The following is a 252,693-nucleotide window of genomic DNA, read 5'->3' as shown; positions in this document are numbered from 1 at the left end:
CGGATGGCAAATTGGCCATCTTATGTGCCAGCTGAGATTGATTAGAGGGCTGCTTGGAGAATGTGCTGAGAAGGATTCTGAGGCCACCTCTGGGCTCCGCAGGAAAGAGCAGCTGATGGATTAGTGACATCTGCCACATGTGATGGAGGAATGTGAGGCAACTTTGCTGTTCTTGAGGGCCGTCTTCACTCTACAACCCCTATTGCCCCCAAACAGACTCCTCAAATCCTGCCAAACCCACCACCAACTCCCTGACTACAACGAATGCTTATAATGACAGCTTACGTGTATTTATTGAGCCGATAATTACCAAGTGCAAGACTGTGCTAAGCACAGCACATAGATTCTCTTTCAACCTGCCCCATAATCCTATTATTACCACCATATGACAGGTGGGGAACTGAGGTGGTGGTACTTGGCCCCGGGTACTCCTGAGTAGTGGGGTGCACACACAGCCAGACTCCCCAGAGCCACATCCTTGGACCTCGAGGTTTCACCTCTGTGTCCTTTGCTTTTCTTCACCTTCTCCAGTGCTCCAACTTCTACCTGCCCTTCAAAGCCACCTCAAGTGCCACCTCCTTCCCTCATCTCCATTCTGCAAATTGTCCCCTCCCTCCTGCACCTCCCACGGGTCCTTGGCTCAGGCTGCCTCATCCTGAACTTGTTGTGGCTGTACTTGTTGGACCATGAACTTCACACCTGGAACACATCCTTTCCTCCTTGGAGCCTCCTGGGGCCTGAGACCTGGCTGGGCAGGCAAAGGCCCCCTGAAAAGATGTGTTGAGTGAATAAATGCCCCCTGCCTCAGAGCGAAGCCTGTCAGCCCTCACCAAGGCAAAATGCACGGTCCACCCATCCTCCAGTGTGTGCTGAGCACCTGTGGATGGAGGCAGGCACCATGAAGAGACAGCAGTGAGCAAAACCAGTCCCTGCCCCTGGGACGTATGGTCCCAACAGTGCCCTGTGACAGCTGCTTAATGAAAACGGAGCATGAGGGAGGGCCTCCTGGAGAAGGGGGAGGAGGCACTTGAACCGTACTGACAGACATGCTCTACATCCACTGCTCTGCCTCTGTGTTCGACTCACCGCTTGCATGTTGTCTTTCCACTCCTGGAGAGGCTTGGAATGGTTCTGCACCAGAGAGGGAGGGGCTCAGCAGAACCCTGTCCCACTCATTTCTCAACCACCTCTGCAAAGAATTGCACAGGGGTTTCACTTACATCATATGTCACTGCCTGCAAAACAAAACAGCAATGTTTCTAAGATGCTTTTACTCACACTTCAGAACAGGTGCTGGACACCTCCCCTTTTCCGTGCCCCAGCTGTCCTGACTTGTGACCTGAGGCTGACCTGTGGGCACAGTGTTAACAGCAATTCAGCCAGAAAGGAGCCTGCAGATGAGAGGAGCAGGCAGGAGGAAAGTGAGGTCAGTATATATATCGCCACGCTCCTCCCGGACAGGTCACTGTGTCCCTCCCTCCAAGGTCGGAACTCATGCTGGATAGGCCTCTACTATGACTACAGCTGCCCTTCAGGTCAAAGTGGTAACAGCTCCCCTTTGTTGCTGGCCCTGGGCTGCACCATCTCTTTGTTCATTCATTCATTTTCCATTTATTCACCTCTCTTCAAATATCCTGTCTGAGGGCTCCATAAAAATGTAAGACCACGTCAATTGCCCATAAAGAACATTCTTGTATGTTCCAGTTGGAGTAGCCTGGAAGGGACACTAACGGAAACTAGGGGGAGGCTAGCCTGCAAGCCTCCCCTGGGGCCACCGCTGTTTGTCTCCCCCGAACAGTAGTAGGAGGTGTCAATAACTGACTCAATCAATTAATGAATTGATCCTCCCTGGCCCCTCCACCACCCAGCAGCAAACTGCCTCTTCCTTCCTTCCACCGGACCCGCTTCAACCTCCCAGGCCAAGCCCAGATGGCACGCTCCTTCCTTCCTCATCCCCTGAGGGCGGGGGGTACAGCAGTGGGTGAGTGGAGAAGTCCTGTGCCCAAGCCCTGAGGGAAAGCGAGGGCCCCAGGCCGAGCAGTGGAATCAGGAAAGAGGGTCTCCAGGGGCCTCTATCCTAAGTGGCTGGGTGGCTTTGAGGCTGTCATTTCACTCCACGTGTGCAACGGGAGCACCCACGACCCCGGCCGCATACAGCAGATGACCCAGAAGACGGCATAGCGCTTTGCGCGCAAAGGGCACTTGGGGACCCTCGGGGACGGTTGGGGGTCCTCGAGGCAGGGGTCCCCGGGGCAGCGCGAAGGGCGCGGGTCGCTGTCCTGTTTCCCCGGCCCACGGAGGTGTACGCTCCCCGCCCGTCGCGACCAGAGAACCTCCAGGCGCACCGCCCCACGTGGGGCCGCACGGGCTCGCAGCCCCGGCGTCCGATTGGCCGTCGCTCAACCAATCACAGGGCGTCGTCGACTGCGGCCTCGCCAACTGGCTGCGGGGAGCGGGCCAGGGAGGGGCGGGGCCGCCTTTTGTTCTTTCCTCCGCGGCACCGCAGGTCCCGCCTCCGCCGCCCAGCCTCCGGGTCCGCTGCCGCCAGAGCTGCACCGCCCCGGGTGCCCCTACCCTAGAACCAGGGTCGGGGCCGCCGGGAGCCGTTGAGGGGCTGCAGGCTGTGGCCGACGCCCCTCCTAGCCGGCCGCTCCGGGGACAGATTCCCTTTCAGCCCCCTCTCCACCCACCCCCCAACTTGCTCACACACTAGAGAAAGAACCAGGCGTCTGAAACACGGCCTGCGCAAGGGCTGACCTTGGACAAGCCCTTTCAGTTCTGTCCCTAGGTTCCCTTACCCTTGCTTTCTCCCTGTCTCCTAGGACTTGTGGACAAGAAAAACCCATAAAAAATGAGCTCATGCTCTTTCTAAAATGTACCCAGGGACTTCCCTGCGTGGCTCAGTGGTTAAGAATCCGCCCACCAATGCAGGGGACACCGGTTTGAGCCCTGGTTGGGGAAGATCCCACGTGCAGGGGAGCAACTAAGCCCGTGGGCCGCAACTACTGAACCTGCGCTCTAGAGCCCCCAAGCCACAGCTACTGAGCCGACGCACTGCAACTACTGAAGCCTGTGTGCCTAGAGCCTGTGCTCGGCAACAAGAGAAGCCACCACAGTGAGAAGCCAGCGCACACGGAGTAGCAGCAACAGAGACCCAATGCAGCAAATAAATAAATAAATAAATAAATAAATAAATAAAGACTTGCTTTCTTAAAAAAAGAAAAAGAAAAAATGTACCCAGTGAGTGATAGAAAGTCTCTGATTTTTCCTGAGGGGAAGATTGCCAGGGAGAGGAAACTAAGTGTCCGGATGTTGCTAACTTAAGACCCTATTCAGACTGACAGTCCTCTCCTAATTAGAGGGGCTGGGTGGGGGATGGGGCAGAAGCCCCTGCCTCAGCCTGGCCAGCTGTGCAAACTCTCCCTAAATCATCCTCCCTCTTCCATCACTTCACAGTGGCCTCCCAGTGGAGTGGAAAGTGGTGGCCCCAGGAGCCAGGGGCCCTTGCAGGGAGAGAGGACTCTGGGCTGGGCTAGGGGGTCAGGGGTTCAGGTCTGGTCCTTTTTCCTCCCAAACCCACCACCTTCCCCCAGAAACTGCCTAGAGGCATTTCCAAGTGCTATGATGACTGCATACAAATCTCTGGAGGCAGCCAGACTACAATGCTGCCCAGGCTGTAGACACAGGGCTCCCAATCTCTAGACTGGGGCCTGAGGTCCTCTCCAGCTTGGTGTCCCCATCCAGCCCCGAACCCTAGAGCCTCAGCTCCTTTCCTTCCGTGAGGTGGCAACCAAAGAGACCCCAAGACGACAGGAGGTACAGAGCCCCTGCAAGGGAGAAGGTCAGGTCCCAGGGATTCCTCAGCACCCTTCCCCAACCTCCATTGACCTGGAAAAGCCCCCAAACAAGTGTTGATGGAGAAGATGAAGCCCTGATGGTGGCTCAGGGACAGCAGCTTGACCAAAATGGGAATCACCTCCAAGATCACCTGCCTGGACCTAGGAGTCTATAAAAAATGCAATTCCCTGAGAAAGATTCGAATCTGATCAGTGTTCAGAATGCCTCTTCATGTCATCAATGGAGCAGTCCCTCAGCCATTGTGACTCCTCAGCTCCGGTGTGCTAGGCCACTCACTCCAGCTCCTAGCAAGCAGCATGGGGGTCAGAGGCCTCCCCCCCAGGAAGGGCTGTAGCGTCCCCTGGAAGGAATCCCAGCCTCAGGGCCTTGGCAGGTGTCTGCTGGCTCCCTGGGGGTGGGGTGCTGGGAGCCTGACATCTGCGGAGTGTTTTTACTGCTGGACAAATTGAATCAATTAAACAGGCCCCATCGGGGTGGCCAGGAGCCCAGTGAATGGGAAGGAGGGAGGAGCAGAGCCAAGGGGGCAACATGGCCTGTCTCTGGGGGCACCTTGCCAGCGAGGGTTCAGGATGAAGAGGCGAGTGGAACATACCCCCTTCCTGGCTGTTTGGGGAACCCTCTATGCAGACCACAGGGAGGGAGGGTCATGGGGCAAAAGTAAAATCACCCAAGGGTGCTGGGGCAAGTTACTGGGGATGACAGGGAGGAAACTCAGCAGGGACTGGCCCATCTCTCCATTCAGAATGCAAGCCCTCTGGGCTTCTCAACCATCTGCCCTACAGATCTTTGGGGCACTAGAGCTCCCACGCCGCAGTCTCCTTTCAATGGCATTTTGCTGCTCTCACATGGAGGCCTCCGGAAGCTGGAGGCTCCACCGGAGAGAGAAGAGGCTGCCCAGGGAGGTTGGAGGAGCCAGCAGAGGGAAGAGGAAACAGACTTTGGAGGTGATAGCGAGGGCAGCCGGTCACCCACCTGGAGCGGAAGCCTCCCCTTGGGCAGGCCTAGAGTGATTTAGGGGCCGGCTGCTCTGTGACCCAGCTGACCCAGGGCTGGCCACTGCTTGGGAGGCCAAGCAGCTGCTGGAGGGTCCCCCTGCCAGTGATGCACCTAGTTCCCTGACTCTAGCAAGGGCAGCAGGGCCACCTCCTCAAATGCCCTTCCCCAGAGTCCTGGGGCAGGTGGTGTCCCCTCCGGCTGCTGCTGCAGGGGCAGGGTTTCTGTGAGTTGGGCCAGCTCCCTCCACCCCCCCACCCCACTGGCAGCCCCCCCACCCCCCGCCGCAGCTGCCACCCTGGCACAGGCACTCTATAAAGTACCTTTTCTCTGCTTTTCAGATGCCACAGTGGTGATGATCTCACTGTCATCCTGGACAGCCAGACCACGTCTGTCCCTTGATGTCAAATGACCGTTATTGGCTACCTGAGGCAGACGGCGTCTCATCAGCAAACTTCCACGGAGGACAGCGTGGTCAGCGGGAGACCTTCATGGGGCAGGGGCTGAGAATGGGCACTGACCAATGTCTGGGCTGGGGACTGGCTGAGGGTCTCCCACTTCCAAAAATTAGCCTGGGGCCAGGGTTAATTCACTGGGAGGTGAAGAGGAGATCCTTGCAGCTGCCACAGCCCCTGGCCAGTGCTGTCTGTGTGAATCCTGCCCTTTTTTTTTCTGGCAAGGCCACAGGGACACAGCCTGAATCCCAGGGTTCAGCTGCTATAGCCAGCAGTCCTGCCAGTGGAGGAGAGGTGGGGGAGGGGGGGAGAGGGTGGCAGTCGATTTCTTGGTCTTTACTTGCATGTCACCTGCTGAGGACCCCTAAAACTCAGACACACACCCCCATCTCCCCCACGGGTAGTTTTGAGGCATGGAGGTATTGAGGATGGGCCACAGGGACCTGAGAGGGATGCCAGATCTTGGCCATTTAGTGCCTTGTCTTAAGGGAAGTGTGTTCAGGCCTCCTGGCTGGCACCCCCTCAGGAGGGTGGGGTTAGTGCAGGTTTGCTTGCAGAGGACCAGTTAACAGGGAGGCACGGGGCCTTAGAAGGAAGGAACTGCGGTTGCTTCCTCCACGAAGCCTTTGCTGCATTTTCGCCCCCAACCTCGTCAGCTGCGGTGCAGCCTTAGGGCGGGAGGTCGCCGCCCGCCCTCTCCCGCCCTTGGTCTACCATTCTGGTGTGAACCAGGAGATCAACCTCCGGCGCCGCCAAGGGCTCTCCCCAGGGGAGCCGGCGGCCGGCAGGAGCGGTGCAGGGGCGCCCTCCAGCGGCTGCGGCCGGGACGGCGGCCGACCTGAGGACCCATAGAGCGGGCGGAGCAGGGAGCGCACTGGTTGCGGGGGGAAGCTGGCGGCCCTCCCGGATACAGCCTGGGGACCCCTCCGCACCCCAGCGCCCCCGCACCTCTCGGCGCCCTGTATTCTTGATTGGATCGCAGGTAACTTGGGAACCAAAAAGGGAGATGCCCCGTGAGTCACTCTGCCTCTCGCAGCTCACCAGGTGGGGTGGAGAAGAGTAGCACACACACCTGGTAAAGCAGCGGGTTCTAGCCCACCTGGGAGTAATCAATACCTCCGAACTCAAGTCCTGCCACACCCAGGCCCAGAGCACTTTCGGAGCAAAGAGACAGTGAACAGTTTCCAATATAACTCACATACCCCATACAATTCGCCCGTTTAAAGTGTACAATTCCATGGTTTTGCTATATTACATCATTAATTTTTTAAGTTGTGGTAAATATATATAACAAAATCTGTCATTTTAAAACCATTATCAAGTGTACAGGTCAGTGGCATTAAGTATATTCAGTGTTCAAGCAACTACCACCACTATCCATTTCCGGAGCTTTCTCATCATCCCGAAAAGAAAGCGGTACCAATTAAGTAGTAACTCCCCATTCCTCCCTCTCCCCCACCACCTCATAACCTCTAATCTGTCTCTATGAATATGCCTATTTTAGATGTTTCATATAAGTGAAATCATACAATATTTGTGCTTTTATGTCTGGTTTATGTCACTCCACATAATGTCTTCAAGGTCCATCCAATGTTGCAGCCATGTCAGAACTTCATTCCTTCTCGTGGCTGAACAGTATTCCTTTGTATGGATAAGCCACATTTTGTTTATCCATTCATCTGTTGATGGACCTTTTCCCTGTTGTGAATAATGTTACAAGGAACACTGGTTTAAAGTATCTATTGGAGCCCATGCTCAGGAGGAGTACGTACCTAGGAGTGAAATGAAATCTATCTTTAGTGCTTTGAGGGTGAGCAAATTGTTTTCGATAAGCTGCATCAGCATTGTACGAGGGTTCGAATCTCTCTACAATCTCACCAACAGTTCTTACTTTCATCATCATTAAACAAATGAACTTTTAAAGTAATATTTTCATTACAAAATATATATTTGTTGAAAATACCTTATAAGCTACAGAGAAGAAAAACACTTTGTATTCATCTCCAACCCCACAGCCTACAGAAGACCACGGCTAATTTTTGGTGATAGTGTCGGTTTTTACAAGCGCAGACTCGTTTGCTAATTTTCTAAGGCCCAGGGCAACCCCCGGCCAGCGTGGGATGGGGCGGGGGCTTCACTTCCGGCAGACTGCGGTTCTGTGCACAGGCCCATTACTTGGGCGGGGGGCGGCCAAGATCGCGGGTTCGCTCGCAGCCGCCTGGCCCGGCCGGGCCCGGCCTGGCCCCGCCGCCATCGCCCCAGCGGCCGGGCTCTCCGGGAGCCGGGCGCCCATTGGCCAAGAGCCCGGCCTCCCGAGCCAATCACTGGGGCGGCGGCCGGGAGCCCAATGGCGGCGCGGCCCGCGGGCGGCAGCGGGCGCGTGCGCACTGGGTCCTGAGCGCGGCCCCGCCCCCGCCCCTCGGGGGGGGTTGCCCCAGTGCGCCCCCGGGTGCTCTTGGGGTCTTTGCGGCGCGCGTGAACCAGTTCTTCCTCCCGGCTTTAGTCCTGGGGGCCCCGGGCAGGGAGTCTTGCAGATGCGTCGCCCCTCCCCGGCCGTACAGAGGTCCCCGTCCTGACCGAGGGTCGGTGCTCGCCCGCCCCCTGCGGGGCCCCGCATCCCACGCCTCCCCCGGTTGCTCTAACCGGGACCGGGAGGTGGAAGCCTCTTGCCGCAAACTGTCATTATTGTAAGAGAATAAGCGCTTCAGTACAAAAGGGAGACGCAGAATTTATGTGGCCCCCTCAGAGCCCGTGGGCGACATCTGGCTGCGAGAGGGGTCCCTTTATTCAGAGACAAAGGAGCCCCCGGGCCCGCGAAGCCGCAGCAGCGGGGGGTCCCTGTCAGCCCTGCGGGCGGGCTTGGGGAGGCGGCACCTGGGGGCGGCGGGGGCTCTCGGTGGCGTATCGCGTCCCACCTCCCCCACCCCCACCCGGCCGACTCCTGGGCGGGCTTTCCCCCTCCTCCCCTCCCCCGCCTCCCCCCTCCTCCCCCTCCTCCTCCCCTCCCCCTCCTCCCCCTCCTCCTCCCCTCCCCCTCCTCCTTCCAGGTCCTTTCCGCCTCTCCCTCCACTTCCCCCCTTCTCCCCCTCCCTCCTTTCCTCCCCTCCCTCCGCTCTCCTCCCTCCTCTCCCCCAGCCCCGCAGCAGAGCGGCAAGCTTAAGAGAAAAGGCTCCAGGAGAATTTTCATTAAGTCAGCTCCGCTTCGGAGGGACACTAATAGAATCAAGGGCGGCCGCGACCCCCGCCCCTTCTGCGAAGATAACTTATCACGGGTTCTGAAGGGCCCTCGGGGACCAGGGCCCTTCCTGGACAGGATCGTGTCCCTTCCCTTGGGAGCCTGGCCCCTCGCGGGCCCCCGCCCCCTCCCCACCCGTCCGGCTGGCTCGCTCAGGGAGCGGAGGGCGCCACTGCTTCCGCCTCAGGCCAGCCCAGGTGGCCGGGGCGGGGCTCTGCACAAAGGCCGCTGGGACCGGGGCCTCAGTCCCTCGCGTGTGACCTGGTCCCAGATGATCCAGCGTGAGGCCCCAGGGCAGCTCACAGGGGGCCCTCCAGGCCAGTGGCGCCTCCAGAAAGGAGAATGGGCTGAGTGAGAGGGCTGGCGAGCAGGTGCCCTCCCCACTCCCTCCTCTTGGAGAGCCCAGCTTGGTCGGGGAGCCCTGGGGAGAAGGACAGCGAGGCAAGGCGGGTAGCACCTCGCCCCTGTGCACAATCCCCGCTGCGCCCCCCCCCCCCACCCCCCGGCTGCGGGGACGTGACTGGGGAAACCCACTACCCTTCCTGTCACCAGGCCTGGCCCATTGCTCCCGGAGAGCTGCCTGGGTATGGATCAGAAACCCCAACTCCCAGAGGGCAGAGCAGACCAGGAGGTCCTCAGAGGGGCCTGTGGACCCAGGGCTGGATGGGGATTTGCCTCTGTCTCTGTAAACATCTGTAAGTCACTCTGCTCCCAGCCTCAGTGGCCTCACCCAAACTGGGAATCCTGTTTTGCTGCCTGTGCTGCCCTGCTAGAGGACTGACAGCCTGCCCACCCAGCCCTGAGAGAACCCACAGGCCCTGCCTAATCTGAACTCCTCCCTCTGTCCACCAGCATCTCATGACCCCAGACGTTCAGGCCTCCAGACTGCACTGACCTCCCTGTAGTTCCTGAAATACACCCAGGACCCACTCACCCTGGGGTCTTTGCACTGTCCATCTCTCTGGGGACTGCTCTTTTGCCCCCCCCCCTTCAAATCTTTGTTCATATGTTGTCTTCTCAGAAGGGCTTCCTCTAAGCCCCTGTTTAAACTTTTCACTCCCTCCCCAGTCCCTGTGCCTTGCCGTCCCAGTCCCAGCTTTGCTTCTCCGCAGCTAGCATCCCCCTCCAACGCACCGCAGTTTCCTTGTTTTAAGAGTCTGTTTCCCCAACTAGGATGTGAGTTCTTTCTGCCCGTTGTGTTTCTGGCTGTATCCTCCCTGGCTCCCAGGAGACCCTCTCTAAGTATTTGTTGACAATAGAGTAGTGAATATGAATCCAAAAAATCTGCAGACCACCTTTCTGATCAAGGTCGACCCTCCTCCCAGCTACACACCAGAGCCAGTGCTGTGGCAATAGGCCAGGCCGCTGTGTATAACATACATGGAGTAACATTAACATTAACATTCTCGACACAGCAGAGGGTCTTTATTAACCACCGAGGAAAAACAGCAGTACTTTGAAAGAAAATAGGCAACACTTGCAATAAGACATTCCACGATGGCCCCAAACAAATGAAAAGATGCTCCAGCCCTCCAAAAACCAGACATGCACATTCAGACAACCAGGAGGTGTCATTTTTCACTTACCAGATTGGCAGACATTTTCAGGGTGGTCATAGCTGGTGTTGGTGGGATGCAGGGAAAAGGTGCCCACGGTGAAAGGGAGGAGGAGAGAGGGCAGAAGCTCCTGAAGGGCCCTGGCAGGTTCAGACTGAGGACCCCAGAGAGCACAGCCAGCGGGGGGCCCTCTCCACTGCAGCTCTGACAGGAGCTTGGCTGTGCTTGGGCCCTGGAAGTGTAACCACACAGGAGAGCCTGGCCTAGCCCCAAGGTAGCTGGTGAGCCCTTCCAGGGCCACGATGGCCCCCTCCTGCCCGCCCCTTGCTCCTTCTCATCTCTTCCCCAATGCAGTTTGTATTTGATGTTCCCAGACACCAGCTGGGAGAACACATGCCTCGCCGGCCTGGCCAGTGGGTGCCAAGACCAGTGGTTGGCTCTGCTCACAACCTCAGTGAAGGGGCCCCCGGGCACTGTGTGGTTGGCAGGAGGCTGCCAGAGCAGCCCCAGAAATGCTTATTAAACAGCCGACAAATCACACAACTCCATCCACCTCCCCACCCTCTCCCTTCCATGTTGCTGCCTGACGTTTTTTATATTGATGCATTTAATTTATCTTAAAAAATGGGCAAGGCTGCTTGTTTGATTTCCACAGGGGCCATGTGGGGCAGAGAGCTGACAAATTATCTCCTGACCCTGGGTGGCTGATGTAATGGGTCCTCATGAAAGCCCCATCCCCTTCTCCCTGACACTCCTCGTTTGGCTCTGGGCCACTCCCCATGCAGTGACATCAGAGCTGGTGCTGTCCTTGGCAGCTGCCTCATTTCCCCATAGCTGTGGACACCCAAAAGTCCAGGAGACCCCTGTCAGGTGACAGTCCTGGCCTGGCCTCTTTCATCCATGCCTTCCAGGGAGATAGCCAGTCAGGGCTGGGGTAGGGGTTGGGGGTGGTGACCCCTTCTTGGGCCTGACAAGACTGCAGGGACAGTTTGGATTATTTCTTTGCCTCAATCATCAAGACAGGCAGGATCCGTGAGTGTCACAAAAAGGGATTTATTTGCAGCAAATGAGTATTTTCAGCAAAAAGAAATCTGGAGAAGGAATCCAAGGGAATTCTTTGTCTATGCTGGATAGGCTGAGGCCATCTGAGCCCATAGGATCACCCAAGAAAGGATTCCGGAAGAATGTCAGCAGGAGAGGCTCAACCTGCTTCAGGTGGACTTGAGGCATCTTAAGAATAAAACTGGCTAATTAGCTTTCTAAACAAACACATAGGGAATTTCCTGTGGTCCAGTGGTTAGGACTCCATACTTCCACTGGGGAAATAAGATCCCACAAGCTGCACGGTGCGGCCAAAAAAAAACCCCATACATGAGGAGACATGTAACAGCAGGCAACTGTAGTGACTGCCTCCAAGGTGGCTCCATGGCCCCACCTCCTAGTCCTCAAGCCCCCAGTCCCCTCCCACACTGGACCAGGGCAGGTCTGGTGGCCAGCAGAGGAGAATGGAGCAACGGCACGTCAGAGAGCAGGTTGTGAGACCTCGGCTCTCTCCATCATCTCCTTCTCCGGGCACAGAACGCAAACCTCCTGCCAACAGCCACGTGAGCCTGTCCCCGTTGAGTCTTCGGAGACCATGGGCCCAGCCCACAGCTTGACCACAACCTTGTGGGAGACTTTGAGGCCAGGACCACCCAGGGAGGCTGCTTCCTGACCCTCAGATACAGTTGTCTTAAGATGCTGAGTTTTGGGGTAGTGGGTTATACAGAGAGAGGACCCACCTGCCACCGAAAGCAGCAGACCGCATAGACAGAGCCCGGCATCCTCGATAAGCTGGTTATGAAAATGAAAGAGGAGGGAAAGGAAGGGACCCCATGGCTACAGGGTTTTCCTTTCCTGACAAGGGGCAGCAGGCGGAGCCTGGATTTGGGGTCAGAGTCCTGGGGTGGAGCTTTGGCCCAGGCCCTGCAGGTTCCCACTCCCTGAGGGCTGCTGGCCAGCTCTGTGGTCAGCTATCTGTCCTGGCATTCTTTTTTTTTTTTTTTTTTTTTTTAGTTCCCCAACCAGGGATCAAACCCGTGCTCCTTGCAGTGGAAGCGTGGAGCCCTAACCACTGGACCACCAGGGAATTCCCCATCCTGGCATTCTTTCCTATGGAGTTCCTTCCACCCAGAAAGTTCTTGGCCCTCCTTTGCACTGGAAGGCCCTGCTCCTGCCCACCTTCCAGGGAGGTTCTTCCTGCACAGGCATTCCCTCCGCCATGGAGTCAGGGCCCCCCTGCAGCAGGCACTACCGGAGTTCAAGGGATCTGCTTGAACCACACCTGGCATACAGTGGGTGCTTAATAAACACTGGTGACTCGGGGCAGGCAGTGTCAGCTTTCAGTCTATTTTTCATCAGAAAGCAGAGGTGGCGAGGAGGATAATAGCACTTACTCATGTGTTCATGCAAGAGTCCCCACAACCCCCACAAGGCAGGCGCTGCAATGTTACTACTGAGACTGAGGCTCAGAGAGACCATGGAACTCAACTAAGGTCACACAGCTGTGGGGTGGCAGAGCCGGGATTCAGGCCCTCAGGCTGGTTCTGAAAGCCACGCTCCTAACCCCTGCCTTCGCTGCTTCCTGCCTGTTGGGGTGGCCTCCCATCATCTGTGGCCCCCACATTAGCCACCACGCATTGGGGGTAGGTTTAAGCCCAGTGACTTCACGTTATGTAATCTCTCTCCAGGATGGTGGTGGATTACAACCACAACCTGTGGCAGCAGCCGCCTCTTCCAACAAGGAGAGTAAGTGAATCCTGGCCCAGCCATCCCTACAAAGAATATTTAATAATCTGGGGAGATTCTTGAGTTAAAATGGCAAATGAAAAGAGCAGGATGGGCCTGTGGTTGTTTTGGCAAAGTCTGATGAAGTATTATTTACTGAAAGCAAGAAACCAGTTGCACGGGCCTGCCTGATTTGAACTTAGTTGGCAGAAAGGTTTGGAAGAGTCTCCACATCTAAACAGAAATTTCCCCACGAACATTAGGAAAAGTCTTAAAATGCAAATGGTCTTGAAGAAAGCTGAGAGGCCTTGGTTGGCTGAGAGGTTTGCAGAAGTGAGCCTTTCCAGACAAGTTCACAAAGATGCATAAATAAGAACACCTGTCACTGTGTTATGTGGATTAGTAAGAAACTTCAAGCCGCTTCAGTAGCCATCAGTAGAGAAGTAGTTAACTGATGGTAAATTTCCACTGCAGAATACTATGTAGCTGTGAAGGTGGTACCTTTAAATGTATTGACATGGAAAGATGTCACTAACATGTCACTAAAAAAAAATCAGGGAATTCCCTGGTGGTCCAGTGGTTAAGACTCCACTTTTCCACTGCAAGGGGCATGTGTTTGATCCTTGGTTGGGGAACTGACATCCTACATGCCTCACAGTGCAGCCAAAAAAAAAAAAAAAGGAGGTCTCAGCTTCCCCTTCACCCCCCGCCCTCCCAAACCTCAATAAATCCACTTCTTACCTATCAAAAAAAAAAAAGGATAGAAAAGAAAAAAAAATCAGATCATGGAAGAATATAACCTTTATGCATAAAAATATGTTAATATATACATTACAAAGTATAGGAGGGACTTCTGCTTCTGGCCATTGTGGGATAACTGCTATGGAATTAGCCCTCCTACATAAACAACTAGAAAACTGGAAAGAAAAAACATGAGGCAACTGTGTTTAGACCTTGGACAATAGGCAGTCTAGGACTGTGATTCTTAAGGGAAGGGAAACATCAGATGTGATCCCTACAATTATTTTGACTTTCTGTCTGGAGGTACTTTCTGGGCTGACACACAGAACACAGAGGTCTTGTGAACTGAGACACAGAGACTGGAGTTTTGGAGCTGCTGAAACAGTTGGGATTTGCAACACAGTGCCTAAGGAGGTATCTGTGCAGAGAATGGGCTCTGGAAATCTACATAGAGGTTCTCTTAATTATGAATTGTTTAAAATAAATTTATTTATTGGCTGCATTGGGTCTTTGTTGCTGCACATGGACTTTCTCTAGTTGCTGCAAGTAGGGGCCACTCTTCATTGTGGTGCATGGGCTCCTCATTGTAGTGGCTTCTCTTGTTGTGGAGCATAGGCTCTAGGCACGTGGGCTTCAATAGTTGTGGCACATGGGCTCAATAGTTGTGGCTCATGGGCTCTAGAGCACAGGCTCAATAGTTGTGGCGCACGGGCTTAGTTGCTCTGTGGCATGTGGAATCTTCCCAGAGCAGGGCCCTAACCTGTGTCCCCTGCATTGGCAGGCAGATCCTTAACTGCTGCACCACCTAGGAAGTCCAATTATGAATTTTAAACTGTGCACATGTACAGGAAACCCCATGAGACTCAGCAAAGGACAACTCCTGGAGAGCTGTGAAGATGAACAATTCCCAGAGCTCAGGACCGAGAGACATGTGAGTTCCCGACAGACCTCATTAAGCACCCAGGGCATTTCATGGAGATTCCGTAAGTCACACTAGTAGCGGTGCTAAACCAGAATCAAAGGCTAATGTAGACTCAGTCTAACAAAGCTTTAAAATTGCCTCAAAAAGATCAAACTTCTCTGCAAGTAAGCTGACTTCCTGTAAGAACAAACTTCAACACTAAAAAAACAATAAAATTCAGAGATTCAACAATATAACAGTTACAATGTCCAACATTTGATGAAAAACTACTAGATGTGTAGAAGCAGGCAAATGTGACATGTACCAGAGAAAAATCAGTCCATGGAAACAGGCCCAGATATGAGAGAGATGGTAGAATTAGCAGCCAAGGATTTTAAAAGAGATCTTACATATTTGTTCACAAATGTAAAACAAAACACAAACATAATGAAGAGAAAGACGTGATTTAAAAGAAGCCAAATGGAACTTCTAAAGCTCAAAAATACAATACCTGAAATTAAGAATGAACCACATGGACTTAACAGCAGATAGACAAGCAAAATAAAATACCAAAGAGCTGGAGGACACAACTATAGAAACTATCCAAATGAAATCACAGAGAAGAAAAAACACAATATATCAACATTTGGGGGATGCAGCTAAAACTGTGATTAGAGGGCATATATCGTTTTAAATGCTTATAGTGAAAAAAAGAAGGCCCCAGGCCTTTCTCACCTTCTGAGATGGCCCACACTCTGTCTGTGGGGTGTGTTTCTAAATAAATCTACTTCTTACCTATCACTTTTTCTCTCACTGAATCCTTTCTGCGATGAGACATCAAGAACCTGAGCTTCGTCAAGTCCTGAAACTAAATGTTGAAACCCCCTCCAGGTGCGAGAAGTTAATGATGGTATACTGCCCACAAGCTTGTAGACCCCAGACCAGTTGGACCTGAAGGTTGATGATGCTAACTCCTATTTAGCTCACCACCAACCCATCAGAAGAATGCACGACTGTCACTGCCTTGGTCCTTATTGTCTGCGAGCCCCAACTATAAGACCTCTCCTTATTCCCCAGGGAGGGGGGCACAGTTCTTGAGGCACTAGCCTACTGTGTTCCCCCTTTGCCTGGGAAAGTAATAAAACTATTCCTTTCTACTCCTCCAAAAAAAAAAGAAAGAAAAAAAAGGCCCCAACTCAATGATCTATGCTTCTGTCATAAGACCTAGAAAAGAGATTAAAGCTAAAATAGAAGGGACAGGCGCTTCCTTGGTGGCACAGTGGTTAAAAATCCGCCTGCCAATGCAGGGGACACGGGTTTGATCCCTGGTCCGGGAAGATCCCACGTGCCATGGAGCAACTAAGCCAGTGGGCCATAACTACTGAGCCTGCGCTCTAGAGCCTGCGAGCCAAAACTGTTGAGCCCATATGCCACAACTACTGAAGCCCGTGCGCCTAGAGCCCATGCTCTGCAACAATAGAAGCCACCTCAATAAGAAGTCCGCACATCACAACAAAGAGTAGCCCCCACTCTCAGCAACTAGAGAAAGCCCGTGCGCAGCAACGAAGACCCAAAACAGCCAATAAATAAATTAATTAATTAATTTATTTATTTAAAAAAAAGAAAAAGGGACAAAGACAATAGGAAAAATCAATGAAAGTGATACAGAAAATGAATATGCAGGCGAGAAAAATCAATGAAAGCAAAAGCTAGTTCTTTGAGAACTTCAATAACTTTGATAAAACTTTAGCTACACTGGGTGTTGCAGGCTGAATTGTGTCCCCCACAAAATCTGTGTGTTGAAGTCCTAACCTCCAGAACCTCAGAATGTGATTGTATGTGGAAATGGGGGCCTTTATTTAAAGAGGTAATTAAGTTAAAATGAGGTCATGTGAATGGGCCCTAATCTCACATGACTGGTGTCCTTATGAGAAGAGATGAAGACACAGACACACCCACAAAGGACAACCATGTGAAGACACAGGGAGGAAACGGCCATCTACACACCCAGGAGAGAGGCCTCAGGAGAAAGAACCCTTCTGGCTCTTTGATCTCAGGCTATTAGCCTCCAGAATTGTGAGAAAATAAATGTTTATTGGTTAAGCCCCCTGGTCTGTGGTAATGTTATGGCAACTCTAGCCAACTAATAAAACTGGTCAAGGAAGAAAAAAAGAAAAATCACAAACCCTGCACCAAAAGTTGGCAAAGATACAAGAAAAGAATACTGTATACAAACGAATATTACTCAAAAACACAGATTCAGAAACACTTAACATACTAGCAGATCAAATCAGCAATATATAAAAGAATCATGACAAAGTGGGGTTTATCCCAGGAATACAAGTTTCATTTAACACTCAACAATCCATCGCTGTAATTGAACACAATAGAATAAAGGGGGAAAACACAAGATCTTCTCAATGAGGCAGAAAAATCATTTGATGAAATTCAACACCCATTTATGATTTAAAAAAAGAACTCATATCAAAATAAAAATAGAAGGGAAATCCCTGAACCTGATAAAAAGTATCTGTGAAAAACCCACAGCTGACCACAATGAATGATGAAAGACTGAGAGCTTTCACCCTAAGAAAATGAACTGTTCTCATCACCCCTGTTCAGTCTGTTGAATTATCACACTGGAGATGCTAGCCAGTACAATAAGACAAAAATAATAATTAAATTAAAGGCAAATATATCTGAAAGAAAAGAAGTAAAACATTCCTTATTCATAGGCTCTGGTCATGTATGTAGAGCACCTGCTTCTGGAATTAACAAGTGAATTAGCAGGATCACAGGATGCTAGGCCAGATGCAAAAATCTGTTACTATTTCTCTAACTAGGAATGAGCGACTAGAAAGTGAAAAGAACAAGACCAGGGACTTCCCTGGTGGTGCAGTGGTTAAGAATCTGCCTGCCAATGCAAGAGACATGGGTTCGAGCCCTGGTCCAGGAAGATCCCACATGCCACGGAGCAACTAAGCCCATGTGCCACAACTAATGAAACCCGCGAGCACAGAGTCTGTGCTTCACAACAAGAGAAGCCATCTCGGGCTTCCTAGGTGGCGCAGTGGTTAAGAATCCGCCTGCCAATGCAGAGGTCACGGGTTCGATCCCAGCTCCAGGAAGATCCCACATTCCACGGAGCAACTAAGCCCGTGTGCCAAAAAAAAAAAAGAGAAGCCATCTCAATGAGAAGCCTGAGCAACACAAGAGTAGTCTCTACTCGCTGCAACTAGAGAAAGCTCGCGAACAGCAACGAAGACCCAATGCAGCCAAAATGATAGTAATAAAATAAAATTTTAAAATATTAAATAAATAAGAAAAGAACAAGACCACTTACAAGTATAGCCCAAAGCATCAAATACCTAAGAATAAAGTGAATAAAAGCTATGTACCACCCTTCAACTGAAAACTAGAAAATCTTACTGAGAGAAGAGAAAGAAGACCTAAATAGATGGATAGAAAAGTTTCATAATTTGGAAGACAGTATTGTTAAGATGTCAGTTCTTCTCAAATTGAACCATAGATGTAATGCAGTCCTAATCAAAATCATAGGATGGTTTTGTTTGTAGAAAATGACAACCTGATTCAAAAATAGCTATGGAATTAAAAGGACTTAGAATAGCCAAAGCAATTTTAAGAAAAAAGAACAAGGTTGGAGGATGTACACCACTTGATTTTAAGACAATATAAAGCTGAAGTAATCAAGAGAGTATGTTATGAGCAGGAGGCTGTATGTATAGGTCGGTGGGACAGCATAAAGAGTTCAGAAATAGACCCACACATAGAGTCAGTTAATTTCTGACACGTGTCAAGACAATTCAATAAGGAAAGAAAAGCCTTTTCAACAAATGGTGCTGAAACAACTGGATATCTTTGAGGGAAAAAAATGAACTGTTACCTCACATCATTCACAAAAATCAGCTTTAAGTGAATCATAGATCTAAATGTAAAAATTAGAACCATAGAACTTCTGGGAAAAAACATAGAAGAAAATCTTGATGGCCTTACAGTAGAATGCAAAAAACACTAATGATAGAAGGAAACATGGGGGAATTCGCTAGTGGTCCAGTGGTTAAGACTAGGCCTTCCACTGCAGCGGGCGCAGGTTCAATCCCTGGTTGGGAAATCAAGATGCTGCATGCCATGCAGCACAGCCCCAAAAAAAAGAAAAGAAAAGAAAAAGAAAAGGCAGGTTATAGAGTGAAAGTATTTGCAATATACGCATCTGATAAATTATTAGTATCCAGAGTATATAAAGAACTCTTACCACTCAATAATAATAAAAAGACCAACTCAATAAAAATGCACAAATGATTAGAATATATGCTTCACAAAAGAAGATATAAAATAGGCCGATAAACACACAAAGAGATGCTCAACATCATTATTCATCAGGAAAATGCAAATTAAGACCACATTGAGAGACTGCTAACATCTAACAAAAGACCAAAATTTTTTTTTAATTAATTAATTTATTGGCTGTGTTGGGTCTGTTGCTGCACATGGGCTTTCTCTAGTTGTGGTGAGTGGGGGCTACTTTTCCTTGCAGGCTTCTCATTGTGGTGGTCTCTCTTATTGTAGAGCACGGGCTCTAGGCACGTGGGCTTCAGTAGTTGCGGCACATGGACTCAATAGTTGTGGCTCACGGACTTAGTTGGTTCGCGGCATGTGGTATCTTCCTGGGATAGGGATCGAACCCATGTCCCCTACATTGGAAGGCGGATTCTTACCCACTGTGCCACCTAGGAAGTCCAACTACAATTTTAAAACACTGACAACACCAAATGCTGGCGAGGATGTGGAGCAACAGGAATTCTCTTTCATCGCTGGCAGGAATGCAGAATGGTACAGCCACTTTGGAAAACAATTTGGCCATTTCTTACAAAGATAAACACAATCTTACCATACAATCCAGCAGTTATGCTCCTAGGGATTTTGCCCAACGGGTCTGAAACCTTATGTCCACACAAAAATCTCCGCAAAAATGTTTACAGCAGCTTTATTCATAACTACCAAAACCTAGAAACGACCAAGATGCCCTTCAATAGGGGAACGGATAAACAACCTGTGGAATATCCACACTACTCTATTCAGTGATAAAAAGGCGGGACAAAACCATGAGAGAATCTTAGTGCGTGTTACCAACTGAAAGAAGCAGTGTGGAAAGGCTTCATACATTTATATGACATTTTGGGAAAGGCAAAACTTTGGAGACAGTAAAAAGATCAATGGTTGCCGGGTTTGGGGTGGAGAAGAGGATGTAACAGATGAGGCACAGGGCATTTTTGGGGTGGGGAGGCTATTCGTGATGGTAGATACCTGTGATAGTAGATACCCGACACTATGTAATGTCAAAACCCATAGAACTTTACAGCAGAAAAAATGAGCGACAACGTATGCAAGCTTTAAAAAAAAATTTAGGAAAAAACCCAAAACAAACAACCCCCCCCCCCACCATTTAGAAGATCAGGGGAATCCAGGAAGGAATGCTGATTGTGGCAAAAGAAGGTAACAATTACAAATGGATGAAACCGCATCACTAAAGGGGTGGGGGGGTAAGGTGCTGACGTAAGTAATTTCTCGGGAATGAGTGGAGCCCTAAGACTAAAGGCAAAAGACCAGTACACAGACCCGTGCTATAGTTGGTAATGTTGTTTCCCTCTGAAACCGCTGCACAGGCAGACCTCATTTTATCGAGCTTCACTTTATTTCCATTTTTACAAATCAAAGTTTTGTGGCAATTCTGCATCGAGCAAGTCTGTCGACCCCGCTTTCCAACAGCATTTGCTCACTTTGTGTCTCTGTGTCACATTTTGGTAATTCTCACAATATTTCAAACTTTTTAATTATTCTTATATGTGTTATGGTGACCTGTGATCTCTAATGTTACTACTATGACTCACTAAAAGCTCAGATGATAGCATTTTTTAGCATTAAAGTTGTTCGGTGTTTTTTGTTGTTTTTCTTTTGGCTGCCTTGGGTCTTCATTGCTGCACACAGGCTTTCTCTAGTTTTGGCGAGCGGGGGCTACTCTTTGTTGCAGTGTGTGGACTTATTGCAGTGGCTTCTTGTTGCAGAGCATGGGCTCCAGGTGCGTGGGCTCAGTACTTGTGGTACGTGGGCTTAGTTGCTCCATGGCATGTGGGATATTCCGGGACCAGGGATTGAAGTGTCCCCTGCATTGGCAGGTGGATTCTTAACAACTGCGCCACCAGGGAAGTCCCTAAAGTATTTTTTTGGTTAAGGTACCTGCAATTTTTTTTTTTTAGACAATGCTATTGTACACTTAATAGACTACAGTATAGTGTAAACATCACTTTTATATGCACCGGGAAACCAAAAAATTCATGTGACTCGCTTTATTGCAATATTTGCTTTATGATGGTGGTCTGGGCCCAAACCTGCAATATCTCAGTTCTGCCTGTACATATACACTGGGATTGAACAATTAAGTGACTACATGGTGGATGTTGGAAGCTAGGTTTCTCAGTGTCAGAGTGAGAGTGTACAAATGAACAAAGGGGAAAGTGCAGACTGATCCAATGGTGATGATTAGAGTTGGAGACATCAGTAGGAATTCATGTTCAGCTTAATACAGCTACAGATGGTTGTATATAGAAATATACATGTATGTGTGCACAGCAAATCCAATATCATGAAACTTTTGTCCTGTTTTCTTCTAAGAGTTTTACAGTTTTAGGTTTTACATTTAGGTCCTTAATTCATTTTCAATTTTTGAATTAATTTTTGTATATGATATTAAGTAAGGGTCCAACTTCATTCTTCTGCATTTGTAGATCCAGTTTTCCCAGCACCATTTGTTGGAAGAACTATCCTTTTTCCATTGAAAGGTCTTAGTTGGAATTCCCTGGCAGTCCAGTGGTTTAGGACTCTGTGCTCTCATTGCCGAGGGCCTGGGTTCAATCCCTAGTTGCAGAACTAAGATGTCAAAGTCATGTGGTGCCACCAAAAAGAAAAAAAAAAGTTAAAAAAAAAGATCTTAGCAACCTTGTTGAAAATCATTTGACCATATATGGGTGTATTTCTGGGCTCTCTCTTCTATTCCATTTGTTTATGTCTGTCTTTATGCTAGGACCCACTGTTTTGATTACTTGTGCTTTGTAGTAAGTTATGAAATCAGGAATTGTTTATCCTCCAGCTTTGTGCTTTTTTAGGAATGTTTTGGCTGTGTGGGGTGCTTGAGATTCTATATGAAATTTAGGATAGATTTTTCTATTTCTGCAAAAAAAAAAAAATCATTGGGATTTTGATAGGAATTGCACTGCATCTGTAGATTGCTTTGGTTAATATTGACATTTTAACAATATTGTCTTCCAATCCATGAACATGGGATGTATTTGTGCTTCTTTAATTTCTTTTAGCAATATTTTGTAGTTTTCACTGTACAAGTCTTTCATCTCCTTGGTGAAATTGATTTGTTTTATTCTTTGTGATGCTGTTGTAAAAAGGATAAATTTTATATTATGTATATATTTATCACAATAAAAAGCAAAAACAAAAACACATTACAGACCAGGGAAGGAGACAGATAACACAGGCACTGAAGTGGTGGGATAGGTGCACCAGGGGGCAGGGCTGGGCTGTGCAGAGATACCATGGACAACTTCACAGGTGGTGCACTGCACAACTCTAGGGGTTGCCACTCGTATATATATTGAGGCTGTATCAGACAGGTGAGGCTCAGTTATGCTGCATAACAAGTGACTCTACAAGCTCATCAACTTACATCAGTAAGGATTTCTTTCTTGCTCAGGCTGTGTGTCTGACCAGTGTTGGCTCTGATGGCATCTCTCAGGCCTCCAGGCTGATGGAGAAGCTCTTCTCTGGAACACTGTGTTCCCAGCGCAGAGGAAAAAGAGAGCAGGTCCATCCTACACTGGCTCCTACAGCCAGTTCACTCCTATTTCATTGTCTAAAATGTGTCCAGTGTCAAACTGGCCATCAATGTGGCAGGAAGTGGAACTGCCACCAGAGAGAGGCGGCTTTTGCAAGTGTTAGAGGACTCCTGAGAACCATGCACTGAGGCAGGCTCCCCCTGGAGAGCACCACCATGGCCCCAGCAGGGAGCTGAAAGGGAAGGGGAAGCTTCCTGCAGCAAAGAACATCTGGAAGGACACTGGTTGGTGGGGGTCGAGGCTGCAGGCCGGCACAGCTGTGGGGGACCATACGAGGTTCTGTGTGCAGCAGGCAGCCCCAGCAGTGACAGCTCATGTGCTTCTCAGGGGGGACACCCCATGGGAGCGCTCCAGGTCTGATGTTTGGGGCCTCTAAACAGGAAAGGGTCCTGGGAAACCACAATCTCTCGGTCACCAGAGACCAGCCTTTCTAATGTGAATCCTTGAACTCCCTCCTTGAAATGGTTTCTTTCCTTTACGCAAACACTGACCATTTGGGATGAAAGAGCCTTGAACTTGAAATTGCATCCAATAAACACAACGGCCACCTCTTGCCGGGGGATGGTAACTTTGAGTTGCAGTGGTCACTGACCGTCCACTGGGCGTGTGGACAGGCGCCTCGCACTGAGAGAAGGCCAGGCACCCACGAGCCTCCTGCTCCACTCAGAGGGCATCTTCCACCTGTCTCAGCATCAGGACACTTGGGGGCCCTGGGGAAGGGGAGCCTCTCAAGGGTTCACTTCATGGAGTCCCCCTGGGATATGAGACATTTCTCTGAGGAAGCAGCCCTTCCAGAAGCTTCCATTCACTAAGTTGATTAGCATTAAGACATCAGCCTTTGAGGTTTCATCTTCCCTAAGTGGCCCATTTGAATGCTTTTCTCTCTCTTGCTTACATGTTCTCCCAACTTTTCCTTGATCTGCAGTCCTTCCATGGTCTAGAGATTAATCTCATTTTCCACTTTGAAGTTGTTAGATCCCAAATGCCTGTTGACGTTCTCCCTTGAAGAGCTCCTTTTTCTTTCTGTATAAGTGGGCAGAGCTGTCCAGGTCTTGTTTTGGTTTGAGCAGATTCAGTGTGGAAAGTCATGGTGGCTACAGTCAATCTTTTCCTCAAGCTCCCTCTCCTTTGCAAAGCCTAGCATTTTGGTGCACTCAGTACACAGAGCTACCCAGAGAAATGATGCTGACAAAGGTGAGATTTTCTACAAGGGCCGGAGGAGGGCCCCGAGGGGAGAGGTCACTGTGAGGGCCTCCCTTTGGCAGTGAAGCCTCTTTTGACGGATGGCAGCATGCCGAGCTCTCCAACAGGCTCCGCCAGGCAACGGCGCCAAAGGCCAAACTTCCCAGCCATGCTCCTTCATCCAGTGGGTACAGTGATTGGGTTTGACGACTGGTTACTGTCCCCAGAGCGCCACAAAGAATGGCCAGTGTCTTCCATGCTGCAGAAATCCTGCTATACCCCCTAGGAGCAGGAGGGTGGGCTGACATGTGCCCCTTCCACACACAGAGGGTGTCCTGGCCTCCATGTGGAGCAGACACCGCTCTCCAGTTTGCAGAGGAGACAGAGGCTGGGGGTAGAGGGCCTTGCCCACCAGGCACAATGCAAGGAATAGTGGATGGAACGGGGATCGTGGCCACCCAGGCAGCCACCTTTCTCCTCCTGGTTCCTAAAGGTGTTCTGTCCTTCCCTATTTTCCTGAGTCTGGTCTATCCAGTTCCCTGAATCCACTCACGCTTCAAATCAGATTTTCTACACCTGACTGAAAGCAGCATGCTGCCCAGGGCAAAAAAGTAATTTCTGACCTGTCACTGTGTGTTCCACAGGTGGTCACAGGGTAGCTGTGAGCAATGGGACAGGAGCAAAGCAGATGGAAGTGAGCTTGGCAGGGTCCACGTTCTGCCCTCAAAGGAGAGACTCCACATCTCCATCAGTCGGATGTTCTTGGGGCCCTTTACTCCCAACCCAGCCTAACAGGGCAGGGCCCCCCTCCCCAACCATCTGGATGTTAAACTAGAAAGCATCACCAGCCCCTACTGGTGAAACTTGCTTCCCAAAAGCAAAGGCATGAAATCTACAGATTTCAAAAATGTTCCTCCAAGCCCTTAAGCTTTTTCCATCTAGTGAATGCTTACCTCTCTGACCCAACCTGCAATGAATTGTTGGAAAATTTGAAATAGCTGCGACTCTGCCTGCCATTAGGAAAAGTTTTAAGAGCCTAAGTCATCAGGGAGTTCAGAGCCTGTGAATCACATTCACGCCACCAGGTGACACTTCTATTATCAGATCACAGGTTCCACAGCTCAGCAACCAGGCTCTATTTAATTAACCCTACAGTTGCTCCACAGAGCAAGTCCCACCCCACAACTACAAACCACGCCCTCCTTAGCCTCAAGTGCTTCTACAGCAGCACAGCCTTATGCCAAGTTGAAAACACCAAGTATAAAAAGACCCCTCTTCCAGCCAGCTGGGGGCCAGTCCCTTTCCCTAGAAGCCCACAAGCCCACAGTAGGGGGCAGATTCCAGCTGTAAAGAGACACTCATTAGGACGCATTGTTCACCTCTGGTTTGGGAGAAACCAAACTGTTGCCTAATTTGAGCTGAGGCTGTTTGACCCTCATCCAAACCACCATTCCCCAAAACAGGAGGCACTGATCAGTTTACTGCAGCACTTTTATTTCCTCACAATGACGCGTTGCTGGGGCCTAATGTTCTCACATGACAGTAGAAAACCAAAATCTGTTGTCATCTCTTAAAGAATTGAGAATTGCGTACAAAAACCTTACATAAATTAAAAGAATGAATAAATTTACAGGTGTGAATGCAAACTGTTTTCCAACTCAAGGAAAGTAACAACCCATGGTGTTCTGGCGGGAAAACTTCGGTAAGAAAGGAAAGCAGGTCCTAAAGCTTGGACCTTCCCAACCCCGTAAGACCGGCAAGACAGAAATGACAACTGGTTCTGGGCTCTTGCCAGCCTCTAGAGAAATCCTGGAATAGGCAGCTCTGACACATTAATACCCTGCACAGATCGAGAGACTCATGGTCTCCCGGATTCTCATCAAACCATTGGATTTCTCTTCCGTGAACATGTTCTCACCTCAGCCACAAAGTGACGGAGCCGCATGTAACTAGGGGTTTAAATCAAAGATATGCACAGGGTATTAAACATATACCAAGGGAAGAGTTAACTTGAATACAAGGTCAAAATCAGCAACAAGTTCTACAATCCAGTGCTGATTATCAGATACAAGCTTCAAGGACAAATTTCTTTTCAAAGGCTTATTCCAGTTTCATGAGGCTAGCATGAGGTGTATACATTTGCCAGGGCAAATTTATACTTCTGAATTAACTCATGCAGCAAATGCTACGCATCTGCTCGCAGTCCGTTTAGAAGCATTTGCGGTGGACAATGGAGGGGCCCGACTCGTCATACTCCTGCTTGCTGATCCACATCTGCTGGAAGGTGGACAGCGAGGCCAGGATGGAGCCCCCGATCCACACCGAGTACTTGCGCTCGGGAGGAGCGATGATCTGGAAAGACAAGAACGTGGCTTTAGTTGGTGGCACTATCTTCCCAGAAAAGCCTCCGGGCCCGAGCCCACAACCATCTCTGACTCACCTTGATCTTCATTGTGCTGGGGGCCAGAGCTGTGATCTCCTTCTGCATCCTGTCGGCGATACCAGGATACATGGTGGTTCCACCAGACAGCACCGTGTTGGCATACAGGTCCTTCCTGATGTCGACATCACACTTCATGATGGAGTTGAAAGTGGTCTCATGGATGCCACAGGACTCCATACCTAAGAAACAAAACTCACCCTCAGCAATCACACATTCAAGGTGAAAGGCACCTTGGCGCTCAACAGCCTCAAATGGAGGTCATGCCACCTGTGTGACACCTACCCAGGAAGGAGGGCTGGAAGAGCGCCTCTGGACACCGGAACCGCTCGTTGCCGATGGTGATCACCTGACCGTCGGGCAGCTCATAGCTCTTCTCCAAAGAGGAGGACGACGCAGCGGTGGCCATCTCCTGCTCGAAGTCCAGGGCGACATAGCAGAGCTTCTCCTTGATGTCACGCACGATTTCCCGCTCGGCTGTGGTGGTGAAGCTGTAGCCACGCTCCGTGAGGATCTTCATGAGGTAGTCTGTCAGGTCCCGGCCAGCCAGGTCCAGACGCAGGATGGCATGGGGGAGGGCGTACCCCTCGTAGATGGGCACCGTGTGGGTGACCCCATCCCCAGAGTCCATGACAATACCAGTGGTGCGGCCAGAGGCATACAAGGACAGCACGGCCTGGATGGCCACGTACATGGCCGGAGTGTTGAAAGTCTCGAACATGATCTGCAGGAAGCAACAACTCCCTTAGTCAAAGAAAGGGACCCAGGGCCACCCCATGCTCACACACCATGCCAGCATGCCACAAATGTGATGTGTGGAGAAAAGAAAAAGGAAGCAAGCAGAAACACAAATAAGAAACCTTGAGACTTCAGGAAGGAAATGCCAGGAGAAGAACAGAACCCTGGAAATATCGAAAGAAATACTTGAATTTCAGAAAACAAAACAGCATGAAATGACTTGTGAAACAGATGAAATTGCCCAATCAACCCTGCCACGCTTACCTGGGTCATCTTCTCACGGTTGGCCTTGGGGTTCAGGGGGGCCTCCGTCAGCAGCACGGGGTGCTCCTCGGGGGCCACACGCAGCTCATTGTAGAAGGTGTGGTGCCAGATCTTCTCCATGTCGTCCCAGTTGGTGACGATGCCGTGCTCAATGGGGTACTTGAGGGTCAGGATACCACGCTTGCTCTGGGCCTCGTCACCCACGTAGCTGTCCTTCTGCCCCATGCCCACCATGACGCCCTGGTGTCGGGGACGCCCAACGATGGACGGGAACACGGCCCGGGGGGCGTCATCCCCAGCAAAGCCAGCTTTGCACATGCCAGAGCCATTGTCGATGACGAGCGCAGCGATTTCTTCTTCCATTGCGATCTGTTCAAAGGTGCGACCGACTCAGGAGCGCCCTGGCGCCCAGGAACGGCCCCTACACAAAGGCCCTCCCCGCGAGACGTTTCCGCCTCCCCCTGACCTGCCGCCCGACAGCAGAGTAACCGCCTAGAACCGGGGCCTGCTTTTATGTAACGCCCCTTCCCTCCGTCGTTCCGCTGAGGCGCGGCCCGGGCCCGGCCCCGCCCTGCCCCCCTCCCCCGGCAGCATCCCCACGGAGCCCTCCGAGGACCCGCCGGCTTGCGTCCCAGCTCACCCACCCCGCCCCGCCCCGCCCGGCCACCCTTTGTTCCCAGCGGCAGCGCGGCCGCGCCTCTGGGAACTGGAGCAGAAAGAGGACCTGCGGAGGGGCGCGGGGGCCCGGACCCCGGATCGGGCCGCGCAGGCCTGGGTCACTTACCGGCGGAGGAGGCGGCCACTGGACGCGGACAACCGAGCAGAAGAGCACCGAGAGGACACGGAGCGCGGGCCGGCTGCAGCGAGTGAGACCGACTGCGGCCTCCCCCGCCCGTATTTAAGTGGAGCGGGGCGCGCGCGCGGGCCGGAGGCGCGCGCGGCCCCAGAACATGTCCATATATGGCGATCTTTCCGAACGCCGGGCGCCCATTGGCCCGCCCGGCCGGGGCACGTGGGGCCCCGCGCCCGGTCCCGCCCCCCGCCCGCACCGCCCCCAACCGCCCCGCCCGCGCCGCCCCCGCGCGCCCGAGACCCCAGCAAGCGAGACCCCTTGCGGGCTGGCGCGCGGGCGGGATGGGTGGGCGTCTCAGGGAGTCTCGGGCGTGGGGGCAGGGGGCGCAGAGGAGGCCGCGGAGCTGAGCCGCCGGCCCCGCCCCGGGACTGCCGCGCGCCGTGGGGGAGGGCCCGGCTGCACCCCGAAACTGCCTGGCCTGGGGCTGGGCGGCACCCGGAGCCGGGGGTGTGCCCACGGCCGGCCCCGCAGGGGGGCTTTGCTCCCCAGCCGCCTCCTTTGACCTTTCTCTCAGAGGCTTCGCAGGCCGCGAAGGCGGGTTCCCGGCGCCGGGCTGGGGGAGGGGAGGGTGGTGGTCCCCGCCGACGGCCCATGCGGCACGGTGGGCCCCGTGGTCCGGGGGAGTTCCGGGGAGCCGTGACCTCGCCCCTGGTCACGGTGGAAAGGAGCCGCCCGTTCCCCAGCGCAGCCATGACCGCGTAGGCCCCACTACCGAGAGTTGGGGCGCCCGGGGTCCCTGACGATGCAGAGATTGGTCCCGTTCAATCACACTCAATGCATCCTGCCTCTCAAACCGCAGGCCCGATTGTCCCCAGGCGGGGGCTCCACTGCGGGTTTGGGGCCACCCCCTCCCCGTCCGCCGGGGAGAGGGTGGAGCTTTGTTTCATTTTAATCACCTTTGGGCATCGTAGGGAAACTGAGGCAGGGAAGAATAGTCTTGACTGCCAGAACGTCAACTCCCCCCTAAACTTGAGAGAGGCACCCTCCCTTCTGTTTATGATACTAGGAGTGAGTAAACCCACTGGACCCCAGCTGCCCTGGGCTGTGGTTTTCCTGGGTCCAGGGCGCGCCCTTTTCCCCAAGAGCCTGCCCTGGAAGTCCTGTCATCTCTGGCAGGGTCCTGGTCACACCTGCTGGTGCCAGTTATGCCCGGAGGAAACCCAGTACTACGGTTTCCTTGGACTTGTTTGTAAGCTTTCGGGATTGCTCAGTACAGAATTAAACATCAGAGGAGGCATGGGTAAGAGCACTGACTAAGAGGGGTGGCAGTGGTGCCGGGCAGAGTGACTCTGGGGACTTGTCCAAGGTCCGGGTGCGCTGGGCTGGACTCCGGCTGGTGTCTGATGGGGGGGCGGGGCTGAGCGCCCCAAGAGCCCTGCAAGGTCAGCTAGTGTCCACATCTACCTTGGGCTAGGCAGGTAAAGCAGCTGCCCAGCTCACCTACAGACTGCAGTCACCCCGATGCCAAGGCCATGCCTATGGCCACCCATGCCACAAGGCTTAGCTGGGTCCCGGACTGCCCAGACTTTCCAAGGGTGCAGGGCAAGGCTGCTGCCCATCAGGTGTGTGCTCTACCCAAGGGAAAACCTGAGGCTGGGCCTCCAGAAAACCCACCCTTACTGGCGCCCCTGGGCACAACCATGGGCCTTCAACCCCCAGGTGGGGGCGTCAGTGTGTGAAGACGACCGCAACACTTGGGGGTCCCAAGATGTCACATACTGGAAGTGGGAAGTATCCCGTATCCAAGGCGCCGCATCCTATGTCTGCCCACCCCGCATTCCACTCAGGCTCTCTCGATTGCGGGGGCCTCCCCTCCTCCGACTCCAGTTCCCCTCTGGCCCTCCTTTGTCTGGTATGCCCGGGCTGCTTTGTGGGACAGATGGGGAGGGGGCAGAGGCCGCTGGGCCTCTGTCCCCGTCCCGTCCCCCCTTCCTTCTTCCCCACCTTGCAGCCCGCAGGGCGCTGGATGCAAGGCCGAAGGGTCGTGGGGAGAAGTGGGGCGGGCCCTGGAAGCCCCGAGATTCCCGGGGCTCCCCCTCGGTAGGCCGCCAGCCCAACGCCCGCAGGGCGGGCTGCGGGGGAGGGGAGGGGGAGGGGCGCTCAGCCAGCCAGGTGCGGGGTGGGGTGGGGGAGCAGCTTCCAGTTCCGTGGCTGTGTCACCGGAGCGGCGGGGGGTGGGGGGGGTGGGATGGGTCAAGGTGCGGCCGCAGGTGTGCGGGTGGGGGGCGGTGGCGCGCGGCGCGGCCATATTTGGCCATTTCGGCGCCGACGGAGCCCCGCCCGCCGCCCGGGAAGCCTCAGTCTGGGGAGCCCCGTCCCCGCCCGCCGCCGGCCCTGAGTCACCGGCCGCGCGGGGGGCGGAAGTAACGGACTGGGGGCGCCCGGCGCGCTCCTCGCCTTATTTAGTCAAGGAGGCCGCGGATTGGCCAGCGGAACAAAGGGGCGGCGGCGGGCGGCCGAGGCCGGGGCGGGGCGGCCCCGGCGCCTTCGAGGGGGTGGGGCGGGGAGGGGACCGGCAGCTGCTCCCACCCTCAGCGCGGACCTCCGCGGGTCCAGGAGACCCCGCTGCACCGCGTCATGCCGGGCCGTGGGAGTGCTGGGTGGGGGGTGAGCGTGGCTCCAGAGGTCAAGTGGCGCGGGGAAGCGGAGATGGAGGCTTGACTGGGGGTGGGGGGGTAGGCGGGGGCCGACCACCCGCCTGGGAAGCACCACGCGGAACCAGGAGTGAGTGGACGCCGCAGATCCAGGAACCGGGCTCCAGATAGAGCAAGACCTCCAAGCCCTGCGCAGGGGGTTGGGAAACGCCGCATATTCTGTGCTGTGATTTTTCTGTTTTGTAAACGGACAGTGTGAGGCCTCGCCCAAGGTCACCTCAGGGCTGTGCTCTTGGCAGCGCACGGCCGCCCCCACCCCTCCTGAAGCTGGAGAGGCCCAGGAGTCCCTTGGGAGGGGACCGCACAGATGTGGCAGCCTCTGGCGCCTGTAAGCAGGGAGGCCCTGGAAATAGGGAGGGAGTCAGCAGCTGCACTTCTGCCCAGAAGCGGGTGTGTCCTTCCCATCTTGAGGATGGAGACTTGGGGCTCAGAAAAAGGATGTGATTTATTTTAGCTCAGTGCCAGTTTGGTGGATTTATTGTGCCCTTTCTGCATCTCATTTCATCTTCCATCCATTTAACGCTGAGAAGACAGTAGTGCAGGGAGGTAGTGTAGCTGAGACAGCCCCAGGCCTCCTCAGCCCTGGGCACTGCCAAGGCAACCCCAGCTCAGGGTCCTTCCCTCGTCCCTCCCTCTGACACCCACACCAGCCTGTCATCTCCTTGCTCCAGCTTCCAGGGAGGTTTCCCAGGATCCGGGTCACCTCTGCCCCTAGTAGCCTGACCCCCAGCCCATCACCCAACCCCTGCCTCCTGCCTCTCCCCACCTCCCAACCAGCCAGTTACTTGCCAGGCAGACTGGGTATAGAACTTGGTAATCAGTCCCCCTTAGGGCCTTTGCCTCTGCCATTCCACCTGCCAGGAATGCCTTTCCTTCCCCTCCCTGCAATGTAACATGGGGTTCTGGGTTGGATCCTGGAGCAGAAGACAGTAGTGGTAGAACTGGTGAAATCAGAATAAAATCTGGAGTTTAATTAATTATGTACCAAAGTAAGTCTCTCGGTACAACAATTGTACCATGACTGTGTAAGACATTAACAATTGGGGGGAAGCTGAGATGAAGTGAGAGAGTAGCATAGACATATATATACTACCAACTGTAAAACAAATAGCCAGTAGGAAGCTGCTGTATAACAAAGGGAGTTCAACTCAATGATGGATGATGCCTTAGAGGACTGGGATGGGGAGGGAAGGGGGGAGTCGAGGGAGGGAGGGAATACGGGGATATGTGTATAAATACAGATGAGTGACCTTGGTGTACCTCAAAAACTGGTACAAGAGTGTAAAGCAATTATATTCCAATAAAATAAATAAATAAAAAATAAAAATTGTGAATCACTGTAAAAAAAACATTGGGGAAACCAGGTGGAGAGTATTCAGGAACGCTAATACTGTCTTTGCAACAGTATTTTGTGTAAATCTAAATTTATCCATAATAAAAACTTCATTTTTAAAATGCCAAGGAGATACACTTTTAAAGGTTTTTAAATTGTTTCATATTTGGTCAAGTTGAGATTTTTAAGAACCTCATTTTTAATTTGTAATAAAAGTTTACAGCTTGATTTTTTCAAGTCAACAAACTGCAAGCACCTGTTAATTAAGGTCTTAAATAATTAAAAAAATAAAATGCCAAGGAGGACTTCCCTGGTGGTCCAGTGGTTAAGACTCCACGCTTCTGCTGCAGGGTACGCGGATTCAATCCCTGCTCAAGGAAGTTCTGCATGGCAAGTGGTGTGGCGCCCCCCCCCCCCGCCCCCGCACCCCAAGGAAAACCAAAGTTTCCCTACCTTCAGCTCACTGTCCTGTTCTCTCAGGCTTGTGGATCAAAAGCAAGATGAACGTTCTGTCACTTAAAGCCTCCTCCAGTGTGCTGGCTGGCTCCCTCGGGGGCAGGGGCAGCACCTGGAGTAGCTATGTTTGTTTGGAACAAGGGTCCCCAGGCTCCCCTGGTAGGCAAGATCAGGTTCCTGCTGGCTTGGCTGGCCTACCTCTTAGTTTCTGGTCAATGAACAGAGTCAGGGCCACACACTTTTGTCTCTGGTTTAAGTGCCCAGTGGGGCTTGTTCTCCTGCTGGCACTTCACAGACAGGCATGGAAGGTCCAGCTGTCCCAAGGCACCCCTGGAGGCTGGGGCTGCAGCCCCAAGCCCTGCAGAGCCTCCATGGCAGTTGGCTGCTGGGGCACTTGGGCACTGGTGAGTTATCAGGTGCTATGTGCTCAACCATGCCATTTGTCCTGTGCCAGGATGCACTGGGCCAGACCTCTTCCTGTGTTATCCAGTCCTCACTACATGAGGCAGGGAAACGGAGGCTCACAGTGTGTGCCCCCCTCATGAAACTGGGGGGTCAGCTACACAGAGACACCCAGGCCAAGGCTTCACTGCTCTGGCAGTGGAGGGCTCCAGGCACTTAGAAGATGGGCCCCACTGGAGTTTATTGGAGGTTCCTATCTCCCCACTGTGGTGCAGCAGGAACCAAGGAGGCCCTTGGAAGAGCACTGGACTGGGTGTCAGGACCTGAGTTCTGGGCCTCAATTTCTGTAAAGAAGATGGGCCAATGCTGTGTGGCCCACCAGAGGCTCTGAGGCTGGTGGCCCTCCTGTGCTAGACGATCGGTCTGGAGACAGGAGGCCACTCGGTATCCCAGTGAACTTTCCCCAAGCCTCACCACTGAGGTTTTCCCAGACCTCCAGCCTTGATGTCCCCAGGCATTCAGTTTTCAATGATGATTAAGAAGTACTCACTTAGGGCCTCTGTGTGTCAGACCTGAAATTCCCAGGAGCAGCAGCCTCCTTACTCTGCTTCCAAGGGCGCATCCCCAGGCCTTGCTCCCCTGGGCCTCGGGTGACAGTGACAGTGCTCCCTACACCGCTGAGCAGGCTGCTGGACCTGGCATGGTGGTCTAGAAATGGTCAGTCTGCTCTTCACCTTTGCTGCACACACGGCCAAGAGCACACACTGCCCACCGGTGTGGGCCCTGCCCCCAGAAGTCACCACTTTTCACCTCTGCATAGTTCTCAGTGAGCTGTGTCCACAGTTTGCAAAGGGGAACCAAGGATTAAACCCAGGAATCCAGGCCTCCAGCTGCCTCATGACAGTCCTACCTCAGTATGTGGCTAAAGCCAGAAAACAGGGACTTCCCTGGTGGTCCAGTGGTTAAGGCTCTGTGCTCCCAATTCAGGGGGCATGGGTTTGATCCCTGGTCGGGGAACTAAGATCCTGCAAGCCGCACTGCATGGCCGAAAAAAAAAAAAAAAAAGAAAAAGCCAGAAACCAGGGTGTCCAGCAGACTGTGGAACACTCTGCACATCCCTGACCTGTATCTGTCTGCTCCAGCTGCCAGCCTCCTGCTTCCCCCCAATTAATGTTACAAATCACATCACCCTGCTCCCCATGCCACCCATTGCCTCAAGATGGAACCTGAGCTTCTTACCCTGTTGCTGGAGGCTTTCATGGCAAACTCTGCCTGACCCTACACCCCTTCCCCTACTATACCTCTCACTCACTGCCCTCCAGCCCAGGACCAGCACCTGCCCAGAAAGTGTTTCCGGTTGGCTGCCTCCTCCCTGCAGGCCTCCAGGGGCAAGTCCCCACCTCCCACCTGAACGTTGGTTATTCAGTTTTCCCCCCACCCTCTGCCCCAGAGTGTAGGTTCTCCCAACACAAGGTGAAGCTGGGAAGGAAGGAAGGAATGTAGGCAGAAGGAATGGAGAGGGTAGGGCTCCAGCCATGAAAGAGGGAAGGGCCTTCCCTTAGATACAGAAGGGGGACAGGGGAGGGGCTGCCAAGCTGTTCCCCCAAACCCTGACTCCAATATGCAAAGAGAGGATATGGCTCTAGAGCTGAGAGGGAAGGGAGCCGAGGCCTGACTGCCCCCAGGGACCCTCTCCCAGCCCCCAAGCTGGTAGGCTCACGGGGGGCGGGGGGGCAACTGGAGGGGACAAGGGCGGTGGGCACCCCTCCTGCACTTCCCGCTCTGGCCCTGAGCTGCGGGAGGCTCTCCAGGCCAGCCAAACTCTCTTGAGCTGGACTAGGTCAGGGCTGCCGCGACAGGTGTCCCCACCCCTGGGACACCTGGCGCCACAAAGAAGACTTGGAGGCAGATCAGGGTAAGACGCGGACAGGAGGTCGCTGCTCTGGGTGCTCTGTCCCCCCTGCCACTGCTCTAAAGGCTGCACCTGGGGTAGGCAGAGTGGAGGGAGGCGCGAGGTCAGGGCTGTGGTCGAGCCCCAGCTCCGGACCGGTCACCTGGGCCTTTCCTGCGCGCTCCTTCCTGGGCCCGGACTTCCCAGGGAAGCGGCGCTCTGGGGGGCGGGCCCTGCTGCGCTCAGCCCCACCCACTCCAGCAGGTTTGGGGCGCACCGCCCTGCGGGGCTGCGGGCGGGGCCCAGCGCAGTGTGTCCTAATTTGGTCCTGGGGCGGTTCCCGGTCCACGAGTTCTAGGGTGCCCCCCCCCCCCCCGGCTCGCCTCCACCTCCGGGAGCCTGACCCCTGCACCAGCTCTCTCTGAGCCCTTTGGGGTCAGCGCCGTAGTCCCGGGAGAGACTAGGTCCAGCGGGCGTCCGAGGGAGTGCGGGAGAGGCTGCCACAGAAGCAATGCCAACTGGGGCCGGAGGCCTAGGACGCCCTGCCACCCGCGGTCATTCTGCGTCCCCTCTGTTAGCTGGTTTCAGACCTGGGGCCAGAGCCCCCTCGCCTCCACCGCACTGCCCGCATCTCCTCTCCCCAGCGGGTTGCGGGCAGAGTACAGCACCCGGGGCCCTGTGGACGCGGAAGGTGGGCGCAGTGCCAACACTCAGGACGCACCTCTCGCGGTCAGGCACGGACGGGGGTGCGGGGTCATCCTCCAGGAGGCGCGAGCTTGGCGGCCTGGGCCAGGAGGTGGCGCTCCGGCCGGCCGCGGCGGCCCCGAGCGCCCGGCTCTGACGCGGGCCACTGTCATTCCCAGGTGGGCCGCCAGGTGGGTCCCGCTCTCGCGGCTAAGCGCCGGGGGCCGGGCGAGGAGTCGCGGAGTCGGGCCGCACCTGCCAGCCCCACCCCAACTACCCCACCGAGCTGGCCCGACCCTCCCCAGCGTCGGGACGACCCCCGCAGTCATTGACCCGGGCTGGGGAGGGTGCTGCCGGTGGCCGCTGAGTCACCGCCGCCCGAGGGCTACAGGGAGCGGCTTGGGAGTGGCCAGTGACCTCAGCCGGTGCTGACGCAGGGAGACAAGGTGGGATTGGGGTCAGCCTGCACCCAGGGCAACGGAAGAGGGGAGGGCCAGGGCCTCCGCTCAGCCAGGCAGGGCCAGCCTACCCCTACGTCCCTGTACCTTCTGTTCAGGGAGCAGACAGCACCCACAGAGGGACCCCAAAGCTAGGGCAGACCCTCGACCTGAGCGTGCCTGTTGAATACACAGCTGGTTCCCTGGAAGATTTAGAAGCCAGCTGCCGTGCTGGACAGCATGCTCACTGGACACATTGGGTTATTTCAGCAGCTAGGCCGCCTGGGCAGATGGCCATAGATAACCAATTCAAGAGAGGCTGAAGTTGGTTCCAGGTCACACAGGATTGGAGGGGTGGGACTCTGAGCCCCCTCCCCCAACTCTACACACTCTGCTAGCTGTGGGGAGGCTGGGTTTGGGGGACAAAGGGGTGTGAGTTCATTCCACTTTTCCAGGGGCCACCCAAGGGCTGTGGGCTGTGGGGTTAGGTCATTTGGGGCTGGGCTAGCCCCAGGAAGGTGGGAGGGGCAACTGGCAGGGGTGCAGCCTCCAGGGGACCTGGAGTGCCACACCAGAGCAGCAGAGAGACACAGAACGCCCTGAAGGTGGATGGGTGGGGGGCAGAGAGAGCCAGGTTGGGATCAGCTCATTTCTGGGGAAGGACAGACAGCACCCATGGGCAGGTGGCCAGAGCTGCACCTCTACCTCCCTGGGTGACAGGTGGATCGGCCCTACTAGTGTGTCCACCAGGGCCCGTGTGAGTGAATTGTCTCAGGGAGCCAGCCCCCAGGAGCAGCCCCCACCCACAGGAGCCAGCCAAGGTTAGCAGTGCTGAGCAGGCTCACAGACCCACTCCTGCTCACATCCTTCTCCTCCTCACTCCCCACCCCGCCCAACCCCCCACCCCCAGGCCCAGAGTGAGCCCTCAGAGTGTGCGGGGGCGGGGGGGGGGGGGGGCTGCCGCCCAGCTGGGAAGGGACAGGCCTGGGGCCCGTAAGTAGGAGTTGAGTTTGCGTATCTGCAGGTGGCTGTGTTTTGTTTTACCTACCTGGGAACCAGGGAGTGAGTTTCAAGATGATCATGTTCCCTCAGAATTTTTTTTTTTTTGGTCGCACTGTGCAGCCTGCAGGATCTTAGTTCCCTGACCAGGGATTGAACCTGTGCCCCCTGCAGTGGAAGCAATGAGTCTTAACCATTGGACCACCAGGGAAGTCTCATGTTTCCTCAGATTTTGAAGGCTCGACTCCCTTGCTCTTCCCGCGGTTGCTCTTGGGAAATGGTTGTCATTTGAGTTCCAATCCAGCGTCCATGATTTTTTGTATTTCTCCACAAGCGTTTCGGCTTTTCCCTTCTCCAGCCAACCTGCGATTTCGGGGGTACCTGCTGAAGACTTCTCATTCTCGTCTCGGCCACTTCTAGCCCCAGGCTCTCAATGTCCTTCAGTTCTTGGGAATCTTCTTGTGTTATTTCTTTCATAATTTCCCTCTTTCCTGTTTAATTTTTTTCTGTTCTTTTGTTTGGGGAGTTCTGTTACGTGGCTGGTCATATCTCCTAGTTGAATCCTTCAAGTGCCGTATTTTTTCTTCTATTGCTTTATCTTTTTTAACTTCCTGGAATATTTATTTGACTTTTTCTAACCCTGCAGTGGGATTTTAAATTCTAGTTATTATGGGTTTTTAATTTTTTGAGATGATTTCAAACTTACTAAATTTTTACCATTTGTCACACTTTTCTTTTTATCTTTCCCTTTTCATTTCCAAACCATCTGGGAGTCAGTCTCAGACATCCTGCCCTTTACTCTTTAATATTTCAGTGTCTTTTTCTGACGAACAGGGACATTGTCTTATATAACCACAGTACAGCAACCAAAATCAGACAATTTCTCATCAATATGACACAGTTCATCTAATCTGCAATCTAAATTTCAGTGAAGACAGTTGTCCCAGTAATGTCCTACATAGCATTTTCCCTGGACCTAATCCAGGATCTGTATTGCATGTAGCTGTCCTAACCTATGGCATATTTAATCCCCAGGGCCTCTGTCCTGTTCTCTGCACCTTTTATAGCATCACCTATAGGTAGGAAGATTTTTATTAGAAGCAGATCAGCACTAATGCCTCGAGCTACATGGGGTGGCACTGTCCCCATGGGAGCCATTTGACAAAGGAAGGTGACCATGTGCAGAGCCTATTTGACAGTGGAAGGCAATGGTCTATTTCTGTTTTGGCCCAGAAGTCAGAGATGCAGTTTATTCCTTTTTGGATCCCCAGTAAGGTTTCTGGCACACAGTAGGTACTTAATAAGTGCCTGTGATTGTTTGACAAGAGGGGTCTGGTTCTTTCACGATGGACTGAGCCTCTGCAGATAGACTTGGCATTGTGCACGCATGACTGTGTATGTACGTGTGTGTGTCTATGTGCATACATCTGGGCATGTGTGTATGTGTTTTTGTGTGAAGGTGCACACAGACAGGGGCTGGGCAGACGCTGCCATGGTCACCTGCAGAGTTGTGAGCTCCTGACTGTCCACGCCATGTGTTGACCACCTTGGGCACATGTGTCTGGAAGCCTAGGTGGGCAGTAAATAGCCATATTTTGATGATGCTGACCGGGTCCTCACTCAGCCCCATGCAGCCAGGGCTCACTCTCAGATGTTGTGAGTGCTCCTCTCTTGTCCCAGGATTGTGCAAAGGTCCTGAGGTTTGGGTGCTAGAAATTGCCTGGTGGTCATGGGGCATCTGGGCTTGCTGAGAGGCCCTCAACCCTGTCCTTGTGGTCCCTTCAGGAACTTTCAGCCTTGCTGGGCCCCAGAGGCCTCTGGTCTCTCCCTCCCCTCTCCTTCTAGATATAACCCTTGTCTTCCCCTCTCCTTGCCCCCCAACTTTATGCTTTTACAAGGCACAACAGCCAGGAGACTACACCAGCTTTGTGCCCTGACAGCCCTAAGTGAGGGGCTCCCCAGCCCAGCCAGCAGCTCTGTGCTTGAAGTGGGAGGGGGACCAGACAGGAGAGGAGTTCAAGGAGCTGCTCTGCCAAGACTGTGTGTGTGCGTGCGTGCACGCACGTGTGTGCATGTATGTAGATGAGGGTCCTGGAGGGGGTAGGGGTGGGGGGGTTCAGGGTGGGGGAAGGGAATGGTCCTGAGAGATGGTGGTGGCTGTGGATTTTCACATGGAGCAGGCGGGAGGCACAGGCGGGCACCCCCAGTGTGGCACACACCGCGCAGCCTGAGTGTGGGAGCCCCCTCCCTTCTGCCCAGCCGAGGGGAGCTGTCACCCTAAACCGCCTGCGGGCCTCCAGTAAACCAACCTAGATCCCCGCCCGCCCATGTAAGTGGAACTGCAGGGCAGCGGAGAGCTCCACCATGAAAAAATCATGAGGACAGCAAGCTGTGGGCCTGTTTCAGGGACAATGCAGGAGGCTGGGCCCTGAGTGCCTGCCAAGCTGGGCCCCAGGAGCAGCTGATGGGCCCGGGAGTGAGGAAATCAGGGCCTCGGGCTGTGCACAGCAGGACCGGGACCAGCAGGGTGGCCCTCACCTTGTGGGCCATGGAGTTCGGGGGAAGAGGGTCAAAGGGGGATGGCAGAGGCCTGGCCGCCGAGTACGCCGAGTGGGGTGGGACAGGAATGCCAAGCAGAGCAGCAGCTGGTCGGGGCCTGCGGCTGAGGCACAGGCTCTGGAAAGCAGGGTGGGGCACTGGGGATTTCCTCTGTGAGGATTAATTCTCAGAGACTCGCTGCCCTGCGGGAAGAGTCCGTCTGGTATTGCTCCGTGCAGGGGGCCAAGACTTGAGTCTGGGAAAGGTATGGCTGTGGAGGTCTCTCAGCCGGTGCGGCTGCCCCGGCCTCCATCCTGGGCCATTTCCGAGCTTCCAGGGCTCCAGCCCAGCTGAGGCAGGGAGGGCCCCCTCTCCAAGCCTGCACACACACAGCACCTGTGCCAACTCACACCACCAGCATCAGCGTTGCCCAGGCACCAAGCCTGGTGCACGTGCTGGTCACCATGGCAGCAGGCAGTGTGCTGGCAGGAGCCCAGGCTGGGCTTTAGCATCTAGGGCTGCCTGTCTAGACATGTGGAGGTGGGGGTGCTTTCCCTGGTAGCCCCAGAGGGGCCTGGCTGGGTGGAGTGGGAGGGGGACTCTCCAAATGGCCAGGCCTGCCCATCCCCCAGCATCCCAGGAAAGGAACATTTCCTGAGAGCTCCAGGATGGATACCGGGGACCTGGGGGGCTTTAAGGCCCTCTCTGCTCTTGGCCCCAGCTGGACACCAGCCTTATCTGCTGGAGGCTTCTGACACCTGAGGCCACCCTGCCTTCTGGGCCCAGCTGTGACCATAAGGGTCCATCTGGCTGTGTCCATCTGTAGGTGGCCACTCCCTGAAGCAGGGGGCCAGAGGCACTGCTTGCCTTCGGAAAAGGCACTCTCCTCAATCAAACATATTAAAGTTGGTGTGTCGGATGGCCTGACGTCTGTGCCCAGGCCTGGTACAGGTTGCAGATGGTGGGTTCGTGCCCCATCCCTAGGAAGGGACTGTGTCAAGTTCAGAAGTGAGTCGGGGACAGGTGAATGGGGCTCCTGGAGTAGCAGAAATTTTGGCTGCCCGAGTGTAGGCTGGACAGGGCAGTGGTAGGCACATTTGTGCGCCCCAAGTGGGTGGCTGCGTGGACAAGTTCTGGCAGGGGCACGGGGTTCTGTAAGAGGGGTGCTCCCTGTTGTCGGAGGATGCTGCCGCGGGGCTGCAGCGCCCAGCCCACCCCAGGCTCTCATAAGGAGTATACATCTGGGGTGTGAGAAGCACCCCTGAAACAGATTCCCTTATGCCGTGCACAGCCTGGTCACCCTGCTGGACAATCATGAGTGTGCTCTGAGGCTGGGACCCAGAGCAGCCTCTCCAAGCTGGGGCTGGCCCAGCAGGTGGCTGTGGCTCACTCTGCCCAGTTCCTGTCTGTGTGCACTTACACACGCACACATGGGAGCCCAGACTGGCATGCACACTGCCTCATCTATCAGCCGAGGCTCAGCCCATCACACAAGAACCCCCACATCAAACATTCATGGGGGACTTCCTAGGTGGCGCAGTGGTGGAGAGTCTGCCTGCCAATGCAGGGGACACGGGTTCGAGCCCTGCCCTAGGAAGATTCCACATGCCACAGAGCAACTAAGCCCATGCACCACAACTAAGAGAAAAAAAAAAAAAAAATCATGGGCACTTATTAAGTACCTACGGTGTGCCAGAACCTTTGAGGGGGACCCAAAAAGGGACCGTGACCCTAGCAGGCAGCTGGGTGGGGGCCTGAGATCCCGGGGTGGGGGGTAGGTAGGGGGGACCATCTGTGCACACTACTTCCCTCCAAGGAAGCCTGGGCTGGAGGGCTCACCTCTCAGAGTCCCCCTGGGGCCTGCAAGGCCACCCCATGGCTCACACCCCTGGGTTAGTGCCAGGGAGCCCCACTCCACCCCCGCCTGGGGCTGTGAGGCCCTAGAATTGAGAGGCCACAGGCACTTCTGGCTCTGCTGCTGAGAGGCTGCCTGGAGCCAGGCCCGCTTAGCGCCTGGTGGCTGGGCTTCCTCCTACAGGGCACGTGACGCCCATGCGCACGCTGCCAGCACTAGTCAGCGCTAATGAGGCCGTCACGCTAATCGGGACGGGCCAGCTCCTTCGCCGCCTGGCTGGGAGTTGGGGATGCAGAGGCGAGACCAGTGCCCATGCCTGGGGGTGCCATGGGCACAGCTGCCCCTCAGGTCCCCCCCATACACAAGTGACCTGAAGTGTGGACAGCATCATGGCTCACGCCCCCAAACCAGGACACTTCCCTGGCATCAAGGCCTGGGCAACCCAGTCCTGCAGGAACTTGGGGGGATTTTGTGTGGACATCATCTCTGGGGCGTGGGATGCAACCCCAGACTGCATTTCCCTCTCATGGGGTGCTTGGCACGCAGCCTAGGCAGGCACACAGCGGATGCCCCATAAACGTGTGTGGGCCACAGAGGTGGATGACACGAGCGCCAGGGAGAGCCGAGAGCAGCCCCTCGCTCAGCTGACCCGTGGCGTGCACTATGCCCTCATGGGGATTTGTGTGCAGGCCTATCTCCCTGAACCCCAATCTGAACCCCCCAAGCAACGGGTCGGGTCTCCTAGTCTCCTCAGTGTCTGCACGTGCCTGGGGACATCACTGCCCAGGACTGGGAAAGTGGAGGAACAACTCCCGACGCATGTGCCTGTCTGCCCCACCCCACCTCCTGGGGCCTATGCGTGCCCAGCCCAAGGCCCCTTCGTTCTGTTGGACCCCCACATGGCCTCGAAAGGGATGGAGGGGTGACACCTGGAGCATCAAGGTCAAGACTCTGGGGACTGGGTCTGGAAGTGCCCTGTGGCTCCCAGTCCTGGTCCCCAGAGAGGCCTGAGGGTCACACACTGTAATGAGGAAGAGGACACCAAGGCTGGCCCGGGCCCAGGACAGGCAGCTCTGGTTTCACTACTTGGCTCCTGGCCCCTGAGGCAGGTGCAAGAGACAGACAGGCAGGGTGAAGCTGAGCAGGCCCACTGTAGCCCCCAAAGACAGCCCCCTCAGGCTCTGGGTTGGGGATGTGCAATGGGGCAGCCCCAGAGGCTGGGCTGGGCGGTGTCGGGGTCTGAGGCAGCCAGTTCTGGCCTCTCCTCGCCTGCTGACCTCATCCCTCTGCTGGGAAGACTTCGCCCTATGTGATCTCGGGACCCCGCCCAAAAAGACCCCACAGTCAGGTCAGTTACTCTGGCAACGTGAATGGCATGTTCAGGGGTCCCCAAGGCCACCCCACAAAGGCTGCGTTCACCAGAGCTCGCCCATAGAAGACAGAGCAACGTTATGGGCGCTGAGCGTTGCTCAGGGTACAGGGGTCAGGTCAGAGCTGGGCCCTATGACCTCAAGTCCGACGGCCTGCCAACCTCCTCGTGCTGCCTGGGATGACTTCTGCTCCACGCTCAAGCTCCCATGTCACCCTCCTGCTGTGCAACTTGCAAGGCGGGCGAAACTGTCTCCATCATACAGCTGCCACCTCAGCTCAAACCAAGGGCCCTTTCCCCGGGACCCAACACTGGCAGGCTGTCTGGCCGGTGTGAATTCGGCAGAGCAGCTGCCTCGCCACACCCGGCTTGGATCTGGGTGCCATGGGTGCCAGGATGGGGAGGGTGCCTGGCCCGCTCACTGGCACCGACAGCCCTGCCTGCCACTTTCCCAGCCACAGGCCACCCTTGGGAAGTACCAGACTCAGGGCTGCAGGCTGTGACCCAGGGGCCCCTGAGGGGGACGGCACAAGACTTGGCTGCAGCCACCCAGGTGGGGGGCCTTGCCGTGCTCCTGGCAGCAGGAATCAGAGAAGCAGTAACTGGATCTGGTGGCCGAGGGTGGAGGGCTGCGATCGGGTTGCGGCCACATGCAAGTTTTCCACCAGGCGGCTTCCTCTACTTCAGGAAAGAACTGGGCTGGACTGGGAGTCTGTGCAGTGGGTCTGGGGGCCTGGAGGTGGGGGGCAAGAAGGAGAGAGGCCAAGAAGTTCGGGGGCCAGAGGGCGGGGCACAGTGCCTGAGCCGGGGCTCGGGCAGCCGCCAGCGAGGACAAGGAGGTGGTCAGCTCTGCGGCGGGTGGCACTCTCCAGCCCTGCCGGCCCCGGGCTCTGGCCCCTGGGCAGTCCGGGAGTGGCTGAAATCCAAGCTGGGGTAACGAAAGGCTGCCGCTGTTCCTAAGCCGGCACAGCTCTGATCCGCCCTCCCACCCGCCCTCTGCTGCCCGCTGGCCACGTAAGAGCTGCCCGGGCCCACGACCGCTGGTCAGAGGCAGCATCTGAGCAGGCAGCGGGTCCATGACGCCGGCCGGGCCTGGGGGCTGCGGGCCAACCCAGCCGAGTCGGGCCTCTGGGGGACCTCCAGGGCCGTAAGCACACAGAGAGAGCTTCCCGGGCCCCTCTTGGGGACCTCCGAAAATGCCCACCAACGGCCTGCACCAGGTGCTGAAGATCCAGTTTGGACTTGTCAATGACACTGACCGCTACCTGACGGCTGAGAGCTTTGGCTTCAAGGTCAATGCCTCAGCACCCAGCCTCAAGAGGAAGCAAATGTGGGTGCTGGAGCCGGACCCGGGCCAGGGCATGGCCGTCCTGTTCCGCAGCAGCCACCTGGGCCGTTACCTGTCAGCCGAGGAGGATGGGCGAGTGGCCTGCGAGGCAGAGCGGCCGGGCCGCGACTGCTGCTTCCTGGTCCTGCCGCAGCCTGACGGGCGCTGGGTGCTGCAGTCGGAGCCACATGGCCGCTTCTTCGGCGGCACCGAGGACCAGCTGTCCTGCTTCGCCACCGCCATCACCCCAGCCGAGCTATGGACCGTGCACCTGGCCATCCACCCACAGGCCCACCTGCTGAGTGTGAGCCGGCGGCGCTACGCGCACCTGTGCCCACAGGAGGACGAGATCACAGTGGACAGCAACACGCCGTGGGGCGTGGACGCGCTCATCACGCTCATCTTCCAGAACCGGCAGTACTGCCTCAAGTCCTGTGACAGCCGCTACCTGCGCAGCGACGGCCGCCTCGTCTGGGAGCCCGAGGCTCTCGCTCGCTACACGCTCGAGTTCAAGGCCGGCAAGCTGGCCTTCAAGGACTGCGATGGCCGCTACCTAGCACCCGTGGGACCCGCGGGCGCGCTCAGGGCTGGCCGCAACACACGGCCCGGCAAGGATGAGCTCTTCGACCTGGAGGAGAGTCACCCTCAGGTGGTGCTGGTGGCCGCCAACCACCGCTATGTGTCGGTGCGGCAAGGTAACGAGGGCACGGGGCCGGCCATGCTCTCCGTGCGGGGGTCCTGCAGCGAGTGGCGCTGCAGCTAATGGGTGGGGGCATGTGTGGCAGCACACAGTTTAGGTGGGTGGGCTGTGGGCCATGTATGGGGTCCCTGCTGAGCCTTGGGACCGCTGGACAGCTGCTGAATGCAGGATGGACATTGCCCAGCTGGAGGTGGTTGAGACCCAGGCCTATGGCTATGAGAGGCAGGAGGACAGGCTCTGCCCACAATGGGCTGCACCCCTGCCTGCCCCTCCCCTTCCCTTCCATCACCCCATTTCTGAACTTTAAAGGAAATTGGGGAGGTGACCAAGGGAAAGGCAAGGAGCCAGCAGGAGTGGAGTGGGGAGGGGTCTTGGGGGTCCCTCCAGTCCCAGGAGATGCAAAGTGGCCCCTCCAGGGCCTGGAGTCCTTGGTGGGGAGACACTGTCTCTGCCCAGCAGGTGTGGCATGGCTCCCCCCCAAGTCCTGGATCATTGGTCACCTGCTTCATGTGACTGGCGGGCCCTTCCACATGTGATCACATGCCTGTGGGGTGAACATGGGCAGTTCCTACTTACCCTCCAGGAAGGTGAGGTTCCGGAGTGGCTCCAAGCTGCTTGGGCTCCTGGCTCTGCACACCCAGGAGTGGCTGGGCACACCCTGACCCAGCTCACTGCCACCACCTGGTCTGGATGGCAGAGACCCAGCCCTGAGCACCTGGAGGGGTGACCCAGCTGTGGCTCTAGGGACCCTGCCTGTAGTCTGGGTCTTCAAGGCCAGTGCAGAGCAGGGATTGGCATCCAGCAAACACCCCCGAGCACTGGTGGCACATTGTCCGGTCCTGGGGTATGAGGGAGGACAGATAGCCCTGGTCCTTCCCATCGCAGGTCCTACTATCTGGCCACACCGCTTCCTGGCCTGGGCCAAGGCCCATATGCTTGGTTTGTCAATAAAAGGCAGGCAGCAGTGTGAAAAAGCTTTCTTTGTGAGTCAAAGGAGATGCTGAACACAAAGTATTTGTCCCTGTTCAGCTTGTGAGTAGACTTGTGGTGATAGTAGTGGGGATAGTGGTGAAGCTGGTGGAGACGGTGGTGGTAAAGGTGGTGGTGGTGATGGTAAGGGTGGCTGTAGTGACACCCTTAAGCGGTGCTAATGGTTCTGCTAGTGATGGTGGTGGTGATGGAGATGATGATGGTGGAGATGGTGATGATGGTGGTGTCGAGGGATGGTAGCTGTATAAACCATTTTTTATTCTCTGGACTGCCCTGCATCTGACTCCCTCCCTTTGATGGGGGAAGTCCCCCACAAAGGACCAGATTTGCCTCCCACTGCAGAGGCCAGGGGTACCCCACATGCACCTCCCTGCTTTCCTTGTAATAAACCTGAGGGCATAGGACTTTGCCTCCAGATGTTCAGATGTTGACTTGGCTACCAGTGATTCGAGGAAGTGGAGTGTGGCACCTCAGTGCTGGGGGAGGAAGGGGGCGGTGCCACTAGATTCTGAGGCAGCTGGAGTGACGGCTTCTGTGGCATGGAATGGTGGTACCTCTGTCCCTGTCATTTTGCTGGACAGGCAGCCCCCAAGCCTGTCTCCTTCCCCCTGGGGTGTTTGTGAGCACCCTGGCTTCTCCTGCCGATAATTTTCTTTTGTAGCCTCCATCAGCCAGGGTCTGCTTGTTTCTGCTGTGCCCGCTGCTGGCCCTCACCGGTGTGGCATTGCTGCTGGGCTGCCCAGCAGACAGTGTTCATTGTTGCAAGTAACAATGGCCGCATATTGGTTTAAGCCACAAGGACACTGATTATCTCATATAAATGGAAGTCTGCAGGCTCAGGGGTGGTGGGACCCAGGCCCTCACCATTGCCAGCTCAGTGGCATCACCAAAGTCCTCCACTCGTTCCTCTTAGAGGAACTGCTCTCCCAGGACAGCTCTGACCTCAGCCTCGTGTCCTTGTGGCCACAAGATGGCTGCTGCTGTTCCAGGCATCACATCCAGACAGGACAAAGTCCAATGGAAAGAGGGGCACTGGCTCTTCTGTGTTTTCGTAGGAGTAAGAAAAGTTCTGTAAATGCTCTCAGATCCCCCCCTCTTGCTCACACACCCACCACTTGACCAATCCCTCGTGGGACAGTAGGGTCTGCACTCTTTGCCGGCACCAACCAGGACTCTGCGAGCCTCTCCTGCCTCAAGGTCAGGGAGCAGCCGGCTGTGAGACGCAGCCCCTGGGCTGCATCCTGTCTGGAGGGGGTGTGTGAGGGGTGATGCAGGGGACCAAAACAGACTTGGCCTTGGAGATGGAGGTGGAGGTGCAGCCACAGCTTCGGGCCCCTGGCCCCGCTCCCCACTTAGTACCTACAAGGATTGCTCCCTTACCTCCTCAGGTTTGCTTCAGTGAGGCTGTCCCTGGCCAAAGCCCACAGCATTCATGGGCACTGGACACCCTGTTTTTGCTGCCCGTTGCTCCCCGTGGACCAGCGCCAGGAGGGCAAAGGCCACTGTTTTGTTACTGCTGATTGTGGGCCTGGGGGCAGCCAGCGCTCACTTTGTTCAGTATTGCAGATGGAACGGTGGGGTTGGCGGTGAGAATGCTGGACCACCTTCTTTGGCTCTGAGCAGTGATCTGAGTAAGAGGGGAGACAGAACCCCGCCTGGGGGACTTTGGAGGGCACAGTCGTGAAGGGTGACAGGTCCTGATCTCTCCAGTCTGGGCCCTACCTGCCAGGGGCAGGGCAGGACAGAATGTAGCTCTGACCCTCAGGCCCTGATGGGGGTCTGCCCCACTCCCTCCTGCTCCCCCAGCTGGAGCCGCTGGAGCCCAGCCTCAGGGGAGCTCTGCGATCTGCCATACCTCTTGGAGTGGCCAGTTGCGATGAAACAGGGACATGGTTTATGGGAAGATACTGGGACAGCTCCACCCCCTGCCTGCTGCCCCCAACCCTGGTCATGGATGCCCCCTTCATCTCCCTCCCAGGAACTCCAGGCAGAGCCTCAAGTAGCCTTGCCCTCCCTCAAGGCTCCTGGGAGACCATGCACATGTGAGTGAGGGGCTGGGGAAGTGACAGGGGGCCAGTCCCTGCTCAGCGCCCAGAAGCAGACTCCAGCTGTGTCCTAAGCCATGACTGGGCAAGGACAGGGACCCCACTGTGTCCATCCAGTGGCTTAGGGGAGAGTTATATATAGAGGCTGGTGTAAGTCCTGGATGGAGAGAGCAGGACCAAGCAGATTACCTGACGATTAGCAGAGGCAGGGGATTTGTCTGCACGGAAGGGCCTGGCTCCCGGGGCTGTGGTGGGAGCCGGGCAGGCGCCTTTAAGGAGCTGCATGCATGGCTCCATGACGTGCTCACACGGCCCCGTGGCAGAGCTCCAAATCTTCTCAAGTCCAGAGCGTCCTAGATGAGACCCCCTCAGGGTTGCCTCCCCATCCCTCTGCTCCCCACCCCACCCAGGGTGAGGCGTGAGGGGCTTCCCATCTCCTCCCTCCAGGGGTCAATGTGTCAGCCAACCAAGACGAAGAACTGGATCATGAGACCTTCCTGATGCAAATTGACCGGGAGACAAAGAAGTGCACCTTCTATTCCAGCACTGGGGGCTACTGGACCCTGGTCACCCACGGGGGCATCCAGGCCACAGCCACACAAGTGTGAGTGCACCGCCCCTCCCCCATCACCATCTTCACCTCCACCAACACCAACACCTCCAAAACCACCACCATCACCACCACCTCCTCTACCAGCACCAGCACCATCACCACCACCACCATCATCTCCATAACCACTACCACCTGCATCCCCACCTCCACCTCCACCCCAGAGACCATGTAGCAGCCCAGCCATGGAATAATGCCTACTGGGGTGAGGGGCAGCTCTTAATGATGGTGGGTGCATCAGTGGAAGGCAAGTGCCTGTCCTTCCCCCTGAGGGGGTGGTATTCGACTTGAGGGGACCTTGACCTGCCCCTTCCAGTTCTGCGAACACCATGTTTGAGATGGAGTGGCGGGGCCGGCGGGTGGCCCTCAAGGCCAGCAATGGGCGCTACGTGTGCATGAAGAAGAATGGGCAGCTGGCGGCCATCAGCGATTTTGTGGGTGAGCATGACCCTCATTCCCTGGGGAGACTGGGGCTGGGTCCCCTCCCTCCCTGTGGAGCTGCTGTCCATGACAACAGTCACACTCACTGGTCCACATCGCTGTTCTTGATGTGGGGGAGCAGACCCACAGCACCCCGATCACTGCTGCACATTTGGGGAAGCGGGGGCTCAGTGGCTGCAGACCCCTGGCCAAAGCCACATAAGGCAATGGCAGTGGCAGATCCAAGCACACAAGCTGGGCAGGGAGCCCCGACCCTGGAGCTCTTCCCGGGGGAGCCCCGTTAAGGCCCCTCAGCCCCTGTCTCTCCACCAGGTGAGGACGAGGAGTTCATCCTTAAGCTCATCAACCGGCCCATCCTCGTGCTGCGCGGCCTGGACGGCTTCGTCTGCCACCGCCGAGGCTCCAACCAGCTGGACACCAACCGCTCGGTCTACGACGTGTTCCACCTGAGCTTCAGCGACGGCGCCTACCAGATCCGAGGTGCGGGCGCGCGGTATGGGGGGGGAAAGGGCGCGCGAAGGGCTGCGGCCGGGAGAGAGCGCGGGGCCCTGAGAGAGCAGCCCGCCGACCCCCGCTGCCCTGCACCCCCAGGCCGCGGCGGCGGGTTCTGGCACACCGGCAGCCACGGCAGCGTGTGCAGCGACGGCGAGCGCGCCGAGGACTTCCTGTTTGAGTTCCGCGAGCGCGGGCGCCTGGCCATCCGCGCCCGGAGCGGCAAGTACCTGCGCGGCGGCGCCTCGGGGCTGCTGCGCGCGGACGCGGACGCGCCGGCCGGGGTCGCGCTCTGGGAGTACTGAGCGCCGCCCGCCTGTCCCCCATTAAACCGTGTCTGTGACCAGCGGCTCGCGGGTCGGTGGCGCCGCGCGGGGTGGGGAGGGGTGTGCGCGGAGGGTCTGCACTCGAGCGGTCCCTGGCCCCTCCGCCCTGGGGCCCCGCCCCCGCCATCCCGTATGCCCAGAAAAATCCAAGGTTGGGGCTTGTCCGGGAGGAAGGTCCAGTTGACTGAACGTCTCACAAGCCCATGCTGGACAGCCAGTCCAGGGCCTCCTCTTGTTTCCCCTGCCACCCCCGCATTTCCCTCCTTGGCACACACCTTCTCCGCAAGCCCGGGAGAGAGGAACCCCCACTCTACTCAGCAGGATCGGGGTGGGGGTGCGGCAGCTGGGAGAAGCCTGGTCCCAGGCCTCAGGTAGGTTAGAGGGTCTTTGGGGTCTCCATAGAGCACATCACTGCTCCCTTCCCCAAAGGCAGACTCTTAGGGAATTCTGGAAGCACCTGATGGAGAAGTGAGCCCCACCCCTCCCAAACGGGGCTGTGTATGGCCAGCCATGGGGGAGAGGGCCCTTCTCAGCCTCTGCACCAGCCTGCTGCCACCCAGCCTCATCCAGCCTAGGAAGGGTGGATGACCAGGACCAGGCCATAGTTCACCCATGTGTCTCCCCAAACCAGCTGGCACCCAAAACCCCGCCGGTCCCCAAAGACCCCCGCCTAGGCAGTGCCTCTTGGATGGGCTGGGTAAGCTGGACCACTGGAGGTGGGAGTGGGTGGGAGGCATGCCCCTTGGGATTGGCCTGGGCCTTGAGGACTGGGGTGATGGAGGGCTGGGGGGACAGCCTGAGCGTAAGTCTAGAGCCTGGAGTAGGCGGAGACCACAAATATAGATGACCTCACCGACCCTTCCCCTGGGCCCACACCCCTCTCCCCACCCTGGGCAGTCCCTGCCCTTGCCTGGGGCCTGAAGCCCCCCCTCCAGTGAGTGTGGCCAGTGTGAGGTGCTCTGGGAAAGAAGGGAAGCAAGGAAGTGTGCAGAGCAAGTTCCAGAGGAGCGTAGACACACGTGGCCAGGGAGGACAGGAAGGGGAGAGGCATCCTGGGGGTGGGGAAGACCAGCTAGGACCCCTCCCCAGTCTCTCCCCAGAGCCCCTCTTGGCTGACTCCCCACTTCGCCGGCCTCCCCTCACCTTAGGGACTAAGAAGGGCTTGGACCCAAATGGGCCAACACAGTTCAAGGTGGGCTCCAACTGACTCTGCAAGTACCAGATGCGGGAGTTGCACCTGGAGGGGACGAGTGAGTGTCCTGAGCTGCAGTCTGCACTGCCCCCTGGTGGCATATGGGATAGGCAGGTTGGGGGCCCATCTGTTGGGCACTCTTGGCCTGAAAGAAGCCAGCACCAGCGTTCAGGTGTACCACAGGGCGCCAAGGAAGGGTCTCCTGTTTGCTGACCTTGGCCAGACAGTGTACTTGGCCTCAGACAATCGCTGAGTGGAGCCTGCACAGCCCAGGGCAGCGGCTGGAGAGGGGAGGCAGGGAAGAGTGCTTGGGGTTCCCTGTGGGCTGGCCTGGCCACTCCATCTTCCCCCATGGCACTCCAGGAGGTGAAAGGAAGAAGACCCTCAGAAACAGCCGGGGACAGGACTAAGGGGGTGCAGCCCTCTCCCTTCCAGGTTGCGTAAGGACCACCCAAGCCTGCAGAAACTGGAGGTGGACTACCTGCTCATCCTTAGAGAAGGCAGCTGTCACGCTGCTCCTAGCAAACTTGGGGACAGGAGGAATAGGGCAGTACTGGGTGGGCTGGCCCCCCTCTCTGTCCTCCTTCCCATCCTGAAGAACCCTCCAGTGCTGGGTCCATGTGGCAACCACCCACTCTCCTAGACCCCAGCTTGGAGCACCCCACCAGCCCCTCTCCCTCCATGCAGGGTGATGAGGAGGGGACCTCTGTCCTCCTGGGGAGGGACCCTCATGACCTGAATAGCCCTGCAGGGACCATTTCACCCCAGTGTTGAGGCTTCCTGCTGGCCTCAGGGCCCACTAGAGGCCAGTTCAAGGCTCATCTGGACAGTGCAGTCAGGGTCCCGGACTTGGGGGCCCAGAGCTGAGGGCATGTCCAAGAAGCCAGGTCAAAGCTGCCATGAGACCAAAGGAGGAGGGGTAAAAATCAGCCAAGGCCAAGGCAGAGCAACAGAAAGGGTCACTTTTTGAGGCGGGGTGCCTCACAGGCCCTGCACGCATAGCAGGAAAGCACCGTGTGAAGTCCAGGGGGAGAGCCACCCTCCCCAAAAGCACCGGAGCCACGCTGGGGCTGCTGTCTGCCCCAAGGGACCCTTGGAAACAATGCACAGTGCTGGGCACTGGGTGTGGCCCTGGCCAGAGGCACCTAGTTTTTGTTTTGGCCACAGGGCACCTGTAGGAACCCCCCCCAGTCTTTGTGCTTTGGTCACAGGGAGCACCTTCGCAGCTGGTGACCCCAGCAGCTGCAGAGAAGCAGGGCCGAGGCGCCCCAAGGCTGGACAGGTGTGGACAGTGCTGGATGAAAGGTCTGTGGGTGGGCCAGTGGTGCTGCCAACAGGGGCAGCCCCGGCCTCTGGGCACCATGGTGGGAATGTGACAACCACTGAAACACACCCTCCCGAGTCTCAAGCCAAAAGCCCTGTCTCTGCGGCCTCCGCAGGCTGCTAGGGCAACGACACACCTGCGCTAGAGTCTGGGCGCCACGGCCTGGGCCTGCCTTCTGAGTGGAGGGATGCTGATGATCCAGCCCCGACGTTCTGGGTGGGAGGCGGCCCAACGGCGTCGAGGTTGAGTGCGGAGGCTGTGGCCGCTGCCGGAGGAAAGGACATGGTGATGCGGGAGGACGCAGAGGCCCCTTCCCGGTGGGGTCGTGGACCGCCTCACTACCTGGACACAACTGCTACACGACCTGACTCCTCTGAGCACACCCAGCGGCAGGGCACCAGGTGGCCATCTGGGGGGCCGGCTGCATTCGCCCCACACCTTCCCCAGCTGTAACCAGGCCCATGGTGCCTCCTGGGTCAGGAGCCAGGTTTTGTCCATAAAACCGTGACGGTTCTGTGAGTTGTCAGAGGGGCTGGAAGCAGGGACAGACCCGGAGTGGGAGAGGTGCCTACCTGGCATCACAGCAGGAGGAGGGTGGGGCTGCGGAGCTGCCTGTACACCTGCAGGAGCCTCTGGGCGGTGGCACAGGAGCTGGCTTCGTCCTCCGTGCACAGCCGGTCCCGCAGGGTCTGTACCTCCTGCAGCAGCGTCTACAGGAAGGAAGGGTGGCAGCAGCTAGGGCCCCACCTTCCCAGTGGGCACGTCAGCGGCTCCCTCTGGGGGACACCCGCCACGTGCAGATCCTACTCAGGCTGTGGTAGGTGGCCCAGGAAAAACACTCATGGGAGGCCTTAATGCGATGACCCCTTGGGACAGGAGGCGTGGCTGGGTGAGAGAAGACCGTCCCGAGGGGACAGGTGTGCCCTAGCCAAGGTGGAGGAGTGACCGTGCCCACTCCGTCCCCACCTCGCCCCTGCAACAGAGGCCCAGACCTGACTCGGCTGTGAGGACTGGGAGACCCCGCCAAGCTGGGCAATACCCAAGTGCCTGTGTGTCCCCAGAGGAGCCCAGGCTGGTGGAAGGTTCAGGGCATGGGACCCCCGCAGGGCCTCACCTCATGGTTGGCCTGGATCTGGTGGAGATACTGCAAGCGGAGGTCAGGCGGGCTGGAGCCCCGGGCGGCCTGCTCCACGACCAGCCTCTGAGGGGACACAAGGGACAAGTGGCTGGAGAGGGCTCTTCTCCTGTGTGTCTCACGGCAGCGCCCAGGGCTCCTGGCACCTGTCCTCCAGCCCTCAGAGCCTGGTGGCCTTCCCCCACCCCCACCCCCCGAGCCATCCATCCGGCCTCCCTGCCATGCCCCCTGTTAACCTCCAACTCGGGCAGCAGGGCACACTAGCCCCAGCCTGATGGTGGTTTACTTGCAAGTGACTTTCTTCTCGGCCCTTTCCCCTCACTACCCACCTCCCTTTGCCCATCCTTGGCCTCAGGCCTTGGTACCGCTGTTCCTATCTTGGCCCATGACAGGGCCGCTTCACGTCCTGCTTTCTGGAAGCGGCCTGGCCGGCTCCCAGGGCTGGACCTGAGGTCCCAGACTGACCCAGGAAACAAGGTCCCCCAACCTCCCAACGCTGGCCTCTGGGGCAGAGCACTGAGATCCCGATACCCTGAGGGGCAGCAGGAGGTGCCGCCAGTGGCAGAAGCTGTGTATCTGATGAGGTCCCCCAAACTCCAAGCAGCCAGGTGGATGAACACCGGCTGTCATGAGAACACTCCCGTTACATGAGCAGTGTCAGCAGGTGGAAGACGGACGTCTGCAGCCCACGAGAAAATTCCCATCGAGGGAGCGTCCACAGCATCCCAGCAGCGGCTGAATCATGCCTCCCAAGTTCACACTTGAAGTCCCAGCCCCCAGCACGTTAGGTGACTGCGTGTGGAGAGAGGGTCTTCACAGACAGTCAAGTTAAAACGAGGTCACGTGGGTTGGCTTTAATCCCACAGGACTGGTGTCCTTCTAAGAAGAGGTCAGGACACAGACACGCAGAGGGACAACCATGTGAGGACACGGGGAGGAGCTGGCCATTCACACACCCAGGAGAGAGGCCTCAGAAGGAACCACCCCGGGGACACCCGGATCCCTGCCTCCAGACTGAGCACACTGTGTCCCGTCTGCAGCACTTTGTTCTGGCAGCCCCGGGACACTAACTCCCCTTCTTGCTGGGAGACTGGTCAGCACGCTCCTCCCCTGGCTTCTCACTAACTGTCCGGCTCTCAGCTGCCACGCTCGGCGGCTCAGCTGGAGACGGCCCGGCATGTTTCAGGCCCGGCAAGAGCAAGGACGGGGTACCCAGCCCTGCTCTGGGGACGGGGGATTCCTGAGCCTGGGCACTGAAGCCACAGATGTGCCATGGGGCCATCACAGCAGTGCCTGAGGGGGACCTCTGGTCATGGTTTGGCCCTCAGGCTCGCCTGGGTGCACTGGTGGGTCTAGAACAGCAGCCTCGGATCCCTTCAGAGCTCAGACTGCAGGTTCTCCAACTCTCGGGGTCTTGGGTGGGGCCGAGCGACGCGCACTAAGTTCCCAGGTGAGGCTGACGCAGAGTCCATGTTTAAGGAAAAGTGCGGGAATCGGTTGATAGCTGCGCTTCAGACCCCTCTGCACGGCCGAGGCCACACACACTCAGAACAGGCAGGAGACAGGCTCCCGACCCTGGACCTAGCCTGCCAAGGGCCCCAGCTGATAGACGTCCCTGCAGAACACAAAGACCTCCCCTCAGATGCTGACGTCACAGCCCCAGTATCCCCGCACAGCACTGAAGCAGCAGTGAAGGGCCGCTGGGGCTGTGTATGTGTGAGGGGCTGGCTGCCAACTCCCACTTTCTTGGCAAAGATGTGGAGGCCCAGAGGAGCAGGCGTCTTGTCCCGGGACCTGAGCCCAGCCTCTCCCCCCAAGTGTAGAAGAAGTCTCACACTGGCTGGTCACGAGTGGATCATCTCTCTTTAACCACGTGTGCTTGTAGGCCACTGGGAGCTACTGCCTGGAAGGTGAGTGGCAAGTCCCCCACCCACCTCCCAACTGCCCACCGCTTACCTGCAACCCCAGGCTCCTGTGTCCCCACCACCCTACAGAGATGTCCCAAGCAAGCCCATGATGGCCGACCTACCTGAAAGCGCCCGATGATGGCGTGGTGTGCCCTGCACATGTTGGCCAGAGAGGAGCTCTCCACCTGGATCTCCAAGGCCTGGATGGGCCCTGCCGGGCACAGGTCGGTCACGGCCACCTGCAACACACAAGGAGCCTCAAGCGCTGTCCACAGCCCCGCTCGCCCGAGGGCAGCTTGGCCTGTGGGAGGGTCCAAGCTGGCAGGGGCGTGTGAAGCCTGGGCTGCCTCTCTACATCCCATCGTGGACAAAGCTCGGGGGGCTCCTGGGCCTGGATCTCCACCCTCAACATGAGTTTCCACCTAAAGAACCAGCTAGCCAAGCAACAGCAAAGCTGCTCATTTGGAAATATCTGTCCAGGAGGAACCCTGTTCCCTCAGCATCCAGAGGAAGTGACTGCTGCGGCCACACCACAAGGACAGCCCACGCCCGAACCTGGCCACAGTCCACACTGCACATCGCGAGTCACCTGACAACAGGGTCAGGGCTGCAGGTGTGAAAACAGGGAGGGGGCTGGGCAAGTGAGGTCAGCCCAGTGCCCTCCAGCCAAAGAGGAAAGCTGGCAGAGTACACAAGGCAAGACCCCAGGGGCCTAGGGACCTTAGGAAGGATGCTGTCCTTGGCTGCTCTTCCTTCTGGAATCATGGGATGCGCCAGGGCACCCCCTCCCTCCACCACCCGGAGAGCCACCACTAGGCCCCAGGGACGCCCAACCTTGACGCTGCCTCGTCCTCAATCGACCTTAAAGGGCCATCCAGTGAGCAGCCTCCCCGCCCCACCCTCAGTGAGGTGTGCCCGGCCACATGGGATGACCCGCCAGAGCCTGCAACGCTCTAGCATGAGGGTCTGCTGGATGTGACCCCGAGGCCGCCAGGAGGGTCTCAGGAAGAAAGGTGTGTGTGAGGAGTGGGGCTAGAGGACAGAGCCCCACCTCAGTATCTCAGCGGCCCCCACACATGGGGTGTCTGTGATGGGGCCTGGCACCCTGGTGGTCTAGGGGTTCAGTGGCTTGGGGGCTGGAGTCCCTCGTGCTGCTCCTGGGAGTACAAGTGAGCGAGCCGCTCGGGCCAGCTGTGAATCCAGCAGCACGCAGAGCAGGGGCCATGTGTGGAGGGCACTGGACAGGGTGGTTCTCAGGGAGACCTGGCTGGGAGGCCGACACTGCCTCTGGCCCCACAAAGGCTGCCCCATCACAGCCTGCCTCTTGGACTTGGGCGCGTCGGAATCCTCTGGAGGGTGGGCCCCAGAATCTGATTCCTCTCGAGCGACCTAGGGACCCCACTCCGAACTGCTGCTGTCGAGGCCAATTTCCCCACAGCCAGGAGAGCTGACCCCTGCTTGCCTCGCGGATGATGAGGTGGACATCAGTGCCATCTGGGGCCACTCCCTGGACAGAGGACAGGGCTTGGGCCCTCACAATGTCCACGGCGGCATTCTCGGCGAGGAGCCACTGCAGGGTGGCACAGCACAGGGACACGCCTGGAGGAGAGAGGTGCGGCTGTGAGGCTGGGCAGACCCCAGGAGAGGGAGGAAGGGCCCCAGGCCACAGCGAAGCCAGTCAGTGCTACCAACCTGCGTGACTGTCCCCTAAGGCAGCCCTAAGCAGCTCTGCTGACACCTTGATGGTGGCCACTGACGGGGGCAGGTACTTGGCCCTCAGGGACGCGGATCCTGCCGGCTGACTGCCCGGCCCACAGCACGTTCCCAGGAAGGTGTGGATGGGGTCCCTGGCAGGGCTGAGCGAGCCCGGGGCCTGGGTGTGAGGTGCAGCCAGTCCGGGGAACCGCAGGCCCTGCAGCATGTCCACCGTGTGCTCGCTCAGGGGCAGGCACACGCCCTCCTGCGCAGGGAGAACGTCAGGGGTGCATTCATCCAAAGAGGGGTCCTTGAACGGGTCTGTGGGGGCGAGGGCCCCACCCACGACCTCCCTTAGACTGTAGAAGAGTGCGCAGGACACGGTCACGGGCAGGTCAAGCACACCGTCCTCGCTGGGGCCCAGAGGCAGCGTCACCTCGCGCCGACCACCAGGGCCGAGCTGGTCCACGGGGATGGTGTAGGTGACGGCCGAGATGGCCGAGTCCAGTTCTAAGGCCCGGGAGCTGCGGAGCACCTGGATGCACAGGGCCCAGCCCCGGTCCAGGCTGAAGCCGCTGCTATTCTCCAGCAGGCAGGTGGCTGTCAGCACGTCCTGCAGCTGCAGGCGGCTCCAGGCAGTGCTGATGGTGCAAGAGATGGGCCGAGGCCCCTCCCGGCTCGACAGCAGGGCGCAGCTCACGTTCATGGCTTCGTTGAGGCAGGTCAGGGCCTTGTCCCGCTGGTCAACCGCCTTCTTCAGAGAAGACACTCTGGAAACAGACATGGCTGCTAAGGGACGGCTTCGTTCTTCCTTGAGCACTAGGTGAAGAGCCCCCACCTCTGGGGCTCCCGTCCTGCCACAGCTGCCCTTTAGTACTGCCTTTGGCCAAACAACGTGACATCTGGGGCTATTGCGGGGGCCAGAGGCAAAGTAATAGGTCTGGCCCGAACCAGCGCCACCAGCCAGGACACCGCCTCCCGAGCTGCAGCCCACAGCTTACCTCTCAGAGACGGTGCCAATTCCAGACAGCAACTCCTTAATTTTTTGGCCAGCATTTGCCGAGGTCACTCTGGTGGGGTGAGACGTCTCAGAGCGCAGGTCCAGGCTGCAGATCATCAGCCGGCCTTTGGCAGACAGGGCCAGGAGCTCAGCACCGCCTGCAGGTGGACACACGTGGGGCCTGGTCAACAGGCAGGGAAGGGCATGCTGCTGGGAACATCCAGCAGCCCCCGGGGCTCAGAAAAGTGCTGGCAGAACACCAGTGCCCGAAGAGCCTGGGGTATGTCCTGGGCTGGGCACACGCTGTGAAGGGCCTTCCCTGGGATGGGGTATCAGCACAGCAGAGGCGTCATCTCGTACATGGACAGGACTAAAAGGGACCAGACAAGGGCCATCGAATCAGCTGAGTGCGTCCCCCCTTGAACAACCCCCCTGCCCCCCAAGAAAAGCTGCTCTGAGATTACCTAAGAGAAGCAAGTGCTACGCAGGCCCCAGGCCTCCTCCACTGGCCAGTCGGCTCTCACTGGGCCCTTCCTGGAAACCTGCTGCCTCTCCATGGCATCTGTCCCTTTTCCTGCTCCTGGACTACCAGGGAGCTCCCTGGGAAACAGGCTGCATCTCCTGTGACCTGCTGGTTCTCTAAGTGCAGTACCACCAAGACCCTGAGCCCAACCCAGAGGTGAGGCTCCCTTCTTCCCAGCCACACATGTCCCTCTTTCCCTGTGGGAAAGACAGTAGTCTTTTCCCCTCGAAAGCATTTCTTTCATGTTGAGTGTGGTCCATGGCAGGCCTTACGACGCATTCATGGGCCATCATAAGAGGAATGTGAACTAGGGAGAGTGGGGCTCTTATCCCTCCTCCCAACATTGGGCAAACACGGCTGAAACCCTCTCCGGCTCTGTCTGGGGAGAACATGCACATCAGAGCTCGGAGATGCCCCCTGCCTTGGTGCAGGGTAGGCTTACTGGAGGCCACACGGTAAGTGGAACAAATGTTTCCCAGCCTTCAAAAGAAACAAAGGCTTGATCTGAACCGATTTCAATTTTCCTTGCACTACAGGCCACATGAGACCTGTCACGGGAAGATGCTCTTGCCCAGGGTCACCCAAGTGCAGACTCTATAGGTAGAGTGGCACAGCCCCCACCCCTAAACCCACACTGGACCCTAAGACAAGAAGCATCAACCACACGGCCAGTTCACAGGGAGGAGATGCTAGAACTGAGGCTCCACCCACCCTGTGGCTTTGGTTTTTAGCTTTCAGCTGTGGCTCGTACCTTCAAGCACCCTGGGTGACACAGAGAGGGTGGTGACGCTGCAGATGCTCAAGCTGGCTGGACACAGCAAAGAGGGCAGGCCTCCTGGGAATCCGTCACACTGTGTGGGGTCCCACGGGGAGCCCTCCTGAGCCAGGTCCACTACACGGAGGTCCGAGGGGGTGCTGTGGTACACATGGCTGCCCCTGTCACAAGCTGCACAGAGCACAGGCCCTGGGAGGCTGTACTCCCGCAGCTCTGGCACCAGATGCCCCGCCTCGTCCCAGCTGGCCTTTATGGCCAGTGTCCGGCCATGGTGACCAAGCGCCACCACGCAGTCGCAGTAGGCGTCTCCCACATCTTCGGACAGCGGCTCTGTCCTCAAGGCCCCAATGAAGATGACAGGCTCCTCTAGGTGATGGAGGATCTTGACGAGGGCCTTCGGATCACCAGGGGCTAACCTGGAGGTAACCAGAGTCTTGAGGACCACAGAGCAGAGCTGGCCATCAGGGAGACCACAGAGGATCACGGGCGACTCCAGGAGGGAGGCGTCGGGTCCAAAGAGTAGCCCAAAGAGGGCCCCCTCTAGCGTGATGCCCCCAGAGCCCCACGGGTGGCTATGTGGGGCCCTGGAGCCTGGTGGTGACGCACAGCACAGCACTGGGAGGAATCTAGGGGCTGCAGGCTCCCCCAGGCTCCCAGCTGGAGGGGTGCAGGTGGACAACTCCACCTCGCCAATCTGGCCTCCAGGCCTGCAGTCCTCCCCTGGACAGGGACGCTCAAACAGCTGCACCTTCCACTGGGTGGGGCCCTGCGCCAGGGTGACGAGCATGTCATCGAGCACGGTGAAGGCATGCAGCGTGGCATCTGGGAGCACACAGGTGTCTGGGTGCACTGGGATCACAGGGTCAGGGGGCTCACTGTCCTGGTCGTCCCCGTCATCCTTGTCATCCCGGCTCACAGACCTTCAAGAACACAGGGAACTGTGAGTCACAGTGCTCACAAGCTCCCTTCATGACAGCCTGCACCAACATGACGGGTCTGGGGTCTGTACAGGGAGGGATCTCAGTGACTGTTATAGCCACCAGGGAGCAGGTGGCATGCCACAGTGCCTCCTACCTGCTCCATGGACTGCTCTGCTCCCCACCAGTCGCTCAGGGACACATGTATAATGGGATGTACCAAGGCTTCCAGAAATGGGGTTTGGACAGAAAATTCTCATCAGTGCGGAACTGTCAGACCCCCTCAAGGCCTCAGCTGTGAATCACACCTGCTACCTTTTTATCTTCTAAACCAGTAGTGAATAGGTGCCCGTGTCTAAGCTCTAGGCTCTGCACTGGTGGGGGCGGGGCGGGGGGGAGCTCCTCCAACCACTGGCTCAGGGTTCGCAGAGACCCACCTCAAAGGTGTGTCATGCCAGACCCACCAAGGCCCAGCAGAACCAAAGGGGCACCATTCTGCTCCAGGCTGCAGACAGCTGCCTGAATCCTGTTTGCTAAGAATTCTCTGCGAGCAGAAGCCTGTTAGAGAAGGCAGGTGCTGAGGGCAGGGGCCCCCAAGATTTCAGAGCTGGCCCTGAGCCCAGCCCTTTCCGGGCTGGTGAGCGTTCATTCTGAACCCAGTCCAGGGGTAAGCAGACTGTATAGGTCACAGGTGCAGTGTTTGAGAGGGGCGGGGAAGTACCAGTCAGAGTGAGAAGCCTACCTGAGGCCAGGTCCTCCTCAACCCCGGAGAAGCCAGGGTGGACCCGTCCAAAGCTGCACCTTCCAGGGACCATGCCTCACCTGTTATCCTGGTCCAAAGACAAGCAATAGATGCCGCTCCGGGCGCACAGAACGTAAAGCGCCCTGCGAAGGGCCAGGAGCTCCAGGTCCCACACCTGACCGGGAAACTTGTACACGGCCTGCACATCCGGGGAGAAGCAGCGTCAGGCCGGGGGCGTGGGGCCCAGGAGAGACTGAGGACAAACTCCTTAAATGCGCCGGTCCCTCTGTGGATCCCCGCCCGGCCCCGCCCCCTCCAGGGCCCGGGATCCCCCGACCCCCCCCCCCCCCCAAGTCCCTGGCCACTCTCCGGCCTGCCCGGTACTCACGATCAGCAGCCGCTCCTCCCGGTCGTAGACATAGACCAACTCGCTCCCGGTGGACAGGAAGATCTCTGCCCCGTGGCAGAGCACGCGAGGCTTGCCCGCCGCCAGGCCCCCGAGCGGGCAGCTGAAGCCCGCCAGGTATTCGACCCGCGGCGCGAGTCCGGCCATCGTGGGGTCGCCAGGGAGCCCGGCCACTGGAGGGGTCTGGGCCTCGCAGCGCCGGTGCCGGGGGCGGGGCGCGGCGCTTTACGGCAGCCCGGGTCGCAGACCGGCCTCCGCCGTACAGCGGCGCGGCGGGGGCGGGGCTGGAGCCGGCGGGGCGCGGCAGCGCGTCCGGTTTGAGGGACTCCGCGCGAGCCCGGGGCCCTGAGCCGAGGGCCACGCCGCTGCGGTGAAGCTAGTGGACACAGATTGGTCTGGCAGAAGGCCAGCGTATTTAAAGCCAAACACGGGAAGCCCAAGGGCCTGGCCTCTCCACTCGTCCTTCCTCCCCCGGGGCTCCATTGGACCCGCCCGAGGTCGCGCTCCGGAGGGCCGGTCCGGCTCCGGGACCCGGGACAGTACACGGGCTCCCCGAGGGCGGCGGCCCGACACAGCGCGTCTCCCCCGAGCGGACCGCACCGTCCGCTCCTGAGGCGACTGTCTAGCGTTTTGGGAGCAGCTGGATTTGCGAAGTCCAGGAGGGGGCAGGCAGGGTCGGGTCTTGCCACTTCCACAGCCGGGGCAGGAGCTTTCAGTCTAGAGATGCGTCTCCTCCCTCTGAGCCGCTGAGCCGCACCCACGCCTACCCTGTCCCCAGGACACTGCCGCGTCTGAGCTTAACATACAAGTTATGCTCCCTTTATGCCTGAACAAACTGTCTGTGGATGTGTCGGTTTGACTAGACAGTGAGCAAAAAGGGTAAGCCCGAGGAATTCCGGGTTGAGGGCAGAAGACCGTAAAGAAAATGACAGGCTGGGCCTTGGTAAGGGAGGTAGTTCACCAGCAATCCACCCTGGGGTGGGCTCAGGGTGAAGACAGGGCAAGACACCTCTTCTCCCCAACCCTGTCCTCCAAGGCTTTGGGGAGAGGCACTGATCAGAGGGGCCAAGAGTTCTCCGAATGAGACTGAGTCCCAGAGCGACCCTGAAAGGTGCCTGCAGACAGGTCAGTTACACCCCTCTCCTTTAAGAAGCCAAAGGGAAAGTCACCAAGGCCAAACACTCATGAATGAAAGAGGCATCTGGTTTGGGTCGGGGGATGGCCAGAATAAGAAAGTTGAAAGGGCCCAGCTGCCAAGTGTTTTCTGGGCCTGAGTTAAGCCGGCCTCACCAAGGCTGGAGTACCTACCAAAACAAAAAACCAGTAGCAAAAGTTCTAATCCCCCTTGTTGAGGTTGGTGCTCAACCCCCAGGGCAGTGGACAGCTACTGTCCCAGTGTTTCTGGGTTGGACCCAGCATGAGTGTGGCATTTGCGGTCTGTCCTTTGCTCTGAGACCAGCTCCCACTTGGCCTTTCGAATTAGGACATGCTCCTTTCAAGAGACACACCACTCTGAATCCCACCACCAGCAACCCCACCCCCACCCCGCGAGTGCACAGTGTTTTTGGCTGGTCTTCTGACCACCAATCCTTGTTGGTCACATGCTCACATCAATTCCCATCCTGGTTCTCCCAGACTATTTTCTAACATTAAGGGAACTACACCAGGATTGTCCTAGAGAAAATGACCACATGGGGAAATGGATCTGGGAGGAGGTGGGCTAAGCTGGCCAGGCCTCACCTCCCAGGTTCAGCCCTGACTGGCCCCACACTACTAAGCTGGTCACTCCTCTGTCCCACTTCCTTCTACTCGGTGGGCTAGCAGGCTCCTGGCCCCAAGCCCAGGCAAGACCCACACTGTGATACAAGGATTTATGACCATCGTCTATCTAAACAGTGAGGGGACCCTGAACGCTGATTCCCCCCCAGAGGTTACAGACTTGAGCAAAGGGCTTAGCCGGCTCAGGGGTGATGTGGAATGAGGGGCCCTTCATGTGGGTGTGCACAGAAGGCCTGTGGCAGGCCTGAGACAGCAGAGCATGCTGTGGACAGACGGTCTCTGCCACATGTGGAGGCTGTGTCATCTTCCCAAGGACAAACTACCACCAGACAGTATTAGGGGTGGGGAGGCACAGGACACAGCATGTGCAGGGAGGCTGCAGGCTGTGCCAGGCACTTCTCTTAGGCAGCACAGCCTGCCAACATGTTGAACATGCCAGGAAAGGGGGTGGCAGGACCTGGAGTTCTATTTCCAAGCAGTACACTCCATTTACTTGATTTTAGGGGGAGGGGGATGTTCCAGAACCTCATCACTTCACAGAACCAACAAGGTCAGCAGCCTGAGCCGCACAGAGGGCAGGACACTGCTGGTTAAAGTAGGCAAGCTCAGGAACAGGACTGGAGCCAGATGCTGGGGGCCCACCCACCCCAGCCCAGAAGCTAAGCTGGGCCTGCCTCACTCCAGGGCCTCTTGGACATCAGTGGGCGGTGTTTCTTACATACTTGTTCAGGGAGCAGTGAGCCAGGGGCCAAAGGACAGGGTGGGCTGTAAGGTGCATGTGAAGGCTTGCACTGAACATCAGGGGAAGTGCTTCCTAGCTGTCACCTGACAAGTACTTAAGGCCAGGCAGCACGTCCCCTCCAGGCCTCGCGCCTCTTGCACCTGTGCAAGTCTGGGGGATTCTGGGCATTGTCCTTCACCTGCTGCCTGGTTGCGTGCACCTTACCCACCATGCAGAGGCCAGGAGCAGTCACATGGCTGACAGGCGGAAAAGGCACAGGAAAGGCATGGAGGGAGGCCGGGCTCTTCTCTTCCAGTGGATGTTACACTGGGAGCACAGGGCTGAGGAGCCTGGGCAGGAGGAGTGTCTCTACCCTTCAACACATCAGCAGAGAACATTGATGTGTGGAGGGGAGAGTCATCAAGTCACCTGACAAGATAGGCATGTCAAGGCTCAGGACAGGGAGAGGCCTCAGGGCCCAGGAAGGACAAACGGGGCGCTGGCAGTCGCTTCAGGTGCTTTTATTGGTTCAACTGCAGGGCTGGAGTCCGGGCAATGCTACTGCAAGACCAACCGACACACATCTGCAAGCCCCAAGTGAGAGCACCAGGAGCAGACTGGTTGGCAGAGGCCAGGCACCTAGTCCCCCCCCTCGCTGAGTTACAGTGCCTGGTGGCATGAGAAGGTGTGTCCACATGAGGGCAGGTAGGATGTAGGTGGGGCTGGGGGCCCCTCCCCTATGCAAGAGGAGGTGGCTAAGCTGCTGGGGTCCAAGCCTGCTGGCAGGGTGCCCCCACTCATGTTGACCCCTGACTCCCTTTGGACAATAAAATAAAGTGCATTACCGAACAAAGAGTGACTCAAAACCAGAAGCAGAGAAATCACAACACTTTTTCTTTAGCTAAAAGACAAAAGGAAATGAACTATGCAGATGCCAGAACTTCAGGGTGAATAGGATACTGGTCAAAGAGAAAAGGAAATTAGCTCAGTAGATAAAGACCAGAGCAAGTAGAGGAGGAATGGCGGGGGCTGCGAGGTCTGAGGTCAGTGCCCTCCTGCTCCCCCTGCAGACTCACATCTGATCAAAGGAGCAGATGACTTGGGCCAGATGGTCCTCCCAGCTTGCCAGCAGGTGGCCACAGATGAACGGGGGAAACAGGGGGCTCTGCACCCCCTGCCCCACCTAGAACAGACAGCTCCGCTGTAGCCAGACCCAACCTCACCAGCCACTTGGTGTCCCATGCCAGGTGGACCTGGAGATGCCAGGCACAGCCGTTGCCACAGGTGAACAGAATACCCAAGTGCTCTCTGTTCACAGGCCAAGGGTGAGGGAGGTTCACACAGGCTTGCCTCCAGCCCTAGGACAGAGACATGAAGTCCCCAAGCAGCCTGCGTCTGGGTCAGCCTCTCCCATGGGTGGGTGCAGTGCAGCTCAGAGACACGGCTCTTGTTAAGGCAAAGAGGCATCAGGATGTCCACAGCTCCCGGAGGAGGGCCAGACTGGAGCCCGACCACAGAGGAAATGTGGGGATCCCAGAGCACGTGCAAAGTCTGACCACAGCCTTTGTCCTGGGATGGCCTGGACCCACACCTCAGCACAGTATCCACTTTCCGAGGTCCCACAGCAGCCCCACAGCCCTCACGACAACCAGGCTCCTACTCCCTCACCTGGCCTGTATTGTGGCCATATCACCATGCCAGAGGCCAGGGCCCGGGTTAGGCAACAGGAAGGAATGGTGTATGGCCGAAGGGGACCAGAGCTTCCAGCCCTGCCTGGGCCACCCAGCTCACCCCATGCAGGCCTGGTCAGCAGCGTTGGCCCCCCGGAGGGGCTGCCTGCTCAACGGGAGCCACCACTAGGTTTCTCCTTGGACCACCTGGGTCTAAAGCTGTCCCAGCCATGCGGCTTGGCAGGAAAGTCTCAGGCACTGAGGTTCATTTGTGAGAAGACCTGACTGTGGGTCCCTCGCCCACTCACCCAACCTGCACACACCTCCAGGGACTCACTAAAGGAGGGACGAAGGTGGAAACTAGTCTCTCTCACTCCCCTTTTATCTTAAAAAAAAATAAATAAAAGTCTTCTGGGCAGGAATTACTGGTAACTGTTATTACAACCAAAGCAGACTTTAAAATCCCCTCTAGACGCCGGGTGAGAGCAGGGAACGGCGCGCAGCAGATTCACCTGCAGACCAAGTGGACGGGAGGCCAGCGAGCCCGTGGCCACGCATTTCCACTGCATGATGGCTACTGGAAGGGGAAGAGGTGGCCCTCACCGGCAGGGTCTGCCCCAGAGCAATGGGGTACAGAGGTCACCAAGAGCTCCCAACCAAAAACATGGGACGGGCAGGAACAAAAAGCATCCAAAAGGAAGGAAAAAAGAAAGCTGGATGGCGGCAGCGAGCCCTCCCACCCCCTCAATTCTAGGTGATGATTTAGAGGCACCTAGTCCTTCTACCACAATGGGGGCTGCTGCAGGGCGTCCGGATGGGGCCATACCGTGCCTCCACCAAGAGACTGGTTTCAGCCCGCAGAGCACCAGCCTGGCTCCCTCCCTCCAAGGAAGCCTGGTGCTGAGAAGCTTTGTGGGTCAGAGACCCCAGGGCAGCCGCCCCCGCCACGCCTTCAGGGCTGCCCACAGTGGGGCACGGTTACAACAATCCTGGCTTCAAAGAGAGCTGGGGTGGGCCCAGTCCCGCCAGCAGGGCCTGGGAGCCCTAGGTCCTGGGGAGGCTGCACATCTCGCAGTGGCCAGTGCCTGGCTGGTTCATGAAGGTGCAGTGCTGACAGGCCCACATGGCGGCCGAGGCGGCGTGTGAGGAGCCCCCGACAGCTCCGTACTCGTGGAGGCCTGGAAGCTGCACACCAACTGTGCCTGCGGGGCAGGAAGAGAAACGGTGCTCATCATTTGTGCACAGGGAAGCTGTCTCAGCCCATCTCTACATGGCTGCTTATCAGGGTAGGAGTGGACTCTAAAAGCAAATGCTGCGGGCGTGGCCAGATGCAGCTTGAGAGCCTGCACCATGGGTCCCCTGCTCAAACATGGAACCCAGGTAAGTAAAGCTGCCGTCTGGGGAGCGGAAAGCTGTCAGCTGTGGGCACTCATGCACCTGCCTGCGCTCCCTGCTTGCTGTGTCAGTGGTTCTTTCCTTCTCACTGCTGAGCATCCCTGCCGTTCACACTGAGCACCAACCCCATCCTGATGGACCCTGGGTCGTTGCCAGCTTTGAGATATTGTGAACAAAGCTGCTGTGAATATTCTTGCACAAATCTTGGTGTGGATCAGTGTTTGCATGTCTCCTGGGTAGCAGTGGGCTTGCTGGGTCATCCTCACCGGGACGCGTGAGAGCTCCAGCTGCTCTGGGAGCTCAGGAGCACGCGATGCGGCCAGTGTTTGCATCTCAGCCACCCTCACGATGTGCAATGGTACCTCATTTAATTTTCATTTTTCTGATGACTGATGATGACCATTACTGTAACTCTTTTTGTGGAACATTTTCTGTGGAATATCTGCTCCCAGTCTGTGCCTTGCCTTTTCAATTTTTGACAGTGTCTCTGGATGAGCCCAAGTGTTTCACTCTGATAAAGTCCACCTGACCAATCATTTATGGTCAGTGTTTTTCTCTGTCCTACCCCAAGGTCCTGAATATATTAAACTTGGTTTGTTTTTTTTACGTTGATCTTACTTTATAGTTGTAGCTCTTACCATTAGAGTCTATGACCCAGCCTGCATTGATTTTTATATGTGGGGTGTAATGTAGAAATCAATACAGTGACTACCCACACAGCTATCCAATTGCTTTGTCACATTTTCCTAAAAAGGGCATCTCCTCATTTAATTGCACAGGTGCCCCTGTTATCACCCAATTCTCAACTCTGGCCCATCAGTCTATTTATTCTCAGGCCAACAGCATCCAGTCTTAACCACAGCAGCTTCACTACTGAAAGCAGGCAGTGCATGTCCTCCAGCTTCATTCTTCTTTTTCCACAGTTGTCTTCTAGGCCATCTGCATCCTCAGATAAACTTTTAAAACTCCCCTCCCGACCCCGCAACATAAATAAATAAGTCTATAGGGATTTTGATTGAGATTGTACTGATCAATTTGGGGAAAACTGACAGCTTAAAAATATCTTGTCTTCCAGTCCAAACAGTGGGATTTCTTTTTCCACTTGCTTAGCTCTTTTTCTGGCAAAGTGTTAGCTTTCAGCAAAAGCTCTTACATGGCTTCCACTGACTGTATACCAAGATCTCTCATGTAACTCTGCATCTGTAAAGGATGCTCTATGGCTAATTTGTGTTACGAACTCTATGCAGTGACTAGAGTTCCATGAGTAGTATATCTGTTGATAGCATTTGACAATCACGTAGCACTTTTTTAGCAAACTGAGTGTTGGTGAACACCAGGTGCTCTCCCAACAGAGGCTGCAGGCAGTGGGTCCAGGCCGTGTCACCCTGCTGCCATGGGACTGGTGCCTGACACAGGCTTGGGTTTCTTCCCACCCTAAGTATGAGGTGTGGAGCCAATGGGACCCAGCTCCTATAGGATCACTAGTTTTTCATTAATGCCATATGCTCAGACTGAAACATTTTCTAATCTAGTTTTTCTCTCCCCCAGCTGGGCCAATGCTTGTCCAGGATAACCTCTTGGCCAACCCACCCCCTGTCCCAGCTTCCCGGTGTGCACTCCTTCTGGGCTGAGAGAGAGGGCTCCAAACTACTAAAGCTGCTGCAGTCAATGTTTCTATGTGAAGCATCTGAAAAATAACTCCAGGGGCTTGGAGACCCCAGTACATGGGAGAGCTGGACCAGGTGCTGAGACCCTGGCTGGCACCTCACCACTGTCCACCCAAGGACACGAGGCCATGGACTTCACTATAGGGAATCTGGTGGGAACAATGGGTCCTCTGTCTGTTTCAGAACCTGAGGACAAGAAGAGTACATGGCACGTCTAGCCCTTTTACTGTTTGGTTGTCAGAATTGTATAAAAAGAAAACTTAAGAAGAGCGACACAATGAATACCCAGGCTCCTCAACCCCTGAGCTTCTCGGTACTTAGTGTCGAGAGAGAATAAGAACCCCACTGGGCTCCCTGTGGCCTGGGTTCCACTGATGGTTTCCTGGCTAATTTTGGCTCAAGTAACTGCCCACTAGATTTAGAAAATGTTGAAACACTTTTTAAAATGTGCTTTCAGGGGCTTCCTGGGTGGCGCAGTGGTTGGGGGTCCGCCTGACAATGCAGAGGTCACAGGTTCGATCCCAGCTCCAGGAAGATCCCACATGCCACGGAGCAACTAAGCCCGTGTGCCAAAAAAAAAAAAAAAAAAAAAAAAAAAAAAAAAAAGTGCTTTCAGGGTTGTCTTCAGTGGGCGCTGCAGTACTTCTCAAAGCCACAGCAAAAAGGGCCGCCATGGTTGCCGCCCTCTGGAGCTCTCCGCTGTAGGGCTTGGCGGCCACGGCACTGGCAGCGTTGGGGCAGCTCCCAAGGCTGACACAGGCGCTCACTTTGAGACACAAGATCTCCGAACTCTATTCTCTCTTTTCCTCCTTATCCACCAAGAATGCTCTGAGAACTGATGGGAAAAGAGGAAAAGAAAAGACTGAGGAGCCCAAAAGGTCTCTGCACTCAGCACTTAGGGGAGTGTGAAGTTTCTGTTCATCTAAAACAATGACTTTAAAAAATAATAATAATAATAATAAAATAAATAAAAACAATGACTTTCAAACTGTTCCTAAGATGCTTGAAGAATAGCATATCTGGTATGTACGTGTACAAAAATCCACAGAACTGTATACTCAAGATCTTTGAGTGGCCTTTATGCACATGTTACAGCGATGAAAACATGTGCGTCCCAGCAGAGGTCTGTCTATGCTTGTTCCATTGGCCACAACGCCATCAGAACGCATCTGGGGTTAGGCTTCCAGGGCCGGGGAAAAGGTACGGGAGCCCTGAAGGGCAGGAGTCCAGGCCCTGGCAATGGGGAGCATGGGAGGGGAGGACACTTACTGCAGAGCTGCTCGATGGTGGCCCACTGCTCAGATTTCTTCCACGTCTGGGCGAGCTCCTCGTTTCTGGTCCTCACAGCCTCCAGCAGCAAGCTGATGCTGTCCTGCAAGAAGCAAAAAAAGAAGGTTCCAACTTGCTTTACCAATGGTGGACAGACTTGTTCACAAGTTTCTTCTTCCCCAACATCAAGACATACTTCAGAGGGAATTTCAAAAATCTCACAGGCTGTCACTACAAAAACTCAAAACAGCACATATTTAGGTCTACAAATACAAGTGTTAAATTGAGCTAAAATTTGAATCCTTCCCAGAGAGCCCCAAGTTGGCCACTGTGCTGCTCTCTGTCCCAGCTGGCTGTGCTCCTCCCCCTAGATAATCACAGCTCACAGCTCTGCTCCTGAGGGCCTGGGTGGATGCGTAGGAGCCCCATGGCCATGAGGCCCACCCTATCCCTCACACCCCACTCAGCCCTGTCTTCTCCATCACATCTGTATCTCAATGAACTTTGCATCCTAGGCCTCCAGGGTCAAAATGCAGAGAACTGAATGGTTTTTATAATGAGAGACTTAGAAAGCCTTCCAGGGGCTCTCAGGCAGTACCCACAGAAAAGGCTTCCTAACAGGTAACTGCAAAACAGCACACGTTTTCCAGTGAGAAGGCCCTAAGCTCACATCACCTCCGCAACCGGAGGGGCAGCAGCTGAGCCTGGGGCTGGAGGTGCAACTCTCTGGGCTTAACAGGGAAGGCAAAGCCAGTGAGAAGTCTCAGGGTGCCTGGTGTCAAGCATCACAAGTGGGTAGTTTGGACAAAACACAGACTCAAGACAAATCTAGCAGGATATAAGAACAGCTATAGGCCACCTGACATAGAAAAGCAGTGGGAGCAAGGGGCCTCTCCTTTCTACTCTGTTACCTTGCAGAAATGGGTTTCCTTGGGTCTCAGGAAGAAAAAGGGCCAAAGTAAAATGACAGCCACGACACAACCCATGCAAGGGGCTTCCTGGCTGGACCCGCTCGCTGCCCCTGTGCTGCTCAGATAGCAGCTGCCATCTGTAACACTCGCCCTCATCTCCCCCCCACAGCATGTCTTAAAAATGCCAACTGTGCAGCTGTGCGCCCGGGGCCTGGACGCTGGCCAACCTTCTGGGCCAAGGTGATAAACTGGAGTTGATTCGGGGGGAGGGGAGAGATCAGGAAGTAACAGAGGCTGGGATTCTCAAACTGTTCCAACAGGAACTTTTAAATTGTTGGATCTCTAAAGTTCCCACTAGAAGGACACAGAGCTAAGCGGCCTCTGTGTCCCACATGATTCTAACAAAAGGAGGAACTGTCCTCCAACGTGGAGGGCAGACACTTTTTTTTTTTAATTAATTAATTTATTTTATTTACTGGCTGCGCTGAGTCTTCATTGCTGCACGTGGGCTTTCTCTAGTTGCTGTGAGCAGGGGCTACTCTTCATTGTGGCATGCAGGCTCCTCATTGTAGTGGCTTCTCTTGTGGAGCATGGGCCCTAGGTGTGTGGGCTTCAATAGTTGCAGCACATGGGCTCAACAGCTGTGGCTCATGGGCTCTAGAGCACAGGCTCAATAGTTGTGGCGCACAGGCTTAGTTGCTCCGTGGCATGTGGACTCTTCCCAGGGCAGGGCTCGAACCCGTGTCCCCTGCACTGGCAGGCGGATTCTTTACCACTGCACCACCTAGGAAGTCCCAGACACTTTCGAATAAGCTGTTCCAGTGCAAACGCTAAAAGTGAAACATTCAGCTTTCTATCGAGGCCCTTGTGTGAAGCTGCTGCCCACAGGACAGGTTAAGGGGGACTCAGCTGCACTGGTGTTGCCCAGCGTGCTTTGGTCTGAGGAGAGGAAGTCTACCTGGTGCGTACCTGCAGAGGCATGACGTCATTGGTGACCAGGAACAGCAGGAGGTGGAAATCCGAGATTGTGTCCAGGAACACAGATGAGGTGTTCTGGGACAGGTAGGTGGCCAGGCTGTGGAAGTCCTGGAGCGCCGGGTATGGGGGGGAGACAGACAGGAGCACCCGTTAGTCCCAAGCCAGATTCAGAGGAGAGCCACTCTCCTACAAAGATGGAACTGAATGCATTCGGCGCTGACGGATGGGCCTCCCCTCTCCTTCCAGAACCACTTCCTGGGAGCCAAGGATAGAGGAACGCACAGCTGTAGAACAAGCTGTGTCCTCATCACCCAGGAAAGTACTCTCAGTCCATGTGACTTATGGAAGAGTGTAAGCAACATGTCTATGAAGCTGACCCAGCTGTGAGACATGTTCAAACTCACCTTGGAGTGGGAGTGGGAAGGGCCACCGTGGGGGTGGGAGAAGCCCCATCTGTCTAGGTGCGTTATTGATCCAGAGCAGCACGGTAGTGAGGAGCGAGAGTGGGGGTGGGGGGTGGGGTGGGGATTATGTGACACTAACACTTTCAACAGGTCTGAAAGCAGGACATTCAAGAGTGCCACCCCAGTCAGTGGCTCTGCACCTCCACAAGCACCTGGGCAGATGGGCAGTGGGGAAACCAAAGCATCAGAGAGGACTTCTACACTAATCACTGCTTCAGAAGACAATCTTACTGCAGACATTCTTTAACCAGGCCCCTTTCTGTAGTTCCTGTCATCAACTTGGGATGTGTGTTCACAGATCATTGATGTGGCAGGACAAGGCAGTCACAGCAGTTCTGGTCGGGCCTGATGTACACGTGAGAGCCAAGGTGGCCAGGCCACATGAGGCCCCATGGGCTCGGGTGGTGCCTGAGAAATGAGGCAAGATGACAAGGTAGGGGGCAGAGTACCCAAGCAAAGCGAGACACCGCCACAAAAGACAGTGCTTACCAACAATCAATAAAATTGTTGGAAGAGGACACAAAGTGACCAATAAAACAGGCCCCCTGAGAATGGTCCTTCCGGCAAATCCACAGGCCTAAGGACTTGCGGGGATTTGCCTCTCCGCTCATCCACTGCCCGTGCCCTGGAGGGGGCTCATGTGATCAGCAGTGTCTTAGAAAAAGGCCCAGCCAGGTTTTGTCACAAGAACAAATCAGGAGAGTCAGAAAGCTTGGTACTTTCTGGAAAAACAGTAGTGACACTAGATAAACAAGCAGTAGTGACTTTAAATTATGTTTCTAAAGACAAAGAGCTTACCTGTGTCTCACCCAATACATCCCGGTTTTCAATAGGAAATGGATTTTGTGAAATAGAAAAAGTATAAACTGGATCCTTGGGGAAAGTTGTTGTGATCTAATGAACGAAAACACAAACCCATGATAAATTAATGGTGCTGTAAACAGAGGTGTGGGCCCTGAGCACACTCGTCCCTGGAGCCCCGAGCTGCTCAAAGCAGCAAGTTCTAACTGTTCTATACTGAAGGGAATGCTTAACTATTAGAACAGCTGCTAAATGAAAATTCTGAAACTGACTCTGGGAGGCACACTAAAAAATCATTTTTCATAACTGCTAAGACTGTGGTACCTGTGGGCAGTTTCCTAACTCCCGCCCCACTGGGACGGCCTCTAACACAGCTGCTCTACTGCTGCCGAGGGTGAACTAGAGAGTGGGCCACGGGAAAGAGCTGAGGCGTGAGTGCCATCTCAGGAGCCGACTCTGTTTCCGTCACCAGGTCTGGAGGGCATGTGCAAAACCAGCCCCTGGTGGTTTTGAGAGCCACAGTGCCCTCCAGTGAGCTGGCTGAGATTTTCTGAATTCCCAGGCACCACCCCATGCAGCTGGGGCATGTCCAGGCAGAAAGAGAAGCAAGGCTGCTGAGATGCAAGGCATGGCTCTCGCCTGAAGATGGCTGGAGTCAGGAGCTTGCGTCCAAAGGGGAGCCTAAGCCCTTCATTTGGCTCAGACATGCTTTAGAAACGACAGGGCATTTTAAATTCAACAATCAATAGAAGCTACAGGGACAGTGGCAAATGTGCAAGAATCAATACAAATACAATTTCTCATTCCTCCTGGCAGATGCCCCTCCCCACAAACGCACCCAAGTGTGAGCCACCATCAGCCATCTTTTGGTTGACGCAGCTCTTCCTCTGCAACATGACACTAGCAGCAGCAGATCACACCTCATCCAGATTTAGTGTAGCTATTCTGTTTCCTTCGGGACTATTTCTAAAGAATGAAAATGTTGCTCTGGCCTGTTATCTGCATCAGTGGAGGCAGTGAGCTGTTCCAAGGCCTGCTGGCCCAGGACCAGCTGTGACTGTGCCAGCACTGGGAATGGCGAGCTGAGCCCTCAGCAGCTCCCTAAATCCAGCCCCGCTGGAGACCATGTGGCCTGGGGCACAGGGTGTGGCCTCAAGCACAGGGCCAGTTCCTACTGCGAGGCCTCGCTTTATCCGAGACACAGACGACAACCACCGGAGAGCCCATGCCTCCTAAGGCCGCTGCGGGGATCAAACGCACCCAGACACATGGAGCCCACAGAACGGGAGGCACATGTGGGGCTCAGGCGCAGCTGCTGTCATGATTCTAGACATGGCAGAGGGGCTCCTGCACCGCAAAGTGAAGGCCTATGGCCTGCTAGCGCCCCTCCCTTTGGAAGGCAGATACAGGAAAGGACCGGCAACAATAGAAAACCCACTAGTAAGTAGATCTGGATGAAGGGAAGTATTTGTTAGACCTGTAACTGCCCCTTGGAGAGCAAGAGAACTAAGGTTCACACGGCAGTTTGTGACTATCCCAGACACCCAGGGAAGAGGATGCAGGGTGTCGAGAACTTTGTTTTAAGCTCAAACCCTCTCCCTCCCCAGCCTGCCTCATCACCTCGCTGATGCCCGGCCACCTGCTGAGCACCTCTGCAGAAGCCTGGATCAGTCACCCAGTGAGGAGGTTTAAAGTCATCAGATGCCCTGGTCATGTGCCAGTGTGGGGCCTGGCAAGGAGCTGAGCACACCTGTCTAGGCACTTGCTCTAACCTCCTTCTGCAGGAAGAGAGCACTTGAGTATCACAGGGTGGAATCTCCCCCATCAACCAAACACCACTGCGACAAGCACTAAGGCGGCAAGAACTGAGCTCCTTCGTGAAAGGAAAGGGGTGGGGAGGCCACTGGGAGAGAAGACCTCAGGAAGCTGGCTTTAAATCACGCAGAATCCTCCTAAGTGTATGCTCCATCAATCTGTTTTCATCTTAATTACACCCTAGGTAGTCTAAAAAGCAGATGCCTTTATGGCCTAGGTAATAAATATGTTCTCGGGAGCTGTCAGTTGGAATGGAGTGTCGGCGGGCTTGGCTCACTGGGACCCGCTGCTCCAAATGCAATGATACTTTACAGCCTGACTCACATGCCCGTCCTAGTCCAAATGCAGCCCGAATTCATCCTGGCAGGCAGCAGTGAGGAAATGAGCCGCCTCCTCTACCCTTTGGACAGAGCACTGACTGCTGCAACCGTGTCACGCTCTGGTCCTGCAGCGCACACTGCCCTCTACACTGCGGCCACATCTTCGTGAATGGAGCACGCCTCCAGAAAGAAGCCAAAACTTGGGGAAAGCGTGTGGGCACCAGGTACTTTCTTGGATCCTGGAGTGACCCCCAGGAGACCATGCTGCCCCCTCACTCAAGGACAGAGTCACAGCTGTATCCCCTGAAGACTGACTTGGAGCGGCCCACCATGAGCCTGACTGTGACAGCTGAGCTGTGGTCAGGGCAGCGTCTGTGTACAGTGCCAGGGAGAGGCTTACCGACCTCCAGAGGCGCTTGGCCTTGTCGGAGGTCCTTTGCTGAACTTTAGGTTGGGAGAAGTTAACCCCGTAAGTTGTTTTATAGGAAACAAAAAATGAAAAGCCCTTAAGATTTCTAGCTTTTCACGGATGCCAGGAGCTCAGTGACTCACACACCTCTAGGTGCCTGTCCTGTGCAGGCAGAGGGGCAGGCATTCAAGCCGCCACCCTCATGAGGCCACCCCACAGCCATCCCGACCTCCAGGGGGGAGATGACACACACTTACGTCTATGATCAGATACTCCACGGGCAGGGGGCGGGCCAGCTGGGTAATCTCGTTGCCAAACTTGTCTATGTCCTGAAACAGGAGACAAAGGTCCAAGGCGTGAGTGCAGGTGTGCTGAGCTGTGACGGGTTTTCCACTCACATGCTTGTCTCTCCCCTCAAATTACTATAATTCTTGTTGAAGTATATGAAAAGCAGAGAGGAAAATGTACACATTTTTGCAATGAATCCACCTTCCATCATTTCTTGGTGCTCTCGATGATGGCCACGACTGAAGAAAGCAGGCTTGTCTTGGCCATGGGGGTCTCCACCCACCAGTCTGGTGCTAAAGTTGTGAGAGACACAGACCGCAGGCTGCTACCCCCCCAGGCCACACCTGTGCCTCCTCCTCCTCCTTCAGCTCTCCCAGTCTGACACCTGAATGCTAACTCTTAACACCCTTACTCACACCTCTGAAAAGCCAACTTCATGGAAACTTAATCCTTATACGTTAATAAAATAAACACGCACATAAATGAGTACACATACACACAAAGACGCAGACATGGAAAACCCCCACCACCAATCTGTCAAAGTCTAAACTTGTTTTGCTTTGTCAGATGCACAGAACATAAAGTTTAATTATGGGGAAAAATGGCCAGCATATGTTCATTAATCATAAAATGACAATTAGATCTGATTTATGTCAAACATGCTGAGTTCAAACAGAGCTCTAGAAATAAATTCATAAGAACCAACGCTTTTCATTAAAGATTCTGCAAGACGGGGACATATTTTCTATCTAAATCATCACTTAACATTATATAAATCATTCACTGAGTCATATATAAACTATACATCCATAATTTCCAATTATGGGGCCTTACATAAAAGTTTATGTTTATTAAAGCTCTCAGACCCTAAGGGATTGTCAAACAGATTTCCCTGAGGTGTGCAGGTGACACGAAGCCACCCCCAGCACATCGCACTTTCCAGGGATATTAGAGGCCCATGCCATGCCGTCTTTTGAGACAACCTTCACAGGCTGTCCTACATTAGACTAAGTCCGTTATCCTAACAGGAAGTCCAGAGGCTCCATGTAGCTCTGCTCCTTATTTTTTCAGAAATTAAACTCTCTTGTCTGCAGCACATCTCAGATTATCCACAGCTTCCCTTCCTTTTCTCTGTTCACAAGCCAGAGAGCTGCCAGCAAGAACTTGCCCCTCTGCCCTCCCAGAAAATGGTCCAAATACATCTAACCAAACACATCTAGCCAGCTACTTAGGGAGCAGGAGCACCATCAAAGGACAGGTTCCAGGAAACAACGCCCATTCTGTCTGCCTTCCTCTGAGGTTGGAATACTGTCCTTCCCACCTAGGCAAGAGTCCCTGGCCCTCCCAAATGCTCGTTGCTGCAGTGGGGAGGCTGGGCCTGGCTTTCCGTGGCTCTACCAGCTTTGTCAGTGGCAGCCCAAGGTATGAGGCCTGCTGGGTGGGTCCTGGGGCCCCAGAAGCGGTAGTTTCTTGTTGAAGGAAATACGGTAGGAGGCAGGACTCACACCCAATCAAACTAAATCACCATTTCCAAAAATACATGCTTGCCCCTACAAGAAACAACCTGCAACAACTCACACATAATTAGCCCGTCTGGAATTCATCTTCAAATCTAATTAAGCTCTAATATGCAGAGACATTTTCCCAGCACCTGTTCGCTTTAATCTTCCCCTCTAGGGATGTTTCTTGTTAAATGCCCCCCTCTCTTTTTTTTGTGTCATGCTATTCTCTTTCAAATTTAACTACCCCACTGTACCCTTCTGCTCCCCAAGAAAATAAAGGTGCTGAATCCCTTTCTCTTCCCTGGAGGAAAAGCAGGTACCTTCTATCTCTCCCCCATGCCTTCACTCAAATGTTTTTGCCAGCCAAGCCCTAGCCCCACACACCATTTTAAAAGGCAATTACTTTTTATGGGCATTAGCAAATGCCAGGCAGAATACACTAGGAGGAAGACATCTCAATTCTAAGTCTGGCAGCCGCCAAAGTGTCAGCAGTTTTATCTCCACCTGGAGCAAGACACTGGGAGAACCAGAAATCGAGGTCCCGGACACCTCACTACGTGCTATCAGCCATGTCTGGAAATGACGAGAAATCCAGGGATCTCTGTCTTTGTTAGCTCAAAGGCAAGCAGGCCCTGTGCCAGGACAACAGCAAAATCCACTGACTGGGTGGCACCATCTTACTTGGGAAAAAGCGAATGAAATCCTTAATGTATTGCTTTTCTCCTTAAAGAACTGGCAAGAAGGTTACAAGTGAAACTAGCAGCTTGATCTGAGACTCCAAAGGATAAAGCAAGAAAAGACCAAGTTCTCAGGACAAAGTCTCTTAAAGAATCACCATTTAGGAAACGGTCCAGTTGATAAGTACCTAGAGCGTACTTGTTAGGTGCAAACACCAGCAGAGCCTGGTCCAGGCCTGACAGCATGTGCATGCGACCAGTGGTCCCAGCGCATGAGGGCTACATGGATGAGTTGCTCTGCCCAAGATCTAACAGCCAGTAGGCACAGAGGGCAGGTGGAACACCGGGTCCATCCACATCAGACTCAGGATCTCAGCAGCAGGACTCCTGCATTCTGCTCCTCCACAGCCCTGGTGCCCAGGGTGGGCACCAGCTCCACTTCCACCCTCCTGAGGACCTGACAGCAGACCTGCTCCACGCGAGATATGCCATCTCCAGCTCAACGGAAAAATGAAAGCCAAGCTCACAGGTCTCAGGGACCACAAAATCCTTTTCCCTAGACTGGGGTGTTATGCTAGTACTTTGTTATTCAGAGTCTCTTCCCTTGTTGGCAATTTCTTGGTTCACTGATACATTTTTCTGAGTAATGCTGGAAGCAAACAATCTCCTATGATTAAAACATTTGTTTAGGGAAATTCCCTGGTGGTCCAGTGGTTAGAATTTGGTGATTTCACTGCTGGGGCCCAGGTTCAATCCCTGGTCAGGGAACTAAGATTCTGTAAGCCTCATGGCACAGCCAAAATAATAATAATAATAACAATAATAAAAAAATAAATTTTAAAAATAAATAAAAACATTCGTTTAAGAAGCTGAATAGTGCAGGATCCTGACCCAACAAATACAAAACTGTATTATGAAGCTACAAAAAATAAAGGATAAATAGATTATGGGTTTCAATGTAAAATTAAATCATAAAAGCACTAAAAGAAAATGTAGGTAAATATACAGCTTTGAGGTAAAGAATTACTTCCTAGTTATGATGACAAAGGCAGGAATTACAATGAAAAAGGATTAAGGTATCTTTGAAATTAGGAAATGTTACACCTTACTTTGTATGAAGACTATAAAGAAAATGATATCTTGGCATGTGTCTGCAACATATGACAAAGAGTTAACGTATAAAAACCTCACAAACGAATGCTAAAATGATGAATCACCTTACAAACACCTCAGGTCACAGAGGCAATTCATAAAGAAAACACCAACACACACAGGAGACTTGGGACAGAGGGAGTGCAGAGCGTGGGATCCTGAGAACAGGGCCAACCCAGGCAGGCAAGCAGACAAGCAAAGGGCTGGTCTGCGACACAGTCTGTGTGTGTAACTGCAGCCTTCCTGGAGGAACTTTGGGAGACCACGTGAAACCCTTGAAATATATGTTATCCTTTCACAAAACGACGCTGGTGGTTTTCTTCGAATGTCCCAAGTAACTCAGCAAATACATGGAGTGAGCTCCGGGATGAGCCGCAAAGCACTGATGGTACGTGCCAGACGCTGGGACAAACCCATGTCAGGCTGAGGACAGGTCTGTAAATGATGGCTGGGACAGAGAGGACTCCACGGGCCCCCAGAGAGCACCAGTCCCCTCCACAGCTGCGACAACCCAGCTGCCTACATGCTCTCTCCTCCCTGCTACAGCCACCTGCCAGCTCTTCCAACTCCTCAGCACTGAGCCCATAACCACCCTTCATGCCAGGAACCCACCCTGCTGCCCCTCTGCCTGGGCAGCCGCCAAAACAGCAGTGTTCCTTGGGGTCTCTCCAAGACCCTCTTTGTCCACTGAACAGACTGTTTCTCTCCTCTACTTCCAAGACTTTAATTTGGGGTTTCTGGAGAGATAACCCTGAAGAGGCACCTCCCCCTTCCGTCCCACCACATCAAACTTCAAACATGGGCACCTGAACTCGCTCTGCACCCCCTGCTCTCACTGCTACTCAGCAAGGTTTACAACTCCAGCACCCACCACTCACCCAAACCAGAGACCCAGTTCCAACCTGGCCTCCCTGGGACTGCAAGGCCTGTGGGGCTCTCGGCTGCAGGACACCCTCTCCATCCCCAAAGGCTATGGGGAGCAGACACATGTCACCCGGACTGCGGCACCAGCCTTCTCACCGGCCCCTGGACTCTGTACCCAGGATGAATCTTCCACACCAGGGAGCTCCCTCCCCACAGCCTGGCCTCAGCTCCTCCTGCCGCACCTCACGCTGGATGGCAGGCCCACCGCATGTCTCTCTCCTGCTGCCCCTTCTGGCATTTGACACTCATGTTGCTGCAAAAGCCTCCTGCCTCCAGACCCCTCTTCATGCCACATCCAGCAAGAACATTCCAGAACCACCTTCCATCTTTCTTTCTGTGGCTTCTCATCACCCACTAGCCCCATCATACGCACACTCCAGCTAGACTGAGCCTTGGACCCCTGGATGCACTACGCCCTCTCCACGTGTGGCCCCCAGATGGGCTTCCTGACCACCTGGTTAATTTCCATGCCACAATGGACACCTCAACAGCCGCCAACAGACCTCCTGGAAAGAGAGGACAAGTGTGACTCGCTCATCACTGTAGCCCCGGGGCTGGGCAAGGCACCCGGCACCCTAACCACAACTCTACTGAGTGCAGAGGCCTGTGGTCCCAGGGGCGAGGCCTTGTCAATGTCCACGTGCCCATGCGTGCACAGGGGGTGCTGGAAGGACAGGTGAAGGCAGGTGTTGGGGTGTCTATTTTCTCATTAACCTGTAATGCCTGATTTTCCATAATAAACATATACTTGATTTCACATTTATAAAATGTTTTGCGAGTTAATATTTAGAAGGCTTGCACTCCTAATGCACACAGAACCATCCACCTCACTGTCCTGCTGCCCATCCCCGAGCGTCGCCTTGCCAGCTGCCTAGATCCTCGCTCTGAAACCCTCCTCTGTGTGCACCTCTCCCCACCTTTACAGGAGGTGCTCCCTGGCCATTCTTTCACTGGCTGCACGGGACTTCCCAGGACAGACAGATGAGAGCTGTAGACAAGGGTGGACGCTCAAGCTTTCCATCCCTGTCCTCTGTGTGAACACACATGAAAACGTGTGCAAAAGCACGCATTAACAGCTATAGGTGTGCCTTTAAAATACAGAAAGTTAATTAGGATTTTACTGTACATAAATACATTTTAAATTTTACATCATGAGTTTTATCCCATATCTTCAAGTAATTTTCAAACACACATCTTTAGTGATCACAGAATATCCCATCATATACATGTATTATAATTTAATGCCCCTGTTACTAGAGTTTAAGATTGCTTTAAGTTTTTGTTACCACAGATAACACCATGATGAACAGCCTCAGACAAGTACGGGTTCATGTCCTGTTTACAAGGTATATGTTAAATCCAACACCAAAGCCCACAGGAGGACTAAAGGATTACTTAAATGTTTGCTTTCATAGATCTCTTTGCTCAAACTGATATTTTCCTGAAACGTATGAGAAATGAGTGTCTCAAATCCTACAGGGCTATAAACAATCCTGGGAAGCCCTTCCAGCCTGCTCTCACTAATGGGCGAGTAAGCAATCTAAGAAAACAGCAGCATGATTAAGGAAATAACACATGTTCCACGACAAAAGGGAGCTCTATTCTTTTTTTTTTTCAGTTTAAATTTATTTGTTTATTTATTTATTTATTGGCTGTGTTGGGTCTTCGTTGCTGCATGGGGGCTTTCTCTAGCTGCGGAGAGTGGGGGCTACTCTTCGTTACAGTGTGTGGGCTTCTCATTGCAGTGGCTTTTCTTGTTGTGGAGCACAGGCTCTAGGTGCGTGGGCTTCAGTAGTTGTGGCACGTGGGCCCAATAGCTGTGGCTCGTGGGCTCTAGAGTGCTGGCTCTATAGTTGTGGCACATGGGCTTAGTAGCTCCACAGCATGTGGGATCTTCCCGGACCAGGGCTTGAACCCATGTCCCCTGCGTTGGTAGGCGGATTCTTAATCACTGCACCACCAGGGAAGCCCCCTGAGAGCTCTATTCTTAAGGGCAAGAAACTTACAACAAGACATGGAAATAAAAAGCAAATTTCCAACCTTATAAAGGGCACTACAAAAAAAACTAAAACAAAAAAACCCAGAGCAAACTCATAGTTAATGATGAAATTCCAAAAGCACATCCTTTACAATTAAAAACCAGACAAAAGTCGGGGTAGCGCAGTGGTTAAGAATCCACCTACCAATGCAGGAGACATGGGTTTGATTCCTGGTCAGGGAACTAAGATTCCACATGCCGCAGGGCAACTAAGCCTGCAAGTCACAACTACTGAGCCTGCATGCTGCAACTACTGAAGCCCACAAGCCTAGAGCCTGTGCTCTGCAACAAGAGAAGCCACCTCACTAAGAAGGCTGCGCACTGCAATGAAGAGGAGCCCCCACTCACCACAACTAGAGAAAAGCCCGCACACAGCAACGAAGACCCAATGCAGCCAAAAATAATAAATTAATTAAAAAAACAAAAACAAAAACAAAAAACCCCAGACAAAAGTGCTGATCACTGAACATTATTTCAGAAGCCTTAGCCAGCACAAGGAGCCAAAATGAAGGGAAGGGAGAAACAGAACTGTCACTCCTGGATAATACACTCATCTGTGTAGAGAACCCAGAACACACATACAAATTAGAACGAGTAACAGATAGCTGAACTGCCAAATAGGTAGTTTTCAGAATATGCAGAAACTATAAAATACCTAGGAACGATCTAACAAATGATGGACAAGACCTTCAAGGAGAAAAATCCTAATGTTCTGAGAGACGTCAAAGGACAGGAAACAAAGGGCGGCATCATGCAGACTGCCGGTGGGGGAGGGGGTGTGCGCGGCGATGACATCTGGGCAAGACATGCTTGTTTTGTGCAATCTGCAGGCCAGTTCTGAAGTCTCCATGAAGGAGTGGAGGGTCAGAAACAGTCAGAGCTTGGGAAGAAAAGCAGGGCAGGGCTGCGATGGCTCGGGAATGAAGAGTAAAGTTACGGTGACTCGGACAGTGTGGTGCTGCTGCTGGCTGAGGAACACCAGCCAGTGGACAGGAGGGCGGACAGAGACACGGCCACAATCATGGAGACGACTGGTAATGGAGAGGCACCACAGATCAACAGAGAAAGAAGAGGACTTTCCCAATAAATGATGTTCAGACAGTATATGACTAAAAAAATTAAGAAGGAAACTGGGCCCCTTTCTCACACCATACATCTAAATAATGCCAGGTGGACCAAGAACCCAAAGCCTTAGAAAAGATAACAGACTTCTTTTATGATTCAAAATCCCAAACCATAAAGACACGGCTCAGGAAGCTAAGCCCACGGAAATGCACATCTTCCGCCTCAGTGACACCTCGGCAATGGAAAGGCAGAGGTGCCACACGCCTGACTAACAGGGTTAGAGGCAGGGAGGAAAAGACAGAACCACCCAGGGAAGAACAGGAGACAGACACAACAAGCACGCCACAGGAGACAGGAAGAGCCAGCAAATGAAGAAGAAGGAGCCTGGCCCCACTTATGATCAGGACGGCACAATTACGGCTCAAGCAAGTGCCCCATGGGTGCCTGAGTGGCGAGCGGGACCTGGGCCCAAGGCTGCAGAGCGTGGTGGTTCACACAGCCTTCTGCTCACAGCGGGCACATGCTGAGGTGACACAATGGCCAGACACAGGGTATCAGGCCACACCGGGGTAAGTGGACACAGCCCATCTCCAAGGACAGAAGAGCACAGTTTTGGTCTACAGAGTGCAGCAACATGTAAAACTCGAAACACCTAGTTTAAGACAACACACAGGAGGTAAAACTAGAAGAAAAGCAAGAAAGCCGTAGTGCACCCCCAAAGGTAGTGCCCCCCCCCTCAGATGGGGCAGAAAAGGAGACAGAAGCAGAGAGAATGATCCAGCAGCTTCAGAGGCCACAGGAACAGTCTGATCCTTAACTCTGGGGTAGAGACTCAGGATTGGTATTTCCGCTTTTTTTAAATTCCTTAAACATGTTTTATAAATAATCTGCCATATCTACTCAATATTTAATTTTTAAAACTCTGAAAAGAGAAAGAGATCGCAGCCCGATGCCCCTGGAGGAAATGTAGTCATGCACACTGAGCACACCGGGGCTGCGCAGGCCTTTGCGGCTACTGGGGAGCGTCTCTCCACGAGGACGCCAGGCCCCGTTATGGCCCCCAGACCAGCGAGCTGTCCCCAAAAGGCTCAGGACAGGAGCCAGCAGGACCACCAGGTCTCAGGGTCTGAAAATGAGTCAAAATGTAGATTCTACATTCCATAACAGTGCCATACAAACACACACTGGTTGCCAGTGTGATGTGATTGATGTGTAAATGTTTAATAATGGTTTAAAACTAATGATTCTTCAAAGTATCTGATGTCCACACAGGGTTTGTGTGAGGGTGAGATCTGTGTTATCAAGCCAGATAATTGTTATTAAACCCCACAGGAGGGAAGAGACAAGAGGAGTTTCTAAACAAGGCTCTTTGGAAATATTTCCTTTCGAGACTGATACGGAGAATCTTTTCCCAGAGCTCCTTACTGTTCCCAAATCTGAGGGGTCATCTGAGCAAGCTGTCAGAGGCCAGCTTCACTCTGTCCCTCCACTGCCACCACCCAAAAGGAGCAGATAAGACAGCAAGGCCTGCCTTCTGCAGAGAAAAGACAGACCTCTCACTACCTATTGAGCCGGGCTTCCTGGCTCAGTGACAGTCCCCACCCCGAAAGCCCTCAGTCCACGCAGCAGCACTGATTCAGAAACAGAAGAAAGACCTTCATTCCAAAGAGCTGAAGAGGAGACCAGGAGCAGGGACAAGACCCTCAGGCCCGGCGCCTTTCCTTTATACATCACCCACTGCCACAGACACCCACAGCAGGGACGATCCAGCTCCAGAAGGGGTCTCGGCCCCACTTCTGATCCCTGAGGAGGTGAAGTCTTTGTCTCAATCAGGTAGTCTCCAGCCTCCAAGTGACCAACAGGATGAGGCCCTGGAGCCCCTCAGCTTCTAGGCTCTCTCCTGGGTGTCTGGCGCATCCCACAGGTAGTAAAGTGCACGCATACCACTGACTGCTATCTGGCAATGAAAAGAATGAGGTACTGCAGGCTGCAAGCATGGAGGAATCTTGAGACATGACAGTAAGTGATGAAAAGTCAGTCACAAAAGACCATACACTGTCCCATCAGGGAAACCTCAGAGAAAGCAGATCAGTGGTTGCCAGGAGTTGGGAGGATTGGGGCCTAACTGCTTAAGGATGTAGGGCTTCTTTCTTGGGGACAAAAATGTTCTAAAATTAGGTTGTAGTGATGGCTACACAACCCTGCGAACATCCTAAGAGCTCCTGAGCCGGGCACTTTAAATGAGTGAATTATGTAGTATGTGAATTGCATCTCAATAAAGCTATTTAAAAATGCAGACTTGGGGACCTCCCTGGTGGTCCAGTGGCCAAGACTCCATGCTGTCAATGCAGAGGGCCCGTGGTCAATCCCTCGTCAGGGAACTAGACCCCGCATACCACAACTAAAGATCCCACGTGCCGCAACAAAAATCCCACACGTGGCAGCGAAGATCCTGCATGCCTCAACTAAGACCTAGTGCAGCCAAATAAATACTTAAATAAATATAAATTAAAGAAAATTTTTTAAAAAATAAGTAAAAATGTAGACTTGTTGGAACAATAAAAACAACAAAACAACGACTAGATGTGCGCATGTTAACATAAAAAAATTGCTGAAAGAATCAAATCATTTTAAAGAAATTGGATCTTCATTCTTTCTGGGTTTTCATTGCTTGCCTACTTTGTTTCCAGGCCCCGTCTGCCAGCAGGTCTTTGTGGCCTAAGTGCAGTGAGACTGCGAGCAGCCCTGTCAACCTAGAACTCTTTACGCAGTGAAAATATTCTTCAGAAATGGAGACAACATATTTCTTAGACATACAAAAGCAGCCATGCACTATATGAAATATTAAAGGCGTCCTCCAGGCAGAGCGGCGCCAGATGGAAACCAAAGCTGGCCCTGGATGGGGAACAGGCGGAGTGCCTGACTGTGACCAGGAACAACTCCCACGAGAAGGATGGGAGCCGTGTCACTAGTCCCCTGGGGAAGCACCCAACTCCAACTAGTTCAAACCAGATGACCGTTTTCAAAACAGTCGTTTTTACAGCTTTCACAGGAAACAAAGGTTTAGAAATGGACAACTGCTTGTCTAAGTTGTTAACCTAAACTTGGGTCCCCTCAGGAGAGCCTAACTTCTGCCAAGCAGCTTCAACCTTCACTCCTGCTGAGGCCCTGACGGCACCATTCCTTCTTGTCAGAAACTGAAACAGTCTGTGTTGCAATGGCTTCACTTGTGTTGTGCACCCCAAACCCAGTGTGTCATCCCCACTTCTGCTTACAAGCCCTAACACCACAGAAGCCTGAGTAGCTAACAAAAGCCCTGGAAACACCACGGATTCTCCTATCTACAAGCTGGGCTCCAGACGACCATGGCTGACCAACGGCTCTTATGGCCAGAATGCACCAATACTAGTAACGTCCAGGACAGGTCAGCGTCCACAGTGCTCTCCATCCACTTCTCTCTCTCGGTACCACTGCATTTTTACCTTATAAAACACATCAGGCACGTACTGCTCGCTGCTGGACTCCTTGGCGTAGCCGAGCTCAGGGGCATCCTTGCAGGGCAGCAGGCACTCGTCTCGGACCAGTGCCATGCACTGATTGGATACCTGGTACCCTTCAAAGTGGACCTGGTTGTCGGGGCCACCTGCAAGAGAGAGACCTTCAACGAGAATCCACCGAAGGACATTCAAAACAAGTGTCATTATTCACCTCAAACCTGGAGAACCAACTCTCATGAGTATGTCTTGGGTAAGAATCAAAAATGTTCGACAGTTTTACAAGAACCTTGGGCACAAGGCCTTGAACACAGGGTATGGAGATGCCATTGCAGCTCCTCAAACAGGCCCCACCAAAGACATTCTTTCTCAAAATCGGGAAGCAAGACTGTTAAACCTTCTCCAATACCCGCCCAAAAGCATACTTGGGCTCCTGATTTTTAGTAACACAGAGATGTGAACAACAGAGCCCTGCGTTTCAGCAAACTCTGTTCTTGAGTGAATGTGGGGAGACAAACAGGAGTGGATGGGTGAAAACGGAAACCTTTCCCAGAAAAAACGATGCTATCTGCACAGTATGGAGGGCAGCCCTGACCTCAGACATCTGTGCAGTCGGCACATCCAGGAGGAATGGACCCCGCCGCAGCACCTAAGAGGCCACTCTCCCTGCACTGAGCCCTGCCCTCCACACCTTCCACTCCAACCTCTCTCAGGCTCTGCTCCACAGAAATCTGTAGTAGGGCTTACAGTTCGGGACGAGGGTAAAACCTGTGGAAGAGGTCAGGCAGGACTGAGCACATGGGTTATTTTCTTCCCCTGCAGAATGAGGGTGACACTCTGATAACTGTAACAGCCATCACTTTTATGGCTTCGGAGAATTTTTTAAAATCCTCAATATCTCTATCTTAGTTTCTTTGACAAAAACAGAATAAGTTACTGATCAGGAAACAGAAATTTTATCTGTCTGGCTTTCAAACATTTACCAAAAAGCAGATCTGATGGCCAAGCAACCAAAAACGTGAAGGACAGGGCAGAGTCAGCCTCTGAGGGACAAACAGGGCCATGCATCTGCTCGACTCTGCACACCAGAGGCCAACAACAGCTGGCTTCCAAATGCTGTGTCATGCTGGGCTCCAAAGGCCTGGTGGACAGCCAAGCCTAGCATCTTCTCTCTGGCCCTCAACTCACACACTCGGGGGAAGTGGCCAGGCCCGGACAATGACTGCTAACTAAGGTCAAGGCAGCAAACACAGGGCATGTATCCCTCCAGTGCAACCCAGGGAATGAACATCAGAGCACAATGAGTGTGAAGTTCAGGAGCAAAGAAGGTTGGGAAGGAACACAAAGGAGCCGCCCTTGGTGTGTGCACTGTAAACCTGCGCTAGTTTTGAGACTGATCTGGCCTGTGAGAACCAGGGAAAAATGGAAAGCAGTATTTGTAAAAGTGAAGGTTCTTAAAAAAAAAGCAAACTCAGTCCATAAGGATAGTCTCCAAAGGCAGAGTCACTGACAGGAAGCACAAGCTCTCCTTTCCATGCAGAAAAGCAAGAAACCAGGTCCTGAGGGGTTCCCTAACCTTGCTGGAAACCTGGTACCATTCCAGAGCCGAAGCAGGCCAAGCTGGTTACCTCTCATTCCCTTCCCAAATCAGTCCATCAGGAAGTCCACCGTGTGATGGAAAGGGGCTGTGGTAAAGGACTCGGCTGCTACTGAGTCTGAGACTCCAGAAAGCAACGTGCATAGCTGAGAAATGGGTGCAAGTGTGCCAGGTGACCGAGACACAGACACCAGCATCGTGGCAGGGAGTTTAAACTCAGACTCTGTGATGAACCTCCTTCCACAAGCTCCTTCACGTGCATGTGAGCAAAGCTCACACATAACCACCACTCTTTTCCCCTAAAGGCCTTAAGCTAGAGAAGTTCCTAGGAGGGGTCACAGACACAGGGCCCCCACACCCCAGCCAGCACCTGCGCCCACGGCGTCAGCAGCAGCTGTGGGGAGCACTGCCAGAAGCGTGACCATGGAATCACCACAAACCCCAGGACACAATGGCCGGTCTCCTGGGAGATGGCCATAAACACACAGGCTTGCTCCTTCCCATCCCAGGGATTAGGGTCTCGGGGATGGGACTTTGGCAAGGGCATTTCAAACAGTTCCCCAGGGAACCAACATGCCCCTGGTCAAGAACCACTGATGCAGGGGAGAAGCACACTCTGTCTGGAGTGAGATCTCTGACACTTTGGATAGCCACCTTCCATCGCTGCCCCCTGGGAAAGGGAAAGGAATTATGAGTTGGAGCACTACCAAGAGGGACAAATCAACACAGACATGAAAGGACACTAACTGCAGATCTTATTATAAATTAAGTGATTTACTGCCTTATAGTTCTAAAATCTTTCAGTAAAGTCCCAATTTCAGAGGCAAACATTCCATGGACAATCTATAATTTCCAAATTCCCAACAAGAGGTATGACCCAATAACTGAAAGTACAGGCAGTCCCCTAGGTGGAAACTATTTATAATTCTAAACATGCACCAGTCCTTTGGGCCCATTGAATAATTCCCCATAGAAACAGTAATTAAAGGGGTTAGGTTACTATGGGAGCCCATGGAAGCCTAAAACAGCAGTTCTCACAAGTAGCGGTTCTGGAAATCTGTGGAGGTGATTTTTGGTTGTCTCAACGAAGGGAGCCAGGGTGGGGCGGGGGCTGCCAGTTTTGGCAGGCTAGAATCAAAGATGCCAGACATCCTCCTGTGTTCAGGGGAGTCCCACGCAATAAGGAACTGTTCCACATCCCATGTAGCCTTGAAATGTCCTCTGCACACTCCTGTGAGCAAAACCCCTATTTGTGATGACCTGGGATTAGAATCAATTGTATTTTATACACAACCACAGAAACAAACATACACACAGCTTTAATACACAGAGAATCCTCTAGGCGCACGATACCACATAAGCTAGGAAGGACCCTGCTTGGCTCAGAGTTCCATGGATTGCTACTGAGTGTCTAAGAACCACGTCGCTGATGCCTGCACAGGGCCTGCCCCACAAGGCTGGCAGCTCCTGCTCCTCCACTGTGCTGTCCTCTGCAGGTGTCAGTCACCAAACATTGGCATGCAGAATGCTCCTTCACTACTATTTCTCTTTAATGTTATAGTCAGCCTACCACTCTGTTTTCTTGTTTAGAATCAGGCGTGTGGGCAGGTATGTTATCTATGAATTTTGTTTTCTGGACAGTAAAGAGGTGTCACAAATGTTCTAAAGAGTGAGTGTCCAGTCTGATAGGTTTGAGAACTACTAGCCTAAATGCCTGGACCCAGAATATCAGCCTAAATGAAGGGGCAGGGGTTTACGTGATGCAGGGAATAGAAAGAGAACACTTTCCTCCCCTTCGTCAAATAGAAAGCTGGCTTGGCAAAATTCTGATTATGTGAAACATGTCTCTTCTCTGCCCTCCTCCTTGGCTTCTGCTGCCCTGAGCGCTCTCATCATAACAGGCCCCTTGCCCCATCTGCCCCCATGGAAGGACTCTACGCTACAGAATTACTTCTTCCGCTAATCCCAGGCCAAACTCCCATCCACTTCCTTAAGCACCTGACCCCAATAATTCACGCTAACGTGTGAACAATGCAGCCATGGCCTCCCACGCCCCCAAAGTACATTCATTTCAAAAAGAAGGTGCTGGTCACTCTAAATGGGTCGCAAGTCAAATTGACCTTAAAAACTCAGACAGTATGAAAGAGGTTTTCCTTCATGGTTCCCATAGCGGTGGTAACAGGCTCAACTGGGATTTAACAGAAGATCTAGTTACTTACGTGGTTGAGCTGTTTGTAAACTGGCTTTTTGAACTAGAGGAAGCATGGTTACCATGAACGAACTGGATTATCATCTCTGTGATGACACAACCCAAGTCTTCGCAGGACAGAGGTTAGTGTTCACTTTAAAAAACTGACCAGAGATTGTTTTTGTGAGTTGGTTCTCCAAGTTTTAAATTCCTACTCCTTTTATTTATTTATTTTTATTTATTTATTTTTTTTACTTTGATAGTTTTTCTTATTGTTATTTCATCTTTTTTTTTTTTTTTTTAAATTTTATTTTTTTTGGGGGGGCCTACTCCTTTTAAATCATATGGTCTTATGCCTGGCTTTTTTCTAGGACAGCATCTCTAGTAAGTTATAAAAGATTTGGTGGCACTTTTTTTCACAGGCCACAATCTTTTGTTACAATGTATTCACAATGTACATAACATGTAATATGATATACACAATATCTCACACACACACACACACACACACACACACACACACACACACTCACCGTTCCCAAAAACAGCTTTATGGAAGAGGTTTCTTAAAATGACACTCCCAGTCATAAATAAAAAAGTAACAGAAACAGTAAATCCCTTTTCTCCTGCATAGCCAGACAGAGTCACCCTTGGTTACTGGAAAGGGGCAAAGGTAGCCCAGAACTTAGGTCCAAAACCAAGTGAACTTGGACTGAGGCCAAGGGAGTGGACTAGAGGAGGGCTACACTGAAGCCACGATTCTAGTAGTTTTGTTTGATGCTGAGAAGTTTGGGATTTTTGCCACAAACCAAAAAGAAGAATCTTATGTTTCACAGGCCCACTAAGAAAATCTGTTCTGGGGACTTCCCTGGTGGTCCAGTGGTAAGACTTCGCACTGCCAATGCAGGAGGCACAGGTTTGATCTCTCATTGGGGAACTAAGATTCCACATGATGCGCAGTGTGGCCAAAACATATTAACAAGGTAGTAATATTTACAATATAACTGCCCCCATTTATACCTGTAGCCACTGCAGTAACAAACTTGGATCCAAAATGTCCATCTGGAGAGAGTCGACATATGTTAGGATGCTTATTTTGGAAGTCTCCTGCAGTGATACATTCTTCTGAACTCAGGAAATAGGTGTCCTAAGAAAAGAGAACCAGCATATCAAGTTTTACAGCACTGTGTCAAAATATATTTCTATTTCTTCTTTAGAAAACATTAAGAACTAAATTATGACACATCATACGTCAAACCACAGTGAAGCAAGTACCTACACTTTCTGACTGTTACCAACTCCTCACAGAAAACCACATGTAACCAGTAATGCCAAAAGCACAAGGCAATCCACTTCATGGGCTGAACTCCAAAAAGCAATGGTTTATAAAGGTAAAGTGAGTTTTGATCCCTGAGACAGAATGAGCAGACCCAGCCTTAATTTATCAAGAATGCTGTGTTGAAAATAACATGGTCTAAAAGCCAGGGTGAGCTGTGCAGAGATGCCCGAGGGTGAGGCCCAGAGCTGGTCCACAACAAGCTCCAGCCAAGCAAGCATCCCCGCCCCATCTCACCTTATTTCGACTATATCGAACTGTACCCTTTCGGGTATCTTCTGAGACAAGGTCTGTAAATATCCAGCCAACCTGCATAAAAGAGAAAAATACCTCCTGAGCCTCTCCCTGAAACAGGTGATGAATGTCTTCTAGCTTCTGCCCAGAGAGGAGACTCCTGGGAGCCAGTCCTTTCCTTCTAGGTGAGGCAGCTCCTCAGCTAAGTCATCGTCCACACCAAGGCTCTCAAACTCTACTCAGCTGACACCGGCCGTCCTCCCCCTGGTGCTGCTGGGTGGAGATGAGGACAAATGAGCAGAGCTCATTTATTCATTAGAAAAAGTCTTCTCAGCACCACCTCTGTGCCTAGCACTGTGCTAGGTGCAAGGGACCCCAGGATAGACAAAATTAACAGAACATCAGTGAGAGGGAATTTACACTCCAGAGAGGAAGACAGATAACGAGCAAGCAAATAAAGACAATGTCGCTGCGGATGCTGGGGCTTTCTCCGCAGACAGGAAGACATGCTCCCAGGAGGGTGTGCCTTAATGGGTGGGCAGGACACAGAGCCTGGCGTCAAGGTCCCCTCCGGCAGGAAGCAGGGGTCTTGCTCCTGCTGCTTCTTTCCTCCCCTGCTTTGAGGCAATCCTCAAGAGGCATGTCTGGCAGATTTAAATATAAGAGTCCCTGAACTGGGATCCTTTTGTGGGCACCCAACAAATATAAGCGAGGCTTCAAAACGTGCTGAGCATGCACCTGACCTTGTGCAGTTGTGAGTCCGGTCCCAGACTAGGCCTGGCCATACCACCCACCTGGATGTCCCCAACACAGAGCCGGGGTCCCCCCTCAAGGCCAACAGAAGGCTTCAGTACCTTCCTCAGGCCAAGTTTGGCAGCAATTTCATCAACCACCTCAGCCTTTGGGTCTTCAAGAAGCTCCAGGCTATTCTGTGTACCAATCTGTGGGGGCATTAAAGAGAGAAGATGGATTTAGAGGAGGGGTTCAGAAAAGCAGCACAGGGGGCTTCCTTGGAGGCAGTTAAGAATCTGCCTGCCATTCAGGGCACATGGGTTCGATCCCTGGGCCGGGAAGATCCCACATGCTGCAGAGCAACTAAGCTCCTGCACCACAACTACTGAGCCTGCACTCCAGAGCCTGCTCGCCACAACTACTGAGCCCACGTGCTGCAACTGCTGAAGCCCACGCACACAGAGCCTGTGCTCCAAAACAGAAGCCACCACAATGAAGAGCCCTTGCTCACCACAACTAGAGAAAGCCCGTGTGCAGCAACAAAGACCCAATGTAGCCAGAAATAAATAAATAAATAATAAAATAAATCTTAAAAAAAAAAAAAAAAGGCAAAGCAGAACAGGGACTTTCCTGGTGGTCCAGTAGTAAAGAATCTGCCTTCTAATGCAAGGGACACAAGTTTGATCCCTGGTTGGGGAACTAAGATCCCACATGCCATAGGGCAACTAAGCCCACGTGCCACAACTACTGAGCTGGTATGCCTCAACTACAGACCCCGCGTGCCGCAAACTACGAAGCCCACATGCTCTGGAGCCCACACACCAAACCAGAGAGAGAAAACCGAGCATCACAACTAGAAAGAAGTCTACACACTGCAGTGAAAGAAATTTTTTAATTAAAAAAATATAATAAATTAAAAAATATATATAGAAAAAGAAAAGCAGCACAGCAGCACTGCTCCATTTCTGGCTCAGGTGTCACAAAGGCACACCAATCTCCCCTTTGCCAAAAAGGAGAGTTGTAGCAGCAGAAAAAGCTCAACCAGATAACACAAGCCAAGCCCTCCAGGCTCTTCCCTTCTAGGGCTGTGCTTTGCAAGATTCAGAGAAATGAAGAGGTGATGTTCAGGCTGCTTCATGTTAGCAGCTCCAAATGAAATGTGTGGCTGTTCAGGACAAGGGAAGGCTCTCTATGCCTTAAGGTCCCTTCGTTGGGGATAGAAGTTAGTTTCAAAACTCCCTTGGATAAATAGTTTTACTTCAAATAGGCTTGGCTAGATTAGGCAAGATTAGAGCTGTAAGGTAACATTCGTTACCAGAAAACAGCCTTGGAAAATTCATACACAGCTCCTGCAGGGAGAGTGCTTAGCTTCACAGGCAAGGCAGAGTGAGAGAGCGCAACAAATACACATACTCTAAGCTAAGGAAAGGGCACCTGAAATAGGTAACCTGCTGACTGATGGGCAGAGCGCTCAGGTCAGGGAGGGGGCTGGGGGGCGGTTGGCGCTTGGGCTGGCTCACATGCAACCTACACTGGCCATAGGACCCCACTTCCTGCAGTGGACAAAGCTTGCTGAAATCTTTAATCTGCACTGAAATGCAGCTCATAAGTTAAGCCTCATACCAAGCAGAAGACCCAGCTGTAGAATAGAAAAGTGAAGGTAACTCCACATTGAGTTATACTAATTGGGTATATCCTTGTAAATTAGTCAAATCCTGGCAAAACAACAAAAAAACTTTATGTTGCTGGGTATGACCCATATGGAGATCATTAATACCTCCAGAGCACAGGTCAAAACACAGACTCAGAACAAACCTAAGGATTTTGTTTCATGACATGTGGCAGCATGAGCTTCAACTTCCAATGAGCTGGAGGTTATTAGAGGTCAAGTGCTTCAACCTCCAAGATCCCCAATTTGGGAGCTCTGATGATGCTATTAGTAGTCTGGACACCAGAGGCTTCTGTTCTGATTTTCTGTTCAATCACACTCTTAACAGAACTGTTGAAATGCTTCATGAAAGGACCCTCCTCAAAACTGAATTGTAACGTCTTGTGCTTCCATAAGCAGCTCCCACTGACAGAGCACACTCAGCACCCAAAGGGTCAGACAAGCCACAACTAGAGAACCCATGTGCCGCAACTACTGAGCCTGTGCGCTCTGGAGTCTGTGTGCCACAACTAGAGAGCCTGTGCACTGCAACTACTGAGCCGTGCACGCCGCAACGGAAGTTCCCACACGCCACAACAAAGATCCCACGTGCTGCAACTAAGACTGACACAACCAAAACAAACACCCCAAAAAAACCCACCTCAAAAGATCTATTAATCGAAAAAAGACAGTTATGTGTGTAGCATAAGATAAAGATCTTGAGTAATTTTGTGACTCTAATTCCATAATTCCTGGGATAGCTCACTGTAGGCATGGGCAGAGGACATACAGAATCAACAGAGAGAGCGCAACTGTATGACACTTTTGGGGGAACTGACAAAAGTGGAATAGGATGGCAGATTAGATAAAAATATTGTATCGAAGTTCAATTTACTTAAGTTGCTCAATGTACTTGTTATGTAAGAAGGTGTCCTTATTCTTTGGAAATATACACTGAAATATTTAGGGGCCATGACCTTACTCTCCAATAATTCAGAAAATAAATATTGTACCTGTGTGTGTGTGTGTGTGTGTGTGTGTACAGAGAGAGAGACAGACTGGGCAAATGATACAGTAAAAGAAGCAACATGCAATCTGAAAAGGGCTCCCATACAGCCTTCAAAACAAAGCAATACAGAGACCCATGGACTGCAAATCCTGTTCACGTCTACCTGAGGAGGTTCATAAATCGCAGCTACTTCAGCCCTGATACCAAGAGGAATGTCTTTGTGCTCCGTGTACCGTCCATACAAGTACCCGAAGTGCTGGTTCCCTGTCTTCCTCCAGAAGTCAAGGAAGCGGTCAGCAACGGTATGATTCTCAAACATGATGTTGTCCACATGTCTGTATTTCTGTAGAGTTAACAACAATGGGCTAAATTAAAACACTCCATCAGAAATAATGTATTCTTTTAGCACAAACTGTTCACAAATATCTTTTACCTAGCTTTTAAAACACACACACACACACACACACACACACTTTAAGAATGTGTTCTCAGGACTTCCTTGGCAGTCCAGTGGTTAAGACTCTGTGCTCCCAATGCAGGGGGCACGGGTTCGATCCCTGGTTGGGGAACTAAGATCCCGCGAGCCGCGCGAGGCGGCCAAAAAAATAAATAAAAATTAAAAAAAAAAAGAAAAAAGAATGTACTCTGCCCTTAAGACCGCTTCAGATTCTAGTGGGTGGGAGGGGTAGGGGTTGGATTCCTCAATAAATCAATTCAAATTAATCTTACTGGGATTTCACCTAAAATGCAGGTTTTTACAATCTCTAGGTCAAAAAAAATAGTTTTCAAAAAGAAATTAACACAGAAAGAAAGAGAGAGGGGGAATTCCCTGGAGGTCCACAGTTAAAACTCCACACTTCCATTGCAGGGGGCGAGGGTTCGATCCCTAGTTGGGGAACTGAGATCCTGCATGCAGCACGGTGTGGCCAAAAAATAATACAAAACCAAAATTTAAAAAAAAAAAAGAGAGAAAGCGAGAAAAAGAGAACGAGAGGGATGGATAGAGGAAAGGAGAAAAAGAAAGGGAAGGAAGGTTCTCAAACAGTCAAGGAGGCCATGGAATTCTAAGGAGCTAAACACGGCTGGCAGCAGCAGGGGAGAGATGAGGTGGGCTATTCTTGGAGGGCTGGACGATAAGATTGGAAAAGGCCAGAATAACTGCACATGATTTTCCCTGATTCTTTTGCCCCTTCCTGAGCCCAGCTCCCTTCTTAACCTGGCCTGGACAGATGCCCTGAGCTGGTCCCAGGACAGTTCTGTTCAACTACCAGCTTCCACAGCCATAGTTTCTTAAAAGGCAAAGTCACAACCACTGAGCATTTTAAACAGTCACCAAGAAAATTCTGCCTCCACACAAGCCAACAAAGCAGAAAACTGAAGGCTCCCGTCTATGCTTGAAAGAGCTGGAGATCTTGCAAATCATGTCCTCAGTGTGTGATTTCCATAAAAGGGTCGATCAATCAGCCCCAAAATACCCAGGACTCTGCCCCATGTAACACACACTGCTGGCAGCAGCTCCTCTCCAAGGAGGGGCTTTTCTGGACATTTTCACTCCTCAGCCATGAACACAAAGCCTTCTACATCTAGATGGATACAGCGAACATCTCACCTGTCTGTTCAGCGTGATGGCACTTGGCTGGCACTTAGTACAGATGCCGTTAGGCCATGGAAGGTGTCCCTCACACCCTGATTTAATCTTGCAACTGATGTTCTCCAGGGCAACAAATTTCCCCCTGAACAAGAAAAGGCACCTTAATTAATTAAACATTACAATGGTGAAAAGTTTAGCAGGAGGCTGGAAATAAAATGTCAGGTATCTTACACTTCCTGAAGGGAGTTCTCAGGAGATAAGCACATGGTAGCAACAGCAGGGAAAAGGTGCTGAAACTTAATGTAATGGAGTTCTAGCTTCTGTCCTGTACGCTTAGACTGTACAGGTATACAAAACTATTTTCTGATAAAAATAGTTTTAATCTTCACTATCACTAACATTTACAAAAACTTTCAAGAGTAGTTGAATATCTAGACCTAACCTATGCCACTGAGAGAAAATGAAGCTTTTTTTAAGTTTCACCAATTTATCACAAACACTTATGTTATGAGTCTAGTACTTAGACTTCTGTATAAAATTCTTATTCATAGAAAAAACCTGATTAGGATACATAAAGATATCTTTACTCTGCTTTTGGTCAGTGAGGATGTCCTGGACCCCACTGTGGACCTGGGGTGAGTTTGCACAAGTGACTTCACCCTCTGCCGCTTTCCCGTTCACAAACGGTTCAGTGATCAGTCCCGTCCTCACAAGCCAGCAACGTGCTGGAACAATGGCACCTGGGAATCAATGACTGCCACCAAGTCTGCATGTTAACAATATTGACAAGTGAGCCCTTGACCTAGACTGACAAAAGGCCGATGGATCCCAGCCCCAGCACACCCATGCTCTGGTCCAGACAGCTCCAGAGCTTACCCCACAGATGGGCAAGAATGGGCTTCTGGTGGGATTTTTTCTTCCGGGTCTAACTTTTTTAAAAAGTCATTTTAGGATGTCAGCAGGTTGTCAGAGAAAAACTACGAGCAGGCCAACATGACATTCTTCACAAAATGTTGCTGACTCAGGTTCAGCCACTGTCTCCTCTTGCTGCATGGACAGGAATCATAAAATCACAGTAAGAAGTCTGTTACTTTCTGGTGAGGTGAACATATCCACAGAAGGGGGTTGCACAGGCAAGTACTTGAAGTTTAAAAGAAATCAAACTGCCCCCAGCTCACCACTGTCATAGCCTGCTCTCTAAGAGCCAAGAGACAGCCGCCCCCGCTGCCCACCACCCACCCACGCTGCCTGCCTGGACGAGCCTGCAAACAGCAATGCTAAGGTACCAAAGGCCAAGCCAGGGACAGCGCCACTGCCTCAGCCCTGCCACAGCTGTGCAATTGAGCTGATAAAGAGGCAGGCTCCAGGGCAAAGGGCAGACTCCACAGATACAAGACTGGCCACCATCACGCCTTATCTCATCCACCTTCAGAAACAACTAAGTTGCCAGGGCACCACATACCCGAGGGAGGGTTGGCGAGGTACCCCTGGGCCTCCACAGCGGCCACCGCCAGCCTGGCCTCTGCCTGCTTGGCCTCTGCCCGTGTGCTGGGCACTGTGGATTACAGCAGGCACCAGAGTCTCCACCCACTTGTTTCTCTTCTAGAATCAGGACAAGATTCATGAATTCAAACACTTCATGCCCAGATTTTGATCTTTACTTTTCTCACTCATATGCCCAGCAGCTTTAAGCAACACGTGCCAGAGACAGAAAATGCACTTCTGTGCCCCAAAGCCACACAGGGGCTGCCCCTTGCACTCAGGCTGCTTACTTGTCGGCCCCTCCAGTCAGCTTCCGGATGTAGGCGTGGAAGGACATGTGCTTCACGGGAGGCTCCAGGTGGTTTAGGTAGTCCTCGTCGAATGGCTGCCAAAACACACATAGTCAACACAGTCACGCAGCCTCCAAGCCCCAAGGCGGGTGGGCAGTGAGGGAGAATCAGCACTGTGTCCTCACTGTTATTCTAGGTCAAAACCAAGTGCCTCTTTGTACCAGTTATCTTTTCAAGATTGAAATGAATCTCTATTAAATACAAAATGCTCTAAGTCAAGTAAATATCAGGTAAATTTTGCAAAAAAATACCCCAAAAGCCACAGGATGAAGCAAGAGGAACGTCATAAGGAAAATCGGGTTGGCCTTCCTGGCATAAATTCCGTGCTAACCAGTCACCAGTCAGCGTTATTGTAGTAACTCTCAATCTCACCAGGACAAATCAGTAGAGGAGACGTGAGATCCAGGGCAGAGTAAATCAAAACAATGATGAGCACGAAACCACCAGTCCCAGCATTGTGTCAGGTTTTAAAAGGATTGTCCAGGGAGCCCTGTGTAAATGCTGCCCCTTTATCACAGCAATACCCATGCCCCAGCCGTTCATAATCCACCCAGAAGGTCACCCCCATAAATAAAGGCTCATCCTCTCAGTGCAGCCTGCACTAGTGGGAATACAAAGCCCAGGGCAATAAATAGATAAGTTCCTTGAACCACTCCGACCCAGCCCAGGGACTCAGAGAAAGTGCAAGATGGCTCTGGGAACTCACTCTGCAGGGCTCTCACCTCTAGAGGAACACAGTGCACGCACTTTCCCAGGGGCCCATGTCGGCATCTAGGGCACAGAGAAAAGAAACGCACAGCGTCAGCACACTGCTCTTCCGCTGCTGCCTCCCTGCATGTTGATACTTAAAATGCACATTACACCTAATAAAGTACTTCCTCACCCACGTGAAAGTATCTGAGATGGTATGTGGTGAACAGTTTTTAATGGTTTAGTATTTTGATGTGTATTAGAAAATACTGACCAGTGCATCAACCTATGATTTCACGGCTATTAATTGATTTCATGAATATTAAACAAAAGTGAATGGATTTACAGTCAAGTTGGTACGCAGACAGGGCAAAACCCCTGAGGATGGTACACATATAGTTCAAGTGTAGAAAACATCCACTTCATGCATATTTTGGAAAAAAGCATGAAAAGAGCACTTGGCTCTGTGGGTTTCAGTCCGCGCACAGCGGGACAGTGGAGATGCGTTGTGTACAAACAGGCTCAGTCACAGCACTGTCCACATGGGGCTGGAACTCTTAGGTGCACCATGTTCTATATTTCAGAGCAGAAAGGGAGGGCCCGAGTCTCCCAACAGGCAGGCTCTTCCAGGTGATGCACTTGCGGGCACATGCACCCTCAAAAAGATTTCTAATGAGGCCTCATGAACACCGATCAGGACAGGAGCCCCGACTGGGGTAGGAACGTTCCCTAGAAGAACGGAGAGTGTACTGAATATGGAAGGTTGAGATTCCTCCACTACAATTAAACGAGACAACGTGAATGAGGACCTGCACCAGCAGGTGCCCAGGTACCATCCCCTCCTCTGTCACACTTGCGAAAGCCCACTGGGCAGGTGCATTCAGGTATCTCAGGAGCACACCATGGTGAGGGCTTCTTAGAACTCTTAGTTCTCAACACTTAAAAACTTTTAATGTACACATGGAGCATACTTTGAAATTCAAATAATGAGAAAAAGCTCACAGAATAACTTGAAGTGAGATGTAATCTGAAAATAGATGAACAAACTTAAAACTGACATTTCTTCATCAAGACACGTTACAGACATTTCACTTCACTGACCCTGCCACCCCTCGGGCACTTACAGCTGTGGGTCGCGGCTCCTGTAGATCTTCCCGTCCTGCTTGCTGAGGTACTGGTCGATTTCATCTTCCACCACACTGGGAGCACCACAAGCCTTTAACCCCAATGGGGCCGATGTCTCCATCTCAGACGACGGTCCAGCAAGGCTCGACGGAAACAGGAACAACAAATCTCCGTGCCTGTTCAAACAAGAAATGTAAGTCAAGGCCACTGTTCTTTCTTCACAACCTAAGCTGCACATAAGATCAACTCATATGTGAGAACCTCTAACACCTGCAAACAGCAAACACTAACCACCCTGGAGGTCCTGAAGGCCTAAACAACGAGGCTTCCAATTTTAAGAGACCAGAATTCTCTTTTCCCACCTCCCCTACGCCTCTTCGCCTTAAGGTCAGCAGTAGGCTCTCTGGACTGTAACGTAACTTCCTTACAACCACACCACGCAATCTATGCTGCACATGCTTGGCTCCCACTTTCCCTCATTTGTTTCTTGGCCCTCTCTTCAGCTCCCAGCTTTACCTCCCTGGGACATATCCTTCCACTTCTTTCACTACGTTCACACACACACGTACATAACACATGTCACTGATGTACAAACCTGAGATGATCAGAGACACACTTTCTGCATTTACTCTTCTCACATAATCCCTCCAAACGTGGTCTATATCTCATCAACATTCTGCAGTGAAGCTGCTTCACAATATGCTTTGCTGCTCCTGTGTGATGGACACAGCTCCCTAAGGGATCTGCCACCATGGGCCCTACCTCGGAAACACCCAAAGATGGGCAGCCTCACGGTCTCCTGGCCATACGGCAGATTTCTAGGAGGGGGCCCATTAGACTTCAGGAGTTTTGTTCGTGCTTAAAGTCGCTGACGTACTGCTTTCCACAAAGGCTGCCATGATTCACATTGCAACGGACAATATTTGGTTTTCAATCATTTTCAATGTGAACGGCATCCTTCCCCCATCAGATTCCTTGCTGACTTCGCCAGAGCCTGACTGCTGCCCCGAGTGGGTGTACAGTGGGCGTTGCGGGTCTCGAGACATTCAGCCAACACCAATCTGGGAGGAAAAGCTATAGCACCACCACCAGGTAAATATTTCACTGCTCTCAACAAGATGCATAAACAGGAAGAAAGACTGAGAGAACAGTCCGCAGCCCCCAACCAACAAATGGCGAGAACAGGAGCAGGCACCACAGCCGGGACGGCAGAAGGATGGGCTGCAGCTCTTCAGCGGATCTGCTCGCCCCTCTTTTTCCTCCCACAATTTAGGGTGATAAAATCACCCACTTGTAACTGAAGATTTCTGTTTCTAACAGCGAATGAGATATTCCTAAACACCCTCCAGCTTCAGGATACATGGCTCAACTGCTATATCAGTTTTAACAAATATTGTCTAAAATGCATTGTGGAGCTCTAAAGAAAGGAACTTCCACAAGGGTCCAAAAACCCACAGTGGCTCAAACAAGAATAGTGAGGGAACCTCTCTGGGCCACGAGAGATGAGGCCTTGAGCCTGCCTACCCAAAGTGAGCTGCTAAGCCTGAAATGCCACACAAAGCCAGATATCTGAAGGATGTCTCAACAGCTGGGAAAAATCCACCTGCTGAAAATAGGAACCAAGGAGAAACCCTGTCTGCCTCCATCCACTACGCTGTAGGGGAAAAAGTCACCGTTGCGAGTCTGTAACCAAAGGCCTGCTCTGCCATGCGTCTAGGTAGAATTAGGGACACTACTTGGTTCAGGAAACCAAAAACAGAAATTAACTCAAGTGCTGGACCCATGACGCCCCCTTGTGACGACAGAAGCAAATGCTTCTCCATAGAAAAGCCACCAACTCCAGATCCTTCAGGGCTCCCTAAGACCAAGATTGGCCAAATACAAGCTCTCAAAAAAAGGTCACCAAATGTACAAGAGAAACAAGCCACCATGAGCAAGAGAGGGCAGACAACAATCAACAGATTTAGATAGCCAAGGACTTCAGGTGTGGAATTCAAGACAAAGAATACAAACTTATGTATGGAATGTTAGCTGGAAACGGAACAAAAAGAGTGCAAGCAACAAGAGGCTATTCGCTATGACCAGGGGCTCGGAGAGCGGGCAGAGGGGCTGCAGACTCAGCAGCTCTTCCCAAATCCCCCTTTAGGGACAGGCTAGACAACACCAGCAACAGTGCAACAGGATACTCACAAACTCTGAATTTACTCAGGGGAGACAGAGCACAGACACCTCAAGACCCGAGAGGGAAGCATCAGGTGTGTGACAGGCCAAGGCAGAGCCCCCAAGGAACGCAGCAGTCTTCACTGGAAGCCTGGGGGCCAGCGTAAGAGCAGAGCAGGAGCCAGGAAGGAGCCCCTGCGAGCACATGAGCTAACAGCCAGGGATGAAAGCAATCAAAGAGAATTAAATAGGAAAAAGTAAAAAATGTTATCACTGAAATAAAAGAGAGAATGGGGGAGAGGTAATATCTAAAGAGATAATGGCCAAGAATTTTCTAGACATGACCTGCAGATACAGAAAACACATTTTACATCAGGTAGCATTAAACCAACCAACTAGGAATTCACACCTGGAGAGGTCAAACAGAAACCGTAGGACCCCAAGACAAACAGAAGATCTTAAAAACAGTCAGAGGGGGAAAAAAAGAACCTACAAATGAACAAGAGAATTATAACAGCCGGCTGAACTGCGATGATGGGAGCAGAGGCAGTGAAGTGAGACCCACAAGGAGCTCAGGGTAACCACACTCTTACAGACACAGTCAGGTAACTCTTGAGCAGTGACAGGATTTGGTCCTCAAGTTTGGGCCCGTGCTGCTCAGCAAGCACCACAACCATCACTGGAAAGACAAGCTCTAGGGTAATCCAGAAAGATATGCCATCCAAGTGGGGCTGCACCTCAGGCAGACAGCTTTGCCTCAGGGTATTTCACTCTGCCACCTCCCGTCCTGGCATCCAGCCATTAGAATAGCTTAGATACACAGCTGCCACCCCTGCAGTGCATGACACGTGCAGGCACCGGACAACCACGTGGAAGAGGGCACCGCAACCCCCTTGCAGACACGGGTGGTGAGGCCCAGTGAGGTTAGGTGTCTTTCCAGGCACACAACCAGTGAGTGGAGGGTGTGAGTCCAAACCCAAGTAACACCTATGAGAAGTGATTCTTAAGATGCAAAAACCCTTTGCGAGCTGGGAGGAAAGATGACCCTCACCCACTGGAAACAAACATAAATAGCGTCAGGCAAAGAGCAGGTGCCGAGCGAATATTTGTTGAAGAACAAATAAATTAATGCTAAAAACGTATTTTTTTCCCCTATATATACTAGCTGTGAATCTAAAAATGACCACACCAATTGTTAAAATAGCCTATTACTCTGACTGGTAAAAGGCACACAGCCAAGTGCCAACAAAGCCCAGCCCAATCCTTAGCCAGTGGCCACAGCAGCCAGGCTACCTCTCCGATGGGAGAGTTCTCTGCCCCCTATCTGAGGACAGAGATGACCTGAAGGGATCTGCTCACTGATACATGAGCAGGTATGCCCAGGCAATTCAAATAGGAGTCAGCAAACCTTTTCTGCAAAGGGCCAAATAGTAAATATTTTCAGCTTTGCAGACCATACAGTCTCTGTCACAATTACTCAGCCCTGCCTTTGTAGCGTGAGAATACATAAAAGAATGGACGTGGCTGTGCTCCCATAAAACTAGAAAAACAGGCAGTGGGCTGCAGGAAGAGGTCTCTGCACCCTAGAAAGTGCTTCTGACGTTACCCATCAATTCTAAGGCACTCCAGGGGGTCCTGCCAGGAAGAAATACAGCATGGGCAATGGGCCACTGCACTGCCGCCCCCCACCCCCCAACCTACCAAGCAGGTCCTGAGGCAGAACTACACACAGAGCTACATTCAAGGTCTTTCTCTGCAGTGAAGCAGCTGAGGGTGCAGCTCCCCACACACTCTGGGACTAGAACTCCTTCTCTTCTGTGCCACACATCCCCAAATTCTGCAAGTCAATCAAACTGGCTTAACAGTAACTGCAGATTCAGTGTGGCTGCCAAACACCTGGCAAGAAGCACAGTCACCTGCACTTTGGTGCGCGTTCAGGACCATAATCACAGTAGCACAAGAAGAAAAAAGGAGAGAACTGAGCGGCCTCAGGTGGGTAACTGGTGCCATCATGCCCTCCCTACTCCCCACCTTCTCCCCTCAGGTACTTACTTGATCTTCAGCAGGTTGAGGGATTTGTTAGATGACGCTGTTATTTCTCCAGTCTTGTTTCTATTGATGTAAACTGAGAAGCCATTATTTTGGAAGCCAAACTCCTTTGCAACCTAAAACAAGCCCCAAACAACAGAGATTTAGTACAATATTTAAGTCTCAGTACTCTGGCCATATGTACATCAGACATTACCAGTGAGTTCAGAAACTGCCCGCTGTTAACCAACTTTCTCGTTACTTTGCTCTCTTGTAAGGAAATTCGAATCTGGGGCCAAGAGAAGGGCCAAATCTGGAGCTCAACTTTTAGGGTCATCAGAGTAGAGTTAAAGAAGAGAAAAGGAATCTTGGCAGAGAAACAGAAATGATGAAATAGAATCAAATGCAAATTCTACAACTGAAAAACACAACTGAAATAGAAAATTCACTGGGTAGGCTTATCATCAGAAGGAAGACGACAAAAACAAAGTCAATTAAAGATGGGTTAACAGAAACTACATAATCTGAAGACAGAGATTAGAAAGAAAAATGAACAGTCTTAGGAACTATCCCCTGGGACAATATCAAATGATGCTTAGGAGAAGAGAATAAGGCTAGGACTGAAAAATGTTTGAAGAAAAAATGGCCAAAACCCTCAAATGTGATGAAAAACTTAAGAGTAACAAATCCAGGAAGTTCAGCAAAACCAAAGTAGGATAAATAAAGAGAAAACTACGCCTGGGCACGCTGTCATCACACTGCTAAAACCCAGAAGATCAATGGAGACCAGAAGACAAGGAACAACATCTTTAAAGTGCTGAGGCAGGAATAAAAATCTGTTAACACAGAATTCTCCATCTGGAGAAAATATCCTTCAAATACAAGGGCAAAATGAAAACATTCTCAGGTCGACAAGACCCAAGGGCACCTGTTGCCAGCAACCGCCACCACAATAAATGCCAGAGGATGCTCTCCGGGCTGAACAACACCAGACAGAAACTCAGACATAGATCACACACGGAGGTAAAAACTCCAAATCACACAACAGGAAACCATCACAGCATTGCCATGAGAATCCTGACAGAGCAACCACCACAGGGCAGGAACAGGACCAGGGAAGAACCATGTTTGTCCCTGAGTCACCTGAAGGCTCACCCCCTCCCCTCATTTTATACCTTGTTCTACCTGTTGCTTTCTGTCTATGATTGATTTGTACTTTAACATGGAATTACTGATAAAACCTACTATTTATTTACTGTAAGGAAAACAAGAGTTTAAAGATTAACTTTACATACTAAAAGTATTTTCTGATAAAAAAATGATTAAAAGTAACTCTAAATCACCTTGTCATTCTGAAAATGATAAGAAATGACCTTTAAGACAAAGTTAAGACTCTGAATCAAATGTGTTACACGTGTTTGATACCAGTCATTTTTTTCTCTCCAAGCTAAAATAAATAAAGCATCAGGAAATTAAGACCATGAAATTTATATTCCCAAGAGCAAAAAAGGTAAAATCAAAGACTAAAAATGTCTCTATTTTCTGAAACAGACATAAACTGAAATTAACAAATCGTGGCATTTTATCTACTCTGCAAAACCATACTGTTTTTCTGTAGACAAAGCACTGCAAATTATTGCCAAGAATGAGAAAGAACTCTTGTATCAGGAATGTCGGCTGTGTGAGCACTCCTGGGAGGTAAGACAATCTCCAGAGTGGAGCAGGGTGCTGTGCGGGCAGCCCTGTGGGCAGAGGGAACGCCCCTGTGACCACATGACCAAGATCTGTGCTTTATATCAGGACTGAGATGCAGCTGCATTTTCAAACACGATAACCAGCAACATTACTTCACATATGTTGAATTCCACTTTGGGGAGATGCAGAAATATATGTATTAGGTTTTATATGGTGCTCCTGTGAAAATAACCTCTTCTGTGAACTCGGTGAATTCTTTACCTAAAGAACACAGAAATCAGACTTCCTAGGTGGCACAGTGGTTGGGGGTCCGCCTGCCAATGCAGGGGACACGGGTTCCGGCCCTGCTCTGGGGAGATTCCACATGCCACAGGGCGGCTAGGCCCGTGTGCCACAACTATTGAGCCTGTGCTCTAGAGCCCGTGAGCCACAACTATTGAGCCCATGTGCCGCACCTATTGAAGCCCGTGCGCCGCCGCAGGGGAGGCCACTACAGTGAGGAGCCTGTGCACCACAATGAAGAGTGGCCCCCGCTCACCGCAATTAAGGGAAGGCTCGTGTGTGGCAACGAGGACCCAGCACAGCCAATAAATAAATAAAATAAATAAATAAATGAAAAAAAAAAAGAGGAAAGGGACCTGAACTGCAAGAGGAGAAATTAAAAAAAAAAAAAGAATACAGAAATCTAACATAAGGTACTGGGCATTTAAAAAAAATCTTAGCAGTCTTATAAGAGCACCATTAAAATCTTAAAAACGTTATTTCACACCTGAGGTAATCCTGATATGTAACTACTGTAATAAAACCAGAAACATGGCATAGAGTAAAATTAATACAAATGTTTATAACTGGAGGTAACAGCAAAGGATACGTGGCATGATTCCAGTTATCGTAAGTTCAAAACCAGGCAAAACCAAAATTTAGGGTTTAGGGATGCATACTGAGGTGGTAAAACACAAAAAAGGGGGAAAGTAACCTCCGTCAAGCCAGGAGAGGGGTGACAGGGTGAGGGAGTGGGAAGGCTGACCAATGGTTCCTGAAGGCTTACACTGCCCCCCACCCAGACCTGGGTATTTGCATCATTTTGCCTGTTCATATTTTTCAAGCATTTCTTAGCAGGTATCTTATTTACCAATTAAAAAAAAAATTTAAGTATTATAAGGGACAATGTCACTTGCCGCTGAAAAGTCAGTTAAAGACAGGACTGAGGGGAATTCCCTGGTGGTTCGGTGGTTAGGACTCTGCACTTTCACTGCTGAGAGTGCTGGTTTGATTCCTGGTCAAGGAACTAAAATCCCACAAGCCACAGACACAGCCAAAAAGAAAAAAAAAACTGAGGTAGGACCTGGAGACACTCGGTAAGGGCCGTTTCAGGGGAGTGACAGCAGCAGAAGCAACCCCTTGGGTCGTGGAGGTGAGGGAAGACGCCAGCAAGCGAGACAGCCAGAAGAACCTGTCCTGGAGGGGTTTATGGTCTGATGATTCACAGAGAAGGAATTCCTGAGTGAGAAGCATTAGATGGTCTCAAAGGAACCAGTAACTCAAGATTCTATGAGAGATTTTCAATGAAAGCCATCTTATCACACTTGCAAAACCAATTTCCTTACAGGGCATAATGCCACATACTAAATCAGGATCAAGGCTATCAAGTGTGGGACAGCAAGTTGGAACCAACAATATTCAGAGTGGTCAACATACACTTTTCACGCAAGTTTGTGAGGGGACAGGGAGGCCATTTCAAAGCCCACTTATAGGGCACAAATGTATGGCCAAATCATTACTTATTAAAAATCAAGGGGGGTACTTCCCTGGTGGCGCAATGGTTAAGAACCCGCCTGCCAATGCAGGGGACACAGGTTCAATCCCTGGTCCTGAAGGATCCCACATGTTGCAGAGCAACTAAGCCTGTGTACCACAACTGCTGAACCTGCGCTCTAGAGCCCACGAGCCACAAATACTGTGCTCACGTGCCACAACTACTGAAGCCTGCTCACCTAGAGCCCGCGCTCCGCAACAGGAGAGGCCACTGCACTGAGAAGCCAGCACACCGCAACCAGAGAGAAAATGCCCATGCACAGCAACGATGACGCAATGCAGCCAAATTAACAAATTAATAAATTAAAAAAAAAAAATCAAGGGGGACTTACCTGGTGGCACAGTGGTTAAGAATCCGCCTGCCAAAGCAGGGGACACAGGTTCAATCCCTGGTCTGGGAAGATCCCACATGCCTCGAAGCAACTAAGCCCAGGCGCCACAGCTACTGAGCCTGAACTCTAGAGCCCTCATGCCACAACTACTGAGCCCACATGCTGCAACTACTGAAGCGCACGCACCTAGAGCCCATGCTCTGCAACAAGAGAAGCCACTGCACTGAGAAGCCCGAGTGCCACAACGAAGAGTAGCCCCCACTCGCCAAAACTAGAGAAAGCCAGCATGTAGCAACGAAGACCCAGTGCAGCTAAAAAAAAAAAAAATCAAGGGACTTCCCTGGTAGTCCGCTGGTTAAGAACTCACCTTCAAATGTAGGGGACATGGGTTTGATCCCTGGTCGGGCAACTAAACCTACACACCAAGTGTTGCAACTACTGAGCCCACATGCTCTGGAGCACGTGTGCCACAACTAGGGAGAAACCCACAATGAAGAGCCCCATGTGCCACAACGAAGACCCAGCACAGCCAAAAAAAATTTTTATAAAAAGATGTGGTACATATATATATAATGGAATATTACTCAGCTGTAAAAAGCAATGAAACTGGAACATTTGTAGAAACATGGATGGACCTAGAGACTGTCATACAGAGTGAAGTGAGTCAGAAAGAGAAAAACAAATATCGTATATTAATGCATATATGTGGAATATAGAAAAATGGTACAAATCAAGCGGTTTGCAAGGCAGAAATAGAGACACAGATGCAGAGAACAAACATATGGACACCAAGTGGGGAAAGTGGGGAGGATTGGGGGGGGGATGAATTGGGAGATTGGGATACCAAATTGCACACTCTAAATATATGCAGTTTATTGTATGTTAACTGTATCTCAATAAAAGTTCTTAAAAAACGAAAAAAATAAATGTCTAAGAAAAGAATAAATAAATAAATAAGAAAATTAAGAACATAAAAAATCAAGGGACTTCCCTGGAGGTCCAGTGGTTAGGACTTCACCTTTCAATGCAGGGGGCATGGGTTTGATCCCTGGTCAGGGAGCTAAGATCCCACATGCCTCACAGTCAAAAAATCAAAACATAAAACAGAAGCAATATTATAACAAATTCAGTAAAGACTTTTCAAAAATGGTCCACATCAAAAAAAATCTTAAAAAAAAAAATCAGTATGAGTCCACTTACGTGAGAAACCTGGAGGAGTCAGATTCAAAGAGACAGAAAGTAGGGTGATTACCAAAGGCTGGGAGAAGGGGAAAGGGAGTTAGTGTTTAATGGGGACAGAGTTTCAGTTTGGGAAGATGAAGAAGTTCTGGAGATGGACAGTGGTGATGGCTGCATAACACTGTGAATGTACTTACACTACTGAACTGTACACTTAAACATGGTTTATATGGCAAATTTTATGTTATTTTTCTTATCACAGAAAAAAAAAGACATAAAACTACATTTATTGACATAGAACCCTGTCTATAACCTATTGTCAAGTGAAAAAAAGCAGGTTACAAATGATCACAAGGTGAGATTTGAACTTCTCTAGAATGCGTGCATCTTACAGCAACATCTTACAACTCTTGCTTGGGCTCATGTAAACTTGTCACCCAGGTAGCTAAACAACTGTCACCCATCAACATTTCTATCAAACAATCCATTTAATGATCAAGCAAGGAAGGAACAGGGATCTCTGCTGGTAAGGTGGAGAGCACTCTAGCACCAGCACCTGCAGAACAGCCGTCATCGGCTGGCACACTGAACCCTCCTGAGAGGGCAGACGGTGACCCCTTCAGTAAGATGACATTGAGAGCGGAGTCAAAAACTGGTTCAGGAGGACTGGACTCTGAATGTGAGGTCATAGGGAGATCCTATCCAATTAATTTTAGTTGGATTTTCCTCCTTACAAATACATAATACATAAAACATGATTAAAATACATTATTTTCCAAGTCAGTCTAAAAAAGCACTTTACATATAAAATAAAATGCTAAAAGCAGGTGTGACAGAGTTTTTCTCTTTCTTAGTGCTACATAAATGTTTCTCCTTAAACTCAGTCTTAAATTTGATGCAATACAGCAGTGGTATAGTACAATCCCATTTTGGTGAAAGTATGTGTACATGTGTATGCAGAGGTGTGTGTGTACGTCTGCACATGTGTACATACAAAGACATGCTACATTAAGTTATTCTTACTTGCTTCTTTATACTTTCCTGTATTGTTTGAGCCTTTCATAATTAGTCCAGATTATTTGTATAATCAGAGAAAAGGATTTTCATTTGAGGGGAAACATTATTTCAGAGTAATAAATATGTTTGTTTTTTAGTACTCCCAAGAAAATTTCTCCTAAGCAATGACTACCGTGTTGATGATGGCTTCAGTGATTAATCAGTCAACACTAAACTGTACCTCCCTGACTTCACCCACATCCAGTGACAGCTACTGTGTCCATATTCCCTATGCAAGATGACAAGTAACTACCCAGAGGAAACACCAGGATTTCAGGAATACTTCTGAGGCAAATAAAAGTCAGAACTACAATCCTGTATTTTTAGGTTTTTCTGAAATCATCTGAATTTAACCTGTCCAACAACTCTACATTTGACGCCAATCACAAAAGTCTCAAGTTAAAAACAAAATCATATCTCTATATGGTTACTACAGATTTGTTTTAAGTTTTCTTTTCTTTTTTTTTGACCATACCGCATGGCATGTGGGGATCTTAGTCCCCCAACTAGGGATCAAAACCATAACCTGTGCCCTCTGCATTGGAAGCATGGACTCTTAACCACTGGACTGCCAGGGAAGTCCCCTGGTTAATACAGATTTAAGTTTAAGAAATCTCCATATCACAAAGACTCAGAAAAGTAAAGAACAACTGAATGCAGTCCTTTTGCATCTCATGTTTATCCCCACAACTGTCCAAGTAACAGATACTTAATGCTTAATCTTTGTCTCCAACGATCTCTTGAATCTGCCTGTCAATGCAGGGGACACAGGTTCGATCCTTGGTCTGGGAAGATCCCACATGTCGCGTAGCAACTAAGCCAGTGGGCCACAACTACTGAGCCTGCATGCCATAACTACTGAAGCCCGTGCACCTAGAGCCCGTGCTCTGCAATGAGAAGCCACTGCAATGAGAAGCCAGCGCATCACAAGGAAGAGTAGCCCCCGCTTGCCGCAACTAGAGAAAGTCCATACGCAGCAACGAAGACCCAACACAGCCAATAAATAAATTACCTAATTAAAAAAAAAGAACTCAAGCATTTAGTGTATCCCAGCACCATCTCCAAAAGCAAGCTGACAATGGTCAGCTGTTACTAAAAAAGCAAAGAGTAAGATATTAAAAAGTCCTTAAAGACACAGAGATTCTCTTCTCTGCTATCTATTGTACCTGATTCTTTTTCCTTTTATTCTTGTAAATATGGTCACTTAAGCAGCACTGCTGGAATCAGGATAGCAACTACCTTTCAGAAACCAAACTTCCCAGGTAAGTGCTGTGGCTTCCCTAACAGAACAGTGTGATCCTCAGCAAATCCCTTTATTCCCTGGACTTCAGTTTCCACCTTTGTGAACATAAAAAGATCAGACCACATGACATCAAAGATTCCTTCTGGTTCTAATAGTCTGTGACCTGACAATTTTTTCTTTGCTTATGAAGAGTGGAAAATGGTATTTTTTTATCATTACAAAGGTAATAGCTGCTCCTACAAATTCAAATAACAAAGAGTGTATAAAGTAGAGGTTGGCAAACTTTTCTGGTAAAGGGACAGGCAGTAAATAGTTTCAGCTTTCAGGCCTTACAGTCCGTCACAACCATGCAGCTCTGCTGCTGGGGCTCACCAGCAGCCAGACAGCACACAAACCAGTAAGCGCGCTGTGTTCCAATGAAAATAGGCGCCGGCCACAGGCCATGCTTTGCCTGCCTCCGGTACGAAGTATAAAGCAAAAGCCACTCTCCTAACTTTGGCTTCCCCTCCTGGGGTTACCCCTTTTAGGTCTGGCTTGTGCTCTTTCAAACCACATTCTCAAGCAACAGATTTGTGTATGCGGCTTCAATTTTTTAAGAACAAAGTGCGATCATTCTGTACGTTAACAATTCCTCTCTGATGGACAATTCAAGTTTCTCATTCTCTGATTTTTCACTCATAAATATTCCTCTTGTGAAATCCTTTTACACTGACCTTTGGGCCCTTGGTCCTGCAAATGGTAAGCAGTGGTCAGCTGTGACACATCTGATCCTGTATCAGTCCCGCCAATCATGACAGAGAAAAGCAATGCAAGAGACAGCTTGGGAGGAGGCGGAATCAGGAAATGAGGGAAAGAGAAAAGGTACAGAACAGGAAGGGAATAACAGTAGAGGATGAAGAAAGGTCAATACCCAAGCCACAGGTACCTTTTTCAAAAATGTTGCAGCCGTTTCTCTCTTTGTTGCTGTGATCCGCTTCACCCCATCTGGGGACTGGACACGAATTATCTGCGGTGAATGAAACAAGATGGTTACTGCACAGACTAGGAAGGTCATGACCTATTACTGAAACTAACATCTGCAGTCTTTCAGCATCTGATTCACCGAAACTTAGAGCCCAACCTCAGCCTTCCCCTTATAACACCCAACCCAATGTTTCCAGAAGATGAAGCAGAGGTCTGAGAGTCATCCGCACATGGGAGGGCATCCTAAGCGGACTGCCCTGATTCTCAACTCTTCTCTTTTCACTCAGAAAAATACAACTTGAATTTTTAACCATTACTTATAAAGAATAGATCTAAAACACTAATATTTCTCTCTTCTGATTTACAAAAAAAATTTTTTTTTTAAATCAGCACGAAAAAACCCACCATGAATCGTGAACAACTGAGTTCTTTAGAAAATATCTCACTTTGTTCCAGGATCAATACACAGGTTAGACTAATTTAAAAGGATCACAGGGAATTCCCTGGAGGTCCAGTGGTTAGGACTCCACAGTGAAAGCTGAGGGCACAGGTTCAATACCTGGTCAGGGAACAAATATCCTGCAAGCTGCATGGCCAAAAACAAAAAGCTAAAAATATAAAAGCATCACAGAAAAGCTTCTAATGTGTTACTCACTTTCAATAAAAAGAATAAAATAAAAGAAATAAGGTGTTTAATACCAAGGTAAAACTTGGCAGGGTTTAAAAAATCTATTTTCATGGCAAGCCTGAAATGGTTGCCGGTCCTGGAAGACAACTGGACAGAGCATCACTTTCTAGACTTGACTTTCATGCTGACTGAAGCCCGGGAGTAGGTGTGCTGTTACACCCACCCAGGCCAATTACCAGAGGTCCCACCTCAGTGGGGAGCATGAAACGGCATGCCCCGCCACCAGCAAGAGAGAGTATGTTCCAACCACCTGAGGGATGGGAAGAACAATGAACAGAATGTGCCAGAAAGTACTCATGTTGTAGTTACTCCTCTTAGCAATTACTGCACTGTACATTGTATTCAAAACAACACTTATACAGGTGAGAAATGTCACAAGCAGTTGTTTTTAAAAAGACTCACTGATACAGGACAAAATGCCACAATGGCTTTCAATCTGTCCACTTATATCAAACAAATTAAGAATAATCTAGACAGGGCAAGAATAAGGATGCAGATGCAGAGAATGGACTGGAGGACACAGGGTTGCGGGGCGGGGGGCGAAGGGGAAGCTGGGACGAAGTGAGAGAGTAGCATAGACATATTTACACTGCCAGCTGTAACATAGATAGCTAGTGGGAAGTAGCTGTATAACAAAGGGAGATCAACTCGATGATGGCTGATGCCTTAGAGGGCCAGGACAGGGAGGGCAGGAGGGAGTGGCAGGAGGGAGGGGATATGGGGATATATGTATAAATACAGATGATTCACTTTGGTGTACCTCAAAAGCTGGTACAAGAGTGTAAAGCAATTATATTCCAATAAAGAGCTTAAAAAAAAAACTATTTAATCTCACCAGCAATAAAAAATATTTCACTAAAAAAAAAAATTATCATCTAGATTTTCCTAAAATCTTGACTCTCTCATTTTCTAATAACTTTTGCTTAACTGAAAAGGCTTTGCCCCCATATTTTTCTCAACTTTTAAGATTTTGTTTTGAATAATCCTTATGAAATCCCAATTGTTGAGAATAAAATATCTTTCTGCTCCTCAACAACATCTGTTTACCTTTCTCACTCATCTGTGTGCACCACAAACAAAAATTCTTTTAATTTCTAGTATACTTTACTCTGGATTCAACGTCTAGAAAGATGTCTTCTTAATACATAGCCTCCCATTTATGTTTCTGAAATCTGCCTCCAACACTGAGGCAGGTAAAGAAGTAAAGAGCTCTGCTTCCCTTTGAGGGAGTCTTTGACTGTTGCTTTGTTCACTTAGGACCAAGAGCATGACACTCCACTCCTTGAGGAGCTAAAGGTCAGGATTACACGTTTCTGGAGAGTTCTAAAGCTTAAGAAGTTATTCTACTTGTTTGTCTACAACAGGGCATGGCAGGCCAAATTTCCAAGCTAAGCTCAGTATTTAACTCCAAGAGGCAAATGTAACTCATACTGAGGGAAGCTATGGTTTGGCCTTTGACACATGCTACAAAGTAAAACACACAAGAAGAGAACAGACCAGGCAACACGGACATATAGCGTCTTGGGAACTTAGCTTTCCCTATTTATAAGAAAATGAGCCCAGAATACTTCTTGGGGGAGTCAAAGAATTGGTGGGATAAAAATCAGTTATCCCACAGAAATTTTTAGAAGACCTCTTTCTAAATAAATAAATTTATTTCAGAAGAATGATCTGTTTTAATGCCTCACAATCTAAGAAATTCGACAAGAGATCCATGCTATCAATGAGAGCCTAGCCTTAAATACATAGTAGAAAAGTGGCATTCTCTGAAACAACTCACTTCTCCATGGTTACTTCAATTCAGTCAAAAACATTACAATAAAGAGAAAGTTTGGAAGCAGATTTGAGTGCTAATTCTTAACCTACTTCTAGGATGAGTCACCAACAACTAGTAAATCTTATTTTAAGAGTCAGTTGCTCATTTCTCTTGGGCCACTCATTCCCTCTGCTCGCCTCCAGGCTGGGAAACATGGAGGAGACACCAGGGCCCCTGAATGGAGAGCTGTGTTAGCAGTCACTAGACGAAAGGCTGCAAGTCCACAACCTGAGGTTCCTGCAGACCTGAGCGTCCAGAGAGGAGGATGCACGCCATTCCCACCTGGCAAAACTGCAGAGGCCCTCCCATGGCCAAGTTCTGAACATGACTTGCCACACCATACTGCTTTTTCTTCTTCCAGGAAATCCCAAGTGGCCCTTAATGTTAACCAAATATTCCTTAGTGCAACTGGTCTGTTGGTTTCTTTCCGGTCACACTAACTTTTGAGAGGAAACTTTCCACAAGTTACGGGAAGGCCAGTTTTTCTGGTTTTCACTTTTTTTTAATTTTTTAACTTTAAGAGGGGAAAGGGAGTGTGTCAATCCCTAACTCCGTGTACAATGCGAAATCAACCTTTATAACATCCCTTTACAGACAGACAGCTGTCAAGGTCTCCTTGCCATCCGCCAAGCCACCATCTCCCTTCTCAGCAGCTTCCTTTTGCGGGAAAGGGGTCCCCGTTTGTAGAAAGTGCTCTCCTTTTGGTGACCCGTGACAAGGCACTCACTGGGGCAATGGGAGGAGGCAGGATACACGGGCAGTAGGCGAGGAGGGGTCGTAGCTCCTGCCCCGAAGAACTGGAGCCCCTCTAAGCGCTGCCAGCGAGACCCCCGCGACCGAGAATGGAGAGGCCGGCACAGCCCACCCCCCCGCAGACGGCCCGGCCTCCGCCGCAGGCCGGGGACGGGAGGGGCTGAGAAGAGGAGGTCGGGAGTCCAGCCGGCTGGCCGGTCCAGGAGGAGGAAGGCGGGCCGCTGCTCCTCTCCGCAGGCCGCGCCGGCAAATCTGCTGCCTCATCCCGGCGCCCTCCCGCCCGGCCGCCCCACTCACGATGCTCTCGGCCATGGTGGCCGCTCCCGTATCCGGGCTCGAGCCCCGGGCCGTCGCCGCCTGACGCCCCGCGGGCCTCACAGCCCCGACCCCGGCCTCAGCCCCGGCCCCGGCCTCCCGCCGCCGCCGCCACCGCCGCTCCAGCTTCGCCGCACGGCCGCCACCCCCGCGACGTCTGGTGCCTCGCCCGACGCGCTCCCCCGGCCGCGCGACCGCGCAACCGGGTTCCGGCCGCGCAACCAGGTTCCGGCCCCACCAACGGCCGGCGCCTGCGCAGGGCGGCCCCGCGCCAGACTCGGCTCGGAGGGGCGCCCCCCGCTGGCCATGCGGTGGGGAGACGCTGCGGAGAAGCCGGGAGCGAAGCACGAGCGCGCGTCTCGCCCCAGGACAGCGGTCAGTGGGCTCGAATCCGGGCGTTCCCAGAGCCTCGCCGGTCACACGGAAATGGAGAAATAGCTTCGGGAAGATGACATCATACCTTCATGATATGTATTTTTTGAGAAGGCCTTTTCCCTGAAACTAACATAAGAGAAACCAGTGAATTTCGACCGCATCTTAGATTAAATGCTTCTTTGCCACAGCGACACAGTATTGGAAAATGGTCCCCAGGGCCAGCTTCGTGCGCACCCACCTGTGCGGCTCCGAAGGGCCTCACGCTTGGTTCAGTGCTCTGCCGTCACCCCTTTGCAATCTTTAACAGTTTTCAGCAAGGAACTCCACATTTTCATTTTGCGCTGGGTCCTGAGCATACGATAGCTGACCTTGCCTACGATTGTGGAAATAAGTTATGAAAACCTCTAAGACGCTAAACTATGTTTTTTAATCCCATGATTCAATTTCAGATGGTATTTATTTATCTCCTGTGCTGAAAACAGTTCAGAGGTGGTTATTCTCATTTCCTCCCCATCCCCGCCGGAAGTCCAAGATCGGGGGACAGCCGGTTTGATTTCTTCTGAAGCCTCTCTCCTTGGCTTGCGGACGGCTGCCTTCTTCCTGTGCCTTGTCTCTCTCTGTACAGGTGCGTCCCTGGTGTCTCTCTGTGTCCCAATTTCCTTTTCTTATAAGGTCACTGGAGGAGGGCCCACCCTAATAACCTGATTTTAAGTTAATTACCTCAAAGGCCCTACCTCCAAGTCTCATTCCGAGGTGCTGGGGTTGGGACTTCAACCTATACATATGGGGGGACACAGTTCAGCCCATAACAGTGGTGGTAACTGATTTCATCCGGAGGCTACTCAATATCAAAACAGGGCTGAGATGGAGCCTGAGAGGTGATGACCGTCTCCCTGAGAGCCTGGCTTTTGGAGGCTGATTGCAGTAACTGGTGAGGCTGGATGTGTCCCTTTTGAGGAATAGACAAGCCATAGTTTGGCTGCACAGGGCCTGACTTCCAGCTCCCGTCGTTGCCCTGAACTTCTGCCTGCAGCGCAGCAGCCTGAGTTGTCCTTTTAAAGCAAGTCAGGTCAGGCTGCACATTACTCAACACCCGTAATCTCCCCATCTCACTTGAAGCAAAATTCTAAGACAGCCATCCTTCTTCAAACTTTCCAGGCTTGCTCCCACCTAAGGTCCTTTTTAAAAATTTTATTTTATTTTATTTTTTATTTATTGGCTGCATTGGGTCTTCGTGGCTGCGTGTGGGCTTTCTGTAGTTGTGGAGAGAGGGGCTACTCTTCCCTGCAGTGCGCGGGTTTCTTATTGTGGTGGCTTCTCTTGTTGCGGAGCATGGGCTCTAGGCGCGCGGACTTCAGTAGCTGCGGCACATGGGCTCAGTAGTTGTGGCTTGCAGGCTCTAGAGCACAGGCTCAGTAGTTGTGGCACACGGCCTTAGTTGCTCCTTGACATGTGGGATCTTCCTGGACCAGGGATTGGACCTGTGTCCCCTGCATTGGCAGGCGGATTCTTAATCTGCTGCACCACCAAGGAAGCCTTACCACCTAAGGTACTTTACACACCTGAAACGCTCTTCCTGCACACGTCAGCCTAGTGCTGAAACAGAGTGGGACCCTATGGTCTGTGCCCCCATGTTCTCTGCCTGCCTTTTGTCTGTGGAAAAACTTTAGCCGATAAGTTTAAATCAGAGAAATAAGAAAATACAGAAACAAAGGAAAATAGTCAAATGGGACAAAACAATAATAGTTTGCAGTAAGCAAAATCAAGGCTCTTTAGTTCCTCCTCAAGGGCTAAAGGTAATAGTCTGAGCCATATCCTATGAGCTGTCTTATAGATACTAAAATCCCCTACCAGGTGGAAGAAGTTAACTACATGATGACCAAACTGTAGCCATGACAGAAGCTGCCACAATTCCAAGACTTGGCCTCATGGAAATGGGGACAAACTGACCCTGGAACTGAAGATTAACTGTACTTAAAACAATCAAGATGATGCTGATTGATCAGACCATCACATGATCAATTTCAAGATGACTGTCAGAGCTGACTGTGCTGTTTCTACATGTAGCCCCCTCCCTCCAACTATAAAAGCTCTTGCCCACGGGTTGTCAGTGAAGGGAGAGGTTGGCCTTTGAACAGGAGTCTGCCCTTCCCACCCCCCCACCCCTGTTGCCAGCATCTGAAATAAAGCAAACTTTCCTTTCCACCAACCTTGCCTCTTTATTGGCTTTTGAGCGGCAAGCAGCTGGACCTCACTTTTTTTTTTTTTTAATTTCTTTTCAATTTTTTCTTTTTTGGCTGCGTCGGGTCTTAGTTGCAGCACACAGGATCTTCGTTGTGGCACAAGGGCTCCTCTCTAGTTGTGGTGTGTGGGTTTTTCTCTTCTCTAGTTGTGGCGAGCAGGCTCCAGAGCATGTGGGCTCTGTAGTTTGCAACAGGTGGGCTTAGTTGCCCTGCGGCATGTGGGATCTTAGTTTCCCGATCAGGGATTGAACCCTCGTGCCCTGCATCGCAGGACCGATTCTTTACCACTGAACCACCAAGGAAGTCCCTGGACCCCACATTTGGTTACAGTGTGTGCCAGGTGCACCACCCTCAGACCGCAGCTGCTGGCAGCACTAGCTGAGCTCCCTTTTGGGGACTGTGCTCACCCCAGATCACGGTCCCTTCCCCAGGCAGCTCATACGCAATAACAGTCGACGGCTATCAAGGCCCAGCCCCATGTCTCAGTCTGGGACAACTCTGCAGGTCATCCCAGCTGCGGGGATCACCGAGCCCTTTGTTGGGACTGCCTGACAGCTCGCCTTCTCCCTCTGGCAGCACAATGCTGCTTCCTTCGCGGGTCCAGATCCTAAGACACTCCCTGGTGGCCAGGGTTGGCCTTGCAGGGGTCTTGACCTGAGAAAATCCACAAGGCTTCTTCCTTCTTTTCTTTTTTTCTTGGCCACGCCATGCAGCATGTGGAATCTTAGTTCCCCAACTAGGGATCGAACCCGTAAGCCTTGCATTGGAAGCGCAGACTTTTTTTTTTTAATAAATTTATTTATTTTTTATTTGTTTTTGATTGCATTGAGTCTTCGTTGCTGCGCATGTGCTTTCTCTAGTTGCAGAGAGCAGGGGCCACTCTCCATTGAGGTGCGCGGGCTTCTCAGTGTGGTGGCTTCTCTTGTGGAGCACGGGCTCTAGGCACGCGGGATCTGTGGTTGTGGCTCTCAGGCTCTAGATCACAGGCTCAGTAGTTGTGGTGCATGGGCTTAGTTACTCCGCGGCATGTGGGATCTTCCTAGGGATCAAACCCGTGTCCCCTGCGTTGGCAGGCGAATTCATAACCACTGTACCACCAGGGAAGTCCCAGCTTTACCTATTCTGAATATTTTATATAAGTGGAATCATACCGTATGTGGACTTTTGTGTCTGGCTTCTTTCAGCGAGAATCGTGCTTTCAGGGTTCATCCATGTTGTAGCCTGTGTTAGAGCTTCTTTCCATTTTACAGCTGAATAATATTCCATGGCGTGGAGGGAGCTCACCTTGTTTATCCGTTCTTCATTGATGGACACCTGGGTTGTTTCCAGCTTTTGGCTGCTGTGAATGTGTATATCCATGTATTTGTGTGAGTCCCTGTTTTCAACCCTTTTGGGTATATACCTAAGAACCAGACATCTTACAGTGAGGCCTCCCTGATCAGCTTATATCAGACAACAGCCCCCCACCCCCGCACCATTTTCTTTCTTTGCTTCATAACACTCATGACCTTATAAAATAGCATGTATCTGCTTGTTTCTTTGCTTACTCTGTGACTTCCCCCATACTTGAATGTAAGCTCCTGATGACTGGGGACTGTCAGGTTTCCTCACTGCTGTACTGCAGGGCTCAGAACAGTTCCTGACAAAGAATAAACCCTGTGTCAGTCATCTGTGGTCACAGTAACGCTGAGTAACGCACTCTCCCAAAATTCAGCAGCTGAAAACTTGGTTGGCTTCTGCTGGAGTTTAGGCTGGGCTCTGCCCGGTGGTCATTCTGGGAGAAGCTAGTGGGGGACCCGAAGCAAGAACACAGATAAACGAAGCAAATAAAAATGAAAAATGCCCCCTGGACTAGAGCTGTACTACTCTGGAACTAGACACTGGGAGATTTCAGAGGACAGCATAGGTCAGGGCACATGAGTGCCGAGCTGTCCGGGCCCAGCAAGCAGCCCACGTGGCTGGATTGTAAAGTGGTGAATGAATGGAGGAAGAGAGGCTGGTCTTAAATATCTGAGAAAGGGAGCGGGGAGGACAGTGGAGACAGGATGGGGCACACAACCCCCCCAGAGGCCACCCTTTCTCCTGCCATGCAAACGTTTTTGCAGAGGGGCTCCTGGCAGCCTCTGCCCGCCCCCCACGGCCTCCGGGCCTGGCAGCCAACGGCAGCATCAACACACGTCATAGCCTCACGCACTCCACAAGCAGGACTCAGGAGGTGTGGGGGTGGGTGTCCAAGGTCTTGCAGAGTTGGTGGCGGGTAGGGGTCTGCTCTGAGCCAGTCTTCCCACCGCAACCAAACCAGGGCGAGGTGGCCATCCATGCAGGGTCAGGTGGCTGTCCATGCAGAGTCAGGGAGCCTGGAGCACACCTCTGTCTGTCCGTGTGGCAGCTGCATGGCCGGGGTTCCTCCAATCACTAGGACAGAAGAGTAATCGTGACAAAGTCCTGCTCCTGAGAAGTTCAGAGGGTGGGGGATCCCAGGTACCTCAAAAACAAGAAAGATGTGATCTAGCCAGTGATTAAAAAAAATAAAGGCACTCCAAATATACACACACATATATATATGTATATATATATATGTGTGTGTATATGTATGTACAATTACTTTCTAGAAGTGAATAAATCAGGGGATAAACTGGCATTTCGCTGTGGGCAGGTTCCCGGGCTATTACTGGGAGCCAGGGTCTGATCTTCAGGCTGAGCTGAGGGGCAGCACTGAACCTGCCAGGCCGAGGCCACACTGGGGCCCTGTGTGGATGGCCATAAGGCCAGCCCCCTGACAGCCCTCCCCACGTCATGTGTGCACAGAGTGAAGCCAAGAATCTGGGCTCCAGAAGAAGGATCCCCTGCATCTCAACAAGCAGAAGCTGCCTTAAGCCCTAAAATATGACTCCTCACATGATCCGGTCGTGACTGCAGAGTCCAGTGGGGCTCACAGCTCACAGAGCAGCCAGGGCACAGGCAGCACCAGCCCTGGTGTCCCAGCCAGAGAGGCCGGCAGGGGGGCCAGCGTACCTGGCCTGGTGGAGGATGGAGGAGGGGGAAAGGAGCCCCCTGCTGTCCCAGGTAAGCAGTGCCCTGGAGGCCTGCCAGGGTTGGAGATGTCCCAGGGCAGGTTCTCCCCACCCCGGCCCGCCAGAGCCATGCTCTGTGCTGGGGCTAGCCAGGAGGTGGACGCCCAGGAGGAGCTGCTAAGGTTGAGGTGGGGCTTTACTAATCAGGCACCTTGACCTCCCCCAGCGCCCTGTTCAGACCCTGAAAGATGACCCGGCCTTGCATGGGGGCTGCTGATCAACAACCTTCCTTTCCTCTGCTCTGATGTGGTCAGACAGGTGGGGAATGAAGGGCCAGCTTCTTCCTGGTAGACTGGGACCCCTGCCCAGGCCTGGGGCCTTAGCTCCCTGATTCTTTCCCCCAACCAAACTTCATGGGCCTGCTGCCCCTCCCCCTGCAGAGAGGGGGCAGAAGCCCTCCCACACCTGCCTGCCAGTGGAGGGGTTGCGGGACAGGCAGATCTGAAGTGAAGACTGTCCATCAAGGGGTCAAGTGGAACTGGCTTTGCAGCTTCTCCCAATCTCACGGCCAGCGAGCCAGTCCTCTGTCGGGGAACTGAGACGGGTGTGGGCCCCCCAACCTTCAGCACCCTGCTATTCTTCTCCTTGGTAATGTCAGGACCCCCAAGCTTGGCTGACTGTCCTGCTGGAGGGCCAGGTGGGGTCCTTGGGAGGCCCTGCGCCCCGCAGAGCCCCGGTCTCCTGGCCACTCCACTTCATGCCCCCAAAGCCCCTTGCCATCCCTTCTGCTGCCTGGCCGAGCAGGGCAGGCCTGAAGACTCCCATGTCCCCGGCCTTCTAGGGTCTCTGAGCGCCCCTTTCCATCTCCACCATCCAGCTTCCTCCCCCTGCAGGCTCTGACCTGCTCCCAGCTGAGTGTCACAGGATCTGAGAGAAGGGGGTTGCACTGGTGAGACCCCTCGTTCCTCCTTCTTCTGCAGGATGCTGGGGGTCAGGAACCACCCCTCGCCAGGAGCAGCCCCCTCACTTCAAGTCGCCTGGGGCCAGCTCCCTTGGAGGACCAGACCTGGAGGGCAGGTCTTGGGGGGGTCCTCGCCTGCTGCCTCCCCTCGGGAAGCAGCTGCCTCAAGTGCCTGATCTTCCTGTCCAACTTCCTCTTCTCTCTGCTCAGCCTGCTGGCTTTGGCCATTGGGCTCTGGGGCCTGGCCGTCAAGGGGTCTCTGCGGAGTAGTTGGGGGACCCCCCTGCCCCCAGACCCCATGCTGGGGCTGGTGCTAGGCGGGCTGGCGGTCAGTGTGGTGAGCCTGGCGGGCTGCCTGGGCGCCCTCTGTGAGAACGCCTTTCTGCTGCGCTGCTTCTCCGGGGGCATCCTCGCCTTTCTGGTGCTAGAGGCCGTGGCAGGGGCCCTGGTGGTGGCCCTCTGGGGCCGGTTAGAGGATGGCCTGGAGCACGTCCTGCGCCTGGCCATCACCCACTACCAGGACGACCCCGACTTGTGCTTCTTCATCAACCAAGTCCAACTCGGGCTGCAGTGCTGTGGGGCGGCCTCCTACCAGGACTGGGAGCGGAACACGTGAGTCCTAGAGCCCACGGGGGAGGAGGGCAGCCCCGTGGTGACTGGAAGGGTCCCTGGGGCTGGAGAGGAGGCAGACCACACACACACTCACATACACACACACTCCTGTACACACACTCACCTGTACAGGCTCCTCACCTATACACACACGTGTGCACACACTCACGCAGGCACACTTGCACATGTACACACTCGGGCCCAGCCAGGGCCACATGGTCACACAGGGATGTTCACAGGGAAGCCCAGCCAGCAGGCGTAGAAAGTCACTTTTCGGGGTTGTTGTTGTTTTGTGTGTTTTTTTCTGGTAAGGACATCATACAAGACATCTCAATGTCAATTGAAAATCACTTTCAGGTTAATTCAGGACATCACTTTGGACTATGACTCCACAATTCTCCCTCCACTGTGTGCATGTGTGTGTGTGTGTGTGCGTGCGTGCATGTGTGTGTTTAGAGTCATATGGAGACTCTTGAAAACCAGCCATTTGTACCCAACCCTCCCTGAGACGTGCTGGGCCCTTCCTTCTGTGCACCTTAGACTAAGCGCCCACGTGGCTGGTTCTCATTTGGTGGCCGAGTGTGACTTGGGTCTGTGGCAGCCCTTTCTGCCAGCCTCCGCGCCCCTGCCTTAGTGAGGCCCACTCTTCAAGGAGGTGAGACTGTGCTTGTGAGGGAGGATGAGGGATGAGCCTGCAGGTCACAGGGCCCTGGACGCCAGTCAAAGGCCAAGGGCACCTGAGAGCTGCCTGAAGTGGGTGATAAGAGCAACATTCCCTCGAGGCCCCACAAGCTCTTCCCAAGACTCCTGTCCCTTGTCACTGCCCAGTGTGGACGCCCCCACCATGACCTCCTGACCACTACAGAAGCCTCTGCCAGTCCTCAACCCACCTTCTCCTGCTCCGGCTCTGCTACTCAGACCAACGCAGCATCTATGGAGCGAGGCTGTCTTACTTCCAGCCTCTAGCAAACACTTGCCTCCCCTCAAGTGTCTGAGCAGCGTGTGCCTTCTAGCCAAGAAGCGTGTGCAGAGGGCTCCCTGGTCCTGGGACGAGTTATAGAGAGCTGGGTATTCTGGTATGTCTGGGTCATGTGTACGTGCCTGCTGGTGTGGATTCATGCTGTGTATGTGTGTGTATTCACACCTGTGTGCTTGCATCCGTGCATGTGTGCGTGCCTGTGTGCCTATGTGTGTGTGTGGCCATGGAAGTTCGAAGGTGGGTAGGAGACTTTCCACACAGCGCTGGGGTCCCGGACCAGGGGCCCTGCCCTCCAGACTGACACCCCCGTACGCCCTTGCAGGTACTTTAACTGCAGCTCCCCCGGAGTCCAGGCCTGCAGCCTTCCTGCCTCCTGCTGCATTGACCCCTGGGAAGACGGAGTCTCTGTCAAGGACCAGTGCGGATTCGGGGCCCTGAGCCTGGATGAGGACGCGGCCCAGAGGGTGGTGCACCTGGAGGGCTGTGGCCCCCCACTCTTCCAGTGGCTGCGCAGCAACATCCGGGCTGCGGGCGGCTACACCATCGTGGTCGTGGTGGTCCAGGGGGCGGAGCTCCTGCTGGCCACCCAGCTGGTGAGGGCCCTGGCTGTCCGCAAGGGGGTAGCAGGGAGTGGGGGTCTATCCACAAGACCCCCAGGACCCAGTGGCCTGCCTTCTGCCAAACTGGTCCTGGGCTGACTGGCAGATGGGATGAAAGACGAGGGCACTGGGATGGAGTCTGGGGCTGCAGGCCTCCCCTCCCCTCCTGGGGAAGGTGTCAGAATAACCTGCCTCGGTGCTTGTGGATGTGCACCTTGGACCCCTAGGCCTCTTCCACCTTCTGGCCTTCGGCTCCCCAGGGTCCCCTATCCCCTACACTGCCCACTTGCCTGCAAACGCTGCTGTAGTCCGAGTGTAAGCCAATCCCGATGACTGCCTGGCCAGCATCTGCCTCCCACAGAGGGTGCCAGGCAAAGTCACCTGGCCGGCAGTGAGAGTAGGGGGTGAGCGAGACTGAATGAAAACCTGCTGCCGAGCCCCCAGCTCTGCCTCTCACCCCAACCCTCACCACTGACCCCTGCTTCCGACCACCTCTGAGTCCGACCTCCGAGCCCAGCCGATGAGTCCCCACGTCCTCACCATAGCCTGGGGCCACCTCCCCCTTTCCTGTCCATCGTGGTTGAGGATGAGGCCCAGGCCTCTTCCTCCAGAGTGCTTTTGGGGGGGGTTTAAGTCTTATTGAGATGTGTGCCTCATGCAGTAAATTGCACCAACCTTAAGTGGGCAGCATAACAGTTCTTACTTATCTACACACTTGTGGACCCACTACCAGGTCTAGATCCAGCCCCAGCAGGGTCCTTTGTCCCCTCCCCGAGGTCACCCGTTGGAACTCTGCCACCTTTGGTTATTGGTTATCGTGGCTTTTTCTGGCCTTCACAGAAACGGGATCACAGGGGCCCCCTTCCTGAGAGTCACTCTCTGGTCACTGCTGTGTGGACAGACCCCCCCCATCCGTGTGGATGGGACTTGGGCAGCTTCCGGAAGATGCCTGCCACTAGGGGCAGCTTCCCACAGGTGTGTAAGTGGCAGCAAGCTCTGCTTCTCCCAGATGCGGTGTCACGAGTGGAATTGCAGGGTTACTAGCGGGTGTCTGTCCAGCTTTAGTGGATACTGAAGATGGGCTGGCTGGGCCCAATCTCCCTGCACCTGTCTCCTCACCTGTGGGGAGCAGACAGGCGTTCCCTCCTCTGACCCGACCTCCAGCTCCTGGTGTACGTGGTGCTGCCCGCCTTGCCCAGATCCAGCCATCAGGAGCCCGGCTCAAGGCCTGATGTGTTTCCTTCTCGCGGCCTGGCCAGGCCCCTGCCACCTGCGACTGCACCTGTCCACTCCTGCTGAAGAGACCCCCACCCTCAGACCCTGCCCCCACTGACAACACACCCCAGACAAGTGGTGGGGGGCCCGCTAATTTTATTTGAAACAGGACAGCAGGCATGGGCCATGCTGGAAAGGACAAGCTTCCCGCTGGTGTGACTGGTCCAGAGGGGTCTCGCTCTCTCACTGATGCTCACAGGACTCCTGCCATCCACCCTGCCGGCCCAAGGGCCTCAGCTGGGAAGGGCTGATGGGCGGAGCTCGTCCTCACCCCCCAGACAGGCAGGACAGGGGGTGGGATGTGGGAGACACTCCTGGGAGGCCTGCCCTAGCTTTCCAGCCATGGGAGGAGAGGGTCTGTGGACCACTACCTCCAGAAGTTAAGCAGGGCCTGGCCCAGCCCAAGAGGGTGTCCTGCAGGGAGCTGGTGGGGCTCCTGGTAACTAGCTTCCGGGGCCCGAGGTCGTCACTCGCGAGGGTCTCCACACACAATCTGGACACTCTGGACCCCACCCCCAGGGGGGCGGCCCTCCTCCCAGGAATCCTGAGCAGGGGTCGGAGCGGGCAGCAGCGTGGAGGGGCTGAGGGCCAGGGTCCGGTGCTAGATGATGCCGTACTGGGCCAGCTCATGCAGCTCCAGGTGGTTGAAGGCCTCCCATGGGCAGATGACCGTGATGTCTGCAGGACAAGAGGACCAGCGGGTCTAGGAGGGTCCCATGGCCCCAGGGGCCACTATTCCCTCTGCGCCCTGTTGTCCACACCCCAGTGGTGAGAGTCCAAGTCCTGGGCATAGAGCCCTCCTCTCAGGACACACCACCTCTGGGGGTGTCCAGTGGGCACCCTGCCCAGGAAGAGAGTGGGTGCAGCAGGCCCAGGGAGGGAGCAGAGGAAGGTGGGCCTGGCTCCTGGGGAGGGGGGACGGCAAGAGCTTTGTTCTTCTCCAGCCCCTCCCAGCACCTGGTGGACCCGCTGAGTAGGAACAACTCCACTGGGGTGGTGTCTGAGGCCTGAAGTTGGGAAAGAAAATGAAGGACAGCTGGGGGCGGTGCCCTAAGCGAGCCTCTGCCTGAGGAAGTGGGCGCAGAGGGGACAGGGCCCCAGGCACATTTGGGGGTGAGCGAGTGGGGGGGACCTGGCTGGATGCTAAAGGCCATCATACCTGTTCCGAGGCCTTCCATTCCAGGGATGTCGTCACCAAACCTACAAGGACAGAGCAGTCAGGGCTGGTGGCCAGAAACAGTGGAGTGGCGGTGTGCATGCGTGCATGCACTTGCGTGCAGATTCCTGGAAACGTGGTGTGTCTGAGTGTGTCCTGGGTGTGCACACAGGGGTCTGTGTGTGCGAGGACGCATGTCAGTTGGTGGGGCTGTGGCTGAGCATCTGGGTGGCAGTGGGTGGGTGTGCTTTCCAGACCCATTGGCAATAAAAGCTAGAGAGGGTGACAGGAGCCCGCGGACCCCACCCCTGCACCACATGCCAGGGAATGGGGAACCCTGAGACAGGCCGGCTCAGGCCCTCGAGAACCGCCCCACCCACTTAGGAGGATGAGACCACCTTCCACCAGGAAAGGGGGGCTGAGGCCCCACCCAGCCCCCCACCTGAAGTGCAGTCCCACCTCCCTCCTGTGCAGCTGGTGGGCCCTCCACCCCCTCTCAGAGCCACCCTTCCCGCAGCTCTGCTTACCCTTGGACACCTTTCTTGGGGGGCTTGCTCTTGAACTGCCTGGTTTGCCGTTGCTTAAATTTGGGGGGCCCTTTCCTGGGAGTGACGGGCCCCCCCATCACCCTGGTGGCCGACCGGATCTCAGCCTTGGGTGGCTCCAGGTTCATGGCCAGGCTGGCAAGAGACCCCGCAGCGACCCCGCGGCAACTTTCAGCTTCTGGACTGCCTCGCACTGTGGACCCTCCGGCTTTCGACGCCCCTTACAGGTCTCTACCCACCAGAGCAGAGAAAACCCTGAAATATGAGACCCACGGGTCCCCGGTGTGACACGGACAGCAACCCCCTGTCCTGGGGAACCCCTGTCATCTGCACGTAGGGCCCCATTTGGGACAGGCAGGGGGTGAGAATGCTGGGTGGCCCCAACATGCACCCCTCCTCATGCTCTCCCCCTGCCCCCACATTCCCCACCCCAATCCCTGGGGAGGGACACTCGGTCTCATCCATGGTGGTATGTTTGACACCCAGCAATGCCAATAAGAGTAACCTGAGAAACTGGAGGGCAGAGTGCCCGGGCAGGGGAGGGGCCTGTGTCACAGTGAAACGCTCAGTGAGCTGTGTAGCCCTGGCCCCAGCAATGTCTTCCTCTGCTAGTAAATCCTCCGCCCCCCAGCCACTCACTGGGTGCCAGCGTCACCTGCTGGTGTCCTTGAACCGACTGCACAGGGTGACCTCCCCTCCTCCTCTCCCCCAGAGCCTCCCCCTGGATGCCCTAAGCCCTGGTGACCTTGGCCGGGGCAGCTCATCTTCCTCTAAGCCTATTAGTACCAGAGGGATACTCTAATCCCTCAGGGGCCACTGTGAGCCCAGGCAGTCCGGGGGCTAAGTGTGTGACACAGACAGGAGCCGCTGCCCTAGCACTGGATGCCTCAGGCACCACCTCTTGGGTCCCCTCTCTTGCCATCCCATGTGTGGGCTGCAATGCCTGACTCTAGCCTGGGGCCACCACCTACAGTCTCCTAGAGTGTTAGGGCTGAGACCGGGAGGCAAGGACAGGCAGTTCTACCAGCAAGGAAGGCCTGGCCGTGGGTGCCGGGGCACCTGGGATTGGGTGGACCTTCCCTCCCTAAGGTTCGGTCTCTGTGCCAAGACCAGCAGCAGCCTGAGCGGAACCAGGGGTCAGGGGTCCAAGCTGGACAGCAGCAGGTCTGGTGGCCCTGGCTGCTCAAACCCCACGACACCCACTTCTCACAGCTCAGGCAGTGTAGGCCCAGCTGGACCCCGTCCCCCGTCCTAGGCTCTGAGCCCTGATGGCTCTCCAACGATCAGATGCTGTCCCCATGGAAACCACTGCCCGAGCTGCCCTGGCCCCACCCAAGCCTGTGACTGGTGCCCACCCAGGTTGGCTGACTTTGTGTGGCCTCAGACTCCAAGACCATTGCTGGCCCAGGAGACAGCCTGCACCACCATCTGACACGAGGAACGGAGGAGGTGATGGGCTGGGGGTCCTCTCTGAACAGGGCAATAGGTAGCCTCCCACAGACCCAGACCTCAGGGTGGTAGTAAAAAGCCCACCTGCTCCCCACCCTCTGGGCAGATACCCACTAACGCCCTTGGGTAAGTGGCCACCAGGAAAGGCAACCTGGGAAGGTCACTACTCACCAAGTACTGGGACAGGTCTCAGGGGACCAGGGGTGTGAGTGGCAGGCCTCCCTCAGCAGGGTGCTGGCTGGTCATTTATCCTGCAGCCGGGTAAGCTGATTAGGACTGTGTCTTGACGCCACACTAATGAGATTGTGGGGCGGGTAGCACCACCGAGGATTCCCCCAGATGGGGGAAGGGGCTCAGGTGTGGTCAAGGGCCTGGAGGAAGGACAAGCCAGGGACAGGGTCAGGGACGTGTGATCACGAACAGCCAGACACTCCTGAAGTGGCATTTTTTTTTTTTTTGGCCATGCCATGCAGCATGTGGTATCTTAGTTCCCTAACCAAGGATCAAATCCGTGCCCCTGCAGGGGAAGCACAGAGTCTTAACCACTTGACCACCAGGGAAGTCCCTGAAGCTGATCATTTTTGAAGCGAAGATGAGATGGCACTGGCTGCGGTCTTGGGCCTCCTCCCCTTCCAGTCCTCACTGCTGAGGGACCCGCCTTTGTGGTCCCCGAAGCCCTGTGTAGCCTGGTCCCGATCCACTTCTTCGCCCCTCATCCCCCCCTCTTGCTCTCTGTGCTCCTAGGAGCCCCTTCCACCCCAGGGCCTTTGCAGCTGCTGCTCCTGCCACGTGGTGCATTTTCTACATCTCTCCACTTCCTCTAGCTCCCTCCTCCAGGGACTTTCTTTCACAAATATGTGTTTTTGAAAAAATTACAGTAAACATCTTCCTACATCTCTGAGATAAACCACCTCCATGTTGTAGACCCCTTCAGGGGCCCCAAGCCCACTAAGCTCTTCTATGCTTTTGTCTCCAGGGAAATCTTTCTCTTCCTGGGCCATTTTCAAATCTGTAGAACAGGGCTGGAGTAGATGCTACCTGACATAAAGTGTAACAAACATGTATTGCTATAATCATGTTTCTCTGAACCAATCAAAACTGTTTCTGGATGACATCACTAGCTGGTCAAGACAGCCCGCACTACCAGTGTATTCTCAGGCTTCAGCCGGCAGCATGTTTTGTGGCTGTGTGGTTTTATTCTGTTGTCTACAGATCTGTCTCCATGCGAAACGCTGGCTTTACATTGGAGGCCCCTGCCTGGGAAGGCCTGTGTATCAGCTCAAACCGTTTGTGAAGCCACGTCACAACCCTAGCTTTTCCCTTAAATGAGAAGAGATAAAACAGGCATAAATTCATTCAACCTTGCCCATCCAGGCCACTGGCATCGGAACTTGGAAGCCTGCAGCTGGGTGACTGGGGTACTTCCCAGGCCACCTGCGGGCATCTGTGCCTGTCAAAGCTTTGCTAACAGCAGCCTCATGGGACTGGAAGGTCCTCCCTCTGCTGCACCCCTGAGAGTAACCAGCGCTGACCTTTGGGTGGGATTTCTGGGATGCCGGGACATGGAAGGGGGGCCATGGGGTCATTGTGACTTGACTAGTCAAGGAAACAGGTTTAGCTTCACCCTCACAGGTTGGTAAAGGCTGTAGGGGCCCAGTGGACATACGATGACACCTGCACCTGCCTTCCTTAACGAGGTGACACAAGCCTACAAATGATGAACAAAAGCCTCCTGTCTAACAACCACTGAGAACTTGTTTATTCTCAGGCAAAGTCAATAAACAGTTCTTCCTATTCCCGGCGACACCCGCAGCACAAAGGGGCCTCGGATAAAGGAGGCTGTGCTGCCTCCCAAGGAGGAGTCTGTCGGGATGAGAGTGTCTGGCTAGGTGGCTCAGCCTCCACTCCTCACACGGAGCTGGATCTCCATTCGGAGGAAGGCCTTGAGGTTCTCGTCAGCCACGTGCTCCTCTAGAGCGGCCAGGGCCCGCTCCCCGCCGTCCTGGTAGTGCCGCAGCAGTGCGTCTGCGTATTCCACCCACACGCAGTTGGGGCAGCCGCTCATGCAGCAGTTGGTGGGGGGCTGGAGCTCAGGCGGCAGCGGGTACAGGGATTCTGAGGGGCCCCCACCAGGCAGGGGGGATGGGGGCTGCCTGGTGCCTGCTGCACTTGCTTGGGAGCCCACCTCCACATGGTCCTTCTGAAACTCTCTGAAGCCTTCGTGGACTCGGATCCTGTGAAGAATGCTGCCACCTCCAGGAAGCCTTTGGCACCGGTCCCAGCTGGAGAGTGGCCCCTAAGGATTCAGATAAGCACATGAGTCTCCAGGAAGCCGGTTAAGGCCCCGCCTGCCTCCAGCTCTGGGGAAATTTTGGCCTCCTGTCACTGGCAGGGTGCTCTTTGTCTTTCTCAGCTTCCTCACCTCCTGCATGACCTCAGACAAGTTACTTCACCTCCTGCATGACCTCAGACAAGGTACTTCACCTCTAGACTCAGTTTACCGACAAAACGCTTGGTACGAGGACGATCTGTAGGTTCGTAAGAGATGCTGGGTTCAAGGCCTTGCACTAGGTGTGCACTCCAGCAGATGGTGGAGGGGTGAGACTGCACCTCCAGCTAAGATGGCTCTGCTGGTGGACAGGACTGTGGTGGGGGTGGAAGCCTGTGAGCTCCAGCCCACCTCTTCCTCTCCAACCAGTACTGCCATATCCCGCCCCTGTGACCATCCTCATTAATCGTATCACCCCTCCATCCCTGTTTCCCTCTGTCACATAAGCCCAAGTCATTCCCAAAGGCCAATGGGTAGCCCTCTTCCCACCTCCAGCCCCCACTCTGGCCCCGGGGTTCCCTTCCCTGCTCTGTCTCCAGGGAACTGAACACGGGCCCAAATTTTATTTATTTCTCTAACTCCTCCTCCGAGGAGCATCAGCTCCTGGTTCACTGAGGTCTCCCCAAAGACCTCACACTCAGCAGGTGTTCAACAGCTACTGTACGATGGAACGACCCCAGGCTCTGCCCAGCGGCCGGGAAAGCGGGGCTTCTCGGCCCCAGCGCTGCGGGGCCCGGCTTCCCGAACGCATCCCGTCCCCTTCCCCGTCCCCGCCGGTACTTGCCGGGCCGCGGGTAGCAGCGGCCACCGCCTGGCCTCTCCGGGCCACATTCCGCAGCAGCATCGCCCACGGCCCGGCCCACCGCCAGTCCCACGGCCCACGCACCCCCCGTCGGTCCCGCAGCTGCACCGCCGCAACAGCGCAGGAAGCGGAAGTGGCGGGCGTGGGGGCGGAAGCGTGCGGGGATGCGGAAGTGGCTGTTCGGGTGAGCGGCGCGCGTGCAGATGGCGGGAGCCCGGCGCCGAGCGGCTGCGCCCGCGGGGACTGCAGGGGCTGGGAGCCCAGGGCGGCGGCAGGGCCGGAGGCAGCAAGAGCCGGGGAAGCAGCGCTCGGCGCCGCGGCCGGGGCCGCGCAGGTGGGTGCCGGTCTCACCGCCGTGAAGACTCCCCGGCCCACCTCCCCGCGCCGGGCCCAGCGCGCTGCTGGGTCTGTGTGGTGGGCGCCCCGGAGGGTCAGCTGGGTGGGCGGAGGCGTGAGGGCGTCTCCGGTGTGGCACGTGTCACCTTCCCGGGCGCCGTTTTTGCCCTACTGAACGAGGTCAGGGAGCGACGGGCCTCCCTGGGGCTCTCGGAGCTCCCTCCCCCCCCCCGCCCTCCCCATCCAGCGTCCTGTGAAAACCGGTCCAGGGACAGCCTCCGGGCGAGCGAGGACGAGATCGTGCTCCCTTGACCGGCACGCACCGCAGCAGCCAGGGTGGCCTGCGAAGTTTCTTGATCCGGGCTCAGCTTCAGTTTCTTGGATTCTGCTTATGCTCCACTTGAGGCGTGTCTCACCCTCGTGTTCTCCTTCCCAGCAAAGAAAAGAAGAAAGTGAATTGCAAGCCCAAGAACCAGGATGAACAGGAAATTCCTTTCCGGCTCCGAGAGATTATGAGGAGCCGCCAGGAGATGAAAAACCCCATCAGTAACAAGAAGAGGAAGAAAGAGGGTAACTCCAGTCCCATGTTGAGTGGCCACAAAGCCTTGTGTGTTTGAATCTGCTTAATTGCAAAAGTATTCCGTGGCATTTCAGGCAGAAGAAATCTGCTAGGCCCTGGCAGTCAGATGGTGCAGGAACATGTGGAGGACTGACCTAAGGCTGGTGTCCCCAGGGCCAGAGTGGCGGCTGGAGGCAGGTGGCACTGTGGTTTCAGGGGAGTCTCCAAAAGGAGCCCCTGGGGGTCTCATGGACCAAGGTGGAACGGTTGATTTTCCCCTCCCAGGAGTAATGGAGAGCCATCACAGGGGACAGTCGGTTCAGATTTACCTGAAGGAAAGGTCACTGTGTAACAATTGAGGGGGTGAGCTAACACTGCAAGCCAGCGAGGCTCTTGCAAGGAAGAAATGATGATGATTCCTTGGACCTGAGTGCAGAAATCATGGTGGAGAGAAGTGGATGGTTTCCAGAGGTTACAGAGGGAATTGATCAGACCCTCTGAATTGATCATCTCTCCCACCCTTCCCCCAAGGCCAGATAGGGTGCCCACCTGTCAGCCTCTGCCAGAGATAACACTCTGGATTCTGGGCAGTGGGGCCCAGGGTGGTTGTGTTTTGTGTACACATATAGGTATTTGTTTTCCCAAATGTGGGACAGCAATGCTGTTTTGTAATTTCTTTATAAACCTTAGGCTTTTCATTGGGGGTTAGATGGCTGCGAAAGCAGTAGTGAAATAGAGTTGAGGAAGGGGAGGGGTAGAGGACATCACTGGCCCAGATGGAAGATGGCCCATTCTGAACCATGCTCTATTGAATCAGCACTTTTGGGGGTTTAAGTTATTTAAAAGCCATAAACTTACATACTTGGTGAAATCAAACGGTTCTGAAAGGTATGAGGTGAGGTGTAGCCTCCTTCCTGTCTTTTTTTGTTTTTTGGGGGTTTTTCTGGCTGCATTGGGTCTTTGTTGCTGCACACGGGCTTTCTCTAGTTGCGGCAAGCCAGGGCTACCCTTCATTGCGGTGCACAGGCTCCTCATTGCAGTGGCTTCTCTTGTTGCAGAGCAGGGGCTCTAGGTGCATGGGCTTCAGTAGTTGTGGCACACAGGCTCAGTAGTTGTGGCCCATGGGCTTAGTTGCTCCCTGGCATGCGGGATCTTCCCGGACCAGGGATTGAACCCAGGTCCCCTGCATTGGTAGATGGATTCTTAACCTCTGCTCCACCAGGGGAGTCCTCCTTCCCTGTCTTTGAATCCTGCTCCCTCCTCCTAAAAGAAACCACTGTTCATCTTCTTGTTTACCTTCCCAGGGGAAATATTATGCATATTTTCACATATTTAGCTATAAAAGGTATACCTTCATTCTCTATAGTTTGGTGTCTTGGGTTTTTACTTCCAGTAGATTTTGTAGATCTTTCCATGTCCTTAACCGTAGCTCTGCCAAGCTCTCCTCAGCAGCTGTGCGGTGATGTCTCTGGATGAACAATGGGATTCATTCAGCCAGTCACCTAGTGACGGACACTTAGGCTCTTTCCTGTTTCCTTTTTCAGCCGAGCTGCAGAGGACATCTTTGACGTGTACCAGTGGGCTGTGGTGGGCACCCGCCCCAGGGTGCCCCCCCAGCTGGCATCTTAGATCCTCTTTAGTGCCCACATGAGCCTGGTCTTCCCTTCCTGTGGCCTGGGGAGGGGAGATGAACATGGATGGCCAGCCTGGCACCACCTGCTCCCCCCCGCCCTCACTTTACAACTCTCCCCTCTGAGGTCTCCTTTTGTCCTCAGCCCAGGTGACCTTCAGTAAGACACTGGAGAAGGAAGCAAAGGGAGTGGAGCCGGACATCGCGGTACCCAAGTTCAAGCAGAAGAAGTGGGAGTCCGACAGGGCCTACGTGCGGCGCATGCAGCAGGAGGCACGGCACGTGCTCTTCCTCAGTAAGAACCAGGCCACCTGGCAGCCGGAGGTGCAGGCGGCTCCCAAGAAAGAGAAGTCAGAGCGGAAGAAAGCGTGAGTGGGGGCTGGAGGAGCTGGAAGGCAGGGCTGTGGGGTCCCACGATGTCTTCTGCATCGACAGCGTCTTGTTGCCAAGGGGCACCGCACCCACCCCATGATTCAGGGTGGGCAGGACCTGGTGTCAGTGGGTGTTTTTCTCTACACCACTCCCGCTTGACCTCAGGGCTTCTGGGAGGCTCTGAACTCACGGAACTCCGAAGGCCTAGCTTTGTCTATGCCTCTCTCTGGAAAGCATCAGGTGTCCAAGAGCCAAGTGAGGTTGAGGGCCAGCTGTCCACCCCGGGACCAGTTGTTGTAGGGAAGCAGAAAAAAGGTGAGGCTCATTGTCTTCCTAGGAGGGCTTGCAGGCCACCGGGGGACTGTGCCTGCCCCATGTAAATCAGTTTCCAGGGTTCACCTTTCCAGCCCGAAAGAGATTAGAGAGCCTGTAGCTGTGTCGTTTGCCCAAGTTCTGTGACCTCTCAGACTCAGCTTCCTGGTGGGTAAAGTGGAGATACTGGCACCAGAAGGAAGCCCACTGCCAGCTGCGGCTCCCCTGCCCATACCTACCCTCAGCCCTGGAGACGTCTGCGGTGCAAGCTGTGTGCTGCCTCCCTGAGCCTGTGGATGGGGGCTGGGGCAGTGGTTTCAGCAAACAAATGCTTTTTGAGATGTGTTTCTGCCTTTACTGCAACTTTTGTCATGAACCAAGCCAGGCTTTCGCTTTTCCACTTCTCTGGTGGTCCAGTGGTTTAAGACTGCGAGTTTCCACTGCAGGGGCATGGATTCGATCCCTGGTCGGGGAACTAAGATCCTGAATGCCACGTGGCATGGCCTAAATTAAGAAGGAAAAAAAGAAAGAAGTTTCTCTGAAAGCTGTGAAGGTTAGATTGTTTTCAGCTTTGTAGAGTTTCCCTGTGTCCAGATTTTTATCAAACGTGTACTCATATTAGCCGATGAAAATTACATCACACAAAACCTCTCCCAGGTACCCCCTAAAGCCACAGTGATCTCCAGAACTGTCACTGGTCGTTGGTTCTGATAACAAAAAGGGGCCCCGTCACACATACTGCTGTACACGGCCCTTTAGACACAGCAGCACAGCTGATGTTTGGGGCAGATGATGCTCTGAGGTGGGGGCCGTTCCGTACACTGTTGGGTATGGAGCAGCATTCCTGGCCTCCACCTGTGAGGCGCCAGGACCACTCCTCTCCCCCCAACACTGTGACAACCCAAAACATCTGCAGACATTGTTAGGTGCACTCTAGGGGTACAGCCGCAGCCGCCGAGGACCCCTGTCTTGGACCTTTGGAGGGGCCTGCTGGGTTCAGAGCTCTCTCTGTGGGTTGTGAGGTTTGGAAGCAGCTGCCTAGGGTCTTCCGTGGGGCATCCCTCGTGGGCAGGGGTGACCTCTTCCTCTTCCTGAGTCCAGTGAACTGAGAGTTGAGGAAAATGAACAGCACTGTGCTCTCTTCCCAGGTTCCAGAAGCGGCGGCTAGATAAAGTCCGGCAGAGGAGGCAGGAAAAGGCAGCAGAAAGGCTGGAGCAGGAGCTGCTCCAAGGTATCTCTTCCCAAAGCCATTGTGTCAGCCCTCGTTCTGGGGCACCTGTGTCTCCCTGGGGTCGGTGGGTAGGTGGGCAGTGGCTCCGAATGCCAGGGCTGCAGTGTTTGTGTGGGCAGCAGGCCTCAGTCGTGCTCCTCTGCCCCTCTAGACACGGTGAAGTTTGGTGAGGTCGCACTGCAGCCCCCAGAGCTGACCACCAAGCCCAGGATGAGCATGAGTAGGGACCAGGTAAGCAGGGGTGAGGGAGTTGCCGTTTTTGCCCCTCGGTGCTGCCTGGTCCGGGGCACACAGGTGGAGAGCACCATGTTCTCACTGGGCTTTAGCTATTGGACTGACCTAGGCTCTTTGTGACCTCCTCTCCTTCCTGATTCTGTGCCTCAACGTCCCTCTCTCTGCTCCTCAGCCTGGCAAGAAATCGCTGATGCTGAAGATGCTTTTAAGCCCTGGCAGTGTGTCCCAGCCTCTGACCACCTCGCTGGCCAGACAGCGGATCGTGGCGGAGGAGAGAGAGCGGGCCGTGAAGGCCTATAGGGCGCTAAAGAAACTGAAGCAGCAGCGGCAGGGGACTCAGTCACCACAGCCACCACACCTCCCTTCCGGAAAGAAGCCAAAGATGTAGCTGTGATGGTGAGGGACCGGAGCTGCTGCGCCTGGGTTTGGGCTAGACAGGAAGGTGGCCTGCAGTTGAGAGTTCTTTCCCCAGAACACATGCTGGGACTCAGGTCAGGGAGAGGGCTCCTGATTTTTCTCTTAAAGACTGTTGTTTCATGAGTGACCCTCCACCAGGCCCCTGTCTTGCACAGGGCGTCATCTGTCTCCTGAGCCCCCATAGGTGGAGCCAGCGCCTGGGTGAGATGCAGCCAGCGTCATTCCCTCAAGCCTAGCGTCACGTGCAGCTTTGTTTTGAACACACAGGTTCAGGCTGAGACAACCCAGGGCCACTTTACGGAAGGCCAATCCCATCATCCTGTCCCTAAATACCAGTTAATTGTAGGCGCTGCCGATTTAGGTGAACCAAATCGATAAGTGAGGCTCTGCTGGATTCAACAGAGCAGCACAGCTGGAGCAAGAGCCTGGTAGCAGGCTGGTGTGGGGCAGGGGCAGGGGGCAGCATCTAGGCCACCTAGACCAGCTCAGCACTGCTGTCACAGTCCCCGCCACCCCAGCTCATGTTTGGGTGTGGAGACTGAGCCACCCACACCAAGATTTGGGGTCATCGGGGTCCTTATGTCATTGAGGGCTCTCCAGCAGGTCCAGAGTGGCTTGATAACAAGGACAGGAGCCCAGGCCAGAATTTTCTTGTGGTCAGAGGGGCCATGTTAGCTCCTGCCAAGGGCAGGGCCCGGCAAGATTTGAATCTCCCACTGGCCCCAAAGGAGGGAGCACCTAGGTTTATCATCTTGTTCAGACGTGGGATACAAGTGAGAGCGTGGGGATGAGGCTTACAGATAGTTAGCAATTGAACATGGATGGACAGGGACAGGCCACTCATAGCCCTGTTGGAGGACAGCTGCCGGGCTCCCTCACTCCCTCCAGCTCAGGCTCCTCTAGCCGGCAAAGACGGCCTGGACAGCTCAGTCAGTGCCAGGCCTCAGCCCTGGCTGGGGCAGCCCTACGGATTGAGTATGGAGTTCTGTGGGATCTGTTTTGCTCTTCCCAAAGTTTGCATTTTATGCAATGAAGTTTATTTTTGAGTTAAAAGATTTAAGTTGTGGAAGCTGTACCTGGAATCAGGGCTGTCACTCTCTCAGGGGTGTGTTTCTGCATGGCGGGCAGCCCTGGCCCCTGCATGGGGTGACCAGGTGCTGGTTGCCATGCAGTAGCTGGGACTCAACCACCATCACATGGCATCTGGGGTGGGCAGCACTTCTCTCGTTCAGCGTTGGCATCCTTCTTACAGTAGGATTCTGAGATGAGCAGGGCAGCAAGAGCAAGGGGTGAGGTGGGGTCACTGAGAAACATCACAGTTTCCTGGACACATTGCAAGTAGGGTATGAACGTGGGAATGAGGAAACAGGTTGTGGTTAGGGAAGTTTGCCTCTGGTCACATGAATGTGGAAATTATGTTCCCTCAGGCCCTTGTCAGGGGCGACTTGGTTCAGGCTGGCTTTACCATCAGAGATGTCACCAGGCCCAATCTAACCCGTCAGAGGTGGTGACCAGGCCAGAGGTTACCCCTCAGAGATGGACCCCCAAGCTGGGCATCACCCCTTCAGAAACAGAGCCTAGACTCAGGTCATCCCTACAGACAGAACCCAGGTGGGATTAGCTGTTAAGACACTCAGCCCAGGTTAAGGGTGTTGACCTTGAGCATGGAATAGGGTCTTTAGCCAAAATGAGTTTATTTGACATCAGAAGAATTTCAATTCAGGACAAGCAAACTGGCAATTTGGGGGAGACAAAGGGAAGTTCAGCTTTTATTAGGTTTTAGGAGATGAGGAGGGCTCTGGTGGTTCTCCATTGGCTGTTCCCGATGGGTAGCTGGTTGCTGGGCCAGAAGGAAATCTTTCCTGCCAGGTCTGTGAGCTGTGGTGAGGGATGCATGCACGGGAGCCCTCCGTCCATAGCTTCCCGACCCCATGCTGACTGAGCTTTCCTTTGCTCATTTCCACGTTCCCCCTTTTGATCGAGATCTTTCCTTGAGAGCACCACGGATCAGTTTTAGTGGAGTTATGTTTTGCCCTTTCCGGGACGTCATGTCCCACGTCAGAGGGAGTGTGCATAATGATTGAAACCAAGTGAGGGGCTTCCCTGGTGGCGCAGCGGGTCAGAACCCGCCTGCCAACGCAGGGGACACGGGTTTGAGCCCTGCTCCAGGAAGATCCCACGTGCCATGCGGCAGCTAAGCCCGTGCGCCACAACTACTGAGCCTGCGCTCTAAAGCCCGTGAGCCACAACTGTTGAGCCCAAGTGCCATGACTACTGAAGCCCACACGCCTAGAGCCCGTGCTCTGCAACAAGGGAAGCCACACCACAGCGAGGAGCCTGTGCACCACAATGGAGAGTAGCCCCCGCTCGCTGCAACTAGAGAAAGCCCGCGTGCAGCAACGAAGACCCGATGCAGCCAATAAATAAATAAATAAATTTATTAAAAAAAAAAAAAGACCAAGGAGAGTGGGGTGAAATTTATGCTTATTCCCACATCTTGTATAATTGAGTTTCTGTTGATACTTTTCCAAAGGTGTTTATCCAGGTAGTATTTGCTATCGTACAGATGCCTCCTTGTTCGGCAAGTAGGAAATCGAAGCCATGTGGTTGTTTGAAACTACTTAGGCCAATGAGTCAAGCGATAGTTGTTGGGCTGCAGAATCAGCCAGCTGTCCTGATGTTGGGGGGAGATTTCTGATCACGTGCTCATTGGCACTTCAACCCAAGGGGGTTTTGATGAGAACTGGTCAAATGGCACAGACTTATAGCACTTAACCAATGGAGTGGGTTCCGCGAACACTGTGAAGTTCAAGTGTTCCTTTCCAATGGGATCTTAGCCACAGAGGAGGCAGTGGCATGTCTACATGGAAAATCTTCAGTCCAATGAGAAAACATACAAATCATTACCAAGAATTATTTTTACCCATGAGGTGGTGGGCAGCTCTGTGAAACCCGCTTGCCAAACCTTGAATAGTCCATCAGGCAACTTGGAGTGCCTGGGAGGGAGCAGTGTGGATGGTGTTCTGGATTGTATTTTGGGAATGTCATGCCAGCCCCGGAGCCAACATTTTCCCATATAATGCTGCATAATATTTGTCCAATATCATCTGCAGAGAATTCATTACTTGGAAAAGCAACATTGTAGCCCACACACTGCAAATTCACCACATGCCGCTCTTTAACCAGCGTGTCAGCCTGCTTCTGCACTTTGTCATCATCGGGTCCGGTGTAAGAGCATGAGCTGTTCACTCCTGTTGGAAGAGCTCTAAGTGTTGTGGATTCAGTATCTCTTTCCATGACTTGCTGAGGTTTATTGGAGACCTCCACTATTGGAATCGTGCCCCGAGGCAGGGGCTGTTCCACAGTAGTGGGGTTGAGCACTGGGACTGTACCTCCAGTATAGACATTCATACCCAGTCTGCAGAGTTTTTTCTCTGAGCCACTCAAAAGGGAGCCTTGGAAAAGCTCCTGATGCCTTGGAGTCCCATCACTGGGAAGGGGGAGGACATTGGAAAGATGGGTTGGGTGACTGAAGATGCCTGGAGCATTTTGGTTTCTAGAAGTCTTTCTTCCAATGTCTTGGCTTTTTACAGCAATGATCGAGGCTGGGAGGTCTTTGCTTAGGGGACTCCATCTGTTGAAGTTGGATATTAAAGATTTTAATGGGTTTTTTTCTTAGCAGAATCATCTAAGGTGCAGGCTAATTGGTTTGCCAAATTAACTAAGTCTGGAGAGGACATAGTTTCCCATTCTATTCTAGTTCTCTTAACCAAGAGAGTCGTGGTTTAGCCCATTAATGAACAAGGCGTTGAAGGCTACCCCAGTGGATTCGACATCCATAGGGAAGCCAGCATTCTCCTGGAAACAATTTGGAATTGACTTGTGATAGTGTGATTTAGCTATAACATACATGTAGTCTTCATCCCCATTTCTGGCACAGAGCTCCTAAAACCCTTGGAATTTTCTGATTAGAGCACCCAAAGTGTCTCATGTTAGGTGAATGAATTGGCTTTGGGACCCCACCTAAGGATGGGGGCTGGCTGCCAGGAGAAGCAAGCGTGTGATTAGGGGGTTAGGACTTTTCAGTCCCGATTACCCCCGACTGCCCAACCTCCGGGGAGGGGAGAGGGCCTGGAAGTTGAATTAATGATTCAATCAGTTATAAAACCCAAAGGACAGGGTTTAGAGAGCTTCCAGGTTGGTGAACATATGGAGATATGGGGAGAGTGGCGCGCTGCAGAGGGCATGGGAGCTCGGCCCTTTCCCCATACCTTGCCCTATGTATCTCTTCCATCTGGCTGAGTCATTTTCCTTTGTAACAGACCGGGGATCTAGTAAGCAAACTGTGTCTCTGAGTTCTGTGAGCTGCTCTAGCAAATTGAACCTGAGGAGCGGGGCGCTGGGAACCTCTGATTTATAGCCAGTCGATCAAAAGCACAGGTAACAACCTGGGCTTGTGATTGGCCTCTGAAAGGGGTGGGGTGGAGGGGCAGTTTTGCAGTTTTGTAGGACTGAGCCCTTAACCTGTGGAATCTGACTATCTCTGGGTGGATTGTGTGAGAATTGAATTGAGGCTCCAGAAGGACTGTCCTGCAGGGTTGCTGACCCCATTAGGCACTCAGTGGAACAAGTCACCCTAGTAAGGGAAGCTCCCCGATTTCTCATGCATTATCTGTGACATCATTACACACTGTTAGCATTTACCCAGTGGAGGGAGGCGTGGTGCTGCCAAACCCACAGTGGGAAGCAGACCTCAGACCACCAGGAGAATTGTGTCCTGTGGGAGTCCTGAAAAGTGCAAAAATTTGCCTGAGAAAAATGGGATTGGTAAAACTAATCAACAGAAAACCCGGTCATGCTACAGAGTTTTAGCTCCTACTGCTTGCCGCATGACAGGCCAATAAATTGAGAGACGAGATGTTGGGGCAAGGAAGAGCAACTTTATTCAGAACAGAAAGCCAACAGACTGAGAAGGTGGCGGACTAACATCTCTAAGAATCATCTTCCCTCAGTTAGAATTCAGGCTTCTTTTATATTTGCTTTACAGTATTGTGTTAGTTTCTGCTGTACAACAAAGTGAATCAGCCACATGTATACATACATCCCCATATCCCCTCCCTCTTGAGCCTCCCTCCCACCCTCCCTATCCCACCCCCCCATCCCACCCCTTTAGGTCTTCACAAAGCATCAAGCTGATCTCCCTGTGCTCTGTAGCAGCTTCCCACTAGCCATCTGTTTTACATTTGGTAGTGTGTATATGTCAATGCTACTCTCTCACTACGTCCCAGCTTCCCCTCCCCCCAGTGTCCTCCAGTCTGTTCTCTACCTCTGCATCTCTATTCCTGCCCTGCCACTAGGTTCGTCAGTACCATGGATGTGTTACTTTCTTCCTGTGGCCATTCAGGGTTGGGCCCAGTCAGGATGTTTCCTGTGAGCTAAACAAAAGGATTTTAGCTTCATGCTCGTTACCTGGGAGGCAGGGTTCCCAGAGATGGGCCGTTATGTGTCGTTTAAGCTAATAGGCAACATCCCTTTTGTGATTAATTTGTCAGAATACAGGATTCTTTCCTAGTATAGTCAGAACAGTAAAATTCATTTCTGACATTACAAAGTGAAGACTTGAAGAAATCAAGTGTTCTTAAAGTTTTTTAAGCCTATAAAATTTGACAAAAATAAAAAAATAAAATTTGACCCAGGAAGACTGATGTTAATGGAGAAAAAATGGCCACAGAAGGGTTTTCAGGGACTTCCTGGTGGCACAGTGGATAGGACTCCATGCTCCTAATGCAAGGGGCCGGGGTTCAATCCCTAGTCAGGGAACTAGATCCCACGTGCCGCAACTAAGAGTTCGCATGCAGCAACTAAGACCTGGCACAACCAACCAAATAAATAAATAAAAGAATTTTCAGTAATTTTCAGTAGAAATGAAATATGCATATATGTTTGTATCTCATATCTAAACATATTACTTGCCCTGTAAATGCCACATGGAACACCCCAGAAGAAGCCACTGATGTGCTTTGTATGCAAACCAGTGGGACTGGCTTTATGATGACTGGGTTATTCAGCTGCTGAATATGCCTGTTGCCCAGGTCATGGTAGATGCTGTGATTAAGGGGGCCCCTTTCACTTGGGTGCCCCCTTATTGCAAAATCAGAAAACAGTTTGGGAAGCCTTAGGGAATTTGCTGTCTCAGCTTTCTCTCAAGTGTCTCTCACAGATGCTAATAAGACCAGTATGTTAGCTAACAAAGAGAATGGAGAGAGGCCCAGGGGAGAGGCAAGGGACTCTTCCCAACTAGGTGAAACTATTTAAAGGGTTATAAGAAATAAGATGAATAGAGCAAATATTGAAAGAGGCAGAACAAAGAGGAATCAGGAAGGGGTGAGCAGGATAATCTTTAGATGGTTATTTAAGTATAGTTGACTCACAATGCTGTGTTAATTTCTGCTATTCAGCAAAGTGATTGTTATTTATACACACATATTCTTTTTCATATTCTTTTCCATTATGGTTTATCACAGGTTATTGAAGATAGTTCCCTGTGCTATACAGTAGGACCTTGTTTATCCATCCTGTGTATAATAGTTTGCATCTGCTAACCCCAAACTCCCACTCCATCCCTCCTCCACCCTCCTTTAGATGGTTATTAAGAAATGGGATGGGGAATTCCCTGGCAGTCCAGTGGTTGGGACTCTGAGCTTGCACTGCAGGGGATGTGGGTTTGATCTCCAGGCAGGGAACTAAGATCCCACAAGCCCCCCCACCCCCGTGCCAAAAAAAAGAAGAAAATAAGAAATGCGATGAATTAAACAGATATTGATGGGGTTAAAACAAAGGTTTTAGTACAGTGCTCTCTAGGTTGGGTAGGCCAGAGGGACCCTCTGCTGGGCCCCAACGTTAAAGGGCCCCAAATAGGACTTCCCTGGTGGCCCAGTGATGGCTGCTGGGACTTTGGACAAGAGAACTTCCACTGGAGGGGGGTTTACCACCCTGCCCCCGACATTAACTGAAGCTACACCAATGATTGAAGGACATAAAATGATGTTAAGCTCTGAAATAGCTATGATGTCTAGGACGGTGTCAGAGGAACACTCTACTGGGGATGGCAGTGCCCAGAAGGGTTCCATATAAATGCGAAGTGGAAATGGTTTCTACCAGACCAAGCTGCCTGGGGAAAGCAAGGAGGCGCAGGAAGCAGGAAGCCTTTTTTCCCCGGGGCTGACTCGAACTGCGTGAGGAGGTGCTGGATTCTGTCTTCGTTTGGACAACACCCTATAAACAGCTCTTAGAACAAAGAGCTGTTTGGTTTGTGGATGGCAGTTCTAAGGTGAATGGACAACATCTTGTTTGGAAAGCTGCTATATAAAGACCAGCGAATGGAGACTGATTGAAAAAGGTAAAAATGGACCAGCTCGTTTGGGCTGAATGGCATGCAGTTTTCTTAGCAATGATGGGAGAATTGAGCAGTGGTAAAAGCCCGTCTGTTTGAGTTTTTACTGACTCATGGGTAGTGGCCGGTGGCCTGGCCATATGGTCAGGCAGGAGGGCAGGGGACACCTGGCCTATTAAAGGATGCCCATTTGGGGCACAGTCCTGTGGAAATCACTGTGGGAATTTGAGGGGCGCGTTAGAGTAGGGCATGTCAGTACCCACCAGAACTCCTTTCCAGGTTTGGAAGGCAACTGGAACCGACAAGATATCCCCATGTGCTCCCATGAAATGGCCACCTGGGTCCATGCAATCTGTGGACATGGGACACTGCAGCAATGCAGAGATGGGCTAAATCTAGACATATATAGGCAGACCTCGTTTTATTATGCTGCATAGATATTGTGTTTTTCACAAATTGAAGGTTTGTGATAACCCCGTGTCAAGCAAGTCTATGGGCACCATTTTCCCAACAGCATTTGCTCACTTCAGTGTCTCTGTATCACATTTTGGCAACTTTCACAGTATTTCAAACTTATGCACTGAGGAACCAAAATATTTGTGTGACTTGCTTTATTACGGTATTTGCTTTAGTTGCTGTGGTCTGGACTGGAACCCACAGTATCTTTGTGGTACCTGTAGTCCTCTTGTGGCCTCTGAGGCCTGAAATGCCAGTAACAACTGTTCTGTCTGCCAGTGTGAGACGTCAAGACCACAGATGGGAGTCCCTCCCATCAGGAAGCACGCACCAGCCTCCTAGATAGCTTCCTCCACAAGAGGGCAAGACAGCAGAATCAAGCAGTATCAGCAGTATTTTGTCTTGCAGAACTGAAAACCACAGCCACAGAAAGATAGAGAAAATGAAAAAGCAGAGGACTTTGTACCAGATGAAGGGACAGGATAAAGCCCCAGAAAAACAACTAAATGAAGAGGAGATAGGCACCCTTACAGAAAAAGAATTCAGAATAATGATAGTGAAGATGATCCAGGACTTTGAAAAAAGACTGGATGCAAAGATCGAAAAGTTTACCAAAGACCTAGAAGAATTAAAGAGCAAACAAACACAGATATGCAACACAATAATGGAAATGAAAAATACACTAGAAGTAACCAACAGCAGATTAACTGAGGCAGAAGGGAGAATAAGTGACCTGGAAGACAGAATGGCGATAATCACTGATGTGGAAAAGAATAAAGAAAAAAGAATGAAAAGAACTGAAGACAGCCTAAGAGACCTCTGGGACAATGTTAAACACACCAACATTCGCATTATAGGGGTCCCAGAAGGAGACGAGAGAGAGAAAGGACCTGAGAAAATATTGGAAGAGATTATAGTTGAAAACTTCCCTAACATGGGAAAGGAAATAGCTACCCAAGTCCAGGAAGCGCAGAGAGTCCCAGGCCGGATAAACCCAAGGAGAAACACACCAAGACATATAGTAGTCAAGCTGACAAAAATTAAAGACAGAGAAATGTTATTAAAAGCAACAAGGGAAAAACGACACATAACATACAAGGGAACTCCCATAAGGTTAACAGCTGATTTCTCAGCAGAAACTCTGCAAGCCAGAAGGGCTTGATATATTTCAAGTGATGAAAGGGAAGAACCTACAACCAAGAATACTCTACCCAGCAAGGATCTCATTCAGATTCGATGGAGAAATCAAAAGCTTTACAGACAAGCAACAGCTAAGAGAATTCAGCACCACCAAACCAGCCCTACAACAATGCTAAAGGAACGTCTCTAAGCAGGAAACATAAGAGAAGAGAAGGACCTACAAAAACAACAACAAAACAATTAAGAAAATGGTAATAGGAACATACATATTGATAATTACCTTGAATGGAAATGGACTAAATGCACCAACCAGAAGACACAGACTGGCTGAATGGATACAAAAACAAGACCCATATATATGCTGTCTCGAAGAGACCCACTTCAGACCTAGGCACACATACAGACGGAAAGTGAGGGGATGGAAAAAGATATTCCATGCAAATGAAAATCAAAAGAAAGCTGGAGTAGCAATACTCATATCAGATCAAATAGACTTTAAAATAAAAAATGTTACAAGAGACAAGAAAGGACATTACATAAAGATCAAGGGATCCATCCAAGAAGAGTAGATAACAATTATAAATATATATGCATCCAGTATAGGAGCACCTCAATACATAAGGCAAATGCTAACAACGATGAAAGAGGAAATGCAAGGCACAAAAAGAGACACAGGTGTAGAGAACAAACACATGGACACCAAGTGGGGAAAGCGGGGAGGGTTGGGGGGGAATGAATTGGGAGATTGGGATACCAAATTGTACACTCTAAATATATGCTGTTTATTGTCTGTTGACTGTATCTCAATAAAAGTTCTTAAAAAAATAAAAATAAAAAAAGACCACAGATGGCTGTATGGCAGGTGCTCTGGTGGGCAGGCTCTCAGTACAGGGGGCAAGTCAGATTGATGCCAGAAGCCCGGGTCTACAGAGGGTCCTGACACAAAGCGACACCAACTCTGGACTGTGCTTTGCTGCCCTGGTGGTAGATGCAAATACTCAGAATACTGTGAGAGAATCACAACAGAAGATATTGCACCAGTTTGAACATCTGACCATCACTTCTTCAGGGCAAGGAATTCACTTTAATAATGTCCACCAGTGGACAGACATTATTCTATATGTTTCTGTGAAGGTGTTTTTCAGATGAAATTAACATTTACATCAATAGACCTTATGAGTAAAGTAGATTACCCTCCATAATACAGGTGGGCTTCATACAATCAGTTAAAGACCTTAATAGAAAGGACTGGGACTTCCCTGGTGGCACAGTAGTTAAGAATCTGCCTGCCAATGCTGGGGACACGGGTTCAGTCCCTGGTCGGGGAAGATCCCACGTGCCTCGAAGCAACTAAGCCCGTGCACAACTACTGAGCCTGCGCTCTAGAGCCCACAAGCTACAACTACTGAGCCTGTGCACAACTACTGAAGCCCCAGCCCACGTGCCGCAACTACTAAAGCCTGTGCTCCACAAGAGAAGCCACTGCACTGAAGAGGCCGCAAGTAGCCCCTGCCCGCCACAACTAGAGAAAGCCCACACACAGCAATGAAGACCCAACACAGCCAAAAAAAGGAAAGAAAAAGAAAAGACTGACCTCCCCTGCAAAGCAAGGAGTCTGCCCCAGATGGCCTTCAGACTGGACATATATCACCAACCTGTGTCACCAGCCTGCTGCCCATCCTGCAGATTTTGGACTTGCCATCCTCATCACATGATCTGTTTCCTTAAAATGAATTTCTTTCTCCCTCTCTCTATATTCGTAGATACATGTAGATGCTGGAGCACAGTCCCCACCCTCAGCTGTACCATCTAAAATATTTCCTTACTGTCCAGTGGTGGCCAAACTGCCCCAGTTAAGAACCACTGTGTATATATATAAATATTTTGTTCCTTGCTGCTAGTTCGTACTTTCTTTCATACATGTCCTTTATCTTGACAGTTTACTCCTGAATATTAAAGACTATCACTTTGTGAATGAAATTCACAATTCATTAAATTGTCTAATTTTACTGATATTTTGGAACTACTGATTTTCTTTTACTCGTTTTTAACAGGTGAGCAACTGAACTATCTTAAACATATTGTTATATATTTGTTTTATACAAATATATATAAATTTCATATACATAATTATCTTATATAATTAAAAGAATGTTTTTATATGTACATTTTTATTTCATATATAAATTGCATACATTTTTATTTTATTTTTATTTATTTGCATACATTTTTAAACATCTGGGAATCTTTTTTTAAAATTTATTTATTTGTTAATTTTTGGCTGCTTTGGGTCTTTGTTGCTGCATATGGGCTTTTTCTAGTTGTGGCAAGTGGGGGCTACTGTTCATTGTGTGGTGCTCAGGCTTCTCATTGCAGTGGCTTCTTCTTGCAGAGCACAGGCTCTAGGTGCACAGGCTTCAGTTGCAGCACACGGACTCAGTAGTTGTGGCATGCAGGCCCTAGAATGCAAGGGCTTCAGTAGCTGCAGTGTGGGCTCTAGGGTGTGCAGGCTTCAGTAGTTGTGGCACACAGGCTCAATAGTTGTGGTGCATGGGCTTAACTGCTCCATGGCATGTGGGATCTTCCCAGACCAGGGACTGAACCCATGTCCCCTGTATTGGCAGGTGGATTCTTAATCACTGGGCCACCAGCAAAGTCCCACATCTGGGCATCTTTAAGTGTAACTGTACCTGGTGGCATCAAGAGCCTCAGGCCACAGAGAAGGGCAAGCCAGCCTGTACTGGCACATGCTGGCACTAGTGCTCTAGGCCTGCTCTGGGCCTGGGGCCAGCAGGAGGTGGTCTTTGCTGTGGTCCTTGGCTGATACCCGGGGGACTCTTGCACCCCCAAGCCAGAGTGGGAACATGGACACCAGGTGGCGGCATCAGCACTTTTGAGACGTCAGTATTGACTTCAGGGGGCCCTGAGCCTCCACATGGAATCTGGGGGTCCACGGTGGGCTGTGCAGGCAACTGCCATGGCTGCTGCTTTCCCTCCCGCTGGATGGAGTACTTGCCCCCGCTTCACGGGGTGTGTGTGGGGAATAGAGCCCCTCTTGGGGCCACTTCTCTGCTCCTCCTCCTTTTATTTAATTTATTCATTTTTATTTATTTATTTATTTTGGCTGTGCCAGATCTTCATTGCAGCATGTGGGATGTTTTAGTTGCAGTGTGCATGTGGGATCTAGTTTCCCAACCAGAGACCAAAGCCAGGCCCCCTGCGTTAGGAGCGCAGAGTCTTACCCACTGGAACACCAGGAAAGTCGCCGCTGCTCCTTCTTTGAGATCCTGGCACTCACTAGGCCCAGACCAAGAACAGCAGAGGGCCCCGATGGCAGGGGCAGGGGTGTGCGCCCCATCAGACACACCAGTTTACAAGGTAGGCTAACAGGAAGACTGCTGGTTTGTACATGAGGCTCTCACTCAAGGTGGCCTGTTCTGCATGTCAGCTTAGGAGCCAGAGAGGAAGGAGACTTCCTCCTCTAGTTGAAACACCCTCTTTCTCTTGGTTTAAACAAAACAAAACAAACCCCTGCAGATCTGACCAGCATGTTATTCTCAGGTGTCAGTCACTCTGTGGCTGGAATCTATACTTGGAAACCCGGAGATGCAGGCTCAGTGGCTCTCCCGAGCGCCAGTGGGTATTCCCATCTCCGGACAGGGCCATTCAGAGCTGTCTCCCCTGAGTTTGTGGCCTCTGCCCCCAGCAGGAACCCAGAAATCCCAGGTCTGTCCCTCCCCCATCCTCAGTATCTCTTCCTGAGCTGTTCTGGCTTTTTCCCACTCTCTGGCACAATCCCCAGCAGCCTCACCAGAGGACATGGAAGGTAGAATTTATGTCACTTATAGCACGTTAGCAGTTTGAAGCAAAGCTTGATGGGAACTGAAGCCCTAGCTGACCTGGAGCTTTCTACCCACAGCTGGCCAGAGTGGGGGTGGGGGACAACCCCTGGGGTCAGAGTGGGTGAGGAAAAGGCACAACCACAGGGTGGCTGAGGCAGGCTGGTGTGGACTGTCCCCACTCTAGAGAGACCCAAGGGTGCTGGGGCCCTGGGGCCCAATGAGGGCAATGGGGGCCATGCAGGCCTTCCAAAGGCCCTCGGGGGGCCTCAACAGTGCCACTTGCACCAGCCTCATTCGGAAAATGCTAAAATGCTTCATTAAAACACACCTGCATTGAGCCAAAAGGTGAACTAGGAACGTGGCCTATGACTGGTTGACACTTCAAGGTGTGGCCACACTCTCCTCAGTGCCCTGAGATTGGGGGACATCTGCTAGCCAGTCACTGTGGGTCCTGTGACATCTCCACAGACCCACATGGGAGGGGGACTGCTGGCACCTATGTGGTCTGCCTAAGAAGGTGGCACAGGCCCTGTACAGCCAAGAGCCAAGAGACACCCTTTCCCAGTGAGCAGCAGCATTGAACCAGGAGGCCTACTGCTTCAACAGGGAAGGGAAGACTTGAGCCTGAGTTGCTCTGCAGGACATACAGAGCTTTCTCGGGGTGCCATTTACAACCTCTGTAGAACAGAGCTCCTCCCACCCCTGCAAAGTAACCAACTAGAAACCACGAGGAGGCTGAGGGGCTGGGCCAATGGCCAAATGACCTAGACTACCAGCTGAGACAAAGCTGTTGTAGAAAACTCACAATCGCACTCAAAAGCAGAAGGTTTCTTACTGTAGGAGGCTTAATAGTGGCCCCCGAAGTTATGTCCAAGTTATAATCCCCGAAACATGCAAAGGTGACCTTATTTGGAAAAAAGATCTTTGCACGTGTAATTGTGGATGTCTAGATGAGATCACCCTGGATTTAGGGTGGGCCCTACATCCTCCTTATAAGAAGAAAAGACAGAAGCAGAGATTCAAATCCTGCAAACCACAAGCCAACAACACCACGCAGCACCAACAGCCACTCGAAGCAAGGAACGGATTCTCCCTCGGAGCCTCCAAAAGGAACCACCTCCACTGATACCTTGCTTTCAGACTTCTGGCTTCCCGCACCATGAACATAAGCTTATGCTGCTGCAAGCCACCATTTGTGGTGATTCGTTACTGGGGCCCTAGGACACAAATGCACCAAGCGATAGTTGTTTTCCCACAAGCTCCCTTACACCGTCAGGATATCAGAAACTCAACAGGTTGGAGTTTGTATCAGAGTTGACAGAACAGATCTCCTGGAGAGAGAGGACCAAATTCCCTAGAACCATCCCAGAATGGTGTAGGACACAAGCCACCCACAGGCCTGACCTCCTCTCCCAGCCCTGGAGCCAGAGGGCAGATGTCAGGAGTTTCTATAACTTGGGGGCCTTAGTTTACCCATCACTGCAACTCAGCACAGAACCCCATCTTCTAGGGCTTATCTTGCCCTTATAAAAGCAACAGACAACCTGAGGCCAAGCAATGCCACCTCTGCCTTCCTGCCACAGAGCGGGCCAGCCATGCTCCTCCGCCCTGCAGTCAACCATTAGTTCTGTGGGTGTCCTGGAGCCAGCGTAGCACTTCGGACAAGCCAGTGCCTTTCCAGGCACTGATTTCTACCGTGGTGATGTTCTGCTTGGCACAAGCAATGATGTCCGGCAGCCGGATTAACGACTTCATCTCCTCTGTGGTCATGTAACAGGGCAGGTCACTGGAGTGAAAGCAGCACCTGTCAGGGTGGACTGCCAGAAGCCCACCCCAGCCATCACTGCACCCCCTCCCTAACGAGCCACCCTGCTGGCTACACTCCACAGGAGCTCCACCCTGGAGCACCCCTGTACTCCCTCTCAGCTCATAGACACGTACATCTTATTGAAGAGAATCAGAACTGATGCTTCTGCAAGTTGTTCAGCCGAAAGGAGACCCAGGAGCTGTACACAGGATGCAGAGAGCTGGGTGGGGTTAGAGGCGTCCACCATGAACTGGAAAGAAGTAAATGGAGATTAGGATCCCCCTGCCATGGAACACCATCCCTGCCAAACCTCCTCTCCTCTCATCAGAGGCCTGGCTCAGGAACAGCAAGAAAGGCTCTCAGAAAGGCCAGAGCAGAGGAGAGCGAGTTGTGCAAGAAGGACCAGTGTTATTTATTTGTTTCCACCTACATGGAAGTCTCTCTACTTGTGCAGCCATTACTTTTCCAAAGAGGGGTCCCAGAATTTGGGGTATAGGCCTTGCCAGGATGAGACGAACCAGGGGATATAGAACCCAAACATAAAACATAAAAAACACACCTAGGGCAATAAGGCAGTGACTGGATGGCACCGTCATCTGCAAAAAAGAAACACTGTCCTCAGCAAGACTTCTGTGAGCTTTCATGTTAGCCTGGGAGCAGGAGCACTGAGGATCAGGCTGGAGTCCCTGAGGTAAGCTACTCTAGCCTGCGCCCTGTTTCCTTGACTAGCACAGTTGCCAGGGAACCCTAACTCTATTCCCCACAAAGTGGGACTCGGGACTAGACAACGCTAGAATGGGGACATATTTCCCCAAAGGAAGTTCAAAAGACAACGACCTACCAGAAGAGAATGACAGTTTCCATAGTAACTGGACCAGATGGGGCCCATGCACCCCCCCAGCTCCCGGATGGTGATCTTTTTCTGAGCCACGATGTCCGTTAGGTTGGTTCCCACCTGTGGAAGAAACAGGATGCATAGAGACCACCACGAGCGCTTTCCCACTGGGAACTCCCGGAAAGCAACGTGCCCAGCCCTTTACGCTGCGACCTAACCCCCAACATAGGTCATCTCAAGTGTTTAGGCCCTAAGGCAGACACCCGTAAGGGATGAGGCCTAAAGATGCTCTCAGGGCTGATTGTGGCCGGGGCACCAACACCCACCAGCAGGATTCGCCCTCTGCGGCGAGCAGCAAAGGCTCTCTGACCAGTGGTGAGGGGCGGGCGACTCCGGGTCCCCCGTGACTCTGTCCGGGTGGAGCCAGGCTCCCCGCGGCGACACCCACCACCTCCCGAAGGCTATATTGAACACACTGACCTGCCGGACCCCAGCTTCCATTTAAAGGAACCCAAAGCGCTCTGCTAACCGCAAAGGGACCCGTTTCTCCTAAACCTGCAGGAGGCCGGACGCCTACCGTGGGCCGCGTCGGGGGAGGATCGCCCAGGTCGCCCTTCCCATCCCTGGAGCTCAGCTGTGCGAGGCGGTCAAGGACTCCGAGCGGGACCAAGGAGGGCGCGCCGGCTGGACCCCACCCCAGGCACCCCGTCCCCCATCAGGGCGCCCCGCTGGCCACGAGCGCCCCCAGGACCCCCACACCCCTCCGGACCCCTATCCCCCCACGCCCGGCGCGGAAGGATAGTCTGCAGGCGTTTCACCAACAGCGTCTTCCCCACGCCCGTGGCCCCGAGCAGGAGACACATCCCGCTCTCTGTTCCACTCGACACCCTCGCTCAGCTCGGCTTCTCAGAGACGCCAGGCCCCACTCCCGAGCTGCTCATTGGTTCTCGGCGCTCATCGTCTCGGTGGGTACGGTCCAATCCGAGCCCAGCGTCTGGGGCGAGCGGAAAGGCCCGCCTCCCCGCGGCTCAAGGGCCGGTCGGCGACGTGCGCGTGCGCGCGCGCGCCCGCGGAGCAGGCGGAAGCGGAAGTCGGGGGCGCGCCGTCTCGCAACGGGGAGCGCAGCGGTGTCAGGTCGGGGTCCCGGGTCGCCATGGGGCGCGGCAGCGGCACCTTCGAGCGTCTCCTAGGTAACGCGGCCCCCGCCCCCCGGTGGGAAGGCCCCCAGACTCCGGGGCGACCGCCGCGCGACCCGGGCCCTGGGCGGGCGCGCAAGCGACGCAGGGCCGGGCGGTCTGGGGCGCGGGCCTGGCGCCGGCCGAGTGACTGAGGGTCCGCGCAGGAGACTGGCCAGGAGCCCTGGGGAAACGACCACCAGCGTCTGGGCTAGTGGGCCTCACGTCCTGAGTCACGAAAACGGGTGACTCAGTGAAATAGTAAAATCTCAGTAGACTCTCTTTCCCCCAAAACCTAGGTTGCGTGATGTTTGGGAGTTCTGACCTATGCGTGGGCCCCAAAGGGTGGAGCCAGTAGTGTCCTCCCTGGGACGTGCCAAGCCCTTTGGAGCGCTGCTTCCCCAGGGATCCAGACCCGTGCCCTGTGTCCCCATTCGGCTCCGGGCAGCGCCCGGGACTAGGAAGGCATTTCCTCTGTTTGTTGGGATGGATAGCAGATCCTTCTGATCCTCCTGGAGGTCACAGGTTTCAGGAGGGAAAACCATTGTTAATGGGCGAGCCCCCTCCTCGCCATGAAACTGTGTGTGCTGTGTGTTTGGAACAGGTGCTCTGGGTATTCGAATGGTCAGCTCGAGCCTTCCTTCCTTTTTCCTTGAGTATGGTTTCAGAGGGACCTCAGATGAGGCCCCTTCCTTGCTCATTGAACATGCAGGCTGAGGAACTCAGCGTATGAGGTGGTTCAGCCCTTCAGTGATGAATCTAGAAGTTACTGCCAGGTCCATATGGATCATTTGTGCGACTCCAGGAAAGATGGTACTGGCTGGGCTGGAGAGCAGCCCCTGAGCAGCACATCTGTCTGTCTGAGGCCACAGTCACATAGACTAGAGGTGGTAGTTGGAGAATCCTTGTCAGGTCAACCCTGTCTGCACTCCACAAAACATTTGAAGCAGAGGACTGGGGTCTCTGCTGCTCGTCTCTCCAGCTGTGCCTCAGCTGAGAGCTAATCAAATAGGTTAAGCTTCTGAAAAACCAGGGACTCTGAGAGATGAGGCAGCAGAATTCTCTGTTGAGAAGCAGCTGAGCATAGTGGTGAACTCTGGCTCTACCCCAGCAAGCTGTGTGACTTCAGGCAGTGACCTCATCTCTCTGTTTCAGTTTCTTCATCTGAAACATCTGACTCTTAAGGTTGTGTGAGAATTGACTGAGTTCATGTAAAGTGTTTGGAACAGCACTTGGCATGTAAAAAGCCCACAACAGAGTTCTCCATTATTATTTTCCAAGCTATTTGTCTGCCTTTCAGGAAGGACAGTGCTTTCATGGTTATTGTCAGATGTTAGGAGGGTTTTCTCGTAGTTTTCCATTTGGTCCAAACATCTAAAATGGGAAGGGGGCAGTCCTCCTGCCTGTTACTGAGCTGGGGGGCCACCTAGGGAATCACAGAGCAGGATGAGCCTCTGTAATAGTGCGTTTCTGCCTTAGACAAAGCGACCAGCCAGCTTCTTCTGGAGACTGACTGGGAATCAATCCTCCAGATCTGTGACCTGATCCGCCAGGGGGACACACAGTAAGTGCTCCCTCGGAAGCAGTGAGGTGGCTGCCCTGGGGACTGGGGTTGCTTGTTGGCTACTCATCTTCCAAGACGCTGCCCTGATGGAAGCTGACCATGTTAGGCCCTGGTGTATGACTGTGTGGTCTGTATGCTGGGTTTTTGAGCTCTTGGGACAATTAAAGAACTTTCTCTGTATGGCTTGGCAGTGCACCGTTACCTGGTTGTTTGCTTGGGGGGTATCAAGGACCAGGTGGCGTGTGGGCTTTTTCTCAGTCTTAGAGGCTGTTTTCTTTCTCTTTTTGTCTTCCTGCTTTTACCAATCCCTTTTTTTGACAGAGCAAAATATGCAGTGAGTTCCATCAAGAAGAAAGTCAATGACAAGAATCCCCATGTGGCCTTGTATGCCCTAGAGGTAATCAGACCCTGTACTTCAGTTGGCACTGGCGGGGATGGCAGGGACGGGCGTCTGGCCAGCAGTGGAGGCACTGGGGATGGAGGGCAGGGCTGGGAGGAACGCCTCAGCTATTCCACCTGAGGCTGACACGTTGTAGGCCCTGAGGTTGACTCCAGTATCTGTCCTCAGTGATAAAACACGAAGTTAGAAGGAGCAGGTGTAGCCCTGGCTACTGCCTGCCTCGGGGGCTACCACACAGTCTTTCCTGTCCAGCTGGAGGGGGGGCCTGAGAGCTCTGTTGAGGCCCGTCTTCTTGTGGGGAGATGGGCCCGTCCAGGAGGGGGAGTCCCTGCCCTGACCAGCGACCCAAGTCTTCCCCTCCTTGGGGTCTGCAGGTCATGGAGTCCGTGGTGAAGAACTGTGGCCAGACGGTCCATGATGAGGTGGCAAACAAGCAGACCATGGAGGAGCTGAAGGAGCTGCTGAAGGTGGGTGCTCTGCAGGGAGCAGGGAGGCCTGGACTGGGGTGTGCCACCATGCGGGGTTCTTGGGGCTTTGCCGGCACCTGTGGTAGGAACAGTGCCAGGTGATGGAGGGCTGGAAGGCAAGTGTTCATGGTCCCTGCCTGGTGAGATCAAGGCCTTTTCAGAAGCCAGCCAGGGCTGTGTCTGGGGGTGTGGAGGAGACCCCACTCCTGTGATGTTGTAAAGGCTTCCTGGGGGGCAGGAGCTGAGTCTTGAAGGGCAGGGAGTGCTCACTGAGCTGCGAGAACGTGGGGAGGGAGCTGTGTGTGGGGATGTGAGTGGAGGCCTGGGGTCCCCCAAGGGCTTGGGTAGAATTCTGAGCAGGGAGGCACATGAGTGTGATGTGTTTGTGGAGGGAGAGCTGGGGAACAGCAACAACAGAGTAGGGACCCTGGGGCAGTGGGTTTAACACCAACCCCCACCTCCCCTGCCACCACCAAGACAGAGGAGGGAAAGTCCTCCAGGGCCTCAAGGGGTTATCCAAGCAGGGCAAGTTTGCTGCCCAGCTGCAGGTATTGTGATGTGGGTGGTGACACCAGGAGGTTGTGTGTTGCAGAGTGGGGCAGTGCAGCCATTCTTGGAGGTGAGAGGCGTCCCATGGAGCTGAGGCTGCTGAGGGTGGCAACCAAGGAGCGCAGCCTTAGCACCGACTCTGCCACCACTGTGGCCTGGGCGTGTTGGGCGCCTGGGCCTCGCAGCCGAGAGCCCATCTGGGGCTGAGCTGACAGCAGGGCTTCTCCAGAGCCCTGACTGGTAACATGGCCAGCCCCTCCTCTGGCCTGGGTGACAGTGGAGGAGTTAGAACCTCCTTGTGTTGGGACAACTGTGTCCTGTTCACGCTGCACGTGGTCTGAGTCCTCGAAGGGGCAGGGCTACCTGGAAAGGGGTCCACTGGCTGGACTCAGATTACAGGACGAGTGGGAACCTTGGTGCATGAGCTGTGGTGGGTGTCTCCTTGAAGCAGCTTTCTCGACCCACGATCCTGAGCATTGTATGTGGACTGTGTCCTGAGAGAGCTCTAGAAATGTGGTTGGCTGTGCGTTAGCCTGTTGGAGGTGGTGGCTCTATGTGTGGGGAATTTTCTGGAGCCACCCCTCCCACCTGCCCGGACTGCCTATGACTGGAAGGAGGGGACTGACTGCTGGTGTGTCTGCTTCCTCATCCCAGGCCTGCTTGGCTCTGCCTGTGAGAGGCTGGCCTTAGCCGGCACCAGAGTGGATTACAGTCTGAGGGGCTCCCTAGGTGGTCAGAGTCCTATAAGGTGTGTGGGGGAGAGAGAGGTAGTTACAGGACAGTAGAGGTTGGAGAGCCTCCACTAGAGGGGTCCCCAGCTTCTCCCAGGCGGTTAAAGATAAGTCCTGGCCCTGAGTGGGCAGAGAGGTGCCGTGGATTTGTCTTTGGGCACGGGGTTCCCTGGAGGAGGCTTGGGTCTGGGGAGTGGGGCACTACATGGCTGCAGGGCCCCACTTGGGGGACCTGCCCCACCTCTGCCAGCCCTGTCTGCTAGGAGTGGTGGGGTCTGCCAACCGCTTCCTCGTGCTGAGATGTCTCTTTGACAGCTACATCTCCCAAAATCCTCATTTTCCTTCCTCCCTTCTCCACAGAGGCAGGTGGAAGTAAATGTCCGAAACAAGATCTTGTACCTGATTCAGGCCTGGGCACATGCCTTCCGGAACGAGCCCAAGTACAAGGTGGTCCAGGACACGTACCAGATCATGAAGGTGGAAGGTGAGTCAGGGTGGTGGGGGGCAGGAGGGTCCAGTCCCAGGCTTGGAACGCACCACCAGAAGTTGAGGGGCACTTAGAGGACTGGGGCGGGGAGGGTGGGGGGGACTCGAGGGGGGGGAGTCAAGGAAGGGAGGGAATACGGGGATATGTGTATAAAAACAGATGATTGAACCTGGTGTACCCCCCCCCCCAAAAAAAAAAAAAAAAAGAAGTTGAGGGGCAGCCTTGCACAAGGTGGGCCCGAGGGAGACCGTGCCCCCGCCACGCACAGTGTGGGTGTGGCAGCTGGGGCGTGCTTCTTAAGGCCCACGGTGCGTTCCTCCTGGCTGTCGCGGTGCCAGTGGAGAGGTGGTTGGTTTGGCAGGGAGGGTGGTGGATTTGGGCCTTGTTTGGAAGATTTGCTGGCACTCATGCCAGGCCTGGAATGAGAGGGTTGGGCTGGGGCCAGGTCCTCTGGCCCTGAAGCTGAGGCATGGAGTGGGAGCAGGGGCGGTGCCTGCTGGCCACAGGGTGGGCAGGACTGTGCAGGCACTGTATGATGAGGGACCTGTTCAGGTCGCTGAGCTGGCCTCAAGCTCTCAATCCCTGAACATTAGACACGAGAGAGAATGTCCAAAGCTTTATGGGGGGAATTCCCTGGTTGTCCAGTGGTTAATATTCTGGGCTTTCACTGCTGGGGGTCCGGGTTCGATCTCTGGTCAGGAAACTAAGATCCCGCAAGCCTCATGGCGTGGCCAAAAACCCACAAAAAAACAAAGCTTTTATGGGATTCCCAAGGGGTCCTCGTCTCAAAAAAAGCTTAGGAACTTCAGCTTTAAAAACTGGGAAGGCCCAGGGAAGACCTGTGAGGCCTTGATGTGGTGGGAAGCAAGGCCTGGCTCTGTGTGTGGTCCTCAGGATAGAGTGGCCTGTGGGGAGCTACCCCGGCTGTGGGGCAGGCCGGCTGAGCTGTGCCCGAGGCGCCCTGGGCCAGTGTGGGGCCACTGTGCCTGCTGCCCAGGGGCTCTGGGCCTCTTCTGTCTGTTCGGAGAGGCAGATGCCAAGAGCTAGGATGTGGCTCCTGGAGGCCTCGGGGCAGATGGACGAGGACAGGTGAGGCCATGGGCCTCGCATGCCAGGGTAGCACTCGGTGGTGACAGTGGCCTCCTTTCTTCAGGACACGTCTTCCCAGAGTTCAAGGAGAGCGATGCCATGTTTGCTGCAGAGAGAGTGAGTTCATGGGGTGCTGGAGGTCCAGGAGTTAGGCTGCTTTGAGGAGGTGGAAGGGAGGCCCTGGGATCTGGGCTTGTTGGGAGCAGGTGAGCTGCTGATTTGTCTCGAAAATGAGAATGTCCGACTTTAAGTAGTCTGTGCAGTTGTGTGTGCACGTTGAGACAGGAACCCAGTTCAAGGTGCCTTAGGTCTGTGGCTCCCACGACCCGTTGTTTACATGTCCCCAAAGCTGTGGGAAGTCTTGCTGTCAGGTCTTTAGAAAGAAAGGAAGACCATTTTGGAGGGGCATCCTTCCTTGAGTCATGTCTGTAGTGAGTTGGCCCCAGTCCCTTGCACACACCTGTGGGAAGCGGGGAACAGCAGGGAGGGCAGGGGCTGTGTGTCCTGACTCTGCCCATCCCCAGGCCCCCGACTGGGTGGATGCTGAGGAGTGCCACCGGTGCCGGGTGCAGTTCGGGGTCATGACCCGCAAGGTGAGTGCACCCGCCTTGGGGAGGGACCCGGCTCCCCTCCTGGCCAGGGCAGATCCCGGGCCACCCGCTGTCACCACAAGGCCACTGCACCCATGCACGGTCCTTTCTCTCTTGGCTGGGACCTGGAGGTTTGCGGAGTGTGGTCACCTAGGGTTCGTGTCTGATGGTCAGTGCCATCAGGCGAAGTTCAGACAAGGCTGCACTCCCCTGGGAACGGGAACACCCCACGCCCAGGGCTGGAGGTTTGAGTCTGCACTGCCTCGGCCAATAACCCCTTGGCCGAGTCTCCTCAGCTGACTGGGCCTGTCCGCTTGGACCCTCCCTCTTCCCACCGAAGCCCAGGCCGGCCGTGGCGAAGGCTGAGGCCTGGGGCGTCTGAGCAGACTCACCGGACTCACCAACCAGCAAAACTCGTTTATCAGGACAACTCATGCATGTTTTTTGTGAACTTTTCTTCTTAATTTGACTTCTTTTCCTCAAAGTGGGGGCTACAGTTGAGAGCTTGCAAGTGTGCCCTGTTCCCCCAGGGTCTTTGTGGCCTCCTGGGCTCACCTTCTGCCTACCCTGGCCTGGGAGGCCCAGCCTGGCGCGTCCTGCAGCAGGCGGTGCTGGGTGGGGGGTGGGCGTGAGGGGTGGCCGTCCAGGCCGCCCTGACCCGCCCTGTGTCGCAGCACCACTGCCGGGCATGTGGCCAGATCTTCTGTGGCAAATGCTCCTCCAAGTACTCCACGATCCCCAAGTTCGGCATCGAGAAGGAGGTGCGCGTGTGCGAGCCCTGCTATGAGCAGCTCAACAAGTAAGTCGCCTTGGACAGTGAGCTGAGCCAGCTTCCGCCTTGCTCGTAGGGCCGGGGCGGTGGGGGCTATGGCAGACTCAGGGCAGCACCAGGCAGGGCCCCTGGGCCTCAGACCTGCTGGCCAGTTGCTCAGGGTTGTTTTTGTAACTTCTTAGTTTGGGAGTAACACTTAGAGAAGAGATGCAGGAGTAGTCTGGAGACACCACTCCTCCACACAGTGCTTCGCCCTCCCCTGGCCTGGGTCCCTCGGCCCCATTGACTCCATCACACACACCCTCCCCCACCCGCCTGTGTGCCCGCGTTGTATCCTGAACCAGTTGAGAGTGAGCCGCAGGCACCCTGTGCCCCTCCCCTCGACCTCCTGTGGGTGCTTCCTGAGAGGAGCTTTCCCCACGTGACTGCTGCAGGCTGTCGAGCTGGGGCGTTTGGTATCAGTGCAGTTCTGACGCCTGCTCCTTAGTGCCTGTTCGGGGTTCCCGTGTCCCAGTAACGTCCCGTGGTGCTTCTGTCCCGTCAGGACCCAACCACTGCCTCAGCTCCCTGACCCGGTGTGTTGTAGCCGCTTTGTCTTCTGTGACGAGAGTGTTGCTGAGGGCTCTAGGCTGTTGTGGCACATCTCTGGGTTTGGGTCCAAGGTGTCCTCATGGTTAGAGACAGGTTCTGTGCAGCTGGCCTGGGATCCCGTGCTGTCCATGTGTCCCAGCATCAGTGATGGGATCTGTTCCCTTGGTGAAGTGATATCTGCAGGCCACTCCACCAGGAGGCCCTTTTCTGTGAAAAGCTGCAGCCTGGCGGGTGTTTCAGTCCCGTTTCCAGGAGAGGCGCTGTAGCTTAGGCTGGTGACTCGCCCAGGGCCCCACAGCCCAGAGGTGACAGTTGGTTTGAGGGTCTAGCTTTTCTCTGGAACATGGTCTTGTGGAACCCCCATTTTCCTTCTAGAAGGTGGGGACGTCAGAGGGAAGCCCCAGGCTGTGTCCTTGAGAACTTGTGGGGGGCTGGGGTACAGCGCCTGGCTACGCACAGTGTCCTGTCTCCTCCAGGAAAGCAGAGGGAAAGGCCACCTCGACGACGGAGCTGCCCCCGGAGTACCTGACCAGCCCCCTGTCACAGCAGTCCCAGGTACCACCCGGGCCTGTGAGGGCACCTTGCCCCTAGGCCCCGCTCACCCCTCCCTGTCATCCTCAGCTGCCCCCCAAGAGGGATGAGACAGCCCTACAGGAGGAGGAGGAGCTGCAGCTGGCCCTGGCTCTGTCACAGTCAGAGGCCGAGGAGAAGGAGAGGATGGTGAGCTGGGGGTGGCGTCGCCGAGTCTGGGGGTGCCAGGGGAGTGTGGAGCACCCCTCAAGACGCCCTTCTCCTGGTTCTCCCACAGAGACAGAAGTCGGCCTATGCTGCGTACCCCAAGGCAGAGCCCGCACCTGTGGCCTCTTCGGCACCCCCTGTCAGCAGCCTGTACTCCTCGCCCGTGGTGAGCTGTGCTCTGGCTCAGCCCCGCTGGCTTGGACCCCCTTCCCGTGCGGGATGGGGAAGTGGGGGGATCTGCCCCAGCAGGGATGCACATGTCTCGTGGGCAGGGGCAGGGTACAGCCTGGCACCCACAGGCCTCAGCTCCCTGGTTGGGACCCCTGTGCGACAGAGGACACCATAAAGGCTGGAGACCTCTCTGTTGAGACTCTGGTCTTTTCCACACCCCCTAGAGTGGGATGAGGTGGGGAGCCCTGGGGTCAAAGGTGCTCTGCGTTGTTCTAGCCTCCAGTGGGGCCGTCACAGGTCTCCTTTTTGGGGGTGGACCCAGCCTCTCTTTGGCCTCAGTTCTCTTTGTAAAAAGGGGGTGGGTGGCAGATGGGAGAGAAGGTTTAGAAAGTCACTTGCAAACTCTGCAGGGCTCCCTGGGTGGGGCTGAGAGCAGCCCTGCCACCCGCCCGCCTGTCCCTGTGATTCGTGTGAGTGCTGGTGGGGCACCACCCTGCACCCTGTCTACGCTTATGGAGCCCCTTGGGGCTCGAACAGGCTTTGGCCAGCCTCTAGGGTCCATTGTCATGGCTGCGTCATCCAGGCCTCCTGAGCGACGGCCAGGGTTGCTGCTCCTCCAGCCTTTGGCCCCTCACACCCCCCACGTCTCCCCAGAACTCGTCGGCGCCTCTGGCTGAGGACATCGACCCTGAGGTGAGGACACCCCGTGTGTGGTGCTTTCCCCTCGCTGCCTCCTGGCCCCCAGAAGTGACCCTCCCCCACTTGCCTGTGCAGCTCGCCCGGTACCTCAACCGGAACTACTGGGAGAAGAAGCAGGAGGAGGCTCGCAAGAGCCCCACGCCGTCCGCCCCGGTGCCTCTGACGGAGCCTGCCGCCCAGCCTGGGGAGGGGCATGCAGTCCCTGCCAACGTGGAGGTAAGGGGGCCACTCTCGGGCTCCTGGCCATGATCCCTTGGGAGGGGGGCACCAGGCCAGGCCAGAGTGGAGTCCCACTCATTCTCTGATCTCTTCCAGACTCCCCTCCCAGAAATAGACCCTCAGCCTGTAAATCCGGCCGGAGGCCCCTTCAGTGAGGTAAGCCACAGCTCCCTCCTCGGGCTGGGGGCATCCTTGGCCTCCTGGAGCGCAGAGCTCCAGGCCCTGCACAGGCACGTGCCAGGAGGGCTGAGCTGTGCCCACAGTGACCTCCTGGAGGCAGGCATTGCAGCTCACGGCTCTCCATTGAACCTCTCTGGACTGGCTGTGGGCCAGAGCTTGGTGCCTACCCTGAGTGCATTGGAGTATTCTCGGGCTCTGTGCTTTGGCGCCCAGTGGAGTAAGAGGGTAGGGTCAGAACAGCTTTGTCTTGGCCACACTGTGCCTGTGGGCAAAAGCCGAGCCTCCCTGAGCCTGTTTCCTGACTTGTGAACTGGGTGCTAAGGGTGCCCTTCGCAGACCCACCGGGGGGGACCAAGTCAGATGTGCAGCAGGCTTGGAGCTCAGCACCCAGCAAGGCCAGTTGGAGGGGGAGGGTCCCTGCCCCCGCTCGGGGGCCTGGTGGCGAGGGAGGCGCTCAGCCAGAGCCCCTGTGCCCCAGCAGCAGTACCAGAATGGGGAGTCAGAGGAGAACCACGCACAGTTCCTGAAGGCCCTGCAGAACGCCGTCACCACCTTCGTCAACCGCATGAAGAGCAACCACGTGCGGGGCCGCAGCATTACCAACGACTCGGCCGTGCTGTCCCTCTTTCAGTCCATCAACGGCATGCACCCTCAGCTGCTCGAGCTGCTCAACCAGCTGGATGAGCGGAGGCGTAGGTGCCATGCGCGTCCTCCCGGGTGTCCTTTCGGGGTCATGGGGGCTCCCACCATGGGCCTGCCACACCCCCTGGGGGCATTGGGTGCCCTCGGCCAGCCGTCATCAAGCCTGGGGGCGTGTGGGCAGGGCTGTCCTAAGGGACCTTGCTCTGTCAGAGGTAGTTCCAGTGGTAGGAAATGTCCCACTGAGCACAGGACAGTCAGCGAGAGAGAGCGTGTGTGCGCACACCCACCCGCCTTGGGGCCCTTATGCCAGCTGCGCCCTGGTGAGGAGTGCTCAGCTGGGCCCTGCCATTTCCCAAGATGGGCTGGGCAGAGGCAGGCCTGAGCACTGCCCAGGGCAGGTGCCCACCACTGGGCAGCCTGTGCTCCCAGCCCATGCCAGGGCCCCTGCTGTGCCCCCTCCCCACAGTGTACTACGAGGGGCTGCAGGACAAGCTGGCGCAGATCCGTGACGCCCGGGGGGCACTCAGCGCTCTGCGGGAGGAGCACCGGGAGAAGCTGCGCCAGGCGGCGGAGGAGGCTGCGCGCCAGCGCCAGATCCAGCTGGCCCAGAAGCTGGAGATCATGCGGCAGAAGAAGCAGGTGCGGGGGCGGCCCTGCCCTGGGGGTGTGGGGCGCGAAGCCGGCCCTGACGGCTGCCTTGTGGCCCACAGGAGTACCTCGAGGTGCAGCGGCAGCTGGCCATCCAGCGCCTGCAGGAGCAGGAGAAGGAGCGGCAGTTGCGCCTGGAGCAGCAGAAGCAGACCATCCAGATGCGGGCCCAGATGCCTGCCTTCTCCCTGCCCTACGCCCAGGCACGTGCCAACCACGCGGCCCACTCCCTTCAGGCCCCCTGGTGAAGGACTGCCCTGAAAGCCGTGTCTCTATCTCCAGCTCCAGGCCATGCCCACAGCAGGGGGCGTGCTGTACCAGCCTTCTGGCCCGGCAAGCTTTGCAGGCACCTTCAGCCCGGCAGGCTCAGTGGAGGGCTCTCCCATGCACACCATGTACATGAGCCAGCCAGCCCCAGCCACTGGCGGCCCCTACCCCAGCATGCCTGGGGCCGCAGCAGGTAACAGGGTGGGGGTGGGTGGGCAGAGGGCCAACAGCCAAGACAAACCCCAGACCGCTACCCCTTTCTTCGTTATTTCGATGTGATTTCAGACTTACAAAACAGTTGGCAGAGCAGTACAAAGAATTTTTCAGATTCCCAGACATTTCCGTGTTAGCACTCACCCTCTCCTCACACTTACTCTTCTGACACGATTTAGGGTGAGTGGCAGGCGTGACGCCCTTTACTCCTAGAGGTCTTGGTGCATTTGCTAAACCAGGACTCTCCTCATGGCCTGGGCACAGATGCCAGACCAAGGGCCCTGAGGCCATGTTGTGGCTGTGTCCACAGCCAGCTCAGCTCTCACACGGTCTCCAGGCCCTGTGTGTGCCAACAGGAAACCCATCACGTGTTTAGCTGTCTTGCCTCTCTCACCTCCTTTAATCTAGAACGTTTCTTAGTCTGCCTTGGAGTTCTGTGACACTGACTTCCCAAAGAGCGCTGGCCCGTTGTCTTGCATACCACCCCTCAGTATGGGTGGGGCTGGTCTTCTGAGAGTGTGACATTCCAGGGGTCCTTTCCTGTCTTTGTTGTTTTCACTTACTGTCCTTTTGTGAGAATGTGAAACACAAACTTGGTCCTGAAAGTTACGAGAAGGAAAACTCAGAGAAGGGTCCCCCGCCATCTTCCCAGCCTCCAGGTTGTGTACTCTTCCCTCTTTTCCTCCAGATCCCAGCATGGTGAGTGCTTACATGTACCCGGCAGGGGCTGCTGGCGCACAGGCAGCCCCTCAGGGCCCTGCCGGGCCCACCACCAGCCCAGCCTACTCATCCTACCAGCCCACTCCCACACAGGGCTATCAGGTAGGCAGGGAGCCCCCCCCCCCCCCAAAGTCCCTGGGGCACCTGGGCCCAGCCTTCTCCCATCACCCCCTCCCCTCCACAGAACGTGGCTTCCCAGGCCCCGCAGAGCCTCCCAGCCATCTCTCAGCCTCCACAGTCCAGCACCATGGGTTACATGGGGAGCCAGTCAGTGTCCATGGGCTACCAGCCTTACAGCATGCAGGTGAGAGGTTCTGGGGGGCATCAGGAGGGTAGGAGGGGCAGGGGCCCTTGGCGGGTGTGGGGGAAGAGGGAAGGGCTAGGCAGGCTCTGCCCTCTGCTCAGTACCCCACGTCTCCTCCACTACTGTCTCCGCGCTGGTTGACGTTGTGCAGTTACAGAGCTCCTTACTCAGGGTTTCTTAATTCTCCGCAGAATCTCATGCCCACCCTCCCTGGCCAAGACGCACCTCTGCCGCCCCCGCAGCAGCCCTACATCTCGGGGCAGCAGCCTGTGTACCAGCAGGTGAGCCTCTCCCAGAGCTACCACCGTGGGTCCTGACAGGGGACAGGCTTTGCTCTGGACCCCCCTCAGCAGTGGGGCGGCCCTGGGGAGTGTGGCTAGTGTGGGCCAGGACTGCGGCTCTGCGGGCAGGACCAGGACAGACACTTAGCAACACCTATAGTTGTCAAAACCACCTATTTACTTAAAAGCCCAAGATCACATCAGCTCAGCTCCACAGACATTAATCAGGAACGCCTGGGGTCTGCTGGGGACAGGAAGAGGACAGGGAGTCCACAAGTCAAGGGAGGGAGCCAAGGGGGTGGGTGCAAGGGACCTGAGTACTGGAGCGAGGCTGTGGCCTGGGGAGGGAGGACAGACCGATGGCCTGTGTGTTCCCCCGCAGATGGCACCCTCCAGTGGCCCTCCCCAGCAGCAGCCCCCTGTGGCCCAGCAGCCACAGGCACAGGGGCCGCCCACACAGGGCAGCGAAGCCCAGCTCATCTCGTTTGACTGAGCCCCACTGGGAGCTCCCTGTCCAGAGTAACACTACGGTTCTCCAAAACTGCCGCCTCCATCTGTAACTAGTGTCGTTCTCCCACCTTGCTCTCTCCCCTCCATGTGTAGTGTCCCTGCTCTGCAGGGGCAGGGTGACCCTTCACCGCGGCCCTCCTTTGTCTTTCTCCTCGCCTGCTGGCTCCTCGTCCCCCCAGGCCCCATCCTCGTCCTTGTCTTCTTGAGTTGGTGTCTGATTCCCTTCCCCAGGGCTGGGCCTCGGGGAAGAGGGTAGAAGGGAAGAACTTTCTCTGAGAGGAAGCCCGCAGCCTGGTGTGTCAGGTCCTGCTAAGGCCAGCCAGAGTGGGGCCTGTGGCCTGTGACTAGGCTGAGTGCTCCCCAGAGTCCTCCAGCATGGCCCCCCAGGCTGTCAGCAGGGGTGCTCATGGCCCTTAAAGGAAGGGTGGGGCCTGTCTCCAGCTTCTCTGCTTCTGAGCTGTCATCTCATCCAGTGCCCTGAGTAGACGGAATGGAACAGTGATAATAAAATGTCTTTCAACAAGTGTTTGGGTGTCTGTGCAGAGGGAAGGTGCTAGGCAGCTGGTCCAGCTCTGGACAGGGGTGTGCAGGTGTCTCCCCATAGGCCAGCTGCCCCTCATCCCAGGCCCAGCTCCACAGGAGTCTCAACTGGTGGACGCTGCTTGGCCTCAAGATCTGCTGGAGACTGAGCACCGAGGAGTTGTACTCCCTCCACCCAGCCCTGTGCTGCACTGACTCCTGGGAGGGATGTGTGGGCCCCCAGCTCTAGTCTGAGTCTGCGCTGCTAGTTGTAGCCTCGGAGAAAACGTTTAAGGCAACACAGACTCACAGCCTCTCGCGTCCAGAGTTCAGAACACTGCAGACTTTTAACTGTGCAAACTTCTTAAGTGACCCCCATGTTAGCTTTTCTCTGAAGAAATGGGCTGGTGTAATAGGCACAGAGCTCAGGTCAAAGAAGGGCCAGGATCACAGAGGTACTGGGTGGAGGGCAGCCCTGCCTTCTTGCTTTGACCTAAAGTCAGGGCTGTTCTGCCCGGTCTCTCAGGAAATCATCTGTGGCTTCTCGGAGAGCAGGGAGGGGGAATGCCCGTTGCATTTATTTTTCAACATTTGTTTATTTGCCTGCACAGGGTCTTAGTTGCAGTACGCAGGGTTTTCATTGCAGAATTGGGGCTCTAGTTCCCTGACCAGGCATGGAACCCCAGCCCTCTGCATTGGGAACGTGGAGTCTTAACCACTGGACCACCAGTAAAGTCCCCTCCCTCCACTCCCTTGTATTTCAAGAGCAAAGGCCCCAGGACCTTAAGGGCTGGGGACACTCCACGTGCCAGATGTTTGGGAGTTGCACTAAGCAGCAGAAGTGCAGAGCATTTTGGGAGCTAGAGACAGAGCCCAGGCTGACAAATTCTCTTCTCCCAGGACCCCATCTTTGACCCCTTCCGGGCTCAATCACAACCCTTAGCAGACGCCATAAGCAGAGTCCCGAGCTCGCTGTGCGTCTGGTCCAGGCGGAGGCCGGCAGCCTCGCTCCAGGGGCGGCCAGGCCGGAAGAACAAAACGTGCTCCCGTGCTGGCCGGAAAAGCAGTCGTTTAGGTACAGGAGGCAACCGAGAATAAGGCTGCCCAGAGGGCAGGGACGCTCCTCCCGCCAGGTGACCACAGATCGCGGGCGGCCAGACCCCCGGACGGACCTACCCAGGAAGGTCATTGGAGACCCTCGAGCCCGCCCTGCTGCAGCGCAAACGTCACAAGTCCGGGTTCGGGTGCAGACGTTACTGCGCCGTCCAACAGGGCAAGGTCTCGGCTAGTCGTCCCTACTGAGACTGCCCGGGGGTCCAGCCCGCCTCCCCGACTCAGACAGACCCGGGCTCAGCCTCCTCCAGGCTTCCTTCGACTGTCCGCGTGGGTGGGGGGAGAAGGCCCCTGCCGGCCGCCGCCGCGGCCGCTGCTAACGAGGCTCTGCGCCTGTGCCGCCCGTCGCCTTCTGGGTAATCTCGGGGAGCGAGAGGAGGCAAATCGAGGTGAGGCTAGAGCGTCCTCCCCAACTCGTATGCTCGGCGGTCCTGGCGGCTAGAGCGCCCTCCTCAGAGCTTATGCTCGGCGGTTCTGGCGGCTAGAGCGTCCTCCCCAGCGCGTACGCTCGGCGGTCCTGGCGGCTAGAGCGTCCCGCCTGCTGGGAGCCGCGTGTGACCTTCTCGCTTGAGGAGCGATGCTGCAGGCGGCCGCAAGCCTCCTCTGGGGGCCGTGTCTCGGGCTTAGAGCCGCTGCACTCCGCCTCGCCAGGTACCGCGGGCCGTCGAGGGTCGGGCAGGTGGGCAGGGTAGGGCACTCGGCCGGGCACTGAGGGTGCAGGTCGGGGCGGCGTCTGCGGGCGAGGAGCCACCCCCCGACTCGACGAGTCCCTACGGGGTTCCCCGCCTCACGATCCCCTAAGTGCGCGAGGCGTTAGTAGTTCCGGGTGGCCACGGGTGACCTTGGACCGGTCCCTGCTTTTCTCCGAGCCTTAGTTTCCCCGGTAGCACAGTGACGTGGTAGGACTCCCATGAGTGGATTTGGCGTTCTATCGCCAGGGACCCCAGGTTCTGAAAGGCTTTGTGCCGTAAAATGCATTCAAGTGATTGCCTTGTCTCCATGCGTTGGTGGTTCATCCACGCCGGAAACAACGTGGGTAGCGTGTCTGTAAACAGTTATGTGGGTTTCTAAGGCCCTTTGAAGGACATAAAGTAGCTGAGAAGTCCCTTTGTTATCCACGTGGACCCCGGAGCCTGAGAACCTGAGTTGGGACCAAGAAGCTAGATCTTCTGAGCTCATGGCACCTACCTGCCTGGCGTGTGTCACCTGCCAGTGCCAGGCTGACAGCTCTGTTTGAATGGGGGTTAGGCAACAGGTACCTCATGTGTGCGCCGTGCGGCTGATGAGATGCAGCAGCCATCGGAGGGGGGAGGCCCTCGCTGGTGCCCCCCTGGATAATGCCCCCAAGGAGTACCCCCCCAAGATCCAGCAGCTGGTCCAGGACATTGCCAGCCTCACGCTGCTGGAGATCTCAGACCTCAACGAGCTCCTGAAGGTATCGTGGCTCAGGCTGGGCAGGGAGGTCTGGGGCCCCTTCCTGGGGTATTTGGGAGTTTGCTAAATTGTCCAAAGGGTGCTCTGTGAATGCAAGGATCTTGCCAGGCGTGTCCCTCAGCGTGTCTGGGTGTGATGGCCAGCTCCTGAAACTGCCCTTCTCTGTCCCTGCAGAAAACATTGAAGATCCAGGATGTTGGGTTCATGCCGATGGGTGGCGTGGTGCCTGGTGCTGCCCCTGCCACAGCTGCCCCCGAGGTGAGATCAGGCCGGGGCCCTGTGCACAAAGAGGTGTTTCTCTTGTGTTCAGCTGTCATCTTGCCTCACCTCACATAGCCAGGTTTTTCTCCTCATCCCTCATCTGGGTCTTGCATCAACCAAATACACCCTGTGGGTCTGTATGTGCTTTCTTGCTGTGGGCGCCCCTGCAGCCTCCCTGGGACCTCCTCCCTGCCAAGGATGTGCAGGTCCCTGCCCACATAAAGATCACATTTCTAGTGGAGGGGAACAGCCAAAGGAGAGAAAACAAGAAAAAAAGAAACTATCAAACAGAATGGGGAAAAGAATAAGGAAGACGCTTAAGGGAGGAGGAGGGTTACAGTTTCAAGGAAGGCTGCAAGAGGAGGTGACTCTGAGGGAAAACTTGAGGAATTGAGGCAAGGCAGAGGGATGGCAGGCATGTGGGCCATGGAGCATGTTGGTCTGGAGCAGAGAGTGCAGGAGGTGCGGGGCAGCTCCATCCTCTGGGTGGCTGGGGCAAGTTTGGGTCTCTTTGCGGAAAACAGAAGACTTGAATCCACAAGCTAATTTTGGGTTTGGTTTGGTTTGGGTTTTTTGCAATTTTTGTTATAAAAAAATCTCAAACTTTATCCACAAGGAGAATTAATAACACAGTTTTCTGTATATCCACCTCCTAGTCTTAATAATTATAAATGTTCTGCCATATTTGCTTCACCTGTTCCTTGAAACCTGGTGATTTCTGATCTGTTGCACTTCGTGTGCCCCAGCATCCATCTCTGAAAGCACGGGTGATTCCTTACGTTGCCGTGAGCTGTTTGCACAACAGATGCAAAGAGCAGGGTTTCCTATCTCAGCACCTTCAAGTTTTTGCTATTATTAGGTTGGCCAAAAAGTTCACTTGGGTTTTTCTGTAAGCTGTTATGGAAACACCTGAACGAGTTTTTTGGCCAACTGAATGGTTCCAGACTTTCTTTAAAACAGTCGATTTACTCAAATCCAAACAAGGTCTGTGTGTTGCATTCGGTTGTTGGCCTCTTAAATCTTGGTCGCTGCCCTCAACCCCCTTCCCCCAGCCATCACCTACTGAGGAAACCAGGTCAGGGGTCCTGTGGAGCGTCCCATGTCCTAGATGTGTCTGATGGTTCCACCAGCATCGTCCACACTCCTCCTCACACCGTGACCTGGAAGGTGGCTTTACAGTCTGAACACTTGGGGCACAAGGAGAGAGAGAATTACTGTGTAACTTGTTGTCTAAACTCGAGCGCTTTTAAGAATAAAGGAGGTGCTGCTAATAATTAGGCAGCAGACCCAAACCAGGACTGCCCCAGGCTGTTGGGCCACGTGGTCCCTGCTCTGGGGATGCTGCAGTCTTCACTTGTGATGGCAGGAGCTCTGTCACGCCCGGTCGTCCCGTTGCTGGTCACTTGGTGGAGCTGAAGCTGGTTGTACATTTGTCATCAGTATGTGTAACCTTGGGCTTGGCTGATGATTGCACCAGGACTGCTTTCTGTAGCGTTATTTTATCTGCAAAGCACTTTTGGTGTTATTCTTCCTTGTTTCCTAAATTATAATTTTTTAAAGGACAAGAAAACGAGAGTGCTGGGTGGTGAGGGCAGAAGGCAGTTTCAGAGCAGCCTGGAGAGATGGAGTGGAGCGGGTGAGGGAGGGAGAGCACCTAGCTGGGCAGCCTGGGCCCGCCTAGCCCGCTGTGGCCTCCACTGAAATCGTAGGCTTTGCCAGGTGGCTGGCCTGGGCCTTGCCTTTGGGCTTACAGGACAGGGCCCCGGAGTGAATCTGCTTGCTTCACCCTGTCCGTTCTGACCTTGCTGCCCACTTTCTCCTTCCCTCCCCTAGGCAGCAGAAGAAGACATCCCCAAACAAAAAGAACGGACGCATTTCACCGTCCGCCTGACAGAGGCCAACCCTGTGGACAAGGTGAAGCTGATCAAGGAAATCAAGAACTACGTCCAGGGCATCAACCTCGTCCAGGTGAGGCTCTGTGCACCGCACAGCCCTCTCCCACCATCACTGGCAGCTCTCAGGCCCACGCAGGCCCAGGCCGCATTCTGACTTTGCTCTCTGGCAGGCAAAGAAGCTGGTGGAATCCCTGCCTCAGGAAATCAAAGCCAATGTGGCCAAGGCTGAGGCCGAGAAGATCAAGGCGGCCCTGGAGGCAGTGGGCGGCACCGTGGTCCTGGAGTAGCCGCCCAGAGGACTGTGGACAGGGGTCCAGGGCCCCAAGTCGGGCTCTACCTGCTCCGTGCCCAGCACCCAGGCTCAGCGGATGGAGCAGCCTCAGAGCAGAACTGGGCACCCGCACCACGTGGCCAACTCCGTCCTGGGACAGACGGATGGACCTGCTGAGATGGGGAGGGAGGGACAGCCACTGCCTGTGCAGCCCCAGGGAGGACTCTAGAACCTACCAGGAGTGTACTCACCCCTCTGTGGCCGCTGGGAAAAATGCATCGTCCAGGCCATGTGTGCAGAGTTGTTTGTCGGGTGGGCACCACATGCAAGGGGCTGTCTTCTGAGACCCCACCGCAGGCAGTGGCCCAGAGGCAGCCCAGCGGGCTCTGGGTGTCACCCATCCTGCTTACGGGGGCCACAGCTGCTGTGTGGCTGGTACCATATCTTCACCTGGGAGCTGGTGTGGGCACCTGTGGAACTCCTTGCCCTTAAATATTGGTGGTCTTCAACAGCACATGCAGCCCCTGGTCTGGGTAGGTGGGAGTGGGGTGTATCATAGATGGGCACAGCAGCCCTGTGAGAGGCTGCCCAGCAGGCAGGAGGGTGTGCTTTGCAACCCTGCAGCAGTTGGGATGTCAGCTGCTCCCTTAGAGGAGGCTCAGTGAGCTGTGTCATGGAGCCAGGGGTGAGGTGAGGGAGGTGGCCTGGTGCCAGCGTGGAGCTTACAGATGGCGGTGGCTGCCCGAGCTTGCAGGCCCTGCCTAGAGCCCTCTTTCTCCAAGGACCCTTGGCCTCCTTCTCTTGGGGAATCGCCATCTCAGCAGAGCCTGGGAGGGGGTGGTGGATTCCTTCCTCACTGGCCCGTGGCAGGAGGCCCCTGGGGCTTTGGGCAGAGCGGGAGGGCAGGCGGCTGCAGGGTTTTTTTGAGTGTCTGCTGTGGGGAGGCACATAGTTCCTGTGACCCATGGGGGCCCACCCTCTCTGGCTTGGGTGTCCAGGTCCCACCTGGAGCCCCCTCTCTTGGCTCTGCAGGACCAGAAGGTTCACTGCATCTGGGAATGCCACCCTCTGTGTGGGATGGGTCAGGATAGGCCCCGGGAGCTGCCAGGCTCCCGGGTGGGTGTGCCCTGTGTCCCCCACACCACCTAGGTGTCCTCCCCAAGGACATGCTCCCTGCTGGCCCTCATGGTAGGAAGGGTCTGAGGAGCAGGGAGGCAGCCCCCTGACCAGAGCCCCACTGGCCAAGCCTGTGGCCTGTGAGGTTAATGACTGGCTAGCAGCAGATCCCTGCGTGTGCCTTTTAGCAGAGGGGACTGTCAGCTACCTGGCGTGGGGTGTGGCCTGTTGACCCTGCTGCCTTTTTCTAGGGGCAGGGAGTGGTCCTGGCTCAGGGACACCCCCCAGTCCAGGCCTGTGTGGTCACAGCACCCCCTGCCGCTGACCTGGAAAGGCTGCGTGTGCTTGGAGCCCCTCCGTCTTTCCAGGGCAGCTGGGGTAACGGCTGGGGCTCCCCTCGCCCCAGTCCTCAAGGATGGGGTCCTCTGTTCCATGCTGGCCTTGCTGGGGGTGGCTGCACCTCAGGGACTTCTCCCACCTTGCTTATGACAGATGGGATGCTGCCATGGTGCTCCCACCTCTCTTCAGAGTCCTACCTGAAGGCGCTGTGAAGATCCTGGGCCTTCCCTTCCCAGACCGCTCCCTGTCCCAGGCCTCCTGTCGGGGGTCCTGGCCCCTCCAGCTCCCCCTGATCTGCTCCAGCCTGTAGATGGCCCTAAAGTGTCTCAGACCTGGAAATCGGTGGAGTGTGCTGCTAGGGATTGCCCTGGGTCCTTGGAGCCCACTTGGCCCTTAGGCTTGGCTTTGGGAGGTGGGTCTTCTGGACGTCCTGAGTTGCCCTGCTGGTACCCACGCAAGACCCTTAAAAGATCTCTTCGGAGCCTGGTAGGAATTGGCTTTCGTCCAGGCTCATGAAATGGTCATAGAAGACACAGCAGTGGGAGATCCCAAGCTGACTCACCCCCATAGACACGCCCACCCCAGCCCCCTCCCTACCAATTCCAGGGACCCTGGCGTCTGCCAGGCCACCCACTTGGCTCCTTCCTCCCTGCCCAGGCACCAAGAGGAAATGTGTAAATGCCACAGCACAGACACCAGATCCCTGTCCGTAAGCCCTTGCCCTGCCTCCCCATCACCCTCTCAGACTTATGCACAAATCTATAGAATCCATTTGAGAATTTGGGATCTTTCTGAGTACCTTGACTTATAGTTTGCAAAATCCACTTTTTTCTACAAAGGGTGCGCCAGTCTTGGGGAAATTCCCATTTTCCAGGATTCCTCCCACATTTCCGAGTGCCTGTTCAGCATAGCACTACCCCTAGCCCCACCCCGGGCTCCTGGTCATTTCTGGGCTGGAAATCTCTGCAGCCAGCTGTTCAAGTTCCCAGTTGATGACAGGGGTCAGAGGCCCCCTGGGGTTCTGGAAGACACAGTTCCCTTAGTCTCCAGGTGGCCGCTTTAGGCAAATAGACAGCAGGGTTTGCTCAGGCACCTTATGCCTCTGACAGAGAATCCCTGGGTGCTCAGAGGCCAGGCTGGACTCGTTATTCATAGGGCAAGGAGTTGTTTCCCCAATGGCTCTCACCCTTCTCCTTTGGTGGAGGCGGCAGTGGCCAAGCTGGGACAGCAGTACATAGGTCCTTGACTAGTACAGGGGTTTCTGGCTCTGCCACCCCTGAGATCCATGGGGCCCCGCCCAAAAGCGGTCATAGGGTCTCGGATTTCCGTGCCTGGCAGGGACGCCTTTGGGCTAGGAGCACACCTGCACTTCCGGTTTGCTGGGACGTGTGCGTCTCCTGCTGGGGCCAGGCCGGGGCAGGCAGTTTGCTGATTGCTGCCTCCCAGAGCCTGCGCCCCCACGCCCAGAACCCCTCTCCTAGGCCACCTCAGGGTGGTTGCCTGGGGCTGGTCAGAGCAGGCCTAAAGGCTGGACTTGGCTGGAGTTCCGGGAGGGGTGGGTGGGCTGGGCGGCTAGTCTCTCCGAATTGCCTTTGTCCCTAGTTTCCGTGTAATCTTCAGGTTGGTCCCAAGGAGGTTTCCCGCTGCCTCTAGCAGCTGTACGCGTCCCGGGGCCTGCGCCCCGAGGGTGGGACACTGGGTGCAAGTTCCGGGCCGCGGCGGGGGCGGGGCACTTGCGGGAGGCAGGCCTCTAAGAGGGGTGGGGGCTGGCAGAGCGTCCAGGCCACTCGGGCCGTGACCTTCGCAGACGTGCCCTAGGCGCCGGGGCGGCCCCGCGGGCTGGCCGGCGCAGCGTAAGGGAGGACGCAGGTCCCTGGAGGGAGTGAGGGAGGTCCACCCGGCAGGCTCCCGGCGGTCTGCGCGGCCGGGCCCGTGGGGGACCCCGAAGCGGCTCGGTGGGGCCCGCCCGGCTGGCCTGCCGGGCCGCAGCCGCTTTAAGGCGCGGGACCCGCCTCCGGGCTCGGGGCGGGGTCTTACAGGACCCGCCTCTCAGGACCCGCCCCCGGGCCGCGCGGGCGCATTGGCTGTGCGGGGCGCGGGCGGCCGGCAGACCTTTGAACGCGCGGCGGGCGGCGGGCGGCGGGCGGCGGGCGGCGGGCGGCGGGCGGCGGGCGGCGGGCGGCGGGCGGCGGGGATCCGGCCGGGGCGGGCCGGACCCGGGCGGGGCGGGGCCGGGGCGGAGCAGGGGCTGGGGCCGGCCCGGTGTCCGGGCTTAACGGGCCAGGTCGGGGCCGGGCACCTGCGCTCCCCTGCAGCAGCGGCGGCAGCAGCGTCCGGGCCATGGCGACCGAGACGCGCGTGTCGCGCTGGTACTTCGGTGGGCTGGCGTCGTGCGGGGCCGCCTGCTGCACGCACCCGCTGGACCTGCTCAAGGTGAGCGCGGCGGGGGGGCCCATCCGGGAGTCTCTGCGTGGAGCGGGCGGCGGAGGTGCTCCTTGGCCCCGGCTCTGCTACCTGTGTGACCTTGGTCTGGTCCCTTGATCTCTCTGAGCCACTTTCCCCGCACTTTTGAGGACACTCGGCTGACACGTTGAGGAGGTGGTTCTCCGAGCTCAGCCGTCGGCACCCCGGCAGGACCACGCGCCACCTCTGCCTAGTGGGTGCCCAGCACACACACAGGGAGACGGAGGAGAGGTGTGGCCGGCACCCCAGCTTTGGGCTGCTTCTTCCTGGGAGGGGGTGGCCTGGGCACCTGGAAACCATGATCCCAGGCTCGCATGCAGGCCCTGCCCAATGAGAGTGATCGTTTCTCCCAGCGAGAAGCAGTCACACTCTTTCTGCATTTTTTTTTAATGCTTGTGGGGCAGAATAAGACAGAGCTTCCCTTGTCCCTTGAGGGAGGCCAGTTTTCTGCCCTTTTCTCACCACAAACGACAAAAGAAGGGTGAGAGGCACAAAGCATATTCTGGCCAGTGGGCCCTGGTCCAGGGAACCTGAGCTGTGGTCTTGTGGGGCCTGTTGGCGAGGGCAGCCACCTGGCCACCCCGTTCCTCATCCCCAACCAGAGCACCCTGCACCCCACACTGGCCTCCTGGGAGGGATTGGCACCTGTGTCCTGGGCTGAGCCGGCCATCCCTGAAGCTTCAGCCTGGCCACCAGGAAAGGCAGGATTAGTAGATGTGGGGGTGGGGGTGGGGCTGAAGCTGGTAGCCTTTCCGGCATTTCAGAGACCTGGGAGAGGCCTGTGACGTGGTCTGGCAGAGCAGGGTCAGGTAGGAAGGTGCTTTTTGGTTTGTAGAAAGAGGAACCCCTTCTCGCCCCTGTTTTGTTTTACTTTCTGGGTGCCCAGGCAGGTTCCTTTGCGCCCCCACCCCCCACCCCCGCAGGCCCTGGAGGGTCAGACTCACTGTCTCTCCCCGGAGAGACCCAGCCTGGACACAGCCTTCAGGGACTCTTGGAGCCCTCCCTGACCCCAGGCCAGCCTAGAGTCGCTTGTCCCTTGTCCAAGGCTCCTGTGGGCGTCACTGCCCTTTGCCCCACCCCCTAGGTGCTGTTTTGCTGCAGAGCCCTTGGGGTGGGGGTGGAGGTCTGGGCGGCAGGCAGCCACAGGAATGTGGCCGCCCTCTGGCCAGTGGAGCACGTGGCCCTGTGCTGGGGTGCAGCGGACAGCGCAGGCAGCCATGGAGGCCTCCAGCAGGGGAAGCCCTAGCCAAGGTTTTTACTTTTCTCGGCGTTTTCTTTGGAGATAGTATCTTAAAGCTTCTTGATGTCTCCCTTTGCTCCACGTCTTGGCTGAACCCTCACAGTGGCTTCTCACCTGCACAGGGGGGTGCTGTGTGGCCACCCTGCCCCCAGGCCCATGGCCCTCTTTTCCCTGGTTCACAGCACACTGAGAGAAACTTAGGCAGCAGAGTCAGTAACTTGCCCCAGCGGATCCAGCCAGGACATGACTGGGCCGGAGAGAATGGTGCAGGGATGGACTCCAAGGCGCCCTTACCCCTATGTGCCCCTCAGATTCCCACCTGCCTCTTCCAAGTCTTCTTGAGGTCGTCTCTGAGTCCCCTAACTGTGTCCTTCTCTAGAGGCGGGTTTGGCTGCAAAGTGGGGCTCTGGAGTCACCCAGGGTCCTCATCTAAAGGATGGGGCTGATCACTCTGCCCCAAGGCAGGTGGAATTGGGCTCACCTGTCGGCTGGTATTGTCTCTTTTGAGACGATGGTGTAGAACAGAGGTTGTGCTGGGCGAGGACACAGACTCCCGGCTCCACTACCAAGCTGGTGCCCTCAGGAGGCCTCAGTTTCCTGTCTCTAAATGCAGGTGCTGGTAGCCCTTGGCCCACAGGCTCAGCACGTTAAGGTGGAAGATTGTGGGGAAGGGCTCAGAACGGAGCTGGCCCAGGTGGGCTCTAGGTGGGCAGGGTTCTGAGCGGGCGAGGCCCCCTTTCCCCACAGGTGCACCTGCAGACGCAGCAGGAGGTGAAGCTGCGCATGACGGGCATGGCGCTGCAGGTGGTGCGCTCCGACGGCGTCCTGGCGCTCTACAACGGGCTGAGCGCCTCCCTGTGTAGACAGGTACCTCTGGGGGGCTCCCCACCTCCCGGGGTCGTGGGTGGGTGGGACTCACGGCCAGGGGTCCCTTAGGGCTTGATCCCAGAGCCCACACTCAGCCCAAGGAGGCAGAGGGGTTGCTGGCCTCCCCCAGGCCAGTCGCGCCTCCTGCCCACTCTGGGGCCCTGTGGGCGTGGAAGCTACTTTCTCCTTTTCCAGGCTGCCTTTAAGGAAGGAACCACAGGGCCCAGGGAGCCAGCAGCCGCCAGGGTGGGCACAGGGCATGGTGGTGTGGGTTGTGCTTCTGCCTTGGACAGGATCGGCCCTGCTCTCACAGCCAGCCTGAAACTTCCACCTAAAGATGGGGAAACAGGCTGGCAGGAGCAAAGCAGGGGAAGAGGAGCGTGCGGGGCCTGGACTCAGCCAGCCCTGGGTTTGTGAATTGGCTTAGCTGCTTGTGGCCTCCGGAAGGCCCCTGGGTGTCCCTGTGTCCACGTGGGGACGACCATGCACCGGAGGGCCGGGGATGGGGGTTGCCCAGCACTGTCTCTCCACCCGCACTCTCTGAGCTGGGCCCCTTCTCCCCAGATGACCTACTCCCTGACACGGTTTGCCATCTATGAGACCGTGCGGGACCAGGTGACCAAGGGCAGCGAGGGCCCCCTGCCCTTCTATAAGAAGGTGCTGCTGGGCTCCATCAGCGGTAAGCAGCCGGGGGGCGGGGGGCGGGGGGGCAGGTGGGGCGGGGGGTATTGCCCGTGGTCATGTGTTGGATATCATGCCAGGTTGCATCGGTGGCTTCGTGGGGACCCCTGCGGACATGGTCAACGTCAGGTCAGCGTGGTCCTTGAGGCCGGGGTCTTGCTGTCCCCTGGCGGGGCCGGGCTCACTGGCTGGGGTCTCAGTGTGTTCAGCCTGGAACAAGCCGCTCCAGCCTCGGGGTCCAGGGCGGTGGGGGGAGCACTGAGGCTGTGGTGTGACAGCCCCAAGCGGGGCCAGCTGTTCACTGCCAGGGGGAGCCCCTGACACCCCCTGGGGTCGGTGGGATGTCTGGCTGTGCCACCCCGAACCCTCTGCTTGTTTCAGGATGCAGAATGACATGAAGCTGCCCCAGAATCAGCGCCGAAAGTGAGTAGCACAATGTGCCCAGCACTTTCAGGGAGGGGGCCGAGAAGACCCCCCCACCCCGAGCAGCTCTGCTGGGACCCAGTGGGGACGCCAGCAGGCCACCACACCTGTGGGGTCCTGTGGAGCAGGCTGGGTGGCTGATGGCTTTTGGAAACATACATTGCGTGTGTCTGTTCTGGAATCCTGAGGGGACTTCCAGGACCTCTGGGTTCTTCCCCTGTGGGAGGACCCAGGGGTTTGGGGCTGGACTGGGCGATGGGCAGGGGCTGGTCAGTCTCTGCTTCCTCTCGCCCCTGTGCATGTTGGCATGGAGGGTGGTGTAGAAGTTAAAGTGACTTTAGTCTTCAGAAGGGTTTGGCAGCTGGGTGGTTGTTTTCATGATAAAAACACCATCTTGGGTGAAATCTAAGACAGTGTGGACTCTGAGGCCCTGTTTATGGACTGATGCTGTGGTTAAACCCCGGGCATTGGCATCAGGCAGTTGAGGGAGAAACGTGGCTTCAGGTGTTCCCATTGTCCACTCTTTGACTGGAGCATAGGCCCTGGGGAAGGAGGAATGAGTGAGCAGGTGGGAAGGGGGCCCACCTGGGTGTCCCATCCTCCCACCCTTAGTCATGGCCTGCAGACAGGACCAGCCTCACAGCTGGCAGCCCCCTAGGGGGAGTGTTTTTCTGTGGAACTCGGGGGATCTTCAGGCCCTGGGGTCCCCTGAGCAGGGAGACAGCTCTGAGCTGTCAGAAAAGGCCATTGTCCTCTGGCTCCTGTGACACTTTGAGTTCCTCCTGGCCTGTGATGGGTGCATGGCTCTTCATGGTAAGGACCTTCCCGTGGGAGCCAGTGGTCAGGGAGAGCCTCACACGGGCCCACTCTGTCCCCCGGCAGCTACGCCCATGCCCTGGACGGCCTGTACCGCGTGGCCCGAGAAGGTAAGAGGGGAGGTCCTTTGCGTGGTGGGGGCCTGGGGCAGCCTGCAGCTGGGACCCAGGAGTGGGCCTGGGGGGCGCATTCTTAAGGACGTGGGGGGAGGCCGCAGGGGTTTGGGATGGGCACCCAACCTCTCCCCTTCCCCCGACAGAGGGTCTGAAGAAGCTGTTCTCAGGCGCAACCATGGCATCCAGTCGAGGGATGTTGGTCACTGTGGGCCAGGTGGGGCTTCCGCTGGGGGTGGGACTCAGGCAGCATCTGGGGGCCCTGGCCTCAGCCCTCTGCGAGGTCACAGAGGAAGGCAGGGGGCATGAACACGCATGGGTGGGTGGGGGAGGGAATGGGCTCAGGCAGGCCTGGGCCTTGCTGTCTGCCTGGGTGTGGTGACGGTAGATGACTCACCGAGCGGGGACTTGGCCAGTCCAGCTGGCGTAGTGGGTCCCGTCTGCTTTCCCCCAAGCTGGGGGCTGTCCCTCCGGCCCTGACCACCCCTGCCCCCCAACAGCTGTCCTGCTATGACCAAGCCAAGCAGCTCGTCCTCAGCACGGGGTACTTGTCTGACAGCATCTTCACTCACTTTATTGCTAGCTTCATTGCGGTGAGTGGCCGGGGTGCGGTGGGGGGTGGGGGTGCCCTGACCAGCCTTGGGAGCTGAGGGTGCCTGGGATGAGCGTGGGCTCAGAACGGCAGGAGGCTTTGGTGAGTCTGGTAGCTGCCCCTCCCAGGCCGCAGGAGTGGGCACCGGGGATCCCTCACAACCCAGGCCGGGACTGTTCCTGTTGTCCCCCACGGCCCTGGGGACACCTCCCGGGGGTCCGGGACGGGCCTGTTGGCAGGGTGGGGAGGGGTGCCCACCTGCCCTGCCTGGCAGACCCGTAGGTGACGACCTGCCCTGCAGGGTGGATGTGCCACGTTCCTGTGCCAGCCCCTGGACGTGCTGAAGACCCGGCTGATGAACGCCAAGGGCGAGTATCGGGTGAGTGGGGGCCCTGCCCTGCGGCTGCCAGGTGAGCCTGTGTCCCTGTGCCAGGGTGTGGATGAGGCTGTGCTCCTCCACCCGTGACCGTGGCCCTCCCGGTTGCCATCAGGCCTGCCGCAGCCTGGGCCCTGTGTGTGGTTCGCGGTGCAGGTCGGCAGGCCCAGTGCCCGGGGCCAAGCACCTGTCCGGGGCTCCCTCTGTCACGCACGGTGTCTTCTGTGTCTTTACGGCAGCTGCTGAAGCACCGTGGGTGCCTGGCGGGTCAGCCTGGCCCTGGGCGTCCGCTCAGGTTCTCGTTTTGCCTGGTTAGCGGGCAGAGCAGCCCTTGACCCCACCTCCTGTGTTTACCTTTGAACTTCCAGGCCACTTTGCACACTCATGCCCACCATCAGTGAGCAGCTACCAGCACTGGCAGCGGGGGTGGGGGTTCGTGCCTTTCAAGAAGCAGCTTTCCATCTTACTGCGTTATCGTTTGCATTTTTTGCAGGGTGTTCTGCACTGCGCCATGGAGACAGCGAAGCTTGGGCCACTGGCCTTTTATAAGGTTACGCAGGGGCGGGGCCGGGGGGCGGGGCCCCGGGGTCCCCCTCCGGGGCTCTCTTCACATCCTTCCTGCTTTCCCCCTCAGGGCCTCGTGCCTGCTGGCATCCGCCTCATGCCGCACACCGTGCTCACTTTTGTTTTTCTGGAGCAGCTTCGCAAACACTTTGGCATCAAAGTGCCGTCCTGATGTGGCCGTGTGGGAGCAGCTGGGTTACACCCAGCCGCCTGCACCCGTTTCTTCCAGTGTCCTGGGGGGGTTGGCCGTGAAGCGCTGCCCTGAGCCTAGCACCTGCCTGCCGTGCTCCGGCCCCCTCCTCCCTGGCCCAGGACCCCCGCCCCAGCCTGCCTGGCCGGCCTAATGACCGCCGTCCCCTCCCTAGCGGCTGGCCTCACCTCCCGCCGCCCACCCCAGGCTCTCCCCACCTGGTGTCCAGCGGCCTCCCCTGCACATCAGTGACTCCCTCGGAGGGAGGTGTCTAGGCCCCTGGTTCAGTGTCTTCTCCCCAAGTAGGCAGGTAAGCCTGGAGTTGGGAGGGGCAGGCTGTCCAGGCTTGCTGGGTCTGAGGTCTCCAGCCCCTGAAGGCCCCCAGCACTGTCTTTCAGCAGCTCCTACTGAGGACCTGGGTGGCGGCGTGGGGGCTGTGAACCCCCAGCGTCGCTCACCAAGTGACATGTGCACGTGCACTTTGATCCCAGGAGAGGGACCATAGCTTTTATGATATTCCCAATGGTAGCCATGCCGCCATGGCTGCCAGGCCAGGGCTGAATGAATACCCAGGAGGGAGGGTCTAGGTGTGACCCACGGGGGCCCTGCCTACCCGTCCCGGTCCAGCCCCCCCCACCAGTTACTTTAACAGTTAAGTTTCACCAAAACCGCTCAAGTGCCAGGCGGCGACTGCTGTCTTCAGGGAGTGTGCAGTGTCTCCTCCCAGCTCCCTGGGCAGGAATGGCATGTCCACAGGGGCTCCTGTCTACACACTGGTCACCTGCAAGGTCCCCAGCTGGTCAGCCAAAATGCCACTGCCCAGGTACTGCTGCCACAGCAGCCTGCAGATGGGGCTGGGGGCTGCATCTGTCTGCCTCCCCCTGTCACCTGGACACTGTGCCACCTCACCCCCCCCAGCAAGTGGCCAGCGGCTCCACGTCGCCCTACAGAGATGTTAATAAAGGACGGTGAAATGCTCTCTGGTTTCTGTGCCCAGGCCACTAACCACTGCCTTGCTGTTGGGAGCTGTAAGACCCTCTGCACCCCCCTAAGGAGGGCTCTCATGTTTATGGAGGGGTGGGGCCCAGAGCAGAGGAGAAGCTGCAGCCCTGGCTGGGTACACTGGGGTGGCCTCTGGTCAGAGGGCTGGGGGGAGAGCAGGGCATGCCCTTTGAGGGGCTGGTCAGTGTTGAGGTCCTGAATCCTGGTCACCATGGACCCCACAGGGCTGCCCCTTCCCAGCAAGCACCTGGTGCAACAAGCTCCCTGGGACTGAGAGTTCCCAGCGGGGCTGGCTGGTCTCCCTGGAGGTGCCCCTTGAGTCAGAGTCCTGGGCTTTTGGATGCTGGTCCAGCAAACCCACAAGGGGCTGGGAGACCGTGGTTCTGTGGGCTGCAGACCCTCGGATACGCTGGGGCAGGAGCTGGTGTGAGTACCCCCCTGAGGCCTTTTGATGTCCCAGGTCAGGTGGAAGCTGCTCTGGGGCTCCTGCTGCCCCAGCCAGGGGACTGGACAGATGCCCCGGGCAGTGGGTTCAGATGTCGGTGCCTCTGACACCCTAGCCATGAAACAAGGAGACTTGTGGAGCATTTCAAGCAGATAAAAAGTAGGATTTTAGGTTGTGGTGATGGTTACACAGCTCTGTAACCTGAAAAACCACTCTTATCTCAACAAAGCCAATATTTTAAAAAACAAACTGCACGCACGTGCCCACCCCAGTCTCAGCTGTGAGCTCTTACCAGGCCTGTGTTCTCCACATCCCACAGACCCTTCCCAACCACTGGGTTATTTGGAAGTAAGTCCCAGACATCCTGTTATTTATACGTAAATACTTAAGTCTCTGAAAATGGTCTTTAAACAAATTCTAACATAACTACAATAACTCATTTTACATAAGCAACAAAATGGCCCACGTTACCATCATTAAGTTTCCCGAGTTGCCACATGCATGTCGTTAACAAGTTGGTTTTATTTGCATCAAGCTCAGCTGAGGTCTCCTACTCACATCTGTATCGATGGCATCCCCTCCCGTCCTTTCTCCGTGGGATAAGCCAGGTCCTTGATCCAGTTGCCTCTCCTGTCAGGTTTGGCCCCTTCCTCCGTCTGTGAATTTCCTAAAACGGGCAGATAGATCTGGATTAGGGTCACATTTCTGGGCGACAGTACGGCGTGTAGAGTGCAGTTCCTGCCCTAGCATTTGGGCGCAAAGCAGCCACTGGCCTGGAAACGCACAGAGAGTGCGGGCCAGACTTCCTGGGCCCTGGGTGGGGGGCACCGGGCACCTCATCCCAGGTCTGGCCCGATGCTGCCCCAGCGCCCAGGCTGGAGCCCCGCTGAAGCTGTTGGAACCCAGAGCCCACGCAGTAAAGCAGGAGGGGCACGGGCACGTGACTGTGGTCCTGGGGCAGCCTGCCTCTTCTCTCGGATCCCTGGCAAGTTGTAAAGGCAGCAAATTTCAGAAACGTTGGCCACGTGGGGCCACATTCTCTGTCCTTAAAGCTGCTTTGATTTGGAGCACCAGGATCCTCTTTCCTTGCCTGCAAAAAGTGCCCAGGCAACGTGGGAAGCTGGCATTTCATCAGCCTCCTCCCAGCTCAGCCAGTTTACGTGGCGCTCCCCGGACCGGTGTTGCGGGAGGAAGGGCCCTGTCTGGTTTTGGGGTGGGGCACTGCAGGGCGGGGTGCAGAACGTAGTGAAGGGACCCTAGGTTTCCAGGTGGGCTGTGGGGGAGGGCTTCAGGCACAGCGCCTGCCCACCCACCCTGCAGAGGCCTGGCTTCCTGGACAGGGGCACAGAGGGGAAAAAACGAGGCTGACCCTGGGTAGCACGAAGGTCAGGGCAGGTCGGGGCAAGGCCCTTCCCCAGGGAGTTCTCCTCCTGTGTGGGCTCAGAACCAGTCTGAGAAGGTAAGCAAGGCAGTGGGCCAGCCCCACCTGCAGGTCACGTGACCCCAGGTAAGGAAGCAATGGATTTCACACTCTGGTAGGGAAGCAAGCTCAGCATTTCATGACTCAATCTCCACCTTTCTTCCTTAAAGAAAGAAGATAGTTTACAAAGTTACACAATGAGTGTCTGTTGTGAAGAAGTTTCAACAAGGGTGCCAAGACAAAGCAGCAGGGAGAGACAGTTTTTTTCAACAAATGGTTTTGGACATCCACAAGTAGAATGAGCTTGAACCCTTCCACACACATGCACAAACACGCCTGGAAATGGATCACAGAGCTGAAACTGTAAAACCTGTAGAAATGCATGAAGACCACCCAGATGAGAACACGCAGGGCTGTGTGCTCAGCTTGCTCTAGCAGGGAGGCAGCCCCATCACTTGCCTGTTGGCAGAGACTCAAAGGCAGGCAGAGGAGGGGGCAGCTTCATAGTGAAAAGGGGGGTTCAGGTGCACCCCGAGTGGGGGCTGTGGGCCTGGGGAAGCTGTGGGCGGCCAACTGGAGGTGCTGCAACCTGTGTAGTTCGTTAGGGGAGCGTACTTGGCTTTCTCTGGTTGGTCCTGAGCTGGAAGCAGAGGCAGAAATTAGGGAAGCTGGCAGTTATTGGCCAAGTTTGGGCCGATTGCTACATCAGCTTAGAAACACATCCACACAGAAACTTGCACAGGAATCTTCAGAGCATTGTTACTCATAACAACGAAAAGGTGGAAACAACCCAAATGTCCCTCATCTGATGAGAAGATAAGTAAAATGTGGTATATTTGTACAATGCAATACTTTTTGGCCATAAAAAGTAGTGAAACACTGACATACTACAACACAGACGAAACTTGAAAATGTTATGCTGAGTGGAAGAAGCCAGTCACTAAAGACGTGTTATTACGTGATTCCATTTGTATGAAGTGTCCAAAACAGGCAAATTCAGAGACAGGAATAGATTAGTGGTTGCCAGGAGCTGGGATGGGGTGGGGTGGGGTGGGGAAGTGGGAGTGACTGCTGATGGAGACCAGTTTCTTTTTGGAGTCATGAAAATGTGCCAAATGTAGTATAGTGGTGGTTGCACAATTCTATGAATATACTACAAATCACTAAATTGTACACTTTAAATGGTGGGACTGTATGGTATGTGGTGACCAAGATTTTCTCTCCTTGACCAAACTCTAGCCAGGCTCCTCTGAGCCTGCTTCTGTGTCCTGTCCTAGAAAGACTTGATTTCCGACAGCTCAAGCCGCATCCCTGGGACGACCCCGGCCCCCCTTAAAGTGCCTGCCTGAGAAAACTCCAGCCACCACCTGAGGACAGGCATCTCGGGCCTCTGTGGGAACGCAGAGGCTTACCTTGCACAGGTGCTGTTAATGAACCAGATGGCGGTCTCACAGCCTGGCCCCCTGCCTGCTTTATAACTGTCCACTGCCTGACTCCACGGAGCTCTTCCCCTCCCATTCCCATGTTCTCGCTTTAAACCGCCAGTCACCGCCGCACAAATTGAAATTCTGTTCAGTTCATGCTGGAATTGTCCCCACTGCAAGTATAGCGCTGATTGGAACCTGCCCTTTGCACTACAGCGTCCGGCTGTGTTTGCCTCTGACACTGTCTCAGTGACGCTGTCTGGTGCTTCCTCCAGCAGCACATACACTAAATCAGAATGACACAGAGATTAGCATGATCCTGTGCAAGGGTGACAGGCAGATTTGTGAAACGGTCCACATTTTTTCAATTAAAAACAAAGCAAAACTTCAAGCAATATAGAACAGTGGAGCGAAGAGAGCAAAACCAAAAATCCCTCCACATCCATCCACGCCTCGGCAGCCGGTGTGAGTGTAGGTGACACAGAAGGAAAACTACTTGTAAAGATGGGATCATACCATGTGTCACCATTTATAATGTTTCATATAAATGTTGTCTCTCATTCATTGCATTATTTCGGTTAAAAGGGAGTTGAGTATATTTAACTTGGAAAAGAGAATTGTATCAATGCAAACAACACATTACATAAGGGCTGCAGGTGCTGTGCCTACAGAGCCAGCCGTGGTCAGAGGGCCCCACTGATGTGATGGACCCTGGGGACTTTGGGGACATGAGGGGATGTGAGGACATCTTTGTGATGTACACACACCTCACAAGTGCCCGTCCTGCTCCGGCCCTTTGAACAAGCCCTTCATGGAGTTTTGGATCCTGGAATGAGGCTGCTGGCATTTGGGGCAGCTGAAGATGAGGCGTGAATCTTGAAATTAGCCCAAAGGAGCACGGAGGGTTGGACAGAGCAGGTAAGGGCGGGTGGCCTGGGAAGAGAGCTGGCCACCACCAGCAGACCCAGAGACATGGCTGGGCCGTCAACGTCTGCCCTGCCTCACTCCCTTGTTACTGCAACTGATCAGTCTATGTTTTTATAAATAGTTGTTTTAAGTTGTTTCACCACAATACAAATTTGCACACACGGCAGGTTTTGGGGGGGGGCAATTACCTCCTTCCAGCCAAACCTGGGCCCTGACCCCTCCCTAGAAGAAAACCATGGCCACCAGGTCTCGGGTATTTTCCCCACGTTGCTTAAATTTAACAGAAAACAAACAAACAAACAAACCAAAACAGAAGTGAGGTGGAGGAAACGCCAGTCATCAGAAAGTATTTATTTTCCACAAGAGATATTAGTTCCCAAAAGATGAGGGAAACACCAGGAAAGTGGAGTCACCGGGTTTTGTTTCCCTCCCCTCCCCCACCCCTCCTTCTGACACCACCCTCTCCCCCACCTCCGAGTAGCTGACAAGCCTGAGGGACCAGAAGGCAGTGGAAGGGGCACCCAATACAGCCCCCGGGGCCCAGCACCACTGCCGGGAGGCTGTTCTGAGCTTAGTTCCCACTGCTGCCCTCGCCATCTCCAGGGGCTGGACAGCGGCCGTCCCAGACCACCCAACCACCTGGCTGGGGGCAGGGGGTACAGCTTGTCCTCATGGCCAAGTTGCTGTCCTCTTGGTGTTACAAGGAAAGGGTCTGTCCCTGGAGCTCAGACTCATGCTCTCTGGCCAGCAGGACCCCTTCTCAGGGCTGATGGGAGTGGGGATCCCGTCCTCTCCTTGCCCACACCTGTGACCCTTGAGGACACCCATGCCTGTGTGTCCCGTCCTCACAGCCACACTGTAATAGGCAAGAACCCTGTATTCCACGACAAGTTACTCACTAAAGGGATGTCACCTATAAATTATACATAAAGGCCTCGCTCTAGGAACCCTGCCTCCCAGGTGATGAGCATTAAGCTAAAATACCTTTTCTTAGTTCAGAGGAAACATCCTGACCAGGCCCACGTATGAATGACTGCACGGAGGAAGAAATGAACACATCCCCTCGGAGGCTGATGGGAACCAGGAAATGTTTGACTTTGACTCCCCCCCCTTTTAGTATAAAAGGAGCCTGAATTCTAACTCAGGCAAGATGGTTCTTTGGGGCACGAGCCCACCATCTTCTCGGTTTGCTGACTTTCCAAATAAAATCGTTATTCCTGCCCCAACAACTTGTCTCTCGATTATTGGCCTGTCAAGCAGCGAGCAGTACAAGCTTTGACTCGGTAACACCATCGCTTTACATCCCTGACGTCTAAACACTAGCGCTGTGTTTGGTGTGTCCTCGTTAGTTTTGCCTCCGTCCTGTTTGTAAAAGCTGAGCTCTGGTCTTGATCCTGCCCTAGGACGCCCAGGACCCCCGCCCTCCCCGGGGGCCTGGAGGGCCATCCAGCGTCCAGGACCGAGAGGGCCTATCCTGCCCCTCCCTGGCCTCTCCAGCAATCTTCTTGCCTGCCTGCCCGGGTTTAGTTTGTGGGTGGTCTTTCCCAGAAATTCTGGGTGGGGTTGGAAGGCTGGGGTCTGCCTGTCGTTTGGGGGCCTGAACTACAGCTTGGCTTCTGCAAGCTTCCAGATTCCACCACCCCGTGAACGCTGACCTGATTCCCCACCCTCTCAGGGTGACAGGCTTGTTCTGAGTCAAGGTCTAAATGACTCTTTAGCCCTGAATGTCAGTAACGACCAGGATCTTTTGGTCTCACGGTCATCTTGGCAAAGTTCCCAGAGCCGGGCGTGCCCTAGGTCTGTACATCAGCTGCTCAAATCCCTGCTTGGCTTCTGCTGTGCCTTCGAGAACATTCTGCCTCGGTTACAGGGTCACCTCTGACCTTTTGTCTGCCCTCGACCTGCCCAAGTGTCTGTCCTGGTGTTTCTAGTCAGCGTCCTGCCGTCACACCCCGTGCCCTCCAGCCGTCCGTTCCCTCAGCCACCCCCCCACCCCCATGGTTGTGGCCCCTCCTCTTTGAGGCAGATGGTTAATTGGAGCGATTCCTCTATTTCTCTCTGATGCCCTTTGCCCCTGATCGGGTCAACTCTCCCCAGATTGGGTGTTTGGTGTGTCCCATACAGGCTGTGGACGTTCTTTCTCTTTCCTTTCCTTTTCTGCCCCCCTTTCTTTCCTTCCTCTGTTCCTGGCACCTGAGTTAGAATTCAGGCTCCTTTTATACTAAAAGGGGAGGGAGTCAAAGTCATTTGTAGGTCACTCTGCCTCTTGTCTGGGCCCTGCCTCGTTTCTGAGCCCCCTGCTCTGAAGTAGTTTAGTCCCCAGGCTCCTTGGTGGCTGCCCTCCCTCCACCCCAGCCCAGGGCCTCCCGAGGGACCTGCCCCAAGGCGGTGCAACCAAAGGGGGTGCTACCTGGCTGCCCAGTCCCGGGGCCAGTGCTCAGGGTGGGGAACTGCTGGGTGGCTTCATGGATCAGGGCTGTGTCCACAGACCCCCCAGAGACCCACAGCCTGTGGCCAGACACCGACTGCCAGGAGCAGAGGCCTCCCTGCCCTCTGCGCACCAGGCCCTGCCAGCCAAGGAGCTCCAGCTGCTGGGCCTGGGCCTGCGGTGACAGAGCCGGGACGTGGCTCCCATTAAGGGGCCGGAGGGAGGCTGGCCACTGACCAGAGGGCCTCCAAGTGGCCTCTCTGTCATTTGTGCCTCTCATGGCACGGCCACTGGGTTCCACGGGGACCTTCCCAAGAGCCAGTGTCCCAGAAGACCACATGAGAGGTTTTCACAGTTTCAGTGACATGTGGGTCATCCTAACACACAATGAACTGACACAACTGCAGTGCACAATTTTAGAAGTTTGTGCAAACAACACACCCTGAAACCATCACCCCAGGCAAGACAGCAAACATCGCTCCACAAAGTTTCCTCCTGCCCCTCTTCACACTCCCCATCCTCGGACTATCACTGACAGGTTGTAGATTTCTATAGATTCATTTCATGGATCTCTATGCTATATGCTTTCATAGAACGGAAACACATAACGTGCTGTCTTTTTGTCCGACTTCCTCGCTCAGCACAAGTACTCTGAGATCCATCCGAGGTGCTCATGACTTCACGCTGGGTACCATCCCACTGTGTGGATGGAGAGACTGCAGTGTGCTTGTTTACTCATGCGCTGATGGACCTTAGGGCTGTCTCCAGTTTGGGGATATTACAAATAACACAGCTATGAAAATTTGTGTACACTGTTTGTATGGACATATATGTACTTTCCTGTCTCTTGGTAAAAACCACTAAGAAAGTGACAAACTGTTTTCCAAAGTGGTTTTGCCGTTTTCATCCACTGGTAGCAGAGGAGGTTCAACTCCCACCAGCACTTGGTAGAGTCAGTCTTTTAATTTTAGCCATTTTCATAGTGTGCAGCGCGGTCTCATTGTGGTTCTAATTTGCATTTCTCTAATGACTAAAGATGTGGAGCAGCTTTCATGGGCTTGCTTGTCATCTATGTGTCTTCTTTGGTCAGGTGTCTGTTCAAATGCTTTGACTATTTCTTTTTTTACACTGAAATTGTTTTCTTATTATTGAGTTTTTAAAAACATAACTCCACCAAGCTATTTCAATTTTCCTTGTGGGAAGATTTTATTCTATTTAAGTTCCTTTGCTTTTGGCCTCGTGGCATGCAGGATCTTAGTTCCCTGACCAGGGATCAAACCCTAGCCCTCGGCAGTGAAAGCGTGGAGTCCTAACCACTGGATCACCAGGGAATTCCCAGGGGAAGATTTTAAACTAACAGTCCCATTTCTTTAATATATATATGAGCTATTCAGTTTATCTTCTTTGGTGAGCTTTGGTAGTTTATGTTTTTCAAGGAGTTTGCCAAAGGTATTAGCATAGAGCTGTGCATAATATTCTCTTATTCTTTTAATCACTATTGATTACTAATCTTTCATGTTTTCTAAGTTATGCATTTAAGGCTATAAAGTTTTTCCTCTGAGACTGACTTGGGCTCTATTTCACAAGTTTTTGACCAACAGTATTCTCTCATTATTTGTTTTTGGTTTTAATTTATTGAATTAATTTATTTATTGGCTGCATTGAGTCTTTGTTGCTGCACATGGGCTTTCTGTAGCTGCAGCGAGCAGGGGCTACTTTTCGTTGCTGTGCATGGGCCTCTCACTGCAGTGACTTCTCCCGTTGCCGAGCACGGGCTCTAGGCATGCAGGCACCAGTAGTTGCAGCACTCAGGCTCAGCAGTTGTGGCTTGTGGGCCCTAGAGCACAGGCTACCTAGTTGTGGCGCACAGGCTTAGCCACTCTGCTGCATGTGGGATCTTCCCGGACCAGGGATCGAACCCATGTCCCTTGCACTGGAGGGTGGATTCCTTACCACAGCGCCACCAGGGAAGTCCCTCTCTCATTATTTGACATTTAAAAATTTTAATTTGCTCTTTTACTCACGCGTTAGTTATCTGAAAACTTATTTTTTAAAATAAGACAAACCCATAATTATAGCTGGAGACTCCACCACCCTCTCCTAGTAGCTGATAGAAAACTAGACAGAAAATCAGCCGGGATGTAAAAGACCTCAGCATCATCAGCCAACAGCATCTAACTGGCCTTTACCAGACATTCCACCCACAACAGCAGGACACAGCTTCTTTTCACAACGCCGAGTACTAACCACCATATAATCACACTCATGGCAAGGTGCGTCCAGGAATCACTTGGACACAACTTCTGTTCAAACGCCCAGGGAGCATATTCCGTGGTAGCCAGAAAACAAGCCTTGACAGATTTAAATGACTTGAAATCATACAAATTGTGTCTCTGATCACAGTGGAATCAAACTATAAGTCTTCAACAGAAAGATAACAAGAAAATCCAAACGCGTGGAAACTAAGCAACACACTTTAATATCATTAGTGGGTCAACAGAGGACATCTCAAGAGAAACTACTAAATAAGTTGAACGGAATAAAAATGAAAATACAACATATAAAAATGTGTGGGGACTTTCCAGCTGTTAAGACTCCTCGCTCCCAGTGCAGGGGTCCTGGATTCAATCCCTGGTCAGGGAACTAGATCCCACATGCCGCAACTCTAAGACCCTGCATGGGCAGCAACAAACACAGGGTTTAGAGGGAAATTCATAGCATTAAATGCTTCTATTAGAAAAGAATATATGAGAATGTATTTTTCAAATGAAAAAATATAAGCCTCCACCTTATGAATTAGAAAAAGAGGAACAAAAATAAACCAAAAGCAAGCAGGAGGAAAGGAAATTCTAAAGGCAGCTGAAATCAAATTGTAAATAGACAGATAATAGAGAAAAGTCAATGAAACAAAAAGCATTTCATTGAAAAGATCAATCAAATTGACAAACTTCTAACAAGACTGATAAATGGGGATCTCACCACAGACCTTGCAAACACCAAAAGGAGAGTAAGGGAATATTACAACAACTATAAAACATAACCTGACAATTTAGATGAAATGGAACAAGTCCTAGAAAAGCACAAACTACCACAACTTACCCAATTTGAAATGGACCATCAGAATAACCCCATCACTACTACAGACATTGAATTCATAATTTAAAAACTCCCAAGGAAAGAACTCTCCAGCCCAGATGGTTTCATGGAGCATTCTACCAAATGTTTGAAGAAAACTTTTACACATCTCATCCAGAAAATAGACAGGGAGGAGATACTTCTCAATTCGTTTTATGAATCTAGTATTGCCCAGATACCATAACCAAACAAAGACAACAGAAAATAAGAGACAAATATCTCTCACGATGTAGATGCAAAAAACCTACAGCTAACATTACACTTAATAATAAAAGTCTGAATGCTTTTCCCGTAAATCAGAATGAGGCAAGGCTGTCCACTCTCACCACCCTTTTGCAGTGTAGTACTGGAGGTTCTAACCAGTGCACAAAGGTGAGAAAATAAAATAAAAGGCATCCATACATGGGAAGGAAGAAATAAAACTGCCCCTATTTCAGATGATATGACTATCTATGTAGAAAATCCCAAGGATGCTATAAAAGAAAAAAAAAGTCCCAGAACTAATTTTTTCTTTTGTGTAAAAAGAGAGTTGTTTTTTTTTTTAAGAATGCCATATTCTTAAAAACTAAAATGTGCACTCCTAAATAACTGTTTCTGAAGAGACAATCACAACAGAAACTGAAAAATTTAGAATTGTCCAACAACGAAAATATTAAAGTCCAAAGTTGCAAAACTGAAGGGAAGCTTATAGCCTTAGATGCATTTATCACAAAACTGAGAGTGTTAAAAAAAAAAATCTAAGCATTCAGCTTAAGCAATTACAAAAAGAACAGAGTAAATCCCAGAGAGAGCAGGATGTACCAAAGATAAGAACAGAGACGAATGAAATAGCAGTTGACTAACAAAAACTCAAAACTGGTACTTTAAAAAGACAAGCCAAATCATCACATCGCTAAAATGTCCAATAGGACAATGAGAAAAGACACAAATCTGCAACAAGAGAGAAAACGTGCAAAAGAAACATTAGAGATTGAAAGTATCAGTGAATCCTACAAACAACTTGATGCCTTGAAAGGGAAGAAGAAATGGGTAATGTTCTAGAAAAACACAGAGAGACTGAATATATGCTGGAACGATACCTCCTAGACATGCCAACAGAACTCGGCCGGCCCCAAACGGCCAGGACTTGGCCAACACCTGCCAGCTTCCCTAATTTCTGCATCTGCTTCCAGCTCAGAGAAACTCAAGTATCCTCCCCAACGAACCACGCAGGTTGCAGCCCCTCCAGTTGGCCACCCACAGCTTCCCCAGGCCCACAGCCACCACTCAGGGTGCACCTGAGCCCCCCTTTTCACTATGAAGCTGCCCCCTCCTCTGCCTGCCTTTGAGTCTCTGCCAGCATGCAAGTGATGGGGCTGCCTCCCTGCTAGAGCAAGCTGAGCACAGAGCCCCAGTGTTCTCATCTGGGTGGTCCTTGGTTATAGCCACAATATATAGTAACAAAATATACACACACAGGCACACCAGATCTAGCTGGTTTCACAGGAGAATTTTTACTAAGCATTGGTAGAACAGAAAAATCCCTATCTTAAAGTTTTCACAGAAGGCTAGCATGATCTCAATTCCAAAATGAAAATGAAAAGACCAATCTAATTCCTGACCATAGATGCAGAAAGCCTAAAGAAACTGTTAATAAATTGAAGTCAGCTGTATATCAAAAATGTTAGACCTCTGACCGTGTGGGGCTTAGAGCGGGACTTCAATGTCAGGAAACTGATGAATGTATTTCTTATTACAGGTTAAAGAGAAAAAAAAAAATCTGCAATCATCTCAATGGCTGCAGAAGGAGGACACGAGACAACCTAATACTCATTTGTGATTTTTAAAAAATCACCTAGCAACCTAGGAGTAGAAAAACAACTTTTTGATCTGATAAAATTGCCCTAAAAAGATAAAGACCCATAAATTATAGGAGGAGAGATGGACATTTGATTATACAAATATTTTTGGACTTATGCATAGCAAAAAATTCTATAATGAAATATACACACATGGGACATCCCTGGCAGTCCAGTGGTTGAGATTCCACACTTCCACTGCGGGGACGTGGGTTCAATCCCTGGCTGGGGAACTGAGTTCCCACATGCTGTGCTGTGAGGTTAAAAAAAAATACAAGAAATACACACACAAACATGCACACAACAGACCAGAGAAAATATTTGCAAAGTACACAATAAAAAAGTTCTTAATATAATAATTGCTCTCACAAATTACCGTACTAAGAAAAAAATCACCTGATAGGAAAACGGGCTAAGATTGCAAACTTTTTCTGGGCTGTAGACCCTGCATTAATCAGGAATCTTTTGATTGCATGGTACAGAAACCCAGTTCAAACCGACTTGTGCATGAGGAAATGTATTGGCTCACCTGGCTTCAGGCATGGCTCAATCAAGGTGCTTCATCCATTTCTTCTCCTGTCTCAGTCCTGCTTTCCTCTGCACGGCCTTGTTCCCAGGCAGCCTCTCCTCAAATCCTGTCCACATTCTGCCAGCTCAGATTCTCCATGGAAAAGAGGAGAGCAAAGCCCTAGATGACCTCTCACTGCCCCTACCTGAGCCATTTGCCTTCCTGAATCAACTTCAGCTGCCAAGAACAGGCTGTCCAGCCAAGCCTGGGTTTCCAGCCTCCCCTAGACTCCGAGTGGGGAGAGAATCCCCAAAGGAAAACCAGGAAACTCTTACCAGAAAAGTGGGGAGAGACTGCAGAATGTTGTGTAGGCAAAAGAGAGCTCAGCCCATTGCAACCCTGTTTAGAAATTAAAACAGCTTTGGATCCCCTTCTGCCCAGAGAATTTCTTCTTCCACTGAATGATTTGGAACATCTATTATGTGCTTTAAAATACAGAGTACTTGCCTCCTGGAGCCTCCAGACCTGGATTCGAATGAACTAATTGCACAAATACCATGGAAGCACAGCGGGAAAGGAATTCCAGGAGCCTGCCTGGGTCTGAGACCCAAAGAAAGGCAGGAGAGAGGCAGGAGAGCTCCAGGCAGAGAACCAGCCACTCGCCAAGCCCCCATGGCGGGTGGGAACTCGGGAGCTGAGTCCCAGGATGGAAGCCAGTGGGATGGAAGCAGAGGGTGGGCCGACAAGGCCGAGGCCATGCGGTCAGGAGCTGTTAGAGGGCCTTGATCAGAGCTGTGACTGGGTCAGGTGTGGATATTAAAGGATTTCCCCAGGCTGGCAGTTCATCAAACAATTAAACATAGTTACCATACGACCTAGCAATTCCTGGCCTAGGTTTTATTCCCAAGAGAAATTAAAATATGTGTCCACATGAAAGGCTGTACACGGCTGTTCACTGCAGCCTCACTCAGTCGCCAAAAGGTGGAAGCAACCCAAATGTCCATCTGTGTATGAAGGGATAAACACAGTGGGGTCCACCATTCAATGGGCTCCTACTCAGCCTTTAAAAGGAATGAAGGCCTCACACCTCCTACAACACAGCTGCATCTTGAAGACATTAAGCTCAGTGAAAAGAGCCAGACACAGAAGGACAAATAATGCCTGATGCCACTACCTGAGGTTCCCTAGAACAGGCAAACTCATAGTGACAGGAAGTGTATTAGCACTTGCTTAGGGCTGGGGAGGGACAGCTGAGGGTGAGGATAGACGTTAGGAGGTTTCCTTTTCTTTTTTTGAAGTTTTCGGCTGCACCATGCAGCATGCGGAATCTTAGTTCCCTGACCAGGGACCAAGCCCGTGCCCTGTGCAGTGGACGCTTGGAGTCTTAGCCACTGGACTGCCAGGGAAGTCCCAGGAGGTTTCCTTTTGAAGTGATGAAATGTTCTAAAAATTAACGGTGGTGACGATTATATGGCTATGAATATACTAAAAACCACTGAACTGTACACTTTAAATGAGTGAATTATATGGTATGTGAATGATGTCTCAACAAAACTGTTTAAACAAAATAAAACAAAACAAAAAGGACACTGCTTGCTGCTGAGTGAGGAGTACAGGAGCTGGGTAGAGTGGGGGGCCCCTGGGGACAGACGCAGTCCCCTGGTGACTGGGGCCACATACCACCCCCCGGGGAGGCCACCACCCCCACAGACACTCCTGGTGGGACAGACTGACCTCAGGGTAAGGTCTTCTAGCCCAGAATGTGGCCCCAAGCAGGGTGGCAGGGAGAATCCATGAGGCTGGGACAGAAAGAGCCCCCCTTCCCCATCCCACCTGCCACCTGTCCAGTTGTTTTAAATTATATGCACCATGTCTGTGTCCCCACTAGAAAGCTGGCCCCATGGGAGGAGGGCTGAGCGTTCTCCAGCTGCGTCCCTCCGGCCATGAGGCGTGCCCAGGCCTGGCCCAGCAGAGCACACTCTGCTTTGCTAAGTGAATGAATGAGTGAACAAATGAGTAAGAGAGTGAGAGAGGAAGTGGGTGGGAGAAGCAACTGGGCCTGGCGAGGTCCACCTAGCAGGCCAGCTGCCAAAGAGAAAGATGGCCACTCCCCAAGTGGCCACTGGGTGGCAGCCTGGTGACACCAACGGCCAGGGGGACTCGGAGCCAGAGGCGCAGGCAGGCCGGGCAGGGTGAGGCAGTGACAGAAAAAGGCGGGGCCCAGTGACAGGGATGCTGCCTGGCAGTGCTCAGGTGGGGGAATCCCCTATGCCCCGCTGCCTTCCAGGGTAAAAGGAGGGGGGGGCGGGGTAACCAAAGGATAAGTTGGCTGGAATGTTTTCCAGGAACAAGAATGGTCTGGAAAGTACAAAACTCCAAAGTGCCAGGGTCCAGATCCCATCTAAGCCACCCACCCAGGGTGGAACCCAGGGGCTTCAGAGAGAGGGTGGCTGGGTCCAGGTGGGAGGAGAGCTCAGGCTTCAGGGCAGCGTTTCCTCCACACCCGTGGCCTTCCCGGAGCTCAGCCGGCCTTGGGGAGAGGGGCGTGACCCAAGTCCACAGTTGGACAGTCCGCCAGCATTGCCAGCGCCCAGTGCGGGCCACTGGGCTGATGGGAGAGAGGATGCAGACGCCAGAGCCTGACCCACAGAGGAGGGGCGGGGCAGGCAGGTGCAGGGGTGATGCAGGAGGGCTCTCACAGGGGGCCGTGATCAGGCCTGGAAGGGCCAGCAGGGTGACTGGGCGGAGAGCGCAGAGCCATTTCATGTGGTCTGAGAGCTCACTGGGGAAGATGGAAGAGGGCGAGGCCAGATCCTATGGCCAGTCTGACCCACCAGGAGTGTCTGTCTGTTCTGATTCCCGCTGGGGAAAGTAGGGATTCTGCAGCAGGGGCGGGACCCCAGCTGGTTGTGGGGCAAAGTGTGGAAAGAATGCTCTGGCTGCCTTTGGTGAATAATTTTGGGGGCACGATGGTGGGTTCTGGTGGGACACGGGGTGGGGCTGGAAGGAGAGGGGGCTGCAGAGGGAAGCCTTTACCGCAGGCCCTGGGGGCACTGGACGCAGGGTGCAGTGGAGGCCAAAAAGCGCCTGCTCAGGTTTCCAGGACGGCCCCCTGGGTCTTTGCACCCGTCCTTCAGCTTACAATCCCCCTCTCCTGCCCTGTGGGCGACCAGGTCCTTCCTCACACAAGCCAACTGGGACCAGCTTTATTTTCCAGACCCTATGACGGTGACCAGGAAGCCCAGCACCCAACGCTGAGGGCCCCCGACGAGGAACGGCTACCGTTGCCCACACTGCCACCCAGGGCCACTGCAGGGGACACTCCCGGCAGCAGTGATTAGTTCTCTGGGGACACCCTGCACCCTGGGGGTGCTCCCGCCGCCCACAAGGAGTTCCAGTGTCCAGGCTCAGCCCCAGTAACCCCGCCGTCCCTGGAGGCCTGGCCACTGTGGGCTCTGCAGGCTGCCCCCTCCAGGGGGTACACCACTCAGGCGCAGGGGCAGGCTGGACCCTAAAGCATTTTGTGTTCCCATCCATTTATCCTCCCAGCCAGTTAATTCAGTTTCCAACGACTCACGACCAGACACATCTTCCCTGTTTCCAAATATCAGAGTCGGCATCGGTGGGCGGAGATGGGGCCCTGGGGCGGCGGTGAGCTACTTCAGGGGAACACGCCGCTTCCGCTCTGAGGAGGACACAGGGAGCACGCTTCCCATCACCACGCAGCGGAGGCCGAGGAAGGAGCAGACCTGCTGGGCTGCTACGCGCAGGCTCCCGCGTGGTCAAGCTCATGGTCCTCCGTGCTTCGGTGGGTGCTGGCGGCGGTCACGCCTAGGAATTAAACAGGGGTATGATGCGCACCATTCCCCTGCATCTTAAGACTTAAAAAAAAATTTTTCTTTGTGGTAAAATACAATAAACTATAACAAATAATATAAATATATAGTAAATGTGATAAATTATATATAATGAAATTTGCCATTTTAAGTGTAGAGTTCAGCGGTATTACGCATATTCATATTGTAGTGTGACCATCACCACCGTCTCCAGATGACCCTTTGCATCGGAGGGCACAAACGTCCTTTCCTTTTCCCCACCACCCAGGATCAAGTCTTTGGCCCGACTTCCAGCAAACCTGCCCTCCGGCTTTAGGGGCTGTGGCTCTCCGTGCTGCCCTGTGGCTGCGTTGAGTGTCCTGGGGCTGCCGCAGCGGGTGCACAGACCTGGCTGGCTTAAACTACGGAGTTTTATCAGCTCACAGTCCAGACGCTGCACGCCGGACCAAAGTGTCAGCAGGCTGGTTCCTCCTGAGAACTCTCCTGGGCGTGTAGGTGCCGACGTCTCCCTGTGTCCTCACACGGCCATCCCTCTGTGTGTGTTTGTGTCCTAATCTTCTCTTCCTATAACGACACCAGTCAGATTGGATTAGTGCCTACTCTAATGGCCTCACTTTACCTTAATTACCTCTGTAAAAGCCCTATCTCTAAATACAGTCTCATCCCAAGGTGCTGGGGGTTAGGACGTCAACATACGCATTTTAGGGGGGATACAGTTCAGCTGATAACAGGGGCCTCTGGATCTCACTGCAGCCCTGAATTGCTACTGGCTGACCTGAGTTTTCTTCAAGGCTTCAGGCAGATCGATGTACGATCCTTAAAATTTCCGTTGCCCCCATAACTCTCCTACACTGGAGACAAGGCTTGGCCAGTGTGTCCCCGCCCACCGGTGGCCCAGGCCAGTTCACTCCAGGCGAGCAGCTGTCATGACCCCATCACCAGTGGTCCTCGAGGGATAGAAATAATGGATAAACCCCAGCTTCCTTGCCCCAGGGTTCCACCAATTCCCACCTCTCAGGGGTTGAGGCCGTCACTCAGAGAAGCCATCAAATTTTTCTGCAGGGAGTCCGTGGCACAGATGGGCAGGCACAGGTGAGCTCTGGGGCCGGCTTGGGGAGTGGGTGACACAAGAACGGGGCAAGCCAGTCGAGGAAGGCCGGCCAGGCCAGCCTGCGGGCCATCCTTGCACCACTGGGAGGACACTCAGTCCCGGGGGCACAAGGGAACCAATGAAGGTTGTAAGGACACAGTGTGGTGGGAAGAAGCGAGATCAACCCATCCATGCTTGTGCTTCTGGGCAAGTTCAACTCAAGCAAAATTCCAGGCTGAACTCTCTACACCCTGGCCCCCAGCCCTGCGGGACATCTCTCCATCCTTCCCAGCTTGTCTGCTCCCTCATCCTGAGCTTCTCAGTCAGGGGGCCTCTGTGCCCAAGCGCCATCTGTCCACCTGTCCCCTGGCCTCCCTGGCAGTGCTGCCCGGTCCCCAACCCTGCTGCTTTGTTGCTGACCCAAGCCTGGCCTCATCTCGGGCTGGTGGCCCCAGGGCCCCTTCTTGCCGCTGCCATCCCTGTAAGTGGCTTGATTCGATTGAGCTGTGCTAGATGCCACCTAATGTGACTTTGTTCAGCCTGACGACCTTGATGGTGGCTCAGGGCGAGAGGCAGCCGGCGAGACAGAGGCCAAGACCCAGAAGGTAGGGGTCACTCGGGGAGAGAACGATGGCCGTTAGGGGAGGATGCTGCAGCCCTCAGTTCAGCCCTGCTTCATGCGAGCCAGGGCCAGGGTCCCTCCCCAGGACAGGCTCCAGGGGGCTGAAGACCCTGGACTGGCCACTTCACCTCCAGAGCCTCAGGTTCCCCACCTATAAAATGCGAGTGGGGACCCCAGCCCTCCACAGAGACTGGTCTCCAGGCCCAGTGTCCCATTTGGTTAAGACATGGGCTTTGGGCTTCCACCGCCCCCATCTCAGCTGAAGGTCCTCAGGCTGGCTCGAGTTCTTCAGTTTCCCTTCTCTGAAAGAGGCCAGATCCCTGCTCACCACCCACTGGTTGGGAGAACTCAGAGAGGACCTGTGGCAGGTGTAGAAAACAAACTGTGGTTACCAGGGCGGGAAGGGAGGAGGGAGGGGTAAACTGGGAGATAGGGGCTGACATACACACACTGCTAAATAGAGAATAGAGAATTAATAAGAACCTACTGAATAGCACAGAGAACTTTATTCAACGCTCTGTAAAGATATAGGAATAGAATCTTTAAAAAAGTGGATATATGTGTATAACTGACTGACTTTGCTGTACAGCAGAAACTAACACAAAACTGTAAATCAACTAGACTTCAATTAAAAAAAAAAAAAAAGAGGGCATGTATGGGGGCTGGTGCGGGGCCTGACCTGCAGAGAAGCTGGGTGAACATTGGGGTGAGTTGACGCTCCCAGGTGATGGGCAGTGAGTGGGCACAGGTGCCCCAGAGGCTGTCTAGACTTGGGGGTGGTTGTGGCTGGTCAAGGGGAACCTGGCCTCTCCCTGTCCTGGGCTCCCCCACACCTTTGAGCACACCACCTGCCCTCTGGGGGTGGGGTCTGGGCTCGGCCCATGTGAGCAGTGGCCACCAGAGCCTCAGTTTATCTTGAGGCCACAGATGGAGGCTGGAGGGGAGCTGGGGGGGGGGGGGGGGGCGGGGTCGCTGGCAGCAGGAGAGTGGCCTTGGCGTCCAAGAGGCAGAGGAGGCCTGCATGGAGGCCAAAGAGGGGCAGATGGGGGGCTCATGGTTGTGGGAGCAGATGGGCTTGGAAGGGGGCTCAGGCCAGTGACCAGCTGGGACTGTGGCACTGGGGGCCCGGGAAGGCTGCTGAGGCCAGAGAGAGGCAGGGCCAGAGAAGGCCACCTACAGGAGTTTCTTTTGTAATGAAAATCAAGATTAGGGGAGGAGGAGCCAGCAGGTCTGGAAGGAAGGAAGGTGATGAACTCCTGGGAGGAGGCTCTGCGAGGAGGGACCTCAGCTTGGAGCTGCCCCAGCAGGAAGGGTCCACCCATGCCAGACACCTTTCCACCAGCAGTAACCCAGCACCTTTTTGCTTTACTTTAAGAAAGTACTGGGAGTTCCCTGGTGGCCTAATGGTTAGGATATCGGGCTTTCACTGCTGTGGCCTGGGTTCAGCCTGTGGTAAGGGAACTGAGATCCCAAAGCATGGAGTCCTAACCACTGGACTGCCAGGGAATTCCTGCAGCAGAAACTCTTAAATCCTGCTAGTGGTACTGAAAAATTGGCACAATAATTTCAAATAGCAGTGAAGCAATATCTAGAGAAACAGCACTATGTCTATTTTAAAAATTGAATGTGTAGTTAAAAGCATTCTACAAAAAGACGGCTCCAGGTCCAGATGCTTCACCAGTGAATTCTACCAACATCTAAGGAAGTAATAATACCAATTCTGTACAGACTTCCAGAAAACAGAAGAGGAAGGAGTACTTTCCAGCTCATTTTATGAGGCCAATATCATCCTGAAACCAAAGCCAGACAATTTTCTTATTACAAGAAAATAAAATTACAGACTAAAATCCTTAATGAACACAGATGCAAAAATCTGTAACAAAATGTTAGCAAATCTAACTCAGAAATATATAAAAAGGATAATATTTCATGATGGTGGAATATACCCCAGGAATGCAAGGTTGGTAAACATTTGAAAATCAGTATAATTCAGCACAGCAATAGACAAACAAAAGATAATCTCATAAAAAAGAAGAGATGGGATAAAATTCAACATCCATTCATGACTTAAAAAAAGAAAAACACCTCTCAACAAACTCAGAATGGATGGAAACATTCTGAAATTAATAAAAAGCAACTCTGAAAAAAATCTATGAATAATAGCATACTTACTGGTGGGAAATTGAAAGCTTTTCCCCCAAAGATTGGGAATAAGGCAAGGATGTGAGCTCTGGCCACTCCTGCTGAATGTTGTACTACAGGTCACAGCCCATATAGTAAGTTACCAAAAAATAAATGAAAGGCACACAGATTGTGAAGGAAGAAAACGTACTTTCTCACAGACTGCACAGTCATCTCCAGAGAACCCCAAGGAATCCACACACACGAGTAGGACTAATAAGTGAGTTTTAGCAAGGTCAAAGGATATGAAATCAACATACAAAAGATCGGTTGTATTTCTATATACTAGTAATAAGCAACTGGAAATGGAAATTTTACAAAATCACCATTGACTATAGCATCAAAAATCATGAAATATTCTCCTTAACAAAGAAATATACATAAGATCCGTGTACTGGAAATGACCAGACGTCGCTGAGAGAAATTAAAGAAGACTCAAATAAATGAGGAGATACACCTTGCTCACGGATGGGAAGATTAGATGTTAAGGTATCCTTTCTCCTCAGATTAATGTATAGATTCAACCGAATCTCAGTCAAAATCTGAGTAGGCTTTTTGGTAGCAATTGACAATCTGATTTTAATATTCAAATGAAAATGCAATGAACCTATAATACCAAAACATCTTTGCAAAAGATGAACAAAGTTAGAGAAGTCACAGCGCCCAGTTTCAAGACATGCTACAGAGCTATGGTAACCAAAAGAGTGTAGTATTTTTTTAAATAAATTTATTTATTTTATTGGCTGTGACAGGTCTTTTTTTTTGCTGTGCCTGGGCTTTCTTGAGTTGTGGTGAGCGGGGGCTATTCTTCATTGTGGTGCGCGGGCTCCTCATTGCCGTGTCTTCTCTTGTTGCAGAGCACGGGCTCTAGGCGCGTGGGCTTCAGTAGTTGCATCACGTGGGCTCCATAGTTGTGGCTCATGGGCTCTAAAGCGCAGGCTCAATCATTGTGGTTCACGGGCTTAGTTGCTCCGTGGCATGTGGGATCTTCCTGGAGCAGGGATCGAACCCATGTCCCCTGCATTGGCAGGCGGATTCTCAACAACTGCGCCACCTAGGAAGCCCAAGAGAGTGTAGTATTGACATAAACATGGACATACAGGTCCATGAAACAGCACAGAGAGTCCAGAAAGAGACCCACAACAAAGATCAAGAGATTTCCACAAAGGTGCTGAGCTAACCCTGTGAAGAAAGGATAGCCTTTTCAGTAAATGGTGTTGGAGCAACTGGGTGCATCTGCCAAAAAAATAAACAAACTCACGGGACTTTCCTGGTGGCGCAGTGGTTAAGATGCCACCCGCCAATGCAGGGGACACGGGTTCGATCCCTGCCCCAGGAAGATCCCCCATGCCGCAGAGCAACTAAGCATGTGCACCACAACTACTGAGCCTGCGCTCTAGAGCCCGTAAGCCACAACTATTGAGCGCATGCGATGCAACTACTGAAGCCCGAGCATCTAGAGCCTGTGCTCTGCAACAAGAGAAGCCACTCCAATGAGAAGCCTGCGAACCACAACAAAGAGTAGCCCCCACAAGTCACAACTAGAGAAAGCCCGAGAGCAGCAATGAAGACCCAACGCAGCCAGAAAAGAGAAAAAAAAAAAACAAACAAACTCATGTTGCGCCATATGCCAGATTAGCTCACCATAAATCATAGACGGAAGTGTAAGAGCTGAAATGACAAAACTGGAAGAGAAAACCTGGGGAAAAGTCTTAACTACCTTGGATTAGGCAAAGATGTCTCAGGGCACAAAAAGCACAAGTCCTGAAACAAAAATATGATATTTGGATTTCATTAAAATTAAAAACTTCTGCCCTCTGAAAAACTAATAAGAAAGTAGGATAGCAAGCCATTGAATGGGAGAAAATACGAGGGTGAGTCAAAAATTATCTGCATTCCAGTTATATTAAAACTTCTGTTGGCTGCACTGTCTTATCAGGGCTTTCCGTTCAAGGCTACTGTCTCCCCAGTCACTGCTGTGCAGGTGTGAACGTGTTACATCAGTTGATTTGTAACTGTGATGAGAGCAAAAATGGATGCCCCACTTGTGATTCGCACAAAAGAAGAGCAGCGTGGAGTGGTTTGTTTCCTGTGGTCTGAGGGTGTACCTGGTGCCGTTATTTATCGAAGACTTTTTGCACAGAATGGAGAAAGTGTTTTGCCGCGAAGAAGTGTGTATGAATGGATAGAGAAGTTCAAGGAAGGTCGCACAAGTGCTAGCCATCAAGAAGGAGCCAGACAGCCGTCCACATGAAGATGTGAAGACAGCAGTGCATTCGTGGCTCGCAGCCCAGCCTAAAACATTTTTTAATGAGGGAATACGAAAGCTTGTTGACAGATGGACAAAGTGTATTGAAAAGCAAGGAGATTATGTCGAAAAATGATATATTTATCTTTTTAAAAGTTTAATTGAAATAAATTCTACAGATAATTTTTGACTCACCCTTGTATTTGCAAGACACGCATCTGGTGAAGGACTTGTACTGGAATGTATAAGTAATTTTTTTAAAAGCCAATTTTTAATGAGCAATGGATTTGAACCGTTGATTCATGAAAGAAGACATATAGATGGCAAAGAATCACATGAAGAGATGCTGACCATCATTAGTTATTGGGGAAATGCAAATCAAAACCAGTATGAGATACCACTGCATATGTAGTCGAATGGCTAAAACATCAGAATCAACGATCAAAAACTCTGACGATCCCTTGAGCCGAGGAGGAGGTGGGGTGACAGCAGCTCCCCCGCACAGCTGATGAGGACGGTGCAGCCACTCAGGACGAGAGCTTGGCAGTTTCTTTTGTTTTTTAATATCTCTTTTTTTAATTAATTAATTTATTGGCTGCGTTGGGTCTTCGATGTTACACACGGGCTTTCTCTAGTTGTGGCGAGTGGGGGCTACTCTTCACTGCAGTGCATGGGCTCCTCATTGCGGTGGCTTCTCTTGCTGCGGAGCACGGGCTCTACGCACACGGGCTTCAATAGTTGCAGCACATGGGCTCAGTAGTTGTGGCACACGGGCTTAGTTGCTCTGTGGCATGTGGGATCTTCCTGGGGCAGGGATTGAACCCGTGTCCCCTGCATTGGCAGGCAGATTCTTAACCACTGCACCACCTAGGAAGTCCCTGGCGGTTTCTTATAAAGTTAGTCAAGGGCCTGGGAACCACAATCCCACTCCGAGGTATTTCCTCAGGAGAAAGGAAAACATGTGTCCACACAAAGATTTGCACACAACCATTCAGAACAGCAGAATTCACAACACCAAAAACCGGGAACAACCCAAATATCCACCCAACTGGGCGGGTAACCAAACCCCGGGCCACCCATCCGGTGGAACAGGACCCAGCAATAAGCAGAAGGAACTATTATTAGAAGCTGCATCATGGATGGATTTCAAAAGCTTTGCGATAAATGAGAAGCCAGATACAAAAGGCTACAGACTCCATTTATATGTATTATTGGAAAGGCAGATCTATAGGCACAGAAATCAGGTCAGTGACCAGGGGCCTGTGGGGGTGGGGGACGGATTACAGAGGGTCCTGAGGGAACTTGGGGGCGACAAAAGTGTTGCAATCTTGACCGTGGTGGTTACATGACTATATATCTGTAAAAACTCATTCAACTGTACATTTTTCAAAAGTATATCATGCCTCAATAAACCTGACTTTTAACACATGCTGTGAAATTAAAACAAATGTGTATTTGAAAATCAAATACGGTGTTGGTGAGAGTATGTACAGGAACTCTTAAACCCTGCTGGTGGGACCATGAATGTGCTCATCATTTCCAAAAACAATTGGTCAATATCTAGCGAGGCTGAAGATGTGAAGATGTGCACCCGCTGAGGCCCAGCAGTTCACACCCCGCCACCCCCAGGAGACACCCCTCCCTGTGTGTGCACTGAAGGCTCGTCCCACAATGTTCCTTGCAGCTCTACTGTCATGGCCAAAAAAAGAAAGGGAAAGAGGGGCAGGGAAGAAGAAGGCCAAATGTCCCCCAACAGAAACATGAACAAAGCAGGTGAGTTTTCCCCGGACACTGGAATATCACGCAGCAGTTAAAAATCAACGAACCCAGGACTTCCCTGGTGGCACAGTGGTTAAGAATCCACCTACCAATGCAGAGGACGTAGGTTCAAGCCCTGGTCTGGAAAGATCCCACATGCCACAGAGCAACTAAGCCCATGTGCCACAACTACTAAAGCCCGCACGCCTAGAGCCCATGCTGTACGACAAGTGAAGCCACCACACTGAGAAGCCTGCGCAGCGCAACAAAGAGTAGGCCCCGCTCCCCACAACTAGAGAGAAAGCCCGCGTGCATCAATGAAGACCGAACACAGACAAAAAAAAAAAAAAAATCAATGAACCAGGGTGGGGAGGGAGGGATAAAGTAGGACATTGGGATGTACAGATACACATTACTATATATAAAAAAGACAAACAAGGACCAACTGTATAGCACAGGGAACTAAGTTTAATATCTTGTAATAGCCTATAATGGAAAAGAATCTGAAAAAAGAATACATAGATAGAGGTAAAATTAAATCACTTTGCTGTATACCTGAAATTAACACAATATTGTAAACCAACTATACACGTCAAACAAAAAAAAAATTTTAATCAACAAACCAGAGCCACCTGGGTCAGCATGAACACAGCCCAAAACCATATTGCTGAACAGAAGAGCAGATAGATCAGAACTGGTGCTTTTTTTTTTTAAATAAATTATTTATTTATTTTTAGGCTGCCTTGGGTCTTTGTTGCTGCACATGGGCTTTTCTCTAGCTGTGGCGAGTGGGGGCTACTCTGTGGTGCAGTGCACGGGCTTCTCATTGTGGTGGCTTCTCTGGTTGCGGAGCTCTAGGCACGCAGGCTTCAGGCTCTAGGCTCGCAGGCTTCAGTAGTTGTGGCACATGGGCTCAGTAGTTGTGGTTCGCAGGCTCTAGAGCACAGGCTCAGTAGTTGTGGCGCAGGGGATTAGTTGCTCCGCTGCATGTGGGGTCTTCCCGGACCAGGGATCCAACCTGGGTCCCCTGAATTGGCAGGCGGATTCTTAACCACTGTGCCACCAGGGAAGTCCCAAACCTCGTGCTTTAAGAACATGCCACCAAATTGTAAATCAACCATACTTCAAAAAAAAAGAAAAAGGAAAAAAAAAGAACATGCCACGGATATCATGCATCATTTTCTTTTTTTTTAATTTATTTACTTTATTTATTTAGAACTTTTATTGAGATACAATTGACATACTCATGCATCATTTCTATATTCATGTAACAGAAGTATGGAAACCTCAGGGAGAAACACCCAATTCAGGGCAGTTGGAGTTTTGTGGGGAGGGGTGGGCAAGGTCTGGGAACATCTGGACTTTAAGAAGAAAATATCTACAGTAGCCACATCCTTCACTCTTTTCTCTTCACTTGCTATATTTTCTTCACAGCCCTTATCAGAACTCAATGTCGTAGTACGACTATACCGATCTGTTGGGTTGTGTATCGTCTGCCTCCCTCTGCTAAGATATCAGCTGCCCTCTGTCTCCCAGTATCCAGAAGAGTGCCTGGCACAGAGCAGGTGCTCAGTCGATGTTTGAATCAGTCTTGATTTGCACTGTTCAGCATTATCCTGACTTCAAGTGTGTGGGCTTCCGTAGCTGGGGTGCAGGCTCAGTATTTGTGGCAAATGGGCTTAGTTGCTCCTCCGTATGTGGGATTTTCCCAGACCAGGGATCAAATCCGTGTCCCCCACATAGGCAGGCGGATTCTTAACCACTGAACCACCAGGGAAGTCCCTGGTTTGCTATTTTTATTGTGCAGGGTGCTTGGTGGCCTTTCCGCTAGGGAGGTTATGGAAAGAGCTCCCCTCTGATCTCTCTCTTTTTTAATATTCTATTTATTTATTATTTATTTATTTATTTATTTTGGCTGTGTCAGGTCTCAGTTGTGGCACATAGTTGTGGCATGCAAACTCTTAGTTGCGGCATGCACGTGGGATCTAGTTCCCCGACCAGGGATTGAACCTGGGCACCCTGAGTTGGGAGCTCAGAGCCTTACCTGCTGGGCCACCAGGGAAGCCCCCTTTGATCTCCTTTTGGAACCTCTGTCCCTCAAGTGCTAGACCTTCCGCAAGGATCCTCCACCGCCTCTTATCTTCTTTTTCCTAGTTTCTGTCTCTCAGATTTTTGTTCTTTCTTCTGTGAGATTTCCCCAACTCATTCTTTCAATCCTTCTATTAAAGTTTTAAGTTTTCAGATATTATTTTTTACTTCACAAGGACTCTTTGTTGTTCTCTGCCTGTTTTCCAAAATGCCCTGTCCTAGTCACATGGGTGCTTTGTCTTCCTCTCTGAGAATGACCATCTGAAGTTTTCTTCTGGCCCCTGCATTAGCTCTGTTTCCTCCAGTGTCCTCTTTTCCATTGATTCTCAGACTCTCAAGAATGTCTGAGTGAGGCACCAGAGTGCAGCTTGGTGCCCACTCACTGGGGCTTTGGGCTGTTCCCTTTTCTGGTGCCTACAGCCTGTAAATGCTTGAGTAAAGTCTGACAGACCCATGCAATAGAATACTAAGTGCCCAAGTACCATGGTGTTGAGAGGATCTCTTATTAAGATAGGGAAATGCTTACGTTACCAGCTATGCTGGGAAAGCTGGGTACAAAACTGTCAAAAGCAACGTATTAAGGCACAGTAAAGAGACCTGAAAGGAACCACCCTGTGACTTTAACAGCAGCGTTGCCTGGGGGCACCATCTCTTTTCCCTCTGCCTCCTTTCCTGCAGTTCCACATTTTCTGGGTCCTGACGCACCCTCCCAAATCTGGGGTCCCTTTGCCCTGGGTTTCTGCCACCCAGTCTGGCCACCTCCTTCTTGGCTACTTACCATCATCTCCCCACGAGAACTCGAGGCTGGGGTGTCTGGTTCTCCCTGCCAGGCTTTGTGGGCAGTACCAGCTCATAACACTCAGCCAAATGCCTGAATTCAGCTCCGCTGGTGTGCTCTCCAGAGCCCACAGAGCAGACAGATAAAACAACACTCCCGCAGCTGCGGAGGGCAGCCGCCTACCCCGGCCTGCCCTGGAGCACAGGGGCCAGCACACCGCCAGGGTGCCACCCCCATCGGGATCCTCGGGGACTCAGTGGTGGACAGGCTCCTTCCTCAGTCCGCAAGCCTCTAATGTTCTGTGGGAAGGCCCAGCCCCCTCATTCCCAGTTTCTGCTCTATTTATGTCTTATGAATTCAGTTACGTAAATAAAGTGGCCCAGCCCCAGGGAAGGGTCCCCACCCCCATCTGTTCCCTCTCCTTCCCTTTTCTGCTCCCCAATATGTCCACACATTTCAGGTATGCCCCCTATTTCATACACCCTACATTTATTCTTTCACATCTCTTCCTGCTGGAACCCAATTCCGGCCACCCAGCACCTCCCCCAGACTGCTGGGCCTTCAACCAAGCAGAACATCCTCAGGAAAGTAAGGTCCAGAGAGAGAAGGGTCTCTCTGAAGATCAGCAGGGATGACCTTCCCAGCTCGTCGGATAAGCATCTCCAGCAAGAACCTACCAGGCTTCTCCCCTAAGCCTCATGGCCACCCAGAGCGGCGCCACTTACGCTGCTGACAGGCAGGAGCCCACCAAGATCAGAAGCAAGATCCCAAGATCACAGCCATGTGTTGCCCGTGTGAGTGCCCCACCCCCAGAGAAGTGGGAGGAAAGCTGGAAGAGGGGTGCAAGGGAAGGGGAGAGGAGGGTGGGGGATGGGGGTCTTTGGGCAGCAATCTCGGGAAGCTCCCCTCCCCCAGCACACACACCCAGCACTTGCACAGTCAGCCCTATGCAAGCAGAGTCAGACTTTCTGATCTTTGCCTCTGACCTTTGCCTTCTGGTCATTGCCTGAACCAAAACAGGCTGCCCTGGAGGCAGGGTTCCAGGTGGGCTGATAAGAATGGGGGTCTGGAGGGCACCCCCAGGAATGTCCCTCCTCCTGAGCCTTCAGACAGTGACAGGGCAGGTGTGCGCAGGTCAGATTACCAAGCACCGGCTACTTGTGGGCATGTCACAGGGCGCTGGGACCAGCTTAAGCTCTGCTCTGGGGGCTGGAGGATAGGGGAGCCACGGGTAAGGGAGAACCACGGGTTCCAAAGTCCCCCCAAACAGAAGTAGAGTTCGGTGAAGGGTCCCAAAGACAAAGCACAGCATCTAATAAAAGAGCTGACCCAGTGAGCCAGGGAGGGCATCCCAGGAAGATGGTGGCCGGACAGTGGTTGGTGGTGGAAAGGGAGCCCAGACGGATTCTAGAGAAATGTCAGAGGGAGAATCAGGATCTGGTGATGGAATGCAGACCTCAGGATCTCTGCCAGGTGTCCAGCAGGTGGGTGGGCAGAGGAAGTGCATTCAGGAGATGGGAGTGGGTCAGGGGAGAGGGGTCCTGGTGGGGCCCTGGGCATCTGGCAGTAGGAACACCAGGAGACCAGGGTGAAACACTGGGAAATGTCCAAGGGAAAGTGGAGGGGAATGAAGAGAGAAGGAGGTGGGAGGGCCAGCCTCGAAGCCATAGCCATGGGAGAACTTTCCAGAAGGAGGGAATGACCACCAGTGTCCCCGGATACTGAAAGGCCAGGGAAGATGAAGCCCCAAAGTGTCCATGGGGTTTGGTGACCCTGAGGTCACTGGGGGCTGACTGCTGGGGTAAGTGGGGGAGTGGTGCGTTAGGAAGCCCAAGGGGTCCTAAAGCAGGGGCTGAGATGCTGGCTTTAGACCTGACGGGTTGGGGGAGGAGAGGGCATCCTCATGAGGGTGAGTCTGGGGGCAGGGGTCTGGGAAGGAGGAGGTATGGGAAGAAGCAGAGCGTCCCCCTTGCAACAGGACAGGCAGTGGAGGAGCAGAGGCAGGGCCCTCTTGGCAGCCAGCTGGACGCAGGGAGGTGGGGGTGGAGGGTGCTGTTGGATGAACGGTGCTGGAGGGTGCTTAAGGGGGATGACACGGGACACCCGGGCTTAAAGAGGCACCACAGGGACCGCCCTTCCCGGCCTGGCATGGGCTCGGCCACTGGAGGGCCTTGGCCCCCCACTCCGGTCCAGCCTGCTCTGGGCGCGGTGGAAGGGTCACCTAGGAGCCACGGTGCGGGATAACTGGTGGGGGGGGGGGTCAGTCCTTCCGGCAATCAGCACCCAGGAAAGAAGCGGCGAGGGCCCCGCAACGCGGAGGAAGCGAGAGGAAGGGGCGTGGAGTCACAGCCCCCACCCCTGGCCGCGCGCCCGCCACACACCCTACCTGTCCATCCACCGCTTCTTTCCCCGCGGGGAGCTGCAGTCCGCCGGCCGGGGTCGGCCGTGTGGACATCTGCCGAGCGAGCTCTGGGTTGGGAGGGTCTGCGGGGCGGGGTCCGCGGGGAGGGCCCCGCGGGGTAGGAGTCCGCGAGGCAGGAGTCCCGCACAGATGCTCGGGGAGGGGTCTGCGGGCAGGGGCTCAGGTGCCGGCAGTCGCTCCCCGCGGCGCTGAAGGGCGTGGGGTGGGGGGCGGGGACCCTCGGCCGCCGCTCCCCTCCGCGGGCCGCTCCCGCCCCCCCCTCCCCCTCCCGGTCTCCCTCCGCCTCCGCCCAGCGTCGCTGCCGGAAAGTTTGCGCGCGGCTGGCGCGGGGCGCGGGCGCGAAGCCGGCGCCGACCCTGATCCGGCAGCGCCGCGGAGACGAGCGGCCGCCGGCCCCTGACCCGAGCGCTCAGAGGACTGCAGGGATCGCGGAGCGGCCGGAGCGGCGCGCGGTGAGCACCTGGGCCCGGCCCCGAGGGCACGTTCCCGGCCAGGGGCCGAAGGCGGGAGCGCGGGACTGGCCGGCGCGGACCCCTATCGTAGGCGGGCGGTCTCGGGCCCCGGGTGTCGCCGTCCTCATCCCCGTCGGACACCCCGTTCCCAGCCCCAGGATGCGCGCTTCCAGCTCGGACGGTCAACCTGGTTCCGCACTATCGGGAGGGCTGGGGGTCTCAGCGCTCCTGCCCTGTCCTCTCCTACCTGGGGAGCGCGTTCCGCGGTGGGGGGTGGGGGAAGAGTGGGGTGTCCGGCCGCCAGGCGCTCTGTCCTGCTGCCCCTCTCTGCTCCCGACTCCTCCCTGCAGCGCCCCCGCTTCTCCACCCTCCCCACATACACAGAACCGCGGAGACACCCCCGCCCCCCAGATGCGCGGGGGGCAGGCGCTGGGCAGCCCTGCTTCCCTCCAGCGGGCCCCTGCTCCCCAAAGCTCCCCATCAGTATCTAGGTTACCCGGGTTTCCCCGGAGGGGCGAGGGGGCGTCAGCACCCAGCCGGCTCCAATCATTCGCGGAGCCTACACTTGTCACTTTGATCCACCCGGAGGGCAGGTCACTGCCCTGCCTGCTTCTTCCCCTCGGGCGGGCCCCACTCACACTTCTGGGCCGCAGGGTTTCTGCCCCCACCATGAACCGACTGACTCCTGAGGTCTGGGCACCCGCATCCTCCGAGGACCGGTCCGGGCTGTTTTCGGCCCTCCTGTGCCGGGGAATGAGGGTTGCTGGAGGAGTAGCACCCTGGCCCATATCCAGGCCCTCCCTGCCCCCCCACGGAGTGGGGAGAGGACGCAGGAGTCAGGCTTTGTCAACAACCTGTGGCCCCTGATCCCGCCCTGGGGCCATGACCTTCCTCTACTTGCTCTGGTTTCACAAACACCTCCCACCCCCATACGCATCAGAGGCTGGCAGGCCTCAACTGCACCCGTTCAAATTCGGGGAGGAACTGGGATGACCAGCACCCACCTTTCCTCCATGGAGATCCACCCATCCTGGGGGCTTCTCCCCCAGCTCCAGGTCTGGGAGTCCCAGGGCATTCCCAGGGGAAACTGGGGAAACTGCTGAGCTTTGAGCATCCAGGAGTGGTGCCTTCTGCCAGGCAGGGGACAGAACACATGCCATCCCAGCCCGTGGTGGGAGGGGGGCTGGGAAAAGAGGGGAGGGGGTGAGCTGGGGCTGGGGGAAAGCTGACCCTCCGTCCCACCCAGCCAGAGTCTCTAATCCTGAGCAATCTGTGCTGGGCGTATGCAGTCCAGGGTTGGAGAGGGAGCCCGGCCTCCAGGTGCATGAAGGGAGAAGGCTTGGTCCCTGGCCGAGAGTCCCCCACCCCCACCGGCTCCTATGCCGTGCCAAGAGGGTAATAAGATGGAAAACAGAAGCCCTGATGCCAAGGCCAGTGGGAGGCTTGGAGCGGCACCTCTGCATCCCAGTATCAGTCCTCATTCATTCAACAAATATTTATCCCTGGGGCTAGGAGGCTGTCTCTGGGGTTGCAGTGTCCCTCACAGCAGGGATGTGATAATCTGTCCTTCCCTTCAAGTGGCAAAGCTCATTTACTCCTTGATGATGAAGAGGCAGGGACTTTGCAAGCAGAGAAACTGAGGCTCTGAGAAGTTAAATTCTTTGTCCTTGGTCCCAGGACCAGAGCTGGGCCCCGAGATGTCACCTTCTCCTGTGGGGCCAGCCTCACACCTGGATGCTCAGGGCAGGGACCTCAGAACCTCAGCCTTGCACAGCTGAAAGTCATTCCACACTCACACTCTGCCTAGTCCTCATTCACAGAAGTGTCTAGAAATCTTGCCTGTACTCCCCTGAAAGGCATGGGGGCCTCATCCACTTCTGCCCCTTCTTGTGTTTCTATCAGAGACTTGGTGAGAGGGATCACCCTCTGCCTCTTGTCTGGTGGGAGGAGATTGCTGAGGCCCTGATCCCTAGGGACCTGGGGCCACAGGTGCCTTGAGCCAGGGTACCCAGCCTGTGATCTGTAGGTGCTGAACTGTGTGGGGTGAATCTTCAAGGATTCCCAACCCCATGTGCCAGACCAGGGGTGGGAGTAGGGAAGATGGAGACCCCGCCCCCCCCGCCCCCCCACTCCTCTGCCCTGGCTGCCATTGGGAGGGGCAATGAAGGAGGAGCCCCAGGGCAGCCTATCCCTCTCCCCCCTCTCCCCTGGGGCTCTGCTTCTCTCTGTGGTTCCCAGACTAACTGACTTCTAGCCAGAAGGCAAGCTGCCCTGGGTGTGGTTCCGCCCACCTTGGGTTCCCCTAACAGCCCCAGGAGGTTGGCAAGGTGAACTCCCACTTTTCAGATGAGAAAGTTGAGGCACAGCCTGGCCACCACACCCCAGCTCTGAGGGGCTGACATTTTGCCCTGGAACTCATCACTGGACTATCCCCACAGCTTCACCCGCCCTTCACCACCAGCTGCAGGGCCTCAGGGGAGGGGAGAGCTTATCGGGCAGTATCCTTCCTCCCTATGTCCCCTGCCTGCCTCTCCACTGTCCACTCCACCCCAGCCATCTCTTGTCACTCTTCCCCTCCCTTGCCCCCAGAGCCTCTAGCCATTCAGGCTGCCCCTCTCTCCCTGAGCCTGTCCACCCCCTCCCCTCCTCCAGCAGCTGGGCGCAGAGCAACTCCATGGCCTGGGTGGACGAGGGCAGGGCAGCAGACCGGGCTGTTTGATAAGAATCAGGTGATAAGGCCCCTTGGGCTGGAGACACCTGAACTGCCCCTTGTCCTTCACCTGCCTGGGGGCTGCTCCCCTGAGAGAGCCCTCCACTCTGGCTCCTCCACCCGCAGCCCTAAGCCTTGGCTCCTCGCCTGGACCAGGACCTGGGGACCAGCGACTACTGGGCCCTGCCTCACCAGGCCTGACCTGTGCCGTGGCCCAAGGGCCAGGGTGAGGAACCTCACAGTAGGCTGTGGTCCAGGTGCCCACCATGTTTGGTGGCATCTCAGGGTCCCATTAGGAGTGAGGAGTGAATCACAGGGGAGCCCACGAGGGCCCACTTGGACTCTGATGGGAGGAGGCTGAGGTCCAGGGTTGTCTGGGAACCCTCTACCTTCAGTCACAGCCTGCAGCCCTCCTCCCCACCTGCTCCCTGGCTTCTCCCAGGCACTGCCTTCCAGCGAGCCAGTTTCATCCATCTGTCCATCCATCAGTCCATCACATGCTTACTCTGTGCTAGGGTGCCTAGAGGAGGGCCCATCCACAGCCCTCGGTGGGCTTGCATGAGTCGTTCCTAGGGGCCCCCACCCCTAGGCCCCAAGGGAAGCCCCTCCCTGCTGCCCTTGTGGAATTCAGTAGAGCAGAAGATGGACTCTGGAAGCAGTGACACAATGACTTACCAGGCTGCTGATGCCCCACATGCAGGCTCCAGCCAGGACCAGGCACCTCGGGGTCCCCTTGCAGGCACCACAAGGGCAGGGGTCCTGTGTCTGAGCCCCCGGCAGCCGGCAGCGCTAATCTCAAAGGAATGCACTGTGGCTGCCTGCCTGCTATGGCCCAGGGGACCCAGGAAGCCTGGCCTGAGTCCTGGGTGGGGCCCAGGGGAGCACCTAGACACCCCAGTCCTATGCATGTGACAAGGACCACCCTGAGCATGTGCTTGGCACTCCTGGCCCCTGTTAAGGCAGGGAGCTGCCCTAGGGCCACCTCGATCACCACGCCGCTGGGGATCAAGTGATGGATGGTCACGGCACCCTGCCCCAGCCTGCCAAGCTGACTCTCCCAGGGGCTAAGAATAGGTGGGAAGGATAGCGAGGGCCAAGGGAAGGATTTGGGCAGCTAGGGAGCATGCTCCCTCCTCTGACATTTTTGGGACCAGGCAGGACTGTGGCCGCTTAACTAGCATGGAGAGGAGGGGCTCTGCTGCTGTCAGAGCTGCCAGACAGACAGCCACGGGCCGTGAGAAAGCAGCTCCACTCAGGTGATGGCACAGCTCCCAGGACCCTGGGTGGAACCCCCAGGCACAGGACCAGACCCCCAACCTGCCACTGGCAGAGTGACCACCTCTGGCATCCCCTCCCTCCTGGCTTGCACTTCGTCAGTGGGATTCAGAGACCCAGGGGGGTGGTTTTAGGGGAGCAGGACATCCTGCTGATCACAATGGAGACCAGCTAGGCCTCTTCGTTCCTGGGGGTCCCTGCACAGACCCTGCTGCTCTGATACTCGGCAGCCCCAGAGGAGCGTGCACCCACAAGGACCTTTTTGCCCCAGCTGTGCAACGCCAGTCAGATGTGGGGGGCAGCTGCCCAGAGGCATGTCCCCCATCTGGCCACGCTGCCCCCACCTCCTCCTGCTGCTGCTGCTGGCCTGCCAGGTGAGCGCAGCTGCCAGTCCCCCCGGCCGGCCCCCAGCTCCCACCAGCCTGCCTGCCCCTCGTGCCGATGCCAGTTTGTGCCCTGTGTCTGTCCATCTGTCCCCCCAGCCGCAGGCCCCCTCTGCTCAGGTGATGGACTTCCTGTTTGAGAAGTGGAAGCTCTATGGTGACCAGTGTCTCCACAACCTGAGCCTGCTCCCTCCCGCTATGGGTGAGCCCCGCCTTCGGCCCTAGTCCAGCACTCTCATCATGGGAAAGCCCTGTCCCTCCCCAACCCCCACCCACCATTTATAGGTGAGGAAACAGAGAGAGAAGCTAGTGACTAGCCCAGGGCCACAGACCAGGACATTTAAAAAGTGGTAGAACTGCCCCAGAATTGGGGTGCTTCACAACCCTCCCCTGCTGCTGGGCACCCCCCAGGCCCAGGGCCTGGACACCGTCTGCGCCCATGGAGCTCAAGGCCCAGTAGGCAGACAGTGTGTGGGGGAAGTGGACCGAGAGGGGCAGGCAGAAGGCACCAGGCCTGGTGAGGGGGAGGGAGCTGGGCCGTTATTTGGAGTGCTCAGGCAGATGGGGGTACAGCGTCTGGACAAGTTCTGAAGGTAACTCGGGTGCAGAGATTGGGGCAGGAGGAGCTGCCTGGGGAGGCCAAGCCATTGTCTGCGTGAGGGAGGGGGTGGGTGCTGGGCCCAGAAGGATGCCAAGAGAATGGTGGTTCAGCCTCCAGAGACGGAAGTGCTGCTAGACGGGCACTAGGAAGAGGGGAGACCCTGGGGGGAGATGCGGGTCTCCGAGGGAAGGTGGCCGGCAGAGCTGGAGCTCAGAACCAGGCGGGACAGAGGCGTCCAGGGCAGGCAGGATGGCCAGGGAGACCTGGGAGGCTGCATGCTGGGGGGCAGAGAGCGTGCAACAGGGGGCTGTGCGGGCCAGGCCCTGGTGAGGAGCAACCCTGTCCCTGCCTCTGCAGAGCTGGTCTGTAATAGAACCTTTGACAAATATTCCTGCTGGCCGGACACCCCTCCCAACACCACAGCCAACATCTCCTGCCCCTGGTACCTGCCCTGGTACCACAAAGGTAACCACAGCAGGGATGTGGGGGATTGGCAGAGGGGCCCAACCCCTGGGGCGAGGTGCTGATCAGAGCCTGCCCCCGCAGTGCAGCACCGCCTTGTCTTCAAGAGGTGTGGGCCTGATGGGCAGTGGGTACGGGGGCCGCGGGGGCAGCCATGGCGAAACGCCTCCCAGTGCCAGATGGACGACGAGGAGCTTGAGGTCCAGGTCAGCGCTCAGTGGGTGCAGTGGGGGCTGCTGTGGATGGGTGAGGTGGCCCTCTCCAGCCCTGACTGGTCACTGCAATTTGCAGAAGGAGGTGGCCAAGATGTACAGCAGCTTCCAGGTGATGTACACGGTGGGCTACTCCCTGTCCCTGGGGGCCCTGCTTCTGGCCCTGGCCATCCTGCTGGGCCTCAGGTACATCTCCTGCCCCGTGAATGGGGGTCGCAGCGGGCAGGATGGCGGGTACTGACTCGCTGTCCCCGCAGTAAGCTGCACTGCACCCGAAACTACGTTCACATGAACCTGTTCGTGTCCTTCGTGCTCAAGGCCAGCTCTGTGCTGGTCATCGACACGTTGCTCAAGACCCGCTACAGCCAGAGGATCGGGGATGACCTCAGCGTCAGCGTCTGGCTGAGTGATGGGGTGAGTGCCCAGACCCAGCCTCTTGGCCTCCGGGCCTTGGGCAGCAGGCAGCTGGGAGGCCCGCGCTCACGCTGTCCCCATGGCCCAGGCGGTGGCCGGCTGCCGCGTGGCCGCAGTGTTCATGCAGTACGGCGTCGTGGCCAACTACTGCTGGCTGCTGGTGGAGGGCCTGTACCTGCACAGCCTGCTGGGCCTCGCCACCATCCCCGAGAGGAGCTGCTTCCCCCTCTACCTGGGCATCGGCTGGGGTGAGTGGGCCAGTGTGCGGGGTCCGGCGGGCTGGCTGGGGCCACGGGACCATAGCTCTCCTCCCCTACAGGTGCCCCCATGCTGTTCGTCATCCCCTGGGTGGTGGTGAAGTGTCTGTTTGAGAACATCCAGTGAGTATCAGCTGACTGAAGGGCGGGCCAGTGGGGTGTTCGCCTCTCCTGGCTGGGAGGTGCCAGGCTGACCCCATGGGAAATGGCCATGCGGCTCAGAGTAGGGAGTGGCTCCAGAGCCTCTGGCCAGAGGCTGTCGGGGGCAATAAGCAAACCTGGTCCCCCGGGGGTGGAGGTCATTGGTAATTATCTCCCTTCTTTTCCTGAGGCATTAATTAGATGCCACGGAACCAAGGGGCGGGGGGTGGGGAGGCTGCCAGGACACAAGCAGGCCCCGCCCTGCAGGTGCTGGACCAGCAATGACAACATGGGCTTCTGGTGGATCCTGCGCTTCCCTGTCTTCCTGGCCATCCTGGTGAGGAAACGAGGCACCTGCTGGCACCACAGGGAGGGCTTGGGAGGCTGCTGGAGTTGGCCCCCCCAGCCCCTTCCTTCCTCAACGGCCTGCAGCAGCCTGAGGAGACAGACAGCATCCTGCCTGGGTGGATGGGGAGGGAGGCCTGGCACTCAGCCAGGACACTGGCCAGTGCCCTGGACCTTGGGCCAGGCTGCACATCCTTGAATGTGTGCCCACAGCCCCAGGGCTCCAGGAGCCAGGGCCCATCTGGCTGCCAGGCCCACCTCCAGGAGGGACAGGTGGGGGCCAGGGGCTGCCTTGAGCTGTGTCCCCCACACACAGATCAACTTCTTCATCTTCCTCCGCATCCTTCACCTCCTCGTTGCCAAGCTGCGAGCCCACCAGATGCCCTATACTGACTACAAATTCCGGTAGGTGTGGGGGTTGGGGTGGGGGGGGACCAGGCAGCTTGCAGACGTGGACACCCCTGGGGGCCAGAGGGAGTGTAGACCTGGACACCCCTGGGGGCCCGTGGCTTAGGCTCTGCCCCCGCAGGCTGGCCAAGTCCACGCTGACCCTCATCCCCCTGCTGGGGGTCCATGAGGTGGTGTTCGCCTTCGTGACCGACGAGCACGCCCAGGGCACTCTGCGCTCCGCCAAGCTCTTCTTCGACCTCTTCCTCAGCTCCTTCCAGGTGCCTGCCTGCCCCATAAATGCCCAACCCCCAGGCCAGCCTGTGTGGCCCTGACCTCCCCCCTCTCTCCAGGGCCTGCTCGTGGCTGTTCTCTACTGTTTCCTCAACAAGGAGGTAGGTGGGTAGGTGGGTCTGGAACCAGCCCTGGTGTTGGGGTCAGGGGGAGTATAGACACCCTGGTCCCACCCTTCGGGTGCACACCCTTCTTGTCCACCTGCGCTTACTGGGCTCAGGTGCCAGGACACTAGGTGTCACACCTGCCAAGATGGGTCAGCCTCAGCCCGTCCTCAGGGAGTGCACCTGAAAGTGAGGGGGTCCCCAGATGTCCCCAGACCCCAGCATTCTGTGGTGACAGAGCCTGCCTGGCTCCACATCCAGGGCGCCACACAGCCCTTCAAGGTCGGGGGGTTGGGGATCCTGCGAGGGTAGCACGGGCAGGCCCTGGGACTGGCCCGACTCGCCTGCCCATCCCAGGTGCAATCAGAGTTGCTGCTGCGCTGGCACCGCTGGCGCGAGGGCAAAGCACTGCAGGAGGAGCGCCACCTCGGGAGCCACAAGGTCAGGTCCCCCAGGGGCCCCCCCAGTGAGAAGCTGCTGCTCTCAAGAGGCGGTGGCAGCAAAGGGACTAGTCAGGACCCCTCTGCAGAGACCTGCTTGGCTGACGGCCTCCCTGGATTGGCTGAGAACCCCTCCTGAAGCCCCCTGGAACTCCAGCTGGGGCTGGACTCAGGTGCCCAGAGAGGGCATCACCAGACAATCCAGAACCAATGCCCAACAGAGGCGAGAGCATGGGAGCCAGACAGCGCCCCACCATCCACATGTTCCCCCGTGTGGTGGTCTGAGGGGCACCTGCTCTGTGCCAAGGGGTAGGGGATGGGGTGTGGCAGGGAAGCTGTTCTGTGAATGCATCCCCATGTGTTCCATGTGTGTCAGCATGTCTGAGTTAGAGGAAACATGTCCTCCAACAATAAAGAGCTCTGTGCTCACCCTGGGTGGAAAGCTGGGCTGGAGAAGAGGAGCCAGCTGGGCCCAGGGCCTCCCTGTGAGAAGGGAGCGGCTGTGGACAGCCCGTGCTGGCTCACTCCCTCGAGACGTCCCCTTTGTTGCCTCATCATACAGGTGAACTGGAGCTGGAACCCCTGAGGGTGTGTGTGTGTGTGAGTGATGACTGGCGGTGCCCCACCAGCACATGCCACCCCCCGCCCAGTTCAGGTGGGCTAACCCCCACCCCAGGCCAGAGTGGATGGTCCCCACTCAGTCTTGGCCCCCAACCCCCATTTGAATGGGGTCACCATTCGCCTGAAGAGGGGTGTGAAGGGCATCGATGCCTGAGGGAGGCCACTGACATCACAGTCCTTCTGTCAACCCCACATGAACACCCCTGACTCCCCACTAGAGCCGCAGCCAGGGCTGGAGAATCCAGAACTGGATGTCCTCTACTGGCCTCTGCTTCATCCCAGCTCTAGCCACCCCAGCAATCCACAGCCCACGTAGCCAACTGAAGCTGAGAGAAATGGACCTCCAAAACTGAGACTATCCAAGTGCAGGCGCAGCCATTTTCCCAAGACCGCGGCACAGCCCAACACAGTCACTTCACAGTCACTGCAGCAGTCCTTTCTGCACCAGGCACGTGCAGAAGGGCACTTGTGCAAGAGGGTGCTGTCCATCACATGGTGGGTGGGCACCCTGCTTGGCAGTCAGAGAGGGCTGGTGCTCAGGCGGGAAGAGCCAGGCGGTGCACCCTGAGCCCAAGCTGCCCCCTGGGGCACAATCCATCTGATGCAGAGGGTGGAGGCAAGTGCAGGAACAGTGTGGGGACTGTGGCCACCCCTCAAGAGAGCCCCTGGCGGCCAGTGCCTTGATGCCTGGCAGGCGGTATGCATGGAGCGGGGAGGAGCAGGGGTGCTGTCAAAAGAGGAAGAGGGGACATCCCTGGTGGTCCAGTGGTTAAGAATCTGCCTCCCAATGTAGGGGACGCAGGTTCGATCCCTGGTCAGGGAACTAAGATCCCACATGCCACAGGGCAACTAAATTTGCAAGGTGCAACTATTGAGCTCACATGCCACAACGAAGATCCCGTGGGCTGCAAGTAAGACCCAACGCAGCCAAATAAATAAATATTAAAAAAAAAAAAAAAAAAGAGGAAGGGGTTGCAGGAGCCAAGAGCACAAGCCAAATGAGCCAGCCAGATGGCCCTGCTCCCAGGAGCTGGTGGGAGGTGACTGCTGGGACCTGGGGGAGGGGGTGTCCACAGTCCCTGCCCAGCCACGTGGGTTGGAGCTGCTCAGGCAGAGTTGGGCTAATTGGAGCAAATGAAAGGACAGGAGGCCTCTCAGGAAAGGTAAATAGAATTACCTGCCAGGCACTGGGGCCCTCCTGAGGGGCCCTCACCTTGTGCCACAGGATATGGCAGGGAGGGAGGGGCAAGAGGTGAGTTAAGTTAAATTGCGCTCTCCTGTGGCCCTGGTGAGGTGCGATGTTACCATGATTGGTGGGGGCTGCAGGGCAGGAGGCAGTGCATCTGGCTACACCTCTGAGGACCTAAGACCCCTGACCTTGAGGCTTCAGACCACCTCCTGTCCCAGGCCCCCTGGGCTTCCCAGGCCCTAGCGCTCCCCTGAGCCCCTGCCAGTCCTCCATGCCCAGAAGCCTTTGGGCACATGCTAGCACAGGGAGGACACAAGTTCTCCTTCACGCCAGCTGAGCTCAGGGCTGGTGACTGATCTGGGGGTGTGCCGCTCACCTAGGGACCTCCTGCCAGCCCTCCCCATCCTGACTCCCCCGTCCTTGTTCTCCTTCACCCTGTCCCAGTCCCCAAGGGAACTGGAGCAAACCGGTGGAGCCAGGGGTGGAGGTGGAGGCTTGGAAGGGGCTGGACTCACTCAGCCAATAAACATTGGCTCTGACCAGGCCATCCTGCAGGTGGGATGGAGGGGGTACCGGTGGGGGAACTGACTTTCTAATGCAGGGCCCAGCACCCACACAGCATCACCCCCCATCCAGGAAGACAAACACTCCAGGCCCTCTACCCCTTCCCTATCTCTACTTCCCTTCCCACCTCTACCCCAGTCCAAATCTCAGACCCTTCCCCTAAAAGAATGCATGGGAACCACCCAGCACGTGTGTGTTTCTGTGTGTGTTTCTGTGTGTGTGTTTCCACAAGCATGCTAATAAAATGAGTGTGAAGACCAAGAAAGAGGAAAACATGGACTACAATAAACAGGGATCAGGGGCTTCCCTGGTGACCCAGTGGGTAAGACTCTGTGCTCTCAATGCAGGGGGCCAGGGGTACTAGATCCCACGTGCCACAACTAAGAGTCCACATGTCACAACAAAGATCCTGTGTGCCGCAACTCAGACCAAGCACAGCCAAAATAAATAAATAAATAAACACTTAAAAAAAAATAAACAGGGATCAAACCTAGGAGAGTTGAGGAGCATCCCCAGGATGGCAGCTGTGGCCCAGGCAAAGTGGGTCACTGTGGAGAGGGAGCCTCAAGCAGGGCAAAAATTTACAGGAGAGACACCCTCAAGGGGTCAAAGTGACTAAACACACTGAGAGGAAATTTAGATGACCTGGTGGAGAGCTCAGGACTTAGTATTAGTACAAAGAAAACTGAGCAAATGAAAAAAGAAGGCAATTAATAACTTCAAGGAAAACAAAGTTGGGCAGAAAAGAAAAAATCACAAGTTACCACATGGCTCAGCTCTACATACAAACATAAACATCATAATGTATGTAACTAAAGGGGCTGCAGGTGGGATGAAGCGGGTATGGGGTGGGCAAACCAACACTGATGTAACCAGTTACTAGAAAAAGAACCATCTAGGGAGGATAGTGGATGGTAAGAGCACATGTGCAGTGGGAGTGGGGGAAAGAATGAAATAGGAAAACCAAGTAACAGTTCATGTATGCTATTTAGAAATAGAAACACAAACCAAAGAATCAGCAGAAAAGTTGAAAGTGGTTGCCTCTAGGTGAGAGGGTGGGAGAAGTCTGAGAGCTGCAACTGGCCAAACTCTGACTGCCTAGACCTCCTCCTGGACACTGTGGCAGCCCCTAGCCCCAGGTCCTCCCCCACCTGCCCTTTCTCTGACCTTGCTCTCCACTGCTTTCAATCCCTTGACCTGCTTCCTCCTCCTCTCCTCGACTGCAGTGCTCAGGGATCAGTTCCCACCCTCCTCCCTTCATCTTAAAAAAAAAAATCACTATTCAAATCTATATCGCCAGTGTCTCTCCCAAATCCACAGTACTTAGCTTCTTACTTGGCACCTTCACTCAGACATCCTATGGTACTTCGAATTCCAGAGTCCGTATCAAGCACCTTACCTGGCCCCTCACCCAGATTCTTCCTCCCACGATTCACTTGAGGTAGTCCTCCTAACAGGTCTTCCCGCTTCTACCCTGAACCCTGCAGCCTATTCTCAACACAGCAGCCAGAGCAATCCCTTTATATCTAAAGTCTCCTCCAATGAATCCCATCAAGCATCCATATCTCACCTCAGTTTACAGCAATGCAAGGGACAGAGGAGCCTGTTAACACTACAAGGATGCAAACAGCCAAAACAAGAATTTGGGAAACTCCAACATCAAGTATCCTGGGGGTCTTCGATCATAAATGGAGGGAAAATGTGAGAGGAGGTACTGTGACTAAGACTTACGGGACACATCAAGCAAATGCAGCTGATGCACTCGGCCTTTCTATCCTGAGCCTATAACCCGTGTGGAACGTACTTTAGCCACTAAGGCAGTATGGACTGGGCATCACGTGACATTAGGGAATTGCTGTTCATGCTCCACACACATAAACATGCTCCGAGTACATGCTCAGGAAGCACTTCCTAAATTCAGATTCTGATCACAACAAAGCTTAGAAATCAGATAAGGCCAGCCTCCTACAGGAGATCACCATTTCCTCACATGTAAGATTAGGTTAATAAAACTTACCCCCACCCAAAGTTGTCAGCACTGAATTTAAGCAGCGATGTGTGTACCACCAAGCGTAGAATGTGATGCAGGAGTGGGCGCCCCGTTCCATGAGGATGCTCCCGTCTTCTCTGCCCTCACTGTCTGAAGGGGAGGGAGGTGTCTCCAGCCACTCATGGTCGGCCAGGCAGCCTATCATGCTGGTGAGGGTTCCATCTTCAATGCCCCCATCCAAGGTGCTCGCCCCCCACCCCAGCAGAGTCTGTTAACCACACTCCCATCTCCAAGGTGTTCTCAACAAAGACTCCAGGCCTAGGGCCTCTATTTCAGAAAATCTAAGTTGGCAGACACAATGGGAATGAAAATGCCTTGAGGGATGTCCCACGGGCCCACCCACACAGGGGCAAGGCACCACCACTAGTGGGTGAGGCCAGGGAGGATGGCTGTGAGCAGGCGAGACCCAGGTGCTGGGGCCCAGTGTAGCCCCATTCCCACCTTTCAGCCCCACAGGAGGGAGGAATGACCCAGAAAGGTCCGGGAGCAAGGTCAAGTCGATTTTTAAGCAACACAGCGAGATATCAGACATTCTCCGGTATGCTGCCAGGGGGCCCCAGCTCCCCTTTGGGGAGAGGCCTTTGAGCCACCACAGCCCATACCCACACTTTACATGGGGAAACGGAGGCAGGACAGCAGTGCGACGTGCCCCAGGGCTCACAGCAAGGCCATTCTTGAGGCTGCCAGAATGCAAATGTCCAGACCCCCCTGAAGTCTTGTGGGTTGAGTGCCGTCAAGCACATCCACAAGGTGACTAACAGTGGCAGCAAGCACCAGTACTGAGCAACCACCCAGGAGGCAGGTGCTAACCTCCACTTGAAGAAACTATGGCTTGGAGACTTAGCAGCTTGCTCCATGCCCAACGGGCAGCACTGGCCTGGCTGGGTTCGGGCCCACCCCTCCCCTCCCCTCCCCTCCCCTCCCCAATGGGTGGGCCTCACTTTCACAGGATCTCTGCTGGCCAGCCACTGCCGCATCCTTACTGGTCTAGGACACGCTGGGTGGAGGGCATGTGTGCCCACACAGCCTCTGGCCACGGGTCCCTGCACCCCAGCCAGACCATGCCCACCCCCTTCCAGTCACTGACACGGGGACTGCTTGGGTGACCTAGCCCAGCAGGCACTCAAACCCTTGGCAGGATGCCCCACAGGTCCCTGGGGAGCAAAGAGGCCTGTGCGGTTACAGCAACTTGGCTCAGGGCCCGGCACCAGCCAGCGCCCACTGGCAGCGAGCCGTAGCTGCTGCTTATTTGCATGAACCATCCTTCCTGCACCCCTGTCCCTGGGGAACCCCCCCCCCCCAAGAAGACACCTCCCAGAGCCACCTGTGGGGCTGCTGGAGCCCCAGAATACTCTAACAGGAAAGGGTGCTCCCAAAATAAATTTCGATTTGGCTTGCCTGCCAGGCGATGTCCAGGTTTGAAGGTCGAGTGCGCCTGAGGCAGTCACTCCTCCATCTGAATAGCAGAGGAGCCACCCCCCAAGGGCCCAGTGCTGCAGACGGATGAGTTACCTCCAGGGCCCCCACCTCCACCTCCCATTGCCCCCCAGGAAGCCCAAGCCCCCTAGTGGAGCCCAAGGATGAGACGGAACTTCTGGACCTGGACCATGACCTTGGATTTCCAGCCCTGCATGGACAGCCGAGACAGGGGCCTCACAGACCAAGTGGCCAAGCCAATGCCACCCCGCCTTTATTCACTGTCCTCAGGTTCCAGTCAGACACTTGGATTTGGAGGGCACAGGAAAAAAAAATGGCCCTGAAGACCCTCCCAACTCACCGCACAGGGCAGGACCCACTGGGTAGCCTTGCCAGTTCAGGCCAGCCCCACGCCCCTCCCCAAGGGGAGGCCAGGCCCGGCTGCCCAAGGTCCTTGGAGGGGGCACCCAGGAGTGTCCCAGGCCTAGAGAACTGGTGCCATCCTGAAGCTGACACAGGGAAAGAAGGGGCCAGGTTGGACAATGGGGTAGGAGTCAGACACTCCTCGTGTCCAGGCCAGAGATGCAACAGGGTACAGTGGGGGACCCATGCTGGGCGGGAGTGTCACCACCCTTGTTCTGCCTCCTGGCCACCCCAGGCGCAAACCCAGCCCAGTCCCACCAGCACAGGAGACAACAAAGGCCCCCTCGCCTCCCTCCTGATCCTGGAAGCGGCCAGGGATAGGGGGTGGGACCAGGGGAAGGTGATGGGAGTCAGAGTCAAGGCCCTGGGGGGCACACAGGGCCAGGCAGCTCCAAAGATCCAGCCAGGCCTGAGGGAGGGCAGGGGCTGGCAGGGCCCAGGCCCTCCTAGTGTCAGGGGTAGCTTGAGATCCCCCAAGAGGAAAGGAGGGGGCTCAGGGAGGAGGGGCAGGCCTGGGCCACCAATCATGCCTGTTCTGGTCTTGGGTTTTCAGCCTACTGGAGCAAGACCCCCTCCCCCTCCCAGGAGCTGGGCTCACGGGAGAGGAGGAGGCCAGCAGGAGGCTGCACCCAGATCTTCCAGAGGCCAGGGGAGGGGCACCAGCGTGGCTTAGGACTTCTTGGTGTCCTGCGTGTTCCGGCGCTTCAGGTCACTCAGGTCGATGGGCTTGAAGGCTGCCAGGGCACAAAGCGGTCGGTGGTGGGTGCAGGTGGAGAGGCAGGGTCTGTCCCTCGTCCTGCCCCTGTCTCTGAAAGCCCTAGGACCCAGCCCACCCCCCAAGGCTGTCCTGGAAGCAGGAAGCAGGTGGGCCTTCCTGCCCCCAGCCCAGGCCCCTTGCCACCCTCCCAGGCCAGCCCCACTCACTCTTCAGGCTGGGGTTAGGGACCTTCTCCACGTACTCCTCCACCAGGCCCCGCTCACTGCCCGACATCTGGTTGCGCAGGTCCCGCTCCACACCCTGCCAGGCTGCAGAAAGCAGGGGTGGTCAGGGCCCTTAGCCCCCAGGCTTGTAGCATCAGGCGGTCCGGCCCAGTCAGTGTCCAAGCCAGAGGGCATCCACTCCTGCCCGTTCCCTTCCCTCAGAGTGGCCCCGCAGGTGCCCTGCCCCCAACGCCCGCTTCACAGCTTTTGGCCCCCAAGCCTGGCCTGCTCTTGGCTTGACACTGTCCCCAACACACCCTCACTCCCTCGGGGAGCCCTGCCCAGACCATGCCCCTTTCAGCCTCATGGTAACATGACCAGAGCTGCAGTCACAGAGGCTCTAGGCAGGCCCCTCATCTTTCTCGCCTCCACCAACCCCCACCTCCTGGCACAAATGTTGTGCACACGTGCTCATACACCCCAGCCACACCACTTCTAGGACACCCCAGGTTCCCCAGGATGCACTGTCTTCCACAGCCCCCCTCTCCCTGAGCAAACACCACTGGCTCCAAATACTGCCTCTTCTGGGGTGCTGCCTGCCAGGAACTCCATAGTGCAGACCGCCCCCCGTGACCAGAGCTGGGTCCCCCCACCTGCCTGGGGCAGACTGAGGGTATAGGGGCAGGAGGGGCTCGGGGGGCCTGGCTGGGGGTACCCCATGTACCTTCATAAATGAAGCGCACATTCTCCTCGTGGGCCGGGGTGAAGATCTCGCTGCTGTTGGGGGGAGAGCGGGGGCTACTGTTCCTCTTGCCGTTGTAGACGACTCTGGAGACAGGGGAACTAGGGGGAGCCCGGCCCATGAGGAGGGGCTGGGGGCAGGGCCCCCCCACCACCTGCAGGCCACTCCACTGCCTAAGACCCACCTGGTCATCGCTGGGGCGTCTGGTCCTCGCGCTCTGCTGCCAGGTCCCCTCAGCCTCTGGAAGGGAAGCCCCATAACACAGGAATGGAAAGGAGGCCACCCTCTCCAGAAGGGCTCCAGAGACGGGAAGGGCGCGGGGTGCCTCTGCCTCTCCCATTTAGCTGTGGCCTCCCTGCATTTCAGGGGATAGGGTCTAGCCGCAAATCAGCTGGCTAAGGGTGTGGCAGGGTCAGCCAGATGGGGCCAGTGACATGCAGGAGGTGGAACAGCACAAGCTCTGAGGGGCCCCGCACTTGGACCACCGCTGCTGGGAGAGCACCTTCCCCAGAGTCAGGCAGCTCTGCTGACATTCCTAGTTTGAGTTTCAGACTGTCCTGGCAGACCATGGGTCTGTGGGAAAGGCCTACAGTCGTCCCAGTGCCCTCACTGCCTGCAGGGCCTACTATGTTGTTTCTGCTGAGCCTAAGTTTCCCACCTGTAAGATGGGGATGTGCTTCCCAATGGTGAGAAGCCCAGCAGAGCCTGCCCAGCTTCCTGGTCCCTGGAATGTGATGAGACGGCTGGGGAAGGCTGTGAGCCTGGAGGAAGTCGCCAGGCCCAACCTAGTGACAGAGAACCCGGGGTGTGTCCTGTTTACAGCTTCTCTCTCAGCCCAGGGGACTATACAGCCCAGAAAAAGGGTCTATTTTTAGGCTTACTCTCAAGCTGGCCGGTTGGACAATGTCCCCTCTCTGGCTGAGGACACACACCGCAGGATGAGGAAACTGGCTGCACAGGGCCAGTCCCAGGCCTGGCCTTGCCCCTCAGGGTACCTGGGAAGGGCTTCCCCCCACCCATCCCTGGAGCCCAGAGACCCTGGAATGCTCAGAGCATGTAGCCACAGTCCTTCCCAAAGGGCTAAGAGAACGAGACATGGTGGGTACTTCCTCTCCGGCTCCTCTGGCATTTAACACCTGCACAGAAGGATTTCCTTAGCGGTCCAATGGTTAAGACACCGGGCCTTCATTGCAGGGGCCACAGGTTCCATCCCCAGTCAGGGAACTAAGATCACACATGCTGTACAGCGCGGCCATAAAACAAAACAAAACAAAACAAAAAGAACACCTGCACAAGTAAACACAGCCCACAGGTTGAGGCAATAATAACAAAAAAAGCATAAAACCAGCTTCCGGGGGGTGCACATGGAACCCCCCCAGGTGAGGGGCCCACCTCCTCACCAAGTGACTTCTTTCCTGGATTCAGGGGATCTTGCTACCCACAGTGCTCCTGCCCAGATGCCGGCCCCACAAGCACCACAGCACAGAGGGAAAGCCTTCTCTGGCCTGAGGGTGCCATGGGGACACTCCGCGGGCCCTCGGTGGCAGGAAGAGGCGGGAGGCTCCAATCACGCAACAGGAAGGAGATGCCTGGAGGATCAGCCAACCCCTGCTCACCCTAGGCTGGCCCCTCCTGCCCAGGCCCCTCTGCCCTCCTGCAGTCTGTCCTCTTGGACCTGGGTGGCCACTTCTTCAGGGTACCTGCCTTCCCAGTTTGCCCGGCCCTGGGGCCTCTCCTTTCAGGGCAGCCTTGGTCTCCTCTGGTCACAGCCTCTGGGGGCTGCCTGGCCTTTACAGGCACGCGCCTTCAGCCTAGGGCCCCCTGCTCAGTCTCAGGCCTAACTCAGGTACCAGCCCATCGCAGCTCCCGTCACCCTGCCTGCACACACGCACTTGCACACGTGGCTCTGGGGTTCTCTGGGTGCCTCACCTGCTCCCCTTGGTCTCTGCAGTCCTGAGGCCTGTGCCCCAGACTCCTGGAGCATTCGGTCTCCACAGTGGGCACCCACCCGTCACTGCAACCCATCAGCTGGGCTTCCCAACCAGAGACTAGCGTCCCCCATAAACCGTGGAGCCATGCGCCTGTCACCGGGAGTCTACCCACACAGATGTGCTACTTGAATTACGAGGTTTCTGGTGCCCTGGACAGGGTGGCCAGGAAGCACCTTGACCAGGCGCTGGACACCCGCAGGCTCTCACATCCTCGGGACTTGAAGGGCGAGTAAAATGACTTTTTAAAAAGGAGTCACGGGCTTCCTAGGTGGCGCAGTGGTTAAGAACTCGCCTGACAATGCAGAGGTCACGGGTTCGATCCCAGCTCCAGGAAGATCCCACATGCCACGGAGCAACTAAGCCCGTGTGCCAAAAAAAAAAAAAAAAAAAGGAGTCACCATCTGCCTCCTCTCACTCGGGGAGGTCACACCCAACCAGGTCCATCTTTAACGGCCTGTGTCCCACCAGCTGGCCTTCCTAGACATGAGGAACTCCCAAGTCCTTTGTCTTCTCCCAGCAGCTCAGCCTCCCTCCAGGGGCCTTTCTCCTCAGGACCTTGTGCTGGCCCTGCTCTGCCCCTGCTAAGACCCTGCCACCTGGCTTCTCCTGAGTGTACCAGCAGCCTCCCAAGAGGCCAGGGCCTGCTGCTCCCCTAAAGACAGAGGAACTGTGAGCTGTGCTCACTCCCCTTCATCACCTCCCGGGGCTCCTCCAAGGAGCTGGCCCCCCACGCTGACCCCAAAAGAAATTTCCATGAAAAACCTAATAAATACGCATGCCCCATGACAACCATTCCAGTCCCAGGCATGTATCTGAGGGGAAGGGAAAGGTCCACATGGCCACTGAGAGGTGCACAGGAGTGACCAGAGAAGCAGCACTTGTCAGCGTCCAGAAGGAAGAGCCACTGAAAGGGGCCCACGTACACTGGGCCTGTTTCCGCCACGGAAGGTGAGAGCCACAAGCACAAGGCACGGCACCAGCAGGCAAATCAGTACCAGTGATGCTAAAGACAGAAGCCTGGGGACACGTGACCCCTCCAGCAGAGAGGGCCGAGCCGCAAAGGCGTGGATGGGGCAGGTAGAACAAGGTCAGGGAGGAGATGTCCAAAGGGGCAGCTGGACTCAAGGAAGACCTGGATAAAGAGGTGACCGCTGGACCAGCATGACAAAATCTATAGCGATCAAGCACGAAGGGTCTCAGTGGAGCAAGGGGAGGAAGTGGGACCATCAGCCAAGACTGCCCGTCCCTGACAATCGGCTGTGAAGGGAGGCGAGAGGCCTGGGCTGACAGGGGCGTGTGGTGAAGTGCAAGGAAACCCGAGCACGTTTACTGCCCAGGGAAAGCACTGAGCACGGCCACCACAGAGGCAGGTGTGGAGGGGCCAGGTGACTAGCAGGCTGGGGAGAATGGCACGCCTGGAAAAGCACCAGGGACACCTAAAAAGGCCCAGCAGGCCACGAGAGTCCCGCTGAGGTTGGAGCCTCAAGTCCACCTGGCCAGAGGGGAGGGAGCGTCCATTTCCTCAAACATCTCCCTCGCCTTGTTTTCTTTCCAACTTTTGCTCACAGTAATTTTCAGGCACAATTATTTCCTCAAGACTGGAGCTCAAAACCTCATCAAACATCCTGCATCCCATCAACCCTGAGAAACTTTTTTCCAATTTTAATAGCTTTGAAATCGGGTTGCATCTGGCAATGGCCAGCACAGAGGTTAGCAGCATTTTTCCATTCTCAGCGTACCACATGAGGTTCAGCTCACACCGCTGAGGTCTCAGATCTGATGATGCAACGAATCTCCCCTCAGCCCACAGATCCCAAGCCTCCACCCACGTGCTCTTCAGTTACTTCTTCCCATTCTGACCCACCCAGGTCTGACATCCACCCCTCAGCCTCCAACCCCTGTGTTGGGAGACAGTATCTTGCTCTGTCCTCCTCCATCCCTGGGCACATATGATGCCAGCATGATCTTCCCAACAATCCCCCCTCCCCACCAAGTCACTGCCACCCAGACACTACAGTGCCTTCTACTGCCATCAAGTCCTGAGTCTGGCCACAATCTATTACACCAGGTGTCACTGGCTACTGGGCCCCCAGCCCACCCCAAACACAGTCTGTGCCACAGAGCCACCTCTGCTACTACAGCACCATGGGGAAGCATACACTGCCCCTCAGTGCGCTCTGCAGGCCTTGACTGTTGTCCATGGCTGCCTAACCCACAGTAGCCAGAGGGCTACATGCTCGGGACCTGGAAGGGTCCAGAACCACTCTGTAACTAAGGGTCATCCACCCCTGCTGTGTTGCCCCTGGGCAAGTCTCTTCCCACTACGGGCCGCAGAATCCCCATCCGAGCCAAAGCAACTCCCGAGAATGTTCACCAGGCCTTCCTGCTCAACAAGGACCCAAGTGTTGCCACGTGAAGCCACCACCTCACACAAGACTTCCATGGCTGCTTACCCAATATGACAGTGGACAGGACAATCACAGAAGGAACGCACTGTCCAGCTGGGCACTCCTGAGAGTAAAAGGGCTGCTGTTGACTACAAAGTGTGAGCTAGGCCAGCCCTGGGCAAACTGAATGCAGACAGCCCACTCAGGCGTGGCGGACACCCACAAATGTACAGCACACTGTGAAGGGGCAGCAGTGCCGCCAGTGACAGCAAACACTTGCCAAGGGCCGACTGTAGGGTGGCCACTGCACGGAGCCACGTGGGACCCCGATAACCCCCATTTTGGAGGCTTGGGGGTGAAGCAGCCTGCCATCCAGCACAGTAGTGTCCGGATCTCCCAACCTCTGGACCTCCAGAAGTCAGGGCCAGGCCAGGATGGCTCAGCTGGCTTGAGCACCGCAGATGCTGACTCTGCCTTGCCTGCACCCCTGGCAGGTTCCTGACCCCTGGCACTGATATGGTTCTGATCAGAGACGGGGAGGGAGTCTCCCTGGATGGATCTATGTAGCACCTTGCTTTTCCACGGGAACACAGGACTTCAGAAACCTCCTGGGAAGAAGCATGGGGGGAGGGGAGCCCACGGCCCAGTCTCCAACCCCCCAGTCTTGAACTCTTTCCCCACATGCAGCCATATGCCTAAGGACAGGGGGCGAGATGATACTCTGTTGTCTGGGAAAGTGACGATGGATATTCCGGAGTTAGAATCAATGATGCAACTGCAGCCACTCTGTGTTCCTTTAGAATTTTTGATAGGTACTCAAATTTTCGCAGACTCTACTTCCTCTTCATATTCTATCTTTGGGGCTCTCAACAGCCCAGTTTCGACCAATGAGACTTCTAGAAAACGACCTACCACCCAAGCAAGTGCCAGCAGGACACTGCTTTATAGACGCCACGGGGCCTGGTGTCCACTGAAGGCCCCCAGGCAAAGCCTCCAAGCACTGCACCACCCCTCCCCCTCTTTCCTGGGTGACAGCAGCAGCTCCCTTCCCGAGCAACAAACCCCAGTGTGTGCACCCCGCTCCCTCCTCCCTTGGAAATCTCGCCAGCCCTTCCATTCACCCCAAATCAAGCCTCCTCCTTCAGGACTCAGCTCCTGCCCCTGCCCTCCCCACCCGCACTCCTCTCTAAAAGCTCTGGACGCTCCCCGCTGACATCTCAGGGCCTTTGCTCAAAATGGCCTGTCTGCCCAAAACTATACCGCTGGTCCCTGGGGGCCCGGCTAACGAACACTTTCTCTGGGAAGTCCCCCTGGGGCAGGTCGGGGACACGACCCGTGCGCCTCCACGTTACCTGAAGTTTCTCACAACCTGCGCTGCTTCTGTAATGACAAGTCTCACGTCTGCGGCCTCCCCGCTGTGGCCCCCGCCCACCCCGGCGGCCCGGTGAGCTCCCCGAAGGCCGACAGCCTCTCACCCACCTCGCGCCCCGCACCCGGCGCCGCCCCGCCTGGCTCGCACGCCCGGAGCTTGGGACAGGCGGGACGGCGACGGAGGGCGAGCCTCGGGGGCCCGGCCGGCCGCGCTCCCGGGGCAGGAAGCAACATGAAGACCGCCTCCCGGACGACGGGGCGGCGGCAGCTTCAGGGGCGGAGAAGCGCGGCCCGCGGAGCCCCGTGCCCGCCGGGGCCCGCTCCGCCCCGCCGCGCCCCTCCCTATCCTCCGCCGCGGCGGGCCAGGCGCCCTGCGACCCCGCCCGGGGCCCTCCCCTCGCGGCCGCCGCGCCAGGGCGGGTCCCGGCCGCGCCCGCCCCGCCCCCGCCGCCGCTGTCGCTGCCTCACCTCGCCCTCTCGGCCGCCGCCGCCGCTGCCAGGGGCCCGGCCGGAAGTGACGCGCGCCGCCGCGCACGCGCCGGGGCGCCGGCCACGTGACCGCCGCCGCGCTGGGGGAGGGGCGGAGACTGGGGGGGGCGGGGGCCTGTGTCTGTGGGGTTTGCGGGGTCTGCGGCGGCGGGACCGGGGGTGGCGGGGACGGGATCCCGGGGCGGCGGGGTTCTGGGGGGGCGTCCAGGCCGGCGGGGTCGGGGTTCTGTGGCAGACAAGGCCGGCCGGGGGTGGGGCGGGCACTGGGGTCGACGGACGGCGGGGACGGGCGGTCGGGAGCCGCGGGACTCTGGCTCCTTGCTCCGACACTGCTGGACCCCTAGACCACAGTGGACGGCGGGGTTCGCCGACAGCCGGAGCCGCCGGAGCCGAAGGACTGGGACGGGCCGGTCCCCAGTAATCAGGCCATCACCATGGACTTGGGAATCACGTTTATTGAAAAAGTAAAAAGTGTCGCAATAAAAAATTCACCTGGAGAAAAAGCCAGGCCAGAATCGGGGGCGAGGGTTGTGCCCAGGTATGGGGTCCTGGCCAGCCCCCAGCCCGGCTGGTGGGGCACTCCTGGCAGCTGGGGGAGGTGGGCACCTGACTTCTCCAGGGAGGGCTAGAGCCCTTAGAGGGCAGGGCTGGACTCAGTCCATCTTAGTCCCTTTGAATAGCTCCACCAAGTCCTTGAAGTCAGGGTCAATGAGGTCCGAGGGCAGATCACCATCGTCGTTGGCCGCTTCTCTGTCTGCCCCCAGGGAAATGAGGTACCTGGGGTGCAAAGGGTAGCCCTGGTTGAGGAGGGCAAGGGCCTGGAGAATGCTCAGCCCTGCCCCAGGGTAGCAGGCTGGGGTTCTGAGGTCCATCTGTTTTTTATTTTCCCAGATGAGGTGAGGAGGAAGAAACCAGACCCTTTGGAAATTACGGCTGACTTTTGCAGTTTGCTCTTGGGAGGACAACAGGAGAGAAAGGAGATTCCAGAAGCCCTTGGGGTTCTTAGCTACACCAGCAGGGCCATATTTTGGGGGACCACATCGTGGCGGTCACCCTCTCACCTGGCTATGTCAGGGTACCCATCGCTGCAGGCAATGTGCAGGGGTGTCCAGCCCGTCTCGTCTCGCTGATGAATGTCTGCCCCGTATTTGACTAGCAGCTTCACGCACTCCAGGTTTCCAGAAAGCACCGCTTCATGAAGGGCAGCCAGGCCTGGACAGGACAGGAGGGGTCAAGGCTCAGGCCGTCCCCTGCCGCCCACAGACCCTCACTGGCCCCACAGGCACTCACCTGAGGGGTGGATGGTATCCAGGGAGACTTTCCGAGTCCGGATGAAGCGCCCTACCTGCTCCAGGTCACCCTGGCGGATGTGGTCCAAGAACAGGACATCATTAGGAAAGCGCACACTGCGATCAGCCAGTAGCCTCCGGCGCCGCTGCCTCGGGCTGTAACGGGCATAGCGGGCTGTTCTGCTGGGCATCCTGGCAGCTATGGTGTGGGCCACCCCTGTGGGGACCCTACTGCTTGGGGGAGGAAGGTGCCCAGCCTGGACCAGACCAGCGTGCGGGCTCTTCTGGCTGATGATGACGTCCAGCGCAGCCACTGCAATGCTCTCCGTGCTCCCGCTGGCCAGGGCACCTCCTGCTTATATAGGGCCTGCAGAGCTATATAAAGCTGTGCAGTCATGCTCGCACCCGAGGGGCTGAAACTGAGCCGCTCAGCCCTGCTCACAGGATCATGTTTAGTGGTTCATCTTTCAGCCCACCTGTCACTGTGCCTGGCCAAAGGGGTCAGATCCTTCCTGGCCACTGCTCCCTGTCCCACAGCTGGACCTCGAAGGTGCCTGACAGAGGGCAGGAGAGACACTAGAAGGGCAGGGCCCATAAGGAGGGCAAACAGGTACCAAGGTCATAGAGGGCTGGGGTCTCCCACAGTCCCGGGATCTTGGGGAGAAGGGCATGTTGCGTGGCGAGCACGCCTGCCTCTGCCTCCTGGGAAGGCAAGGGGCCGGGCCACACCTGAAGAAGCACAGGGTCCTGCTGTGGAGAAGAAGGCCCAGCCCTACCCGTCCCCCTGTCATTTGTCACCTTCCATCATGGCTTGTATCACTCTCAGGGTAGTTTTCCCAAAACGTGGGCTTCGTGGCACTGCCTTTCTGCTTGGAAACCTCCCAGGTTAGAATCTAAATGCCTCAGCGCCCACTCAGCCCATCTCACCCCACCCATTTGGGACCCTCCCCAGCCCCCTCCACCCCCAGGCCCTCATTCCCCTCCTTCCTGCCCCCTACATTTCTCCTGGCTCCAGACTCCTGCTGCTTCCTGCCAAGAACACACGTGCTGACACTTAAGGTGGCATCTAGGTCTGCTCCCCGAGGACCATAACACCATAGCCGTCTCGTCCTGAGTGGTGTGCACTGGTTTTGTTGTTGGTTTTTTTTTTTAATTGGAATATAATTGCTTTACACTCTTGTACCAGTTTTTGAGGTACACCAAGGTCAATCATCTGTATTTATACACATATCCCGGTATTCCCTCCCTCCCTCGACTCCCCCCCACCCTCCCTGTCCCAGTCCTCTAAGGCATCATCCGTCATCGAGTTGAACTCCCTTTGTTATACAGCAACTTCCCACTGGCTATCTGTTTTACAGTTGGTAGTATATATGTGTCTATGCTACTCAAAAACAGTGGTTAGATGCCACGAAGTAGGTGGCAGTGACTTAAAGTAGGTGGCAGTGCCTTAACCGTATGCGTGCTGTCAGGCCCGAGGGCCTCTTCCAACCTTGTCAAGGGGAATGCTAACCTTCTCTCCTTTCATACAACATTGCACTGGTTTGACCTATTGCAGACTGACTTGTAGGAGTGCAACCAGTGGAACTGTGAGATGTCCCAGCAGGCTGAGGCTGCACTGGCTGGCTTCAGTGCAGCAGCCAAGGTCCAAGGTGGGGCTTAGGCTTCAGTGCGAGAGAAGAGCCGATGGATGTGCACGGGGGATGTGCCCCGGGAGCAAAGCTGGGCCTGTGGGGTCCACACAGTCCCTGCAGCACCTGAAGCTGGCTGTATTGCTCTTCCCGGGCTGCGTAACAAAGTACCAGACTGGGAGTCTCAAACGACAGTTCTGGAGATCAAGATCAAGCAAGGTGCTGGGAGAGCCAGTTCCTTCCCAAGGAGAATCTGCTCCAGGGCCATCTCCCGGCTTCTGGTGGCAAGTCCTTGATGTTCACTCGCCTGTAGACACATCACCCATCTCTGCCTTCATGTTCACATGGTGCTGTCCCTGAGTAGGTGTCTTTGTCCACATTTCCCTTTTTTTTTTTTTTTTCTTCTCTCTGTTTTTTTTTTTTTACATGGCTCACGGGCTTAGTTGCTCCGCGGCATGTGGGATCTTCCTGGAGCAGGGATCGAACCCGTGTCCCCTGCATTGGCAGGCGGATTCTCAACCACTGCGCCACCTAGGAAGCCCCACATTTCCCTTTTTAATAAGGACACCAGCCATTGGATTAGGGCCAACCCTACTCCAGTATGACCTCATCTTAACCAGTTACATCTGCAACGACTCCATTTCCAAATAAGGTCACACGCTGGGGACTGGGGGTTAACACTTCAACGTATGAATATTGCGGGATGCGGCTCAGCCCCTAAGGATGGAGAGATCCTCCAGGCAGTCACTGAAGGCCTGGATACTGACAGAACAAGGTTAGCCAGCGCTCTGTTGGGGGGGTGAGGCAGGGGCACGAGAAGTCCTTGCATCACAAGGGTGACCTCCATCCAAAAAAGTCAAATGAACAAATGCATCGGTGCAAAGCCTTGGGCTAAATGCTGCAGAGGATAGGACACTGCCCATGGCGGGCTCCCTACCCTGACAAGGGTGTCTCTGCCTGCCTTGCTGTCAATGGCATTCCGTGAGGTGCTCCACCCGGCCCAGGCCCTGCAGAGGCCCCGAGGGAGGGGTGGTTCCCAGTGCTCCTGCATTTCAGGTTCAGAGTGTGGTGCTGGGCAGTCCTGACTCTTGGTCACTTGGGAGAAGCCGGGTACAGTTTCTTCTGGCTGGTTTACATGAAGCCCAGAGACAAAGTTCCATGCTGTACACAGAGATAGAACTTTCCTTTGATGTGAAGATCTCTTTTTCTGATGTTGTGGAAAGTTCTGTTTGCCCGTCCCACTCAGAGGATCAAATGAAAGAACTCTGAATGGAGATGCCACCAACAGCATGGTTTTTCCTGCAGTGACAGGCCTCGGGCCGGGAGGGGCACACCATCAGGGTGGGCCCATTGGGGACCCCAAGAAGGACCCTCCCGCTCCATCCTACTAGAGGCGAGTTGAGAGAGCTCAGGATCTGGGCTTTGGGGTTTCTGTTTGGATATTTGGATCAAAGAAGGGACAGACAACTGAAAAGCATTTTGGTGAGTACACGAAGCACGTCCTCAAAGCCATGGACACAGCCCGAAGCAATTCACTCGGAAGCCTTTCAGCAGAAGCCAGCCGTGAGCAGTCTAACCTGCTATTCACACAACCACACCAGCACCAAACTTGTATTTACACAGCTTTGTCCCTGAGCTCTGGCCCATGTGAACCTGTCAAGTGACCTGGTTTGCACGACTTTAAGGTTCTGCCTTATGAAGAACTAAAGTAAACTGAAACATTGAATGCAAAACGCTTACTTTGAAAAGTCCGAGGAAACTCAACCAGCAAAGCTCTGCATCCAGCAGAAAACAAGCCAGGGGCCTGGAGGGGAGTCTGTGCAGGGCCTATTCAGCTGCCTCCTGGCAGGGGCAGAAACCAGACCTTGAGGGTCCCGGTAAATAGGCCCAGCAGCTGCTCTTTATGTTCCAGGCCAATAGCTTCCTACCACCTGGAGAGAGGAAGAGAGAGACTGGGACACCCCAGGCTGTTAAGCCTTGACTGCCTACCCCAGAGCCTGCGAAGTTACCTTGCTAATCCACCAGCCCGACTGGGTGGGACGCCAACCGCCACCTCCCAGTAAACCCAGGCCCAGGAATGTACTCATCAGCTGCCTGGGCAAAAGGGGAAAGGGATCGGTGACTCACTGCCCTCCCAGGAGCACGTGACAGCCCTGCTCCGGGCAGCAGCAGCGACGCCCGGTCCCAAGCTTTCTATGTGGAGGGCTGGGCTCCGCACTGCTGGTCTACAGGGTCACCGGCGCCTCTCACTGGGCATAGCCCACCTCTCACAGCTGCGATTCCTGACAGCCCTGCTTTCAGCCCACCCTGGGCTCCCTCCTCTGGAAACCACTCATGTACCCCTGTGGAACCCTCTCACGTTTTGGGGGGCAGAGCTAGCTAACGTCTCCCCAGCGATCTCTTCCCACAGAATCTCCAAGTGCCCGAGCTCACACTTTCATGTGTACACATCTCATTGTGTCAGCAGGACAGAGACACAACACAGACCCCGGAGCAGCCCCAGCATAGGCCACCTATGAGCCAGGGGAGGAAGCCCGGCCATGGGCTGAGCTGGGGAGCGGTGCCCGGATGCCAGAGCTTGTGGACAAGCCGGGGCTTGGTTGGTGCTGCCAAGGGTGCTAACACCAGGTTCTCGCTGGGTACCGGCTGTACACTGCATGCCCAGGTGAGAGGCAGGAGCAGCCCTGGGGTTTGTGAGGGCAAGAGCAGACACACGGGCCTCTGACTGGAAAGTAGCTGTGGTCAGTGGGGCAAATGACACACCCACCTGCCTGACGTGCCCCTGCCACCTCCAAGCTCCCAGCAGCATCAGGGCTGGGGGCCGGGAATCAGGTAACGCACGTACACGTCCTACTCCAGGCAGCAAGTTGGAGGGACTGGTGGAGAATGTGGAGTGACAGGCTGGGCTTCTCGGAGACCTAGCCACGTGTACTTTGTCCTTGACCTCCCAAGGTGGACTGGGTCTCCACCTGTTCCCTCTAACATCATCAACGGCCCTGCAGTTGTACCTGTGGCTACAGATGGATGCAGAGAAATAGACAGGCAGCCCTGGCCAGGGATAGATGCCCACCTGAGCCCAGCCAGCCCCCTGTGGATCTCCCACTCAGAGCTCTCTGGGGCCCCAAGGCCCAAGAGGTGTCACCAATCCAGGCTCAGGTGCCATCAGCCCAACACTGCAGTCAGGCTGGCAGCTTTGAGTCTGCGGGGGAAAAAAAATCAACCAACTACTCTTCCTAATGTAAACTGTGAGTAAGCAGAGTTTCTAGAAGTCAAATTACATTTTTAAAACTAAGAGGTTTGCTATCTTAACACCGGATTCTTTTTTACATGAAGGTTTGGCGATGAGCACAGCATTCTTGAAGTCCGAACACCGGATTTCTCATCAGAAGCTGCAGCAGTTCCAGGCAGTGGTGGGGAGGGGCCACTCTCGCACAACAGTCCCACGCGTCCCTGGCTGTCACGTCCTGACATGGCACATGGGCAGAATCCATGCTGCGACCACTGGATGCCCATGGCAGGTAAAGCTGCCAATCCCCATCACAGGTAGCCAGCCGGATGGCACAGGAGCAGGGCCAGGAGGCACCCTCACCCCTGGCCACACACAGTTCTGCACACTGTGCCCACAGAATTGGGGCATGCTTCCGCATCTCTGACATGTTCCAATAAAGAGATGTCTCAACAAGAGCAGCCCCCACCAAGCCCACCTCCTCTCCCTAGAAAGTCAGAATTCCAGCCCCACTCCCTGTGCCTGCAGGTTGTAAGTCAGCGGCGACAACAGGAAGAAAATTTCAACTTTATTTGGCCAATATGTCCAATTCCAACATTGTGGTAGAAATGCCTGAAGAACTGTCAACATGTGATTCGGCTCAGGCATCCTTGGCGTCTCCAAGCCTGGAGACGGAGGGTCCTAGTTCTGCCTGGTGCAGGCCTCAGGCCACCCTGGATGTCACAGAGCAATGAGGACCCTGGCTCGGGGAAGGAGGGAGCTGCCGGTCCTGTCCTGGGCCCAGCCGCACCCTCCAGACATGGGGGACGCCCGTGTGACAGAGACCTGAAGTCTCCACGTAACCAAACAACGTGGGAGCCGCGCTCCACCACGATGACATCACATGAGGTGAGGGACCTGTCCAGCTCGGCCCGGTCCCGCCCCACACAGGGGACAGGAGTCCCAGGGAGGCCTGGCCAAGGTGGAACAGACACCCTGACGTCCAAAAATGTCTAAAAATCCCACAGATGGAATTTTTTATAAAGTGATAGTATAAACCTAACAGGAATGAGACATTGCCAGCGTGAGATTCCAAAACATTTTAGCGAGCACTCTGGACAAAACCATGTACAAAAAAGTACACCACAATTAAAAAAAAAAAAAAAAAAAAAAGACAAAAAGCCCACCAAGATGGGCTGGGCTGGCCTGGAAATAAACCCCTTTCCAAAAGTTGAAAAGCAAAGGAAGACGGGTTTAGATTTACACGTGTGTTAGAGTGAAGTGTGGCTTCAGAAAAGTTCCCTGCATTTCCAATCGACGCTCCCTCTCCGGGAGGGTCTGCGGGCATCCCGAGGCTGTGCTGCTGGGGGTGCAGCCACTGCGGGGCCGGGTCTGGGAGCCCAGGCCTGGCTTTCTGCATCACAGTTCATCTTTCACAGCTTTCTGGTCATCGTCTTCCTCCAGATCAGGCTCCTCTGCTTCTTCAAGATCTTCTAGGTCCTGGGACACAGGACAAAAAGGAAGGGAAATGAGAGGTCCAGGCCAAGCCGGCACACCGAGGCCCCCACACCCATGCCAAGCATGCCAGGGGCCAGCTGGCCAGCCAGGAGCAGGCAGCTTTGGTCTCTACGAGCAGATGCATGGGGTGGGCTTCCTGAGGACAGCGAGGCGCGGGAGAGCAGCCAGAGCAGCCCCTCAGCAGGTCTGCCCCCTCGTCCCACATCCCTGTGCTTCCGCCGGGCCCTGCGGCCTGAACTGACCATTCCCTCCGCCTCCCCCACCCTGCCACACCCTCTTGGCCTGGGTGCACTTCTGACGTCCCCTCCACTACCCCCCAGCTGACCCTGGCTGACACGGACAGGTCTGAGCTCACACCCAGCAGAGCACCTCCGCAGATGGGGAACGTGCCGGATGCACCTGAGAAGATTCCTGAGCAAACACTGGCACCTAAAGACCCTTCCAACTCCCTGCGCAGCGCTACGTGGCAGCACTGAGGAAGCACGTCCCATGGGCCACTTACGTCATCACCCCCAGCCCCGTCCTGGCCGCCGCTCTCCAGGAACTTCTTAAAACCGTCCAGCGTCCGCTCCCCGTTGTAGTCGATGACCTGTGGGGAAGGGGGTGAGACATGGGAAGCGGTCCCGCCTGACAGTCCCCCACTGCCCCCGCACACCCTTCCCACTCAGCCCTCGATGGCGTGCGCACCGTCCGGTCGGCGCTGGCGGGGAAGAACTTGAGCGTGGGGAAGCTGTGCACTTTCACTGCCTCCACCTCGTTGGCCGTGGAGTCCATCTTGGCAATGACGATGTTCTCGTGGTCCTTGTACGTCTCTCCCAGCTTATCCCAGATGGGGGCCAGCTGCTTGCAGTGACCACACCACGGGGCGTCTGAAAGAAAGCCATTCCGAATCTTGCTGGGCCAAGAAGTACGCCCTGCCCCGCTGGGCCCTGGGGAGCCGGAGGGCCTCACTTACAGAACTCCACAAAGACGTTCTTTTTCTCATCAAAAGCGACCTCTTCGAAGTTCTTCCCGACCAGCACTTTGACAGGCTGCTTGTCCCAGTCATCAGGCAGCTCCTGGCTCATCAGGTGGGGCTGGAGGACGGGTACAGCAGGGTCAGGCACACGCAGCTACCCAGGGACCCCTCCGCTGCCAGCGGCTCCGTGCGCGCCCCGGATCCTCAGCAGCACCCCTAACCCACCCCCGGACGCGGCCTGTACCTTGATCTTGCCCTCCAGGAAGCGGTGGCAGAACTCGGTGATCTTCTCCGCCGTCAGCTCGTCTGACTCTGGCTTGTACTTGGTCATCTCCTCCTCCAGCGTGATGAGGCGCACAGCTGGGCACTCCTCCTTCTTCAGGCCGAAGAACTCCAGGATGCGCTGGTTGTCGGTGTGGTCGCTGTCGATGAAGATAAACAGGATCTTGGGGGAGAAAAGGCACGTTGACGGCACTGCAGCACGAGGGCGCCCTCTGCCGCCCTTGCGGCCCGCTCCCTACAGCTGGGAACCTAAGACTGAAACAGGCTGTCCTGAGGCAGAAGGAACCTCTGCACCAGACCTCGACCTGGGGCTGAGCTGCCCGCAGGGCGCGGGGAGCTCTCACCTTGCCCTTGAAGCTCTCAGCAGCTTTTTTGAAGTTGCTCAGCTTGCCCTCGTAGTCAGACACGCTCTTTGGCAGGAACAGCAGGATGTGCGTCTTGATTTCCCCTCCGAAGATCTTTGGGGCTGTCTGCGTTAGAAACACAGGTTACTTGGTCTGAGTCACAAACCAAACTATTAACACAGGCTATTCTCTTAACGGCCCCAATGCCACCATACACCTGGACAACAGTGGGGGCTCCATGAGTGGGGGTCCCCAGGACCAAGCATCATGACCCTCCCACACCTCCCCCCACCAGGTGCAGGACCAGCCGCAGAGCCACACCTGCTCAGTGAACTCGATGACCAGGGGCAGCTGGTTGTGCTTGATGAAGTCCAGAAGCTTCTCCTTGGTTACCTCCCCCTCAAAGTTGTTCCGGCCTTCATCAAACTGTGGACAGAGAGAGGCATGGGTGCCGAGGCTCTCTGCAAAGCCCGCTACGGCCCCGGCTGGCTGGGCTTGGCCAGGACCGCAGTCTGTAGCATTTTCCTGTCTGGGTTTTGAGAGCAGTGGGGGGCAGGACCCACATGCCTCCATCCAAAGCTAAACCAGGTGATGGCTGCAGGGACACACCCTCTGGGCACCAGGCAACAGTGAGGGCACCAGGAACGCAGGCAGGCTCCCCACGAACACCAGCAGGCAGCCTCCCACGTGCCAGGATGACAGCAGCTGGCCTGGCCCAGACCCGGCCCCGGCCCGATCCCGACAAGCCACGAGAGCCCCACGTCCTGGGTGCCGGGGCTCTTCCTCATTGCCAAGTCCCTAAAACTGCAGCTCTCCAAGTTTGGGCCTCACCCCTGTGGGCCTAACGCCCTTCCAGCGTGGCTGCAAGGTCAGAGTGATTTTCACAATCATGCTCAGATGGCAGGTGTCTTGTCATGCCTGGGCCCCCCTCCCGCTACCCCCCCAGAGCGTGCAGTACGGCGTGTGACATTGCATGAGACTGAAGGCTAACGGGAGAACCCAGCTGTCTCCTGTTTGGGCAGACATTAGAGACCAGCAGAAATCTAAAATACCATTCTTACCACTGAAATGTTATTGTCCGGGAAAAATTAATTTTCACAAAAATGTCTTTCTTTTTGACTGCAGTGTGCAGCTTGTGGGATCTCAGTTCCCCAACCAGGGACTGAATCCGGGCCCTCAGCAGTGAAAGCACGGATTCCTAACCACTGGACCGCGAGGGAATACCCCAAAATGTCATTTTTGATAGTACATAACATTTGTTATTGTTACTTTAGAACAAGCAAGTTTTGTTTTGTTTTGTTAATTTCTCAGTTCTAACTTCTAACACAATAAAAATGGATAGGTGTGATCCACAGAAACTCTAGTAACCTGTTCAGAGTTTCCAAGTCCTGAGGCCACGAAGGGCGAGGGCCGCGGCCACAGAGCCGAGAGGGGCAGCCCTGGATGCAGACAAGGAAGGCAGACACAGCTCCTCATGAGGAAGGCTGAGCTGTGTCTTGGCCTGTCCAGCAGGTCAGCGAGCCTCCCATCACCGCTGTGAATTCAAATGGGACTTGCAGAGAGAGAAACCACTCACCTTCCCTTCCTGGTCACTTCCCTCTGCATCTTCCTAAAGTAACTTCCGAAAAAGCAAGTGGCCACATCCCCCTCCCACCCCACTTACATAGAGCCTGACACATGGCTTGACCAGAACACGCACTGCTAAGCAGGACGACACGGAGGGCCAAGCCCGGGGTGCTGAAGCCTGCTCTGCCTTCCTCATACCCTCGAAGGGAAGGTGCAGAGAAACAGGAAGGAAATGGAGGCAAGAGGCTGGCCACGGCCAGGCTCCATCAAGCATAAAGTGGAGCCCCCATCAGAGGCAAATAGGCTGCCATCTGCACTCCTCCAAAACCACCATGCCTCTGCTGGGACACAGTCTTCGAGGTAATGTTGCCACGTTACACTATGTTCAGTGTCTGCTTTGGTAAAGAGCAGCCAGCCAGCCCTCGTTTATCTGGGGACAATCGCAGGAGGCCTGGGGCCTTGGGCAGAGGCCACCCCACCAGGCTGCAATGAGAATGTCACAAAAAGGCCTCACGCCCACACTTAAGCCCCCGGCTTCAAAGATGAAAAAGAAAAAGTAAACACCAAACAAAGGCACAGGGTGATCAGCTCTCAAACCAGTGCTCCAAGTGCCAATGCTGGGACCCAAGCTGACCTGGGACCCAAGCTGACCTGGGACCCAAGCGGGAACTCTTAGGCTCAAGTTCCACTGGGGCCCCACCCTTGCCATCCTGCCTCACAAGCGGCAGCTGGCCGTTCCTGGGAGCCCCATCCCACTCTCAAGGCTGCCCACGTGGAGGACCCAGCTAACGCTGAGGAACTAGGCAGACAGGCTGAAAGAAGGGGAACAAGTAACGGCGGAGAATGGGGACAACAGGCTGGGCAGGAAGCTGCACCTCCTTCCTCTCGTCAGGGGAGCTGTCTGTCCAGCTGTGGCTGCGACCCCTACTGACGCCCTCAGCGCAAAGCCCGTGGGCTCCGCCAGGCTCCTGCTCGTAACTGCCCGAGGCACCCACGCTGTTGCAGCACAAGCACCGGAAGCCACTGAGTGGAAGAGGGGAGGCTCCCCACTGGCACCAGACCTGAGGGGGTCGGCTGTGCCCGGCCTGTGTGGACACCAGAGACGTGAGGCCCAGAACAGATGAGCTACGGTGACTACAGTCTTTGCAGAACAAGGAACAATTGTTCTAATCGTCAAGGACATGTGATCACCAAAGCCATCAACCCAGTGTGACAAATGCCACTCCAGCTCTCAAGGGTAAAGGAAAAGAACTGTGTGGACCAAGCTAATGAAAGGCGATTTGCAAGCTCCACAGGCCTGAGTCTCTAAATCCCTCAGCCAGAACTGCAGGGCACACCCAGGACCTTCGTTCACTCAGCTCCATCCAACTCGGCAGGGTTTTTTCCTCATCAGCTGTTAATTACAGTTTCCTGGGCACCTTTGGGAAGACAACTGACTAATTTAACAATTCTCTTCCCTTTAGGGGACAACATGAGCATGTCTACTGAGTAGAGAGAGCATATATAATGCCTTGAGTTTTTTCGAGAAAGGCGCTTCAGAAAGAGCTGAAAGCAAGCTGCCCCAGAACCCTATGCAACTGGGAGGCCTGCCCCATCCCCCATGACCCCCACCGCCAGGTGCTGGAGGTTCAGCAGTGCCCCACACCTGGGAGTGCACACACAGTGGTGGGACTGGGCCCCCCAAACACTGTGTCCTTTCTGACCACTCAGTTTACAACTTTGCTGTAACGCTACAGCTACTTTCTAACCCTGGGGACGTAACAGGACAGGAGTCAAAGGCCCAGCCCCACCTCCTGAAGACATGCCTCCAGTCCCAACTCCTCCCCTCACAGCCTTCCCTTTCTCCGCTTGGCGCCCAATCCAGGGATAGCTGTGTCCCAAGAGCATGGGTGCTCAGCAGGCCCCAGGCCCACCGTCTAAGTGGCTAAGATAAAAGAGAGACCCCCATCTCCCAGTAGGGTAATGCCATGCACACACCAATTCCAGCTGTGTCGTAGCAAGAGTGCAGAGCGGTTAAAAGACACACGGCCCCTTCACAACAAGGAATAACAGATGTGGGGCTGGGGGAGCCTGAGGGAACCCTGGGGCCAGGCTCTGCCAACAGGGTGGGAACATGTGCCACTAACAGTCCAGAGTGGAAACAAACAGGAGTGACAGCTGTACAACATCACAACTGTAATTAATGCCACTAAACCCTATACATAAAAGAGGTTAAAATGCCACCCTCTGTTATATACCTCACCACAGTTTTCCTTTAAAAAGCTAACACTCCAAAGCCACCCGGCTTCCATAAAACACTGCACGGGGCCACCACAGAAGCTGGAACAAAGGGCCCACAGCTGAAGGGCTGAAGGCCACTGTCTAAGAGGCTCCTACAACCTGAGGTTGCAAAATGGGCCCTGATAACAGGCGGGCCACAGTCCAGCTGCCAGCGCCGCCCGGGCAAGGTCCTAGAAGGCAACACCAGCCCTGCGGCACAGCACCTCAACCACCCACCTCGGGGGGCTGCCCGAGGGCCGCTCACCTTCTTAAAGAGGACAACCCCGTCCTTGTCCAGCTGGTATTTGGTGAACATGTCACTGTCAGATGTAATCCCGAAGGGGATGTCATCAATGGCCTCTGCTGCCAGCAAGAACTGCTTGGCGGGGTCCGACTCCACATCCTAGAGAGAAGAACCACAGGTGGCCACCGCCCCAAGCCCGGGAACCCCTGCCCTGGTCAACAGCGCGACACACTGCCGTGCCCAGGCCATGGCAGGAGGGAGGAATACCCGGGATGAAGTTCCAAAGCCTCTACCTTGAAGAAGCCGATGACTGCCACCTCGCTGGACTCCACCAAGGCCTCTGCGGCAGCCCCATCAGACAGCGTGCTGGCGGCAGGGCCTGTGCGCTTCTTCAGCCAGTTCACAATATCATCGGCTTCTCTGCCGGCTGCACCCAAACACATGCAGGGTCCGCTTGAAATCAGGGGCGCCCGCCCTCCCCACCCATCCTTATCTGAGCTCTCTGCCAAAACCAGAGCAAAACATCCTCTTGCCACAGAAAAGGCATCCTGTCTACATACCTGTCCAAATTCCAGGGCTAAAAAGTCTTTTCTGTTTATGTGGGAGATGGCAGTTGTGTTTAAAGGAAAGAAAGGCAGTGGTTACCTCTGGGTAATAGATTACAAATCATTTTTTTTGCTCTAACACCTTTGCATCTTGTAAATTTTCCCTGACATTTAATTCATGAAGCATGTGTGCACGTTGCCCCCAGTGGTCTCACCCTAGGCTTCATCTTAATTAGATGTGTGGTAGAATTGGAAGAAAGGGATGGTTAGCAACTCAGCCTCAAGGCCAGCTTCCCCCCGCGAAAGATGCTGGGCTCTGCCGCCTTGTGCACCCAGGCGGTCAGGTGTCCTTGCCCTACACACCTCCTGGACTGGCAGGAGGAAGAGATCAGCCCATGCCTGCCACCCAAGCAGATAAAACGATAAGCAAGAAAACTGCTCCTTCTGAGGACAGTTACCCTTTTCCCCCTCACGGGGTTCAACTACCTAGTCCAACCTGGAAAGGGTTGCCAGATCTCACGTTTTAAAGGATTCTGCCTTAGGGACTTCCCTGGTGGTCCAGTGGGTAAGACTCTGCGCTCCCAATGTAGGGGGCCCAGGTGTGATCCCTGGTTGGGGAACTCGATCCCGCATGCATGCTGCAACTGAGAAGCCCGTGTCCCACAACTGAGAAGCCCACGTGCCGCAACTGAGAAGCCCATGCGGCAACAAAGACCCAGTGCAGCCAAAGTAAATAAATCAATAAATAAAATATTTTAAAAGCTTAAAAAAAAAAAGATTCTGCCAAGAGTTAGTGAAAGCTGTGCTGTCTGTTACAGGTGGAATCAGGAAGCGTTGTCTCATCTACAAAACCTCAGTGTCAGTAACAGGATGACGGTAACTCTGCCTAAGGCACTTCCATCCCAAAAGTGAACACAAGTAAAAGTTGGAGCGATAAAACAGCTGCCTGCTGAGAGGACCAGAGCTGCTGATGTCAGAATTAGCAAGATGGGCTGCTCTACAGGATTCTGGCGGATAAGCCACAGAACCGGTTTGATAAACAAAGATTCTCCTTTTGTCACTGGTACCGACCAGGTTACACAGGGGAGGTGGCTGAGCAGTGACGGAAGGCCTGTGCCACAGACGAAGTTAGGGTTGGATTCAAGCTCTGCCATGACCGCCACAAGCCCCAGCCTGGTAGCCACGGATCTCCCCTTGCTCCTCCTCTGTGAAAGGCCCCTGCGCCCACCTTGGTGGCAGACACACCACAGAGCCAGCAAAGGCTGACGTGTTGTTCCATTTGCTCAGCCTCCCGCCCCTCACTGGTCAAACTTAGAACAAGCCTCAGCCTGCTCGCCACCCCCCTGGGATGACCCTCTCCACCTGAGAGGTTCAGGAATGAAAGAACATTCCTTACACGACCCTCAGAGGCTGAACCAGCCCCAGAACCCAGTCTGAGAATGGGTTCTCTTCCACGCCTCTGTTATCTTCCAAGCCTGCAGGCAAATGCCCCTCTGCAGGCAATGAAAGGACAGTGCCGAGGTCACACCTGTGTATTCTTTGGGGGAAGCTGTGTCTCCATTCTTGAAGAACTTGATGGTAGGGTAGCCACGGACGCCATACTGCTGGGCCAGCTCAGACTCTTCGGTGGCATCCACCTTGGCCAGTCTGATCTCGGAACCTTCTGCCTTCAGCTTCCCAGCTGCTTTGGCATACTCCGGGGCCAGAGCCTTGCAATGGCCACACCACGGGGCATCTGGGAGAGAAAGCAAGACCTAGAAGGCAGCACTGACCCACTCCACTGCCTCCCTTCCCTTCTCCTTTGGTACTTCCCTCCATAAAATCCTCATCTTTGCACCAAGACAATCCCTCTGAAGGCACAGGCTGAGCTGACAGTTTGGTGCCCTTGGGCAGTATCGGATAGGGGGCATGAATGACAAACCACCAGCCCCCACTCTGGTATGTCTTCAACGATTAGTAAGTTCCTACTACCAGGTGATTAGGGCAGTCGGGTCCCCCGAATTTTCCTTTAGGAGCCAGAGACACTGAGAAGCTAAAGCTGCGACAGCTATATACTCAGTGAGACTGGTCATGAGTACAAGACACACATCTGTGCACACCAGCCCTGAGCCTCACATCTAACAAGAGTTCTTTAGACTCTCTCAACTCAGGTTAGCAGCTGTGTTGGGCCTAAGATTTCCCCCTGAGATAGTCAGGACTCAAACACTTATAAACACAACAAAGGTTTTGGATTCTGGTGAGCAACACTGTTAATCAGAAGACCGCTGTCCCTGGTGGAAGTGGGATTGTGCAGGGTTAGTGCTCTCTGGGAACTGGTCCAGGTGAGCAATTAGGGGTCTGGACCCTGCGTGGTCCTATTTGTGGCACAGTCGATCCGTTTTTCTTAGGCTAACAGAGAGATCTGGGCATGCGGATGCCAGACACAAAAGCACATCCAAGCTGTCCGCCCTCGGTCACCCTCAGGGTCCAGCTGATCAGGAGGGATGACCCCAGGACGCGGGCAGAGCAGGGACGCTGACAGCAGGACTGTGAGCTGCTTCCGCTTAAGGATGCACCTTTCCAGCGGCTAGAAGTCAGCGCGTCCGGGGGTGGTCGGAACGCTGACAGCCCTTTGGACCCCAACCCATCTCTGGCCGGGCCGCAGAGGGAGAGTGGGGCGGGGCGCCCAGGCCCCTGCACGCCCCCACCCTCCAGATCCCTCCGTCCCCGGCCCCTCCTTTATCCCCGCTCCCTCCCCACCCCGCGGTGACGGCGAGGCCCGGCCCGGACAGACACGGACGAGCGGGCGGCACTCACAGAACTCCACCAGCAGGTACTTGTGGGCCGCCAGCGCCTCCTCGAAGTTGCTCTTATTGAGCACCAAGACGTGGTCCTCCTCGTCGGGGGCGCCGGTGCCCGCGCGGACTAGCGCGGCCAGGGCCAGGCAGAACAGAGTGCAGCGTAGCATGTCGGCACGGGCACGGCGCTTCGGTTGGCGCCGCCGGGACAGCAGGCCACGAGAGCGCGCGCTGCCCGCCCCGCCCTTATAACTCCGGCGGCTGCGCGCGTGCCCGCCCTCGCCCGCCTCCGATTGGCCGGCGGGCTCAGGGGCCCGCCCCCGCCGCGCTCGCATTGGGCTCCCACACAGGCCACGGCCCCGGACTCGGAATCGCTACGGGCACCTCCCTCGCTCTCGCCCGGGATTGGCAGAGGAGCTCGCGCTCGCGCTCTTTCCTGGCCTCTCATTGGCTCCTTTGGGATAACTTTCTCTCCCTCGACTTGTGACTGGTGGCTAAAGCCTACACCTTCCGCGGGTCTGGAATGGCTGCTACCTTCGGGGGCCCGGGCTCTGCGGCTCCCGATTGGCCGAGACATGCGCGCACCCCGCGGGCTTAGTCGAACGTGGCAGTGGGGCGGAGTCCCCAGCCGGGGGGCGGAGCCGCGCTTGCGCCTCCGAAACCCTTCGTGT

General features: G+C 54.4%; 16 protein-coding genes, 1 non-coding gene and 1 pseudogene across 35 annotated transcripts; 8 read left to right on the top strand and 10 right to left on the bottom strand.

The window, feature by feature from the left end:
• Nucleotides 1-25,082: 25,082 nt before the first annotated feature.
• ACTG1 (actin gamma 1) lies at nucleotides 25,083-27,974 on the bottom strand. The gene is made up of 5 exons (XM_057713961.1): nucleotides 27,836-27,974; nucleotides 27,052-27,420; nucleotides 26,335-26,773; nucleotides 26,050-26,231; nucleotides 25,083-25,961 (listed from the first exon to the last, which is right to left on the bottom strand). Exons 2-5 carry the CDS (start codon nucleotides 27,412-27,414, stop codon nucleotides 25,818-25,820), a joined length of 1,128 nt encoding a protein of 375 aa, XP_057569944.1. The 5' UTR covers nucleotides 27,415-27,420; nucleotides 27,836-27,974; the 3' UTR covers nucleotides 25,083-25,817.
• Nucleotides 27,975-43,718: 15,744 nt separating this feature from the next.
• FSCN2 (fascin actin-bundling protein 2, retinal) lies at nucleotides 43,719-49,432 on the top strand. The gene is made up of 5 exons (XM_057716481.1): nucleotides 43,719-44,544; nucleotides 48,032-48,188; nucleotides 48,511-48,632; nucleotides 48,948-49,115; nucleotides 49,227-49,432. Exons 1-5 carry the CDS (start codon nucleotides 43,719-43,721, stop codon nucleotides 49,430-49,432), a joined length of 1,479 nt encoding a protein of 492 aa, XP_057572464.1.
• Nucleotides 49,433-49,494: 62 nt separating this feature from the next.
• FAAP100 (FA core complex associated protein 100) lies at nucleotides 49,495-61,682 on the bottom strand. 4 transcript variants are annotated; one of them, XM_057716476.1, is made up of 10 exons: nucleotides 61,052-61,682; nucleotides 60,744-60,862; nucleotides 58,981-59,924; nucleotides 57,708-57,864; nucleotides 56,704-57,476; nucleotides 56,474-56,610; nucleotides 55,134-55,250; nucleotides 53,084-53,170; nucleotides 52,542-52,704; nucleotides 49,495-52,234 (listed from the first exon to the last, which is right to left on the bottom strand). In XM_057716476.1, exons 1-10 carry the CDS (start codon nucleotides 61,214-61,216, stop codon nucleotides 52,089-52,091), a joined length of 2,808 nt encoding a protein of 935 aa, XP_057572459.1. In that variant the 5' UTR covers nucleotides 61,217-61,682; the 3' UTR covers nucleotides 49,495-52,088. The 4 variants fall into 4 exon arrangements, with proteins under 4 accessions (XP_057572459.1, XP_057572461.1, XP_057572463.1 ...); XM_057716478.1 differs by having other exon boundaries at nucleotides 52,098-52,234; nucleotides 52,542-52,679; XM_057716480.1 differs by lacking the exon at nucleotides 49,495-52,234 and having other exon boundaries at nucleotides 52,622-52,716.
• A 2,760-nt stretch (nucleotides 61,683-64,442) lies between these two features.
• Nucleotides 64,443-116,648, bottom strand: NPLOC4 (NPL4 homolog, ubiquitin recognition factor). Of its 2 annotated transcripts, none has more exons than XM_057715186.1 (17): nucleotides 116,416-116,648; nucleotides 112,824-112,904; nucleotides 104,603-104,715; nucleotides 100,390-100,566; nucleotides 99,298-99,346; nucleotides 98,516-98,610; nucleotides 96,762-96,885; nucleotides 95,316-95,495; nucleotides 92,618-92,704; nucleotides 91,767-91,838; nucleotides 91,214-91,340; nucleotides 86,397-86,557; nucleotides 75,526-75,597; nucleotides 72,722-72,817; nucleotides 71,451-71,567; nucleotides 69,571-69,673; nucleotides 64,443-66,441 (listed from the first exon to the last, which is right to left on the bottom strand). In XM_057715186.1, the coding sequence occupies exons 1-17, from the start codon at nucleotides 116,428-116,430 to the stop codon at nucleotides 66,284-66,286; spliced, it is 1,827 nt and encodes a 608-aa protein (XP_057571169.1). In that variant the 5' UTR covers nucleotides 116,431-116,648; the 3' UTR covers nucleotides 64,443-66,283. The 2 variants fall into 2 exon arrangements, with proteins under 2 accessions (XP_057571169.1, XP_057571170.1); XM_057715187.1 differs by having other exon boundaries at nucleotides 104,603-104,675; nucleotides 116,416-116,467.
• A 5,324-nt stretch (nucleotides 116,649-121,972) lies between these two features.
• Nucleotides 121,973-125,511, top strand: TSPAN10 (tetraspanin 10). The gene is given in 4 exon segments (XM_057716898.1): nucleotides 121,973-122,117; nucleotides 123,046-123,638; nucleotides 124,940-125,273; nucleotides 125,275-125,511. Coding segments are annotated over 4 exon segments (1,092 nt in total). The 5' UTR covers nucleotides 121,973-122,081; the 3' UTR covers nucleotides 125,404-125,511.
• A 1,059-nt stretch (nucleotides 125,512-126,570) lies between these two features.
• Nucleotides 126,571-130,385, bottom strand: PDE6G (phosphodiesterase 6G). 3 transcript variants are annotated; one of them, XM_057716182.1, is made up of 4 exons: nucleotides 129,813-130,385; nucleotides 128,175-128,447; nucleotides 127,651-127,691; nucleotides 126,571-127,169 (listed from the first exon to the last, which is right to left on the bottom strand). In XM_057716182.1, exons 2-4 carry the CDS (start codon nucleotides 128,318-128,320, stop codon nucleotides 127,093-127,095), a joined length of 264 nt encoding a protein of 87 aa, XP_057572165.1. In that variant the 5' UTR covers nucleotides 128,321-128,447; nucleotides 129,813-130,385; the 3' UTR covers nucleotides 126,571-127,092. The 3 variants fall into 3 exon arrangements, with proteins under 3 accessions (XP_057572165.1, XP_057572166.1, XP_057572167.1); XM_057716183.1 differs by having other exon boundaries at nucleotides 126,580-127,169; nucleotides 128,175-128,423; XM_057716184.1 differs by having other exon boundaries at nucleotides 126,580-127,169; nucleotides 128,175-128,327.
• A 990-nt stretch (nucleotides 130,386-131,375) lies between these two features.
• Nucleotides 131,376-132,889, bottom strand: OXLD1 (oxidoreductase like domain containing 1). 2 transcript variants are annotated; one of them, XM_057716125.1, is made up of 2 exons: nucleotides 132,064-132,742; nucleotides 131,376-131,937 (listed from the first exon to the last, which is right to left on the bottom strand). In XM_057716125.1, exons 1-2 carry the CDS (start codon nucleotides 132,070-132,072, stop codon nucleotides 131,536-131,538), a joined length of 411 nt encoding a protein of 136 aa, XP_057572108.1. In that variant the 5' UTR covers nucleotides 132,073-132,742; the 3' UTR covers nucleotides 131,376-131,535. The 2 variants fall into 2 exon arrangements, with proteins under 2 accessions (XP_057572108.1, XP_057572107.1); XM_057716124.1 differs by lacking the exon at nucleotides 132,064-132,742 and adding an exon at nucleotides 132,755-132,889 and having other exon boundaries at nucleotides 131,378-131,937.
• A 41-nt stretch (nucleotides 132,890-132,930) lies between these two features.
• On the top strand, nucleotides 132,931-140,318 carry CCDC137 (coiled-coil domain containing 137). The gene is made up of 6 exons (XM_057716659.1): nucleotides 132,931-133,106; nucleotides 133,545-133,678; nucleotides 135,443-135,665; nucleotides 137,130-137,212; nucleotides 137,364-137,443; nucleotides 137,619-140,318. Exons 1-6 carry the CDS (start codon nucleotides 132,976-132,978, stop codon nucleotides 137,832-137,834), a joined length of 867 nt encoding a protein of 288 aa, XP_057572642.1. The 5' UTR covers nucleotides 132,931-132,975; the 3' UTR covers nucleotides 137,835-140,318.
• Nucleotides 140,319-146,874: 6,556 nt separating this feature from the next.
• ARL16 (ADP ribosylation factor like GTPase 16) lies at nucleotides 146,875-154,272 on the bottom strand. Of its 3 annotated transcripts, XM_057716905.1 has the most exons (5): nucleotides 154,139-154,272; nucleotides 153,914-153,972; nucleotides 153,343-153,456; nucleotides 152,636-152,751; nucleotides 146,875-152,480 (listed from the first exon to the last, which is right to left on the bottom strand). In XM_057716905.1, exons 1-5 carry the CDS (start codon nucleotides 154,197-154,199, stop codon nucleotides 152,309-152,311), a joined length of 522 nt encoding a protein of 173 aa, XP_057572888.1. In that variant the 5' UTR covers nucleotides 154,200-154,272; the 3' UTR covers nucleotides 146,875-152,308. The 3 variants fall into 3 exon arrangements, with proteins under 3 accessions (XP_057572888.1, XP_057572889.1, XP_057572890.1); XM_057716906.1 differs by lacking the exon at nucleotides 153,914-153,972 and having other exon boundaries at nucleotides 154,155-154,245; XM_057716907.1 differs by lacking the exon at nucleotides 154,139-154,272 and having other exon boundaries at nucleotides 153,817-154,062.
• Nucleotides 154,273-154,392: 120 nt separating this feature from the next.
• HGS (hepatocyte growth factor-regulated tyrosine kinase substrate) lies at nucleotides 154,393-167,879 on the top strand. Of its 3 annotated transcripts, XM_057715364.1 has the most exons (22): nucleotides 154,393-154,526; nucleotides 155,991-156,075; nucleotides 156,397-156,472; nucleotides 156,850-156,942; nucleotides 158,583-158,706; nucleotides 159,863-159,915; nucleotides 160,323-160,391; nucleotides 161,063-161,187; nucleotides 162,228-162,306; nucleotides 162,373-162,471; nucleotides 162,560-162,655; nucleotides 163,315-163,353; nucleotides 163,435-163,575; nucleotides 163,675-163,734; nucleotides 164,240-164,450; nucleotides 164,867-165,039; nucleotides 165,111-165,251; nucleotides 165,331-165,508; nucleotides 166,217-166,350; nucleotides 166,433-166,552; nucleotides 166,744-166,833; nucleotides 167,216-167,879. In XM_057715364.1, exons 1-22 carry the CDS (start codon nucleotides 154,490-154,492, stop codon nucleotides 167,324-167,326), a joined length of 2,334 nt encoding a protein of 777 aa, XP_057571347.1. In that variant the 5' UTR covers nucleotides 154,393-154,489; the 3' UTR covers nucleotides 167,327-167,879. The 3 variants fall into 3 exon arrangements, with proteins under 3 accessions (XP_057571347.1, XP_057571349.1, XP_057571348.1); XM_057715366.1 differs by lacking the exons at nucleotides 166,433-166,552; nucleotides 166,744-166,833; nucleotides 167,216-167,879 and adding an exon at nucleotides 165,601-165,708; XM_057715365.1 differs by lacking the exons at nucleotides 166,217-166,350; nucleotides 166,433-166,552; nucleotides 166,744-166,833; nucleotides 167,216-167,879 and adding an exon at nucleotides 165,601-166,210.
• Nucleotides 167,880-169,443: 1,564 nt separating this feature from the next.
• MRPL12 (mitochondrial ribosomal protein L12) lies at nucleotides 169,444-173,124 on the top strand. The gene is made up of 5 exons (XM_057715367.1): nucleotides 169,444-169,626; nucleotides 170,224-170,410; nucleotides 170,584-170,667; nucleotides 172,504-172,638; nucleotides 172,736-173,124. The coding sequence occupies exons 1-5, from the start codon at nucleotides 169,553-169,555 to the stop codon at nucleotides 172,850-172,852; spliced, it is 597 nt and encodes a 198-aa protein (XP_057571350.1). The 5' UTR covers nucleotides 169,444-169,552; the 3' UTR covers nucleotides 172,853-173,124.
• A 3,338-nt stretch (nucleotides 173,125-176,462) lies between these two features.
• On the top strand, nucleotides 176,463-182,731 carry SLC25A10 (solute carrier family 25 member 10). 3 transcript variants are annotated; one of them, XM_057715858.1, is made up of 11 exons: nucleotides 176,463-176,724; nucleotides 178,742-178,861; nucleotides 179,426-179,540; nucleotides 179,623-179,671; nucleotides 179,924-179,965; nucleotides 180,848-180,891; nucleotides 181,041-181,111; nucleotides 181,395-181,487; nucleotides 181,769-181,865; nucleotides 182,356-182,412; nucleotides 182,563-182,700. In XM_057715858.1, the coding sequence occupies exons 1-10, from the start codon at nucleotides 176,632-176,634 to the stop codon at nucleotides 182,409-182,411; spliced, it is 780 nt and encodes a 259-aa protein (XP_057571841.1). In that variant the 5' UTR covers nucleotides 176,463-176,631; the 3' UTR covers nucleotide 182,412; nucleotides 182,563-182,700. The 3 variants fall into 3 exon arrangements, with proteins under 3 accessions (XP_057571841.1, XP_057571840.1, XP_057571838.1); XM_057715857.1 differs by having other exon boundaries at nucleotides 176,465-176,724; nucleotides 181,788-181,865; nucleotides 182,563-182,731; XM_057715855.1 differs by having other exon boundaries at nucleotides 176,467-176,724; nucleotides 181,788-181,865; nucleotides 182,497-182,731.
• A 4,438-nt stretch (nucleotides 182,732-187,169) lies between these two features.
• Nucleotides 187,170-187,271, top strand: LOC130841079 (U6 spliceosomal RNA). The gene has a single exon (XR_009050122.1). It is a non-coding gene; the product is annotated as a U6 spliceosomal RNA (small nuclear RNA).
• A 25,881-nt stretch (nucleotides 187,272-213,152) lies between these two features.
• GCGR (glucagon receptor) lies at nucleotides 213,153-222,081 on the top strand. Of its 2 annotated transcripts, XM_057716962.1 has the most exons (14): nucleotides 213,153-213,218; nucleotides 217,409-217,577; nucleotides 217,686-217,788; nucleotides 218,545-218,652; nucleotides 218,734-218,855; nucleotides 218,941-219,047; nucleotides 219,119-219,275; nucleotides 219,364-219,523; nucleotides 219,595-219,655; nucleotides 219,941-220,010; nucleotides 220,335-220,423; nucleotides 220,548-220,686; nucleotides 220,759-220,800; nucleotides 221,161-221,503. In XM_057716962.1, the coding sequence occupies exons 2-14, from the start codon at nucleotides 217,518-217,520 to the stop codon at nucleotides 221,380-221,382; spliced, it is 1,440 nt and encodes a 479-aa protein (XP_057572945.1). In that variant the 5' UTR covers nucleotides 213,153-213,218; nucleotides 217,409-217,517; the 3' UTR covers nucleotides 221,383-221,503. The 2 variants fall into 2 exon arrangements, with proteins under 2 accessions (XP_057572945.1, XP_057572946.1); XM_057716963.1 differs by lacking the exons at nucleotides 213,153-213,218; nucleotides 217,409-217,577; nucleotides 218,545-218,652; nucleotides 218,734-218,855 and having other exon boundaries at nucleotides 217,732-217,788; nucleotides 221,333-222,081.
• A 5,253-nt stretch (nucleotides 222,082-227,334) lies between these two features.
• MCRIP1 (MAPK regulated corepressor interacting protein 1) lies at nucleotides 227,335-235,419 on the bottom strand. Of its 5 annotated transcripts, none has more exons than XM_057714475.1 (6): nucleotides 235,027-235,285; nucleotides 229,828-229,893; nucleotides 229,354-229,409; nucleotides 229,152-229,270; nucleotides 228,431-228,532; nucleotides 227,335-228,240 (listed from the first exon to the last, which is right to left on the bottom strand). In XM_057714475.1, the coding sequence occupies exons 1-6, from the start codon at nucleotides 235,150-235,152 to the stop codon at nucleotides 228,176-228,178; spliced, it is 534 nt and encodes a 177-aa protein (XP_057570458.1). In that variant the 5' UTR covers nucleotides 235,153-235,285; the 3' UTR covers nucleotides 227,335-228,175. The 5 variants fall into 5 exon arrangements, with proteins under 5 accessions (XP_057570458.1, XP_057570460.1, XP_057570461.1 ...); XM_057714477.1 differs by having other exon boundaries at nucleotides 229,828-229,954; nucleotides 234,900-235,034; XM_057714478.1 differs by lacking the exons at nucleotides 229,828-229,893; nucleotides 235,027-235,285 and adding an exon at nucleotides 235,387-235,419.
• A 428-nt stretch (nucleotides 235,420-235,847) lies between these two features.
• PPP1R27 (protein phosphatase 1 regulatory subunit 27) lies at nucleotides 235,848-236,887 on the bottom strand. The gene is made up of 3 exons (XM_057714474.1): nucleotides 236,698-236,887; nucleotides 236,469-236,619; nucleotides 235,848-236,184 (listed from the first exon to the last, which is right to left on the bottom strand). The coding sequence occupies exons 1-3, from the start codon at nucleotides 236,885-236,887 to the stop codon at nucleotides 236,061-236,063; spliced, it is 465 nt and encodes a 154-aa protein (XP_057570457.1). The 3' UTR covers nucleotides 235,848-236,060.
• A 1,195-nt stretch (nucleotides 236,888-238,082) lies between these two features.
• LOC130841124 (U6atac minor spliceosomal RNA) lies at nucleotides 238,083-238,228 on the bottom strand (annotated as a pseudogene).
• A 3,877-nt stretch (nucleotides 238,229-242,105) lies between these two features.
• Nucleotides 242,106-252,253, bottom strand: P4HB (prolyl 4-hydroxylase subunit beta). The gene is made up of 11 exons (XM_057714473.1): nucleotides 252,042-252,253; nucleotides 250,774-250,980; nucleotides 248,994-249,127; nucleotides 248,722-248,859; nucleotides 244,953-245,057; nucleotides 244,632-244,757; nucleotides 244,250-244,450; nucleotides 244,003-244,123; nucleotides 243,735-243,916; nucleotides 243,550-243,636; nucleotides 242,106-243,029 (listed from the first exon to the last, which is right to left on the bottom strand). The coding sequence occupies exons 1-11, from the start codon at nucleotides 252,190-252,192 to the stop codon at nucleotides 242,949-242,951; spliced, it is 1,533 nt and encodes a 510-aa protein (XP_057570456.1). The 5' UTR covers nucleotides 252,193-252,253; the 3' UTR covers nucleotides 242,106-242,948.
• Nucleotides 252,254-252,693: the final 440 nt, after the last annotated feature.

This window comes from Hippopotamus amphibius, chromosome 17 (genome assembly GCF_030028045.1).
Source record: "Hippopotamus amphibius kiboko isolate mHipAmp2 chromosome 17, mHipAmp2.hap2, whole genome shotgun sequence".
In the NCBI taxonomy this organism is placed as follows: domain Eukaryota; kingdom Metazoa; phylum Chordata; class Mammalia; order Artiodactyla; family Hippopotamidae; genus Hippopotamus; species Hippopotamus amphibius.
Note: the sequence above shows the minus strand (reverse complement) of the source record. Positions and strands in the feature narration are given on the sequence as shown.

Excerpts from the sequence above, each read along its gene's own strand:
- MCRIP1 (XM_057714475.1), bottom strand. The coding sequence starts at position 235,152 with ATGTTGCTTCCTGCCCCGGGAGCGCGGCCGGCCGGGCCCCCGAGGCTC. Across the intron at positions 229,894-235,026 it reads CGCCGGGTGCGGGGCGCGAG|GGACCAGGAAGCTGGGCAGG; the intron begins GTGGGTGAGAGG and ends ATCACATTCCAG. Across the intron at positions 229,410-229,827 it reads AGCACATCCCCATCTTACAG|AGGCTGAGGGGACCTGGCAG; the intron begins GTGGGAAACTTA and ends CTTCCCTTCCAG.
- PPP1R27 (XM_057714474.1), bottom strand. The coding sequence starts at position 236,887 with ATGCCCAGCAGAACAGCCCGCTATGCCCGTTACAGCCCGAGGCAGCGG. Across the intron at positions 236,620-236,697 it reads GGATACCATCCACCCCTCAG|GCCTGGCTGCCCTTCATGAA; the intron begins GTGAGTGCCTGT and ends TGTCCTGTCCAG. Across the intron at positions 236,185-236,468 it reads GGGTACCCTGACATAGCCAG|GTACCTCATTTCCCTGGGGG; the intron begins GTGAGAGGGTGA and ends TTTGCACCCCAG.
- CCDC137 (XM_057716659.1), top strand. The coding sequence starts at position 132,976 with ATGGCGGGAGCCCGGCGCCGAGCGGCTGCGCCCGCGGGGACTGCAGGG. Across the intron at positions 133,679-135,442 it reads CAAGAAGAGGAAGAAAGAGG|CCCAGGTGACCTTCAGTAAG; the intron begins GTAACTCCAGTC and ends TTTTGTCCTCAG. Across the intron at positions 137,213-137,363 it reads GGAGCAGGAGCTGCTCCAAG|ACACGGTGAAGTTTGGTGAG; the intron begins GTATCTCTTCCC and ends CTGCCCCTCTAG.
- SLC25A10 (XM_057715855.1), top strand. The coding sequence starts at position 176,632 with ATGGCGACCGAGACGCGCGTGTCGCGCTGGTACTTCGGTGGGCTGGCG. Across the intron at positions 178,862-179,425 it reads GCGCCTCCCTGTGTAGACAG|ATGACCTACTCCCTGACACG; the intron begins GTACCTCTGGGG and ends CCTTCTCCCCAG. Across the intron at positions 179,541-179,622 it reads GCTGCTGGGCTCCATCAGCG|GTTGCATCGGTGGCTTCGTG; the intron begins GTAAGCAGCCGG and ends ATATCATGCCAG.
- MRPL12 (XM_057715367.1), top strand. The coding sequence starts at position 169,553 with ATGCTGCAGGCGGCCGCAAGCCTCCTCTGGGGGCCGTGTCTCGGGCTT. Across the intron at positions 169,627-170,223 it reads GCTGCACTCCGCCTCGCCAG|GCAACAGGTACCTCATGTGT; the intron begins GTACCGCGGGCC and ends AATGGGGGTTAG. Across the intron at positions 170,411-170,583 it reads ACCTCAACGAGCTCCTGAAG|AAAACATTGAAGATCCAGGA; the intron begins GTATCGTGGCTC and ends CTGTCCCTGCAG.
- FAAP100 (XM_057716476.1), bottom strand. The coding sequence starts at position 61,216 with ATGGCCGGACTCGCGCCGCGGGTCGAATACCTGGCGGGCTTCAGCTGC. Across the intron at positions 60,863-61,051 it reads GGGAGGAGCGGCTGCTGATC|GCCGTGTACAAGTTTCCCGG; the intron begins GTGAGTACCGGG and ends CCGGATGTGCAG. Across the intron at positions 57,865-58,980 it reads GTCACCCAGGGTGCTTGAAG|GCGGTGCTGAGCTCCTGGCC; the intron begins GTACGAGCCACA and ends GTCCACCTGCAG.
- PDE6G (XM_057716182.1), bottom strand. The coding sequence starts at position 128,320 with ATGAACCTGGAGCCACCCAAGGCTGAGATCCGGTCGGCCACCAGGGTG. Across the intron at positions 127,692-128,174 it reads CCCAAGAAAGGTGTCCAAGG|GTTTGGTGACGACATCCCTG; the intron begins GTAAGCAGAGCT and ends CTGTCCTTGTAG. Across the intron at positions 127,170-127,650 it reads AATGGAAGGCCTCGGAACAG|ACATCACGGTCATCTGCCCA; the intron begins GTATGATGGCCT and ends CTTGTCCTGCAG.
- NPLOC4 (XM_057715186.1), bottom strand. Across the intron at positions 100,567-104,602 it reads CTCAACCTGCTGAAGATCAA|GCACGGAGATTTGTTGTTCC; the intron begins GTAAGTACCTGA and ends TTGTTTGAACAG. Across the intron at positions 69,674-71,450 it reads ATGACGTCATGCCTCTGCAG|GACAGCATCAGCTTGCTGCT; the intron begins GTACGCACCAGG and ends TGCTTCTTGCAG.
- ACTG1 (XM_057713961.1), bottom strand. The coding sequence starts at position 27,414 with ATGGAAGAAGAAATCGCTGCGCTCGTCATCGACAATGGCTCTGGCATG. Across the intron at positions 26,232-26,334 it reads CTTCCAGCCCTCCTTCCTGG|GTATGGAGTCCTGTGGCATC; the intron begins GTAGGTGTCACA and ends TTTGTTTCTTAG. Across the intron at positions 25,962-26,049 it reads CCAGCACAATGAAGATCAAG|ATCATCGCTCCTCCCGAGCG; the intron begins GTGAGTCAGAGA and ends TTGTCTTTCCAG.
- FSCN2 (XM_057716481.1), top strand. The coding sequence starts at position 43,719 with ATGCCCACCAACGGCCTGCACCAGGTGCTGAAGATCCAGTTTGGACTT. Across the intron at positions 44,545-48,031 it reads CTATGTGTCGGTGCGGCAAG|GGGTCAATGTGTCAGCCAAC; the intron begins GTAACGAGGGCA and ends TCCTCCCTCCAG. Across the intron at positions 48,633-48,947 it reads GGCCATCAGCGATTTTGTGG|GTGAGGACGAGGAGTTCATC; the intron begins GTGAGCATGACC and ends TCTCTCCACCAG.
- GCGR (XM_057716962.1), top strand. The coding sequence starts at position 217,518 with ATGTCCCCCATCTGGCCACGCTGCCCCCACCTCCTCCTGCTGCTGCTG. Across the intron at positions 217,789-218,544 it reads CCTGCTCCCTCCCGCTATGG|AGCTGGTCTGTAATAGAACC; the intron begins GTGAGCCCCGCC and ends CTGCCTCTGCAG. Across the intron at positions 220,687-220,758 it reads TCTTCCTCAGCTCCTTCCAG|GGCCTGCTCGTGGCTGTTCT; the intron begins GTGCCTGCCTGC and ends CCCTCTCTCCAG.
- P4HB (XM_057714473.1), bottom strand. The coding sequence starts at position 252,192 with ATGCTACGCTGCACTCTGTTCTGCCTGGCCCTGGCCGCGCTAGTCCGC. Across the intron at positions 244,758-244,952 it reads TCATCGAGTTCACTGAGCAG|ACAGCCCCAAAGATCTTCGG; the intron begins GTGTGGCTCTGC and ends TTTCTAACGCAG. Across the intron at positions 244,451-244,631 it reads CTGAGAGCTTCAAGGGCAAG|ATCCTGTTTATCTTCATCGA; the intron begins GTGAGAGCTCCC and ends TTCTCCCCCAAG.
- HGS (XM_057715364.1), top strand. The coding sequence starts at position 154,490 with ATGGGGCGCGGCAGCGGCACCTTCGAGCGTCTCCTAG. Across the intron at positions 163,735-164,239 it reads CCGGAGGCCCCTTCAGTGAG|CAGTACCAGAATGGGGAGTC; the intron begins GTAAGCCACAGC and ends GTGCCCCAGCAG. Across the intron at positions 165,252-165,330 it reads TCTCCCTGCCCTACGCCCAG|CTCCAGGCCATGCCCACAGC; the intron begins GCACGTGCCAAC and ends CTCTATCTCCAG.
- ARL16 (XM_057716905.1), bottom strand. The coding sequence starts at position 154,199 with ATGTGTCTCCTGCTCGGGGCCACGGGCGTGGGGAAGACGCTGTTGGTG. Across the intron at positions 153,973-154,138 it reads GTTGGTGAAACGCCTGCAGA|AGCTGAGCTCCAGGGATGGG; the intron begins CTATCCTTCCGC and ends ACCGCCTCGCAC. Across the intron at positions 152,752-153,342 it reads GAAACTGTCATTCTCTTCTG|TTCATGGTGGACGCCTCTAA; the intron begins GTAGGTCGTTGT and ends ACTTCTTTCCAG.
- OXLD1 (XM_057716124.1), bottom strand. The coding sequence starts at position 132,814 with ATGCTGCTGCGGAATGTGGCCCGGAGAGGCCAGGCGGTGGCCGCTGCT. Across the intron at positions 131,938-132,754 it reads CCGCTGCTACCCGCGGCCCG|GGGCCACTCTCCAGCTGGGA; the intron begins GCAAGTACCGGC and ends CTGAATCCTTAG.